The 288,358-nt window shown below is 45.1% G+C and overlaps 1 protein-coding gene across 1 annotated transcript; it reads right to left on the reverse strand.

Moving 5' to 3' along the window:
- Positions 1-214,460: 214,460 nt before the first annotated feature.
- Positions 214,461-217,596, reverse strand: LOC125536380 (uncharacterized). The gene is made up of 3 exons (XM_048699592.2): positions 216,084-217,596; positions 215,684-215,913; positions 214,461-215,581 (listed from the first exon to the last, which is right to left on the reverse strand). The coding sequence occupies exons 1-3, from the start codon at positions 217,372-217,374 to the stop codon at positions 215,138-215,140; spliced, it is 1,965 nt and encodes a 654-aa protein (XP_048555549.2). The 5' UTR covers positions 217,375-217,596; the 3' UTR covers positions 214,461-215,137.
- Between the last annotated feature and the right edge of the window lie 70,762 nt (positions 217,597-288,358).

The following is a 288,358-nucleotide window of genomic DNA, read 5'->3' on the forward strand; positions in this document are numbered from 1 at the left end:
ATAAAGTGGCATTTCTCCCAATTCAGAACAAGATTAGTTTCTTCACATCTCTACAAAACTCGATCAAGGTTGCTTAAGCAATCATCAAAAGAGGATCCATAAACGGAGAAATCGTCCATGAAAACCTCACATACCTTTTCACAAAAGTCAGAGAATATAGCCATCATGCATCTTTGAAAGGTAGCAGGTGCATTACATAGACCAAAAGGCATACGTCTATAAGAAAAAGTACCGAAAGGGCAAGTAAGAGTGGTCTTTGATTGATCATCAGCTGACACAGGTATTTGAGAGAAGCCAGAGTAACCATCTAGAAAGCAAAAATGTGTATGTTTGGATAATCTTTCTAGCATTTGATCAATAAAAGGTAAAGGGTAATGATCTTTTTAGTAGCCTTATTTAATTTGCGGAAATCAATTACCATCCTATAACCTGTAATAATTCTTTGCGAGATCAATTCATCTTTATCATTAGGAACACCAGTAATACCTCCCTTCTTAGGGACACAATGGACATGACTTACCCACTTACTATCAGCAACAGGATAAATTATACCTGCCTCAAGGAGCTTTAATATTTCCTTTTTACCACTTCTTTCATCTTAGTATTCAGCCGTCGTTGGTGATCAATAACTGGTTTGGCATCTTCCTCCAAATTAATTTTGTGTTGACATAGAGTGGGACTAATGCCCTTAAGATCACCAAGAGTATATCCAATAGCAGCACAGTGCTTCTTCAGAGTTTTCAATAATTTCTCTTCCTCCTTCTCTAAAAGGTTAGCACTAATAATAAGAGGATATTTTTTTCATCAAGATAAGCATATTTAAGAGTATCGGGTAATGGTTTAAGCTCAAACACGGGATCACCCTTGGGTGGAGGAGGATCCCCTAGGATTTCAATAGGCAAATTGTGATTCAGAATGGGTCCTTGTTTAAAGAATACTTCATCTATTTCCCTTCTTTCATTCATGAACATATCATTTTCATGGTCTAGCAAATATTGTTCTAATGGATCAGTAGGATGCATGGCAATAGAAGCAAGACCAATAATTTCATCTTTACTAGGAAATTATTTATATGGGGTTGTCTACGAAATTTAGCAAAATTAAACTCATGATACATATCCCCAAAACCAACAGAAACAATATCCTTATTGTAGTCTATCTTAGCATTGACAGTATTTAAGAAGGGTCTATCAAATATAATGGGACAAAAGCTATCTTGTGGGGAACCAAGAACAAGAAAATCAGCAGGATATTTAACCTTCCCACACAAGACTTCAACATCTCTAACAATCCCAACGGGTGAAATAGTATCTCTATTGGCAAGCTTAATGGTAACATCGATATCTTCTATCTCAGCTGGTGCAATATCATGCATAATTTATTTGTATAAGGAAATAGGTATTGCACTTGCACTAGCACCCATATCACATAAGACATGATAGCAATGATCTCCTATTTTAACAGAAAAACAGGCATGCCTACAACAGGTCTATGTTTATTTTTAGTATGAGGCCTAGCAATTCTAGCAGCTTCATCACAGAAGTAAATAACATGCCCATCAATATTATCGGCCAAGAGATCTTTAACCATAGCAATTTTAGGTTCAACTTTAATTTGCTCAGGGGGTTTAGGTGTCTTAATATTACTTTTGTTGACCACAGTTGAAGCTTTAGCATGATTCTTTATTCTAATAGGGAAAGGTGGTTTCTCAACATAAGCAGTAGGAACAACATGATCATTATAAGTGATAGTCTTTTCTTCAACTTTAATAGGTGCAACTACTTTTACTTCAATGGGAGGATTATATTTAAACCACTTATCCTTAGGGAGATCAACATGAGTAGCAAAGGATTCACAGAAAGAAGCTACTATCTCAGAGTCAAGTCCATATTTAGTGCTAAATTTATGGAAAACATCAGTATCCATAAAAGATTTAACACAATCAAACTTAGGTGTTATACCTGACTCCTTACCTTCGTCGAGATCCCAATCTTCAGAGTTGCATTTAATTCTTTCCAATAAATTCCATTTGTATTCAATAGTCTTCATCATAAAGGAACCAGTACAAGAAGTATCGAGCATGGGGCGATTGTTGTCAGAAAGCCGAGCATAATTTTTTTGAATGATCATTTCTCTTGAGAGCTCATGATTGGGGCATGAATATAACATTGACTTAAGCCTCCCCCAAGCTTGAGCAATGATTTCTCCTTCGCGAGGCCAAAAATTATATATATAATTACGATCGCGATGAACAAGATGCATAGGATAAAACTTCTGATGGAATTCCAATTTCAACCGTTTGTAGTCCCATGACCCCTTATCATCACATAGCCTATACCATGTCAATGCTTCTCCCTTCAAAGATAAAGGGAATACCTTCTTATTGATAACATCATCGGGCATACCTGCAAGCTTAAATAATCCACAAACTTCATCCACATAGATTAAGTGTAAGTTGGGATGCAATGTTCCATCTCCTGCAAAAGGATTAGCTAGCAGTTTCTCTATCATACCCAAAGGAATTTCGAAGTAAACATTTTCATTTTCAGTAGGTTCAGTAGGTCGAGGAGCAACTATTTTCTCTACCAGTCGGGGTGAAGATACCCCGAACAAGCCACTCAAAGGATTACATTCCATAGTAACAAGTGACAGTAAATTTCAGCACACTACATAAATTTTTCCTTACCAAATTCCACCTACCAAAGGCGCTTCACTCCCCGACAACGGCGCCAGAAAAGAGTCTTGATGACCCACAAGTATAGGGGATCTATCGTAGTCCTTTCGATAAGTAAGAGTGTCGAACCCAACGAGGAGCAGAAGGAAATGATAAGCGGTTTTCAGCAAGGTATTCTCTGCAAGCACTGGAATTATCGGTAATAGATAGTTTTGTGATAAGGTAATCGGTAACGAGTAGCAAGTAATAAAAGTAAATAAGGTGCAGCAAGATGGCCCAATCCTTTTTGTAGCAAAGGACAAGCCTGGACAAACTCTTATATGAAGGAAAGCGCTCCCGAGGACACATGGGAATTATCGTCAAGCTAGTTTTCATCACGATCATATGATTCACGTTCGGTACTTTGATAATTTGATATGTGGGTGGACCGGTGCTTGGGTTCTGTCCTTACTTGGACAGACATCCCACTTATGATTAACCCCTATTGCAAGCATCCGCAACTACAACAGAAGTATTAAGGTAAACCTAACCATAGCATGAAACATATGTATCCAAATCAGCCCCTTATGAAGCAACGCATAAACTAGACATCCCACTTATGATTAACCCCTATTGCAAGCATCCGCAACTACAACAGAAGTATTAAGGTAAACCTAACCATAGCATGAAACATATGTATCCAAATCAGCCCCTTATGAAGCAACGCATAAACTAGGGTTTAAGCTTCTGTCACTCTAGCAACCCATCATCTACTTATTACTTCCCAATGCCTCCCTCTAGGCCCAAACAATGGTGAAGTGTCATGTAGTCGACGTTCACATGACACCACTAGAGGGATGACAACATACATCTCATCAAAATATCGAACGAATACCAAATTCACATGACTACTAATAGCAAGACTTCGCCCATGTGCTCAGGAACAAACGTAACTACTCACAAAGCATATTCATGTTCATAATCAGAGGGGTATTAATATGCATAATGGATCTGAACATATGATCTTCCACCAAGTAAACCAACTAGCATCAACTACAAGGAGTAATCAACACTACTAGCAACCCTCAGGTACCAATCTGAGGTTTGGATACAAAGATTGGATACAAGAGATGAACTAGGGTTTGAGATGAGATGGTGCTAGTGAAGATGTTGATGGAGATTGACCCCCTCCCGATGAGAGGATCGTTGGTGATGACGATGGTGATGATTTCCCCCTCCCGGAGGGAAGTTTCCCCGGCAGAACAGCTCCGCCGGAGCCCTAGATTGGTTCCGCCAAGGTTCCGCCTCGTGGCGGCGGAGTCTCATCCTAAAAGCTTGCTTGCGGTTTTTTCCTTGACGAAAGACTCCATATAGCAGAAGATGGGCATCGGAGGGCCACTAGGGGGCCCACAAGGCAGGGGGCGCGCCCAGGGGGTAGGGCGCGCCCCCACCCTCGTGGCTAGGGTGTGGCCCCCTCTGGAACTTCTTGCGCTTAGTATTTTTTATATATTCTATAAATAGCTTCCGTAAAGTTTCAGGGCTTTTGGAGCTGTGCAGAATAGGTCTCTAATATTTGCTCCTTTTCCAGCCCAGAATCCCACCTGCCGGTATTCTCCCTCTTCATGTAAACCTTGTAAAATAAGAGAGAATAGGCATACGTATTGTGACATAATGTGTAATAACAGCCCATAATGCAATAAATATCGATATAAAAGCATGATGCAAAATGGACGTATCACCTACTAGATTGATCTTTCTTGCCATGGGAGAAGTGCTTAGCTTTTGGTTCAATCTTGTGGTGTCCTTTCCTAGTGACAGTAGGGGCAGCAAGGCACATATTGTATTGTTGTTATCGAGGATAAAAATATGGGGTTTATATCATATTGCTTGAGTTTATCCTTCTACATCATGTCATCTTGCTTAATGTGTTACGATACATCTCCAACGTATCTATAATTTTTTATCGTTCCATGCTATTATATTATCTGTTTTGGATGTTTAATGGGCTTTAATATGCTCTTTTATATTATTTTTGGGACTAACCTATTAACCGGAGCCTGATACTGAAAGTGCGTTATATCGACTAGAGGGGGGGTGAATAGGCGATTTTTATGAAAGTCTTCAAAACGTGGGAGTTATGAAGACAAACAGCGAAGATTTTGCCTATTACTATGCAGCGGAAGTTAGATTACACTAGGCAAGCCATGGTCAAGTATTCAATAGAGTGAAAGCACAATGACAAACAGCTGCAGTGTAATAAGGATCAGCTAGGAAGAAGTTATGAAGTTATGAAGCCAAACAGATCATACATTCACGTTGTGAAGACAAAAGATAGAGCAAGCATGCAATGGCTTCACAATGAGTAACAGTAAGAAAAAGGAAGTGAAGATGAAATCGGTGACTCGTTGAAGACAATGATGTGTTGGACCAGTTCTAGTTGCTGTGACAACTGTACGTCTGGTTGGAGCGGCTAGGTATTTAAACCTTAGGACACACAGTCCCGGACACCCAGTCCTGAACACGCAGCTCAGGACACCAAGTCCTCACCGTATTCTCCTTGAGCTAAGGTCACATAGTCCTCGCCCAATCACTCTGGTAAGTCTTCAAGGTAGACTCCCAAACCTTCACAGACTTCGTTCACTGGCAATCCACAATGTCTCTTGGATGCTCTGAACGCGACGCCTAACCGTCTGGAGGATTCACAGTCCTCAAGTGTAATAAGTCTTCAGATCACACAGACAAGAAGACTTAAGTGATTCCCAATGTTCTCTGGCTCTGGGTGGTTAGGGCTTTTCTCCTCGCTAGGAATTTTCTCTCAAAGGCTTCGAGGTGGGTTGCTCTCAAACGACAAAAGCCGTGCACTGAAATCTGAGCAGCCAACCATTTATGGTTGTAGGGGGTGGGCTATTTATAGCCACTTGGCAACCCGACCTGATTTGTCCGAAATGACCCTGGGTCACTAAGGAACTGACACGTGTCTCAACGGTCAGATTTCAAACTCTCATGGCAACTTTACTTGGGCTACAAGCAAAGCTGACTTGTCCGGCTCTGGACAAGATTCGCTCTCATTGTCTTCACTCGAAGACATAGGTTTTTGGTTTAGGCATCACTTCAGTCATTCTGACTTGTTCTCCTGGACCCCACTTAACAGTACGGTGGTTCCTATGACTCAACACAAAAGAAAAAGACCCACGAAAGATCTAAGTCTTCGAGCTCCATAGGCTTCATAACGTGTCTTCTTTTGTCATAGTCTTCAATGTGAATATCTTCATATACCACCATGGCTTCAATGTCTTCATACATTTTTAGGGGTCATCTCTGGTAGTAAAAACGAATCAATGAGGGACTTCTACCTGTGTTATCCTGCAATTCTCACAAACACATTAGTCCCTCAACTAGGTTTGTCGTCAATTCTCCAAAACCAACTAGGGGTGGCATAGATGCACTTACAATCTCCCCCTTTTTGGTGATTGATGACAAACTAGTTGAAGTTTTCAACGAGGAATATAGTCTGTGAAATTGTAAAGGACAAGGAATTGTCTTCATAAGTTGCAAGGGCTCCCCCTGAAGATGTGCATACAAGTTAATTTGCTTTTGAAATGCAAATGCACATGGCAGGTTGTACTTGAGGAGATCCACTTCAGCTTATGATGACAATCCACTATGCATGTGAAAGTATATGAAGATAATGACATGCATAATGGAAAATGGACGTCTGCAGAATGAGTTAAGTGCGGAATTTATCGTCGCACATGCGGAATTTATCTTCGCAAAATAGGGTGGCAAACAAGTAGCAGACGACCATCTGGTTTAAGTGTTACAACTCATAAGAACCAAATGAAGCAAAAACGAGAGTTGTAAGCACGAAGCAAAATATAGCAAAACATAAAGCACACGCCCATATGGACCCGCTTGAAGACTATCAACTCATATGCTTCTCCCCCTTTTGTCAGCGAGGACCAAAAAGGTTTGAAGACATAGAGTGTCTACTCGTTCTCAGGAGCAGCAGGGTCGTTGGAGGTGTTTGGCGGTGCAGAAGAGCTTGGAGGTGCTGAAGCAGGTGGCGGTGATGTAGCATCGTCTTCTTCATCGATGATTCTGGCAGTGACTGTGGCAGCAGATGAAGAAAATTCAGAGTCTTCAAGTGATGGTGTGTTGCGCATCACAGCCCTTCTAGGAGGTGTGGTGTCAAACTTGAAGCGCTCAGTGAAGCCATCCTCTTCAAGTTCAGCTTCAGTACATATCATTGATAGCCCTTTCCATGTATGCCGACAGGTTTCATGAGTGACGAAAGCATTCTTGGTGGCAAGATTTCAAAGACGATTAACATCTACCAAGAGGCTTTTCATCTGACGCTTTAGCCAGTCGTGATGCCTATCTTGTTTTTGATGAAGGGCCACAAGAAGCTCTCGGTCATTGAGAACACGAGCGCGCTTCTTGGGTCTTGAAGCAGTTGCACTATCAGTGGCTTCAGTTGAAGCAGGGTGTGGCGCACGTGTAGTGCCAGCCAAAGGATACACCCTGGAGATGGCTTCAACACCTTCATCATTTTGAGTGAAGCTCTGGTGTTCTGCATTCTAAAGACTTATAGGTTGCTTGGCAGGCTCAGGATATATAGCTTCGGCAGAGGTATCCACATATGGCAAGAAGATCCTATGGTTGCGGGCTGAAGGCTGATATGAGATCGCAGAGTGAAGCTTGATCAGTCTCATTACCCAAGGAGCATAGAATTTTAAGCCAAACAGATCTGAGCCTGATGCAGCGAGTTGGCGTATGAAGAAATCCTGTGCGTTGAAGCATTTGCCATGAAGGATACAGAATATCAGAGTCTTCATTGCACCCTCAATCTTGGCATTTGGAGAGTGCCCTTTAATAGGCCAGAGAGTCCGCCGGATAATGTGATAGATTGTTTTGGGCAGGTACTCAAAGTCTTCAACGAAGAACTCTGTTGGATAAGGAGCATCGAGAGGCAGTGGCTTCATCATGGAGAGCATCTGACTCATATTTGGTTCAGGCCTCTGGAATATGCTTTCAAGAGCTTCAGTGTGTAGTGGACAACCTTCCTCGAAGAGTTCTCCAGGAGTGGGCAGGCTGGTGAGCTCAATGATATCGAATGCATTGGCTTCGTGATGGACATTGCTGGTCATCCACTCCAGGGCCCAAGTCTTCGGATCTCTGTTGTATCCCTTGATGTGTAGGGTGGCATAGAATTGCAACAGAAGCTCTTCATTCCAGTGCTCTTCATCAGTTATAAACGGCAGAAAACCCACTTGCTTGAAGCAATCCAGCGCTTCCTCTAAGCAGGGCAGACCAGCAATGGCTTCAACATCAAGGCGCTTGTGAGGGAAGATGCGACCTTGGTTGTATAGGATGCATGAATAGTAGCTGCGCTGAGGATAGCTCCAGAACCTATCTGATGAAATCCGTTCCCTTGAATAGGGGTTCTTGGAGCTGTTGAAAAACGTATTGTCTGCCCTGAAGCTATTGATGTCAAAGGAGCTAGGTGCTGATGCAGGACCTGGGAACCTTGGCAGCCTTGGGACTGGCTTCTGTACATGAGGCCTGTGCTCAACATGGTAATCAAATTGAGGACCTACAGCAGACTCAGGAACAGAAGTGTCTGGTTCAGTAGCTTCGCTGTCTGCTGAAGCTTTTGGTGGGGAGGGCTCCACATTAGCTTCAGTGTTGGTTGTGGCAGCCTCAACATTTTCAGCCTCCGCTTGACTAGCTGGAGGGTCAGTCACAAGCACGTTCTCCTGGAGAACTTCTTCTTGGTGTAGCGGGGGAGTGGGATCTTGTGGTACTTCTTCATTTTCTTCGGCTGATGCAGCTGGAATGTCTTCAGCATAGACTTGAGGCCTTGGACCTTTGCGAAGCCTGTGGAACACAGACGACGCTTGTGGGGTTGGAGTGGGCTGGGCCTCAAAGTCATCTTCCTCTTGAGGGCGATCCGCCCATGACGCATCTTGTGCAATTGGCGTCAAAGGACGACCAATGCTGATGAGCTCGCTTTGTTCGTACTGAGGAAGGGCTGCATCATCTTGTACATTGTCCTGATGACCAATGTCTTCAGTAGCAATGGGGTCGGCTGCTGGTATGTTTTCAGCTTCAGGAGCCTCTGTGGAAGCAGGCTCAAGAACCGTCAGTTGACGTTCTGTGTTCGGGTGCACCATAGCAATAGGTTCAACTATCAAGGGCTCTGTGGGAGCAGCCAGAGATTTCTTGATCTTTCTCTTCTTCTTGCTGGGGGCAGTAGGAGAGGCTTCAGAGCTCTTCCTCTTCCTGGCTTCAGCCTCAGCAGTTCTTGTCTTCTTGAGCTCTGAAGCTGTTGACCGGCTCTTTGGCTTCGAGCCAGTCGTTGCAGTTGGGAAGACAATTGGAACTGCTTCTTGCCTTGGTGCCTCTGGTTCAGCTGGAACAGTCTTCTTCTTTTTCTTTGCGGCCATCTTGGGGTCAATGCCAGGACGCCCAAGTGCCCTGCGCTTCTCGGCCTCATTGTAGGCCTGCACACATCTTTCTGCCAGAGACTTCATCCGCTCACGTGAACCTTGAGCTTCTGCACGCTTCTTCAGAAAGTTTTCCTTAAGTTCATGCAACATGGTCTTGAAGCTCTTCACTTCTTGCACGCTGAGCTTGGCCATATGCTTCTTGAACTGAGCCTTTTCATGATCAATTTTCTGCTTCAGTTCAACTATGCGCTGGGCAATAGCAAGTTCTGAAGCAATAGCGCCTTGGAATGCGACGCTGAGGCCAACGGGCAGCTGCAGATCTTCGAAGCTGATGTCTGGTGAGGCAAACCATTCGTCGATGAAATTATGGATGATGGCGACATCAAAGAGAGGCAAATTGTTGAAGATTTCAGCTTCTTCGTTGCTTTTGATGAGCTGCTCTAGAGCGTCATCTCCAAGATCTTCATCACTTGACAGATCTATGGCTTCGCTGCGCAGGATGGCAGCAGCTGTGAGCTCTTTGCTGGTGTGTGGCTGAGGCACTTTGGCCTTCTGGGGCTTGGAGACGCGGGATACGTCTTCAGACTGCACACTGTCTTCAGGAGGTGCAGTTGCCAATGGCTTCGCCCTTGAGATTTTTGAGGAAGGGGCCGGCTTTGAAGCTTTTGGCTTCTTTGATTGCTTTGGCTTCGGTACAACAGGAGCTTCATCAGACTCAGAGTCAGCTGGAGGGTCATTCATGGCAGTCCCTTGGACTAGGATGTGGGTGATGAGGCCTTCAAGGTTGGCAAACGGACCGATGATATTGGGTTCGGCGTCGCGTGTGCCATCTGCCCTTGGTGCGGAGGGACCAGGGTTGAAGTCTAACCCAAATTTCTTGTTGTTCTGCTTCGCTGATTGTTGGGCAAACTGGAAGTTGCGCTTGAACAGATTGTCGTCACGACACCAGAGTAGTGACGACGGATGTGCATCATCAGGCTGTGGTCCTCGGACCATGCATGGGTAGAAGCCTTGAGCAATGGCTTCATCTCTGGTCCTGGGTATGAGATTCTTGTAAATGATGTCCCCCCACGGTTTTTGATGGCACTTTTCTCAGCATACTCTTGGGTGACGAAGCGGTATTTGAACCATTGTTCAGCCCAATAGCGGCGAATCCATTGGATTCGAGTCTTGCGCTGCCCATAATTCTCTTCAGGATCTGTTTTATACATTTCTGCCAGGTCTTCAGGCAGATCTTTGGAAGTTCCTTCACGTCTCTGTCTGCCCCCCTTCCTTGCTGCTGCTTCTGAAGCCATAAACTTTAACTTGAAAGGCTTCAAAACTTTCAAAGGCTTCATAGGCTTTCTTTTGCTGGACCAACAGGAACTGGCTTCAGGAGAGTTTATGTGATGCTGTAGGAATTCTGCAAATGAATGCAGACTATGAGAACCGAAGGATTCTCCCACGGACATGTACCTGTGACAGCATTAAGGTGCGAGGGAAGGGGAAGAGGTCATATGCATTCTCAGAAGGTTTTGAAGATTAATCAGTTTAGAAGACATTGACCTCATCGTGCGAAGACATTCACTCATAGATAAGAAGTTGGTTCCAGATTTGTACGAACCCACAGATCAGTACAAGTGAGGAATCTAACTACTTCATGAAGCACAAGTGAATATACTAGGCATGTTATGAGATGCAGATTGAGAGATCTAACTTGTGTGAAGATAAACTTTTTATGGTAGAAAGTGACAGAACCATGAGATCAAAAGAGGCTGTAAAAAGAAGTTTTATTTACCACACTTGGAACTGCTAGACAAAAGTGGGAGATGATGCCGAGCAGTTCAGTCCTCCGTGCCCTAACTTGGCGACGGAAGACACCTACGGCGACGGCGGAGAGAACGATGTCCGCGGTCGGCGTGAGGACGGCGTCGGAGAGGTTGCGGCAGCGAAGCGCTTCGTCGCCGGCGTCGTCGAGAGCTAGCGGTGGCGCTAGGGTTCGTGCGAGGGTGGAAGAAGGAGATAATGACCGCGGTAAGTGTGAATTTATAGGCATAGGGGTGGCACTGTGCTATTACACAGGTGCCCCTGGCGATTCGCATCTGAGGAACGCGTGGCCTGTTTGCGGAAGTTTGGGGTTTGTTCCACGTCCCACGCATGCCTTGATTGTCGGGCGGTCGTTCCTGCTTCTCCGGATTTTATGTGGAGGAATGAGCATTGAAAACGGACTTTATGGTTGTCTCTATATCTTTTGCTGACAAGGACGCAGTGAAGACATTCGACAGTTTCAATAGAATGCATATGACTTGGAGAGATAGAATTTGAGATAGAAAGCATAGAGAGATTAGGGTCCGATCACATTCACTTAGTTCAAAAGATTCAACCAAGAAGACATAGCTATAAGTGAATGCTGTAGAGGACAGAACACTAGTATGTATATATCTATATAATCAACGTAGTGAAGATAATCATGAAGACATGTTAAGTTCGAAGCCAAACCAAATTTGAAGATATTGCAAGGTAACGCCATGAGTGAAACACTTCAAAATAGAACGTTTGGTGGTGGCATTACCCACCGTATAGGAAGTATTAGACCCAGACTCGGCGCACAATTATCGTGGCGCTCCGAAGTCAAATTCCACATTAATGTATTCACACTTAGAATGTATGTCTTCATTGATTGAAGATATACTTTACTTTGTGCATTGCACATCTAAGTCATCATATGCATAAGTGTTAGGATGTGTGCCTAATCACAGGACATTTGAGGATTCCAGGATATTTAGCTCACACCGTAACTTGCAAAATCTCTTCTCATCCAAGGGCTTGGTGAAGATATCTGCCAATTGTTCTTCAGTGTTGACGTGTATGATATCAATGTCTTCCTTCACAACATGATCTCTGAGAAAGTGATGACGAATTTCAATGTGCTTTGTCTTCGAGTGCTGAACTGGGTTGTTGGCAATCTTGATGGCGCTTTCGTTGTCGCAGTAAAGTGGCACTTGCTTCAGATGAATGCCATAGTCCTTGAGTGTTTGCTTCATCCATAGAAGCTGAGCGCAGCAAGATCCAGCAGCAATGTATTCAGATTCAGCAGTGGAGAGAGATACACACTTCTGCTTCTTTGAAGACCAACATACAAGTGATCGTCCCAGAAAGTGACATGTGCCTGATGTAGACTTGCGATCAACTTTGTCACCAGCATAATCAGCATCCGAAAATCCAACCAAATCAAACTCTGAGCCCTTTGGATACCATAATCCTAGAGTTGGGGTGTGAGCCAAATATCGAAGAATTCGCTTCACAGCTAAGTGATGCGACTCCTTTGGTGCCGCTTGAAATCGAGCACACATGCAAACACTAAGCATAATATCTGGCCTAGATGCACATAAATAAAGCAAAGAACCAATCATGGAGCGGTATACCTTTTGATCGAACTCTTTACCATTGTCTTCAGGACCTAGATGATGTTTGGCTGGCATTGGTGTTGTGAAGCCTTTGCAGTCTTGCATACCGAACTTCTTCAGGCAATCTTTGAGATACTTCTCTTGAGATATGAAGATGCCATTGCGTTGTTGTCGTATTTGAAGACCAAGGAAGAACTTCAGCTCCCCCATCATGGACATCTGATATTGCTCTTGCATCATATATCCAAACTCTTCACTGTACTTCTGATTGGTGCAGCCGAAGATAATGTCATCCACATATATTTGGCACACAAATAGTTCACCATCATATGTCTTCGTGAAAAGAGTGGGATCCAGGGAGCCAGGTATGAAGCCTTTGCTCTTCAGGAAGTATTTGAGTGTGTCATACCAGGCCCTGGGGGCTTGTTTGAGGCCATACAGTGCCTTGTTGAGCTTGTATACCATGTCAGGATGTTTTGGATTTTCAAAGCCAGGCGGTTGTGCAACATACACTTCTTCTTCAATCTTGCCATTGAGAAAGGCACTTTTCACATCCATTTGATATAGAAGTATGTTATGATGATTTGCATAAGCCACCAGAATGCGTATGGCTTCAAGCCTAGCCACGGGAGCAAATGTTTCATCGAAGTCAATGCCTTCCACTTGAGTATATCCTTGAGCAACGAGACGAGCTTTGTTTCTGACAACTTGACCATGCTCATCTTGTTTGTTGCGGTATATCCATTTGGTGCCTATTATGTTGTGCTTCCGTGGATCAGGACACTTAACCAGTTCCCATACATTATTTAGCTCAAACTGTTGAAGCTCTTCTTGCATAGCTTGAATCCATTCAGGTTCCATGAAGGCTTCTTCAACTTTCTTGGGTTCTGATATTGAGACGAATGCGAAGTGCCCACAAAAATTTGCTAGCTGAGTTGCCCTTGAACGAGTGAGTGGACCAGGTGCATTGATGCTGTCAATTATTCTGTCAATCTGCACTTCATTGGCAACACGAGGATGTACAGGGCGAAGACTTTGCTCTTGCTGATCTGTGTTGTTGTTGGGAGGAATGTCTTCAGGCTGAGCATTGTCTTCATGTTGATCAGGTGCTGAGATGATAAGTTCTTCTTCAGGATGAGCTTCAGAAGGTATAATCTCTCCAGTTCCCTTAAGCTTGATTGATTCACTAGCTGGAACTTCATCTAGCATATTTGGCAGTTGCTCTCTTTGTGAACCATTTGTCTCATCGAACCGCACATCCACTGTTTCAACAACTTTATAATGAAAGAGGTTGAAGACTCTGTAGGAGTGCGAATCCTTTCCATATCCAAGCATAAAGCCCTCATGTGCTTTTGGTGCAAACTTTGAGGTGTGGTGTGGGTCCTTGATCCAGCACCTTGAGCCAAATACTCTGAAGTAACTGACATTTGGCTTCTTGCCAGTTAGGAGTTCATAAGATGTCTTGTTCAGAAGCTTGTGAAGATAAACACGATTGATTGTATGACATGCAGTATCAATGGCTTCAGTCCAGAATTTTCTTGGAGTCTTGTATTCATCTAGCATCGTTCTGGCCATCTCAATGAGTGTTCTGTTCTTGCGTTCGACGACGCCATTCTGCTGTGGCGTGTACGGAGCTGAGAATTCATGTGTGATGCCCAAGGTATCAAGATATGTATCAAGGCCAGTGTTCTTGAATTCAGTGCCATTGTCACTTCTGATGTGCTTTATCTTGGCGCCAAAATTGTTCATAGCTCGATTGGCGAAGCGTCTGAAGACATCCTGCACTTCAGTCTTGTAAAGGATTATGTGCACCCAAGTATATCTAGAGTAATCATCAACAATGACGAAGCCATAGAGGCAAGCAGTAGTAGTAAAAGTTGAGTAGTGAGTGGGACCGAAAAGATCCATGTGGAGCAGTTCGAAGGGTTGAGTAGTAGTCATGATTGTCTTCGAAGGATGTTTTGCCCTTGTCATCTTCCCTACTTCACAGGCACCGCATAAGTGATATTTCTTGAACTTGACGCCCTCGATGCCTATGACATGCTTCTTCTTCGCAAGGGTGTGGAGGTTCCTCATGCCAGCATGCCCAAGCTTCCGATGCCAAAGCCAGCATTCTGAAGCTTTTGCAAGAAGACATACTGCAAGTTGTGGCCCTGCTGAGAAATCTACCACGTATAGATCATCTTTTCGATACGCTTCAAACACTAGAGACTTGTCAGATTCCATTAGTACTAGGCAACGATATTTTCCAAACATTACGATCATGTTCAAATCGCAAAGCATTGAGACAGACATTAAGTTGAAGCCAAGGGATTCAACAAGCATGACTTTATCCATGTGTTGATCCTTTGAGATTGCAACTCTACCTAGACCCAATACCTTACTTTTACCAGTGTCAGCAAATGTGATGTGGCTCTTGTCGGATGGACGTAAGGTTGAGTCCATAAGAAGGCTTCTTTTGCCAGTCATGTGATTTGTACACCCACTGTCAATAATCAATTCTGAAGACTTTGAAGACGCTGGTGTCGTACCCTACAGTGTAGTTAGGGGGATAGGCTTCACGAAGAGAATTGTGAAGCAAAAACATTTGACAAACCAGTGGGTTATGAAAACTTAGATCCAGATTAGGACTAATAGGGAGAGTAGCATGCGATTCAGGAACGAAGTACATAATGATGCCATTCGGGCATTTTATCTTGCGCCCTACAAGATTTTTAAGGTCCCCAGCAATAGCGTCAGAAGATTTCGGTTTTCTGCTGGAGACCTTTCCCTGCAAAAGAGAGTTAAGCCTTCTTAACCACCCACATCTTCAAGGGTGGCTTAGAAGCAATAAGTCTAAGTGCAGCATCTGAGAATTTTGGCTTTGAAGCCTTAGCAAACAGTCTTGCAGGTGGACAATAGTACTCATAAGAATAAGCAGAATAATTTTTGGTCATATGAACATGACGGTTTGATGAACCGCTCTCATATTCATATGCCTGAGTATGGTTCCCCTGCAAAACATTCGCGTTAGTGCGACTCAGGTGAGTCCTTTGTCTGTATGAAGCCTTTGGACCGTATGATGCCTTTGGTCTGAGGTTTGTCTTCTTCATGTGAGGTGTCATGAAGACATTCACAGGAAGAATTTCCAGACACGTTTTCGGAACCCAAATCTTCTTCATAGGCGGTCCATTCCTGCAGTTAGTACCAATGTACCTGGCAAACACTTCACCATTCTGATTCTTGAACAGTTTATAGTTTGCATCAAAGGATTCATCAATAATAATGGGGTTAGCACATGTGAAGCCAGATAAATTGGATGGATCTGCTGAAGGTTCCTTTGCAGCAACCCATGTGGTTTTGGGGTACTGCTCAGGTTTCCAATAAGAGCCATCTGCATTTATTTTCCTTACGAACCCAACACCCTCTTTCCTAGGGTTTCGGTTCAGAATCTGCTTCTTGAGGACATCACATAATGTCTGATGTCCTTTAAGACTTTTGTACATCCCTGTTTCAAGCAATGTCTTGAACCTAGCATTCTCATCAGCAATAGTAGTGGTATCCTCAGCAGAGGGGTTAGTTACCACATTAACAGTTGAAGATATTGCAACAGCAGTAGCAGTGGAACATTCAGCAACAGAAGTAGCATTATCACGCTCAATGCATATAAGACATGGTGGTTCAAATCCTTCCTGAGCGGAACTGATCTGTTCGGAGCGAAGTGACTCGTTTTCCTTTTGAAGATCTTCATGAGCCGCTCTCAATTTCTCAAGTTCTTGCTTCCTTTGAAGATAATCATAGGAAAGCTTTTCATGAGTTGTTGAGAGAGTATCAAGACGATCTTCAAGTTCCTGATACTTAACGTGAAGATTTTTTATGTCTTCAATTAAGGATTCAGATCGAGTCATTTCAGCACCCAACAGATCATCGCTTCTGTCTAACAGTTTTTGAATATGTTCCATAGCTTTCTGTTGTTCAGTTGCAATTTTAGCAAGTGTTTTGTAGCTGGGTTTTGAACCACAATCAGAGTCATCGTCACTAGATGTTTGATAGCGAGTAGTGCGTGTGTTTACCTTGGCACCGCGTGCCATGAAGCAGTAGGTAGGAGTGGAGTCGTTCTTGTCATTTGCATCGGTGTCGGTGATGAAGTCATTGTCTTCAGTGTTGAAGATGGACTTGGCGACGTATGCTGTAGCCAGACTCGCAATGCCAGAATCAGACTCCTCCTCAGACTCCACCTCTGCCTCCTCAGAAGCGGACTCCTCCTCTGAATCCATTTCCTTGCCAACAAACGCACGTGCCTTGCCAGATGAGCTCTTCTTGTGTGATGAAGACTTTGAGGAAGACTTGGAAGAAGACTTTGAGTATTTCTTCTTCTTTTTGTCGTCAGAATCATATTCCTTACTCTTCTTCTTCCTTCTGTTCTCATTGTCCCACTGTGGACACTCAGAGATGAAGTGTCCAGTTTTCTTGCACTTGTGACATGTTTTCTTCTTGTAGTCATGAGCAGAAGCTTCATCATTCCTTGAGCTTGATCGTGAAGATTTTCTGAAGCCTTTCTTCTTGGTGAATTTTTGGAACTTCTTCATTAGCATTGCAAGTTCCCTTCCAATGTCTTCAGGATCATCAGAACTGCTGTCAGATTCTTCTTCAGATGAGGAAACAGCTTTTGCCTTCAAGGCACGAGTTCGCCCATAGTTTGGACCGTAGATATCTCTTTTCTCAGAAAGCTGAAACTCATGTGTGTTGAGCCTCTCAAGTATGTCAGACGGATCGAGTGTCTTGGAATCAGGACGTTCTTGAATCATCAGGGCTAGGATGTCAAACAAACTATCAAGTGATCTCAGCAGCGTCTTGACGATTTCATGTTTAGTGATCTCAGTGGCGCCGAGGGCTTGAAGCTCATTTGTGATGTCAGTGAGCCGGTCAAATGTGTGCTGGACATTCTCATTGTCATTTCGCTTGAAGCGGTTGAAGAGGTTGCGAAGAACACTGATTCTCTGATCTCTCTGGGTTGAGATGCCTTCATTGACCTTGGAGAGCCAGTCCCAGACCAGCTTGGATGTCTTCAAGGCACTCACACGGCCATACTGTCCTTTTGTCAGATGACCACAGATGATATTTTTGGCAGTAGAGTCCAGTTGAGTGAACTTCTTGACATCAGCAGCAGTGACACCTTCTCCAGCCTTGGGAACGCCGTTCTCGACGACATACCATAGGTCGACGTCAATGGCTTCAAGATGCATGCGCATCTTATTCTTCCAGTAGGGATATTCAGTTCCATCGAAGACGGGGCACGCAGCGGAGACTTTGATTATCCCTGTAGTCGACATAGCTAAACTCCAGGTGGTTAAGCCGAATCACACAGAACAAGGGAGCACCTTGCTCTGATACCAATTGAAAGTGCGTTATATCGACTAGAGGGGGGGTGAATAGGCGATTTTTATGAAAGTCTTCAAAACGTGGGAGTTATGAAGACAAACATCGAAGATTTTTCCTATTACTATGCAGCGGAAGTTAGATTACACTAGGCAAGCCATGGTCAAGTATTCAATAGAGTGAAAGCACAATGACAAACAGCTGCAGTGTAATAAGGATCAGGTAGGAAGAAGTTATGAAGTTATGAAGCCAAACAGATCATACATTCACGTTGTGAAGACAAAAGATAGAGCAAGCATGCAATGGCTTCACAATGAGTAACAGTAAGAAAAAGGAAGTGAAGATGAAACCGGTGACTCGTTGAAGATAATGATGTGTTGGACCAGTTCCAGTTGCTGTGACAACTGTACGTCTGGTTGGAGCGGCTAGGTATTTAAACCTTAGGACACACAGTCCCGGACACCCAGTCCTGAACACGCAGCTCAGGACACCAAGTCCTCACCGTATTCTCCTTGAGCTAAGGTCACATAGTCCTCACCCAATCACTCTGGTAAGTCTTCAAGGTAGACTCCCAAACCTTCACAGACTTCGTTCACTGGCAATCCACAATGTCTCTTGGATGCTCTGAACGCGACGCCTAACCATCTGGAGGATTCACAGTCCTCAAGTGTAATAAGTCTTCATATCACACAGACAAGAAGACTTAAGTGATTCCCAATGTTCTCTGGCTCTGGGTGGTTAGGGCTTTTCTCCTCGCTAGGAATTTTCTCTCAAAGGCTTCGAGGTGGGTTGCTCTCAAATGACAAAAGCCGTGCACTGAAATCTGAGCAGCCAACCGTTTATGGTTGTAGGGGGTGGGCTATTTATAGCCACTTGGCAACCCGACCTGATTTGTCCGAAATGACCCTGGGTCACTAAGGAACTGACACGTGTCTCAACGGTCAGATTTCAAACTCTCATGGCAACTTTACTTGGGCTACAAGCAAAGCTGACTTGTCCGGCTCTGGACAAGATTCGCTCTCATTGTCTTCACTCGAAGACATAGGTTTTTGGTTTAGGCATCACTTCAGTCATTCTGACTTGTTCTCCTGGACCCCACTTAACAGTACGGTGGTTCCTATGACTCAACACAAAAGAAAAAGACCTGCGAAATATCTAAGTCTTCGAGCTCCATAGGCTTCATAACGTGTCTTCTTTTGTCATAGTCTTCAATGTGAATATCTTCATATACCACCATGGCTTCAATGTCTTCATACATTTTTAGGGGTCATCTCTGGTAGTAAAACCGAATCAATGAGGGACTTCTACCTGTGTTATCCTGCAATTCTCACAAACACATTAGTCCCTCAACTAGGTTTGTCGTCAATTCTCCAAAACCAACTAGGGGTGGCATAGATGCACTTACAGATACGTCTCCAACGTATCTATAATTTTTGATTGTTCCATGCTATTATATATTCTGTTTTGGATGTTTAATGGGCTTATTTATACGCTTTTATATTATTTTTGGGACTAACCTATTAACCGGAGGCCCAGCCCAAATTGCTGTTTTTTGCCTATTTCAGTGTTTCGCAGAAAAAGAATATCAAATGGAGTCCAAACGGAATGAAACCTTTGGGAGCGTGATTTTTGGAACAAACGTGATCCAGAGGACTTGGAGTGGACGTCAAGCAACCAACAAGGAAGCCACGAGGCAGGGGGGGCGTCTACCCCCTGGGCGCGCCCTCCACCCTCGTGGGCCCCTCGTGGCTCCACCGACCTACTTCTTCCTCCTATATATACCTACGTACCCTGAAAACATCAGAGGGCACCACCAAAACCTAATTCCACCGCCGCAACCTTCTGTACCCGTGAGATCCCATCTTGGGGCCTTTTCCGGCGCTCCACCGGAGGGGGCATTGATCACGGAGGGCTTCTACATCAACACCATAGCCTCTCCGATGATGTGTGACTAGTTTACCTCAGACCTTCGGGTCCATAGTTATTAGCTAGATGGCTTCTTCTCTCTCTTTGGATCTCAATACAAAGTTCTCCTCGATTCTCTTGGAGATCTATTTGATGTAATCTTCTTTTGCGGTGTGTTTGTCGAGATCCGATGAATTGTGGGTTTATGGTCAAGATTATCTATGAACAATATTTGAATCTTATCTGAATTCTTTTATGTATGATTGGTTATCTTTGCAGGTCTCTTCGAATTATCAGTTTGGTTTGGCCTACTAGATTGATCTTTCTTGCAATGGGAGAAGTACTTAGCTTTGGGTTCAATCTTGTGGTGCTCGATCCCAGTGACAGTAGGGGAAACGACACGTATTGTATTGTTGCCATCGAGGATAAAAAGATGGGGTTTATATCATATTGCATGAGTTTATCCCTCCACATCATGTCATCTTTCTTAAAGCGTTACTCCGTTCTTATGAACTTAATACTCTAGATGCATGCTGGATAGCGGTCGATGTGTGGAGTAATAGTAGTAGATGCAGGCAGGAGACGGTCTACTTGTCACGGACGTGATGCCTATATACATGATCATACCTAGATATTCTCATAACTATGCTCAATTCTATCAATTGCTCGACAGTAATTTGTTCACTGATACGTCCATTTTGCATCATGCTTCTATATCGATATTTATTGCATTATGGGCTGTTATTACACATTATGTCACAATACTTATGCCTATTCTCTCTTATTTTACAAGGTTTACATAAAGAGGGAGAATGGCGGCAGCTAGGATTCTGGGCTGGAAAAGGAGCAGATATTAGATACCTATTCTGCAAAGCTCCAAAAGTCCTGAAACTTCACGGAAGCTATTTTCAGAATATATAAAAATACTGAGCGCAAGAAGTTCCAGAGGGGGACCACACCCTGGCCACGAGGGTGGGGGGCGCGCCCTACCCCCGGGCGTGCCCCCTGCCTCGTGGCCCCCTGGTGGCCCTCCGATGCCCATCTTCTGCTATATGGAGTCTTTCGTTGAGGAAAAAATCATAAGCAAGCTTTCGGGATGAGACTCCGCCGCCACGAGGCGGAACCTTGGTGGAACCAATCTAGGGCTCTAGCGGAGCTATTCTGCCGGGGACACTTCCCTCCGGGAGGGGGAAATCATCGCCATCGTCATCACCAACGCTCCTCTCATCGGGAGGGGGCCAATCTCCATCAACATCTTCACCATCACCATCTCCTCTCAAACCCTAGTTCAGCTCTTGTATCCAATTCTTGTCTCTAAGTCTGGGATTGGTACCTGTAGGTTCCTAGTAGAGTTGATTACTCCTCGTAGTTGATGCTAGTTGGTTTATTTGGTGGAAGATCATATGTTCAGATCCTATATGCATATTAATACCCCTCTAATTATGAACATGAATATGCTTTGTGAGTAGTTGCATTTGTTCCTAAGGACATGGGAGAAGTCTTGCTATTAGTAGTCATGTGAATTTGGTATTCGTTCGATATTTTGATGAGATGTATGTTGTCTCTCCTCTAGTGGTGTTATGTGAACGTCGACTACATGACACTTCACCATTATTTGGGCCTAGAGTAAGGCATTGGGAAGTAATAAGTAGATGATGGGTTGCTAGAGTGATAGAAGCTTAAACCCTAGTTTATGCATTGCTTCGTAAGGGGCCGATTTGGATCCATATGTTTCATGCTATGGTTAGGTTTACCTTAATACTTCTGTTGTAGTTGCGGATGCTTGCAATGGGGGTTAATCATAAGTGGGATGCTTGTCCAAGTAAGGATAGTACCCAAGCACCGGTCCACCCACATATCAAATTATCAAAGTACCGACCGCGAATCATATGAACGTGATGAAAACTAGCTTGACGATAATTCCCATGTGTCCTCGGGAGCGCTTTCTTCTATATAAGAGTTTGTCCATGCTTGTCCTTTGCTACAAAAAGGATTGGGCCACCTTGCTGCACTTTATTTACTTTATTTACTTGTTGCTCGTTACAAATTATCTTATCACAAAACCATATGTTATCTATAATTTCAGTGCTGGCAGAGAATACCTTGCTGAAAACCACTTATCATTTCCTTCTGCTCCTCGCTGGGTTCGACACTCTTACTTATCGAAAGGACTACGATAGATCCCCTATACTTGTGGGTCATCAAGACTCTTTTCTGGCGCCGTTGCCGGGGAGTGAAGCGCCTTTGGTAGGTGGAATTTGGTAAGGAAAAATTTATATAGTTTGCTGAAATTTATTGTCACTTGTTACTATGGAAAGTAATCCTTTGAGGGGCTTGTTCGGGGTATCTTCACCTTGACTAGTAGAGTAAAGAGTTGCTCCTCAACCTACTGAACCTAATGAAAATGAAAATGTCTACTTTGAAATTCCATCGGGTATGATAGAAAAACTGCTAGCTAATCCTTTTGCAGGAGATGGAACATTACATCCTGATGAGCACCTAATATATGTGGATGAAGTTTGTGGATTATTTAAGCTTGCAGGCATGCCCGATGATGTTATCAAGAAGAAGATATTCCCTTTATCTTTGAAGGGAGATGCATTGACATGGTATAGGCTATATGATGATATGGGATCATGGAACTACAAATGATTGAAATTGGAATTTCATCAGAAGTTTTATCCTATGCATCTTGTTCATTGTGATCTCAATTATATATATAATTTTTGGCCTCGTGAAGGAGAAAGCATCGCTCAAGCGTGGGGGAGGCTTAAATCAATGTTATAGTCATGCCCCAATCATGAGCTCTCAAGATAAATGATTATCCAAAAAATTTATGCTCGGCTTTCTGATAACAATCGCACCATGCTCGATACTTCTTGTGCTGGCTCTTTTATGATGAAGACTATTGAATTCAAATGGGATTTATTGGAAAGAATTAAATGCAACTCTAAAGATTGGGATCTTGACGAAGGTAAGGAGTCAGGTATGACACATAAGTTTGATTGTGTTAAATATTTTATGGATACCGACGTTTTCCGTAAATTTAGCACTAAATATGGACTTGACTCTGAGATAGTAGCTTCTTTCTATGAATCTTTTGCTACTCATGTTGATCTCCCTAAGGAGAAGTGGTTTAAATATCATCCTCCCATAGAAGTAAAAGTAGCTGCAACTATTAAAGTTGAAGAAAAGACTATCACTTATAATGATCCTATTATTCATACTGCTTATGTTGAGAAACCACCTTTTCCTGTTAGGATAAAAGATCATGCTAAAGCTTCAACCGTGGTTCGTAAAAGCAATATTAGAACCTATACACCTCCTGAGCAAGTTAAAGTTGAACCTAATATTGCTATTGTTAAGGATCTCTTGGCTGATAATATTGATGGGCATGTTATTTATTTCTGTGATGAAACTGCTAGAATTGCTAAACCTTGTGCTAAAGATAAACATAGACCTGTGGTAGGCATGCCTGTTATTTCTGTTAAAATAGGAGATCATTGTTATCATGGCTTGTGTGATATGAGTGCTAGTGCTAGTGCAATACCTATTGACTTATACAAAGAAATTATGCATGATATTGCACCTGCTGATTTAGAAGATATTGATATCACAATTAAACTTGCCAATAGAGATACTATTTCACCAATTGGGATTGTTAGGGATGATGAAGTCTTGTGTGGGAAAACTAAATATCCTGCTGATTTTCTCGTTCTTGGTTCCCCACAAGATAGCTTTTGTCCCATTATATTTGGTAGACCCTTCTTAAACACTGTTAATGCTAGGATAAACTTCGAAAAGGATGTTGTTACTATTGGTTTAGGTGATATGTCTCATGAGTTCAACTTTTCTAAATTTCCTAGACAACACCGTGAAGAGGAATTGCCTAGTAAAGATGAAATTATTGCTCTTTCTTCTCTTGCCGTACCTCCTAGTGATCCTTTAGAACAATATTTGCTAGACCATGAAAATGATATGTTTGTGAATGAAAGAAGGGAAATAGATGAAGTGTTCTTTAAACAGGAACCTATTCTGAAACACAATTTGCCTATTGAAATCTTAGGGGATCCTCCTCCACCCAAGGGTGATCCCGTGTTTGAGCTTAAACCATTGCTTGATACTCTTAAATATGCTTATCTTGATGAAAAGAAGATATATCCTGTTATTATTAGTGCTAACCTTTCAGAGAAGGAGGAAGAAAAATTATTGAAAACTCTGAAGAAGCACAGTGCTACTATTGGATATACTCTTGATGATCTTAAGGGCATTAGTCCCACTCTATGTCAACACAAAATAAATTTGGAGAAAAATGCCAAACCAGTTATTGATCACTAACGACGGCTGGATCCTAAGATGAAAGAAGTGGTAAGAAAAGAAATACTAAAGCTCCTTGAGGCAGGTATAATTTATCCCGTTGCTGACAGCCAGTGGGTAAGTCCTATCCATTGTGTTCCTAAGAAGGGAGGTATTACTGTCGTTCCTAATGATAAAGATGAATTGATTCCGCAAAGAATTATTACATGTTATAGGATGGTAATTGATTTCCACAAATTAAATAAGGCTACAAAAAAAGATCATTACCCCTTACCTTTCATCGATCAAATGCTAGAAAGATTATCCAAACATACACATTTTTGCTTTCTAGATGGTTATTCTGGCTTCTCTCAAATACCTGTGTCAGCTGATGATCAATCAAAGACCACTTTTACTTTCCCTTTCGGTACTTTTGCTTATAGATGTATGCCTTTTGGTTTATGTAATGCACATGCTACCTTTCAAAAATGCATGATGGCTATATTCTCTGACTTTTGTGAACAGATTTGTGAGGTTTTCATGGATGATTTCTCCGTTTATGGATCCTCTTTTGATGATTGCTTAAGCAACCTTGATCGAGTTTCACAGAGATGTGAAGAAACTAACCTTGTCTTGAATTGGGAGAAGTGCCACTATATGGTTAATGAAGGTATTGTCTTGGGCATAAAATTTCTAAAAGGGGCATTGAAGTTGATAAAGTGTAACATCCCTAATTTTCAATTTGGAATGTTATACATTAGATCATCAATGCATATCATATTTTTATTTGCTTCTGGCTCGATCCTAGAAATTCTATGCAACTCAAAGACCCTCGGAGAGAGTTGGGGATTTCATGATTTTCATATTTGAGTTTTCTCAAATTTTGAAAATAGGATCATTTGATTTCCCAAATAAATGTTCATCCTGTTTGACTTGATTTTAGAAGCCGGGGTAAATTTCGTTCGGGATTTTTGGATTCCGTTTAGTATTTCTTTTATTTGTTTTTCTGCGCGTAATACTTAAAAAAAACCAAACCGACTTTGGGCCGTGTTTGGCCAGGACTCCTCTGGTCGGGCCTTTATATAGCGCCGACCCCGAGCCCGTAAGCCCAAGCCGCCGCCCCTCACCGGAACCCTAACCGTAGGCCGCCGCCGCCGCGCGCCGCCACACCACGGCCCCGCACCGCCGCCGCCGAGGTTGACCCCGCCGCCGCCGCCGGTTTTTCCTAGAAAACCGTTTGGTTTTCGCCGGTTTTCGATCGGTTTTTTTAGATCCGTTTTTTTAGATAGATCGATTCTTTTTCAGTTTAGTTTATTTAGCGAGCATTTGCTCGTTCGTTTGTTTTAACGAACGCGTTCATCGTTTAGTTCCAGATAACGAACGTTCATTCGTTAATCCGTTTGTTGTTTTCCTTTTTCTCGTATTTTCCATGATTATTTCTAATCGCGATTTCTGATCCGATTTTCGTTCTAGTATAACTTTTCGCTCGTTTATCGGAATCAGGCGATTCAAGCGCCTGGAGTTTCGTCTTAAAACCCTATTTCCGTTTAGCCAACTCAAACAAGTTTTTGCCTTTGTAAAATTTGACTTAGATCCAGATTAGTAAACGAAGCTTGTTTCTTTCGCCGTTTGACTTTCGTTGCTTCGTTCGATTTGATTCTTTTTGCAAACCGGAGTTCTTAAGTTGAACTTTCTGGTTATATCTCTTATTTGAGTTTTACCCGTGCATTAGATGAGTACTTATTGTATGCTTGTTTGTTTACAATAGAGTACCCGGAGTGCGCCGCTTGCTACTTCCAATCGCTAGGTTTCGCGGATCATCAGCAAGGCAAGTAACACTTTGATCATACCTCCTACTACCCAGTTTTTATTGCATTAGATCAATCCTCAAACATTGCATGTTTAGGACCTAATTAAATTGTGGGTTGGGTAGTAGATGAGGTAGTACCTATTACCTATTTTATTATCAAACCCTTGGGAGTTACTTCTACGTTGTTTATATTGCCATGCTATGCTAGTAGACGTGGATTGGGTGAGTGTATCCATGACAGATGTGAGATTGTTAAATTAATGGTTTATTTAAGGTGGCAACTCAAACACACATCTGGGTGGATTGAGGCACCTGGGTATTCTAGCGATTGCCTGTTTTTCTTTATGGACCGCCACCCAGGCTCAAAGGGATCATGAGATCATTCATACTAGAAACTTTCGTGTGCAGCCCCAAGCTACTATGGGCTCTAGCATAGTTGATTAAGTCATGCGAACTCTTACAGTGGTAGACTAGCAGATGTAGGGGAAAGTAGGTGTAACGGTCTACCCATTCGTAAGGTGCTAGCATTTATGAAAGACTATGTCATGGTCATCCGTTTCTCAAACACCATGTAGTGCGAGAATCCCAACGGAGGAGATCGAGTCTTGTGGGGAAAAGTGCGCAAACCTCTGCAGAGTGTATAAACTAATCATGGTTAGCCGTGTCCCCGGTTATGGACAACTTGAGTATCTAGTACTTGGATTATCACGTGAATCTCATCATGTTACTCTAATTAATTTTGTTGGGTTTTAATGATGATGCTTAATTGGGATTGAGAGGGTGTCTACACTCTCAATGTTTAACAACTACCATGATAGTTAAATAAAAATTTATTCCTTTGTAGTAGGAAAAATTGGCTTTACGCAAAACTGTAACCATAGAGCTTTCCACCAGCCAAATATGCATGTAGTATAGCCTTATTCATTCATTACTCTCTATGTGTTACATTGCCAGCATATTCCATGTGCTGACCCGTTTCGGGCTGCAACGTTCATGTTGTAGACTTTTCAGACGATGAGTAAGGTGCCTTTTAGGTCGTTGTTCTATACTCAGTGATGCCGTTGGAGTTGATGAACTCACTTATCTTCCAAGCCTTCTGCTGTTATCGTTATTAGATGGCCTTAAGCCATATTTATTGTAATAAGTTCTCTTATGAGACATTCGATGTACTAAGTGTGTGATTGCTACTCTGTTATAAATCCATTCAAGTACTGTGCGTGTCAGCATTACTGATCCAGGGATGACACTGAAGCGCAGAGATCAGACTGTTTGAGGTCTGGTCGCTACAAGATGGTATCAGAGCACACGCTGACTGTAGGACACGACCACTAAGCTAAAGCCCTAGATCACTACTCACTCTTCTCATTTCTGACTTCTCATCTTTTCTACTCTTTTAGGATGGCGGATGCAAGGAACAAGTTCACGCAACCGGATGAAGATACACCCTTTGGACGTCACTTGAAGGAAGTCACTAGATACCTGAACATCGGAGTACCAAGCTTCACCGGAACCTACAACGCCACTTTACCTGAAGAGGAGCGCTGGATGATTCAAGTTCAAGTTCCAGGAAGGACGTTCATGCCAGTCACTGAGCCCATAGAGTTTTCCTTTGATGCACCAACCTGGAGTCTAGGAAAGAGCATGGCAGCTCACATCGCCATGGGACGTATTGGAGAAGTTTACCGCAATGATCTCAAGGATACTATCTACCAGATTTGTGGGAGCCGAGATGAGCACTGGGAGATGATCAGCACCAAGAAGGATAGATCAATCACAACTTTCATCCAGGAGTTAAACCAGCACATTCGACGTCGACAGCCTTGGGCTGCCCCGTAGGCAACACCAGACAGGGGTGGAGGCGCCCGACGTCCACCATGACCCACTTGCTCCGGAAGCCTTAGATTCTCTTCCCATGCTTCGAGATGGCATTGGAATTGGAGTATGCGATGAAGCTCGCACATGCGGAGATATGGCCACCAGAAACTCGGAGGGAAAAATAGTGATGCAACAGGGCCACCGAGGGCTTTACCCCGACGTGAGCCTCACAGTAGTAAGCAAAAATCGCCAGGAGAAGAACAGAGTTGGGGTGGAGATGTAGAGCCTACAAGTTGTACTGGCGGAGAACAGCAAAGAAGAACTCAGAGAAAGGAGGCACCAGACCAGCGACGATGGCACTCACAAAGAGCGGATAGAAGGTGCTCCCCTTGCATTTAGGCTGGTCAGAGCCGGCCTTGAGCACAGTCGCCCCCTTGTTGCCCTGCGCCACCGTCATCAGGCGCGTGAGGGCGAGGTTCTTCTTCGACAGGTTCGGGGAATCCAGAGCCGGCGAGTACCAGACCCTAGTCAGGGACTTGCGAGGCGCCATGGTGTGCCGGACGAGGAGGATTGAGACAGATCTGGAGGATTTCGGGAGCAGGAAGGAGGAGAGCAAGAAAGGGGGTCTGGGGCGAGGCGAACGAGAACAAAGCAAGTAAGTCTAGCCCGGGCACCTCTTTTGTCAGATGGACAGTTGCCGAAGCGTCATGGGAAGTGCCGACGCCCACGTCCAATCAATCACCACGCGGCGCCCAAGGCCGCAGGCTATTGGGGCCCGCGGTGCTTCGTGCTTGCCTCTTCGCTTCCCTGCTAGGCCAAGCCCGGGCACGCCTTCGGCCCGGGGGCTACTGTCGGTGTTCTGGGAACGGGGGTCCCCAGACTTTTGCCTGTGGCGTGGCTCAAGTGGGGGCCCAACACGGCCCATCTTCATCAGCTCAAGCTCAAGACCCTCGCGAGGGGCCAAGCCTCGCGGGGCGGCGATATAAAGCTTCCTCAGAGGTAGCCTCATCAGGCAGGATCGCGAGGAGGCGGAGAGATCAAGGCAGGGGTACCTCGCGAGGAGCCCGTGACTCAAGCCATGACGATCGAGACCAGGCGGGCGCCGGCCTGCGTAGTGTCCTTGTTTCCCCTTTGGTGCAAAGGGGGCAAGCACAGGCCAAGGCATCGGGCAAAGGTTACCATTCCGGTGCAACAAGACCAAGACCAAGACCAACAGAGCGGCAGGATGGAGGTCACCGTGGAGCCCAAGATGGCGTCATCACCAGTGCTTTTGGCAGCCGAATACCACCTTTGGTCAGGATAACTTGTACTAGATGTTCCCCTCCAAAATGGCCAATTGTTGACGCCCTTCCCGCTCATTATTTGGGGAGAGGCCCAGGGCCTCTATAAATAGAGCTAGCCACCACAGAGTGGGGGGATCGACACCTAGACAACTAGAGATCTGGTAGAACCCCAGCAGAGAGAGAGAGATAGAGAGGCGACTGAGCTCATCAAAGCAGTTCATCGCACCAGCTCAAGAACACCTCTCGTGAGGCTGTTCTTCCCTTGTACTATTCGTCATCAGCCCCTGAGGCAATCCACCACACCACACACTGGACTAGGGTATTACACCATAACAGTGGCCCGAACCAGTATAAACCTCATGTCCCTTGTGTTGTTCATTGTTTCCAGCTTAGATCACGCGAGGAGATTGGACGTAGATCGGCAGGGGAGAGATCTCCGTGCGCACCCCAGTGTTCGAACCTCAAGGGTCTGTCGAAACCCGAAATCTGACAGTATAACCTTATTCTTTCATTACTCTCTATGTGTTACATTGTCAACATATTCCATGTGCTGACCCGTTTCGGGCTGCAACGTTCATGTTGCAGACTTTTCAAACAACGAGTAAGGTGCCTTTTAGGTCGTGATTCTATACTCAGTGATGCCGTTGGAGTTGATAGACTCACTTATCTTCCAAGCCTTCCGCTGTTATCGTTATTAGATGGCCTTAAGCCATATTTATTGTAATAAGTTCTCTTCTGAGACATTCGATGTACTAAGTGTGTGATTGCTACTTTGTTATAAATCCATTCAAGTACTGTGCGTGTCAGCATTACTGATCCAGGGATGACATTGAAGCGCAGAGATCAGATTGTTTGAGGTCTGGTCGCTACAAGATGGTATCAGAGCACACGCTGACTGTAGGACACGACCACTAAGCTAAAGCCCTAGATCACTACTCAATCTTCTCATTTCTGACTTCTCATATTTTCTACTATTTTAGGATGTCAGATGCGAGGAACAAGTTCACGCAACCGGATGAAGATACACCCTTTGGACGTCACTTGAAGGAAGTCACTAGATACCTGAACATCGGAGTACCAAGCTTCACCGGAACCTACAACGCCACTTTACCTGAAGAGGAGCGCTGGATGATTCAAGTTCAAGTTCCAGGAAGGACGTTCATGCCAGTCACTGAGCCCATAGAGTTTTCCTTTGATGCACCAACCTGGAGTCTAGGATAGAGCATGGCAGCTCACATCGCCATGGGACGTATTGGAGAAGTTTACCACAATGATCTCAAGGATACTATCTACCAGATTTGTGGGCGCCGAGATGAGCACTGGGAGATGATCAGCACCAAGAAGGATAGATCAATCACATCTTTCATCCAGGAGTTAAACCAGCACATTCGACGTCAGGAGAACCAGATGTGCGCAGACATGATAGATCTGAAGAAGGCGAGGATAAGAATCATGGAACTGGAGGAAGAACTCAAGGCCACACGTGAAGATTACATGGAGGAAATCGAAGTATTAGTGGAGAAGAGTGACGACCTAATCAAGAAGAACGGAATATTCATGGGAGACCCTACACCAGTAGAAGAAGACGAAGAACCCAAGGAGATTCGCCCGGAAGACTACATCATCATCGACGACAACGACTCGGACCCAGATGATAGCGATGATGACTATGTTGATGAAGCTGGAGCAGATATCATGGAGTCTGCAACCGAAGAATATTTCTAGTAGGCCACCCCATCAGTAGTAGTATTCCACCATGTAAATAGAGTAGTCCGAGCACTTTTGCGATAGTTAGACCGATTGTATGCCCTTGTTTGATTGAATGAAGTGAATTGTTTGCAATTGCCTCATCTACATATGGGTAGTGTTTTCTCTCTAGACCTCTCTCTATTCTTAAATCTCATTTTTTCTAAACCCATCAGATGCCTCCGAGACGTGACCCCGGATTTACCTTCCCACCGGAGCTCACTCAGTTGATCCAGCAGCAGAATACGTTGATGCAGTTGCTAGTCCAGAATCAGAATCAGGGGAACAACAACAACCCACCACCACCACCACCACCTGTTGATCACTTAACCCGTTTTCTTAGGCTGAATCCGCCGGTGTTCTCCAGTAGCACCGAGCCTATAGTAGCAGATGATTGGCTCCGCAAGATAGCAAGAGAGTTGACCACGGCAGGATGCACATATGCGGAAAAGGTGAAATTTGCCGCGCATCAGTTGGATGGACGCGCAACATCATGGTGGGAGAATTTCACAGCCACTTACCCTATCGACACTGTCACGTGGGACCAGTTTCAGCAGGCTTTCCGTACTGCTCATGTTTCAGCAGGAGCTATGGCCATGAAGAAGCGTGAGTTTCGCAACTTGCGCCAAGGAGGACGGACAGTTGGCCAGTATGTGGATGACTTTAGTAAGCTAGCATGTTATGCCCAGATGACGTTGCTACGGATGCAGCTAAGCAGGAGAAGTTTCTGGAAGGACTGAATGATGAGTTGAGCATGCAGTTGATGGTAGCAAGCTTCAACAACTACCAGGAGTTGGTAGATCATGCTCTTATGATTGAAGGGAAGCAGCAGCAGATTGAGAACCGTAAGAGGAAGTATGGACAAGGGAAGTACAATTCTGGAGCGCAGCAGAAGCCGCGTTTTACCCCTAAACCGGGAGGACCTTTTCAGCATACTGATGGAGGAGGAAGTTCGCATAATCATAATGGCCCCAAGAATGGTAATCGGAATGGAGGAAGCAATGGCCAGAACCATACCAACCGATCAACCCCAGCCAAGAGAGACCTGAGCCAAGTCACTTGCTTTAAGTGTCAGAAGACTGGACATTATGCCAATGAATGTCCTGAATCCCAGAATGGAAATGGCAATGGAAGCTCTGGGAAGAAGCCGAACCCTTTCAACAGGGGACAGGTGAACCACGTAAACGTGGAGGAGGTTGAAGAACAGTCGGATGCAGTAATCGTTAAGTTTTTGGTTAAGTATTTTACTACAATCGTTCTTTTTGATACTGGTGCATCGCATTCATACATCTCATGGGGATTTGTGGATAAGTATAACCTGCGACCAAGGTTCTTAGAACACCTATGCTAGTAAGCTCACCAGGAGCGGAGTATATGGCTAGCCGAGGGTGTTTTCAAGTGCCATTGAGTATAGGTAGGCATGTGTTTCCCTCGGATTTGATCATTTTGGAATCACAAGGTTTGGATGTAATTCTGGGAATGGATTGGCTGTCGATGTATGGAGGAAACATCGATTGCGCCAGTAAGTCGATTCTGCTTACCACCCCAGAAGGAAGAAGGATCAAGTATGTATCCCGACATGTGCCTAAGAGGACTCAAGTAATTCCCTAACATGAGTTGTACAGGAGGAAGTACCGGTGGTAAAGGATTTTCCTGATGTATTTCCAGAGGAGTTGCCAGGCATGCCACCGGATAGAGACATTGAGTTTTTGATTGAGCTTTTGCCAGGCACAGGGCCAATATCTAAGAGACCATATAGGATGCCCACAAAGGATTTGGAGGAGATTAAGAAGCAGATTAAGGAGTTACTGGATAAAGGCTATATTCGCCCAAGTTCTTCGCCTTGGGGATCGCCAATACTTCTAGTGGAGAAAAAGGATGGATCATTAAGGATGGTTGTCGATTATCGAGGATTGAATGAAGTAACAATCAAGAACAAGTACCCACTACCAATGATCAATGATCTGTTTGATCGATTGCAAGGAGCCAAGGTATTTTCCAAGATCGATCTGTGATCAGGATACCATCAGTTGAAGATTCGAGAACAGGATATACCTAAGACGGCTTTTACCACCAGGTATGGGCTGTACGAGTATACCGTTGTGTCATTTGGTCTAACTAACGCACCTGCCTATTTTATGAACATGATGCGTGTTTATGGAGTTTTGGATAAGTTCGTCGTAGTGTTCATTGATGATATTCTGGTTTACTCGAAGAATGAAGAGGAGCATAAGGAGCATTTGCGTTTGGTACTTGGGAAGCTCAGAGAACATCAGTTATATGCCAAGTTTAGCAAATGTGAGTTTTGGTTGAAGGAAGTTGGATTCCTCGGACATGTTATATCCGGAGAAGGTATAGCAGTAGATCCCACCAAGGTTGACACTGTGACAAATTGGGAAGCCCCAACAACAGTTGGATAAATTCGGAGTTTTCTGGTACTTGCAGGATACTACCGGAGATTCATTAAAAATTTCTCGAAGATTGCGAAGCCTATGACGGAGTTGTTGAAAAAGGATACCAAGTTCATATGGACTGAGGAATGTGAGGCCAGTTTCCAGGAGTTGAAGAAACGTTTGGTTACATCACCAGTGTTGATTTTGCCGGATTAGAACAAGGATTATGAGGTGTATTGCGACGCGTCACGTCGAGGACTTGGAGCAGTGCTTATGCAGGAGGGAAGAGTTGTTTCATATGCCTCCCAACAGCTTAAGCCTCATGAGTTAAATTATGCCACACATGATTTGGAGTTAGCAACCGTAGTGCATGCATTAAAGACTTGGAGACATTTTCTCATTGGAAACCATTGTGAAGTGTACACGGATCACAAGAGTTTTAAGTACATTTTCACGCAGAAGGAGCTAAATCTCAGGCAAAGGAGATGGTTGGAGCTCATCAAGGATTATGATATGAGATTGCATTATCACCCCGGAAAGGCTAACGTAGTAGCCGATGCGTTGAGCCGTAAGAGCCATGTCAACACACTAATGACGGGAGAATTACCGAAGGAGTTAGCCGAGGACCTTCGCGAGTTATGTTTAGAGATAGTTCCGAGAGGCTATGTAGCAGCATTGGAGATTCAGTCTACTTTGATGGATAATATCAGAGAAGCTCAGAAGACTGACAAGGAGGTTGCCTCTATAAAGGAGAAGATGGGCAAAGGAAAAGTTAAAGGATTTCGTGAGGATGAGCACGATACCCTGTGGTTTGAAGACCGTGTTTATGTGCCCAATGACCCGGAGATCAGGAAGTTAATTCTGCAGGAGGCCCATGATTCACCATATTCGATTCATCCAGGAAATACCAAGATGTATTTGGATTTGAAGGATACTTTCTGGTGGACCGGAATGAAGAAGGATATTGCGGAGTATGTAGCAATTTGTGATGTATGTTAGAGAGTAAAGGCAGAGCATCATAAGCCAGCAAGATTGTTACAGCCATTGCCGATACCCGAATGGAAGTGGGATAAGCTAGGCATGGATTTTATTACAGAATTGCCCAGAACTCGTTCAGGCTATGACTCGATTTGGGTTGTAGTCGATCGTTTGACAAAGGTAGCTCATTTCATCCCAGTGAAGACTACCTACACCAGTGCTAAGTTAGCAAAGATATACATGACCAGGATAGTATGTTTGCATGGAGTTTCAAGGAGTATTGTATCATATAGAGGAACCCAGTTTACGTCAAAGTTCTGGAATCAGTTGCACGAAACTTTGGGTACCAGGCTAGAGTTCAGTACAGCTTTTCATCCGCAGACAGATGGACAGACCGAGAGAGTCAATCAGATTTTGGAGGATATGTTGAGAGCTTGCACGCTAGATTACGGATCCAGTTGGGACGACAATTTGCCATATGCAGAGTTTTCTTACAACAACAGTTATCAATCCAGTTTGAAGATGGACCCTTTCGAAGCCTTGTACGGAAGGAGGTGCAGGACCCCATTGTCATGGGATGAAGTTGGAGACCGCAAGTTGTTTGGACCGGATTTGATTAAGGAGTCTGAACAGAAGGTGAAGTTGATTCGCGATAGGCTCAAGGTAGCCCAGTCCAGGCAGAAGAGCTGCACAGATTCTAAACGCAAGGAGATGGTTTACGAAGTCGGAGACCGGGTTTATCTTCGAGTATCTCCACTTCGAGGAGTTAAGCGCTTTGGAGTTAAGGGAAAGTTAGCGCCATGTTTTGTAGGACCATACAAGGTTTTGTAGCGTATGGGAGAAGTAGCCTACAAGTTGGAATTGCCCGAAGGATTGTCAGGAGTTCACGATGTATTCCACGTTTCGCAGTTGAAGAAGTGCCACACAGAGATGGCTGATATACCGCTGAGAGATACAGTGCCGCTGGAAGCGATTCAGTTGGACAGTGATTTGACCTATGAGGAGAAACCAGTCAAGATTCTTGAGTATGCCAACCGAGTCACCTGCAGCAAGGTTATCAAGTTTTGCAAAGTTCATGGAGCCACCACACCGAGGATGAAGCCACCTGGGAACGAGAGGAAGATTTGCTAAAGGACCACCCTCACCTATTTTCTAGCCAACCCGAATCTCGAGGGCGAGATTCATCTTAAGGGGGGTAGGTTTGTAACATCCCAAATTTTCAATTTGGAATGTTATACATTAGATCATCAATGCATATCATATTTTTATTTGCTTCTGGCTTGATCCTAGAAATTCTACGCAACACAAGGACCCTCGGAGAGAGTTGGGGATTTCATGATTTTCATATTTTAGTTTTCTCAAAATTTGAAAAATAGGATCATTTGATTTTATTTATTTTATCTTCAATTATTTCTATTTCAAAAATATGAGAGAGGGAATAAAATGACTTTCCCAAAATAAAGAAATATTGAGGATTTAATAATAAAATCAAATAAGATTTTATTTTGGAGTTATTTGCTATTTTATTTTGAATTTAGGAAAAATGCGCATTTTTCAAAATTGCATTTAGGCCCCAAATAAATGTTCATCCTGTTCGACTTGATTTTAGAAGCCGGGGAAATTTTATTTCGGGATTTTTGGAGTCCGTTTAGTATTTCTTTTATTTGTTTTTCTGCGCGTAATTATATAAAAAAACGAAACCGACTTTGGGCCGTGTTCGGCCAGGACTCCTCCGGCCGGGCCTTTATATAGCGCCGACCCCGAGCCCATAAGCCCAAGCCGCCGCCCCGCACCGGCCGGGGAAAATTTATTTTGGGATTTTTGGAGTCCGTTTAGTATTTCTTTTATTTGTTTTTCTGCGCGTAATTATAAAAAAACGAAACCGACTTTGGGCCGTGTTCGGCCAGGACTCCTCCGGCCGGGCCTTTATATAGCGCCGACCCCGAGCCCATAAGCCCAAGCCGCCGCCCCGCACCGGAACCCTAACCCTAGGCCGCCAGTGCCGCCGCGCCGCGCCGCCGCCTTGCCGCACCGCCGCCCTGCGCCGCCGCCGCCGGAGCCGCCGTTGCCGACGCCGCCGCCCGCCGCCGAGGTTGACCCCGCCGCCGCCGCCGGTTTTTCCTAGAAAACCATTCGGTTTTCACCGGTTTTTGATTGTTTTTTTAGATCCGTTTTTTTAGATAGATCGGTTTTTTTCGGTTTAGTTTATTTAGCGAGCGTTCGCTCGTTCGTTTGTTTTAAGGAACGCGTTCATCATTTAGTTCCAGATAACGTACGTTCGTTCGTTAATCTGTTCATCGTTTTTCTTTTTCTCTTATTTTCCGTGATTATTTCTGATCGTGATTTCTGATCCGATTTTCGTTCTAGTATAACTTTTCGCTCGTTTATCGGAATCAGGCGATTCAAGCGCCTGGAGTTTCGTCTCGAAACCCTCTTTCCGATTAGCCAACTCAAACAAGTTTTTGCCTTTGTAAAATTTGACTTAGATCCAGATTAGTAAACGAAGCTTGTTTCTTTCGCCGTTTGACTTTCGTTGCTTCGTTCGATTTGATTCTTTTTGCAAACCGGAGTTCTTAAGTTGAACTTTCTGGTTATATCTCTTATTTGAGTTTTACCCGTGCATTAGATGAGTACTTATTGTATGCTTGTTTGTTTACAATAGAGTACCCGAAGTGCGCCGCTTGCTACTTCCAATCGCTAGGTTTCGTGGATCATCAGCAAGGCAAGTAACACTTTGATCATACCTCCTACTACCCAATTTTTATTGCATTAGATCAATCCTCAAACATTGCATGTTTAGGACCTAATTAAATTGTGGGTTGGGTAGTAGATGAGGTAGTACCTATTACCTGTTTTATTATCAAACCCTTGGGAGTTACTTCTATGTTGTTTATATTGCCATGCTATGCTAGTAGACGTGGATTGGGTGAGTGTATCCATGACAAATGTGAGATTGTTAAATTAATGGTTTATTTAAGGTGGCAACTCAAACACACATCTGGGTGGATTGAGGCACCTGGGTATTCCAGCGATTGCCTGTTTTTCTTTATGGACCGCCACCCAGGCTCAAAGGGATCATGAGATCATTCATACTAGAAACTTTCGTGTGCAGCCCCAAGCTACTATGGGCTCTAGCATAGTTGATTAAGTCATGCGAACTCTTACAGTGGTAGACTAGCAGATGTAGGGGAAAGTAGGTGTAACGGTCTACCCATTCGTAAGGTGCTAACATTTATGAAAGACTATGTCACGGTCATCCGTTTCTCAAACACCATGTAGTGCGAGAATCCCAACGGAGGAGATCGAGTCTTGTGGGGAAAAGTGCGCAAACCTCTGCAGAGTGTATAAACTAATCATGGTTAGCCGTGTCCCCGGTTATGGACAACTTGAGTATCTAGTACTTGGATTATCACGTGAATCTCATCATGTTACTCTAATTAATTTTGTTGGGTTTTAATGATGATGCTTAATTGGGATTGAGAGGGTGTCTACACTCTCAATGTTTAACAACTACCACGATAGCTAAATAAAAATTTATTCCTTTGTAGTAGGAAAAATTGGCTTTACGCAAAACTGTAACCATAGAGCTTTCCACCAGCCAAATATGCATGTAGTATAGCCTTATTCATTCATTACTCTCTATGTGTTACATTGCCAGCATATTCCATGTGCTGACCCGTTTCGGGCTGCAACGTTCATGTTGTAGACTTTTCAGACGATGAGTAAGGTGCCTTTTAGGTCGTTGTTCTATACTCAGTGATGCCGTTGGAGTTGATGAACTCACTTATCTTCCAAGCCTTCTGCTGTTATCGTTATTAGATGGCCTTAAGCCATATTTATTGTAATAAGTTCTCTTATGAGACATTCGATGTACTAAGTGTGTGATTGCTACTCTGTTATAAATCCATTCAAGTACTGTGCGTGTCAGCATTACTGATCCAGGGATGACACTGAAGCGCAGAGATCAGACTGTTTGAGGTCTGGTCGCTACAAGATGGTATCAGAGCACACACTGACTGTAGGACACGACCACTAAGCTAAAGCCCTAGATCACTACTCACTCTTCTCATTTCTGACTTCTCATCTTTTCTACTCTTTTAGGATGGCGGATGCAAGGAACAAGTTCACGCAACCGGATGAAGATACACCCTTTGGACGCCACTTGAAGGAAGTCACTAGATACCTGAACATCGGAGTACCAAGCTTCACCGGAACCTACAACGCCACTTTACCTGAAGAGGAGCGCTGGATGATTCAAGTTCAAGTTCCAGGAAGGACGTTCATGCCAGTCACTGAGCCCATAGAGTTTTCCTTTGATGCACCAACCTGGAGTCTAGGAAAGAGCATGGCAGCTCACATCGCCATGGGACGTATTGGAGAAGTTTACCGCAATGATCTCAAGGATACTATCTACCAGATTTGTGGGAGCCGAGATGAGCACTGGGAGATGATCAGCACCAAGAAGGATAGATCAATCACAACTTTCATCCAGGAGTTAAACCAGCACATTCGACGTCGACAGCCTTGGGCTGCCCCGTAGGCAACACCAGACAGGGGTGGAGGCGCCCGACGTCCACCATGACCCACTTGCTCCGGAAGCCTTAGATTCTCTTCCCATGCTTCGAGATGGCATTGGAATTGGAGTATGCGATGAAGCTCGCACATGCGGAGATATGGCCACCAGAAACCCGGAGGGAAAAATAGTGATGCAACAGGGCCACCGAGGGCTTTACCCCGACGTGAGACTCACAGTAGTAAGCAAAAATCGCCAGGAGAAGAACAGAGTTGGGGTGGAGATGTAGAGCCTACAAGTTGTACTGGCGGAGAACAGCAAAGAAGAACTCAGAGAAAGGAGGCACCAGACCAGCGACGATGGCACTCACAAAGAGCGGATAGAAGGTGCTCCCCTTGCATTCAGGCTGGTCAGAGCCGGCCTTGAGCACAGTCGCCCCCTTGCTGCCCTGCGCCACCGTCATCAGGCGCGTGAGGGCGAGGTTCTTCTCCGGCAGGTTCGGGGAATCCAGAGCCGGCGAGTACCAGACCTCAGTCAGGGACTTGCGAGGCGCCATGGTGTGCCGGACGAGGAGGATTGAGACAGATCTGGAGGATTTCGGGAGCAGGAAGGAGGAGAGCGAGAAAGGGGGTCTGGGGCGAGGCGAACGAGAACAAAGCAAGTAAGTCTAGCCCGGGCACCTCTTTTGTCAGATGGACAGTTGCCGAAGCGTCATGGGAAGGGCCGACGCCCACGTCCAATCAATCGCCACGCAGCGCCCAAGGCTGCAGGCTATTGGGGCCCGCGGCGCTTCGCTCTTGCCTCTTCGCTTCCCTGCTAGGCCAAGCCCGGGCGCGCCTTCGGCCCGGGGGCTACTGTCGGTGTTCTGGGAACGGGGGTCCCCAGACTTTTGCCTGTGGCGTGGCTCAAGTGGGGGCCCAACGCGGCCCATCTTCATCAGCTCAAGCTCAAGACCCTCGCGAGGGGCCAAGCCTCGCGGGGCGGACGATAGAAAGTACCTATTACCTGTTTTATTATCAAACCCTTGGGAGTTACTTCTATGTTGTTTATATTGCCATGCTATGCTAGTAGACGTGGATTGGGTGAGTGTATCCATGACAGATGTGAGATTGTTAAATTAATGGTTTATTTAAGGTGGCAACTCAAACACACATCTGGGTGGATTGAGGCACCTGGGTATTCCAGCGATTGCCTGTTTTTCTTTATGGACCGCCACCCAGGCTCAAAGGGATCATGAGATCATTCATACTAGAAACTTTCGTGTGCAGCCCCAAGCTACTATGGGCTCTAGCATAGTTGATTAAGTCATGCGAACTCTTACAGTGGTAGACTAGCAGATGTAGGGGAAAGTAGGTGTAACGGTCTACCCGTTCGTAAGGTGCTAGCATTTCTGAAAGACTATGTCTTAGTCATCCGTTTCTCAAACACCATGTAGTGCGAGAATCCCAACGGAGGAGATCGAGTCTTGTGGGGAAAAGTGCGCAAACCTCTGCAGAGTGTATAAACTAATCATGGTTAGCCGTGTCCCCGGTTATGGACAACTTGAGTATCTAGTACTTGGATTATCATGTGAATCTCATCATGTTACTCTAATTTATTTTGTTGGGTTTTAATGATGATGCTTAATTGGGATTGAGAGGGTGTCTACACTCTCAATGTTTAACAACTACCATGATAGTTAAATAAAATTTATTCCTTTGCAGTAGGGAAAAATTGGCTTTACGCAAAACTGTAACCATAGAGCTTTCCACCAGCCAAATATGCATGTAGTATATGTCGGTGTTCTGGGAACGGGGGTCCCCAGACTTGCCTGCCTGCGGCCGGCGGCGTGGCTCAAGTGGGGGCCCAGCGCGGCCCATCTTCATCAGCTCAAGCTCAAGACCCTGACGAGGGGCCAAGCCTCGTGGGGCGGACGACAGAAAGCTTCCTCAGATGCAGCCTCATCAGGCAAGCTTGCGAGGAGGCAGAGAGATCAAGACAGGGGTACCTCGCGAGGAGCCCGTGACGCAAGCCATGACGATCGAGACCAGGCAGGCGCCGGCCTGCGCAGTGTCCTTGTTTCCCCTTTGGTGCAAAGGGGGCAAGCACAGGCCAAGGCATCGGGCAAAGGTTACCATTCCGGTGCAACAAGACCAAGACCAACAGAGCGGCAGGACAGAGGTCACCGTGGAGCCCAAGACGGCATCATCACCAGTGCTTTTGGCAGCCGAAGACCACCTTTGGTCAGGATAACTTGTACTAGATGTTCCCCTCCAAAATGGCCAATTGTTGGCGCCCTTCTCGCTCATTATTTGGGGAGAGGCCCAGGGCCTCTATAAATAGAGCTAGCCACCACAGAGTGGGGGGATCGACACCTAGACAGCTAGAGATCTGGTAGAACCCCAGCAGAGAGAGAGAGAGAGAGGCGACTGAGCTCACCAAAGCAGTTCATCGCACCAGCTCAATAACACCTCTCGCGAGGCTGTTCTTCCCTTGCACTGTTCGCCATCAGCCCCTGAGGCAATCCACCACAACACACACTAGACTAGGGTATTACACCACAATGCTGGCCCGAACCAGTATAAACCTCGTGTCCCTTGTGTTGTTCGTTGTTTCCAGCTTAGATCACGCGAGGAGATTGGACGTATATCGGTAGGGGAGAGATCTCCACGCGCACCCCAGTGTTCAAACCTCAAGGGTCTGCCGGAACCCGAAATCTGACATTTGGCGCGCCAGGTAGGGGTGCGCCGGAATCTTTCTTCCGCTGTTCGCGTGTGATCTTCCATCGTGTCCATGGCTGACGCTCATCGGGCTCGCACCGAGAGCCGGGCTGCTCTCGCCACCCGCGTCGCCCATACGGCGCCCGTTGGCGGACGTCCTCGCCGTTCCCCGTCGCCTGCCGCCGACGCCGCCACCGGCCCGGTGGGGAACAAGCAGCAGGCCTCGTCCCAGCATCCTTCGGTGCGGCGGGAGGGCCGCACCGCCACACCGTCGCTAACTCCAGCTGCTTCGTCGTTCCACACCCGTCGCGCCCCCACGGACGTGCACGCCGCGCTGCTCCTGGCAAGAGAGCTCCTGCACTACCGCCTCGTCGACGACCTCTACGAGGACTGGCTTGCCCGCATCACCGAGCTCGTCAGCGCCGCAGGGGCTCCCCCTTGCCATCCCTCTCGCTGCCTCGCCCACCATTCCGCGCAGGAGGCGAGGATCAGGAGGTGCCTCCGCCACCTCCTGCCCAAGAAGGCGCCCTGGCTCCAAGGCGCACAGCCCCAGGGCGAGGCCCTCCGCGTCCGGCGCCTGCGCAGCAAGAAGGGAGCTGCCAAGAGATCCCTCGTCCCCAAGAAGGTGCTCGCGCGCTCCTAGCGCCGGCGCGCCAAGATCGCGTCCCTGCACTGCCACGCCAAGACTCCGCGCTGCTCCAAGTGGCGGCGCGCGGTAATCCCCAGGAACAAGCCCAGCACCAGCAAAAGGCACCGGTGGCCACAGCAGGCTGTCGCGCCCTCACCCCCGAGCTACGCGGTGTCGCATGGCCAGGCAAGTTCAAGCCTGACCTGCCCCCTCGCTACGATGGCACGACGGACCCCGCGGAGTTCCTACAGCTCTACGAGCTATGCATCAAAGCTGCCAACGGAGACGAAAGGGTCATGGCAAACTGGTTTCCCATGGTGCTCAAGGACGGGGCCCGCACCTGGCTCCTGAACCTGGCACCTAGCACGATCTCCTCCTGGGACGAGATGCACACCCGCTTCATCGCAAACTTCCAGGGCACTCACGACCGGCCCTCTGCCGTGAGCGATATGCGCCGCATCAAGCAGCAGCAAGGGGAAACCCTGCAGAAATACATCCAGCGATTCAACAACGCTCGCCTCAAGATCCCCAAGGTGACTGAAGAAGCCATCATCTCGGCCTTCTCCGATGGCGTACACGACATCAAGATGAAGGAGGAGCTAGCAATCCATGAAGACCTGTGCACATCCCTGGAGCTGTTCAACTTGGCGACAAAGTGTGCCAGGGCTAAGGAAGGGCGCCTTTCCCTCCTCGAACTCCCGGCTGCCGACCCAAAAGAGAAGAAGCCCAAGGCCAAGGACGTGAAGCGCAAGGGGGCTGCCGTGCTTGCAGCGGAACCGGACACCAAGTGAGGCAGGGATCAACCTGAGTCATCCAAGGGCAGCCGGTACTGCGTGTACCACGACCTCCACACCCACAACACCAACGAATGTCAAGAGCTCCGGGCCGTGAGAGATGGACGTGTCGGATGACGCCTCGAGCGCAACGACAGGGGCTATGGCCGAGGAGGAGGAAGAGGTGGCAGACGATGGGAAGACCGTGGCCCTCGCCAAGGGTGGTGTGACCGACCTCGCGAGGATCGCTGGCAGGACCAGCCTCGCGAGGGAGGCTGGAGAGATCAGCCTCGTGAGGATCGCCCGCACGGCAACGCATGCCTTCCTCCTCTGCCGCCACCGCCAAGGAGGAACGAAGGCTAGCATCAAGACGAGGGGGCTGGGGGCTTCCAGGAACCGCGTGCAATCGCTTGCATCTTGGGCGGAGCGCAGGCCCCAGCCTCACAGCGCATCTTCAAGCAGTTTGCTTGCGAGGTGAATGCAGTCCTCCCCAAGCTTGAGGCCACACGCCCTCTCAGGTGGTCTGCGTGTGCTATCATGTTCAGCTCAGCGGGTCAGCTCAAGTGCGCGGCAAAGGCTGGAGTCCTCCCGATGCTTTGCTCCCCAGTCATCAACAACGTGCAGGTCACCAGGACCCTCATTGATGGCAGAGCAGGACTCAACGTCCTGTCCGTCGAGACGTTCGACAATCTCCAAGTGCCGTACGATCAGCTTCAGCCAACCAAGCCCTTCTCAGGAGTCACTGATGGTTCCACTATTCCAATAGGGCAGGTTCGCCTTCCAGTCACCTTCGGGCAGCGCAACAACTGCCGCACCAAGCTCATCGACTACGACATCGCCCACATCTGTCTGCCATACAACGCCATCCTCGGGTACCCAGCCCTGGCCAAGTTCATGGCAGTGACTCACCATGGGTACAATGTCCTCAAGATGCCAGGAAGCGGTGGAGTCATCACCGTACCCTGTGAAGAAAGGGATGCAGTGTGTTCACTTGAGCGCGCGTTCCAAGCCGTAGCAATCAAAGACCCGGACCATAGGAACGGAAGGCTTCCCGAGGCGACCCTTAAGAAGAAGAAGGTTTCGCCTGGCCCAAGCCATAAGGAGGCAGGTGCCTCCGGAGGTGTTGCACCAGGATCTGCGCCCAATCAGGGAGCGCCACCCTCTCTCGCATAGGAAGGCGCGCCCGGCGCCCTCCTCAGGCAGGGCTCGGGGGCTCTTTCTTGGAGAGCCACCGACTTTGCCAAGGTCGTGAGGGAGGCGCTCGGGCACCACTTGGAGGGGTGCTTCCAGGAAAGTTTCCCTCAGGAAGGTACGAGGCAAGGAAGACCAAACCCTCAGGAGTTCATCGCAAGAAACACCCAGGAGCTACAAGAGTCGAGAGTCATGCGCGGCAGCCGCCGCTTGCCCACTGTGGCCCCACATCCAGGCGAGGATGGTGGGCTGCGCGTCTGCATAGACGTGCCAGGGCTCAACCGAGCCGCGTCTCAGGAGCGCCTCTGTCCTTCGCGCGTGGGGCATTGCGAGGGTCCACCTCACAGCTACATTCCCATGCCTTTCGGCCTGCCGTACGCTGTCGCCGCTCATTGGCGCCTGCTGAGGAGCATTTTGGAGGCTCAGGAGGTCAGGCATGGTGCGGTCCTAGTGGAGATGGAGATGGCCCTCGGAAACCCACCTGTGCCCCCGGAGCCTCCCGAGGCTCCTAGGCCTGGGGGCTCATGAGGGTCGACATCCTCATTGCGCATCGCCCGCTTCTTCAGCATCACTTCATCTTCAACGGCACCAGGTGACATCTTTCTAAGTTCCGTTTTTAGCTGGGAGCGCCCATAGGGCCGCATCATTCCCAGGTCGCGTGGGTCCGTCCTTGCGGCATGTATCCGCTTTGCTTATGCTCTTTACTTACCTTGTTGGGGGCGCCCCTCGGGCTGCATCATCCCCGAGCTGCTCGGGCCTGGCCCAGCGGCGTTTGCTTTTCCCGCGTCTACTTAAAATGAATTTGCTCTTTCGCGCTTATTTGTCACCTGCTGCTTATTGCGGACTTCTCCGCTTTCATGCAAAGCGCTTGCACGTTAAAAGGGGGGGGGAGGGTACCTGAGCATCGCGACTCATGGCCTCCTACTGGCTCTCTAGCCCTCACCCCCTGGCCTTGACCCACGACATCGCGACCTGTCATACCAGCGGCGGCTGAGCTAGCTTGAGGGCCGGGACCTGAGGACGTAGAGCATTTGCATTCTAACCACCCTGTAGGAACACACCATTGATAAAGGTCCAGAGCCAGGCGCAACCCGCCTCGAGGTAGGGCCTCATGAGTCCCGCGTTGGCTCACGAGTGCCCAGATACACCTCTCCTAGCCCTACCATGCCGGCCACGTGTCAGGGCGGGGCTGTACACGCTCCGGGGGCTCCTCCCAGAGGGGAGCCCCCTCCCATGTACCAGTGGAAGCACCATGCTCTGTGCTGGCTGACGACACTGCCGAGGAGCGGCTATGCCCGTACACATACGGAAGCGCTATGCTCCGCGCTGATGATAAACAACTGAGGGCGGCCTACAGCCGTACCAACCTCAGGGAGCCCAGAGCTCAGTGTCCGGCACCATGCAACGCCTCCCCTCGGGAGCGCCACGTGAGGGGCTGGACACGGGGGCTACGCCCGGGCCATGCCCGAGCGCACGCCACCCAGCCAGGTCCCTCGGACCTGGTCGTCACACGCCCCTCCCCGAGAGAAGTCAAGGTATGGAAACTCGTTTGAACATCAAGGGGGACTCCTGAGCATCGCGACTCAGGAGCCTAACTTGCCCCTCACTCCTTAGACCCGTCCCGGTTTCCAGTCAGGGCTAACGCTGGGTGAGGTATGCGCGGGGCCAAGCCCTATCGACGCAGAACGACTAATCTACTCCTTGTTCCCCCCTTTCCTACTTGTTGCTTGCACGTCAAGGGGGACTCCTGAGCATCGCGACTCAGGAGCCTAAGTTGCCACGTAGCCCCTCGCTCCTTAGTCCCATCCTGGTTTTCGGTCGGGGCTAACGCTGGGTGAGGTATGCGCGGGGTCGGGCCCTGCCTACGTAGAGCGCGAGCAAGTAGGGGAGAAGAATGCAAATTCCAGGAAATTCAAAGCAAATATTACAAGCCATAGAACGTTTCACAACGCCAAACACAAGTTTAAACGCCTCCACGAGGCATGGTGCATGTTGCAGGAATAAAAACAGGACATAAGCCACGAAGGGATCACTCTCCAGTGGCGCCGCCGCCAGTGGTGGAGTCATGCTGGACGACTCCGCCTCCCGGGGCCACGGAGCTGGCGGCACCATGCCTGGGCAATACGCAGAAGGCGCGGAGCCTCCCCAGCAAAGCTTTGGCTCGGCCTTTCACGGCCTCAGCGGCAGCGGCGACAAGGTCGCCGCTCACGGGTTCCAGCAGGCTGTCGAAGTCGACGTCGGGGTCGCGCAGGTAGACGTGGCTGAGGACATGCGTCAGCACCGCAGAAGACAGGGCACGCGCCTTGGCCTCGGCCGTGGGGCCAAGGCCGTCTACGACATCTTCAAGCGCATGGACCGGGAAGGGAAGCAGCTTGGCGGGGCCGTACTCCGCACCGGCCAATGGCTCCTCCAAGCCGCTCTTGTAAAGCGTCTTTAGCGCGGCACGAGCCCTCTTCTCCATCTTCGCGAAGGCCATCCGATCCTCCGCCAAGACCTTCGCCTTGGCATCTAGCTCGGTCCTCTCCACCTTCAGCGACCGCTCCAACGTCTCCAATTCGCCATGGCGGTCATCAAGCTTGGCATCCCGGTCCTTGATGGCAGCCTCCTAAGCCTTCATCTCCTTCTCTTTCTCCTGGCGGCCGTGGACCTCCTTGGCGAGATCGTCGCGCAGGCCTTGCAGCTCGGTCTCCAGCACCTCGCAGCGAGCCTTGGCAGCCACAGCGTCGCCCAGGGCAGCGTCGCGAGCGGCCTTGGCTTGGTTGGCGGCCTGCTTCTCCCCATCGGAGGCCGCCACGGCCTGGCTCAGCGCTGTTCGGATGGAGGCAGCGGAACAGGCCCATCCAGAAGCTAGCTCCAGGCGCCCGGCCGCTAGGCGAGGGTCCGCGCTCAGAAGATCCTCCCACAGCTGGCTCAGTTCGCTGGCGACCTAGTCCAGGACGGTGGCAGAGGGAACAGAAGAAGCGGGAACTGGCGGAGGGGGCGAAGAGGATGGCAGCGTGATCACGGCTTGGCAGGAAGGAACCCCCTGGGCCTTGGCTGCCCTTGCCGCAGCATCGAGCGCAGTCGACTCCAGGGTCAGCGGGGCCACGGGGGCTGACTCCTCGCCAAGGCGTCCCGGTCGGCCTCGTGAAGACGATCGGACCGGGGAGGCGCAAGCCTCGCCGTCTTTCCCCTCAGCAGACGAAGGCGCCGCCCCGGCAGATGGACTCGCCCCAAGCAGGGCCGCAGAAGCCCCTCTCAACCTCTTCGCCGCAGGCGCCGGCCTGACAAAAGAATATGGACGTCAAGCCTCGGCGGCAGAAACCAAGCAAAGCACGAATCGAGCACTTACTAGTCATCGCTCGAGAACTCAAGCAACCTCCGGCCAAACTTGAAGCCCGAGAGCCTGCAGCTGGGGTCAGGCTCGGGAGGCTCGGAAGCAGAGGGCATGTTAGGAGGGCTGGAGCTGGCCTCAGACCGCCCAGGGACCAGAATAGACCCTGGGGGAACCAGCCCCGACCTGCCCTTCCTTGTGACCAAGGGAGAGTCCTCCCCTTCTCGCCCGGCGCCGACCTCATCATCGTCCGGCATGGAGCAGAGGGCCTGGGACCTGCGCCGAGGGAAAGACTCCCTCGGCTCCTCGCCAGTCGCCTCAGAGTCAGACTCTCCCTCCTCCGCCTCTTCTTCCCCCTCGCTCTCGCTGGAGCTGTCGGAGGACACGTTCACCATCGCCAGCGCCGCAAGACCCTCGGGAGCTTCCGCAGGCACCAGCCCATCACCATTGAAGGTGGGCATGGTGTTCACCACCTGCTCCCAGTCGTCACAAAGGAACAGGGGGACATGGGCGCCCACCGGCTTCGCCACGTCTCCCCCAACCAAGGAATGGAGGGCTGCGACCAGATTCTCGTCGGTCAGGGCCTCAGAGCTTAGGCGCAAGGCAGCGTCCGCTTCCCCAAGCCTCCATAACGGGAGCAAGTGCTCCTAGAGTGGAGCCACCCGGTGCTCCAAGAACTCCCTCAGGAGCGTGGCTCCAGTCAGCTTCGCCGCCCCCAAGTTGCTTGGCCTCAGGTCCGCGTTCATCCTCTTTAGCACCGCCTTCGCACGGGGGTCGACGAGCTCCGCGCGGGACCACGTGTCGACAGCCTTGGGCTGCCCCGTAGGCAACACCAGACGGGGGTGGAGGCACCCAACGTCCACCATGACCCACTTGCTATGGAAGCTCTCGATTCTCTTCCCAGGCTTCGAGATGGCATTGGAATTGGAGTATGTGATGAAGCTCGCACATGCGGAGATATGGCCACCAGAAACCCGGAGGGAAAAATAGTGACGCAACAGGGCCACCGAGGGCTTTACCCCGACGTGAGCCTCACAGTAGTAAGCAAAAATCTCTAGGAGAAGAACAGAGTTGGGGTGAAGATGCAGAGCCTGCAAGTTGTACTGGCGGAGAACAGCAAAGAAGAACTCAGAGAAAGGAGGCACCAGACCAGCGACGATGGCGCTCACAAAGAGCAGATAGAAGGTGCTCCCCTTGCATTCAGGCTGGTCAGAGCCGGCCTTGAGCACAATCGCCCCCTTGCTGCCCTGCGCCACCGTCATCAGGCGCGTGAGGGCGAGGTTCTTTTCTGGCAGGTTCAGGGAATCCAGAGCCGGCGAGTACCAGGCCTCAGTCGGGGACTTGCGAGGCGCCATGGTGTGCCCGACGAGGAGGATTGAGACAGATTTGGAGGATTTCGGGAGCAGGAAGGAGGAGAGCGAGAAAGGGGATCTGGGGCGAAGCAAACGAGAACAAAGCAAGTAAGTCTGGCCCGGGCACCTCTTTTGTCAGATGGACAGTTGCCAAAGCATCATGGGAAGCGCAGACGGCCACGTCCAATCAACCGCCACGCGGCGCCCAAGGCCGCAGGCTATTGGGGCCCGCGGCGCTTCGCGCTTGCCTCTTCGCTTCCCTGCTAGGCCAGGCCCCGGTGCGCCTTGGGCCCGGGGGCTACTGTCGGTGTTCTGGGAACGGGGGTCCCCAGACTTGCCTGCCTGCAACCTGCGGCGTGGCTCAAGTGGGGGCCCAGCGCGGCCCATCTTCATCAGCTCAAGCTCAAGACCCTCGCGAGGGGCCAAGCCTCGCGGGGCGGACGATAGAAAGCTTCCTCAGAGGTAGCCTCATCAGGCAGGCTCGCGAGCAGGCGGAGAGATCAAGGCAGGGGTACCTCGCGAGGAGCCCGTGACGCAAGCCATGACGATCGAGACCAGGCGGGCGCCGGCTTGCACAGTGTCCTTGTTTCCCCTTTGGTGCAAAGGGGGCAAGCACAGGCCAAGGCATCGGGCAAAGGTTACCATTCCGGTGCAACGAGACCAAGACCAACAGAGCGGCAGGACGGAGGTCACCGTGGAGCCCAAGACGGCGTCATCACCAGTGCTTTTGGCAGCCGCAGACCACCTTTGGTCAGGATAACTTATACTAGATGTCCCCCTCCAAAATGGCCAATTGTTGGCGCCCTTCCCGCTCATTATTTGGGGAGAGGCCCAGGGCCTCTTTAAATAGAGCTAGCCACCACAGAGTGGGGGGATCGACACCTAGACAGCTAGAGATCTGGTAGAACCCCAGCAGAGAGAGAGAGAGAGAGGCGACTGAGCTCACCAAAGCAGTTCATCGCACCAGCTCAAGAACACCTCTCGCGAGGCTGTTCTTCCCTTGTACTGTTCGTCATCAGCCCCTGAGGCAATCCACCACACCACACACTGGACTAGGGTATTACACCACAACGGTGGCCCGAACCAGTATAAACCCCGTGTCCCTTGTGTTGTTCGTTGTTTCCAGCTTAGATCACGTGAGGAGATTGGACGTAGATCGGTAGGGGAGAGATCTCCGCGCGCACCCCAATGTTCGAACCTCAAGGGTCTGCCGGAACCCGAAATCCGACAGTATAGCCTTATTCTTTCATTACTCTCTATGTGTTACATTGCCAGCATATTCCATGTGCTGACCCGTTTCGGGCTGCAACGTTCATGTTGTAGACTTTTCACACGACAAGTAAGGTGCCTTTCAGGTCGTGGTTCTTACTCAGTGATGCCGTTGGAGTTGATGGACTCACTTATCTTCCAAGCCTTCCGCTATTATCGTTATTATATGGCCTTAAGCCATATTTATTGTAATAAGTTCTCTTTTGAGACATTCGATGTACTAAGTGTGTGATTGCTACTCTGTTATAAATCCATTCAAGTACTATGCGTGTCAGCATTACTGATCCACGGATGACACTGAAGCGCAGAGATCAGACTGTTTGAGGTCTGGTTGCTACAAGATGGTATCAGAGCACACGCTGACTATAGGACACGACCACTAAGCTAAAGCCCTAGATCACTACTCACTCTTCTCATTTCTGACTTCTCATCTTTTCTACTCTTTTAGGATGGCGGATGCAAGGAACAAGTTCACGCAACCGGATGAAGATACACCCTTTGGACGTTTCTTGAAGGAAGTCACTAGATACCTGGACATTGGAGTACCAAGCTTCACCGGAACCTACAACACCACTTTACCTGAAGAGGAGCGCTGGATGATTCAAGTTCAAGTTCCAGGAAGGACGTTCATGCCAGTCACTGAGCCCATAGAGTTTTCCTTTGATGCACCAACCTGGAGTCTAGGAAAGAGCATGGCAGCTCACAACGCCATGGGACGTATTGGAGAAGTTTACCACAATGATCTCAAGGATACTATCTACCAGATTTGTGGGCGCCGAGATGAGCACTGGGAGATGATCAGCACCAAGAAGGATAGATCAATCACAACTTTCATCCAGGAGTTAAACCAGCACATTCGACGTCAGTAGAACCAGATGTGCGCAGACATGATAGATCTGAAGAAGGCGAGGACAAGAATCACAGAACTGGAGGAAGAACTCAAGGCCACACGTGAAGATTACATGGAGGAAATCGAAGTATTAGTGGAGAAGAATGACGACCTGATCAAGAAGATCGGAATATTCATGGGAGACCCTACACTAGTAGAAGAAGATGAAGAACCCAAGGAGATTCGCCAGGAAGACTACATCATCATCGACGACACCGACTCGGACCCAGACGATAGCGATGATGACTATGTTGATGAAGCTGGAGCAGATATCATGGAGTCTGCAACCGAAGAATATTTCTAGTAGACCACCCCATCAGTAGTAGTATTCCACCATGTAAATAGAGTAGTTTGAGCACTTTTGTGATAGTTAGACCGATTGTATGCCCTTGTTTGATTGAATGAAGTGAATTGTTTGCAATTGCCTCATGTTCATATGGGTAGTGTTTTCTCTCTAGACCTCTCTCTATTCTTAAATCTCATCTTTTCTAAACCCATCAGATGCCTCCGAGACGTGACCCCGGATTTACCTTCCCATCGGAGCTCACTCAGTTGATCCAGCAGCAGAATACGTTGATGCAGTTGCTAGTCCAGAATCAGAATCAGGGGAACAACAGCAACAACCAACCACCACCACCACCTCCTATTGATCACTTAACCCGTTTTCTTAGGCTGAATCCGCCGGTGTTCTCCAGTAGCACCGAGCCTATAGTAGCAGATGATTGGCTCCGCAAGACACCAAGGGAGTTAACTACGGCAGGATGCACAGATGCGGAAAAGGTGAAATTTGCCGCGCATCAGTTGGATGGACCCGCAGCATCATGGTGGGAGAATTTCACAGCCACTTTCCCTATCGACACTGTCACGTGGGACTAGTTTCAGCATGCTTTCCGTACTGCTCATGTTTCAGCAGGAGCTATGGCCATGAAGAAGCATGAGTTTCGCAACTTGCGCCAAGGAGGACGGACAGTTGGCCAGTATGTGGATGACTTTAGTAAGCTAGCATGTTATGCCCCAGACGATGTTTCTACGGATGCAACTAAGCAAGAGAAGTTTTTGGAAGGACTGAATGATGAGTTGAGAATGCAGTTGATGGTAGCAAGCTTCAACAACTACCAGGAGTTGGTAGATCGTGCTCTTGTGATTGAAGGGAAGCAACATCAGATTGAGAACCATAAGAGGAAGTATGGACAAGGGAAGTAAAATTCTGGAGCGCAGCAGAAGCCGCATTTTACCCCTAAACCGGGAGGACCTTTTCAGCATACTCATGGAGGAGGAAGTTCGCATAATCATAATGGCCCCAAGAATGGTAATGGAATGGAGGAAGCAACGACCAGAATCGTACCAACCCATCAACCCCAGCCAAGAGAGACCTGGGCCAAGTCACTTGCTTTAAGTGTCAGAAGACTGGACATTATGCCAATGAATGTCCTGAATCCCAGAATGGAAATGGCAATGGAAGCTCTGGGAAGAAGCCGAACCCTTTCAACAGGGGACAGGTGAACCACGTAAACGTGGAGGAGGTTGAAGAACAGTCGGATGCAGTAATCGGTAAGTTTTTGGTTAAGTCTTTTACTACAATCGTTCTTTTTGATACTGGTGCATCGCATTCATACATCTCATGGGGATTTGTGGATAAGTATAACCTGCCCACCAAGGTTCTTAGAACACCTATGCTAGTAAGCTCACCAGGAGCGGAGTATATGGCTAGCCGAGGGTGTTTTCAAGTGCCATTGAGTATAGGTAGGCATGTGTTTCCCTCGGATTTGATCATTTTGGAATCACAAGGTTTGGATGTAATTCTGGGAATGGATTGGCTGTCGATGTATGGAGGAAACATCGATTGCGCCAGTAAGTCGATTCTGCTTACCACCCCAGAAGGAAGAAGGATCAAGTATGTATCCCGACATGTGCCTAAGAGGACTCAAGTAAATTCCCTAACATGAGTTGTACAGGAGGAAGTACCGGTGGTAAAGGATTTTCCTGATGTATTTCCAGAGGAGTTGCCAGGCATGCCACCGGATAGAGACATTGAGTTTTTGATTGAGCTTCTGCCAGGCACAGGGCCAATATCTAAGAGACCATACAGGATGCCCACAAAGGATTTGGAGGAGATTAAGAAGCAGATTAAGGAGTTACTCGATAAAGGCTATATTCGCCCAAGTTCTTCACCTTGGGGATCGCCAATACTTCTAGTGGAGAAAAAGGATGGATCGTTAAGGATGGTTGTCGATTATCGAGGATTGAATGAAGTAACAATCAAGAACAAGTACCCACTACCGATGATCAATGATCTGTTTGATCGATTGCAAGGAGCCAAGGTATTTTCCAAGATCGATCTGCGATCAGAATACCATCAGTTGAATATTCGAGAACAGGATATACCTAAGACGGCTTTTACCACCAGGTATGGGCTGTACGAGTATACCGTTGTGTCATTTGGTCTAACTAACGCACCTGCCTATTTTATGAACATGATGAACAAAGTGTTTTTGAGGTTTGGATAAGTTCGTCGTAGTGTTCATTGATGATATTCTGGTTTACTCGAAGAATGAAGAGGAGCATAAGGAGCATTTGCGTTTGGTACTTGGGAAGCTCAGAGAACTTCAGTTATATGCCAAGTTTAGCAAATGTGAGTTTTGGTTGAAGGAAGTTGGATTCCTCGGACACGTTATATCCGGAGAAGGTATAGCAGTAGATCCCATCAAGGTTGACACTGTGACAAATTGGGAAGCCCCAACAACAGTTGGAGAAATCCGGAGTTTTCTGGGACTTGCAGGATACTACCGGAGATTCATTAAAAATTTCTCGAAGATTGCGAAGCCTATGACGGAGTTGTTGAAAAAGTATACCAAGTTCATATGGACTGAGGAATGTGAGGCCAGTTTCCAGGAGTTGAAGAAACGTTTGGTAACATCACCAGTGTTGATTTTGCCGGATCAGAACAAGGATTATGAGGTGTATTACAACGCGTCATGTCGAGGACTTGGAGCGGTGCTTATGCAGGAGGGAAGAGTTGTTTCATATGCCTCATGACAGCTTAAGCCTCATGAGTTAAATTATGCCACGCATGATTTGGAGTTAGCAGACGTAGTGCATGCATTAAAGACTTGGAGACATTTTCTCATTGGAAACCATTGTGAAGTGTACACGGATCACAAGAGTTTTAAGTACATTTTCACGCAAAAGGAGCTGAATCTCAGGCAAAGGAGATGGTTGGAGCTCATCAAGGATTATGATATGAGATTGCATTATCACCCCGGAAAGGCTAACGTAGTAGCCGATGCGTTGAGCCGTAAGAGCCATGTCAACACACTAATGACGGGAGAATTACCGAAGGAGTTAGCCGAGGACCTTCGCGAGTTATGTTTAGAGATAGTTCCGAGAGGCTATGTAGCAGCATTGGAGATTCAGTCTACTTTGATGGATAATATCAGAGAAGCTCAGAAGACTGACAAGGAGGTTGCCTCTATAAAGGAGAAGATGGGCAAAGGAAAAGTTAAAGGATTTCGTGAGGATGAGCACGATACCCTGTGGTTTGAAGACCGTGTTTATGTGCCCAATGACCCGGAGATCAGGAAGTTAATTCTGCAGGAGGCCCATGATTCACCATATTCGATTCATCCAGGAAATACCAAGATGTATTTGGATTTGAAGGATACTTTCTGGTGGACCAGAATGAAGAAGGATATTGCGGAGTATGTAGCAATTTGTGATGTATGTCAGAGAGTAAAGGCAGAGCATTAGAAGCCAGCAGGATTGTTATAGCCATTCCCGATACCCGAATGGAAGTGGGATAAGCTAGGCATGGATTTTATTACAGGATTGCCCAGAAATCGTTTAGGCTATGACTCGATTTGGGTTGTAGTCGATCGTTTGACAAAGGTAGATCATTTCATCCCAGTGAAGACTACCTACACCAGTGCTAATTTGGCAAAGATATACATGACCAGGATAGCATGTCTGCATGGAGTTCCAAGGAGTATTGTATCAGATAGAGGAACCCAGTTTACCTCAAAGTTCTGGAATAAGTTGCACAAAACTTTGGGTACCAGGCTAGAGTTCAGTACAACTTTTCATCCACAGACAGATGGACAGACCGAGAGAGTCAATCAGATTTTGGAGGATATGTTGAGAGCTTGCGCGCTATATTACGGATCTAGTTGGGACGACAATTTGCCATATGCAGAGTTTTCTTACAACAACAGTTATCAATCCAGTTTGAAGATGGCCCCTTTCGAAGCCTTGTACGGAAGGAGGTGTAGGACCCCATTGTCGTGGGATGAAGTTGGAGTCCGCAAGTTGTTTGGACCGGATTTGATTAAGGAGTCTGAACAGAAGGTGAAGTTGATTCGCGATAGGCTCAAGGTAGCCCCGTCCACGCAGAAGAGCTACGCAGATTCTAAACGCAAGGAGACGGTTTATGAAGTCGGAGACCGGGTTTATCTTCGAGTATCTCCACTTCGAGGAGTTAAGCGCTTTGGAGTTATGGGAAAGTTAGCGCCACATTTTGTAGGATCATACAAGGTTTTGGAGCGTATGGGAGAAGTAGCCTGCAACATGGAATTGCCCGAAGGATTGTCAGGAGTTCACGATGTATTCCACGTTTCCTAGTTGAAGAAGTGCCACACAGAGATGGCTGATATACCGCTGAGAGATACAGTGCCGCTGAAAGCGATTCAGTTGGACAGTTGTCGGTGTCAAAACCGGCGGATCTCGGGTAGGGGGTCCCGAACTGTGTGTCTAGGCCGGATGGTAACAGGAGGCAGGGGACATAATGTTTTACCCAGGTTCGGGCCCTCTTGATGGAGGTAAAACCCTACGTCCTGCTTGATTAATATTGATGATATGGGTAGTACAAGAGTAGATCTACCCTTGAGACCAGAGAGGCTAAACCCTAGAAGCTAGCCTATGGTATGATTGTTCTTCGTCCTATGGACTAAAACCCTCCGGTTTATATAGACACCGGAGAGGGCTAGGGTTACACAGAGTCGGTTACAATGGGAGGAGATCTACATATCCGTATTGCCAAGCTTGCCTTCCACGCCAAGGAAAGTCCCATCCGGACACGGGACGAAGTCTTCCATCTTGTATCTTCATAGTCCAAGAGTCCGGCCAGAGGTTATAGTCCGGCTATCCGGACACCCCCTAATCCAGGACTCCCTCAGTAGCCCCCGAACCAGGCTTCAATGACGATGAGTCCGGCGCGCAGATTGTCTTCGGCATTGTAAGGTGGGTTCCTCTCCAAATTCCGTGTACCTGTTTAAATAGTGTCCGGCTTCTTGTGAATGTTGCGCTCCTTGGCTTCCATGGCCACTTTCCACGTGTCGAGCAAATGTGAAGAGCCAGGGTGTTTTTACATTTACCCCCCCTAGCTGTGCGAATGAGCTGCCTATTAAAGAGACGAGGATTCAGATCCCAATCACACCATCCTCCCTTGTCAAGCCTTCATCGGAGCGCATTCGACAGAGATCCATTCCATCATGGCCGGTTGACGCAGCTCCTCCTCTCGCTCCTCTAGCCCCAAGCCTGGAGATTGGGAGAGATGTTCCGTCCTGCACAGCAGATTAGTGATGCTTCAGACCAAGGGATTTCTTCCCCTAGCATACATGGTCCCGGTTCGAGCCGGGCTCGCCACCTATAATGGCGGAGAGCAAGCGAAGAGCCTTCCCAATCCCTCCAAAGGAGAGCGGGTATGCCTTGTCCCACATTTGGTAAGAGGGCTCGGATTTCTAATTCATCCGTTTCTCCGGGGGCTCCTGGAGTTCCACGGCCTCCAGTTGCACAACTTTACGCCTGCCTCCATATTGCATATCGCGGGCTTCGTAGCCCTTTGCGAGTTGTTTTTGGGCTGTGAGGCTCATTTCACGCTGTGGAAGAAGCTGTTCTGCCTTGTGCCCCGTTCTCAGAAGGGGTCAATATATCAAGTGGGCGGGGCCAAAGTGTGGCGTATTGCCGGGACCGGATATCTATCCGGAACCCCAAAGAAGACGTCCGAAGACTGGCCTTCAGAATGGTTTTATATAGAAGACGTCCCCCTCCCGGACCCTATTCGAATCGGCCTCCCTGAGTTCGACAACACTCCTTTGAAGAAGCGCCGGAGCTGGCGTCCACGGAGCCCCCAGGAGGAAGATGACAGGGATGTTCTTTACCTGATGAGCCGGATAAGTTTGTTAGCTCGATCCGGATTGACCATGATCGAGGTCATGTCCACATGTATTATGCGGGGGGGGGGGGTGCAACTGCTTCAGTATAGAGGCCACCCCATGTGGGATTTCAATGAGGAGGATGACGCCACCCGCTTCGACCGTAAAGGGCCGGAATCGGTTGTTGCTCTAATAAAGATCTTATCCACTTTGTACAAGGGAGAAGAGGAGGAATTCCTCCGCGTCAACCCGCAGGGCGGATTTTCTATGTACAATCCTCTGAGCTGGGTAAGCGGACACTTTTTCTCGCCCATCCGTTTCATATTCCCATAGTTAAGTATTCAGCCTAGCGATTTCAATGCAGGAGTTGCGCCAGGCTGTAAGGGAGATAAACAGCCCTCCTCCACAACCCGAGGACCCGGAACGGTCCCTTGACCCGGCCTCCCAAGAGGATCCGGACATATCTGTGGAGCTGATCGATGGGGTATTTTACCAATTGAGCAATGACAACGCCTTGGTGGCCATTACGGCCGATTACCCTGGGCTACTTCCAGCCTTACAGGTAACTGAGACCAAAGTCCCAGTACTTTGAAAAGGGATTCGTCCTTGCATGCTTTTGATTACCGTATAACAACCGTGTTTTGCAGGGGAGGTCCTCGAGGCGGAAGGCCGAGCCTGCGGCGACTAGCCAACAAGGGGCCGCGAGGCCAGGCAGGCTGAAAAGACACACAGTCCGGATTGAGACACCAGCGCAGTGATACGGCGTGTCGTCTTTATTCCAAGATATTATTCTCAGAGGCATACTAACGCCCATGCCTTCTTTTTAGGAAAAAGAGCGCTCGCCGGACTATATCCGGAGAGGCTACTAATCGTGCCTCCACCAGCCAGGCTCCAAGGCCGGATTCAGAGGCGGGAATGAATACGCGGCGTGCGTCGGGTGCTCCTCCGACAGAGGATGCAGACAGACTGTCCGCCACCAACTCCGAGGTGGAAAGTGCCATGAACCACAGGCGTCGGCGGACTGTTCTTCGTGACGCTTGTTTCTCCCAAGAGGCATTGGATGCCTTCAACTCAGGAGATGCGTACCTCCGTGCTGCTCAAAATGGTCTAGCCAGAGCCACGGAGCAGTATGTAAAAGACATACGGGTGAGAAAATTTGGTGATTATATATATATATCAGTAGCCCCTGAGACTTGAAACAGTTAGAATAACTGATTTAAGGATCATTTGTTATGCAGGTTCTTATAGAAAGGAATACCCAACTATCCCAGGAGCTGGAAGAGTGCAAAGCCCAACTTCAGGCCGCACTAGCCACAGCGGGGGAGCCCAAAGAGACCCCTTCTGGTAACATATCCTTTAAATGATAAGTATCATATAAAGTGCGTCGTATATGCAAATCTAACAGTAAAATTGTAGATGACGCTGGAGTAAATCTGGATAAGCAACAGCTCCTACGCCAGCTAAATGCTGGTGAGAGCATGCTTACGAGGGTGAGGCAGGAGAAGAATGATCTCCTAGATGCCAACACCAAGCTGGGCGTGGAACTAAAGGATGTTCGTGCCCAACTGTCGGACTCCGTTAAGGAGAATCGGCGGCTTCGACGCGGCATAATTAGTAAGTGCTTGAACGAACTTTGAAAAAGAGTTCGGCGAGGAAGTTGGCTGACAGAGTTATGTCTGTAGGTATGCTAACAGGTCGTCCTACGGAGGAAATGCCCGGTTCTACGGGTGACCTTCTTCCCGAGCTCTCACAACTGCACGAACGAGTTCGGCAGGTGATGCAAGGCGTCGCCCAGGCCTTGTGGCCATCCGTCTCCATGCCCGAAGGCCTTGGAGAGCTTGCAGAGAAGCTGAAGGGAGCGCGGCGGCGCTTCCTATTATGGAAGATATCGGCCTGCCATCAGGGCGCCAGGGAAGCCTGGGCCATGGTGAAGACGCGGTACATGAAGGCTGACCCAAACCACATGGCCGAGGTCGGACCTGTGGGGCCTGATGGGAAGGAGATCCCAGTGAGCTTAGTGTATGGCCAAGTAGAATTGGCCGCAAAGTATTCCCAACAGGAATGTAGACTAGACAGCCTATTGGATGGTATTGAAGAGGAATTCAACCAGTCAAATTGACTATGTAATTTAAAGTGACATGTATAATGCCTTCTAGCCTGATTGTAGATCGTTTGTCGTGGTGGACCTTTTCGCTTCAACCTCGGGACCCGACGGTCCGGAGTGTATCCGAATACCCTCTCGGTTATGTAAGAACCGGGGCATGCATGGAGACCAGGCGTAGGGGTCATTAGTGCTTGAACAGACAAGTGCCCAACTAGTTATGTTATATTACATGGTTAGTAAGAAACATCTTCCAGGGAGAATAGTTCCGTTAGGGGTTCCTTTCCCTGGGAGTCATGCCCTAAAGTGCATGTCTGGACTGCGAGAAGAGACGCAGAAAAAACATCTGGGGGCGCATAAGTAAATAAGTGAAAAATCATCTTTAGTTCACCAACCGAATATTCCCTTAAGAACGCTAGCTTTCGGCTTCACCCAGTCTGAGGTACACATCCGGCTGACCCGGCAGTAACAATCGCAGAGGTGCTTCCCTTATGCCCTAGCCGAATTAACGGGAATGTAGGGCATAAATACAAGAGCTAGGCAACCCAGCTTGGCCAAAACTTCATGTCGATGCATATAATGGTGAATAAAGGGTACATGCGGAAGGATAACACATGTGTTGGGCATAAAGCCCGTGTGAATAAGCTTCTGTTAAAGAAGCCCCCAGGTATAATGAGTGCGGATAGCGCATCAGTTGCGTGCAAACAAGGCACGAATGGGCCTCTAAAGGCTATGAGAGAAAAGAAAGGGAGAAGGAGAAAAATATAAGACAGATAGTGTATAAAAAACAGACAGAGGAAGGAGACGAACACAGAGTCCGGCGTTAGGCGTAGAATCTTTGGAGTCAGGTTGCGTTCCATGGGTTCGGCTTGAGTCGATTATCCGATGCATCCCGCAGGCGGTACGCTCCACCAGTCAGGACTTGGTCAATGATGAAGGGACCTTCCCATTTGGGCTTGAGTTTGTTCCTTTTCTTATCCGGCAGGCGTAGAACTAACTCGCCAACATTGTAAGTTTTGGCCCGTACTTCTCTGCTTTGGTATCTTCGAGCCTGCTGTTGATAGAATGCGGAACGGCTTTTGCCACATCACGCTCCTCCTCCAAGGTGTCCAAACTGTCCTGCCGATCGAGCTCGGCTTCTCTTTCTTCGTACATGCGCACTCGAGGTGAGTCATGAATTATGTCGCAGGGCAGAACCACCTCTGCGCCGTATACCATAAAGAATGGTGTGTATCCGGTAGTGTGATTCGGCGTGGTCCGCAGCCCCCAGAGTACGGAGTCGAGCTCCTCTACCCAATGCGTGTTAGATTCCTTGAGGGACCGCACTAATCTGGGTTTGATGCCGCTCATGATAAGACCATTTGCTTGCTCGACCTGGCCGTTAGTTTGTGGGTGATAGACTGAAGCATAATCGAGCTTGATGTCCATGTTTTTGCACCAGAGTTTTACCTCGTCGGCCATAAAGTTCGTGCCGTTATCAGTGATGATGCTGTGGGGGACGCCGTAACGGTGTACGACCCCGGATATGAAGTCTATCACCGGTCCGGATTCGGCCGTTTTAACAGGCTTGGCCTCTATCCATTTGGTGAACTTATCCACCATGACCAGTAAGTATTTTTGCTTGTGGGTTCTTCCTTTAAGGGGTCCAACCATGTCAAGCCCCCAGACCGCGAAGGGCCAGGTGATGGGGATAGTTTGGAGGGTGGTGGGTGGCATATGGCTTTGGTTAGCAAAAAGCTGGCAACCAACGCATCGTTGGACTAAGTCCTGAGCGTCTGCCCGGGCCGTCGGCCAATAGAAGCCTGTACGGAAGGCCTTGTTTACAAGGGCCCAGGCTGCAGCATGGTGACCGCCGAGTCCGGCATGAATTTCAGCCAGAAGATTCTTCCCTTCCTCTTCGGAGATGCACCTTTGAAGGACTCCGGTGGTGCTTTTCTTATAAAGCTCTCCCTCGTGGACTTTATAGGCTTTAGGTCGCCGCACTATGCAGCATGCCTCGTTTTGGTCCTCGGGAAGTTCTTGCTTAGTTAGGTAGGCTAGGAATGGTTCTGTCCACGGGGCGATGACTACCATTATTACGTGGGCTGAAGATGTTATTTCGTTGGTAGAGCCTCCAATTATGTCAGAATGTTCGGTGTCGGGCAGTGCGGTTGGGTCCGGGCTGTTATTTCCGGGTTCCCCTTCCCATACTACGGATGGCTTGAACAGCCTCTCCAAGAAGATGTTGGGAGGGACGACATCGCGTTTTGCGCCGATGCGTGCCAGGACGTCTGCTGCCTGATTGTTTTCTCAGGCTATATGGTGAAATTCGAGCCCCTCGAACCGAGCTGACATTTTTAGGACGGCGTTGGGATAAGCTGCCATTTTCGGATCCTTGGCATCAAAGTCTCCATTTATTTGGGATATCGTGAGGTTCGAATCCCCGCGCACCTCTAGGCGTTGAATGCCCATGGATACTGCCATCCGGAGACCATGTAGAAGGGCCTCATATTCGACTGCGTTGTTGGAGTCCGTATACATTATCTGGAGTACGTATTGAACTATATCTCCTGTTGGGGACGTCAAAACGACGCCAGCCCCCAGACCAGCCAACATTTTGGAGCCGTCGAAGTGCATGATCCAGTTGGAATATGTGTCGTACTCTTTAGGGAGTTTGGCTTCCGTCCATTCGGCGATGAAGTCGGCCAAAACTTGCGACTTAATAGCTCGCCGTGGCTTGTAAGTTATGTCGAACGAGAGGAGCTCAATGGCCCATTTGGCAATCCGGCCCGTCGCGTCGCGGTTGTTTATAATATCGTTAAGTGGTACTTCCGAGGCTACCGTTATCAAACACTCTTGAAAGTAGTGTCGCAGCTTCTGGGATGCCATAAATACCGCGTACGCTATCTTTTGATAATGCGGGTACCGTGACTTGCATGGAGTAAGGACATTGGACACATAGTAAACCGGCTTTTGAAGGGGGAATTTGTGTTCGTCTGTTTCTCGTTTGATGACGAGCACTGCGCTTACAACTTGATGAGTTGCCGCAATGTATAATAGCATTGGTTCGCCAATGTTTAGCGCGGCCAGGACTGGGTTTGTTGCCAATATGGCTTTTATTTCGTCGAGTCCGGCCATGGCGGCATCCGTCCACTCGAAGTGTTCGGTGCGCCGGAGGAGGCGATAAAGGGGTAATGCCTTTTCTCCCAAGAGGGAGATAAAGCGGCTTAGAGCCGCCACGCATCCGGTCAATTTTTGTATTTGTTTGAGGTCCTTTGGGATGTCCAATTGTGACAGAGCTCGGATCTTGGCTGGATTTGCTTCAATTCCTCTACCGGATACAATGAAGCCCAAGAGCTTTCCGGCTGGTATGCCGAAAACGCATTTTTCCGGGTTGAGCTTGATGTCGTATGTTCGGAGGTTATCGAATGTGAGCCTCAAGTCGTCTACTAGAGATTTGACATGCTTGGTTTTGACGACCACGTCATCTACGTATGCCTCCACTGTTTTGCCGATCTGGTTTGCCAGACATGTCTGAATCATGCGCTGATATGTTACGCCGGCGTTTTTGAGCCCGAAGGGCATTGTGTTGAAGCAGAATGGGCCGTATGGTCTGATGAATGCCATTGCGGCTTGGTCTGGCTCTGCCATCTTAATTTGATGGTAGCCGGAGTATGCGTCGAGGAAACACAATGAATCGTGTCCTGCGGTAGCGTCGATAATTTGAGCGATGCGGGGGAGGGGGAAGGGATCCTTTGGGCAAGCCTTGTTGAGGTCCTTAAAATCGACGCACAAGCGCCAGGATTTGTCCTTCTTTGGTACCATCACCAGGTTTGCTAGCTAGTCTAGATGTTTTATGTCTCTGATGAATCCGGCCTTCAATAGCTTGGCTAGTTCCTCTCCCATGGCTTGTCTCTTAGGTTCGAAGAAACGCCGAAGAGCCTGCTTGACTGGCTTGAGTCCTTTGAGGATATTTAGGCTATGCTCGGCCAGCCTGTGTGGGATTCCTGGCATGTCTGAAGGGTGCCAGGCAAAAATGTCCCAGTTCTCGCGTAGGAACTCTCGTAGTGCGGTGTCTACATCAGGGTTTAATTGTGTCCCGATGGAAGCTGTTTTTGTAGGGTCCATTGGATGGACTTGGAATTTGACTATTTTGTCCGCCGGTTTAAAGGAGGTGGACCTGGATCTTTTATCAAGTATCACGTCGTCCCTGTTCATCATGGAGTGCAGCGCAGTCAGTTCCTCGGCCGCTAGGGCTTCGGATAGTGCCTCGAGGGCCAGTGCGGCTGTCTTATTTTCGGCGCGGAGTGCTATGTCCGGATCACTAGCAAGAGTGATGATTCCGTTGGGCCCGGACATTTTGAGCTTCATGTACCCGTAATGGGGTATGTCGTGGAAGATTGTAAACGCCTCCCGCCCTAATAGAGCATGGTATCCGCTACTGAACGGGGCCACTTGGAACATGACCTCTTCGGACCTGTAATTATCCGGCGTGCCAAACACCACATCTAGTGTGATTTTTCCTGTACAGCGCGCTTCCTGACTGGGGATTATTCCTCTAAAGGTTGTGCTGCTTCGCTCAATGCGGTTCCAGTCTATTTCCATTTTTCAAAGGGTTTCCTCATAAATGAGGTTCAATCCGCTGCCACCGTCCATGAGTACCTTGGTGAGTCGAAAGCCGTCCACTATTGGACTGAGGACCAATGCAGCTGGTGCTCGGGCTTTTCGGAATTTAGGTTCATCACTGGCATTAAAAGTAATAGCCGTGTCACTCCATGGGTTTATTGTTGCCATGTGGTAGACTTCGGCAAGGCTGCGGAGTGTTCGTTTTCGCATATTATTTGATGTGAAAGTCTCGAAGACTGTTAATACCGTATTGGTATCCCTGGGCTGGTGCTCTGTGGCTTCTGGGGTTAGAAGATCTTCGCCACTTTTGGCCACCTGTCAGAGTATCCAACATGCTCTAAGGCTATGAGTTGGTGTGGCGCCCTCTGTACTATGAATTTTATAGGTTCCATTGAGCCATCCCTCCAGTACGGTTCCATGCCCTGTAGAGGGTTTTTGCTTTTTAACCTGGGTGTCTGGCGATAATGCACCCTTTTATTTCGGACTAGGTTTGTATTCACGGCCGGATTGTCCCAAAATTTTATTTCGGTTTTCCAGGCGCTTTCCATCGCACAGTACTTTCGTACTATGGACGCCAAGTCGGCAAAGCGTGTAATTTCACAACGACTTATGGCGTTGAGGATTCCATTGTCCGTGTAATTATTGCAGAAGAATGAAATTGCGTATTCCTCGCGACAGTCCTTTATCCTGTTCATGACCAGGAGGAATCTGGCCCAGTAATGGTGTACTGTTTCTTCGGGATCTTGCCTAATTTGGGATAGATCACTTATGTTTGGGTGGGTGGGTGGAATTGAATCTGAAACCTCACCCAATCTGAGACTCAGGGGCCAAGGAGTTTCCGAACTCGGAAGTTTGGATTCTTGGATGTTTTCCATTGAATCTAGCTCGCTGCCTGACTCTAGGTTCAGGTCTTGAGTGACGTCCTCCCCTCCGCGGGTATCCGGCTTGGAGGGATCGGGAATCCGAACATAGCTAGTCCTTAAGATGGACGAAGGGTCGCCGCATTGTTCCTCCACCACCGCAACATGATGGGTGACCTGGGGAGAGGTGATCTCTCTCAGATCGGGTTTAGGCCCAATCTGATCGTAGTCTGTAGCGACTCCCAGGGCGGCGATGCGATCCAAGAGCTCGTTTAGGGAAGAGAGCTCCATTGGATCTAACTGCTCGGCGAGTTCCGAGTTGATGTGAAGATTGCTTTTGATGACCCGAGAAGTCATCGTCGGCGCAACGGCCGAACAGGCGGTCATAAGAAAACCACCTAGCCGGAGAGTTTGGCCGACAGCCAAAGCCCCCTTAGCAACAGTGCCGTCTTTAAAGACGGGATGAGGCATCCTTCCTGATGACGACAACACAGCAGGACTCTCAATGAAAGCACCAATGTCGGTGTCAAAACCGGCGGATCTCGGGTAGGGGGTCCCGTACTGTGCGTCTAGGCCGGATGGTAACAGGAGGCAGTGGACACAATGTTTTACCCAGGTTCGAGCCCTCTTGATGGAGGTAAAACCCTACGTCCTGCTTGATTAATATTGATGATATGGGTAGTACAAGAGTAGATCTACCACGAGATCAGAGAGGCTAAACCCTAGAAGCTAGCCTATGGTATGATTGTTCTTCGTCCTATGGACTAAAACCCTCCGGTTTATATAGACACCGGAGAGGGCTAGGGTTACACAGAGTCGGTTACAATGGGAGGAGATTTACATATCCGTATTGCCAAGCTTGCCTTCCACGCCAAGGAAAGTCCCGTTCGGACACGGGACGAAGTCTTCAATCTTGTATATTCATAGTCCAAGAGTCCGGCCAGAGCTTATAGTCCGGCTATCCGGACACCCCCTAATCCAGGACTCCCTCAACAGTGATTTGACCTATGAGGAGAAACCAGTCAAGATTCTTGAGTATGCCAACCGAGTCACCCGCAACAAGGTTATCAAGTTTTGCAAAGTTCAGTGGAGCCACCACACCGAGGATGAAGCCACCTGGAAACGAGAGGAAGATTTGCTGAAGGACCACGCTCACCTATTTTCTAGCCAACCCGAATCTCGAGGGCGAGATTTATGTTAAGGGGGGGGGGTAGGTTTGTAACATACCAAATTTTCAATTTGGAATGTTATACATTAGATCATCAATGCATGTCATATTTTTATTTGCTTCTGGCTTGATCCTAGAAATTCTACGCAACTCAAGGACCCTCGGAGAGAGTTGGGGATTTCATGATTTTCATATTTGAGTTTTCTCAAAATTTGAAAATAGGATCATTTGATTTTATTTATTTTATCTTCAATTATTTCTATTTCAAAAATATGAGAGAGGGAATAAAATGACTTTCCCAAAATAAAGAAATATTGAGGATTTAATAATAAAATCAAATAAGATTTTATTTTGGAGTTATTTGCTGTTTTATTTTGAATTTAGGAAAAATGCGCATTTTTCAAAATTGCATTTAGGCCCCAAATAAATGTTCATCCTGTTCGGCTTGATTTTAGAAGCCGGGGAAGATTTATTTCGGGATTTTTGGAGTCTGTTTAGTATTACTTTTATTTGTTTTTCTGCACGTAATTATTAAAAAAACGAAACCGACTTTGGGCCGTGTTCGGCCAGGACTCCTCCGGCCGGGCCTTTATATAGCGCCGACCCCGAGCCCGTAAGTCCAAGCCGCCGCCCCGCACCGGAACCCTAACCCTAGGCCGCCGCCGCCTTGCCGCACCGCCGCCCCGTGCCACCGCACCACCACCCCACGCTGCCGCCGACGCCGCAGCCCCACCGCCGCCGCCGCCGAGGTTGACCCCGCCACTTCCGCCGATTTTCCTAGAAAACCGTTCAGTTTTCGTCGGTTTTCGATTGGTTTTTTAGATCCGTTTTTTAGATAGATCGGTTTTTTGGTTTAGTTTATTTAGCGAGCGTTCGCTCGTTCGTTCGTTTTAACGAACATGTTCATCGTTTAGTTCCAGATAACGAACGTTCGTTCGTTAGTCTGTTCATCATTTTTCTTTTTCTCGGATTTTCCGCGATTATTTCTGATCGCGATTTCTGATCCGATTTTCGTTCTAGTATAACTTTTCGCTCGTTCATCGGAATCAGATGATTCAAGCGCCTGGAGTTTCGTCTCGAAACCCTCTTTCCGTTTAACCAACTCAAACAAGTTTTTGCCTCTGTAAAATTTGACTTAGATCCAGATTAGTAAACGAAGCTTGTTTCTTTCGCCGTTTGACTTTAGTTGCTTCGTTCGATTTGATTCTTATTGTAAACCGGAGTTCTTAAGTTGAACTTTCTGGTTAGATCTCTTATTGAGTTTTACCCGTGCATTAGATGAGTACTTATTGTATGCTTGTTTGTTTGCGATAGAGTACCCGGAGTGCGCCGCTTGCTACTTCGAATCGCTAGGTTTCGCGGATCATCAGCAAGCCAAGTAACACTTTGATCATACCTCCTACTACCCAGTTTTTATTGCATTAGATCAATCCTCAAACATTGCATGTTTAGGACCTAATTAAATTGTGGGTTGGGAAGTAGATGAGGTAGTACCTATTACCTGTTTATTATCAAACCCTTGGGAGTTACTTCTACGTTGTTTATATTGCCATGCTATGCTAGAAGACGTGGATTGGGTGAGTGTATCTATGACAGATGTGAGATTTTTAAATTAATGGTTTATTTAAGGTGGCAACTTAAACACACATCTAGGTGGATTGAGGCACCCGGGTATTCCAGTGATTGCCTGTTTTTCTTGATGGACCGCCACCCAGGCTCAAAGGGATCATGAGATCATTCATACTAGAAACTTCTATGTGCAGCCACAAGCTACTATGGGCTCTAGCATAGTTGATTAAGTCATGCGAACTCTTACAGTGGTAGACTAGTAGATATAGGGGAAAGTAGGTGTAACGGTCTACCCGTTCGTAAGGTGCTAGCATTTCTGAAAGACTATGTCTCGGTCATCCGTTTCTCAAACAACATGTAGTGCGAGAATCCCAACGGAGGAGATCAAGTCTTGTGGGGAAAAGTGCGCAAACCTCTGCAGAGTGTATAAACTAATCATGGTTAGCCGTGTCCCCGGTTATGGACAACTTGAGTATCTAGTACTTGGTTTATCAAGTGAATCTCATCATGTTACTCTAATTAATTTTGTTGGGTTTTAATGCTGATGCTTAATTGGGATTGAGAGGGTGTCTACACTCTCAATGTTTAACAACTACCATGATAGTTAAATAAAATTTATTTCTTTGCAGTAGGGAAAATTGGCTTTACGCAAAACTGTAACCATAGAGCTTTCCACCAGCCAAATATGCATGTAGTATAGCCTTATTCTTTCATTACTCTCTATGTGTTACATTGCCAGCATATTCCATGTGCTGACCCGTTTCGGGCTGCAATGTTCATGTTGCAGACTTTTCAGACGACGAGTAAGGTGCCTTTTAGGTCGTGGTTCTATACTTAGTGATGCCGTTGGAGTTGATGGACTCACTTATCTTCCAAGCCTTTCGCTGTTATCGTTATTAGATGGCCTTAAGCCATATTTATTGTAATAAGTTCTCTTTTGAGACATTCAATGTACTAAGTGTGTGATTGCTACTCTATTATAAATCCATTCAAGTACTGTGCGTGTCAGCATTACTGATCCAGGGATGATACTGAAGCGCAGAGATCAGACTGTTTGAGGTCTGGTCGCTACATAAAGCTAAAGTTGATGCTATTGAAAAGATGTTGTGTCCCAAGGACATCAAAGGTATAAGAAGTTTCCTTGGTCATGCCGGCTTTTATAGGAGGTTCATTAAGGACTTCTCAAAAATTTCTCGGCCTCTGACTAATTTACTACAAAAATATATACCATTCGTCTTCGATGATGATTGTGTAGAAGCATTTGAAATACTTAAGAAAGCATTAATCTCTGCACCTATTGTTCAGCCACCTGATTGGAATTTACCTTTTGAAATTATGCATGATGATAGTGATTATGCTGTAGGTGCTGTTCTAGGGCAAAGAGTTGATAAGAAATTAAATGTTGTTCAATATGCTAGTAAAACTCTAGACAATGCCCAGAGAAATTATGCTGCTACTAAAAAAGAATTCTTACCAGTTGTATTTGCTTGTGATAAGTTCAAACCTTATATTTTGTATTCTAAAGTAACTATTCACACTGATCATGCTTCTATTAAATATCTTATGGAAAAGAAAGATGCTAAACCTAGACTTATTAGATGGGTTCTCTTGCTACAAGAATTTGATTTGCATATTATTAATAGAAAGGGAGCTGAGAACCCCATTGCAGATAACTTGTCTAGGTTAGAAAAGGTTCTTGATGACCCACTACCTATTGATGGTAGCTTTCCCGATGAACAATTAAATGTCATAAATGCTTCTCATACTACTCCATGGTATGCTGATTATGCTAATTACATTGTTGCTAAATTTATACCACCTAGTTTCACATACCAACAAAAAAAAGTTTTTCTATGATTTAAGACATTACTTTTGGGATGACCCACATCTTTATAAAGAAGGAGTAGATGGTGTTATTAGGCATTGTGTACCTGAGCATGAACTGGAACAAATCCTACGCAAGTGTCACTCTGAAGCTTATGGAGGACACCACACTGGAGATATAACTGCACATAAGGTATTGCAATCCGGTTTTATTGGCCTACTCTCTTCAAGGATGCTCGTAAGTTTATCTTATCTTGTGATGAATGTCAAAGAATTGGTAATATTAGTAGACATCAAGAAATGCCTATGAATTATTCACTTGTTATTGAACCATTTGATGTTTGGGGCTTTGATTATATGGGACCGTTTCCTGGCACTAATAGATATACACATATTTTAGTTGATGTTGATTACGTTACTAAGTGGGTAGAAGCTATTCCAACTAGTAGTGCTGATCATAACACCTCTATTAATATGCTTAAAGAAGTTATTTTTCCGAGGTTTGGAGTCCCTAGATATTTAATGACCGATGGTGGTTCACATTTTATTCATGGCGCTTTCCGTAAAATGCTTTCTAAGTATGATGTTAATCATAGAATTGCATCTCCTTATCACCCACAGTCTAGTGGTCAAGTAGAATTGAGTAATAGAGAGCTCAAATTAATTTTGCAAAAGACTGTTAATAGATCTAGAAAGAATTGGTCCAAGAAACTTAATGATGCATTATGGGCCTATAGAACTGCATATAAAAATCCTATGGGTATGTCTCTGTATAAACTGGTTTATGGAAAAGCACGTCACTTACCTCTCGAACTAGAACATAAGGCTTATTGGGCTATTAAAGAGCTCAATTATGATTTCAAACTTGCCGGTGAGAAAAGGTTATTTGACATTAGCTCACTTGATGAATGCAGAACCCAAGCCTATGAGAATGCCAAGTTGTTTAAAGAAAAAGTTAAAAGATGGCACGACAAAAGGATACAAAAGCGTGAGTTTAATGTAGGTGATTATGTATTGTTATACAACTCTCGCTTAAGATTTTTTCCAAGAAAACTTCTCTCTAAATGGGAAGGTTCTTACGTTATCGAGGAGGTCTATCGTTCCGGTGCCATAAAAATCAACAACTTCGAAGGCACAAATCCGAAGGTGGTGAACGGTCAAAGAATCAAACATTATATCTCAGGTAGTCCTATAAATGTTGAAACCAATGTTATTGAAACCGTAACCCCGGAGGAATACATAAGGGACACTTTCCGGAGCATTTCAAACTCCGAAAAGGAATAGGTATGTGGTACGGTAAGTAAACCGACTCCAAAACAGTTCTAATGGCATTTTTTCTCCGTTTTGGAATATTTGGAGAAATAGAAAAATAAGAAGCAGTCCGGGAAGGACACGAGGGCTCCACGAGGATGGAGGGCGCACCCCTGCCTCGTGGGCACCTCGTGCGCTCTCCGGACTCCATTTTCTTGCACGTTGCGTATTTTGGTCGGTAAAAATTCATTATATAATCTCCCGAAGGTTTTGACTCCCGTATCACGCAATTATCCTATGTTTGTATTTCGAGCTGTTGCTGCTGCAGATTAGAGCAAGATGTCTTCTGAAGAGTCAGTCGGGGAGAGCCGGGTGTCTCATCCGGCATCGAGATCAATGACAAACAGCAATGCTGACCACTTTGGGCCAACAACGGAGGAAGAGATGGAGGCTGATTTAAAGAGGATAGATGCCATGGAGGAGGATCAAGAAGTCACTTCTCGCTTCCGAGCTGGATTCACAATGGTGGAACTTCAGAGCTCAGCTATCCCAAACTCGGTTATCCCTTCCAATGTTAGATTTCTTTCTTATGAAAATATGAAGAAGAGTGTCACTTGTTCTCCCGCAGCTATGCAACACCCTTGGGTGCAAGGAGCTTTGGCCGTTACAGGAAAGCTTCGAAAGGAAATAATGGACCTCAAGCAGCAAGTCAATAAGCTCGAAAAGGAGAATCATATCCTGAGGGGCATCATCGCCAAGAATATCACATCACCATCCCCGAAAAAGGAGACATAATCACATGGGTATGGGCACTCCCCTTGGCAACTGCCAAGCTTGGGGGAGGTGCCCCGGTATCGTATCACCATCACACTCCTATCTTTATCGTTTTTCTTAGTTCGATCCTTTTAGTAATATCTTGATCTAGTGGAATAAAGTTTTTGGTATGATCTAGTTTTGAGTTTTGCTTTATGATCCCTCTATGTAATCGAGTCCGGGAGCTATATAATAAAGATTAGTGTTGAGTCAAGGGCTTGATTATCTTGCTATGATCTTGAGTGAGTAAAAGAAAAAGAAAGAATAAAAAGAGATCATATGGATCTTATGGAGAGTAATGAGCTCAAATATAAAGAGTATGATGAATAAAAGTTGTTGAGAGTTGACAAACATAGTTTTGGTCATCGTTGCAATTAATAGGAAGTAATAAAGAAAGAGAGATCTTCACATATAAATACACTATCTTGGACATCTTTTATGATTGTGAGCACTCATTAAAATATGACATGCTAAAGAGTTGACGTTGGACCAGGAAGACAACGTAATGGGTTATGTTTTCTTACATCTGAGATAAATTATATTGTCATGGATCATCCAACATGATTGAGCTTGCCTTTCCCCTCATGCTAGCCAAATTCTTTGCACCAAGTAGAGATACTACTTGTGCTTCCAAATATCCCTAAACCCAGTTTTGCCATGAGAGTCCACCATATCTAACTATGGATTGAGTAAGATCCTTCAAGTAAGTTGTCATCGGTGCAAGCAATAAAAATTGCTCTCTAAATATGTACGAATTATTAGTGTGGGATAAAATAAGCTTTATACGATCTTGTGATATGGAAGAAATAAAAGCGACAGACTGCATAATAAAGGTCCATATCACAAGTGGCAATATAAAGTGACGTTCCTTAGCATTCATATTTTGTGCATCCAACCATAAAAGCGCATGACAACCTCTGCTTTCCTCCGCGAAGGGCCTATCTTTTACTTTTATCTCCTACCTTACATAAGAGTCATGGTGATCTTCACCTTTCCTTTTTACATTTTATCTTTTGGCAAGCACAATATGTTGGAAAGATCCTGGTATATATGGCTAATTGGATGTGAGTTTTCATGAACTATTATTGTTGACATTACCCTTGAGGTAAAACGTTGGGAGGCAAAACTATAAGCCCCTATCTTTCTCTATGTCCGATTAAAACTCCATACCCATAAGTATTGCGTGAGTGTTGGCAATTGCGAAAGACTATATGATAGTTGAGTATGTGGACTTGCTGAAAAGCTCTTATATTGACTCTTTTCTATGTTATGATAAATTGCAATTGCTTCAATGACTGAGATTATAGTTTGTTAGTTTTCAATGAAGTTTATGATTCATACTTGAAATTGTGATTGAATTGTTACTCTAGCATAAGAGATCATATGACAATAAATATATATGTTGTTGTTCTAAGAATGATCATGATGCCCTCATGTCCGTATTTTATTTTTATCGACACCTCTATCTCTAAACATGTGGACACATTTTTCGATCTCGGCTTTCTCTTGAGGACAAGCGAGGTCTAAGCTTGGGGGAGTTGATACGTCCATTTTGCATCATGCTTTTATATCAATATTATTGCATTATGGGTTGTTGTTACACATTATGTCACAATACTTATGCCTATTCTCTCTTATTTTACAAGGTTTACATAAAGAGGGAGAATGCCGGCAGCTAGGATTCTAGGCTGGAAAAGGAGCAAATATTAGAGACCTATTCTGCACAGCTCCAAAAGTCCTGAAACTTCACGGAAGCTATTTTTAGAATATATAAAAAATATTGAGCGCAACAAGTTCCATAGGGGGCCCACACCCTGGCCATGATGGTGGGGGGCGCGCCCTACCCCCCTGGGCGTGCCCCCCTACCTCGTGGTCCCCCTGGTGGCCCTCCGATGCCCATCTTCTACTATATGGAGTCTTTCGTTGAGGAAAAAAAATCATAAGCAAGCTTTCGGGACGAGACTCCGCCGCCACGGGGCGGAACCTTGGCAGAACCAATCTAGGGCTCTGGCGGAGCTGTTCTGCCGGGGACACTTCCCTCCAGGAGGGGGAAATCATCGCCATCACCATCACCAACGCTCCCCTCATAGGGAGGGGGCCAATCTCCATCAACATCTTCACCAGCACCATCTCCTCTCAAACCCTAGTTCATCTCTTGTATCCAATTCTTGTCCCTAAGTCTGGGATTGGTACCTGTAGGTTGCTAGTAGTGTTGATTACTCCTTGTAGTTGATGCTAGTTGGTTTATTTGGTGGAAGATCATATGTTCAGATCCTATATGCATATTAATACCCCTCTAATTATGAACACGAATATGCTTTGTGAGTAGTTACGTTTGTTCCTGAGGACATGGGAGAAGTCTTGCTATTAGTAGTCATGTGAATTTGGTATTCGTTCGATATTTTGATGAGATGTATGTTGTCTCTCCTCTAGTGGTGTTATGTGAACGTCGACTACATGACACTTCACCATTATTTGGGCCTAGAGTAAGGCATTGGGAAGTAATAAGTAGATGATGGGTTGCTAGAGTGACAGAAGCTTAAACCCTAGTTTATGCTTTGCTTCGTAAGGGGCTGATTTGGATCCATATGTTTTATGCTATGGTTAGGTTTACCTTAATACTTATGTTGTAGTTGCGGATGCTTGCAATGGGGGTTAATCATAAGTGGGATTCTTGTCCAAGTAAGGACATCACCCAAGCACCGGTCCACCCACATATCAAATTATCAAAGTACCGAACGCGAATCATATGAACGTGATGAAAACTAGCTTGACGATAATTCCCATGTGTCCTCGGGAGCGCTTTCTTCTATATAAGAGTTTGTCCAGGCTTGTCCTTTGGTACAAAAAGGATTGGGACACCTTGCTGCACTTTATTTAATTTTGTTACTTGTTTCTCGTTACGAATTATCTTATCACAAAACTATCTGTTATCTATAATTTCAGTGCTTGCAGAGAATACCTTGCTGAAAACCACTTATCATTTCCTTCTGCTCCTCGTTGGGTTTGACACTCTTACTTATCGAAAGGACTACGATAGATCCCCTATACTTGTGGGTCATCATTCACCCACCGTAATACTTATGCTATCTTGAGAGAAGCCACTAGTGAAATCTATGGCCCCCGGGTCTATTTTCCATCATACAAGTTTCCAATCTATTTTATTTTGCAATCATAAAAATACCAAAAATATTTATCTTATTATTATTATCTCTATCAGATCTCACTCTTGCAAGTGGTCATGAAGGGATTGACAACCCCTTTATCGCGTTGGTTGCGAGGTTCTTATTTATTTGTGTAGGTACGAGGTGACTCGCGCATGGTCTCCTACTGGATTGATACCTTGGTTCTCAAAAACTGAGGGAAATACTTACGCTGCTTTGCTGCATCACCCTTTCCTCTTCAAGGAAAACCAACGCATGCTCAAGAGGTAGCAAGAAGGATTTCTGGCGCTGTTGCCGGGGAGTCTATGCACAAGTCAAGACGTACCAAGTACCCATCACAAACTCTTATCCCTCGCATTACATTATTTGCCATTTGCCTCTGGTTTTCCTCTCCCCCACTTCACCCTTGCCGTTTTATTCGCCCTCCTTTTCCGTTCGCCTTCTTCCCGTGTGTATCTTTATTTGTGTTTCCATGTGCCTTCTATTTGCTTGCATCTTTGCTTGCTAAAAATCTATTGTTATGGATCCACTTAAAGTGTTCTACTTGGATCATCTTCGATCCTTATGCGCTCGCACTGAAACCCCAACTAGCCTAGTTGATGGGAAATCTTTAGATGAGCATGCTCATTTCGTGCGTCACCGTTTGTCTAAAAAGGGATACTCTTATGTGATCAAATAAATAGATTGCTATGTTATGCTTGGAATCTCTGTGAAATTTGTGATCTAACTTGTTGCTCTAAGAACCCTTAAAACACCTCCCCTACCTATGTGAGTTTAATGATAATGAAATCTTATCTTTTATGCAAAGGGTGTTTATAGTTACTACGTATCGAAAAAAATTGAAGAATTTGTTGCTTTTAAGGGTGCTTATGAAGTTGCTTCTTTGATTGAAAAGTATGATATTACTCTCTACGAATCTGAAAATCTTGACATACTTAAATATTGCCATGAAAACTATGCTCATAATGTCTATGTCAAAGAATTTGTTGAAAGAATGACTGTTGCTTCGGAAGAAAATAATGATATGCATGGATCTATAGATAATTATGATTCCGATGATTTGATTGAAATATCCCTTGATGAACATGATGCTTGCTATTCTTGTGGCCATGATGCCAATATTTATGAAGATGAATTTGCTATAGTTCCTCATGTTAAACATGAGATCATTGCTATTGCACCCATACTTGATAGTTTCTTCGATGAAAAGCATGATTGCAATGATGTTATCATAAATTCTCTTAATGACAATTGTGTTAATGATACGCAAAACCTCAAGCTTGGGGATGCTAGTTTTGCTATGACTACTATTTGTTGCAATGATCATGATTGGGCTGATTCTTCTTATGAACTTGAAAATTTATTTAAGCCCCATGATAAATATGAGATTGATAATAGTGTTTGCAATATTATTGAAAGTGGGTTTGGAAGAGTGTCAACTTTAGATCCCACATATTTTGTAGAATGTTCAATCTAATGAATTTTTTGATAAAAGTAGGTTTGGAGAGGTCATGACTTTAGTTAATGTTAATCCCACTATTTTGGAAGAGTGTAAACTTTGCATACATGTGGATCGTGTGAAGAATATGTTTTGTGATAGCTATATTGTTTAATTTGATTATGATACTACATGTAATTGTTATGAGAGAGGAAAATATGGTGGTAGAAATTTTTATGTTACTAAACTACCTCTCGTTATGTTGAGATTGCTATTGTTTCTTTCCGCTTCCTTGCATATGCTAGTTTTTGTTTGCCTTGATAATTTGCTTGCCTATAAGATGCCTATGCATAGGAAGTATGTTAGACTTAGATGTGTTTGTCACATGTTTCATGATGCTCTCTTTGTGTTTCATTATTATCTTTCATGTGAGCATCATTGAAATTTTATGCCTAGCTAGGGGCATTAAACGATAGCACTTGTTGGGAGGCAACGCAATTTTATTTTTGTTTCTTGCTTTTTGATTATGTTTAGTAATAAATAATTAATCTAGCCTATGTTTATATGTGGTTTTTATGATTTTAATTAGTGTTTGTGCCAAGTAGAACCTTTGGGAAGACTTGGGGAAAGTCTTTGTGATCTTGCTATAAAAAACAGAAACTTTAGCGCTCACGAGAATTTCTGCCATTTTTTATTGAAGAGTGCTATTTAGTTAATTCTTTTTGAAGATGATTAATAGATAAATTACTAACGTCTAGAAATTTAGTTTAGGATTTTTGGGGTTCCATAAATAGTCGAAACCTACAGATTACTACAGACTGTTCTGTTTTTGACAGATTCTGTTTTTCGTGTGTTGTTTGCTTATTTTGATGAATCTATGGCTAGTAATGGAGTTTATAAACCATAAAAAAGTTGGAATACAGTAGGTTTAACACCAATATAAATAAAGAATGAGTTCATCACAGTACCTTGAAGTGGTGTTTTGTTTTCTTTCGCTAACGGAGCTCACGAGATTTTCTGTTAAGTTTTGTGTTGTGAAGTTTTCAAGTTTTGGGTAAAGATTTGATGGATTATGGAACAAGGAGTGGAAAGAGCCTAAGCTTGGGGATTCCCAAGGCACCCCAAGGTAAAATCCAAGGACACCAAAAAGCCTAAGCTTGGGGACGCCCCGGAAGGCATCCCCTCTTTTCTCTTCGTTCATCGGTAACTTTACTTGGAGCTATATTTTTATTCACCACATGACATGTGTTTTGCTTGGAGCGTCTTGTATGATTTGAGTCTTTGATTTTTAGTTTACCACAATCATCCTTGCTGTACACTGCTACCTCTTGAGCACTTGCGTTGGTTTTCCCTTGAAGAGGAAAGGGTGATGGAGCAAAGTAGCGTAAGTATTTCCCTCAGTTTTTGAGAACCAAGGTATCAATCCAGTAGGAGGCTACGCGCGAGTCCCTCGCACCTGCACAAAACAAATAAATCCTCGCAACCAACGCGATAAGGGGTTGTCAATCCCTACACGGTCACTTACGAGAGTGAGATCTGATAGATATGATAAGATAATATTTTTGGTATTTTTATGATAAAGATGCAAAGTAAAATAAAAGGCAATGAAAATAACTAAGTGTTGGAAGATTAATATGATGGAAGATAGACCCGGGGGCCATAGGTTTCACTAGTGGCTTCTCTCAAGAGCATAGGTATTTTACGGTGGGTGAACAAATTACTGTTGCGTAATTGACAGAATTGAGCATAGTTATGAGAATATCTAGGTATGATCATGTATATAGGCATCACGTCCGAGACAAGTAGACCGACCCCTGCCTGCATCTACTACTATCACTACAAAAAAATACACTTCCGTGATGATACGTGTTTGTCATAGTAGGTCGCTTTTTTTGTCATGCATGTACATCCATGACAAATTTATGACAGAATCAAGATAGTCATACCTGTGCTGTCGTAGAAGTGTTCCATGACATTACCAAAATTATCATCACGGAAGTGTCCACTTCCATGACGATAAATCGCGCGTCACAGAAGTGCTTTCGTCAAGGGTGACCAACACATGGCATCCACCGTAACGGAACGCCGTTAAGCTATCGGGTTGGGTTTTGGATCCGATAACTCGTTAACAGCCCCGACCAATGGGGATTTTCCACGTGTAAAATCATCATTGGCTGGAGGAAACATGTGTCGGCTCATCTTGGGACAGATGTCAACCACTCATTGGACGGAAGGTGCCTATGATACATCGACACATGGCACGGCCCAACAGAGCCCATTCCTGTGAAAAGGCCGGCCCGTTTGACTTGGTCAAAAGGTGGCGGGCCAGCCCATGGAAAGCTTGTTAACGGTCTGTTCGCATATAGCCCATTTACAGCCCGCTAACCCAAGGCCCGTTACACCCTATCCGAATTAGGCCCAATAGCGTCATCTGGGCCATCCAATATGATTCCAGCCCGTTTTCACTTCTGGCCCATGTATGGCCCATGACGTCTTTCGGCCCATATGAGGCCCTATGTAACTCTTGGCCTATTAACGGCCCGTGGTGAAACTGGCCCGTAATGAACAGTGTATCACTTTACACCCATTAACGGCCCATGGTGAAACTGGCCCGTAATGAACAGTGTATCACTTTATACCCATTAATGGCCCGTTATTCCGTTGGGCCATTTCCATCCCATGTTATCTTTCGGCCTTCTCAGAGCCCATTTATTCTTGGGCTCATTTACTGTCATTTTCTGCTTGTGGGCTAAATTCAGCCCGTGGTTACAGTCGGCCCGTTTGTGGTCCCTTAATACGTTGGGCCATTTTCATAGCGTCATCAAATACGGCCTATTAACGATGGCCCGTTACGGTCGGCCCATGAACGGACGATTCCAACTCTAGCCCGTTTACATCCATAATGCGGCCTGTTATTGGCCCATGTTTGGCTAATCGATCATACGGCCCGTATAAGGCCCATTGATGATACGGCCCGTAGAAGGCCCATTGTTTCTACGGCCCGTAGAAGGCCTACTGTTTCTACGGCCCGTAGAAGGCCTACTGTTTCTACGGCCCGTAGAAGGCCCACTGTTTCTACGGCCCGTAGAAGGCCCATTGTTTCTACGGCCCGTAGGAGGCCCAGTGTCACTACAGTAAATATTAGCCCATGGTTATTGTGGCCTAGTTTTAAAAATTAGGTTATTGCAGCCACTAGTTAACCGCGGAAAAAGAACTGCAATGACTACAAGCAAACAAATAAACAAGACAACAAGGAAATAAATAAGCAAGCAACTAACGCTAGGCTATCACGGCTATTACACATATTACATCCACTGGGCATCAAAGTTCGCCACCAGTGCAAATATAGGGAACAAAGCAGCATATCATATACACTGGCCGTCAAAATTGGCCACCAGTGCAAATAAACGCGGCAGCAAAACAAGAGCATAACTGAAACAACTTCAGAAGAGCTCAAGAAACGTTATCCTGGGTATCCACCATGCTGGCAATAAGCTTAGCAAGCTGATTAGCTTTGTCCTGTTTGGCGCTAAAATCCTCCAACGCTTGCTATTGCACCAGAAAGTATGCATCTGAATGCTCCAGGTACTTTCACAGTCCTTCCACTTCTTGTCGTAGCACAGCTGATCGATGTCTTTCAAATTGTAGTTGAGACTCAAGAAACCGAACTGATTCAGACAATGAGTTTGAATAGCTTGTGCAAGCGGTAGTGGCTAGTAACTCCAACACTAAACCAAGACAGGATGTTTCACTATCCTGAACCTTATCTGCATTACTTCCTTTACCGTTGCTTAATAAGGCACTGTTCCCCAATATTCTGTTAGCATTCTAAAAGAAGAAACAAGCAGACACATAACAAGTTTAGCATGTACTAGTATATGAAACTCATTTCGGTGAACCAGTTCATTAGTAAGGTGGACAGGATTAAACTACCAAGTCTTCTATTGCCAAGTACTAGTACATAATAAAAGCATCAAACAAACATATATCTATGTCCTATGGTAGCAATGGAATCTTAAATTAGAACAGTTGTTCTTCAGGTTTAGGCACTTATTCTACATGAACAGAGTACAATAAGACGCAAGAATATAATACTTAAAAATAGAAAATGAGCTCATAGACCTTACCACATTCTTGGTTCGGGACCAGTACAGAACAAGGCGTTCCTAGTCATCGTCCAGTAAATGTGTCTCAGGAGAACGTAAGGGAATTTGATGAGTTTCTTTGCCGGTGAAGTACGTTTTCTTCAGGTAATTCCGATACTGCCACCAAACATTCTTGAAGATAGCAGAGGTATTAGCACAGGTTACCTCATCCTGAGTTTCCAAATCGGTCCTCTATAGAGAAAAATGGGAAAACTTGTTGTATTATAACCATCATGGAGGTAGGATGTATGGGACGAAGCAAAGTAATTGCCATGAATAACATTACTTACACATAACTCCTGGACAAACACCTGCAACTGGCATTTTCCTTCATCTTCAGTATAATATTTCCAAGATGGGAAGATACGCACATACGATTTAACAACATCAAATGCGATAGATGCTAAACTACGACTAGCTGGTTGTGCTTCCTCCACAGGAATAGGCGTACTAACTGGTGGAGTTGGGGTTCGCTGTGATAGTACTGGCCCTATGGGCACTGGAGCTGCCTTACTAAATGCTCTTGTTTGGGAGCTCTGTGGTGGATATGGTGCTATGTCAACAGGAACTGGGTTACTATCGGCTAGGGTTGGGGTTAGATTGGGTGAAGCTGGTTCTTTGTCCATCGTAGTAGGGGTACAATCTGCGAGAGTTTGGGTTATGTGTGGTAGGGCTGGTTCTTGTGCATGTACAACCGGGGTGCTATCTCCACCAAGAGGTAGCACTATTTTATTTGAAGACCATGTTTTTAGTCCGCTAGATACTGGCATCACCCGCTCCAATTCAAATGGCTGATAAACAGGAAACATAGTTGAATGTACAGACATTGTATGAGAGACAGATGCAATAGATAGTGCGGAAAAAAGAGGGCATGAAATAGTTGACATGTATATTGTTTAACTAAAACGGATAGCTTGACATAATTTTACATATATGATGTCTATCTAAACTGGATAGCATAGCATAACATAATTCAAAGATATGATGAATAACTAAACAGGATCGCATGACATAATTCACCTACATGTTATCTAAGTAATCAGGATCGCATCATTTAATTCACATATGTGATTTATATGCTAAACAGAGGGCATTCGATATGATGTCTGAACTAAGAACATGGTGTTGAATATTGTGTATATGATGTCTAAACTATGCAATGCAAGACACCGTATGCATGATATGAGCAGTATAACCGTGCCAAGTTAGAGCATACACCTCAGTGGGGGAATAGGAGTGGTCATCTGTCTCTGAATCCATCTCTGAGGAGCTATCGGGACCCAACAAGAGATCTGCTTCGACAGGTAGCACTGTCTGCTCAGAAGGCCTTGTTTTCACTCCAGATTTTTCCATCTCCCACCCAAATGGCTGATTCACAGGAAGAGTAGTTTAATGTACAAACATTGTCGACAAATGGAAATGTAATGAAGAAAAGGATGGGAAAGATATCATTCAAATATATGATGCCTGGTTAAACAGGATGGCATTGCACATTTCACATATATTATGGCTGGCTAAAAGACATGAGACTGCATAATTCCCATATATGATATAGAAACTAAACAGGTGGCATTACAGAACATGTATAAACTAAGCAGATGACATATATGATGTTAAAAGTAGGCACTGCAAGGCAACATATGCATGATATGACTAACATCATCATGCCAAGGTAGAGAAAACACCTCGGGGGGTAAATAGGAGTGGTCAGCGGCGTCCGAATCCGCCTCAGAACAGATATCTTCCTCTGGATTACAATCTGGAGAGGGGTGGGGAGGGTTTGCCATTGAACCCACCATGGAGCGATGTCTGCATGACATTGTATCACCGCGCAAAACTCTTCTCTTTTTCTCTACATGTTCAGCATGACTGTGTACAATATCTGACATGCATACGAAAAAATATAGTGAGATTATGTAAGGAGAGCATGCAGAAATTTAGAGTGATGGTAACAACCAGTGGATCGATGTTTTTCCGTTGAACCAAAATAGCCCTAATGGATCGACGTGAATGTATAGTAATAAGTGATGCAACAAGTGTACAACCTCTTTGCCGTAGCCGTGTCGACCTCAGCATCATTGGGTTGGTCGCTAAAGCAGTTGAGCCAGAGGTGGCTGTCGGAGGTGTGGAGGAAGATCTAAGGAATCTGTAGACGGCGTCCAGGGCACTGCTCTGTTGTGACGGATCGTTCTGTCGTTGGAGCAGCTCCGGTGAGCCATAAGACGTCAAGGCTGAAGTAGCACAAGACAGACATCGTCAATCTCAAGTGGGATTCTAATAGCATCTCCAATAGATGATGTAAAATGGATGTAAAATTAACATCACCAAAAACCACCTGACTACAACAGATGAGGTAAAAACTGTTGACTCTGAACTTAACTGTCGAAACTGAAATTTACTGTGGAATCTGAATGCTACTGTCGAAACTGAACGCAATGGTAGCAGAGAGGCACTTGACATGTAGTTTAGGGAGGGCCTGCAGTTCATCTTCAACCTACACCCCCTGAGCCGCCAGCCACCACCGGCCTCGCCGCCGGCCCCAGCGCCGCCTCGCCGCCCCGAAACAACTCGCCACCGCCGCCCCGGCCAGCCCTCTAGGCCCCCCGCCCCCACCCTGAACCCTAAGATAGATAGTGGGGTACCTCTCCGGCGAGCCCCCGTCCCCGCTGCGGGTGGTTCTTCCTTAACTCCGGCGAGCCCCCCTAACCCCTGAAAATCGACTGACCCAAAAGTCGATTCAGTCGACTAAAGTGTGGCTTAATCGGAGCAGAGCAGCAGCACAAGCGAGGGGGAGAGTAGCAGCAGCAGCTGGGCGAGCGAGCGATCGAGCGAGAGCCGGAGCAGCAGCAGTAGATCTGGCTGGTATGGCCGCCGCCGCCGAAGGGGCCTCGCACTGGGGGAGAGCCGCCGTGGAGATGTCGCCCGCGGCGCCGGCTTCAAGGTAGCCGCTCCATGGGGGTGCGGGATGGAGCACCGTCTGCGCCGGGAGGTCGAGTTAAGGAGAAGGTGCGATGCGATGAGTGTACAACCTCTTTGGTGGCACCGAGTAGGCCTCGGCTTCGTCCGAGGAGTCGGTGAGGATGCTGCGGTTCTGGTGGAGCAGGTTAAGGCGGCGCTGTGGGGATGGAGCAGACGCGATAGGCGAGGCGATCGTCAGAGCAGCTCCTTGGAGGTGGAGGACGGGGCGGCTGAACCGGCGGGACGATGAGATGGACGACGGATCCTCATCCAGGGAGGTGGACGAGGGACGTCGAGCTGTTGCGCTGGACGACATCGTCGGAGGAGGGTGGGGTTTCGCGACTGGAGCGGAGAGGTTATGGCGGCCTGGGATTTCGAATGGCGAAAAGGGGGCGATGGGAGGGGGTGAAGCATGACTTAGGAACGCGCTTGTCCAAAATGTAGGGTGTGTTACAAAAGTACCCCCCACCGGTTTGAACTAGCGGCCCTTTTGGCTCAGGGTTAGAAGGGGGGTTTCGCGTGTCGGGATTTGGCAGCTGGAGGGAGTTTTCGCGCGCGTTGTAATTTCGGGATAGCAAGGCGTGGGTTGTGAAGGTGCCAGTTTTGGGAGCACGATATCTGAATTTTCGGGATATAACAAGACGCGGGTTGAATTTTAGGGACAAGCCTAACGTGTATTAATATTGTACTTGTACGTACCAAATCAATTCGCACTTCCCTCAACCAAAAAGAAAACGAAAAAATAAAACTATTCACCCCACACAAAGAGAGAGTCTTGCCCCGTTTTACTATACAAATGCTATTCAAAGCTACTCCCTCCTTCCATATATAGGGCCTAATGCGTTTTTCGATGCTAACTTTGACCAAATATTAGAGCAATGATATATGACATGCAACTTACACAAAGCACACCATTAAATTCGTCTGTGAAAGGTTCTTTCAATGATATAATTTTCACATTGTGCATGTCATGTACTATTAATCTTGTCAATAGTCAAAGGCGGTCTTAAAAATCTCATTACGCCCTATATAGATGGAAGGAGGGAGTATGAATCCATGTTATGTCCAATTAAATTTTTTCGCTTGCTATATAATGCATGTAACCTACTCATACCAACATTTTAGTGCATTCCAAATGTCTATACTACCGCTGCAATTCGAACTAAATTTGAATTCGTTTCTCTATTTCAATAAGAATCTACAATCATGATTGTTGCCAACTTCAACCATCATAGTTTCCTTGCTATCCGCCAGATATAAATCAGATGACCTATAATGCAGGATGGCAGGCACAACATCGTCAACAACTCCGTTTTTTATAAGAGTAGAGATAAAACATATTAAATGTAGTATACCATGTTCATAATCACACCATGTGTATCACCGTTATATATATTCACACATCCGTCGGTTTGAAACACTATGATAAATTCTTCAAATATCCGAATTCGCTTTTTATAATGAAGTATATATGATCTCTATTCGTCTTTTACACCCACACAACCCTCTTATCTTTGTAGCTAGTGCTAACTTTCTCTTGTGCATGCACACGCCCGCATCCTTCTCACCCTCCCTCAGCATTCTCTAGCTCCATCGCGCAAATTCGTCTTTTCACTTTTGTTCGTTCACCCACGGTGTGTGTAGGCCCCCCAACTCCTTCTTTACGGCACACATCGATCGATATGCCTCTCTAGCCAGGTGTGCCTAGCACAAACACAAGCTTCCCCTCTTCTCTTGTCACCATCCATGCCTCACTCCCACCACTCTTTTCATCGTTCTCGTAATTGCACACTCCTCCCCCTCGATATAGTATGCCTCTCGTACCACCTCCTACATGCATCCCTCTCTCTCCATCCTTCTCCTCGTGCGTCATTTGCTTCTAACACACACATGCATGTATACCGATCGATCTCCCAACATATACCTAGATCGACTTTAACTACCCCCACATCGATCGACGTACCTCACAAGTTATGTCTCTCCTTTCTCTTACAAAGGGCAATTGATCTTCCTACGTAGTTACGTCTGCTTACCACAGCCACATCGTCCCCCCTCATCATTCGTGCATGCCTCCTGACCCGTCTCTCACACACACGTGCACAGACAACAAGCAGCCATCTCCTCTCTTATTGATATTGCGGGCATGCCCTCCGTTTTTCTAGCAAGCCTATCCCACCATTTGTTAGAAGCAACTCCACTACCACCCCCTCCAACACTCTAGCTCTGCCTCTCTCCCAACCTTATTCATCTCTTGCACATATGCATGGATGCCGATCGATCTCCCTTAATACATGAGGCAGATCGATCTCCTTAATACATGAGGTAGGCCTCTCTCCTCCTCCACACATATACCAGCCATTGTACCTCTATAGTTAATTGGGCCCCCTCTTCCCCCACCACACACTGATAGTCGAGCGCTGCAGGTAGGTATCCATGCCACAGAGACAAACTGCACATGTCCCATCTAACGTTCCAGTAGGCTAGCCACTCTATATCTTTGACGTGGGCACACACAAATTCGATGGCACTCTTTATCGATCACGCGCGCGCACACACACACACACATCATCCCTCTCTTCGATTCTATGGACACCTCAAGCCGATGATACCTCCACTCTCTTCTCGTGGATTGCCCCCTCTATATATATGTTATATCCAGGACTCTATTTCACACACATTGCATATGTTAAATTTTTTGATTGACCCCCCCACAAAAAAAACTCTCAAGAACCCACACACTATATCTCTCTAGGTTTGTATCTCTCTCACACAACCCCACGTAGGTGGTGTACGTATACAAGAAGAGAATAGGTGCACCGTGCACGTACTCACGCTTCGTGCCCAGCCACACCCGCGCGGGTACACGGTGGAGCTCATTTCTCCGTAGAAGCTGAATTTGTTTTTGAAACATCAAGTGGCCAGAGACTCGAAAACTTATTTGCCCATTAGTGACCTATCAGGGCGGTGGATTTTAGTTTGTACGATAATGCTGCATCCACCTAAAGTAACGAAAGTTCTTACGTAAACTTCCTAGTAATTCCCTCTTCATAGGTGCAGCATTAGTCCTAACATTTGTAATATCAGTTTGAAACTTGTAATATTGTCGTGTCCTATTCCTCACTCTGTGCATTTAAAAACTGAACCGAAAAACCATACCAAAAATAAACCAAACTGAACCAATTTTATGGTTTTTATGGTTTCTGGTTTCGGTATGGTATGAACTTTTCATACCGATTTGAACTTGGTTTTTATGGTATATACCGAAAAACCGAACGGTTAACCGAAGTAAAAAATAAATTTATATTTCTTGAGATGAACAACCATACAAGTTGTCATTTTTCTTGTACATGAGTCAAATGCACTACTAAGCACGTAATTTTTTCTTGTAACATAGTCATTTTTCTATTTTTAAAATGCTAAGCACGTCCATAACCATCAACAAATGAATCAATGCATGCATATATACTTATATATATAGTCATATACTATTTGTGTAGAATAGTATGTGTTTTGAGTCATAAATTTGCTAATTATTATTATGTCATTTCCAAATTCGCGTCAACTTTGGTTTTTATGGTATATACCAAAACCATACCGAAATAATTTGGTATATACCGAAACCGAACCGTATTTTAATTTCATACCATATTTACCGAAGTATTAATACCGTACAAATTGAAAAACCGTATAAATCAGACCATGTAAACTGAATAAACCGAACGCATAGGGTGACCTATTCCTGTGTTTTCAAAATCTTGCGAATCAAACAGGTCCTGAGTTGGTGATGATGTTGTGCCTCCCATCTTTCACCAATAGCCGTCGGATCTAGATCTGACGCATACAAACCAAGCTTCTCCATTTTTGCAAGAAGATGCCCGCACTTGTTCCCTATTTACAAACAACTCCTTGTCTCTCACAATCAGCCTCATCTCCTCCCCACCACATCTAGGAGTAGAAGGCCGTGGAAAAATCTGGCGCGATGGCCGCTGCCGGAGCCGTCCACCCCCAATCTTGGTGTTCCGTGCAATGCACGGGCATCTACACACGGGAAATTATGTCGAACAGGGCTAGTTGTAAGTAGGCTAGCTCTACAGCCATGATGATAGTGACTGCAGACGGTGAGGCTGACTATGGTATGCCGAACAGGGCGCCTATACTCAGGTGTCATCTCCGGCGCAGGGTCTTGTCACTTCACTGTGAGGAGCAGCACGTAATAATTTGACCAACGGATAGTACAGTGCTAGTACTCCTACTACTACATTGGTAGTACTACTACTAGTACTAGTAGCACCACCGTCTGGATTTAGGAGTACTACCACGTCCATCCAGATTTTAGTATTTGACTAGCAATATCTAGTAATGCATGTCACCAAAAATGTACTACTCCCTCTGTAAATAAATACATGGTGTTTTATTCCTATCGACGAGAGAACTTAATGTTTTTTTGCTACTCCTAACTAGAGTACTAATAGGATTACATGCAATGAACTAAACACTGCATGTCATGTTTGGTAGTCTCAAGTCATTGAAAGCATGCACGGCCCACATCTCTCATTGGTTGATATGTCACGAAATAAGAAACAAGGAGGTAGTTAATGCACCGTGCCTAAGTATTTTGGGATTATTTGGTTTTCGTAAGGTGACTTACACAACATTTTTGTTTACATGCATTAACATTTAATAGTTAAATCAAAGGTCAAAACTTGGCGCAAAATGCAAAGGGGACCAATAAACCAGTAAACATCAAACTTCGCTCGTTTGGCCCCAACTAGAGGTCTGGTGAGATGACTATACTGCACCGGCACGGAGGGGACGCAACTTCATTGACTTACGGCAACTGCCTTTGGGTGAATGACACGTGGCCCCAGGGGGTGGCTGGCCCACCTATCATACAGCCAAAGGCAGGTGCAGTAGAGGGCCAAGGAGTAGTATGAAATCCTACGCACCCACGCACGCTAACCAAGGGCTGAGTGATCACTCGAATCGCAAGATCAGTTGACTAGAAGCTACGCTAGACCCACGGAGGCGATGAGCGCGAGCATCAGCCGGCTATGCCAGATGTTCCACGACGCCGGCCTGTGGCCCGGCACCGAGGAACGTCTCCAGGTAGTATTGCTTGAGGCCGCCAGGGCGAGGGGCCGCTTGGACGACAGCTTTGTCTCCTTGTTTCACGAGGTCCTCGTCAGTTTCCTCGACAAGTTCACCATCGTCAAGAAGCTTGCGGATGACTTTGACGTAAGCCTCCAGCCGACGCGCCCAGGCTCTGCGATGCCCGCCACCCTCAACGGCCACTATGGTAACAACCTCTTCGACACACTGGTGGCCCTGTGACTGCCCGCCGTCGCGCCGGAGAATGTCCACCTCGAGGTCGCGCTCGCCGCGCAGCGCCTAGCGCAGCAAGACACCATCGACATAATCACCCACGTCTACGCGCAAATCATCCACAAGGACTACTACATGCAAGAGGAGGACGATAGGACGCTGGCCTTCTTGGAGCGCAGGGCAACCTTGGACGACACTGTTCAGAAGCACGTTGAGCTCGCCGCCAACGCCGCTGCTCCTCACACGTCGGTTGGTGACCCAGCGCACTAGGGCGTGAGGATGTCGTTGAACATTGATGGATCTGTATGTATTTTTATCTTTCTGTCAAATCCATGTAGTAGTATATGATACTACAGTAATTATCTGACCTTTCACATCAACTTCATAATTTTCGTACGTACTCCATGCATGAACGGCGCCAGAACCAAACTTCTCATTACTCTAGGCAAAATCGTTATTTTCTATCTATCGGTCGCGCCATGGAGCAGAACCAAATTTTACAAGTTACGAGTTCAAAAGGAAAAGCCTGCCGTGTTCGCGTCGCACCCCCACACGGTTGGTCCGGCATGCCGCTCAAACGGGATTGCGTGCGGTGTTGCATTTTCACTTACAAGTGGGACCGCAGTTGAGCAAACCGACTATCGGCAAACCCCCACCCTGCCCACCGTGTGATGGCTGAGAAAATAGGAGGGAGAAGAGATGGTTGTATCATGGACTCCAAGAAAATTGGTGTCGGATGGGACTCGTGTGGGTGGCGCGTGCCGTACTACTAGACGTGAATGCTACTGAGTTATGGCCCATGCCACCCCACTATATCGAGCCTATATCGAGGTACGTAGAACAAATTTCCTGCAGTTTGTGCTCATCCCTCCTCTATCTCTCTTCTCAGCCAGCCAGCGGACGCGCGGAGCCCATCGTCTGTTTGCTCACATGTGGCCCCACATGTCAGTGAAAACGCAAGAGGACCCACTGAACCTGCACATCTTTCACCTTGATGTGATGGTGATGAAAAACAAATCCAATAAAGATCTTCGGTGGCCGCTTTTGGAGTTACTCAAGAGTAGTAAGATGCTATTTATAGTTTAACCCAAGATGCACATCTCGTGGCTTCAACTACCACTCTATTTTCTTTCATGACACAACCTGGATGCTGGATGTCCCACGTGTCGGCAAAAGGAGGAAGAACCCAACCATATCTTCGGTTCTGCTCTCGGATGAGATTAGTGCACTTGTTGATACTCCTACTAGAATAGAGGCTAGACATGAGACTAGATGCGAGGAAGCAATGTCTACTTCTTTACACTTGAAGAAGAAAGAAGCACGCAAGATCGAGCCTCTGCAGATCAACAATGAATGCATCGAGAAGGCACTAATCCAACTTACAAGAGTAGTAAAATGTATTCTTGTGGTTCTTGTTTTCTTTGGTCTTGCTTTTCTAGTCAAAATTATCGTTGGAGTTCGTGCAAAACGAAGGTCCATTTGGGGTCGTGCTTTGGAATTGGCCTTACAAGTGGGACCACAGTTAAGGAAACCGACTATCGGCAAACCCCCACCTTGCCCGCCGTGCGATGGCTGAAGTTAGGCTGATCATAGTGGGAGTAACTTAGCAAGTAACATGGCGCATTTCAAGACAAGTTTGCTTATGTGGCATATAGTTAATGAGGAGAGAAATATTTGGAGTAACATAATATGTTACTATAACATAACGCAAACCAAAGCAAAATGAGTCTATAATGTAATAAATGCAATCATCTATGATACTACTTGTATGTTACTTTGCACTATGAAGGTAGTAACAAAGACTAGTGTCATATGCATGACACTAGTCTAAGTTACTCCCCACTATAACCAGCCTTAGAGAAACGACGAGGTTGAAGAGATTGCTCTAGCACGGACTCCAAGAAATAATATGGTGTCAGATGGAAGTCGTGGTGGTGGCGTGTGCCGTACTCCTGGACGTGAATGCTTGTTCTGGCCCATGCCACCCTACTACTCCTACTACTTACTCCTACTAGTATATAGTATACTAGTATCGAGGATTCAAGGTGCTGGTTACGTACAATGAACACATTAACATATGGCTACAGTAAAAACACCCGCCCGACGCGCGAAGCATGTGAAGCTAGTACAAATTTAGAGAAGCGACTCGAAAGCCATTCATAAATTTAGTAAGTTTATCACAGACATATCATTTTATTACATACAACAGGTCATCAACCCACATCGACAACAAGGATACATTATAAATACTAAAGTTTTCACCACACAACAAATAACAAGCCATGAAATGAACTTCAACTCAACCATTCCACGGCATTGGAAACGCTTGCTTTGAACCACAACTGATTCTCTAGGACCGGCCATCTGTTGTCGATCTGGAGACCAACGCAGGACCGATCATCCAGGCCAAAGCGGCCTACTATATCAGTATGAGGGTAGGGAACCACCCAAATGCCTGAGGTATAGACACAGTTGCTTCTCATAAATGTGTCAGCAGCAGTTGGATCGCCTTTCACCATCATCAGATAGTTTTGTCCAAGGAAGAGCGAGTTTTCTCCAGGACTATCAATTCTGTGCCAGGGAGAAGGAGTTGGCGCTAGCACACTAGTATCCATCCCGAATACCATGCAACGGGTGTTGGAATAGGTCCGGAGAGTGCGACCATGGGAGACACCCGCTTCCTTACCAGTAACATCATCAGTGGGTTGTATACACACAACAAGAGGTGATCCATCGGAATTAGTTGCCAGGCGCCACAGAGTATATCGGCGCTGCTCGTCCTCATGCTCGTGATCATCACCATCGTCATCTCCCCCTTGGTTATAATTTTTTTCAAGTATAGGTGGTGGGATGTTCACATGACCTTGGAAACACAAGAAGATGGTTAATTAGTAAAGGGAAACTTGCTAACCCGCATGCATGTGGATGAAACAATTATAATTACGGTGGAAGAAAAACGTACCGAAACTACTAGGATGCCATGCAAAAACAGTGCCACAAGTGGTGGCAGCAAACACAAGGCCCTCGTATTGAATTGCATCACAGTACTCATCCGTGTACAGAAACTGATTTTTGAGCAATATCCATCGAGTCGAACCACGAAGGACGGCAACAAGCTTGTCGAAGATAGCAACAACTTGATAGTTGTTGTAATTCCAAGAGCGGTTGGGAACTCGACAAATTGCTATCTTCTGTAGAAGACAGTCACCATGATCGTATTTGAACGTGCGTACATTACCGGTGTGCTCAACCTCTGGGCAGTGTGCTGAGATTTTTGGAAGTGGAACCCGGTGATGAGTGTACACATTCACAAGTTCCCACTCGCAGTTGGACCCAATGTAAACAACCCAATCTCCATTTGCGCCCGCCCAAGCCTTGCCCTCGAGCGATGGCATCTTAACATCATACGTATCATTATCAAGCGGCATCAACTGGCACAGGGCGAGGCCTCCGTCGTGTCGGCGCCAGTCATCAGGGTCACGACAAAGAAGATAGGGGACATCAAACCGCTCCTTGACTCTTGGGTTCTTTGTAATGATGTTATTAGTTGAGTCGAGAATGGGCTTGAACGAACCTGCCATGCTAGCTGAGGTGATGACATCGCACCGATCAATGAGTTCCTCCACCATGTCATCTTTCAGATCGGGGCAAGAATAATGGGGTCGTTTCCGGCCTGTTCCCTCCATGGAGAAGACGATCGAACAATGGCAGAAGAAAGGGTGAAGGGCTGAAGGAAAATGGGGGAGGGAGAGGAAGAGCATGCGACAGCAGTTCCAAATCGAGAGGGAAAGGCGAAGATGTTGGGGAACGTAGTAATTTCAAAAAATTTCCTACGCACACGCAAGATCATGGTGATGCATAGCAACGAGAGGGGAGAGTGTTGTCTACGTACCCTCGTAGACCGGCAACGGAAGCGTTGACACAACATAGAGGAAGTAGTTGTATGTCTTCCCGATCTGACCGATCCAAGTACCGAATGTACGGCACCTCCGAGTTCTGCACATGTTCAACTCGGTGACGTCCCTCGAGCTGCGATCCAGCAAAGTGTTGAGGGAGAGTTTCGTCAGCACGACGGCGTGATGACGGTGATGATGCTCTACCGACGCAGGGCTTCACCTAAGCACCGCTACGATATGACCGAGGTGGAATATGGTGGAAGGGGGCACCACACACGGCTAGGGAACGATCATGAAGATCAACTTGTGTGTCATGGGGTGCCCCGGTGCCCCCGTATATAAAGGAGGGAGAGGGGGAGGTGCGGCCGGCCCAAGGGGTGCGCCTGGAGGAGTCCTACTCCCACCGGGAGTAGGACTCCCCCCTCTTGCCTTGTTTGGAAAAGGAAGGGGGAAGGGAGAAAGAGGAAAGGGAGGGGGCGTGCGGCCTGCCCTGGCCGGCCCTCTTCTTCTCCCTTAGGGCTCATGTAGGCCCAATAACCCCGGGAGGGGGGGGTTCCGGTAACCCCCCGGTACTCCGGTAAAATCCTGATTTCACCCGGAACGTTTCCGATAACCAAATATAGGCTTCCAATATATCAATATTTATGTCTCGGCCATTTCGAGACTCCTCGTCATGTCCGTGATCACATACAGGACACCGAACAACCTTCGGTACATCAAAACACAAAAACCCTAATTACGATCATCACCGAACTTTAAGCGTGCGGACCCTACGGGTTCGAGAACTATGTAGACATGACCGAGACACGTCTCCGGTCAATAACCAATAGCAGAACCTAGATGCTCATATTGGCTCCTACATATTCTACGAAGATCTTTATCGGTCAGACCGCATAACAATATACGTTGTTCCCTTTGTCATCGGTATATTACTTGCCCGAGATTCGATCGTCGGTATCTCAATACCTAGTTCAATCTCGTTACCGGCAAGTCTCTTTACTCGTTCCATAATACATCATCCCGCAACTAACTTATTAGTTGCAATTCTTGCAAGGCTTGAGTGATGTGCATTACCGAGAGGGCCCAAAGATACCTCTCCGACAATCAGAGTGACAAATCCTAATCTCAAAATACGCCAACCAACAAATACTTTCAGAGACACATGTAGAGCACCTTTATAATCACCCAGTTATGTTGTGACGTTTGGTAGCACACAAAGTGTTCCTCCGGTAAACGGGAGTTGCATAATCTCAAAGTCATAGGAACATATATAAGTTATGAAGAAAGCAATAGCAACAAACTGAACGATCAAGTGCTAAGCTAATGGAATGGGTCAAGTCAATCACATCATTCTCCTAATGATGTGATCCCATTAACCAAATAACAACTCATGTCTATGGTTAGAAAACATAACCATCTTTGATCAACGAGCTAGTCAAGTAGAGGCATACTGGTGACAGTCTGTTTGTCTATGTATCCATACATGTATTATGTTTCCGGTTAATACAATTCTAGCATGAATAATAAACATTTATCATGATACAAGGAAATAAATAATAACTTTATTATAGCCTCTAGGGCATATTTCCTTCAGTCTCCCACTTGTGCTAGAGTCAATAATCTAGATTACACAGTAATGATTCTAACACCCATGGAGCCTTGGTGCTGATCATGTTTTGCTCGTGGAAGAGGCTTAGTCAGCGGTCTGCAACATTCAGATCCATATGTATCTTGCAAATTTGTATGTCTCCCACTTGGACTAAATCCCGAATGGAATTGAAGCGTCTCTTGATGTGCTTGGTTCTCTTGTGAAATCTGGATTCCTTTGCCAAGGCAATTGCACCAGTATTGTCACAAAAGATTTTCATTGGACCCGATGCACTAGGTATGACACCTAGATCGTATATGAACTCCTTCATCCAGACTCCTTCATTTGCTGCTTCCGAAGCAGCTATGTACTCTGCTTCACATGTAGATCCCGCCACGACGCTTTGTTTAGAACTGGACCAACTGACAACTCCACTGTTTAATGTAGACACATATCCGGTTTGCGATTTAGAATCGTCCAGATCAGTGTCAAAGCTTGCATCAACGTAACCATTTACAATGAGCTCTGTGTCACCTCCATATACGAGAAACATATCCTTAGTTCTTTTCAGGTACTTCAGGATGTTCTTGACCGCTGTCCAGTGATCCACTCCTGGATTACTTTGGTACCTCCCTGCTAGACTTATAGCAAGGCACACATCAGGTCTGGTACACAGCATTGCATACATGATAGAGCCTATGGCTGAAGCATAGGGAACATCTTTCATTTTCTCTCTATCTTCTGTAGTGGTCGAACATTGAGTCTTACTCAACTTCACACCTTGTAACACAGGCAAGAACCCTTTCTTTGCTTGATCCATTTTGAACTTCTTAAAAACTTTGTCAAGGTATGTGCTTTGTGAAAGTCCAATTAAGCGTCTTGATCTATCTCTATAGATCTTAATACCCAATATGTAAGCAGCTTCACCGAGGTCTTTCATTGAAAAACTCTTATTCAAGTATCCCTTTATGCTATCCAGAAATTCTATATTATTTCCAATCAATAATATGTCATCCACATATAATATCAGAAATGCTACAGAGCTCCCACTCACTTTCTTGTAAATACAGGCTTCTCCAAAAGTCTGTATAAAACCAAATGCTTTGATCACACTATCAAAGCATTTATTCCAACTCCGAGAGGCTTGCACCAGTCCATAAATGGATCGCTAGAGCTTGCACACTTTGTTAGCTCCCTTTGGATCGACAAAACCTTCTGGTTGCATCATATACAACTCTTCTTCCAGAAATCCATTCAGGAATGCAGTTTTGACATCCATTTGCCAAATTTCATAATCATAAAATGCGGCAATTGCTAACATGATTCGGACAGACTTAAGCATCTCTACGGGTGAGAAGGTCTCATCGTAGTCAATCCCTTGAACTTGTCGAAAACCTTTCGCAACAAGTCGAGCTTTGTAGACAGTAACATTACCGTCAGCGTCAGTCTTCTTCTTGAAGATCCATTTATTCTCAATTACTTGCCGATCAACGGGCAAGTCAACAAAAGTCCACACTTTGTTCTCATACATGGATCCCATCTCAGATTTCATGGCTTCTAGCCATTTTGCGGAATCTGGGCTCACCATCGCTTCTTCATAGTTCGTAGGTTCATCATGATCTAGTAGCATGACTTCCAAAGTAGGATTAATGTACCACTCTGGTGCGGATCTTACTCTGGTTGATCTACAAGGTTCGGTGGACACCCCAAAAGAAGGAGATGGCGATGGAACAGCGGAGGATGACCCCTCCAAGAAACAGCCTAAGCGCCAGCGTCAGCGGCGCCGCTCAAAATCCTGCCAAAACAAATGCGGCGACTCCAGCATGGGAGATAATAATACTCTGGAAAGTGCCGAAGAAAACCCCCTCCAGCAAGATTTAGCACAGGAGGATGGGGAAACCAGCCCTCATGAGAGAGCGGCCGACATAGAGGTCGAGGACGATAATTATATGCCTCCCTCCGAAGACGAGGCAAGCCTCGACGACGACGAATTCGTCGTGCCAGAGGATCCCGTTGAGCAAGAGCATTTTCAACGCAGGCTTATGGCCACGGCAAGAAGCCTCAAGAAAAAATAGCAACAGCTTAAAGCTGATCAAGATTTGCTAGTCGATAGATGGACTGAAGTCCTTGCGGCCGAAGAGCATAAACTCGAATGCCCCTCCAAGAGCTACCCAAAGCGCAGGTTGCTACCCCAATTAGGGGAGGAAGCACTTGATGCGGTCGACCGGCCACCTCGTGGCCGCGACAGAGAGGCCTATCGGCCCTCCACTCAAGCCGCACCCCGTACCAAGGCACGGGAATACGCGCCGGACTTACGAGATATGTTGGAGGACAAGGCAAGGCAAACAAGATCGATCTATGGATCGCGTGGGCGCCCCACGGCTCGAGACGGTAACCGTCATGCCGGCCACAAATTCGGCAGGGCCGAACACAGTAGACAAAGCTCATTGGAGCTACGTCATGATATAGCCCAGTACAGAGGCGCCGCACACCCACTATGCTTCACAGACGAAATAATGGATCATCAAATCCCCGAGGGTTTCAAACCCGTAAACATCGAATCATATGATGGCACAATAGATCCCGCGGTATGGATCGAGGATTATCTCCTTCATATCCACATGGCCCGCGGCGATGATTTCCACGCCATCAAATACCTCCCACTCAAGCTTAAAGGACCAGCTCGGCATTGGCTTAACAGCCTGCCAACAGGGTCAATCAGTTGTTGGGAGGACCTGGAAGCCGCATTCCTCGACAATTTCCAGGGCACTTATGTGCGACCCCCAGACGCCGATGACCTAAGCCACGTAATTCAGCAGCCAGATGAATCGGCCAGGCAATTCTGCACACGGTTCCTAACAAAGAAAAATCAAATAGTCGACTGTCCGGATGCAGAGGCCTTAGCAGCCTTCAAGCACAATATCCGTGACGAGTGGCTTGCCCGGCACCTAGGACAGGAAAAGCCGAAATCTATGGCAGCACTCACGACACTCATGACCCGCTTTTGCGCGGGAGAAGATAGCTGGCTTGCTCGTAGCAACAATATGACCAAGAACCCTGGTAATTCGGATGCCAGAGACAGTAGCGGCAGGTCGCGTCACAACAAGCAGAAGCGCCGCATTAACGGCGACAATGCTGAGGATACGACAGTTAATGCCGGATTCAGAGGCTCTAAATCTGGTCAGCGGAAAAAGCCATTCAAAAGGAATCCTAGGGGCCCGTCCAGTTTTAACCAAATACTCGACCGCTTGTGCCAAATACATGGCACCCCCGAAAAGCCGGCCAATCACACCAACAGGGATTATTGCGTGTTCAAGCAGGCAGGCAAGTTAAACACCGAAAATGAAGATAAGGGGCTGCATAGCGACGACGACGAGGAGCCCCAGCCGCCGAAAGTGGACAGAAGGGTTTTCCCCTACAAGTGCGAACGGTGAACATGATATATGCAACCCACGTCCCCAAAAGGGAGCAGAAGCGCGCGTTAAGGGACGTATACGCGGTAGAGCCAGTCGCCCCAAAGTTCAACCCATGGTCCTCCTTCCCGATCACCTTTGACCGAAGGGACCATCCCACTAGCATCCATCATGGCGGATTCGCCGCATTGGTTCTAGACCCAATTATTGACGGATTTCATCTCACTAGAGTCCTTATGGATGGCGGCAGCAGCCTGAACCTGCTTTAGCAGGATACAGTGCGGAAAATGGGCATAGATCCCTCGAGGATTAAGCCCACCAAAACGACCTTTAAAGGCGTAATACTAGGTGTAGAAGCCAATTGTACAGGCTCAGTCATCCTTGAAGTGGTCTTCGGATCTCTGGATAATTTCCGAAGCGAGGAGTTAATCTTCGACATAGTCCCATTCCGCAGTGGCTATCATGCACTACTCGGGCGAACCGCATTCGCCAAGTTCAATGCTGTCCCGCACTACGCATACCTTAAGCTCAAGATGCCAGGCCCTCGAGGAGTAATTACGGTCAATGGAAACACCGAACGCTCCCTCCGAACAGAGGAGCACACGGCGGCCCTTGCAGAGGAAGTACAAAGCAGCCTCTCCAGGCAGTTCTCCAGTCCGGCCATTAAACGTCCAGACACCATCAAGCGCGCCCGGAGTAACCTACAACAAGACCGCCTGGCACGTTCCGAGCAGGCGTAGCAATGCGGCCCCAACCCCAACCCTCGCAAAAAGGCGACATCAGTGCTTCGCGTACATAACTACGCTCTAAAAATACCATGGGTACAGGGGGAGGGGCACCATCATGGCACGCCCGAAACGCGGCCTAAACCGCACCAGGGGCTACCGATTTTTAAATTTTCTCTTACTTTCAGGACTCCATTCTTCGGAAGGCCGGTTCGGCAGTTCAATTGCCACACAAACGATGCAAGAACCAGGGAGGCAGACAAGCCACGCCGCATTACGGAACTCACAGGTGGTCTCTATCACGAGCAATATACCTGTTTTGCATACTATTCCGCAGCTTGCCCCTGGAGCAGACATGTTAAATAGTCCAACTTTTTATCGCATTATTTGTATCATTCTGCTTTGATCGCATCTATTTTTAATAAACAATGCATAGCTTTTGTCTATTTTTGCATTACCTTTTTATAAATATATGTTCCTTAACAACATGTTGCACCCGTACAACCTAGTACGGCCGAAATACGCCAGGGGCTTTGGTACCCCTTAATATGGTGTGAGAAGTCCAGACACGTTCACAAGTGCGGCACCCCGAACTTATAGCATTATATGCATCGGCTCCAAATCATGTCTTGGGTCAATAGTTGGGTTTGCCCGGCTCCTATGTTTTGGTGCCTTACGTCCCGCTATATCGGCTAAGGTAGCACTAGGAGAACCACTGCGATTGTGCCCCAGTTGAGCTGGGCCGAGCACCTCAGTGGAGAAAGCTAAAACTGACTGTCATGATGAAGCGAGAGCTGGTCGCTGTTCGAGAGGTTTTTTTGAGTCCCTAAAGACTTATGCCACTTAGGGAGAGGAGTCGGCTCTATCCGGCCAAGGCGTGGATAGCGCCCCGAACTCGGTCTTCCGAATACTAGGGGCTTCGCCAAAATTTAAATTATAGAATTCTATGGCTAAGTGAGAGTGTTCACGCGTTATAGTCCGATTGCCTTGTTCGTTGGGCTGAGCGCCTCCCTTGAAGGACCCAAACATGGGAAAAAGAGTGCTCAGGTTTATCCCCGAACACCCCAGCACTAGCGGCACGGGGGCAGAAGCCGACGACTCGCCATCTCTCAGAAATTATAAACAGCCGCACAGAAGGTAATATTTTAAATTCAAACAGCATTGCTCAGCGCATATGAACAAGTTTTCAGCGCAGAGGAAAAAAACGAGCGAGTTTTACTCAAAAATTATATCCGTAGAACATTCATCTGCCACAAGGCAGGCACCCTTCAGAACATCCTTATAGTAATTTTCGGGCTTGCAATGCTCTTTCCCCGGCGGTGGCCCGTCCTTCACAAGCTTCTCAGCATCCAGCTTGCCCCAGTGCACCTTAGCACGGGCACCTTCAATGCAGACGGAGCGCTTGATGACTTCGAGCCTTGGACAGGCCTCCACCAGCCGCCGCACCAGCCCGAAATAGCTCCCAGGTAGAGTCTCTCCAGGCCACAGCCGAACTAGGAGGCCATTCATGGCCTGTTCGGCCGCCTTGTGGAGCTCGACCAGCTGCTTCAGCTGGTCGCTCAGGGGCACGGGGTGTCCGGCCTCAGCATACTGAGACCAGAACACCTTCTCTGTCGAGCTGCCCTCCTCGGCTCGATAGAATGCGGCGGCATCGGACACACTCCGGGGAAGATCTGCGAATGCTCCTGGAGAGCTCCGGATTCGGGTAAGTAACAAGTAGCTCACGGATATATGTTTGCTTTGCATAACGAATGCCTTACCCGCCGCTTTCTTCTTCACCTCATCCAACTCCTGGAGGGTCTTCTGGGATTTGGTCTTGGCAGACTTGGCATTTTCAATAGCTGCCGCGAGCTTGGACGCTCGCGTCTTTGAGGCAAGCTCCAAACTCTCATGTTTCTTCATGAGAACCTGGAGCTCTTGCCGCACCTTGCCAACCTCGGCCTCATACTTCTCCCACTCGATGCGCTCCGCGGCCGCACTCTTCTCGGCCTCGAGCAACGCTTGCTTAAGGGTCGCCACCTCAGACGTGGCCCCTACAATAGCCATGTTAATCCTGTCATTTTTTCCAATTGCACCTTTTTTATACATATCCAAACATGGTATTTCTTACCTTCCTTCTCCTCGAGCTGCTTCTTGGCACGCCCGAGCTCTTGCTCAGACTTCTTGAGGCTCTGCTTCAGCACGCCCACTTCCGCATTCAGTGCGGCGGACGCCAGCAGAGAAGCCTGCATACGCATATTGACTCCTTTTATTAGACTCCTGCGAATTCTTTGATCCTCTATTCGGCTTTTCTTCCCGAACACCCAACAGAGCATCAGGGGCTACTGTCTATGCGGTAATATTATTTACACATTCTTTACTTACCTCAAAGCCTGTTAAAAGGCTAGTACAAGCTTTAGTCAGTCCGCTCTTGGCAGACTGAACCTTCTGGACCATCGCACTCATAATAGTGCGGTGCCCCTCGTCGATGGAGGCGCCTTCAAGCACCTCCAACAGATTGTCCGGCGCCCCCCGTTGGACGGGGGTCACCAGCACGGTGGGCTTGCTCCTCTTAGAAGGAGGTCACCCACCGGACTCTGGAACCTTTGAAGGTTCCGGAGCAGTGTTCGGCCTTGAGCCGGACTTGGAGCCCCGGGGGGTTTCATCCCCTTTACTCCTGGAGTCCGGGAGGTCGCCTTGCGGCGCCTACGGGACCACCTCCTCCTGGCCTGTAACCTGTTGGGACAACACTTCGGTGTCGTCCGTAGGGCGGGGGGAAGAAGCCGTCGGAAGCGAGTTCACGTCCGACGAGTCCAGTGAGCCGCTCGACGACGCGTCGAGCCGGTCTTTGGGTGGGCTGCATAAACATATTCGACATAAGGGAAAGCTGTGCAATAAACGAATACTATGAGTTACTCCGGTATCTAGGTACTTACGATTTCACCAAGGGCTTGGCCCTGGGCTGCCACTCCTCTCCGCCGTCGTCAACGTCGGTGGAGTAGTCCGAAGGAAGGGTTTTCCCCTTCTTGGACCCTCCGGCCTCCCCAGAGAGGGCGGCCTTCCTTTTCTTCTCTCTTCCTGCTGGAGGAGAGGTTTCCTCTTCCTCCTCCTCGTCTTCACGGGAGGAATGCGCCTCGGAGCCGTCGGATGATGGATCCGACACCTCCTGGCGCCGGGCACTCTTTCGAGTCCCTGTGGCCTTCTTCTCCGGCACCACATAGGGTGCCGGAACCAGCAGCTTCGCCAAGCGAGCGTCCACTGGGCCTTCGGGCAAGGGAGCCGGAGAGTTGATCTGTCCGGACATCACCTGCCAATCCTGTCAAAGGTAAGGGAGCTTAGATCCCGCATGGAGTCAAACTATGATAACCTAATATCCTGTAAAAGGAAAAATAACAGCTTACCGCATGAGCATGATGCTGCATACTGAATCCGCGATCCTCGGTAGTGGATGCGGGGGCCTCGGCACCCTTGAAAAGCACCCTCCAGGCATCTTCGTACGTCGTGTCAAAGAGCCTGCTCAGAGTTCGGTGCTGCGCCGGGTCGAACTCCCACAGGTTGAAAGCCCGTTGTTGACATGGGAGGATCAGGCGGATGAGCATAACCTGGACTACGTTGACAAGTTTGAGCTTCTTGTCCACCAGGGTTTGGATGCATGTTTGGAGTCCGGTCAGCTCTCCTTTTTTACCCCACGACAGGCCCGTCTCTTTCCAGGACGTGAGCCACGTTGGGGGTCCGGACCTGAACTCAGGGGCTGCGACCACTCAGGGTCGCGCGGCTCGGTGATGTAAAACCACCCCGATTGCCACCCCTTCAGGGTCTCCACAAAGGAGCCCTCGAGCCATAGGACGTTGGCCATCTTGCCCACCATGGCACCTCCGCACTCCGCCTGGTTGCCGCGCACCACCTTCGGCTTGACGTTGAAAATCTTGAGCCATAGGCCGAAATGGGGGCGGATGCGGAGGAAAGCCTCGCACACGACGATAAACGCCGAGATGTTGAGGACGAAGTTCGGGGCCAGATCGTGGAAATCCAGGCCGTAGTAGAACATGAGCCCCCGGACAAATGGGTGGAGAGGGAAGCCCAGTCTGCGGAGGAAATGGGGGAGGAACACCACCCTCTCATGGGGCCTAGGGGTGGGGATGAGCTGCCCCTTTTCGGGAAGCCGGTATGCGATGTCGTTGGACAAGTATCCGGCCTTCCTCAGTTTTTTGATATGTCCCTCCGTGACGCAGGAGACCATCCACTTTCCTCCCGCTCCGGACATGGCTGGAGAAGGTTGAGGTGGGGAGTGCGGACTTGGGCGCTGGAGCTCGAGTGCGTGAGAATGGATAGGCAAAGGAAGAAGAAGGCGTAGGTGAAAAGGTGGATTCGTATCCCCTTATATGGGTGGACGCAACTGCATGTCCCCACCAGCCTGATAAAACTTGCTTATCTCCAAGCGCCGTAATCAATGGCGCGGTTGGGTTACCCACGCCCGTATTGATGAGAATCCCGGAATAAGGGGACACGATCTCTGCTTTAACAAGATGTGCCAAGGAAACCGCCTCGCATGACGCGCTGAGGTGGGATAATGAAACGACTTGGATAAAGGCTTGGCCGTGGTGTGTCGCACTACGGAATACGTCAGCAGATTAGATTTGTGTAAATATTATTCTCTCTATGGCAATATGTGGAAACTTATTTTGCAGAGCCGGACACTATCTTGGTGTTCAAAATCTTCTATGAAGTACTTGGAGGAGGAACCCGCCTTGCAATGCCAAAGACAATCTGCGCGCCGGACTCGTCGTCATTGAAGCCTGGTTCAGGGGCTACTAAGGGAGTCCTGGATTAGGGGGTGTTCGGATAGCCGGACTATACCTTCAGCCGGACTCTTGGACTATGAAGATACAAGATTGAAGACTTCGTCCCGTGTCCGGAAGGGACTTTCCTTGGCGTGGAAGGCAAGCTTGGCGATACGGATATTCAGATCTCCTACCATTGTAACCAAGTTTGTGTAACCCTAACCTTCTCCGGTGTCTATATAAACCAGAGGGTTCTAGTCCGTAGGACAACATAGACAACAACAATCATACCATAGGCTAGCTTCTAGGGTTTAGCCTCTCCGATCTCGTGGTAGATCTACTCTTGTACTACCCGTATCATCAATATTAATCGAGCAGGACGTAGGGTTTTACCTCCATCGAGAGGGCCCGAACCTGGGTAAAACTTCGTGTCCCTTGCCTCCTGTTACCATCCGGCCTAGACGCACAGTTCGGTACCCCCTACCCGAGATCCGCTGGTTTTGACACCTACAATCATCTTATAATGCTACCATCAATCAAAGCAAGATAAGATGCATAAAAGATAAACATCACATGCAATCAATATAAGTGATGTGATATGGCCATCATCATCTTGTACTTGTGATCTCCATCTCCGAAGTACCGTCATGATCACCATCGTCACCGGCGCGACACCTTGATCTCGATCATAGCATCGTTGTCGTCTCGCCAATTTTATGCTTCCACGACTATCGCTACCGCTTAGTGATAAAGTAAAGCATTACAGCGCGATTATATTGCATACAATAAAGCGACAACCATATGGCTCCTGCCAGTTGCCGATAACTCGGTTACAAAACATGATCATCTCATACAATAAAATTTAGCATCATGTCTTGACCATATCACATCACAACATGCCCTGCAAAAACAAGTTAGACGTCCTCTACTTTGTTGTTGCAAGTTTTATCTGGCTACTACGGGCGTAGCAAGAACCGTTCTTACCTACTCATCAAAACCACAATGATAGTTTGTCAAGTTGGTGTTGTTTTAACCTTTGCAAGGACCGGACGTAGCCACACTTGGTTCAACTAAAGTTGGAGAAACTGACACTCGCCAGCCACCTGTGTGCAAAGCACGTCGGTAGAACCAGTCTCGCGTAAGCGTACGCGTAATGTCGGTCCAGGCCGCTTCATCCAACAATACTGCCGAACCAAAGTATGACATGCTGGTAAGCAATATGACTTATATCGCCCACAACTCACTTGTGTTCTACTCGTGCATAACATCAACGCATAAAACCTAGGCTTGGATGCCACTGTTGGGGAACGTAGTAATTTCAAAAAAATTCCTACGCACACGCAAGATCATGGTGATGCATAGCAATGAGAGGGGAGAGTGTTGTCTATGTACCCTCATAGACCGGCAACGGAAGCATTGACACAACATAGAGGAAGTAGTCGTATGTCTTCCCGATCCGACCGATCCAAGTACCGAACGTACGGCACCTCCGAGTTCTGCACACGTTCAACTCGGTGACATCTCTCGAGCTTCGATCCAGCAAAGTGTTGAGGGAGAGTTTCGTCAGCACGACGGCGTGATGATGGTGATGATGTTCTACCGACGCAGGGCTTCGCCTAAGCACCGCTACGATATGACCGAGGTGGAATATGGTGGAAGGGGGCACCGCACACGGCTAAGGAACGATCACGAAGATCAACTTGTGTGTCATGGGGTGCCCCCTTGCCCCCGTATATAAAGGAGGGAGAGGGGGAGGTGCGGCCGGCCCAAGGGGTGCGCCTGGAGGAGTCCTACTCCCACCTGGAGTAGGACTCCCCCCTCTTGCCTTGTTTGGAAAAGGAAGGGGGAAGGGAGAAATAGGAAAGGGGGGCGCCGCCGCCCTTCCTTGTCCTATTCGGACTAGGGGGGAGGGGCGTGCGGCCTGCCCTGGCTGGCCCTCCTCTTCTCCCTTAGGGCCCATGTAGGCCCAATAACCCCCGGGGGGGTTCCGGTAACCCCCCGGTACTCCGGTAAAATCCCGATTTCACCCGGAACGTTTCCGATATCCAAATATAGGCTTCCAATATATCAATCTTTATGTCTCAACCATTTAGAGACTCCTCGTCATGTCCATGGTCACATCTGGGACACTGAACAACCTTCGGTACATCAAAACACAAAAACCCTAATTATGATCGTCACCGAACTTTAAGCGTGCGGACCCTACGGGTTCGAGAACTATGTAGACATGACCGAGACACGTCTCCGGTCAATAACCAATAGCGGAACCTGGATTCTCATATTGGCTCCTACATATTCTACGAAGATCTTTATCGGTCAGACCGCATAACAATATACGTTGTTCCCTTTGTCATCGGTATGTTACTTGCCCGAGATTCGATCGTGGGTATCTCAATACCTAGTTCAATCTCGTTACCGGCAAGTCTCTTTACTCGTTCCGTAATACATCATCCTGCAACTAACTTATTAGTTGCAATGCTTGCAAGGCTTGAGTGATGTGCATTACTGAGAGGGCCCAGAGATACCTCTCCGACAATTGGAGTGACAAATCCGAATCTCGAAATACGCCAACCCAACAAATACCTTCGGAGACACCTATAGAGCACCTTTATAATCGCCCAGTTATGTTGTGACGTTTGGTAGCTCACAAAGTGTTCCTCCGGTAAATGGGAACATATATAAGTGCTAAGCTAAACGAACAAGTGCTAAGCTAATGGAATGGGTCATGTCAATCACATCATTCTCCTAATGATGTGATCCCGTTAACCAAATAACAACTCATGTCTATGGCTAGGAAACATAACCATCTTTGATCAACGAGCTAGTCAAGTAGAGGCATACTAGTGACACTCTGTTTGTCTATGTATTCACACATGTATTATGTTTCCGGTTAATACAATTCTAGCATGAATAATAAACATTTATCATGATACAAGGAAATAAATAATAACTTTATTATTGCCTCTAGGGCATATTTCCTTCAGTAGAGTCGGTGGACGGTTGCGATTTTGCCACGGTTCATGAAGAGGCGCCCCGGCCTACACGTCCGTTCGGAAATACTGGGCTGTGCGGGACACTCTGGCCTGTCTAGACAACCTTTTCTTTTATGCTTACCACAGACCAGCCCAGTAGTTTTTTTCTTTTTGAAAATGGCTAGCCCAGTTCTTTTGTGATTTGTCAAGTAAGTCGCTTTATCAGGCCTGCTGGGCTGCAAATCTTTTAAGACGAGGAGAGCTTCATTCGGCTGGCTGAGAAAATGGCCTATCAGTAATGAGAAATGGGTTGTACATTTTTAAAACACATCAAACCGGCAATTATTTTCAAGTATCTTTTTTTCATTTCGAGATTTTAAATTGCATTGATTTTTATGCGTGGACAATTTATTGGATTTTATATTGATATACATTTATTTTTAAAATCAGTCTGAATGTGACTCGAAATTTCAGGATTAAAAACAGTTCAGACCGCACCGACATATGCAAAATTTCGTATAATTTTTTAACCGTGGCCACAATATGGGCTGTAATGCTAACATAAAGAATATGGGCTCCAAAAAAACCCGTAAGAATTAGAAAATGGGTTGTAAATTATTTGAAATAATGGCAAATGGGTTGTATGCTGTTTTCCACAGATTTGAGGCTTTCCACAGATGGCCTGTATACTGTTGGATGTCCATCCAATGGCCGTCGTGCTTCTTCAATCTCTGATCTTCCTGCTCCAGCCGCTCAAACTAGCGCCGACGGGACTGCCTGCTCCCTCCTCCCCGCGGCCGGCTGTGCTGCCGCGCAGGCCTCACCGCCCCACCGTACTCCCATCGCTGGCTTAGCCATCCCTCTACTCATCCACACCTGCTGATATTCTCCGGCGATGGCAGACGAACCAGTAAACCCTCGTACAGTCGTACTCCCCTCCACGTGGGAAACAAAAACAATGGCCGAGTCTTCCCTGCCTCCATGTCGTTCCCTTCCTAGGCCTCGCCGTTGTCCACTGCCCTGGTGCTCTCGGCGTGGCGTGGTCAGCATGGTCAACGACCGACCTGCATCTGAAGTGGACTGTACGTGGAGAGGCTGACAGCTAGGTCCATGGCCGCACGCAAGGAAATGCCTCCTTATTACGCGCAAAATAATGATTTCCTCCACCTGACATCTGGGACCCACCGAAACGGCCTTTGTATTTCGCGAAAAAACGTTACCGCCGCTGACAGCTCAGACCCACCAGCTATATCCTCGCACGCAAGGAAGTGCCTCCTTATTATGCACAAAAAAATGAATACTCCCCCTGCTAGCTGGGACCCAGTATAGTGGGCCTACTAAGTTGACGGGGACGAAGGGCTTTGTCAACTTAGTCAATATGCACGATTCTAGCTCGACTAACCGTACGATGTGCATCCAATGGCCGTAGTGCTTCTTCAACCTCTGGTCTTCTTGCTCTAGCCGCCCAAAGCAGCGTCGGTTGTGCCGCCTGCTCCTGCCTCCCGTGGACAGCTGTGCTGCCGCGGAGGCCTCACCGCCCCCATACTACTCCCACCGCTGGCCAGGCCATCCCTCCACTCCACTCACCCACACCCCCTGTTATTCTGCGGCGACGACAGTGCAGCCAAACCAGTGAACCCTTGTACTCCTCTCCGCGTGGGCATCCACTGCCGCATCTTCCCCGGCTCCGCGTTGTCCCCTTCCTTGGCCTCGCCATCATCCACCGCCGTGGTGCTGTCGGCGCAGCGTGGTCAATGACCGAATTCCATCGGAAGAATACTGTACATGGAGAGGCTGACAGCTGGCTCCACGGCAGCCGCAAGGAAGTGCCTCCTTATTACGCGGAAAATAATTATTCCTCCACCTCACAGCAGGGACCCACCGGACGCCCACCAGTATATCGCGAAAAAAACGTTTGCCCCTGACTGCTGGGACCCACCCGACGGGCCACCGTATTTCGCGAAAAAAACGTTCCCCTGCTGTCAGCTCGGACCCACCAGAAGTGCCTCCTTATTACGCATAAAAAAATGAATACCCCCTGCTAGCTGGGACCCACCTTAGTGGCAGGCTGACTTGTGGGCCTACTAAGTTGACGGGGATGGAGGGCTTTGTCAACTTAGTCAATATGCACGATTCTAGCTCCAGTGACCGTACGATGTCCATCCAACGGCCGTAGTACTTCTTCAACCTCTGGTCTTCTTGCTCCAGCCACCCAAACAAGCGCCGGTCGTGCCTCGTGCTCCTGCCTCTCATGGCCGGCTGCGATGCGGTGGAGGCCTCACCGCCCCTACTACTCCCACCGCTGGCCAGGCCATCCCTCTACTCACCCACACCCCCTGTTATTCTGCGACGACGGCAGCCTCACACCGCAGCGAACCAGTGAACCCTCGTACTCCTCTACGCGTGGGCATCCACTGCTGCGTCTTCCCCGGCTCTGTGTCGTCCCCTTCCTGGCCTCGCCGTCGTCCACCGCCCTGGTGCTCTCAGCGCGGCATGGTCAACATGGTCAAGGAACGGCTTCCATTGGATGTGGACTATACGTGGAGAGGCTGACAGCTGGGACCACGGCCGCAGCAAGGAAGTGCCTCCTTATTACGTGCAAAATAATTATTCCTCCACCTGACAGCGGGGACCCACCGGACGGGCCACCAGTATTTTGTGAAAAAAATCTTTTCCCCCTGACTGCTGGGACCCACTGGACGGGCCACCGTATTTCGCGAAAAAACATCCCCCCGCTGTCAGCTCGGACCCACCAGAAGTGCCTCCTTATTACGCACAAAAAAATGAATACTCCCCCGGCTAGCTGGGACCCACCTTGCTGGGAGGCTGACTTGTGGGTCTACTAAGTTGACGGAGACGAAGGGCTTTGTCAACTTAGTCAATATGAACGATTCTAGCTCCAGTGACCGTACGATGTCCATCCAATGGCCGTAGTGCTTCTTCAACCTCTGGTCTTCTTGCTCCAGCCGCCCAAAGCAGCGCCGGTCGTGCCGCATGCTCCTGCCTCCCGTGGCCGGCTATGCTGCCGCAGAGGCCTCACCGCCCCCTACTATTCCCACCGCTAGCCAGGCCCTGCGGCGACGGCAGCCTCACACCACAACCGAACTAGTGAACCCTCGTAGTCCTCTCCACGCTGGCTTCCACTGCCGCGTCGTCCCCTTCCTAGGCCTCGCCGTCGTCCACCGCTGTGGTGCTCTCCGGGCGGCATGGTCAACGTGGTCAAGGAACGACTTCCATCAGAAGAGTACTGTACATGGAGAGGCTGACAGCTGGGTCCACGGCCACAGCCTAGTTTTTTTGTGATTTGCCAAGTAAGTCGCTTTGTCAGGCCTGTTGGGCTGCAAATCTTTCAAGATGAGGAGAGCTTTCATTCAGCTGGCCGAGAAAATGGCCCATCAGTAATGAGAAATGGGTTGTACATTTTTAAAACACATCAAACCGGCAATTAGTTTCAAATATCTTTTTTTTATTTCAAGATTTTAAATTACATTAATTTTTATGCGTGGAGAATTTGTTGGATTTTATATTGATATACATTTATTTTTAAAATCAGTTTGAATGTGAGTCGAAATTTCGGGATTAAAAACAGTTCAGACCGCACCGAAATATGCAAAATTTCGTATAATTTTTCAAACCATTGCCACAATATGGGCTGTAATGCTAACAAAAAGAATATGGGCTCCAAAAAAACCTTAAGAATTAGAAAATGGGCTATAAATTATTAGAAATAATGGCAGATGGGCTGTATGATGTTTTCCACAGATTTGAGGCTTTCCTAAAAAAAAGGTTGACGCACAAGCACTAACTGTTGGATGTCCATCCAACGGCCGTCGTGCTTCTTCAATCTCTGCTCTTCCTGCTCCAGCCGCTCAAACAAGCGCCGACGGGACTGCCTGCTCCCTCCTCCTCGCGGCCAGCTGTGCTGCCGCGCAGGCCTCACCGCCCGACCGTACTCCCATCGCTAGCCTAGCCATCCCTCTACTCACCCACACCTGCTGTTATTCTCCGGCGACGGCAGACGAACCAGTAAACCCTCGTATAGTCGTACTCCCCTCCGCGTGGGAAACAACTGTTGAGTCTTCCCTGCCTCCATGTCGTCCCCTTCCTAGGCCTCGCCGTCGTCCACCGCCCTGGTGCTCTCGGCGCGGCGTGGTCAACATGGTCAAGGAATGACTTCCATCGGACGTGGACTGTACGTGGAGAGGCTGATAGCTGGGTCCACGACTGAATCAAGGAAGTGCCTCCTTATTACGCGGAAATAATGATTCCTCCACCTGACAGCTGGGACCCACCGGATGGGCCATTGTATTTCGTGAAAAAACGTTTCCCCCTGACTGCTGGGACCCACCAGCTACATCTTCGCACGCAAGGAAGTGCGTTCGAAAAAAAAACGATTCACCCCCTGACTGCTGGGACCCACCAGCTACATCTTTGCAGGCAAGGAAGTGACTGACAGTCGGGACCCACCTGGTCGAAGCGTACGTAGCGTTGTCATTCTGGTCGCGAATTTGTACGTACATACTGGTCGATGTAGAGGCGCGCACGTGTCGTAGTAGAGGCGCGCTCGTAGCATTTACACTTACGTACATCGGCCAGGGTGCAAGAAAGAAAATACGGCCACGTATGTGTACATACGGGCGGGGTCTCGAACGCCTACTCGCGCATACGTACGGCCAGGGCTCGTGTACATGGCTGGGTTGGAACGGAGAAACAGCGTCGTCGTCATGTTCATTGGGAGGCAACAGAATGCGTCGTGTTCATGGGGAGGCAACGGAATGCATCGTGTTCATCGGGAGGGATTGGACGGAACAGGCGATGGAAACGAGGCCTGGCGTACTGCAGAACGGAGGAAATGGCCTTGTGTTCGACCGGCCACGTTCGAAACAGGATCCTGTTCATCGGAAGGGGTCTGGCGTACCGCAAAACGGAGGAAACGGACCTCCTACGGTCGAAACGGGGGTCCTGTTGCTCGGGAGGGGTGTGGCGTACCGCAAAACGGATGAAACGGACTTGTGTTGGAGCGCTACGGTCGAAACGGGGGTCCTGTTCATCAGGAGGGGTGTGGTGTACCGCAAAACGGGACTCCACGGGATACTGTTCATCTCCACCGTTGACCCCCTCCAGCCTCCACGAGCTACTGTTCATCCACCGTCGACCTCCTCCATCCTCCACCTGCGACTGTTCATCCACGGGCTCCTGTTCATCCAGCCTCCACCACGCGCTACTCCACCGGCTACTGTTCAACCACCCCTCCACCGTCTACTATTCATCCAGCCCTCCACACCACGAGGTCCTGTTCAACCACCCCTTGTCGGCGTTCTGGGAACGGGGGTCCCCAGACTTGCCTGCCTGCGGCCTGCGGCATGGCTCAAAGGGGGGCCCAGCACAGCCCATCTTCATCAACACAGACCCAAGACCCTCGCGAGGGGCCAAGCCTCGCGGGGCGGACGACACGGAGCTTCCTCGGGCACGGCCTCATCAGGCTGGCTCGCGAGGAGGCGGAGAGATCAAGGCGGGGTACCTCACGAGGTGCCCGTGACGCAAGCCATGAAGACCAAGGGTGCCAGGCGGGCGCCAGCCGCGCAGTGTCCCCCTTTCCTCTTTGGTGCAAAGGGAGCAAGCGCAGGCAAGAGCATCAAGCAAAGGCACCCGTTTCGGTGCAACGATACCAAGACCAGTCCAACGGCAGGGAGGAAGTCATTGTGGAGCCCAAGCCAGCGTCACCACCAGAGCCTTTGGCAGGCGAGGACCAACTTTAGTCAGGATAAGTGTACCAGATGTTCCCCTTCAAAATGGCCAATTGTTGGCGCCCTTCCCGCTCAATATTTGGGAAGAGGCCCAGGGCCTTTGCCTATAAATAGGACTAGACACCCCCGGGGATCGGGGATCGAGGATCGGCCAACCCAGAAACAAGCTGGGATCGGAATCAAGAAGAGAGAATCGAGAAGAGAGAGAGATAGAAGGGTGACTGAACTCCTCCTAGCAGTTCATCCCCTCAGCCAAGAACAGACCCTCGTGAGGCTGTTCTTCCTTGTATTTCTCATCATCATCAGCCCAAGAGGCAATCCACCACACCACACACTGGAGTAGGGTATTACACCACAACGGTGGCCCGAACCAGTATAAACCCTGTGTCTCTCGTTCTGTTCTTTCCATAGCTTAGATCTTAGCGAGGCGGAGGGGTGCAGGTAGGTAGAAGGAGAAATCTTCGCGTGCACCCCAGTGTTCGAACCACAAGGGTCTGCCGGAACCCGAAATCCGACATTTGGCGCGCCAGGTAGGGGTGCGCCAGAATCCACCTTCTACCGCTTCGTGTCCCGTCGTGTCGTCATCACCATGTCCGGCGACCAGGCGGGCAACCCAGATCCATGGGCGGCGTGGCCCGCCCGCGCAGAGCCGCTCGCCTCGGGCGACCCCATGCCCCAGGCAGCTCGCGGTCCGCAGGGTGCTGCGGGCCGCGGGCGACGCGGACAGGCTTCGACAGCTGTCACACCGCGGCAGGCGCGGTCGGCAGCAAGGGCCTCCAATCATGCCGCGACCATGACACCGTACACCCGCCGGGAGCCGGAGAACTCGAGGGCCGCGCTCACGGTGGCCCGAGAGCTGCTACAGTGCAGGCCGCTGGAGGGCGACCGCGACGTGCTACTGGAGCGGGTGGCAGAGCTCCTGGGCTTCGCCGCCTCGGGGGCTCACCCCTTCTGCACCCAGCTCCCATCTCAAGCCCAGGGCGTCCCGCGCGGGGGCTCCGCGCGCGCCCGTGAGCTCCAAGGCTACTCCAACGCCAGCAAAGCTGTCGGCACCGGACCGGCGGCGGCGCTGCCCCCGCACCCGGTCCGCGAAGAAGAAGGACTCGACGCGACCCACGGCCCCAGTGGACAGCCGCGCTACCACCCCACGGTGGGCGCGTCAAGCAGAGCTGCGTGGCATGTGGAGCACTACGGCATGGCCTTCAGGATGACGGCGCCAGAAGAATACGTGCCCCTCATGATGGACCAAGGACACCCTCACGAGGGCGAACAAGGCTCGCTCCTCAGCCCAAGCCAGGGGGACGAGGCGCCAAAAGCTGAGCCCTTCCAGGAGCCCCGGGACGGTCCCACTGGCCACGCTGGAGGCAACGATTATCGGGTACCGCTAATTCCTCAGGAGCAGGCATACGCTAATCATGGATCGCAGGAGGTGCAGGTCGCCACAGCGAGCAGCTGCCCCGCTCCCACAGTCTCCTACCCTTCGGGAGGAGGGCGCAAGGGGCTGCAGGAGAGGGGCCAAGATCCGACATCACCACCGCGGCATTCGGAGCAAGGTGTTCTCAGGAGGTAGGCCCTTTGCTGGGGAGGTGCCTCAGGGCCTGCCCCTGGCGGAGGACCCGTGGTCGTCGGGGGAACCGCTGGTGACCGCTCTACCCCATCAGCGGCGTCCTCGTTTTCGGTCGTCGTTGATGGCACTAGAGTGTGGCGCAAGGCGGGGCCCTCGTCTGGCGATATGAAGCAAGGCCGGTACCTGTGAAGAAGGCCCAGTGCCTGTGAAGCTCGCCGCCCCGTGGCACTCTCACGTAATAATGAGTGGGGCTGTACACGCCCCGGAGTCTCAGGGGTGCCGGCCTCAGGCCCTGGGGCTCCCTCCCACGCCCAGTGGAAGCACTTAGCTCCGCGCTGGTGAGAAGACGTCCAAGACTAGATTAGGTGCCGGATGCGGCCTTTTGTCTGCTTTCGTTGCTTTTCCGTTTCGTTGTCGCTTTCCCCCGCTGGATTTAAGTTGGATTGGAATTTGAGATTTGCGTGTGTTCGGGGAAGGGGTGCTTAGTCTCGTTCGAGCAATTTCTCGTGTTTTGGTTACCACTTCGCCTCAGCTGCCTCCCCTTGTGAGCCCCTCGCGAGCCGGGTCAGGCCAAGCTTGCGCGCAGCCCAGACTGCCGCCGCCGCGTCCTCTCAGGAGGGTTTTTTACTGCAGATCCTACGGATTCGATCAGGGAACACTCGGGACACCACAGCCTCCCACAGGCTACCTCAGGGCCCGCACGGGACAAAGGTAAACTAGCCGACCAGCGCGTCGCTTAAGCCAACCACTTGGCGCGGGCGCATGGGCAATGTAACGTCTACTAGTACGAAGAACACAAGTTTTACATGAGGGGCTCCCCCTCCAAAATGCTCTCACAACCATCAGGCCAAAACCTGAGTTCTATTCATGCAGGGTAAGGAAACAGGAACGATGCATGATTAGTCGGATAAATCCCCCAATGCGTCCTCAGGAGCACCACCCGAACCATTGCTGGCGTAGCTAAACTTCCCATCGCTGTCTGCGTCGCCGCCAGCGGCGTCAGGACCATTCACCACACCGCCCTCGTCGGCAGCCACGATCACGCCTTCGTTGTCTGAAGCGAAGGCCCTGACAAGAGCATCCACATTGTCTTCCACCCAGTGCGCCAGGTCGTCTCGGACGGCCTGGGGAATGGGGCGATGGCGGCATCGAAATCGAAGTGGGGATCCATGTTCCGGAGATGGCTGAAGACGCGAGAAAATGCGCGCCCGAGCAGGGCACGGCTCCTCTCCTCCACCAACCTGTCGGCCTTGACCGACCGCGCCTCCAGCTGCGTCACCACGTCGGTGAAGAACTGAAGGTTGCCGGCGTAGTTGACTGGGTGCGGCTCGCCAACAGCCGCCTCGCAGATGTTGCCCAAGGCTGTGTTGGCTCTCTCCCGGAGTGTGCTGAGCATGGGGCCGTGCTCATGCTCCAGGATCCGCCGCTGACGTATCTCGTCCACATTCTGGCGCGTGACGACCTCAGCCTCCTCCACCCGCTGGCGAAGAAGGAGCACCTCGGCCTGGGAGGTGGTTGACTCCCCTTGCGCTACCTCAAGGGCGGCCCGAAAAGCATCGGCCCGCCACGTTGCTTCCTCCAGCTTGGCCCTCAAGGCAGCAGTCCTACCTTCAGCCTCGACCTGGATCAACTCCAGCCTCTCCTCGAACTCGTGCTCAAGGTTCAAGCGCGCCATCGCCACCCGACGTCCGACCTCCTCCAGGACACAGGCTTCCCGTGCAGCGACATCATCCTCCGTCTGCGTCACCAAGCGCTCCCTCGTCTCCAGACGCTCGTACTCGCGGGTATGTTCGGCGGCTTCTAGCGTCAGCGCCTCCTCATGCTTCTGGAGCTCTGCTGGGTCGCCAAAGGCCACCTTCATCGATGCGAGGGCTGCCTCACGCAGCTCCACTTGCTCCTCCAGTGAGTGGCACCAGGCCAGGAGCTCCCGAGCCCGCTCCTCCGCCGCCTCTCGCCGCCGGTCAGCTTCCCGGGCCTCCTCAGCGGCCCAAGATCGGGCCTCCCGAGAGGCCACCAGCGACGCCTTGGCCTCTGCGTCGTCAAGATCGCGCTGACGGCGCGCAAGGGCGATGGCGCCCTCCAGCTCACGCCTCTCTACAGCCAGGCGCAGGCCCTCGGCCTCAAGGCGCGCGTCTTCATCAGCAAGCTCCTCACCAAGTAGGCTCACCGCGTCAGCCTTCCTTTAAAGGAATCCTTGGCGAAGAGCGCGACGCTCCCGGGCGCGCTCGAGCACGTCTTCCACACCATCATCTGCCCCGAGCAAGCGCCGGGGGCCACGAATCAGCACTCCCCCTCCGGGCAGGGGGCTGGGGGCTGGCACCCTCACGATGGCCGGGCACGCCACGCCAGAAGCCCGGCCTGGAGCCAGCCCGTCCCCAGATGAAGAGCGCGGGGAGCGCCTCAGCCAATCGCAGTCCACGACCAGGCGAGAAGCCCACGACAGGCTGGCTATGCCACGAGAAGGCCCGCGAAGGAGGACCGCGAGGTGTGCAGGGCCACGATGCGCCTCGGGGCGGTTCGCCTCTCCGATTGCCCTCACCGCAAGGGCTCTGCTGCTCGGAGCGCTTGAGGAAGGTGGAGGGGGCGAAGCCAAGGGAGACGGCACCTCATCCATCTCCGCGAGCTCGGCTAGAAGGGGCCTGCGGAGCAAGGATCAGTAAAAGCAACAGAAGGATCGGGAGCTGGGAAAGGAGAAGGCTTACTCATCAGTGGCGAAGTACTTCCTACGCTTCAGCAGGCGACAAGGGTAATGGTCGCCTAGGGCCTCCCTTCTCTTCCGGAGGGCCTCAAAGTCCACGCGGAAGCGGCCCAAGAGTTGAGCGCAGGGATCAACCTGCGACGAAGACAGAGCGTCAAGGCGATCCATGTCAGGGGCGCCTGCCTGATGCGCGCTGCCAATCGCCTCGCCAAGAGAAGCGGCTGGAGCCTCAGGGGCCTCAGTCGCAGGCGCAGAGGGCAGCTGCTTTCCACTCTCAGCCTCAGCGGCACGGGCCCCAAGAGCTACTCCCTCATGAGCACCGCCCGGTGCTCTCACCCCGCCGGGAGCCCCCTCGGCCTCTGGCGCCTCATGCCTCCCTACTCCGCCACTCGAGGAAGAGCCGCCTTGGCTGACTGGAAGGGCGGTCACCATCATTGGGTTCTCGCGAGGTCCCTAGAGGCCGACGGGGCGCGGCCCCCACTCATCAAAGATAGACATCTGATTCACAAAATTGCCCCTGTTCTGGCAGAGGTACAACAAGGCCCCTCCCTGCTGGATGGTGCCAGGGTTGGGGTCCCCAGTCAGGATCAAGAGCGCTGTCCTCAGCACTTCAGGCGTCAGGTCCTCTTCCTGGAGCCTCATACGATCATCATGCCCGCTGAAGGCCCACATCCGGCGGGAGTGGCGTTGGAGAGGAGCAACGCGGTGTAGCAGGAACTCCTTCACCACCTTGGGCGCTGTCATGCCAAGAGACCTCAAGAACGCGAAGCGGTGCCAGACGAAGACGAGCCGGGGGCTCTCAAGCGTCTCCTAGCCCCAGCCCGAATTGGGGACAGCAGGCGAAGTTGGCTCTGATAGCAGGGGGCTGGGCACCCCTGCATCCACATACAGCCACCGCTCGCGGAACCCAGCCGCGGGCAGAGGGATCCTGAAGTCAATCCCTGAGGCCGCTGTCTCAAACGCGGCAACGAAGCTCACGCATGCCCAGCATTGGGTAGGGTCGACAAGGCGCAGAGAGAAGAAGTGGCGCAGCAAGGCAACCGAAGGAAGGATGCCCATCATTGCCTCGCAAACAAAGGCGAAGACTGAAAGGAGGGTGATGGATTCAGGACCCAGATGCATCATGTGGATCTGATAGTGGGAAAGCACGACATTGAAGAAATCAGAAAAGGGGGGAACCAGACCCGCCCACAGGGCGTCGGCAAAATACGGGACCTCGGTGACTATCCTGTCGATGGAGAAGTAGGACACGGGCCAGGCTGTCGTCCTCCCGCATTCGTTGAAGATAGTGGCCAGAGCCGAGCTGACCTTGCCCAAGCCCTCGGCGGGGGCCGCCAACGGCGGCGAGCAAGGCGGAGGCATGGGTTTCTTCCCTCTTCCCTTCTTCATCGGAGCCATGGCGATGGGAAGGGGGGGAAGGTTCGAGATTGGGTTGAAAACAGAAGCTGGAGTTCGAGAGGAGGAAGGACAGAGGGCGCTCGAGCAACAGAAAGGGGAGCAGCTGTGTACGACTACGAGTCCGCCTAGCATGGCGCAAAATAAGGGGGCATGGGGGAACAGTGCTGCCCATGTCCAATCAACCGCCACGCGACACCCAAGGCCGCAGGCTGTTAGGGCCCGTGGCGCTTCACTCTTGCCCTTTCGCCTCCCTGCACGGCCAAGTCCGGGCGTGCCTTGGGCCCGGGGGCTACTGTCGGCGTTCTGGGAACGGGGGTCCCCAGACTTGCCTGCCTGCGGCCTGCGGCGTGGCTCAAAGGGGGGCCCAGCACGGTCCATCTTCATCAACACAGACCCAAGACCCTCGTGAGGGGCCAAGCCTCGTGGGGCGGACGACACGGAGCTTCCTCAGGCACGGCCTCATCAGGCTGGCTCGCAAGGAGGCGGAGAGATCAAGGCGGGGTACCTCACGAGGTGCCCGTGACGCAAGCCATGACGACCAAGGGTGCCAGGGGGGCGCCAGCCGCGCAGTGTCCTCCTTTCCTCTTTGGTGCAAAGGGAGCAAGCGCAGGCAAGAGCATCAAGCAAAGGCACCCGTTTCGGTGCAACGAGACCAAGACCAGTCCAACGGCAGGGAGGAAGTCATTGTGGAGCGCAAGCCAGCGTCACCACCAGAGCCTTTGGCAGGCGAGGACCAACTTTAGTCAGGATAAGTGTACCAGATGTTCCCCTTCAAAATGGCCAATTGTTGGCGCCCTTCCCGCTCAATATTTGGGAAGAGGCCCAGGGCCTTTGCCTATAAATAGGAATAGCCACCCCCAGGGGATCGGGGATCGAGGATCGGCCAACCCAGAAACAAGCTGGGATCGGAATCAAGAAGAGAGAATCGAGAAGCGAGAGAGAGGGAGAGAAGGGTGACTGAACTCCTCCTAGCAGTTCATCCCCTCAGCCAAGAACAGACTCGCGAGGCTGTTCTTCCTTGTATTGCTCATCATCATCAGCCCAAGAGGCAATCCACCACACCACACACTGGAGTAGGGTATTACACCACAACGGTGGCCCGACCAGTATAAACCCTGTGTCTCTCGTTCTTTCTTTCCATAGCTTAGATCTTAGCGAGGCGGAGGGGTGCAGGTAGGTAGAAGGCGAAATCTCCGCGCACACCCCAGTGTTCGAACCTCGAGGGTCTGCCGGAACCCGAAATCCGACACCCCTCCACCGTTTACTGTTCATCCAGCCCTCCACACCATGGGGTCCTGTTCATCCACCCCTCCACGGGCACCCCTCCATCATCTACTGTTCATCCAGCCCTCCACCACACCACGGGGTCCTGTTCATCCAGAGGCAACGCCACCGCTCACTATTCATCCAACCCCCCCCCCCCCCCCGCAACGCTCACTGTTCATCCCATCGATCGGCTTTAGTTAGCAGCAATAGCGAAGGAATCGCTCTATCGGGTTCAGTTAACATCCATCGATCGATCGCTCGAGTTCAGTTAGAGCCCAACGCCTCGCTCGGGTTCAGTTAAAGCCAACGCCTCGCACACACGCGCGTACGTGTACGAGAGAAACGCGCATCGCTCGGCCCCCGGCCTCCCACCGTAACCGGGAACTCCCTGAAATTTTCCTCCCCCTCGCTTCTACCACGGTTTTTCCGTCATGGACGGCCCAAAGAATGTCATGCAGCTGCGTCTCCGCCCCGCCCAGGACGAAAAGCCCTTTTTTGTCATGATTTTTTGTCATAGAAGTAGGAGCCCACCACATCTATGATGATACCGGGTTTTGTCACAATTATCGTCATAGAAGTGTCATATGTATGACAGAAAAAAAATTCGTTCGGCCCAAAATGTCATGGATGTGTCTTTTTTTGTAGTGTATTACTCCACACATCGACCGATATCCAGCATGCATCTAGAGTATTAAGTTCATAAGAACAGAGTAACGCCTTAAGCAAGATGACATGATGTAGAGGGATAAATTCATGCAATATGATAAAAAACCATCTTGTTATCCTCGATGGCAACAATACAATACGTGCCTTGCTGCCCCTACTGTCACTGGGAAAGGACACTGCAAGATTGAACCCAAAGCTAAGAACTTCTCCCATTGCAAGAAAGATCAATCTAGTAGGCCAAACCAAACTGATAATTCAAAGAGACTTGCAAAGATAACCAATCATACATAAAAGAATTCAGAGAAGATTCAAATATTATTCATAGATAAACTTGATCATAAACCCACAATTCATCGGTCTCAACAAACACACCGCAAAAGAAGATTACATCGATAGATCTCCACAAGAGAGGGGGAGAACTTTGTATTGAGATCCAAAAAGAGAGAAGAAGCCATCTAGATAATAACTATGGACCTGTAGGTCTGAGGTAAACTACTCACACTTCATCGGAAGGGCTATGGTGTGGATGTAGAAGCCCTCCGTGATCGATGCCCCCTCCGGCGGAGCTCCGGAACAGGCCCCAAGATGGGATCTCGTGGATACAGAAAGTTACGGCGGTGGAATTAGGGTTTTGGCTCCGTATCTGATCGTTTGGGGGTACGTAGGTATATATAGGAGGAAGAAGTACATCGGTGGAGCAACAGGGGCCCCACGAGGGTGGAGGGCGCGCTTGGGGGGGGGGGGGTAGGCGTGCCCCCTACCTCGTGGCCTCCCTGTTGGTTGCTTGACATAGGGTCCAAGTCTCCTGGATCTTGTTCGTTCCAAAAATCACATTCCCGAAGGTTTCATTCCGTTTGGACTCCGTTTGATATTCCTTTTCTTCAAAACCCTAAAATAGGCAAAAAACAGCAATTCTGGGTCGGCCTCCGGTTAATAGGTTAGTCCCAAAAATAATATAAAAGTGCATAATAAAGCCTAATAATGTCCAAAACAGTAGATAATATAGCATGGAGCAATCAAAAATTATAGATACGTTGGAGACGTATCAAGCATCCCCAAGCTTAATTCTTGCTCGTCCTCGAGTAGGTAAATGATAAAAACAGAATTTTTGATGTGGAATGCTACTAGGCATAATTTCAATGTAATTCTTCTTAATTGTGGCATGAATATTCAGATCCGAAAGATTCAAGATAAAAGTTTAATATTGACATAGAAATAATAATACTTCAAGCATACTAACTAAGCAATTATGTCTTCTCAAAATAACATGGCTAAAGAAAGTTCATCCCTACAAAATCATATAGTTTAGTCATGCTCCATTTTCGTCACACAGAATGCTCTCATCATGCACAACCCCGATGACAAGCCAAGCAATTGTTTCATACTTTAGTAATCTCAAACTTTATAAACCTTCACGCAATACATGAGCGTGACCATGGATATAGCACTATGGGTGGAATAGAGTATAATGATGGGGGTTATGTGGAGAAGACAAAAAGGAGAAAGTCTCACATCAACGAGGCTAATCAATGAGCTATGGAGATGCCCATCGATTGATGTTAATGCAAGGAGTAGGGATTGCCATGCAACGGATGCACTAGAGCTACAAATGTATGAAAGCTCAACAAAAGAAACTAGTGGGTGTGCATCCAACTTGCTTGCTCATGAAGACCTAGGGCACTTGAGTAGGCCCATTGTTGGAATATACAAGCCAAGTTCTATAATGAAAAATTCCCACTAGTATATGAAAGTGAATAAATAAGAGACTCTCTATCATGAAGATCATGGTGCTACTTTGAAGCACATGTGTGGAAAAAAGATAGTAGCATTGTCCCTTTTCATTTATTTTTTTTGGCCTTCCTTTTTTGGCCTTTCTCCTTTTTTTATTGGGACAATGCTCTATTAAATGATGATCATCACACTTCTATTTATTTACAACTCAATGATTACAACTCGATACTTGAACAAGGTATGACTCTATATGAATGCCTCCGGCGGTGTACCGGGATATGCAATGAATCAAGTGTGACATGTATGAAAAATTATGCACGGTGGATTTGCCACAAATACGATGTCAACTACATGATCATGCAAAGCAATATGACAATGATGAACGTGTCATGATAAACGAGATGGTGGGAAGTTGCATGGCAATATATCTCGGAATGGCTATGGAAATGCCATAATAGGTAGGTATGGTGGCTGTTTTCAGGAAGATATAAGGAGGTTTATGTGTGAAAGAGCTTATCATATCATGGGGTTTGGATGCACCGGCGAAGTTTGCACCAACTCTCAATGTGAGAAAGGGCAATGCACGGTACCGAAGAGGCCAGCAATGATGGAAGGGTGAGAGTGCGTATAATCCATGGACTCAACATTAGTCATAAAGAACTCACATACTTATTGCAAAAATCTACAATTCATCAAAAACCAAGCACTACGCGCATGCTCCTAGGGGGATAGATTGGTAGGAAAAGACCATCGCTCGTCCCCGACCGCCACTCATAAGGAGGACAATCAAAGAACACCTCATGTTTCAAATTTGTTACATAATGTTTACCATACGTGCATGCTACGGGACTTGCAAACTTCAACACAAGCATTTATCAATTTCACAACTACTCAACTAGCACAACTTTAATATCACTACCTCCATATCTCAAAACAATCATCAAGCATCAAACTTCTCTTAGTATTCAGAACACTCATAAGAAAGTTTTTACTAAGCTTGAATACCTAGCATATTAGGATTATTTAAGCAAATTACCGTGCTATTTAATACTCTCAAAATAATCTAAGTGAAGCATGAGAGATCAATAGTTTCTATATAACAAATCCACCACCGTGCTCTAAAAGATATAAGTGAAGTACTAGAGCAAAACTATATAACTCAAAAGGTATAAGTGAAGCACATAGAGTATTCTAATAATTTCTGAATCATGTGTGTTTCTATCAAAAGGTGTGTATAGAAGAGATGATTGTGGTAAACTAAAAAGCAAAGACTCAAATCATACAAGACGCTCCAAGCAAAACACATATCATGTGGTGAATAAAAATATAGCTCCAAGTAAAGTTACCGATGGAAGTAGACGAAAGAGGGGATGCCTTCCGGGGCATCCCCAAGCTTTGGATTTTTGGTGTACTTAGATTATATTGGGGGTTCCATGGGCATCCCCAATCCTAGGCTCTTGCCACTACTTGTTCCATAATCCATCAAATCTTTACCCAAAACTTGAAAACTTCACAACACAAAACTTAAAATAGAAAATCTCGTGAGCTCCGTTAGCGAAAGAAAACAAAAGACCACTTCAAGGTAATGTAATGAACTCATTATTTATTTATATTGGTGTTAAACCTACTGTATTCCAACTTATCTATGGTTTATAAACTATTTTACTAGCCATAGATTCATCAAAATAAGCAAACAACACACGAAAAACAGAATCTGTCAAAAACAGAACAGTCTTTAGTAATCTGTAGCTAGCGCAAGATCTGGAACCCCAAAAATTCGAAAATAAATTGCTGGACGTGAGTAATTTACCTATTATCATCTGAAAAAAGAATTAACTAAACAGCATTTTCCAAATAAAAATGGCAGCAGTTCTCGTGAGCGCTAAAGTTTCTGTTTTTTACAAGACTTTTCCCAAGTCTTCCCAACGGTTCTACTTGGCACAAACACTAATTAAACACAAAAAACACAACCAAAACAGATATTAGATAAATTATTTATTACTAAACAGGAGCAAAAAGCAAGGAATAAAAATAAAATTGGGTTGCCTCCCAACAAGCGCTATCGTTTAACGCCCCTAGCTAGGCATAAAAAGCAAGGATAGATCTAGGTATTGCCATCTTTGGTAGGCAATTCTTCAATGAGGCATCTACCATCCTTAGAAATTTCTTTCTTTTTATTAATTATTAAACTTTTAGGCACAAGGTCGGAAAATTCATTTGTAACAAATGGTTCCTTAATGATAGCAAAAAGATTGGGATGAATACTTATAGATTTGAGATCCGTAGTTTCCTTACTAGAAGATTCACCCTTATTTTTAGGAACATGCATAAGCTTGGCAATTTTAGTGGGAGGACTTGGAGTTTTCTTTACGGAAGAAAAAGTGGTTCCCAAGTTGGTAATAATACCCTCAAGTGTATCGATTCTAGTGGAATCCTGATTTATTTTCTCATTAACTATAGGTTCCTTTTCTTTAATATTTTTCAAGGTGACTCCTACTCTAGATCCATATTGACTGATTTGGTTGTGCATCTTTTTATCCAAATTTTCAATTAACTCTACAGTAGCAACCTTATTCTCAATAATTTCAAGTCTTTGCATAACATGCTCCAAAGTTAACGTAGTTCCATTAACCAAAAGAGGTGGTGAGCCAAACAAATCTATCATAGCATTATAAGAATCAAAAGTATGGCTACCCAAGAAGTTCCCTCTGGTAATGGTATCAAGGATATATTTGTACCAAGGAGTAGCGCCTACATAAAAATTGCGAAAAAGAACGGAAGTAGATTGCTTCCTGGTAGATCTATTTTGAGCATTGCAAATTCTATACCAAGCGTCTTTTACATTTTCTCCCTCCCTTTGCTTAAAATTTAGAACTTCATTCTCGGGAGACAACGGAGAAGATAAGGGACTAGCCATAACGACAAGCAAGCAATCCAACACACAAGCAAACAAGAAACGGGCAAAAAGAGGCAAATAGAGAAAGAGAGGGAGGATAGAGAGAGAAGGCGAATAAAACGTCAAGGGTGAAGTGGGGGAGAGGAAAACGAGAGGCAAATGACAAATAATGTAATGCGGGAGATAAGGGTTTGTGATGGGTACTTGGTATGTTTGACTTTTGCGTAGACCTCCCCGGCAACGGTGCGAGAAATCCTTCTTGCTGCCTCTTGAGCACTTGCGTTGGTTTTCCCTTGAAGAGGAAAGGGTGATGCATCAAAGTAGAGTAAGTATTTCCCTCAGTTTTTGAGAACCAAGGTATCAATCCAGTAGGAGGCCACGCGCAAGTCCCTCGCACCTGCACAAAACAAATAAATCCTCGCAACCAACGCGATAAGGGGTTGTCAATCCCTACACGGTCACTTACGAGAGTGAGATCTGATAGATATGATAAGATAATATTTTTGGTATTTTTATGATAAAGATGCAAAGTAAAATAAAAGGCAATGAAAATAAATAAGTGTTGGAAGATTAATATGATGGAAGATAGACCCAGGGGCCAGAGGTTTCACTAGTGGCTTCTCTCAAGAGCATAGGTATTATACGGTGGGTGAACAAATTACTGTTGAGCAATTGACAGAATTGAGCATAGTTATGAGAATACCTAGGTATGATCATGTATATAGGCATCACATCCGAGACAAGTAGACTGACTCCTGCCTGCATCTACTACTATTACTCCACACACCGACCGCTATCCAGCATGCATCTAGAGTATTAAGTTCATAAGAACAGAGTAACGGCTTAAGCAAGATGACATGATGTAGAGGGATAAATTCATGCAATATGATAAAAAAACCCATCTTGTTATCCTCGATGGCAACAATACAGTACGTGCCTTGCTGCCCCTACTGCCACTGGGAAAGGACACCGCAAGATTGAACCCAAAGCTAAGCACTTCTCCCATTGCAAGAAAGATCAATCTAGTAGGCCAAACCAAACTGATAATTCGAAGAGACTTGCAAAGATAACCAATCATACATAAAAGAATTCAGAGAAGATTCAAATATTGTTCATAGATAAACTTGATCATAAACCCACAATTCATCAGTCTCAACAAACACACCGCAAAAGAAGATTACATCGAATAGATCTCCACAAAGGGGGGAGAACTTTGTATTGAGATCCAAAAAGAGAGAAGAAGCCATCTAGCTAATAACTATGGACCGGTAGGTCTGAGGTAAACTACTCACACTTCATCGGAAGGGCTATGGTGTTGATGTAGAAGCCCTCCGTGATCGATGCCCCCTCCGGCGGAGCTCCAGAACAGGCCCCAAGATGGGATCTCGTGGATACAGAAAGTTACGGCGGTGGAATTAGGGTTTTGGCTCCGTATCTAATCGTTTGGGGGTACGTAGGTATATATAGGAGGAAGAAGTACATCGATGGAGCAACAGGGGGCCCACGAGGGTGGAGGGCACGCCTGGGGGGGGGGGGTAGGCGCGCCCCCTACCTCGTGGCCTCCCTATTGGTTGCTTGATGTAGGGTCCAAGTCTCCTGGATCTTGTTCGTTCCAAAAATCACATTCCCGAAGGTTTCATTCCGTCTGGACTCCGTTTGATATTCCTTTTCTTCGAAACCCTAAAATAGGCAAAAAAACAACAATTCTGGGCTGGGCCTCCGGTTAATAGGTTAGTCTCAAAAATAATATAAAAGTGTATAATAAAGCCCAATAATGTCCAAAACAGTAGATAATATAGCATGGAGCAATCAAAATTTATAGATACATTGGAGACGTATCATACACACCTTTTGAGAGAGACACACATGAATCGGAATTTATTAGAATACTCTATGTGCTTCACTTATATCTTTTGAGCTATATAGTTTTTGCTCTAGTGCTTCACTTATATCTTTTAGAGCACAGTGGTGGTTTTATTTTATAGAAATAATTGATCTCTCATGCTTCACTTATATTATTTTGAGAGTCCTTTAGAACAGAATGGTAATTTGCTTTTAGGCATAATAAAAACTTTCATATAAGTGCATTGAATGCTATGAGAAGTTATGGATGATTATACAATTTTTTATGCTAGATTGAAATTTGCTTCTAGAAATCTTTTAGATTCGGCCGTAGGAGGCACTTTTATGGAAATCACTTTAGGAGAAGCTACTAAACTCCTAGATAATATTATGGTTAATTATTCTCAATGGCACACCGAAAGATCCACTAGTAAAAAGGTTCATGCGATTGAAGAGATTAATGTTTTGAGTGGAAAGATGGATGAACTTATGAAATTGTGTGCTAATAAGAGTGTTTCTTCTGATCCCAATGATATGCCTTTGTCCACTTTGATTGAGAATAATAATTAATCTATGGATGTGAATTTTGTTGGTAGGAACAATTTTGGTAACAACGTGTATAGAGGGAACTTTAATTCTAGGCCGTTCCCTAGTAATTCCTCTAATAATTATGGTAATTCCTACAAAAAGTCTTATGGAAATTTTAATAAGATGCCCTTTGAGTTTTAGACTAGTGTTAAAGAATTTATGAATTTGCAAAAGAATTTCAATGCTTTGCTTGAAGAAAAATTGCCTAAGATTGATGAGTTGGCTAGGAACATGGATCAAATTTCTCTTGATGTTGATTCTTTGAAACTTAGATCTATTCCACCTAAGCATGATATCAATGAGTCTCTCAAATCCATGAGAATTTCCATTGATGAGTGCAAATAAAGAACCGCTAGGATGCGTGCTAAAAAAGATTGCTTTGTGAAAGCGTGTTCTTCCAGTTTTCATGATAATAATGATGAAGATCTAAAAGTGATTGATGTGTATCCTATTAAATCTTTGTTTTCCAATATGAATCTTGATAAACATGGGACTGGAGATGAGTCAACTTTAGTTAAAAGGCGTCCCAACGATTCGGAGTTTTTAGATCTTAATGCAAAAATTGGTAAAAGTGGGATTGAAGAGGTCAAAACTTTATATAGCAATGAACCCACTATTTTGGATTTCGAGGAATTTAATTATGATAATTTCTCTTTGATAGATTGTATTTCCTTGTTGCAATCCGTGTTAAATTCTCCTCATGCTTATGATCAAAATAAGGCTTTTACTAAACATATCGTTGATGCTTTAATGCAATCTTATGAAGAAAAACTTGAATTAGAAGTTTCTATTCCTAGAAAACTTTATGATGAATGGGAACCTACTATTAAAATTAATATTAAAGATCATGAATGCTATGCTTTATGTGATTTGGGTGCTAGTGTTTCCACGATTCCAAAAACTTGGTGTGATGTGTTAGGTTTCCGTGAATTTGATGATTGTTCTTTAAATTTGCACCTTGCGGATTCCACCATTAAGAAACCTATGGGAAGGATTAATGATGTTATTATTGTTGCAAATAGTAATTATTGCCCGTAGATTTCATTGTTCTTGATATAGATTGCAATCCTACATGTCCTATTATTCTTGGTAAACCTTTACTTAGAACGATTGGTGCAATTATTGATATGAAAGAAGGAAATATTAGATTCCAATTTCCGTTAAGGAAAGGCATGGAACACTTTCCTAGAAAGAAAAATAAATTACCTTATGAATCTATTATGAGAGCCACTTATGGATTTCATACCAAAGATTACCTAGATCTATTCTTGCTTTTATGCCTAGCTAGGGGCGTTAAACAATAGCGCTTGTTGGAAGGCACCCCAATTTTATTTTTGTTCCTTGCTTTTTGTTCCTGTTTAGCAATAAATAAATCATATCCTCTGTTATTATTGTGTTTTTATGTTTTAATTTGTGATTGTGCCAAGTAAAGCCTTTAGGATCTTCTTGGGTGATTGTTGTTCGATCTTGCTGGAAAAAAAACAAAAAGTATGTGCTCATGAGAATAATTTTCATTTTTTACCAGAGAGCGATAGAATACCAATTCCAACTGCAGTAGACCAATATACAAATTATTTAGGACGTCCTAATTTTTCAGAATTTTTGGAGTTACAGAAGTATTCGAAACCTCTAGATTACTATAGACTGTTCTGTTTTTGACAGATTCTGTTTTTCATGTGTTGTTTGCTTATTTTGATGAATCTATGGCTAGTAATGGAGTTTATAAACCATAAAAAGTTGGAATAAAGTAGGTTTAACACCAATATAAATAAATAATGAGTTCATTACAGTACCTTAAGTGGTGGTTTGTTTTCTTACACTAACGGAGCTCATGAGATTTTCTATTTAAGTTTTGTGTTGTGAAGTTTTCAAGTTTTTGGGTAAAGATTTGATGGATTTTGGAATAAGGAGTGGCAAGAGACCAAGATTGTGGATGACCAAGGCACCCCAAGGTAAAATTCAAGGACAACCCAAAGCCTAAGCTTGGGGATGCCCTGGAAGGCATCCCCTCTTTCGTCTTCGTCCATCGGTAACTTTACTTGAGGCTATATTTTTATTCACCACATGATATGTGTTTTGCTTGGAGCATCTTGTATGATTTGAGTCTTTGCTTTTTAGTTTACCACAATCATTCTTGTTGTACACACCTTTTGGAGACACACGCATGAATCGGAATTTATTAGAATACTCTATGTGCTTCACTTATATCTTTTGAGCTAGATAATTTTGCTCTAGTGCTTCACTTATATGTTTTTAGAGCACGGAGGTGGTTTTATTTTATAGAAATTATTGATCTCTCATGCTTCACTTATATTATTTTGATAGACTTTTAGAACAGCATGGTAATTTGCTTTCGCTATAAAATTAGTCCTAATATGATGAGCATCCAAGATAGGTATAATAAAAACTATCATATAAAGTGCATTGAATATTATGAGAAGTTTGATTCCTTATGATTGTTTTGAGATATGAAGATGGTGATATTAGATTCATGCTAGTCGAGTAGTTGTGAATTTGAGAGATACTTGTGTTAAAGTTTGTGATTCCCGTAGCATGCACGTCTAGTGAACCGTTATGTGATGAAGTCGGAGCATGATTTATTTATTGATTGTCTTCCTTATGAGTGGCGGTCGGGGACGAGCAATGGTCTTTTCCTACCAATCTATCCCCCTAGGATCATGCGCGTAGTACTTCGTTTTGATAAATAATAGATTTTTGCAATAAGTATGTGAGTTCTTTATGACTAATGTTGAGTCCATGGATTATACGCATTCTCACCCTTCCACCATTGCTAGCCTCGCTAATACCGCGCACCTTTCGCCGGTATCATCCACCCACCATATACCTTCCTCAAAACAGCCACCATACCTACCTATTATGGCATTTCCATAGCCATTCCAAGATATATTGCCATGCAACTTTCCACCATTCATAATTCTTTCATACATGTCACTCTTGATTCATTGCATATCCCGGTACACCGTCGGAGGCATTCACATAGAGTCATATTTGTTCTAAGTATCGAGTTGTAATTCTTGAGTTGTAAGTAAATAAAAGTGTGATGATCTTCATTATTATAGCATTGTCCCATGTGAGGAAAGGATGATGGAGACTATGATTCCCCCATAAGTCGGGATGAGACTCCGGACGAAAAAAAATAAAAGAGCCCAAAGAAGCGCACCAAAAAAATGAGAGAAAAAGAGAAGGGACAATGTTACTATCCTTTTTTCTACAATTGTGCTTCAAAGTATCACCGTGATCTTCATGATAGAGAGTCTCTTATTTTGTCACTTTCATATACTAGTGGGAATTTTCATTATAGAACTTGGCTTGTATATTCCAATAATGGGCTTCCTCAAAATGCCCTAGGTCTTCGTGAGCTAGAAAGTTGGATGCACACCCACTTAGTTTCTTTTGTTGAGCTTTCATACACTTATAGCTCTAGTGCATCCGTTGCATGGCAATCCCTACTCACTCACATTGATATCTATTGATGGGCATCTCCATAGCATGTTGATATACCTAGTTGATGTGAGACTATCTTCTCCTTTTTGTCTTCTCCAAAAACACCATTCTATTCCATCATATAGTGCTATGTCCATGGCTCACGCTCATGTATTGCGTGAAAGTTGAAAAAGTTTGAGAACATCAAAGTATGAAGCAATTGCTTGGCTTGTCATCGGGGTTGTGCATGATTAAATACTTTGTGTGATGAAGATAGAGCATAGCCAGACTATATGATTTTGTAGGGATAACTTTCTTTGGCCATGTTATTTTGAGAAGACATGATTCTTTGTTAGTATGCTTGAAGTATTATTGTTTTTATGTCAATATTAAACTTTTGTTTTGAATCTTATGGATCTGAACATTCATGCCACAGTAAAGAGAATTACATTGAAAATTATGTTAGGTAGCATTCCACATCCAAAATTCTGTTTTTATCATTTACCTACTCGAGGACGAGTAGGAATTAAGCTTGGGGATGCTGATACATCTCCAATGTATCTATAATTTTTTATTGTTCCATGCTATTATATTATCTGTTTTGGATGTTTAATGGGCTTTAATATGCTCTTTTATATTATTTTTGGGACTAACCTATTAACCAGAGGCCCAGTGCCAGTTGCTGTTTTTTTTGCCTATTTCAGTGTTTCGCAGGAAAGGAATATCAAACGGAATGAACGAAACCTTCGCGAGGATCTTCCTTGGAATGAACGCAATCCAGGAGACTTGGAGTGGAAGTTAGAGACGCAACGAGGCGGCCATGAGGCAGGAGGGCGTGCCCATGGGGGTAGGTGCGCCCCCACCCTCATGGGCCCCTCGTAGCTCCACCAACCTACTTCTTTCGCCTATATATACTCTTATACCCTAAAAACATCCAGGGGAGCCAGGAAACCACTTTTCCACCGCCGCAACCTTCTGTACCCGTGAGATCCCATCTTGGGGCCTTTTCCGGCGATCTGCCGGAGAGGGATTCAATCACGGAGGGCTTCTACATCAACACCATAGCCTCTCCGATGAAGCGTGAGTAGTTTACCACAGACCTTCGGGTCCATAGTTATTAGCTAGATGGCTTCTTCTCTCTCTTTGGTTCTCAATACAAAGTTCTCCTCGATGTTCTTGGAGATCTATTCGATGTAACACTTTTTGTGGTGTGTTTGCCGAGATCCGATGAATTGTGGGATTATGATCAAGATTATCTATGAACAATATTTGATTCTTCTCTAAATTCTTATATGCATGATTTGATATCTTTGCAAGTCTCTTCGAATTATCAGTTTGGTTTGGCCTACTAGATTGATCTTTCTTGAAATGGAAGAAGTGCTTAGCTTTGGGTTCAATCTTGCGGTGCTCGATCCCAGTGACAGAAAGGGAACCGACACGTATTGTATTGTTGCCATCGAGGATAAAAAGATGGGGTTTATATCATATTTCTTGAGTTTATCCCTCTACATCATGTTATCTTGCTTAATGCGTTACTCTGTTCTTATGAACTTAATACTATAGATGCATGCTAGATAGTGGTCGATGTGTGGAGTAATAGTAGTAGATGCAGAATCGTTTTGGTCTACTTGACACGGACGTGATGCCTATGTTCATGATCATGCCTAGATGTTCTCATAACTATGCGCTATTCTATCAATTGCTCGGCAGTAATTTGTTCACCCACCGTAATATATGCTATCATGAGAGAAGCCACTAGTGAAACCTATGGCCCCCGGGTCTACTTTACATCATACAAGTTTCCGATCTATAATTCTAGTTTACTATTTATTTATTTTGCAATCTCTATTCTCCAATCTATACAACAAAAAGACCAAAAATATTTATATTATTATCTTTATCAGATCTCACTTTTGCAAGTGGCCTGAAGGGATTGACAACCCCTTTATCACGTTGGTTGCAAGGTTCTTGATTGTTTGTGCAAGTACTAGGCGATTTGCATGTAGTCTCCTACTGGATTGATACCTTGGTTCTCAAAAACTGAGGGAAATACTTATGCTACTTTGCTGCATCACCCTTTCCTCTTAAAGGGAAAACCAACGCATGCTTAAGAGGTAGCACGTTACTCCATTCTTATGAACTTAATACTCTAGATGCATGCTAGATAGCGGTCGATGTGTGGAGTAATAGTAGTAGATGCAGAATCGTTCGATCTACTTGACACGAACGTGATGCCCATATTCATGATCATTGCCTTAGATATCTTCATAACTATGCGCTTTTCTATCAATTGCTCGGCAGTAATTTGTTCACCCACCGTAATACATGCTATCTTGACAGAAGCCACTAGTGAAACCTATGGCCCTCGGGTCTCTTTCCTATTATATTACATCTCTTTTATTTACATCGCATCTCATTTACTATTTTGCAATCTTTACTTTCCAATCTATACAACAAAAATACCAAAAATGTTTACTTTACTATCTCTATTAGATCTCACTTTTGCGAGTGACCGTGAAGGGATTGACAACCCCTTTATCGCGTTGGTTGCAAGGTTCTTGATTGTTTGTGCAGGTACTAGATGACTTGTGCGTTGTCTTCTACTGGATTGATACCTTGGTTCTCAAAACTGAGGGAAATACTTATGCTACTTTGCTGCATCACCCTTTCCTCTTTAAGGGAAAACCAACGCATGCTCAAGAGGTAGCAAGAAGGATTTCTGGCGCCGTTGCTGGGGAGATCTATGCCAAGTCAAGACATACCGAGTACCCATCATAAACTCTCATATCTTGCATTACATTATTCTCCATTCGCCTCTCGTTTTCTTCTCCCCCACTTCTAAAACAATTTTCGAAAAGGTTTGCCTTTGCTTTGCCCCTCTTCCGTTCGATCTTGTGTTACCATGTGCCTTATTTTTGCTTGCATCTTCATTTGCTAAAAGTTTATGGATCCCCATCCACTTGCTAATATTTTTAAAGGATCCAATTATGATGAACCAATTGCTAGTGAGTTGAGTGCACTAGATTATCTTTATGGAGTTTTGACTGAAATCTGTGAATCTAAAAATTGTGATGAAGTGCTTTATAAAGTGATACACGATAGATCTTTGAATAAAAAGCATGATTGCAATGATGTTACTATAAATTCTATTAATGTCAATTGTGCTAATAATATGCAAAACCCTACGCTTGGGGATGCTAATTTTTCTATGTCTACTACTTGTTGCAATGACCATGATTGGGGTCATTCTTCTTATGATCTTGAAAATTTATTTAAGCCCCATGATGAATATGAGATTGATAATAATGTTTGCAATAATACTAAAAGTGGGTTTGGAAGAGTGTAAACTTTAGATCCCACATATTTGGAATGTTCAATCTTATGAAGTTTTTGATAAAAGTGGGTTTGGAGAGGTCATGACTTTATTTTATCCCACTATTTCAGAAGAGTGTCAACTTTGCATGCATGTGGATCATGAAGAGAAAATTTTATGTGATAGTTATATTGTTGAAATTGATTATGATCCTACATGTAATTATTATGAGAGAGGGAAATATGGTTGTAGAAATTTTCGTGTTGCTAAATTACCTCTCGTTATGTTGAGATTGCTATTGTTTCTTTCCTCTTCCTTGCATATGCTAGTTTTTGCTTGCTATGATAATTTGTTTGCCTATAAGATGCCTATGCATAGGAAGTATGTTAGACTTAGATGTGTTTTTCACATGCTATATGATGCTCTCTTTGTGTTTCAATTGCTATGTTTCATGTGAGCATCATTAAAATTATCAATGCCTAGCTAAGGGCGTTAAACAATAGTGCTTGTTGGGAGGCTACCCGATTTTATTTTTGTTCTTTGCTTTTTGCTCCTGTATAGTAACAATAGCGCTTATTTTGATGAACCTATGGCTATATCGGGGGGTATGAACCATAGAGAAGTTGGAATACAGTAGGTTTAAAACCAATATAAATAAAGAATGAGTTCATTACAGTACCTTAAGTGGTGGTTTGTTTTCTTACACTAACGGAGCTCATGAGATTTTCTGTTTAAGTTTTGTGTTGTGAAGTTTTCAAGTTTTTGGGTAAAGATTTGATGGATTTTGGAATAAGCAGTGGCAAGAGCCTAAGCTTGGGGATGCCCAAGGCACCCCAAGTTAAAATCCAAGGACAACCAAAAGCCTAAGCTTGGGGATGCCCCAGAAGGCATCCCCTCTTTCGTCTTTGTCTATTGGTAACTTTACTTGAGACTACATTTTTATTCACCACATGATATGTGTTTTGCTTGGAGCGTCTTGTATGATTTGAGTCTTTGCTTTTTATTTTACCACAATCATCCTTGCTGTACACACCTTTTGGGAGAGACACGCATGAATCAGAATTTATTAGAATACTCTATGTGCTTCACATATATCTTTTGAGCTAGATAATTTTGCTCTAGTGCTTCACTTATACTCCCTCTGTAAAGAAATATAAGAGCGTTTAGAACACTACTTTAGTGATCTAAACACTCTTATATTTCTTTATGGAGGGAGTATCTTTTTAGAGCACGGTGGTGGTTTTATTTTATAGAAATTATTAAACTCTCATGCTTCACTTATATTATTTTGAGAGTCTTTTAGAACAACATGGTAATTTGCTTTGGCTATAAAACTGGTCCTAATATAATGGGCATCCAAGATGGGTATAATAAAAACTTTCATATAAAGTGCGTTGAGTACTATGAGAAGTTTGATTCTTTATGATTGTTTTGAGATATGAAGATGGTGATATTAGAGTCATGCTAGTAGAGTAGTTGTGAATTTGAGAGATACTTGTGTTAAAGTTTGTGATTCCCGTAGAATGCATGTGTGGTGAACCGTTATGTGATGAAATTGGAGCATGATCTATTTATTGATTGTTTTCCTTATGAGTGGCAGTCGGGGACGAGCGATGGTCTTTTCCTACCAATATATCCCCCTAGGAGCATGTGTGTAGTACTTCATTTCGATAACTAATAGATTTTTGCAATAAGTATGTGAGTTCTTTATGACTAATGTTGAGTCCATAGATTATACGCATTCTCACCCTTCCACCATTACTAGCCTCTATAATACCGCGCACCTTTCACCGATATCATACACCCACCATATACCTTCCTCAAAACAGCTACCATACCTACATATTATGGCATTTCCATAGCCATTCCGAGATATATTGCCATGCAACTTTCCACTGTTCCATTTATTATGACACACTCCATCGTTGTCATATTGCCTTGCATGATCATGTTATTGGGGAATGCAGTATTTCAAAAAATTTCCTATGACCAGGCAAGACCTATCTAGGAGATGCATAGCAACGAGAGGCGAAGAGTGTGTCTACGTACCCTCGTATACCGAAAGCGGAAGCGTTATGAAACGCGGTTGATGTAGTCGAACATCTTCGCGGTCCAACTGATCAAGTGCCAAATGCACTGCACCTCCGTGATCTGCACACGTTCAGCTCGGTGACGTCCCTCGTACTCTTGATCCAGCTGAGGCCGAGGGAGAGTTTCGTCAGCACGATGACGTGATGACGGTGATGATGAAGTTACCGACATAGGGCTTCGCCTAAGCACTACAATGATATGACCGAGGTGGAATTCTGTGGAGGGGCACCCCACACGGCTAAACAATCAACTTGTGTGTTCTAGGGTGCCCCCTGCCCCCGTATATAAAGGAGCAAGGGGGAGGCCGGCCGGCCCTCATAGGCGCGCCAAGGGGGAAGGAATCCTCCTCCTAGTAGGAGTAGGACTCCCCCGTTTCCTAGTCCTACTAGGAGAAGAAGGAAGGAGGGGGCGCCGCCCCTCCCCCTAGTCTAATTCGGACTAGGCCCATGGGGGGAGGGGGGCGTGCGGCCAGCCCTTGGCAGCCCCTCTCTCTCCCTAGGCCCAATAAGGCCCATTACTTCTCCGGTGGTTCCGATAACCCTTCCAGCACTCCGATATATATCCGGTGACCCTCGGAATTCATATGGTGTCCGAATATAGTCATCCAATATATCAATATTTATGTCTCGACCATTTTTAGACTCCTCGTCATGTCCGTGATCACATTCGGGACTCCAAACAACCTTCGATACATCAAAACACATAAACTCATAATACCGATCATCATCGAACGTTAAGCGTGCGGCCCCTCCGGGTTCGAGAACTATGTAGACATGACCGAGACTCACTTCCGGTCAATAACCAATAGCGGAACCTGGATTCTCATATTGTCTCCTACATATTCTACGAAGATCTTTATCAGTCAAACGGCATAACCACATACGTTGTTCCCTTTGTCATCGGTATGTTACTTGCCCGAGATTCGATCGTCGTTATCTCAATACCTAGTTCAATCTCGTCAGCGGCAAGTCTCTTTACTCGTTCCGTAATGCATCATCTCGTAACTAACTCATTAGTCACATTGCTTGCAAGACTTATAGTGATGTGCACTACCGAGAGGGCCCAGAGATACCTCTCAGACAATCGGAGTGACAAACCCTAATCTCGATCTATGCCGACTCCACAAACACCATCGGAGACACCTGTAAAGCATCTTTATAATCACCCAGTTACATTGTGACATTTGATAGCACACTAAGTGTTCCTCTGGTATTCGGGAGTTGCATAATCTCATAGTCATAGGAACATGTATAAGTTATGAAGAAATCAATAGAAACAAACTAAACGATCATAGTGCTAAGCTAACAGATGGGTCAAGTCAATCACATCATTCTCTAATGATGTGATCCCAGTCATCAAATGACAACTCTTGTCCATGTCTAGGAAACTTAACCATCTTTGATTAATGAGCTAGTCAAGTAGAGGCATACTACTGACACTCTGTTTGTTTATGTATTCACACATGTACTAAGTTTCCGGTTAATACAATTCTATCATGAATAATAAACATTTATCATGATATAAGGAAATATAAATAACAACTTTATTATTGCCTCTAGGGCATATTTCCTTCAGTCTCCCACTTGCACTAGAGTCAATAATCTAGTTCACATCATCATGTGATTTCACACCAATAGTTCACATCTTTATGTGATTAGTTCACATCTTCATGTGACCAATACCCAAAGGGTTTACTAGAGTCAATAATCTAGTTCACATTGCTATGTGATTAACACCCAAAGAGTGATCATGTTTTGCTTGTGAGAGAAGTTTAGTCTACGGGTCTGCAACATTCAGGTCCATATGCATTTTGCAAATTTCTATGTCTAGAATACTCTGCATGGAGCTACTCTTAGCTAATTGCTCCCACTTTCAATGTATCTAGATCGGTACTTACAGTCATCTAGATCAGTGTCAAAAGCTTGCATCGACGTAACTCTTTACGACGAACTCTTTTATCACCTCCATAACCGAGAAATATTTCCTTAGTCCTCTAAGGATAATTTTGGCCACTGTCAAGTGATCTACTCCTAGATCACTATTATACTCCCTTGCCAAAATCATGTTAAGGTATATAATAGGTCTGTACACCGCATAGCATACTTTATAGAACCTATGACTGAGGCATAGGGAATGACTTTTCATTCTCTTTCAATTTTCTGCCATGGTCGGGTTTTGAGTCCTTACTCAACTTCACACCTTGCAACACAGGCAAGAACTCCTTCTTTGACTGATCCATTTTGAACTCCTTCAAAATCTTGTCAAGGTATGTACTCATTGAAAAAACTTATCAAGCGTCTTGCTTAATATGTAAGTAGCATTACCGAGGTCTTTCTTTGAAAAATCATTTCAAACACTCCTTTATGCTTTCCTGAAAATTCTACATCATTTCTGATCAACAATATGTCATTCACATATACTTATCAGAAAGGCTGTAGTGCTCCCACTCACTTTATTGTAAATACAGGCTTCTCCAAAAGTCTGTATAAAACCATATGCTTTGATCACACTATCAAAGCATATATTCCAACTCCGAGAGGCTTGCACCAGTCCATAAATGGATCGCTGGAGCTTGCACACTTTGTTAGCATCTTTTGGATCGACAAAACCTTCTGGTTGCATCATATACAACTCTTCTTTAAGATATCCATTAAGGAAAGCAGTTTTGACATCCATTTGCCAAATTTCATAATCATAAAATGCGGAAATTGCTAACATGATTTGGACGGACTTAAGCATCGCTACGGGTGAGAAGGTATCATCATAGTCAACTCCTTGAACTTGTCGAAAACCTTTTGCAACAAGTCGAGCTTTGTAGACAGTAATATTACCGTCAGCGTCAGTCTTCTTCTTCAAGATCCATTTATTATCAATGGCTTGCCGATCATTGAGCAAGTCAACCAAAGTCCACACTTTGTTATCATACATGGATCCCATCTCAGTTTTCATGGCCTCAAGCCATTTTGCGGAAACTGGGCTCATCATTGCTTCCTCATAGTTCGTAGGTTCGTCATGGTCTAGTAACATGACCTCCAGAAAGGATTACTGTACCACTCTGGTCCGGACCATACTCTGGTTGACCTACGAGGTTCGGTAGTAACTTGATCTGAAGTTTCATGATCATCATCATTAGCTTCCTCACTAATTGGCGTAGGAATCACTAGAACTGATTTCTGTGATGAACTAGTTTTCAATTCGGGAGAAGTTACATGATACGTCTCCAACGTATCTATAATTTTTGATTGTTCCATGCTATTATATTGTCTGTTTTGGATGTTTATGGGCTTTATTATGCACTTATATATTATTTTTGGGACTAACCTATTAACCCAGAACCCAGCCAGTTTCTGTTTTTTCCTTGTTTTAGAGTATCGCAGAAAAGGAAAATCAAATGGAGTCCAATTGACCTGAAACTTCACGGAACTTATTTTTGGAAGGAAAGCAACCCGGGAGACTTGGAGTGCACGTCAGGAAAGCAACGAGGGAGGCACGAGGCAGGGGGCGCGCCCTCCACCCGCGTGGCTCCCCTAACGTATTTCTTCCGCCTATATATATCCATATACCCTAAAACGATCGGGGAACAGAATAGATCGGGAGTTACGCCGCCAGAAGCCTCCGTAGCCACCGAAAGCCAATCTAGACCCGTTCCAGCACCCTGCCGGAGGGGGAATCCCTCTCCGGTGGCCATCTTCATCATCCTGGTGCTCTCCATGACGAGGAGGGAGTAGTCCACCCTCGGGGCTGAGGGTATGTACCAGTAGCTATGTGTTTGATCTCTCTCTCCCGTGTTCTTGATTTGGCACAATCTTGATGTATCACGAGCTTTGCTATTATAGTTGGATCTTATGTTGTTTTCTCCCCCCTCTACTCTCTTATAATGGATTGAGTTTTCCCTTTGAAGTTACCTTATCGGATTGAGTCTTTAAAGATTTGAGAACACTTGATGTATGTCTTGCCATGCGTATCTGTGGTGACAATGGGATATCACATGATTCGCTTGATGTATGTTTTGGTGATCAACTTGCGGGTTTCGCGCATGAACCTATGCATAGGGGTTGGCACACGTTTTTGTCGTGATTCTCCGGTAGAAACTTTGGGGCACTCTTTGGGGTTCTATGTGTTGGTTGAATAGATGGTCTTCAGGTGTTATTCTAGTACGAACTCTAGGGTTGTTTGTGACACTTATAGGAATAGCCCAACGGATTGATTGGAAAGAATAACTTTGAGGTGGTTTCATACCCTACCATAATCTCTTCGTTTGTTCTCTGTTATTAGTGACTTTGGAGTGACTCTTTGTTGCATGTTGAGGGATAGTTATAAGATCCAATTATGTTATTATTGTTGAGGGAACTTGCACTAGTGAAAGTATGAACCCTAGGCCTTGTTTCAACACATTGCAATACCGTTTACGCTCACTTTTATCATTAGTTACCTTGCTGTTTTTATATTTTCAAATTACAAAAACCTTTATCTACCATCCATATACCACTTGTATCACCATCTCTTAGCCGAACTAGTGCACCTATACAATTTACCATTGTATTGGGTGTGTTGGGGACACAAGAGACTCTTTGTTATTTGGTTGCAGGGTTGCTTGAGAGAGACCATCTTCATCCTACGCCTCCTATGGATTGATAAACCTTAGGTCATCCACTTGAGGGAAATTTGCTACTGTCCTACAAACGTCTGCACTTGGAGGCCCAACAACGTCTACAAGAAGAAGGTTGTGTAGTAGACATCAAGCTCTTTTCTAGTGCCGATGCCAAGGAGGTTAGCGCTTGAAGGTATATCTTTAGATCTTGCAATCAAATCTTTTTGTTCCTTGTTTTATCACTAGTTTAGTTTATAAAAGAAAATTAAGAAATGGAATTAAGTTTGCCTCATATGCTTTATCTTTTTAATATCCATCGTGATAATAAGGATTCTGATAATTGTGCTCAAGTGCTCGAAGAAGAATGCATTAGAATGTTTGGCACTAAATATTTGAATGATGAGCATGATTGCAATGTTGTTAGTATAAATTCCTTGAATATCCGTGATGCTAATGATATGCAAAGCCACAAGCTTGGGGAAGCTATGTTTGATGAAGATGATATTTTTTGTCCCCCAAGTTTTGATGACCAAATTTATTGTGATGAAACCATGCCTCCTATTTATGATGATTATATTGATGAAAGTGGATTTGGATAGGTCATGACTTTATTTAGTAATGATTCCACTATTTCGGAAGAGGTTCCAATTGATTATGAGAACAAAGTTGCTATCTATGATGATTATTGTGATGACTTGTATGCTATAAATAATAATGATATCCATGAAACTTGTCATCATGATTTTAGTTTTCAATTGGATTATGCCTCACATGATAATTATTTTGTTGAGTTTGCTCCCACTATTATTCATGAGAAGAATTTTAGTTGTGTGGAGAGTAATAAAATTTCTATGCTTGTAGATCATGAAAAGAATGCTTTAGGTGCTGGTTATATTGTTGAATTCATTCATGATGCTACTGAAAACTATTATGAGGGAGGAACTTATGCTTGTAGGAATTGCAATAATATCAAGTTTCCTCTCTATGTGCTTAAAGTTTTGAAGTTATGCTTGTTTTGCCCTCCTATGCTAGTTGATTATTGTTCCCATAAGTTGTTTGCTCAGAAAATCACTATGCATAGGAAGTGGGTTAGACTTAAATGTGCTAGTCATGCTCTTCATGATGCTCTCTTTATGTTTCAATTCTTATCCTTTATGTGAGCATCATTGAAATCATCATGCCTAGCTAGGGGCGTTAAACGATAGCGCTTGTTGGGAGGCAACCCAATTTTATTTTTGTTCCTTGCTTTTTGCTCCTGTTTAGTAATAAATAATTTATCTATACTCTGTTATGATTGAGTTTTTATGTTTTAATTAGTGTTTGTGCCATGTAGAACCGTTGGGAAGACTTGGGGAAAGTCTTGTTGATCTTGCTGTAAAAAACAGAAACTTTAGCGCTCACGAGAATTGCTGCCATTTTTTATTGGAGAGTGCTATTTAGTTAATTATTTTTGCAGATGATTAATAGATAAATTCCTCACGTCCAGAAATTTATTTGAGAATTTTATGAGTTCCAGAATTATACGTTTGATCCAGATCGCTACAGACTGTTCTGTTTTTGACAGATTCTGTTTTCGATGTGTTGTTTGCTTATTTTGATGAATCTATGAGTAGTATCGGAGGGTATGAACCATAGATAAGTTGGAATACCGTGGGTTTAACACCAATATAAATAAATAATGATTTCATTACAGTACCTTGAAGTGGTGTTTTGTTTTCTTTCGCTAACGGAGCTTACGAGTTTTCTGTTAAGTTTTGTGTTGTGAAGTTTTCAAGTTTTGGGTAAAGATTCGATGGACTATGGAATAAGGAGTGGCAAGAGCCTAAGCTTGGGTATGCCCCAGAAGGCATCCCCTCTTTCGTCTTCGTTCATCGGTAACTTTACTTGGAGCTATATTTTTATTCGCCACATGATATGTGTTTTGCTTGGAGCGTCATTTTATTTTATTTTGTTTTGCTTGCTGTTTGAATAAAATACCAAGATCTGAAATTCTTAAATGTTAGAGAATCTTCACATAGTTGCATAATTATTCAACTACTCATTGATCTTCATTTATATCTTTCGGAGTAGTTTGTTGTTGCTCTAGTGCTTCACTTATATCTTTTTAGAGCACGGTGGTGGTTTTATTTTATAGAAATAGATGAACTCTCATCCTTAACTTATATTATTTTGAGAGTCTTTAGAACAGCATGGTATTTTGCTTTGGTTATGAAACTAATCCTAATATGATGGGCATCCAAGAGGGATATAATAAAAACTTTCATATAGAATGCATTGAATACTATGAGAAGTTTGATACTTGATAATTGTTTTGAGATATGAAGATGGTGATATTAGAGTCATGCTAGTTGAGTAGTTGTGAATTTGAGAAATGCTTGTGTTGAAGTTTGTGATTCCTGTAGCATGCACGTATGGTGAACCGTTATGTGATGAAGTCGGAGCATGATTTATTTATTGATTGTCTTCCTTATGAGTGGCGGTCGGGGACGAGCGATGGTCTTTTCCTACCAATCTATCCCCCTAGGAGCATGCGCGTAGTACTTTGTTTTGATAACTAATAGATTTTTGCAATAAGTATGTGAGTTCTTTATGACTAATGTTGAGTCCATGGATTATACGCACTCTCACCCTTCCACCATTGCTAGCCTCTCTAGTACCGCGCAACTTTCGCCGGTATCATAAACCCACCATTTACCTTCCTCAAAACAGCCACCATACCTACCTATCGTGGCATTTCCATAGCCATTCCGAGATATATTGCCATGCAACTCTCCACTGTTCCGTTTATTATGACACGCTTCATCATTGTCATATTGCTTTGCATAATCATGTAGTTGACATTGTATTTTTGGCAAAGCCACCGTTCATAATTCTTTCATACATGTCACTCATGAGTCATTGCACATCCCGGTACACCGCCGGAGGCATTCATATAGAGTCATATTTTGTCCTAAGTATCGAGTTGTAATTCTTGAGTTGTAAGAAAATAAAAGTGTGATGATCATCATTATTAGAGCATTGTCCCAGTGAGGAAAGGATGATGGAGACTATTATTCCCCCACAAGTCGGGATGAGACTCTGGACGAAAATAAATAAATAAATAAATAAATAAATAAAAGAGGCCAAAGAAGCCCAAATAAAAAAAGAGAAAAGAGGCCATAAAAAAGAGAAGGCCCAAATAAAAAAATGAAAAAATGAGAGAAAAAGAGAGAAGGGGCAATGCTACTATCCTTTTACCACACTTGTGCTTCAAAGTCGCACCATGCTCTTCATGATAGAGAGTCTCCTATGTTGTCACTTTCATATACTAGTGGTAATCTTTCATTATAGAACTTGGCTTGTATATTCCAATGATGGGCTTCCTCAAAATGCCCTAGGTCTTCGTGAGCAAGCGAGTTGGATGCACACCCACTAGTTTCCTTTGTTGAGCTTTCATACATTTATAGCTCTAGTGCATCTATTGCATGGCAATCCCTACTCACTCACATTGATATCTATTAATGGGCATCTCCATAGCCCGTTGATACGCCTAGTTGATGTGAGACTATCTTCTCCTTTTTGTCTTCTCCACAACCACCATTCTATTCCACCTATAGTGCTATGTCCATGGCTCACGCTCATGTATTGCGTGAAGATTGAAAAAGTTTGAGAACATCAAAAGTATGAAACAATTGCTTGGCTTGTAATCGGGGTTGTGCATGATTTAAATACTTTGTGTGGTGAAGATGGAGCATAGCCAGACTATATGATTTTGTAGGGATAGCTTTCTTTAGCCTTGTTATTTTGAGAAGACATGATTGCTTAGTTAGTATGCTTGAAGTATTATTATATTTATGTCAATATTAAACTTTTGTCTTGAATCTTATGGATCTGAATATTCTTGCTACAATAAAGAGAAATACATGATGAATATGTTAGGTAGCATTCCACATCAAAAATTCTATTTTTACCATTTACCTACTCGAGGACGAGCAGGAATTAAGCTTGGGGATGCTGATACGTCTCCAACGCATCTATAATTTTTGATTGTTCCATGCTATTATATTATCTGCTTTTGGATGTTTATGGGCTTTATTATGCACTTTTATATTATTTTTGGGACTAACCTATTAACCTAGAGCCCAGTGCTAGTGCCAGTTTCTGTTTTTTCCTTGTTTTAGAGTACCGCAGAAAAGGAAAATCAAACGGAGTCCAATTGACCTGAAACTTCACGGAACTTATTTTTGGAAGGAAAGCAACCTGGGAGACTTGGAGTGCACGTCAGGAAAGCAACGAGGGAGGCACGAGGCACGGGGGCGCGCCCACCCCCCTGGGCGTGCCCTCCACCCTCGTGGGCCCCTCGTGGCTCCCCTGACATATTTCTTCCGCCTATATATATATATCCATATACCCTAAAATGATCGGGGAACATAATAGATTGGGAGTTCCGCCGCCAAAAGCCTCAGTAGCCACCGAAAGCCAATCTAGACCCATTCCGGCACCCTGCCGGAGGGGGAATCCCTCTCCGGTGGCCATGTTCATCATCCCGGTGCTCTCCATGATGAGGAGGGAGTAGTCCACCTTTGGGGCTGAGGGTATGTACCAGTAGCTATGTGTTTGATCTCTCTCTCTCTCTCTCGTGTTCTTGATTTGGCACGATCTTGATGTATCGCGAGCTTTGCTATTATAGTTGGATCTTATGATGTTTTCTCCCCCCCTCTACTCTCTTGTAATGGATTGAGTTTTCCCTTTGAAGTTACTTTATCAGATTGAGTCTTTAAAGATTTGAGAACACTTGATGTATGTCTTGCCGTGCGTATCTGTGGTGACAATGGGATATCACGTGATTCACTTGATATATGTTTTGGTGATCAACTTGCGGGTTCCGCCCATGAACCTATGCATAGGGGTTGGCACACGTTTTCGCTGTGATTCTCCGGTAGAAACTTTGGGGCACTCTTTGAGGTTCTATGTGTTGGTTGAATTGATGAATCTGAGATTGTGTGATGCATATCGTATTATCATACCCACGGATACTTGAGGTGACATTGGAGTATCTAGGTGACATTAGGGTTTTGGTTGATTTGTGTCTTAAGGTGTTATTCTAGTACGAACTCTAGGGCTGTTTGTGACACTTATAGGAATAGCCCAACGGATTGATTGGAAAGAATAACTTTGAGGTGGTTTCGTACCCTACCATAATCTCTTTGTTTGTTCTCTGCTATTAGTGACTTTGGAGTGACTCTTTGTTGCATGTTGAGGGATAGTTATATGATCCAATTATGTTATTATTGTTGAGGGAACTTGCACTAGTGAAAGTATGAACCCTAGGCCTTGTTTCAACACATTGCAATACTGTTTACGCTCACTTTTATCATTAGTTACCTTGCTGTTTTTATATTTTCAGATTACAAAAACCTTTATCTACCATCCATATACCACTTGTATCACCATCTCTTCGCCGAACTAGTGCACCTATACAATTTACCATTGTATTGGGTGTGTTGGGGACACAAGAGACTCTTTGTTATTTGGTTGCAGGGTTGCTTGAGAGAGACCATCTTCATCCTACACCTCCTACGGATTGATAAACCTTAGGTCATCCACTTGAGGGAAATTTGCTACTGTCCTACAAACCTCTGCACTTGGAGGCCCAACAACGTCTACAAGAAGAAGGTTGTGTAGTAGACATCAGTACAATTACCGCATCAAGTTCTACATTCCTCCCACTCACTTCTTTCGAGAGAAACTCCTTCTCTAGAAAGGATCCATTCTAAGCAACTAATATCTTGCTTTTAGATCTGTGATAGAAGGTGTACCCAACAGTCTCTTTTGGGTATCCTATGAAGACACATTTCTCCGATTTGGATTCGAGCTTATTAGGTTGAAGTTTTTTCACATAAGCATCGCAGCCCCAAGCTTTAAGAAACGACAGCTTAGGTTTCTTGCTAAACTATAGTTCATATGGTGTCGTCTCAACGGATTTAGATGGTCCCCTATTTAACGTGAATGTAGTTGTCTCTAATGCATAATCCAAAAATGATAGTGATAAATCGGTAATAGACATCATAGATCGCACCATATCTAATAAAGTACGGTTATGACGTTTGGACACACCATTACATTGTGGTGTTCCAGGTGGCGTGAGTTGCGAAACTATTCCACATTGTTTCAAATGAAGACCAAACTCGTAACTCAGATATTTGTTTCCGCGATCAGATCATAGAAACTTTATTTTCTTGTTACGATGATTTTCCACTTCACTCTGGAATTCTTTGAACTTTTCAAATGTTTCAGACTTTTGTTTCATCAAGTAGATATACCCATATCTGCTCAAATCATCTGTGAAGGTCAGAAAATAATGATACCCGCCTCGAGCCTCAACACTCATTGGACCGCACACATCAGTATGTATTATTTCCAACAAGTCTATTGCTCGCTCGATTGTTCCAAAGAACGGAGTCTTAGTCATCTTGCCCATGAGGCATGGTTCGCAAGCATCAAGTGATTCATAATCAAGTGATTCCAAAAGTCCATCAGCATGGAGTTTCTTCATGCGCTTTACACCAATATGACCTAAACAGCAGTGCCACATATAAGTTGCATTATCATTATTAACTTTGCATCTTTTGGCTTCAATATTATGAATACTAGAGGATGCCCCGCGTGTTGCTGCGGAACCATTGTGATGACTATGTTGTCCTATAAAAAATCAGAAGAAGAAAATAAGATAGTGCATAAACTCAGTGTATCATATACTGTAGCAAGTCTTCACAAAAAGATTAGATGATGCCGAGCATATCATCAAATATTTAGGCACTATCTATCAGACCTGTGTATGAACCACTGAATGTTGCTCTCTGTAAATCTAAAGGTTAGACTTTTGAATGGAAAAAAGTGAACTATCAAAAGCTAGTAAAGGACTAAATATGTGAAGGAGAACAAAATCGACAGTCATAGAGTATGTCCAGCAACGCCAAGCCACGAATTTCAATTGCCTGTAACAACTAACAACACATAAAACCAATATACACAACTCTCGCAAATGATATGTGTATCCATCGCTGGAGTGAATTTCCATTGATCTCACATAATAGCTAAGCTCCACCATAATTTAGAGTCGGAGAAATAGGGTGCATTTACTCAGTAAATAGTTCAAAGACTTGCATGGATGCAGGCATGCTTACATGTGCTAGAGGCAGTAAATTGCTGCTCTGAATCAGGTGAGCGAGCGTGGCGACAGGGTGTGTCTCGTGTGGAATGATTGATATACCACAAAATAATTGTGCAATAAGTAGATGGGGTTGTAACCACCTCACTGGTAATTTGTGTGTGCATAATTCTGGTACCTCTACCCTGTGCGGAATAGAAGAAAAAGGAAAAAAAGTAGTTGAATCACATATACGCCAAACTAAGTTCATCCAAGCATTTCTTTAAACTTAAGCGGTGGTCATGATTTGCATATGCAAAAAGGATAGTAAGTTGTAATCCTGAGTATTAGATGAACGATATGCCATTTTTGTCCTATACGTACTGAAACAAATATAAGGCCCAAGTCATGTGTTAATCCAATTCAAAGAATCTGATGAAAAAATAGATAAAACATTTGATTAGATGAAGTAGGGAAGGCCTAAGAAGGATCTGAACTCACCACGCATTACCTCTGCAAATAGTAATACTTGATTTACATGACCATAAATTGATACAGTATATAAAATACGATAAAGCGGCCTTCACCTGCTTGTAGCTTCTGCCATTGCAGGGGGATGAGAAACACGGGCATGCCGTCCAGCTTCCTGACCTGCTCATCGAAGTCGATGTTCTTCCAGCGCTCATCATGGTATAGGAACAACTCGTACCTGTCAGAGGAGACCTTGTTGGGATCAGGGATGGGGGACATAGGTCGGGTACATGTAGGTCATGTGGAACCCATTGGGAGCCGGCCGCACCAACTTGTTGAGGGCCGCGAGCATGGTCCAAGCGGAGCAGAAGAGCACGGCCCCTGGCCCGCAGTTGCCACCGAATCTATCCATGGGGCACAGCCGGGGATCAATCAAATCTGAAAGCAAGAACGGAATGCCGATATTTGAGCAGATACGGGGAAGGAGGAGGCAAAGGTGGGGAGATGAGGATGAGACAGTGTGTATATTACCCACTATATGATCAGTTTAAGAAGACGAAGAGGAACCGATGTGCACTGCAGAGATTTAATCACTCGAATTTTTTACTCTGGCCATCGGTTAATGAAATATGGAGGGGAAACGAACATAGGATTTATTACGTGGGTGGAACCGGGCATACCATTGATTTTTATCTATATATATATATGTAGTGCCATTGAGGCAAAGTTGATTGCCACATCAGCTTGTGCTTCTAATCGGTCCCTCATTTAAGTCAGTAGTGGAACAATGACATGGCCGACCTGCTGATGTGGATAGGCTGCATGTCAAGAGAAATAACATAGTGGGGATGAACTATTTAGGTATTATAGATGTGTATCACTACGATCGAGATTCAATAAACCATTTATATTGAGTGTATGACCATAGAAGGTTTTATTCATGTAAATAGAACAACAATTATTCTTTGACTTGAATGAATAACCGTATTGCAATAAACATGATCCAATCATATTTATGCTCAACACAAACACCAAATAACATTTATTTTAGGTTCAATACTAATCCCGAAGGTAAAGGGAGTGTGCGATGGTGATCTTATCAACCTTGGAATCACTTCCAACTCACATCATCACCTCGCCCTTAACTAGTCTCTGTTTATTTTGCAACTCCCGTTTTGAGTTACTACTCTTAGCAACTGAACCAGTATCAAATACTGAGGGGTTGCTATAAACACTAGTAAAGTACACATCAATAACATGTATATCAAATATACCTTTGTTCACTTTGCCATCCTTCTTATCCGCTAAGTATCTAGGGCAGTTCCACTTCCAGTGACCATTTCCTTTGCAGTAGAAGCACTCAGTTTCAGGCTTGGGTCTAGCTTTGGGCTTCTTCATGGGAGTGGCAACTTGCATGCCATCCTTCTTGAAGTTCCCTTTCTTTCCCTTGCCCTTTTACTTGAAACTAGTGGTCTTGTCAACCATCAACACTTGATGCTTTTCTTGATTTCTACCGTCGCTGATTTCAGAATCGCGAAGAGCTCGAGAATCGTTTTTGTCATCCCTTACATATTATAGTTCATCAAAAAGTTCTAGTAACTTGGCGATAGTGACTAGAGAACTCTGTCAATCACTATCTTATCTGGAATATTAACTCCCACTTGATTCAAGAGATTGTAGTGCTCAGACATTCTGAGCACATGCTCACTGGTTGAGCTATTCTCCTCCATCTTGTAGGCAAAGTATTTGTCAGAGGTCTCATACCTCTCGACTCGGGCATGAGTCTGAAATACCAATTTCAGCTCTTGGAACATCTCATATGCTCCGTGATATTTCAAAACATTTTTGAAGTCCTGATTCTAAGCCGTAAAGCATGGTGCACTAAACTATCAAGTAGTCATCATACCGAGCTTGTCAAACGTTCATAACATCTGCTTCTGCTCCTGCAATAGGTCCATCACCTAGTGGTGCATCAAGGACATAATTCTTCTATGCAGTAGTGAGGATAACCCTTAGATCACGGAGCTAGTTCGCATCATTGCTACTAACATATTTCAACATAGTTTTCTCTAGGAACATATCAAAAATAAAACAGGGAGCTATACGCGGGCTATTGATCTACAACATAGATATGTAAAATACTATCAGGTACTAAGTTCATGATAAATTAAAGTTCAATTAATCATATTACTTAAGAACTCCCACTTAGATAGACATCCCTCTAATCATCTAAGTGATCATGTGATCCATATCAACTAAACCATATCCGATCATCACGTGAGATGGAGTAGCTTTCAATGGTGAACATCACTATGTTCATCATATCTACTATATGATTCATGCTCGACCTTTTGGTATCAGTGTTCCGAGGCCATATCTGCATATGCTAGGCTCATCAAGTTTAACCCGACTATTCTGCGTGTGCAAAACTGGCTTGCACCCGTTGTATGTGAATGTAGAGCTTATCACACCCGATCATCACGTGGTGTCTCGGCACGACAAACTGTAGCAACGGTGCATACTCAGGGAGAACACTTATACCTTGAAATTTAGTGAGAGATCATCTTATAATGCTACCGTCGTACTAAGAAAAATAGGATGCATAAAAGATAAACATCACATGCAATCAAAATATGTGACATGATATGGCCATCATCATCTGTGCCTTTGATCTCCATCTCTAAAGTACCGTCATGATCTCCATCGTCACCGGCATGACACCATGATCTCCATCATCTTGATCTTTATCAACGTGTCGTCACATGGTCATCTCACCAACAATTGCTTTTGCAACTATTGCTATCGCATAGCGACAAAGTAAAGCAATTATATGGAGCTTGCATCTTATGCAATAAAGAGACAACCATAAGGCTCCTGCCAGTTGCCGATAACTTTAACAAAACATGATCATCTCATACAAAAATTTATATAATCACGTCTTGACCATATCACATCACAACATGCCCTGCAAAAACAAGGCCGATGTCCTCTACTTTGTTGTTGCAAGTTTTACGTGGCTGCTACGGGTTTAGCAAGAACCGTTCTTACCTACGCATCAAAAACCACAACGCGGTATAGTGATTACTTTTTGATCTTCAGAGAGAACCCTATTCAGTGAATCTGATTCAACTAAACTTGGAGAAACAGACACCCACTAGCCACCTGTCTGCGAAGCACGTTGGTAGAACCAGTCTCGCGTAAGCGTACACGTAATGTCGGTCTGAGCCGCTTCATCCAACAATACTGTTGAATGAGGAATCAACTAGTGATGGCAAGCAACATGTATATACCCACGCCCACAACTCCTTTGTGTTCTACTTGTGCATATAACATCTACGCATAGACCTGGCTCTGATACCACTGTTGGGGAACGCAGTATTTCAAAAAAATTCCTACGATCATGCAAGATCTATCTAGGAGATGCGTAGCAAGGAGAGGGGAAGAGTGTGTCTATGTACCCTCGTAGACCAAAAGCATAAGCATTATGAAACGCGGTTGATGTAGTCGAACGTCTTCGTGATCCAACCCATCAAGTACCGAATGCACGACACCTCCGCGATCTGCACACGTTCAGCTCGATGACGTCCCTCATACTCTTGATCCAGCTGAGGCCGAGGGAGAGTTTCTTCAGCACGATGGCGTGATGACGGTGATGATGAAGTTACCAACACAGGGCTTTGCCAAAGCACTACAACAATATGACCGAGGTGGAATTCTATGGAGGGGGCACCGCACACGGCTAAACAATCAACTTGTGTGTCCTAGGGTGCCCCCTGCCCCCGTATATAAAGGAGCAAGGGGAAGGCCGGCCGGCACTCATAGGCGCGCCAAGGGGGGGAGAAATCCTCCTCCTAGTAGGAGTAGGACTCCCCCCTTTCCTAGTCCTACTAGGAGAAGAAGGAAGGTGGGGGAAGAGAAGGAAGGAGGGGGCACCGCCCCTCCCCTTAGTCCAATTCGGACTAGGCCTATGGGGGGCGTGCGGCCAGCCCTTGACAGCCCCTCTCTCTCTCCCCCTAGGCCCAATAAGGCCCATTACTTCTCCGGTGGTTCCGATAACCCTTCCGGCTCTCCGATATATATCTGGTGACCCTCGGAACTCATCCGGTGTCCGAATATAGTCATCCAATATATCAATCTTTATGTCTCGAACATTTCGAGACTCCTCGTCATGTCCATGATCACATCCAAGACTCCGAACAACCTTCGGTACATAAAAACACATAAACTCATAACACCGATCGTCATCAAACGTTAAGCGTGAGGACCCTACGGGTTCGAGAACTATGTGGACATGACCGAGACTCCTACATATTCTACATATTCAGGTCAATAACCAATAGCGGAACTTGGATGCTCATATTGGCTCCTATATATTCTACGAAGATCTTTATCGGTCAAACCGCATAACAACATACATTGTTCCCTTTGTCATCGTATGTTACTTGCCCGAGATTTGATCGTCGGTATCTCAATACCTAGTTCAATCTCATTACCAGCAAGTCTCTTTACTCGTCCCGTAATGCATCATCTCGTAACTAACTCATTAGTCACATTGCTTGCAAGGCTTATAGTGATGTGCATTACCGAGAGGGCCCAGAGATACCTCTCTGACAATCGGAGTGACAAATCCTAATCTTGATCTATGCCAACTCAACAAACACCATTGGAGACACCTGTAGAGCATCTTTATAATCACCCAGTTACGTTGTGATGTTTGATAGCATACTAAGTGTTCCTCCGGTATTCGAGAGTTGCATAATCTCATAGTCATAGGAACATGTATAAGTTATGAAGAAAGCAATAGAAACAAACTAAACGATCATAGTGCTAAGCTAACGGATAGGTCAAGTCAATCACATCATTCTCTAATGATGTGATCCCGGTCATCGAATGACAACTCTTGTCCATGGCTAGGAAACTTAACCATCTTTGATTAACGAGCTAGTCAAGTAGAGGCATACTAGTGACACTCTGTTTGTCTATGTATTCACACATGTACTAAGTTTCCGATTAATACAATTCTAGCATGAATAATAAAGATTTATCATGATATAAGGAAATATAAATAACAACTTTATTATTGCTTCTAGGGCATATTTCCTTCACATGTAATTGACATCGTATTTGTGGCAGAGCCACCATTCATAATTCTTTCATACATGTTAGTCTTGATTCATTGCACATCTCGGTACACCGCTAGAGGCATTCACATAGAGTCATATTTTGTTCTAAGTATAGAGTTTAATTCTTGAGTCGAAAGTAAATAAAAGTGTGATGATCATCATTATTAGAGCATTGTCCCAGTGAGGAAAGGATGATGGAGACTATGATTCCCCCACAAGTCGGGATGAGACTTCGGACGAAAGAGATAAAAAATAGAAAAAGAGGCCAAAAAAGAGAGGGCCCAAAAAAACAAAAACAAAAAAATGAGAGAAAAAGAGATAAAGACAATGCTACTATCCTTTTTCAACACTTGTGCTTCAAAGTAGCACCATGATCTTCAAGTCTCTTGTTTTGTCACTTTCATATACTAGTGGGAATTTTCGTTATAGAACTTGGCTTGTATATTCCAATGACGGGCTTCCTCAAAATGCCCTAGGTCTTCGTGAGCAAGCAAGTTGGATGCACACCCACTTAGTTTCTTTTGTTGAGCTTTCATACATTTGTAGTTCTAGTGCATCCGTTGCATGGAAATCCCTACTCACTCACATTGGTATCTATTGATGGGCATCTCCATAGCCCGTTGATACGCCTAGTTGATGTGAGACTATCTTCTCCATTTTGTCTTCTCCATAGCCACCCCTCTATTCCACCTATAGTGCTATATCCATGGCTCACGCTCATGTATTGCGTGAAGATTGAAAAAGTTTGAGAACATCAAAAGTATGAAACAATTGCTTGGCTTGTCATCGGGGTTGTGCATGATTAAATATTTTGTGTGATGAAGATAGAGCATAGCCAGACTATATGATTTTGTAGGGATAGCTTTCTTTGTCCATGTTATTTTAAGAAGACATGATTGCTTTGTTAGTATGCTTGAAGTATTATTGTTTTTATGTCAATATTAAAATTTTGTCTTGAATCTTTCGGATCTGAACATTCATGCCACAATAAAGAAATTTACATTGATAATTATGTTAGGTAGCATTCCAGATCAAAAATTCTACTTTTATCATTTACCTACTCGGGGACGAGTAGGAATTAAGCTTGGGGATGCTTGATAGGTCTCCAACATATCTATAATTTTTGATTGTTCCATGCTATTATATTTTCTGTTTTGGATGTTTAATGGGCTTTAATATGCTCTTTTATATTATTTTGGGACTAACCTATTAACTGGAGGCCCAGTGCCAGTTTCTGTTCATTTTTGCCTATTTTAGAGTTTTGCAGAAAAGGCATACCAAATGGAGTCCAAACGGAATGAAACCTTCGCGATGATCTTTTTTGGACCAAAAACAATCCAGAAGACTTGGAGTCGAAGTCTGGAACTCCACGAGGAAGCCACGAGGCAGGAGGGCGTGGCCCCACCCTCGTGGGCCCCTCGTAGCTCCACTGACGTACTTCTTTCACCTATATATACTCTTATACCCTAGAAACATCAAGGAGAGCCACGAAACCACTTTTCCACTGCCGCAACCTTCTATACCCGTGAGATCCCATCTTGGGGCCTTTTCCGGCGATTTACCGGAGGGGGAATCGATCACGGAGGGCCTCTACATCAGCACCATTGCCTCTCCGATGAAGCATGAGTAATTTACCACAGACCTTCGGGTCCATAGTTATTAGCTAGATGGCTTCTTCTCTCTCTTTGATTCTCAATACAAAGTTCTCCTTGATGTTCTTGGAGATCTATTTGATGTAATACTCTTTTGTGGTGTGTTTGTCGAGATCCGATGAATTGTGGATTTATGAACAAGATTATCTATGAATATTATTTGGTTCTTCTCTTAATTCTTATATGCATGATTTAATATCTTTGCAAGTCTCTTCGAATTATCGGTTTAGTTTGGCCTACTAGATTGATCTTTCTTGCAATGGGAAAGTGCTTAGCTTTGGGTTCAATCTTGCGGTGTCCTTTCCTAGTGACAGTAGGGGCAGCAAGGCACGTATTGTATTGTTGCCATTGAGGATAAAAAGATGGGGTTTATATCATATTGCTTGTGTTTATCCCTCTACATCATGTCATCTTGCTTAATGCGTTACTCCGTTCTTATGAACTTAATACTCTAGATGCATGCTGGATAGCGGTCGATGTGTGGAGTAATAGTAGTAGATGCAGAATCGTTTCGATCTACTTGACACGAACGTGGTGCCTATATTAATGATCATTGCCTTAGATATCTTCATAACTATGCGCTTTTATATTAATTGCTCGGCAGTAATTTGTTCACCCACCTTAATACATGCTATCTTGAGAGAAGCCACTAGCGAAACTTATGGCCCCCAGGTCTCTTTCCTATTATATTACATCTCTTTTATTTACATCGCATCTCGTTTACTATTTTGCAATCTTTACTTTCCAATCTATACAACAAAAATACCAAAAATATTTACTTTACTATCCCTATTAGATCTCACTTTTGCGAGTGACCATGAAGGGATTGACAACCCCTTTATCACGTTGGTTGCAATGTTCTTGATTGTTTGTGCAGGTACTAGGTGACTTGTGCGTTGTCTCCTACTGGATTGACACCTTGGTTCTCAAAACTGAGGGAAATACTTACGCTACTTTGCTGCATCACCCTTTCCTCTTCAAGTCAAAAACAACGCATGCTCAAGAGGTAGCAGTCATCAAGCTGAACGTGTGCAGAACTCGAAGGTGCCATACGTTAGGTGCTTGATTGGTCGGAACAAGAAGATGTTCAACTACATCAACCGCATTGTCAAAAGCTTCCGCTTTCGGTCTACGAGGGTACATGGACACACTCTCCCCCTCTCGTTGCTATGCATCTCCTAGATATATCTTTCGTGAGCGTAGGAAATTTTTGAAATTGCATGCTACGTTTCCCAACATTGGCATCCGAGCCAGGTCTATGCGTAGATGATATGCACGAGTAGAACACAAAGAGTTGTGGGCGGTGATTGCCATACTGCTTACCACCAATGCCTTATTTTGATTCGGCGGTATTGTTGGATGAAGCGGCCCGGACCAACCTTACATGACCACGTTCATGAGACCGGTTCCACCAACAGACATGCAACTAGTTTTGCATAAAGGTGGCTGGCGGGTGTCTGTTTCTCCAACTTTAGTTGAATCGAATTTGACTACGACCGGTACTTTTTGAAGGTTAAAACAGCAAACTCGATAAATCGTCGTTGTGGTTTTGATGCATAGGTAAGAACGGTTCTTACTAGAAGCCCGTAGTAGCCACGTAAAACTTGTAACAACAAAGTAGAGGACGTCTAACTTGTTTTTGCAGGGCATGTTGTGATGTGATATGGTCAAGACATGATGTGATACACGTTATTGTATGAGATGATCATGTTATTGTCGCTTTATTGTATGAAATGCAAACGCCATGTAATTGCTTTTACTTTATCACTATGCATTAGCAATAGTTGTAGATGCAATAGTTTGCAAGACGACCACGACGCTATGATGGAGATCAAGGTGTCAAGCCAGTGACGATGGAAATCATGGCGGTGCTTTAGAGATGGAGATCAAAGGCACAAGATGATGATGACCATATCATGTCACATATTTTGATTGCATGTGATGTTTATCTTTTATGCATCTTATTTTGCTTAGTACGGCAGTAGCATTATAAGATGATCCCTTACTAAAATTTCAAGGTATAAGTGTTCTCCCTGAGTATGCACCATTGCGACAGTTCGTCGTGCTGAGACACCACGTGATGATCGGGTGTGATAAGCTCTACGTTCACATACAATGGGTGCAAGACAGTTTTGCACATGCGGAATACTCGGGTTAAACTTGACGAGCCTATCATGTACAGACATGCACTACAAAAAAAAGACACATCCGTGACATTTTGGGCCGAACGAAATTTTCTTCTGTCATACTTATGACACTTCTATGACGATAGTTGTGACAAAACCCGGTATCATCATAGATGTGGTGGGGTCCTACTTCTATAACAAAAAATCATGACAGAAAATAGGCTTTTCGTCCTAGAAGGGCCAGAGACGCAGCTGCATGACATTCTTTGGGCCGTCCATGACGGAAAAAACCATGGTAGAAGCGAGGGCGGGGAGTTCCTGGTTACGGTGGCTGATCGGGGGCCGAGCGATGCACGTTTCTCTCGTACGTACGCGTGTGTGTGCGAGACGTTGGGCTCTAACTGAACCCGAGCGATTGCACTGCAGGCTACACGTTACTGAATCCTTGCGATCGATCGATCCCTTGCTGTTAACTGAACCCGAGTGATTCCTTCGCTACTGCTGCTAACTGAAGCCGATCGAACACTTCTACCTCCTTCCCTGGATGAACAGTGAGCGTTGTTGAGGGGGTTTAGATGAATAGTTCCTAGTGGGGGTTGGATGAACAAGAACCCGTGGTGGTAGAGGCCGTTGCCACTGGATGAACTGTACCCCGATCGATCGAGCCGGTGGATGAACATGAACCCATCGAGGGATGGATGAACAGGACCTTGTGGAGGCCTGGTTGAACAGTAGCCGGTGGAGGGCTGGTTGAACAGTAGCCGGTGGAGGGCTGGTTGAATAGTAGCCAGTGGAGGGCTGGATGAACAGTAGCCCGTGGAGGAGTGGTTGAACAGGACCCCGTGGAGAGGGCTGGTTGAATAGTAGCCGGTGGAGGCTGGATGAACAGGAGCACGTGGATGGACAGTCGCAGGTGGAGGCTGGAGGAGGTCGGCGGTGGATGAATAGTAGCCCGTGGAGGCTGGAGGAGGTCGACGATGGAGATGAACAGTATCCCATAGAGTCCCGTTTTGCGGTATGCCACACCCCTCCCGGTGAACAGGACCACCGTTTCGACCATAGCGCTCGAACACAAGTCCGTTTCCTCCGCTTTGCGGTATGCCACACCCCTCCCGATCAGCAGGATCCCGTTTTGACCATAGGAGGTCCAACAGAAGTCTGTTTCCTCCATTTTGCGGTACGCCAGACCCCTCCCAATGAACAGGATCCCGTTTCCACCTTGGCCGGTCGAACACGAGGTCGTTTCCTCCGTTCTGCGGTACGCCAGGCCTCGTTTCCATCGCCAGTTCCGTCCAAGCCGGTCGGCTCCCGATGAACACGACGACGCATTCCGTTCTGACCCAGCTGGTTGCCTCCCCATGAACACGACGACGGCGCAGCTTCTCTGTTCGAACCCAGCCATGTACACGAGCCCTGGCCGTATGTATGCACGAGTAGGCATTCGAGACCCCGCCCGTATGTACGTATGTGGCCGCATTTTCTTTCTTGCACCCTAGCCGCTGTACGTATGTGTACATGCTACGTGCGCGCCTCTACTACGACACGTCACTACTAGGAAAAGGCTAATTAGTGGTGCACCTGTTTTGGCCATTAATGGCGCACTACAGGTGCGCCGCTAGTAACAAAATACTAATGGCGCATTATAGGTGCGCCATTACTATCATAGATAGTAATGACGCACCTATAGTGCGCCATTAGTATGCATAGAAGTGCGTCATTACTATCTGACTTAGTAATGGCACACCACATAGAAGTGCACCATTACTAAGAAAAAAAATTCAATTTTTTTCAGAATTTTTTTTCTTAATCTTGGGTCACTATGGCTTAATCTCGGGTCAATATGCTTAATCTCAAGTCAAATCACACTAAGTGGTCAAACTTCCCGGAAGGTCACCCATCCTCACACTACTCCAGCCTGAGCACTAGGTGCGCCATTACTATCATAGATAGTAATGACGCACCTATAGTGCGCCATTAGTACGCATAGAAGTGCGTCATTACTATCTGACTTAGTAATGGCACACCACATAGAAGTGCGCCATTACTAACAAAAAAATTTCAATTTTTTTCAGAATTTTTTTTCTTAATCTTGGGTCACTATGGCTTAATCTCGGGTCAATATGCTTAATCTCAAGTCAAATCACACTAAGTGGTCAAACTTCCCGGAAGGTCACCCATCCTCACACTACTCCAGCCTGAGCACTAGGTGCGCCATTACTATCATAGATAGTAATGACGCACCTATAGTGCGCCATTAGTATGCGTAGAAGTGCGTCATTACTATCTGACTTAGTAATGGCACACCACATAGAAGTGCGCCATTACTAACAAAAAAAATTCAATTTTTTTCAGAATTTTTTTTTCTTAATCTTGGGTCACTATGGCTTAATCTCGGGTCAATATGCTTAATCTCAAGTCAAATCACACTAAGTGGTCAAACTTCCCGGAAGGTCACCCATCCTCACACTACTCCAGCCTGAGCACTCTTAACTTCGCCATTAGTATGCGTAGAAGTGCGTCATTACTATCTGACTTAGTAATGGCACACCACATAGAAGTGCGCCATTACTAACAAAAAAATTTCAATTTTTTCAGATTTTTTTTCTTAATCTTGGGTCACTATGGCTTAATCTTGGGTCAATATGCTTAATCTCAAGTCAAATCACACTAAGTGGTCAAACTTCCCAGAAGGTCACCCATCTTCACACTACTCCAGCCTAAGCACGCTTAACTTCGCAATTCTATCCAACCCCAACACCACCTCACTTAACAGACACTTGTTGATATATCTATCATATCAATCCTATTAAACCTTGTTGATGTCTAGGACTTTGTTCATGTTCATGAGTGTGATGAAATTTTGAAAAATATTTCAAACTTCCCGGTCATATTACGTATCATATTTTGAAAAAAAATCCAAAAAAATTTTTGAAACCAATTTTTTTTCTGTTACTAGTGGCGCACCTAGCAAATGGTGCGCCACTAGTAAGTTTGATTTTTTCTCATTTTCCCCCTCTAGATCTTAAATACCACGTATCTTTCATTATGTTAGGTTTTTGGGGATTTTGAAAATCTTGAACAACGTTCCCCCGGTTCAATTCGGATGTAACTTCTCGAGTAGATGATTTTTCATATAATTTTTTTAATCCGAGTTCGTATGCAAAAGTTATGCCCATTTTTCTAAATTCTAGAGAGATTTTGCAAATAAAGTCGAAATTCATATTTGTAAATTTTCCCAACAACTAGACCACATATCACGTGGGAAACTTATTTTATTTTATTTTTTTGACATTTCCATCATTTTCTTTTATTTTTTTAAACTGAAAAGGCGATCCACAGGGGAGTTGCATTTGGTTAGCAGTGGCGCACCAGGGCATAGTGCGCCATTACTAGTTAACATAGTAATGGCGCGCCTTCACAAAGTGCGCCATTACTATGTGTATGACTTGGTCAAACCTTGGTCCAAGTTAGTAATGGCGCACTTTGTGTAGGTGCGCCATTACTAAGTTTGACATAGTAATGGCGCACCTACACAAAGTGCGCCATTACTAAGTTTGACCCAGTCATACACATAGTAATGGCGCACCTTGTACAGGTGCGCCATTACTATGTCAACTAGTAAAGGCGCACTATCCCCTGGTGCGCCATTACTAACAATTTCTTTTTCAAAACTAGTAATGGCGCACCACACACCAAGTGCGCCATTAGTAATATGTCATTAATGGCGCACCCGTATGATGGAAATAAAAGAAAATAAGTTTCACTGGTGCACCATTAATGCCCATGCATTAACTACCGGGGAAGACGCGGCAGTGGATGCCCACGCGGAGAGGAGTACGACGGTTCACTGGTTCGGCTGCGGTGTGAGGCTGCCGTCGCCGCAGGGCCTGGCCAGTGGTGGGAGTAGTAGGGGCGGTGAGGCCTCTGCGGCAGCACAGCCGGCCACGGGAGGCAAGAGCACGCGGTGGTTTGGACAGATGGAGCAAGAAAATCAGAGGTCGAAGAAGCAGGACGACCGTTGGATGTTAACAATCCAACGATCACTGGTGATAGAATCATTTGTTGACTAAGTTGACAAAGCCCTCCGTACGCGTCAACTTAGTAGGCCCACAAGTCAGCCTCCCACTATGGTGTGTCCCAGTTAGCAGGGGGAGTATTCATTTTTTTTTTGTGTAATAAGGAGGCACTTCCTTGCATGTGAAGATATAGCTGGTGGGTCTGAGCTGTCAGCGGGAGTATTCATTCTTTTTGGCGTAATAAGGAGGTACTTGCTTGCATGCGGCCATGGACCATGTGGGTCCTAGCAGTCAGCCTCTCCATGTACGTCCCTCTTCCGATGTTGTCTTTGTTCACAACGTTGACCACGCCGTGCTGAGAACACCAGCACGATGGACGATGGCGAGACCCAGGAAGGGAATGACCCGGAGGCGGCGAAGCCACAGCAGTGGAGGGATGTGGGTGACTAGAGGGATGGCCTGGCCAGCGGTGGGAGTAGTAGGGGGTGGTGATGCCTGCGCTGCAGCACAGCCGGCCACGAAAGGCGGGAGCAGGCGGTCCCGCCGGCGCTGGATTTGGCGGCTGGAGCAAGAAGATCAGAGATTGAAGAAACATGACGGCCGTTGGATTGACATCCAACGGTTACGTCTACTAGAATCGTTTGTTGTCGTGTATAATAAGTAAAAAATCTTGCATACGTGTCAATTTATTAGGCCCACAAGTCAGACCATTCCCTATATTTTAATAATTTATATATAGCTCATTGCAACTTCTTATGCAATTTATTGCAGTCCGTTTTTTTGTTGGCCAGGGTCAGGGTTAAAAATTTAAACGAAATTTCGCATATTTCTGTTGGTTCCAAACTATTTTTAATACCGAAATGTCGAGCCAGATTTAAAGTACTTTGAATATATATTTGATTTAGGTTAAAGCCCAGTGAAATTGGAATCTGAAAATGTGAAAAAAAAATTCCGAAATTATAAAGTAATTGCCAATTTTCATCTGTTTTTATATTTACAGCCCATTTCATATTACTTTCATGATTTGCAGGCGTCTTGAAAGAGTTGCAGCCCATTAGGGCGTAGAAAAATAAGTAGGCCTGGATTGGGTATTCTTTAGAAAAAATAAACTGGGCTCATTTTCACAAACAAAAAAATAGCTGTGTTGGTCATGTGGTGAACATAAAATATAAGCCTGGGCTAGACGGGCCACAGCCCAGTTGAAACGCTGCTCCGTCTCAACAATAACAAAAAATACCGCTCGAGTAGCTACGTCCCAGGTGTCAGCCGATCTTGTGTTGTTCTCTTGTCTATTGACTATATACGCTAACAATGTCGTGGGTCCCAGATGTCAGGAAACCACTAGCAGGAAGCATTTTCTTTTTCCATACGCTGACAATGGAGTGTATGTATATATAACAAAAAATGAGGAACTTCCTTGCGTCCGGCCATGGACATGGTGGGCCCCTACTGTCATCCTCTCCACGTACAGTCCTTTGCCGATTCCTCTTGTTTGTTGACCATGTTAACAACGTGAGAGGGCGACGCCATGGCGAGTGCAGCAAAGCGTGCGGAGGACGACGGCGAGGCCTCGGAGGTAGGCATTAATGATTTAGGAGACGGTGGGGCGGCGATGCGTGCGCTGAGGCGCAGCTAGTCGTGGGAGGCGGAAGCAGGCGGCCTCGCCGGTGCTGGTTTGGTTTTGGCGGCTGGAGGAAGACAGGACTGAAGAAACACGACAGGTTGTAAAAGCAGCAAGAGTACTTAACATGTAACATCTCAAATTTTCAATTTGGAATGTTATACATTAGGTCATCATTGCATATCATATTTTATTGCATTTTGGCTTGATCCTCAAAATACTAAGCAACTCAAGGACCCTCGGAGAGAGTTGGGGATTTCACTATTTTCATATTTGAATTCTATCAAATATTGAAATGAGGATTTTTGGTTTTAATTATTTTTCTCTCTGAAAATATTTCATGTTAAAATATATGAGAGGAGATAATATGACTTCTCCAAAAGAAATGAAATATTGGAGGAAAAATATTAAAATCAAATATTTTCTTTTATTCGGATTTTGGTGCAATTTTATTTGCATTAGAAAAATTACACGTTTTCAAAATTGCATTTTAGGGCCAAGAAAATGTTCATCTTGTTCTAAATATTTTATTTAGACGATGAAATTTTGTTTTGGCATTTTTAGATTTTTATTTATTTTTCTAGGATTTATTTTTGTCGGAATGTTTAAAAAAAAGAGTTAGCGCCCGACTGGGCCGAAGCCCAGCCGAGCCGGCCGGCCCAACCCCCGCCGCCATCGATATCGTCGGGCGAGTCCGAGCCGGACACGCCTCGCCGCCGCCGTGCCCCCTCACCCAAGCCGCCTCCGCCCCCCCCCCCCCCCCTTATAAGCCGAGCTCAGGGCCCCTTGGGACCCCAAGTCGCCGCAGCCACCGCCCTCCGCCGCCGCCTGCCGCAGCGCCCCGCTGCCTCGCCGTCGCCCCGGAGCCCCGCCGCCGCAACCGAACCCCGCCGGAGCCGCCCCGCCTCACCAGAGCCTCTCCGGAGGTATACGCCGTCGTTGCCGTCGTTCGGTTTTATTTTAAAACCGATTCATTTTTTTAGAAAACCCCAGGTTTCGTTTTTTAGAATAGGTCGGTTTTAGTATTTTTTTTCTCGGTTTAGTTACTTAGCGGACGTTCGTCCGTATGTTCGTTTTAATGAACGGTGTTCACTCGTTAGTCACAGACAGCGAACGTTCGTTCGTTAGCCTGTTCATCAGTTTTTTTCTTTTTCTCGGATTTTCCGCGATTATTTTTGATCGTGATTTTGATAACCCATAAGTATAGGGGATCGCAACAGTTTTTGAGGGTAGAGTATTCAACCCAAGCTTATTGATTCGACACAAGGGGAGCCAAAGAATATTTTCAAGTATTAGCAGTTGAGTTGTCAATTCAACCACAACTGGAAACTTAGTATCTGCAGCAAAGTATTTAGTAGCAAAGTAATATGATAGTAGTGAAAACGGTAGCAAAAGGTAATAGTAGTAAAAGTAATGTTTTCGGTATTTTGTAGTGATGATAGCAATAGCAACGGAAAAGTAAATAAGCGAAGAACAATATAGCGAAAGCTCGTAGGCAATGGATCGGTGATGGAGAATTATGCCGAATGCGGTTCATCATGTAACAGTCATAACCTAGGGTGACACCGAACTAGCTCCAGTTCATCAATGTAATATAGGAATGTAGTCCGAATATAGTCATACGTGCTTATGGAAAAGAACTTGCATGACATCTTTTGTCCTGCCCTCCCATGGCAGCGGGGTCCTTACGGAAACTAAGGGATATTAAGGCATCCTTTTAATAGAGTACTTGAACAAAGCATTAACACATAGTGAATACATGAACTCCTCAAACTACGGTCATCACCGGTAAGTATCCCGATTATTGTCACTTCGGGGTTAACAGATCATAACACATAATAGGTGACTATAGACTTGCAAGATAGGATCAAGAACTCTCATATATTGGTGAAAACATAATAGGTTCAGATCTGAAATCATGGCACTCGGTCCCTAGTGAAAAGCATTAAGCATAGCAAAGTCATAGCAACATCAATCTCAGAACATAGTGGATACTAGGGATCAAACCCTAACAAAACTAACTTGATTACATGATAAATCTCATCCAACCCATCACCGTCCAGCAAGCCTATGATGGAATTACTCGCGCACGGCGGTGAGCATCATGAAATTGGTGATGGAGGATGGTTGATGATGACGATGGCGACAGATTCCCCTCTCCAGAACCCTGAACGGACTCCAGATCAGCCCTCCCGAGAGGATTTAGGGCTTGGCGGTGGCTCTGTATCGTAAAACACGATGAATTCTTCTCTCTGATTTTTTTTCTCCCCGAAACACAATATATAGAGTTGGAGTTGGAGTCGGAGGAGCTCCAGGGGGCCCACGAGGTAGGGGGCGCGCCCTAGGGGGGCAGGCATGCCCCCACCCTCGTGGGCATGTGGTGGGCCCCCTGGCCTTCATCTTTTGCAGGTATTTTTTATTATTTCTGAAAAGTTGCTCCATGAAGTTTCTGGTCATTCCGAGAACGTTTGTTTCTGCACATAAATAACACCATGGTAATTCTGCTGAAAACAGCGTCAGTCCGGCTTAGTTCCATTCAAATCATGCAAGTTAGAGTCCAAAACAAGGGCAAAAGTGTTTGGAAAAGTAGATACGACAGAGACGTATCAACTCCCCCAAGCTTAAACATTTGCTTGTCCTCAAGCAATTCAGTTGATAAACTGAAAGTGATAAAGAAAAACTTTTACAAACTCTGTTTGCTCTTGTTGTTGTAAATATGTAAAGCGAGCATTCAAGTTTTTACAAAGATTATAACTAACCACATTCATAATAATGCTTAGGTCTCAAGTTTACTCATATCAATAGCATAATCAACTAGCGAGCAATAATAATAAATCTCGGATGACAACACTTTCTCAAAACAATCATAATATGATATAACAAGATGGTATCTCGCTAGCCCTTTCTGAGACCGCAAAACATAAATGCAGAGCACCTTTAAAGACCAAGTACTGACTAGACATTGTAATTCATGGTAAAAGAGATCCAGTCAAGTCATACTCAATGTAAACTAATAGTAATGAATGCAGATGACAACGGTGCTCTCCAACTGGTGCTTTTTAATAAGAGGATGATGACTCAGCATAAAAGTAAATAGATAGGTCCTTCGCAGAGGGAAGCAAGGATTTGTAGAGGTGCCAGAGCTCGGTTTTGAAATAGAGGTGCATAATATTTTGAGCAGTATACTTTCGTTGTCAACATAACAACCAAGAGATGGCAATATCTTCCATGCTACACACATTATAGGCGGTTCCCAAACAGAATGGTAAAGTTTATACCCCCCCCCCTTCCACCAACAAGCATCAATCCATGGCTTGCTCGAAACAACGAGTGCCTCCGACTAACAAGAATCCCAGGGGGAGTTTTGTTTGCAATTATTTTGATTTAGTTTGCATAAAGCATGGGACTGGGCATCCCGGTGACCAGCCACTTTCTCGTGAGTGAGGAGCGGAGTCCACTCCTCTTGAGAATAACCTGCCTAACATGGAAGATACGGACAGCCCTAGTTGATACATGAGCTATTTGAGCATACAAAACAGGATATTTATTTGAAGGTTTAGAGTTTGGAACATACAAATTTACTTGGAACGGCAGGTAGATACCGTATATAGGTAGGTATAGTGGACTCATGTGGAATAACTTTGGGGTTTATGGAGTTTGGATGCACAAGCAGTATCCCGCTTAGTACAAGTGAAGGCTAGCAAAAGACTGGGAAGCGACCAGCTAGAGAGCGACAACAATCATGATCATGCATTAAAATTAATCAACACCGAATGCAAGCATGAGTAGGATATAATCCACCATGAACATAAATATCGTGAAGGCTATGTTGATTTTGTTTCAACTACATGCATGAACATGCGCCAAGTCAAGTCACTTAAATCATTCAGAGGAGGATACCACCCTATCATACCACATCATAACCATTTCAATAGCATGTTGGCACGCAAGGTAAACCATTATAACTCATAGCTAATAAAGCATGGCACAAGAAACTATGATCTCTAGTTGTCATTGGAAACATGTTTATTCATAATAGGCTGAATCAGGAACGATGAACTAATCATATTTACAAAAACAAAAGAGGTCGAGTTCATACCAGCCTTTCTCATCTCAGTCAGTCCATCATATATCTTCATAATTGCCTTTCACTTGCACGACCGAATGATGTGAATAATAATAATTGTGCATGTGCATTGGACTAAGCTGGAATCTGCAAGCATTGAATAAACAGGAGAAGACAAGGCAATATGGGCTCTTTTGTCAGATCAACAATAATGCATACAAGAGCCACTTCAACAATTTAAATATGGTCTTCTCCTATCGACCCCCAAAGAAAAGAAAAGAAATAAAACTATTTACACGGGAGAGCTCCCAACAAGTAAAAGAAGAACAGGAAATCTTTTTGGGTTTTCTTTTTAATTACTACTATGAGCATGGAAAGTAAACTAATTAAAAGTTACAACTAATTTTTTTGGTTTTTCTTAAGGTTTATCAAACACACAAGAAGAAAGCATAAAAAGGAAATAAAGTAGCAAGGATGATACGATGAAAAAGTATGAGCACCAACATCTAGCAATGAGTGTGTGAACATAAATGTAATGTCGGTGAGAACTACGTACTCCCCCAAGCTTAGGCTTTTAGCCTAAATTGGTCTATGGCCACGGCTGGCCTGGCGGATATCCATAATAATAGTTGGGGTCATACTACGATGAAGAAGAAGACTCCGATTGCCACTGGTTGGCAATCATCTCCGGATCCCACTGGTAATTAGACTGTCGTGAAGGATCAACTTGTGGTTCTGGCTCTGGCTCCATGGCTGGTGCAGGGTTCCGGTAGGCGTGAATAGCCTCCAACGGAACAAGGTACTGGCCTGCAGATAAATCAAACAAAGAAGGAGCATGCATGGTAATAGTCTCTGGATGATGTTTATCAAAGAACAATTTGTATTTAAGCTCTCCTTCCCTATTCTTAACAATAAAATCATGTGCCACCATACTTTTATAGTCTAAATAAACATGAGGCAACACTTTTTCTTCCTTCTCATAGTGCCTAATAGGTATGTTAAAATGTGCAGCTAGGCGTGAAGCATAGATGTCTCCAAAGATGGGGCCCTTTGTGCGGCTCAGACTTAACCGTTTAGCAATAATACCGCCCATACTAACAGAGTTATCACCGTATAAACCGTGGAGCAAAATAATAATATCAGGGACACTAAGGTTTCCACAGTTTCCGCGACCAATTAAACAACGACTGGCAAATAATGCAAAATAGCGTAAAATAGGAAAATGTATGCTAGTGATTCGTGCATCGGAAACCTTCCTTGTTTCCCCTACAGTGATAGTATCAATAAACTCATCCACATCCTCGCGATGTGGTTCCTCTGTCTTGCCCTCGAAAGGGACTAAACAAACCAACAAAAATCATAAAGTGACATCTCCTTATGCTCATCATATAAATGAAACTCCACCGTAGGTGGTGAGCTCCTAGAATGGAAATAAAAGTTTTTCACAAAGATATTTGTGAGTAAGAGATACTGATCGCGTTGGTCGTGGAGGAAAGCGGTGAGGCATGCATTCTTAGCCAGTTCATAAAAATCTTCATAAATCCCGGCTGCTCTCAAGAAATCATCGGAAGGCCATTCACACGACCGAACCTCTATGGTGCGAGTCAGATTATACTTAGGCTTCTGTGCCTTTTCCTTCGAGCTTCGGCTCGATGAGCCCCTCAAAAGTCTCTTCATCATTTTCTAAAAAAAATCTGAAATTTTTAGTAACTTCAAAATAAAAGTAAACCAAACTCAATAATATTGATAGCAACTACCCCTACAAGTGCCTAGAGCCTATATCATGCATCAAAACTACTTGGAACCATATAAATTTGACATGCAAGCTCAAGAACATGGTCACCTAGGCAGCAAAAATTTGCAATGAAAAAAGCACTAGAACAAAAACTAATTGGACCAATGGAGGAGTCACATCCCAAGGAACAATCTCCCCAAGCAGTTTTGTGAGAGGTGCTTTGAGCAAGGAGATCGAAAATGGCAGCAAAATGAGCTTGGACTCGGGTTTGAGCTGGATATTCGTGTTTGGGGGAGGAAGAAGGAGTGTGTGAGTGAAAGGATAAGTGGAGGAGGGCCACCGTGGGCCCGCGAGGCAGGGGGCGCGCCCTCCACCCTTGTGGGCAGGTGGTTGACCCCCCTGTTGTGTTCTCAGTGCCAAATATTCTCAAATATTCCAGAAAAAATCATATTTAAATTTCAGGGCATTTGGAGAACTTTTATTTTCGGGGTATTTTTATATTGCACGGATAATCAAATAACAGATAGAAAAATACTATTTTTATTTTATTTAATATAAATAACAAAAAGTAAAAGGAAGGTACAGAAGGTTGTGCCTTCTAGTTTCATCCATCTCATGATCATCAAAAGGAATCCACTAACAAGGTTGATTAGGTCTCGTTAACAAACTCATTCCGAATAACATGGAACCTGAGAAATTTCGAATAACACTATGTTACCTCAACGGAGATATACACATCCCCAATAATAAGAATATCATATTTCTTCTTGACAGTAGGAAGAGGAAATTCAAAACCTCCAAATATAATCGATGGACTTTTTCCAATAGAGTTGATACTATGAACTTGAGGTTGTTTCCTCGGAAAGTGTACCGTATGCTCATTACCATTAACATGAAAAGTGATGTTTCCTTTAGTGCAATCAATAACAGCCCCTGCAGTATTCAAAAAGGGTCTTCCAAGAATAATAGACATACTATCGTCCTCGGGAATATCAAGAATAACAAAGTCCGTTAAAATAGTAACATTTGCAACTACAACAGGCACATCCTCACAAATACCGACAGGTATAGCAGTTGATTTATCAGCCATTTGCAAAGGTATTCCAGTAGGTGTCAACTTATTCAAATCAAGTCTATGATATAAAGAGAGAGGCATAACACTAACACCAGCTCCAAGATCACATAAAGCAGTTTTAACATAGTTTCTTTTAATGGAGCATGGTATAGTAGGTACTCCTGGATCTCCAAGTTTCTTTAAAAGTATAATTAGCAAGCATGGTGGAAATTTCAGCTTCCGGTATCTTTCTCTTATTTGTAACAATATCTTTCATATACTTAGCATAAGGATTCATTTTGAGCATATCAGTTAGTCACATACGGAAAAAGATAGGTCTAATCATTTCAGCAAAGCGCTCGGAATCCTCATCATCCTTTTTCTTGGATGGTTTGGGGGGAAAAGGCATGGGTTTCTGAACCCATGGTTCTCTTTCTTTACCGTGTTTCCTAGCAACAAAGTCTTTCTTATCATAACGTTGATTCTTTGATTGTGGGTTATCAAGATCAACAACAGGTTCAATTTCTATATCATTATCATTACTAGGTTGAGCATCATCATGAACATTGTCATTAACATTATTACTAGTTTCAGGTTCATTACCAGATTGTGTTTCAGCATCAGAAATAGAAATATCATTTGGATTCTCAGGTGGTTCAATAACAGGTTCACTAGAAACATGCAAAGTCCTATCATTTTTCTTTTTCTTCTTTTTAGAAGGACTAGGTGCATCTACATTATTTCTCTGAGAATCTTGCTCAATTCTCTTAGGGTGGCCTTCAGGATACAAAGGTTCCTGAGTCATTCTACCACCTCTAGTCATAACTCTAACAACATTATCATTATTCTTACTATTTAATTCATTGAGCAAATCATTTTGAGCTTTAAGTACTTGTTCTACTTGAGTGGTAACCATAGAAGCATGTTTACTAATAAGTTTAAGTTCACCTTTGACATTAGCCATATAATCACCCAAGTGTTCAAGCATATTTGAATTGTATTTCAATTGTCTACCAATATAAGCATTAAAGTCTTCTTGCTTAGCCATAAATTTATCAAACTCATCTAAGCATGGGCTAGCAAACTTAGTAAATGGGATTTCAGCTTTATCATATCTATAGAGAGAATTTACCTTTACTACCTGTGTCGGGTTATCAAGACCATGATTTTCTTCAATAGGTAAAGGATTAAGATCATATGTTTCTTCAACAGGTGGTAAATTAAGACCATGTATTTCTTCAATAGGAGGTAAATTCTTAACATCTTCAGCTTTAATACCTTTTTATTTCATAGATTTCTTTGCCTCTTGCATATCTTCAGGACTGATAAATAGAATACCCCTCTTCTTCGGAGTTGGTTTAGGAATAGGCTCAGGATTTGGCTCCGGAGGTGTCCAATTATTTTCATTTGTCAACATATTATTCAATAGAATTTCAGCTTCATCCTGTGTTCTTTCCCTGAAAACAGAACCAGCACAACTATCCAGGTAATCTCTGGAGGCATCAGTTAGTCCATTATAAAAGATATCAAGTATTTCATTTTTCTTAAGAGGATGATCAGGCAAAGCATTAAGTAATTGGAGAAGCCTCCCCCAAGCTTGTGGGAGACTCTCTTCTTCAATTTGCACAAAATTATATATATATCCCTTAAAGCAGCTTGTTTCTTATGAGCAGGGAAATATTTAGCAGAGAAGTAATAAATCATATCCTGGGGACTATGCACACAACCAGGATCGAGAGAATTAAACCATATCTTAGCATCACCCTTTAATGAGAACAAAAATATTTGAAGGATATAAAAGTAACAAGTTCTCTCATCAATAGTGAATAGGGTGGCTATATCATTTAGTTTAGTAAGATGTGCCACAACAGTTTCAGATTCATAGCCATGAAAAGGATCAGATTCAACCAAAGTAATTATATCAGGATCAACAGAGAATTCATAATCCTTATGGGTAATACAGATAGGTGAAGTAGCAGAAGCAGGGTCAGGTTTCATCCTAGCATTTAGAGATTGCGTATTCCATTTAGATAATAACCTCTTAAGTTCGTATCTATCTTTGCAAGCTAAAATAGCTAAAGAAGCTTCTTCATCAAAAACATAACCCTCGGGAATAACAGGAAAGTCTTCATCATCAATTTCATCAGTATTATCAGATTCAATATTTTCAATCTCTCTAGCCCTAGCAAGTTGTTCGTCAAGAAATTCACCAAGTGGCATAGTAGTATCAAGCATAGAAGTAGTTTCATCATAAGTATCATGTATAGCAGAAGTAGCATCATCAATAACATGCGACATATTAGAACAAATAGCAGAAGCAGGTTTAGGTGTCGCAAGCTTACTCAAAACAGAAGGTGAATCAAGTGCAGAGCTAGATGGCAGTTCCTTACCTCCCCTCGTAGTTGAGGGATAAATCTTGGTTCTTGGATCTTTCAAGTTCTTCATAATGATAAGCAGATATAAATCCCAAGTGACTCAAAGAATAGAGCTATGCTCACCGGCAACGGCGCCAGAAAAGAGTCTTGATAACCCACAAGTATTGGGGATCGCAACAGTTTTCGAGGGTAGAGTATTCAACCCAAATTTATTTATTCGACACAAGGGGAGCCAAAGAATATTCTCAAGTTTTAGCAACAGAGTTGTCAATTCAACCACACCTGGAAACTTAGTATCTGCAGCAAAGTATTTAGTAGCAAAGTAATATGATAGTAGTGGTAACGGTAGCAAAAGGTAACAGTAGTAAAAGTAATGTTTTTGGTATTTTGTAGTGATGATAGCAATAGCAACGGAAAAGTAAAGAAGCGAAGAACAATATATGGAAAGCTCGTAGGCAATGGATCGGTGATGGAGAATTATGCCGGATGTGGTTCATCATGTAACAGTCATAACCTAGGGTGACACAGAACTAGCTCCAGTTCATCAATGTAATGTAGGCATGTATTCCAAATATAGTCGTACGTGCTTATGGAAAAGAACTTGCATGACATCTTTTGTCCTACCCTCCCGTGGCAGCGGGGTCCTTACGGAAACTAAGGGATATTAAGACCTCCTTTTAATAGAGTACCGGAACAAAGCATTAACACATAGTGAATACATGAACTCCTCAAACTACGGTCATCACCGGTAAGTATCCCGATTATTGTCACTTCGGGGTTAACGGATCATAACACATAATAGGTGACTATAGACTTGCAAGATAGGATCAAGAACTCTCATATATTGATGAAAACATAATAGGTTCAGATCTGAAATCATGGCACTCGGGCCCTAGTGACAAGCATTAAGCATAGCGAAGTCATAGCAACATCAATCTCAGAACATAGTGGATGCTAGGGATCAAACCCTAACAAAACTAACTCGATTACATGATAGATCTCATCCAACCCATCACCGTCCAGCAAGCCTACGATGGAATTACTCACGCACGGCGGTGAGCATCATGAAATTGGTGATGGAGGATGGTTGATGATGACGATAGCGACGGATTCCCCTCTCCGGAGCCCCGAACGGACTCCAGATCAGCCCTCCTGAGAGGTTTTAGGGCTTGGTGGCGGCTCCATATCGTAAAACGCGATGAATTCTTCTCTCTGATTTTTTTCTCCCCGAAACACAATATATAGAGTTGGAGTTGGAGTCGGAGGAGCTCCAGGGGGCCCACAAGGTAGGGGGGCGCGCCCCCCACCCTCATGGATAGGTGGTGGGCCCCCTGGCCTTCATCTTTTGCAGGTATTTTTTATTATTTCTGAAAAGTTGCTCCGTGAAGTTTCAGGTCATTCCGAGAACGTTTGTTTCTGCACATAAATAACACCATGGTAATTCTGCTGAAAACAGCGTCAGTCCGGGTTAGTTCCATTCAAATCATGCAAGTTAGAGTCCAAAACAAGGGCAAAAGTGTTTGGAAAAGTAGGTACGACGGAGACGTCTCAGATTTCTGATCCGATTTTCGTTTTAGTTTATCTTTTCGCTCGTTTATCGGAATCAGGCGATTCAAGCACCTAAATCTTCGTCTCGAAGCCCTCTTTCCGTTTAACCAACTTGAACAATATTTTGATACAGTAAAATTTGACTTTAGTCCATATTAGTAATCGAATCTTGTTTCTTTCGCAGTTTGAGTTTCGTTGCTCCGTTCGATTTGATTCTTTTTGCAAACCGGAGTTCTTAAGTTGAACATTCTGGTTAGATCTTCTTATTCGTGTTTTACCCATGCGTCTTTGCTTGATTGCTTATGTGTTCTATTGTTTGTTTGTGATAGAACACCCAGAGTGCAAAGCGTGCTACTACGAGTCTCTAGGTTTTGCGGATCATCAGCAAGGCAAGTAACAGTTTGATCATATCCCTTTATCACCCATTTTTATGCATTAGTTTCAACCCTCAAACATTGTATGTTTAGGACTTGATTACATGTGGGATTGGGAAGTAGTTGATGAGGTAGAACCTATTGCCCTGTTATTATCAAACCCTTGGGAGTTACTTCTACGTATTGCTTATATTGCCATGCTATGCTTGTAGACGTGGTTTGGGTGAGTGAATCCATGACAGATGTGAGATTGTTAATTAATGGTTCAACTTAAGGTGGCAACTTTAATACACATCTGGGTGGATTGCTTGTCGGGCACCTGGAGAATCCAGTGTTGTCCTAGGATATCCCGGAGTACCCGTGTGATAATCCTAAGGTCCGCCACCTGGAGTGTCCTAGGATATCTCAAAGGGAACTGAGATATTTCATGCTAGAAACTTCCATGTGCAGCCACAAGCTATTATGGGCTCTAGCATAGTGGAGTAAGTTGCACGACCTCTTCCAGTGGTAGGCTAGCAGATGTAGGGGATGTAGTTTGGTATGGTCTACCTGGGGTTAGAGTTAATTCTTCTGAAAGACTATGTCTCGGTCATCCGTTTCTCAAACACCATGTAGTGCGAGAAATCCAACGGAAGAGATCGAGTCTTGTGGGGAAAAGTGCGCAAACCTCTGCAGAGTGTACAAACTAATCATGATTAGCCGTGTCCCCGGTTATGGACATCTTGAGTATCTAGTACTTGGATTATCATAAGTATCTCATCACTCTAAATTAATAGTGTTGGGTTGATAATTACTTATAATTGGGATTGAGTTGGAGGAACCTTCTCAATGATGTTTCAACTACCATGATAGTTAAATAAAATATATTCCTTTGTTGTAGGGAAAAATTGGCTTTTCGCAAAACTATAACCATAGAGCTTTCCACCAGCCAAATATGCATGTAGTGATAGCATTAGTCAGTTATTGCTCTACCGTGTTATTTTTCCAGCATATTCCATGTGCTGACCCGTTTTCGGGTTGCAATGTATTATGTTGCAGACTTTTCAGACGAGGAGTAAGGTTCATTAGGTCGTTGCCGTGCAGCTCAGCTATGCCGTTGGAGTTGATGGACTCACTTTATCTTCCAAGCCTTTCGCTGTTATCGCATTAGATGGCCTTATGCCATATTTATTGTAATAAGTTCTCTTTTGAGACATTCGATGTAATAAGTGTGTGATTGCTACTCTATTATAAATACTTCGAGTATTGTGTGTGTCAGCATTACCGATCCAGGGATAACACTGAAGCACAGAGACTTGACCGTTTGAGGTCGGGTCGCTACAAGATGGTATCAGAGCACACGCTGAGTGTAGGACACGACCACTAAGCTAAAGCCCTAGATCACCACTCTCTTCTTATTTCTGACTCCTCTCCATTTTCTACTCTTTAGGATGGCGGACGCAAGGAACAAGTTTTCACAACCGGATGAAGAAGCACCTTTTGGACGACAATTGAACGAAGTCACTAAGTACCTGAACATTGGAATACCAAGCTTCACCGGGACTTACAATGCCACTTTACCAGAAGAGGAGCGATGGATGATTCAAGTTCAAGTTCCAGGAAGGACATTCGCGCCAGTCACTAAACCCATAGAGTTTTCCTTTGATGCACCAACCTGGAGTCTAGGAAAGAGTATGGCGGCTCACATCATCGTGGGACACATTGGAGAAGTTTACCATAAGGAGCTTAAGGATACTATCTACCAGATTTGTGGGCGCCGAGATGAGCAATGGGAGATGATCAGCACCAGGAAGGATAGATCAATCACAACTTTCATCCAGGAGTTAAACCAGCACATTCGTCGCCAGGAGAACCAGATGTGCACAGGCATGATAGACCTGAAGAAGGCAATGACAAGGATCATGGAACTGGAGGAAGAACTCAAGGCTACTCGCGGAGATTATGAGGAGGAAATCGTCGTACTAGTGGATAAGAATGATGATCTAGAAAGGAAGCTAGGAGTTTTCATGGGATACCCCGCGCCAGGAGGAGAAGATGATGAACCCAAGGAGATTCGTTCTGAGGACTACATCATCATCGACGACACCGACTCGGACCCCGACAATAGCGATGATGACTATGTTGATGAAGCTGGAGCGGACATCATGGAGTCTTCGACAGATCAATATTTCTAGTAGACCACCACATCAGTAGTAGTATTCCACCATGTATATAGTATAGTCCGAGCACTTTTGTAACGATAGTTAGATCGATTGTATGCCCTTTCTTGATTGATTGAGTGATATGATTGTGTTTGCCTCATGTGCATATGGGTAGTGTTTCTCTCACTAGACCTCATTCTATTCTATTCTCTTCCCTCTAAACCCTCAGATGCCTCCGAGGTGTGACCCCGGATTTACCTTCCCACCGGAGCTCACTCAGTTGATCCAGCAGCAGAATACAGTGATGTAGTTGTTAGTTCAGAACCAAGGCAACAACAACAACAACAACAACCCACCACCACCACCAGTTGACAACTTAGCTCGTTTTCTGAGGTTGCAACCATCGGTGTTTTCCAGTAGCACCTAGCCAATAGTGGCAGATGATTGGCTCCGCGGGATTGGAAGGGAGTTAACCACTACAGGATGTACAGATGCTGAGAAGGTGCGTTTGCCGCACATCAGTTGGATGGACCAGCAGCCTCATGGTGGGAGAATTACACTGTCACATACCCTATAGCCACTGTTACATGGGATCAATTTCAGCAAGCATTCCGCACCGCCCATGTCTCAATGAGAGCTATGGGCATGAAGAATCATGAGTTTCACAACTTGCGCCAAGGGAACCGTACTGTGGGGTGGTACGTGGATGAATTTAGTAAGTTGTCTCGTTATGCCCCTGATGATGTGGCCACAGATGCCGCGAAGCAAGAGAAGTTTATGGAACGGCTGAACGATGAGATGAGCATGCAATTGATGGTGGCAACATTTAACAACTACCAGGAGTTGGTAGACAAGGCTCTTATGATTGAAGGGAAGTAGCAGCAAATTGAGAGCCGCAAAAGGAAGTATGGACAAGGAAGGTACAACTCAGGAGCCCAGCAGAAGCCTCGTCTAACCCCGAACTCGGGAGGACTTGTTCATAACCATGGAGGTCATAACCATAATGGAGGAAGTTCTCATAACCAAAATGGTTCCAAGAATGGGACTGGGAACGGAGTAAGCAACAATCAGAACCGCTCCAATCCAGCCACACCCGCCAAGAGAGACCTAAGTCACATTACTTGCTTCAAGTGCGGGAAGACTGGACACTATGCCACGGAGTGCCCTGAAGCGAAGAATGGAAGCGGTAATGGGAGCGCTGGGAAGAAGCCCAATCCATTCAACAAAGGACAAGTGAACCACGTTAACGTGGAGGAGGTTGAAGGGCAGCCAGACGCAGTTATCGGTAAGTTTTTGGTTAAGTCTTTTACCGCCCTTGTTCTTTTTGATACTGCTGCATCACATTCATACATATCAAGGGGATTCGTGGATAAGTTTAAACTACCAACCCAAGCCCTTAGGACCCCTCTGTTAGTAAGTTCACCTGGAACAGAGTATATGTCTAGCCGATGGTGCGACCGGATACCCTTAACCATTGGTAGCCATGTTTTCTCGTCAGACCTGATAATTTTGGAGTCACAAGGATTGGATGTGATATTAGGCATGGACTGGATGTCAAAGTATGGAGGAAGCATTGACTGTGCTAGTAAATCAATTTATCTCACCACCCCGGAGGGAAAAAGGATCAAGTATGTATCTAGGCATGCGCCTAGGAGGAGCCAAGTAAATACCCTCACGGGGGTTGTTCGGGAGGAAGTTCCTGTAGTGAAGGATTACCCAGATGTTTTTCCAAAAGAGTTACCAGGCATGCCACCGGATCGAGACATCGAGTTTTTGATAGAGCTATTGCCAGGTACAGGGCCAATATCAAAGAGACCCTACCGGATGCCCGCAAATGATCTGGAGGAGATTAAGAAGCAGATCAAGGAGTTATTGGAGAAAGGTTACATCCGACGGAGTTCATCACCATGGGGAGCCCCAGTGCTCTTGGTTGAGAAGAAGGATAAGTCTCTAAGGATGGTTGTTGATTATCATGCATTGAATGAGGTGACAATCAAGAACAAATACCCACTGTCGATGATCAATGATTTGTTTAACCATTTGCAAGGAGCTAAGGTGTTTTCGAAGATCGATCTGCGATCAGGATATCACCAGCTGAAGATTTGGGAGAAGGATATACCTAAAACCGCATTTACAACAAGGTACAGGTTATATGAGTATACGGTCATGTCATTTGGACTGACTAACACCCCTGCCTATTTCATGAGCATGATGAACAAAGTGTTCATGGAATATTTGGATAATTTTGTTGTGGTGTTCATTGATGATATAATGGTATACTCAAAGAATGAAGAGGAGCACAAGGAGCATTTGCGTTTAGTTCTTGATAAACTCAGGGAACATCAGTTGTATGCCAAGTTCAGCAAATGTGAGTTTTGGTTGAAGGAAGTTGGATTCCTTGGACATGTTATATCAGGAGAAGGTATAGCAGTAGACCCCACCAAGGTTCAGTCAGTCACTGAATGGTTGGCACCCACTTCAGTTAGCGAGATCCGCAGTTTCTTGGACTCGCAGGATACTATCAGAGATTCATTGAGAATTTTTCCAAGATTGCGAAGCCAATGATAGAGCTATTGAAGAAGGATACCAAATTTAAATGGACGGAAGAATGTGAAGCGAGTTTTAAGGAGTTAAAGAAATGTCTGACTACAGCCCCATTACTGATTCTATCGGATATATGCAAGGATTTCCAAGTGTATTGCGACGCCTCTCTCTTAGGACTTGGAGGAGTACTGATGCAGGACGGAAGAGTTGTTTCGTATGCCTCGCGACAAGTGAAACCGCATGAGTTAAATTATGCTACGCATGATTTGGAGTTGCCTGCCGTAGTGCATGCGTTGAAGACTTGGAGACATTACCTTATTGGAAACCATTGCGATGTGTACACTGACCATAAGAGTTTGAAGTACATTTTCACACAGAAGGAGCTGAACCTTAGGCAGAGGAGATGGTTGGAGCTTATAAAGGATTACGACATGAAGCTTCACTATCATCCAGGCAAGGCCAATGTTGTAGCAGACGCTTTGAGCCGGAAGAGTTATGCCAACACACTCATAAGCGCAGGATTGCCAAAGGAGTTGGCAGAGGATCTCAGGGAACTTCGATTGGAGATTGTCCCTAGAGGTTTTGTTGCAACAATGGAAGTTCAGTCTACATTGTTAGGAAAGATTCGAGAAGCTCAGAAGGATGACAAAGAGATCGCTGAGATAGAAGAGAGAATGAGCAAAGGAAAGTCCAAAGGTTTTCGTGAGGATGAACACGACACCTTGTGGTTTGAGGACCGTGTTTATGTGCCCAATAACACAGAGATTAGGAAGTTAATACTTCAGGAGGCTCATGACTCACCATATTTGATACACCCCGGAAACACCAAGATGTATGTGGATTTAAAGGAGCGTTTCTGGTGGACTGGTATGAAGAAGGATATTGCCGAGTATGTAGCCGTAAGTGATGTATGCCAGAGAGTGAAGGTAGAACATCAAAAGCCAGCCGGATTGTTACAGCCTATGCTGATACTCGAATGGAAGTGGGATAAGTTTGGCATGGATTTCATCACCAAATTGCCCAGGACCAAATCAGGATATGATTCTATATGGGTAGTAGTTGATCTCTTGACCAAAGTAGCTCACTTTATCCCAGTGAAAACCACCTATACAAGAGCCAAGTTGGCCAAGATATACATGACCAGGATCGTATGTTTGCATGGAGTTCCAAGGACCATTGTATCAGATAGAGGAACCCAGTTTACCTCAAAGTTTTGGAATTAGTTGCATGAAACTTTGGGAACTAGACTGGACTTCAGTACAGCTTTTCACCCGCAAACAGATGGACAGACTGAGAGAGTCAACCAGATTCTGGAGGATATGTTGAGAGCTTGTGCACTAGATTATGGATCTAGTTGGGATGACAACTTGCCCTATGCAGAGTTCTCATACAACAATAGTTACCAGGCCAGTTTGAAGATGGCACCTTTTGAAGCCTTGTATGGAAGGAGGTGCAGGACACCGTTGTTGTGGGATGAAGTTGGAGACTGTCAGTTGTTTGGACCCGATTTGATCAAGGAATCAAAAGAAAAGGTTAAATTGATTAGAGATAGATTGAAGGTAGCTCAGTCCCGATAGAAGAGTTATGTAGATTCAAAACGCAAGGAGGTAGCCTATGAAATCGGAGACAGAGTGTATCTTCGAGTATCACCACTCCGAGGAGTTAAGCGCTTTGGAGTTAAGGGAAAGTTAGCGTCATGTTTTGTGGGACCATACAGAGTTTTGGAACATATGGGAGAAGTTGCTTATAAGTTGGAATTACCCGAAGGATCGTCAGGAGTTCATGATGTGTTCCACGTTTCTTAGTTGAAGAAGTGCCACGCAGAGATGGCTGACATTCCTCTGAGAGATATAGTACCACTAGAAGCGATTCAGTTGGACAATGATTTGACTTATGAGGAGAAACCAGTCAAGATCGTCGAGTTTGCCAGTCGGGTTACCCGCAGCAAGGTTATTAAGTTTTGCAAGGTTCGGTGGAGCCACCATACTGAGGACGAAGCCACCTAGGAACGAGAGGATGATCTTCGCAAAGACCACCCACACCTATTTTCTAGCCAACCCGAATCTCGAGGGCGAGATTCATCTTTAAGGGGGGTAGGTTTGTAACATCCCAAATTTTCAATTTGGAATGTTATACATTAGGTCATCATTGCATATCATATTTTATTGCAGTTATCCTCGAAATCCTAACGAACTCAAGGACCCTCGGAGAGAGAGTTGGAGATTTCATTGTTTTCATATTTGAATTCTATCAAATATTGAAACGAGGATTTTTGGTTTTAATTATTTTTCTCTCCGAAAATATTTCATGTTAAAATATATGAGATGAGATAATATGACTTCTCCAAAAGAAATGAAATATTGGAGGAAAAATATTAAAATCAAATATTTGCTTTTATTGGGATTTTATTGCAATTTTATTTGCATTAGAAAAATTGCACGTTTTCAAAATTGCATTTTAGGGCCAAGAAAATGTTCATCTTATTCTAAATATTTTATTTAGATGGTGAAAATTTGTTTTGGCATTTTTAGACTTTTATTTATTTTTCTAGGGTTTATTTTCATCGCAACGTTTTTTTTAAAGAGTTAGCGCCCGACTGGGCCGAAGCCCAGCTGAGCCGGCCGGCCCAACCCCGCGCCGCCACCGACATCGCCGGGCGAGTTCGAGCCGGACACGCCTCGCCGCCGCCGTGCCCCCTCGCCCAAGCTGCCCCCCCCCCCCCCTTTATAAGCCAAGCTCGGGGCCCCTCGGGACCCCAAGTCGCCGCAGCCGCCGCCGCCTGCCGGAGCCCTGCCGTCCGCAAACCGCCGTCGCGCCGCAGCGCCCCGCCGCTGCGCCTCGCCGTCGCCCCACCGCCGCAACTGAACCCCGCCGGAGCCGCCCCGCCTCGCTGGAGGTATACGCCGCCGCCGCCGTCGTTCGGTTTTATTTTAAAACCGATTCGGTATTTTTAGAAACCCCTAGGTTTCGTTTTTTTAGAATAGATCAGTTTTAGTATTTTTTTTTCTCGGTTCAGTTACTTAGCAGCTGTTCGTCCGTACGTTCGTTTTAATGAACGGTGTTCACTCGTTAGTCACAGACAGCAAACGTTCGTTCATTAGCCTGTTCGTCAGTTTTTTCTTTTTCTCGGATTTTCCGCGATTATTTTCGATCATGATTTCTGATCCGATTTTCGTTTTAGTTTATCTTTTCACTCGTTTATCGGAATTAGGCGATTCAAGCGCCTAGATCTTCGTCTCGAAGCCCTCTTTCTGTTTAACCAACTTGAACTAGATTTTGATACAGTAAAATTTGACTTTAGTCCAGATTAGTAATCGGATCTTGTTTCTTTCGCAGTTTGAGTTTCGTTGCTCCGTTCGATTTGATTCTTTTTGCAAATCGGAGTTCTTAAGTTGAACATTCTGGTTAGATCTTCTTATTCATGTTTTACCCGTGCGTCTTTGCTTGATTTATTATGTACGCTATTGTTTGTTTGCGATAGAACACCCAGAGTGCGAAGCATGCTACTACGAGTCTCTAGGTTTTGCGGATCATCAGCAAGGCAAGTAACACTTTGATCATATCCCTTTATCACCTAGTTTTATGCATTAGTTTCAACCCTCAAACATTGTATGGTTAGGACTTGATAACATGTGGGATTGGGAAGTAGTTGATGAGGTGGAACCTATTGCCCTGTTACTATCAAACCCTTGGGAGTTACTTCTATGTATTGCTTATATTGCCATGCTATGCTCGTAGAAGTGGTTTGGGTGAGTGAATCCATGAAAGATGTGAGATTGTTAATTAATGGTTCAACTTAAGGTGGCAACTTTAATACACATATGGGTGGATTGCTTGTCGGGCACCTGGAGAATCCAGTGTTGTCCTAGGATATCCCGGAGTACTCATGTGATAATCCTAAGGTCCGCCACCCAGGCTCAAAGGGAACTGAGATATTTCATGCTAGAAACTTTCGTGTGCAGCCACAAGCTATTATGGGCTCTAGCATAGTGGAGTAAGTTGCATGACCTCTTCCAGTGGTAGGCTAGCAGATGTAGGGGATGTAGGTTGGTACGGTCTATCCGGGGTTAGAGTTAATGCTTCTAAAAGACTGTGTCTCGGTCATCCATTTATCAAACACCATGTAGTGCGAGAAATCCAACGGAAGAGATCAAGTCTTGTGTGGAGAAGTGTGCAAACCTCTGTAGAGTGTACAAACTAATCATGATTAGCCGTGTCCCCGGTTATGGACATCTTGAGTATTTGGTACTTGGATTATCATAAGTATCTCATCACTCTAAATTAATATTATCTATTCCTTTGTTGTAGGGAAAAATTGGCTTTTCGCAAAACTATAACCATAGAGCTTTCCACCATCCAAATATGCATGTAGTTATAGCATTAGTCAGTTCTTGCTCTACTGTGTTATTTTGTCAGCATATTCCATGTGCTGACCCATTTTCGGGCTGCAACGTATTATGTTGCAGACTTTTCAGACGAGGAGTAAGGTTCGTTAGGTTGTTGCCGTGCAGCTCAGCTATGCCGTTGGAGTTGATGGACTCACTTTATCTTCCAAGCCTTCCGTTGTTATTGCATTAGATGGCCTTATGCCATATTTATTGTAATAAGTTTTCTTTTCAGACATTCGATGTAATAAGTGTGTGATTGCTACTCTGTTATAAATCCTTCGAGTACTGTGTGTGTCAGCATTACTGATCCAGAGATGACACTGAAGCACAGAGACTTGACCGTTTGAGGTCGGGTCGCTACATAACAACCTTAACTGAAACCACCAGGGGCACTTAGCAACCATAGCTGAAAGCGGTATGAGTACCTATACAGGTTCAACCGTAAAAGGCACGCCTCGAATAGTGCTACTTTGCCTACAGTTAACCAAAGGGTGAGGCCGCCAAGCCCCGAGACAAGGCCCAGGCGCCACCCCTCGCATCCACAACCTTCTGAAAGCGGATTCATCTTGCAATGTGGTCAATAAACAGGATATTCGCTTTAGAGCCATGGGAAAGTAGGAACATAATCTTCTGTCCTATTCTCCAAGATGGACGATCCTTCATTATTTGAGACCACCCATGAATAAGTATCTTTTCACCTCCAAGGGGAATGGAGTAGGTCGACATAAACATCATATTGTGACCAAGCGCAAGTCTGACCCGACCATGGTCAGGCATCTGTATAGGAAAAATAGACCTGGGCGGTTCCTGTTTCAAGAAGATCACAACTGTAAAATTGTGCATAAGCAAGAGTTTATGAACAACATATATAACAGAAAACGGCTCGTACCATAAGTTTCTCAACACAGTTGGACCTGTTCAACGAGTGCAGCAGTGGCACACATATCCCACGTGGCCTTCCACCATTGAAACGCCCCACAAGTACCTCAAGACTATCAATAAAGTGTACAAATGTGTGGATGTCGTCCAAGTCAACTTCAGTGCCATGAGTAACAGCCTAGTTCTTATAGAATAACAAACGAGTAGCCTGCTTAACTCTAAAAAAAACTACACGTGCCACCAATTATAAGAAAATATTAGTTAGAAGTAGCATCTTCGTTAGAGATTCGTTGCTACTTCTAAAGTTAAATTGTGATTAGTTAGACAGAATAGGTGGATTAAGAAGTAACATGGATGAACAATTGGAACAACATCGGGGTGGAAGATCGCAGTAAGATGAGACCGGGTTCTGCTATTTCCATCAACATTCGTGCGCCAACTTTCAGTCCGTAACACTTGAGAAAGTTTATCCAAGTTCGGCCATAAAAAAGCAGTGATCTTCTTGGTTCATGAACCCAACTCAAAACTTATATCCATGGCTTGTCTTCACTGTGACCATTAAAATGGTGTATTTAGTTATGGCAAGGCCGAGCATCTTGAGTACATGTGTTCTGGCAAAGCAAGGAATGCACTGCAGGAAAAATAATATGAGAGCACAATGTATTCCCTATATCCAAATGTAGAAATAATTTCCTCCTTCACGTCAGTGTTGACCATGGTACTAGTACCTTTTATCCAAATATAGCAATCCAAGTTTCCAAATTAGTCGACAACATGTTCAAAAAACCCCACCCTCCCGGATAGAAAAGAGGATTCTAGGAACATACTGTGCGTGTTTTAAAATCCTGTGTTAGGATGAGAAGGAACAAGTGTGGCGTCTCACCGAGGCCGCAGAAACCTGTAGGGTCCTCGCACTTTGGGCACTGCAAATGAAACACACTAGATTCAGTAGGAAGAAAAATGCATCAACGGTGGCGGCTGCCATCCTAGGAGTACCCGCGACCAAGGGACTTGGATTTATCGAGGATGGATGAAGAATTCGTACCAGGTTCTCCATGAGAAAACCCTATGCAATCACCGAGCGGGGGTTTTCTCTGAACAAGCAGACGAGGGAGAAGGGGATTCAGGCCCAGTGAAATATTGATGCTTCATCCGTCCAGCTTACTGCTAAAGCTATAAAGGTGGGGTTTTTTGTGATTTGACGGCTCATTGGGCATTATTGCGGCGCTACGACCGGGGTGTGTGTACCGTGCAGTTGTGCACTCTAATTTGGTGCATATGGCACGTGGACTCCGTTGTCGGATGCCCCACATATCAGCGAAAGGAAGTAGAAAGACAGGAGTAACTAGTTACACATAAATATATTTTTGACAAAGAGATACTCCCTCTGTAAAGAAATATAAAGATCTTTTATATCACAACTTTATACATAAGAAAAATCAAGGGGAATATATATAACATATATAATTATAAAAACATAGTTTTTTAACACGGTATAGACGAGTTGGTGATGATGGTGTGCCTGCCATCCTGCAATATAGGTTGTCCGATTTATATCTGATGGATAGGAAGGAAACTATGGCAATTTTGTAAAAAGGTACCCACACACCCCTCCGCATTTGCAAATAAGGCCTTCCCTCGTTCATCCTTTTCTCCCACAAGATAAAATACTCATACAAATGCATCTTGATGTTACGTGCAACGCATAGGCATTATGGGGGTTCAGCTAAGAAATACTCAGACGGGCTCACGGTTTTGGACTTTGGGCCACAGGTCGGTGGGCCTGCATGTTTGGGGGGCCATGTGTTCTACCTCAGCACTTTTCATATTGCAAGTGGTTGGTACGGTGCTGGTTTTAGATTTTGTCGCAAGGCGAATAAACAAAATCGAATAAAGCACGGCAGCTGTTGGAACAAAATCAAACGACAGTTCCTAACAAGCAATCAGAGTTGCAATTCTATCAACGATACTGTCGTACTACTTATACACACATGACACTTGTTTCACCATGCTAGAGTATTACATCAAAATCTCTCAGAGGATAGATCAGTTCGGCGGTTGCGTGCTACTACTGAAGAATTTCTAAGTTGATTTGGACCAGCTCTCCTTGCCGAGAAAGTTCAATTTTGACATCATCCCTTGCCGCAATATATGATTTAGATTTTAACCTTGACCATCCTTTAGCATCAATCATCATGTGACCATCCTTTGTACTTACGGTATATTGAGCAGGTTCATTCACACCAAGGCTGCGCATGGTAAGAGAAACTTGGCCACGGTCGCCCGGATTGTTGAACGACTCCCTCGTTGCTCTAGGAATTCTCTGTTTGCAAACAAGAAGACATACACAAATAGTTAGATCAACACAGTGAATCATGTGAAACAACATGGAAAGAAAAAAGAATGAAGCACTTTGTTAGACTTGTAGTTTTGTACGTATTGTAACTTCTGTACATTGTATCTGTACCCGATGAGGTACCCCCTCTTTATATATGTTGCCGTGGCCGACCCAACAGGTGTCGAAGCCCACAACACCCAAAACCCTTCGTCTATCAGGGTATCAGACGCGATCTCGCGATCCTGACCTAGCTCCGCCAACCCATGTCGTCTTCCACTACTTCCTCGGAGGCCGCCGCCACTTCTCTCTCCGGTGCGGCTGCCCTCGCTGCTTTCACCGGTGCGGCGCCTATGTCTGCCGCTACCTCTTTGCTCGTTGATCCCTACTCGGCCCCTGCTTCGCTCACCGATCCGATCGGGTCAGGCGCGCCTGTCTTCGCTCCGCCGGCTCATGTGCTGCCGTTCCTGTCCAATCTTCTCCAAGGAGGACCTGCTTCTACTCCCCTGGTGACCAGATCGATGGGGGTCTTGTTTTCCGGGGCGACTTCCTCGGCTCCTCCCGGCTCACCGGCGCTGCGCCCCAACTACGGCGCGCTGGCGCCCTACGCGCCGCCACCGCCGTATGCGTACGACCCTGCCGCCTTTGGTGCCTTCTACGGCCCTCCTTACGGTGCCCCCTACGGCATCCCCTATGCTGGTCATGGCGCTCCTCCTGCTGCCAGCTATGGTGCTCTGTATGGCTTCGGCTATGCGGCGTTCCTGAGGCCCGCGACTTATGGTGTGTCACCGCCTCCTCCACCACCGGTCCCTCTAGCTGTGCCACAGTCCTCGCTCGCGGTGGATGTCACCTCCTCCGGTGCTGTCCCTATTCCGCCCTATGACTTCTCCCTCGACGTCATCATGACTCCGCCGTTCTACTTCAGCAATCTTCTACCGGTTAAACTGAAGATGGACAATTATTTGTTCTGGCGCGCACAGAATCTTCCCCTCCTCCGTAGTCACTACCTGGAGGGTTTTGTGGATGGTACTCTGCCATGTCCCTCGCCGGATCATCATATGTACCGGTCGTGGATTGCTCAAGATCAAGGGATTCTCTCGGCGATTCAGTCCTCTCTCACCGAGGGCGTCGTCGGCTTGGTTCTCTTTGCTACTACATCGCATGAGGTATGGAATGCGCTGGAGTCCAGTTTCTCCGCACAATCCTCCTCTCAGCATATGCTGCAACTAGAGCCGGATCCGATCGCATAGCGGGCGCGGGCGCCAGGGACCCTGCATGCCCCATGCAGGAAGCCGCAGCGGCAGGATCGACATGATCCGTCGAAGCAGCTGTCGGAGCAGTGGAGGAGTCCTCTAGGAGAACAAGCCGAGCACCTCTATCAGTTCCTCCACCATGGTTAGACAACAAAAGAGGCGAGTCTGCAGCATCTACAAATTGATCATGCAATAAAAGATATGGGTGCACTGGTTCAGTAGGTGTGATGACAGGAGTTGGAAGATTAGAAAAAGGAAAAACATGCTCATCAAAGATAGCATCACGCAAAATATACACACGATTTGTTGGAACGTGAAGGCATTTATAACCTTTGTTCAACGGACTGTACCCAAGGAAGACACATTTTTTTAGAAAGGAACTCAAGCTTGCGACTATTGTAAGGACGGAGATGCGACTAACACGCACAATCGAAAACTTTGAGAAAAGTGTAATCAGGAGTCTCATGAAGCAAGAGTTCAAGCGGAGTTTTCATGCCGAGAAGCCGCGACGGAAGTCTATTTATAAGAAAACAGGCGGTAGTAAAAGCATCACTCTAAAAACGAAAGGGAATAGAGGCATTTAGATTGCGGTACTCACCCCCCCCCCCAATCTAAATGCCTCTATTTATAAGAAAACAGGCGGTAGTAAAAGCTAGTAAGGTCAAACTGGTCTCAACAAGATGACGATGTTTACGTTCGGCTGAACCATTCTGCTGATGTGTATGAGGACAAGACACACGATGCGAAATCCCAAGTTTCTCGAAGAAAGTATTTAGATTGCGGTACTCAACCCCCCCCCCCAATCCGACTGTACATGAATAATTTTGTGTTGTAGGAGACGCTCAACATGTGTTTGGAATTTAAGAAAAACATCGAACACATTAGACTTGTGTTTAAGAATATAAATCCAAGTAAAGCGACTATAAGCATCAATAAAGCTGACATAATACTCGGCTTGTTGCTCGCGGGTTCAAACAACGTCAAGGTCTTGATTATGATGATACTTTCAGTCCCGTGATCAAGCCTACGACTATTCGTATGCTCTTGTCGCTTGCTGTTACTCGTGGATGGTCTCTTCGACAGCTCGATGTTCAGAATGCTTTTCTACATGGTGTTCTTGATGAAGAGGTCTATATGCATCAGCCGCCTGGTTTTGTTGATCCTGCTCGTCCGCAGCATTTGTGTCTCTTGGTAAAGGCTCTTTATGGTCTTAAACAGGCGCCTCGTGCCTGACATGCGTGTCTCAGTTCTGCTCTCCGTGCACATGGATTTGTTCCTTCGACAGCTGATACGTCCTTGTTCATGCTACAGCGCCATACGGTCACTATGTACCTGTTGGTGTATGTCGATGACATCATCTTGATCAGCTCGTCAGCCTTTGCTGTGAATCGTCTTGTTTCTGCATTGAGTGGTGATTTTGCTATTACAGATCTTGGTCGGCTTCATTATTTCCTTGGCTTGGAGGTCTCTCATTCTGATGCCGGTCTGACTCTCACTCAGCAGAAGTACTCTCTGGATTTGCTTCGTTGTGCTGGTATGCTTCAGTGTAAGCCTGCTACCACTCCCATGACAGCTTCTGATCGACTCTCTGCCCTTGATGGTACTCTTCTTCCTTCGGATGAGGCTACAACGTATCGCAGTATTGTTGGTGGCTTACAGTATTTGACGATTACTCATCCTGATATATCTTATGCGGTGAACAGCATGTGCCAGTTTCTTCATGCTCCTCGGGATACTCACTGGACTGTCATGAATCGCATTCTGCGCTATGTTTGTTTGACTGCTGCTCTGGGCCTGCATCTTCGGTCTGCTCCTTCCGGTGGCCTCTCGACATTTTCTGATGCAGATTGGGCTGGTAGCCCAGATGACAGGCGGTCCACGGGGGGATATGCAGTGTTCTGTGGTCCTAATTTGATTGCCTGGAGTGCTCATAAACAAGCCACAGTGTCTCGTAGTAGTACTGAAGCTGAATACAAAGCAGTTGCCAATGCCACCGCAGAACTTATCTGGGTTCAGTCCTTGCTTCGAGAATTGAGAGTCTCTCAGCATCATCCACCTGTTCTTTGGTGTGACAACATCGGTGCTACGTACCTTTCTTCAAATCTGGTATTTCATGCCCGAACGAAACACATGGAAGTTGACTATCACTTTGTCAGAGAACGAGTTTCACAGAAGTTACTTCAGATCAAGTTCATCCCGTCAAAGGATCAACTTGCTGACATCTTCACGAAGCCGTTGCCACTACCACAGTTAAGATTGAGGGAGGGTGTTAGACTTGTAGTTTTGTACGTATTGTAACTTTTGTACATTGTATCTCTACCCGATGAGGAACCCCTCTTTATATATGTTGCCGTGGCCAACCCAATGGGTGTCGAAGCCCACAACACCCAAAACCCTATGTCTATCACACTTGGGCGGCCTATGCTTACCAAGAAGGTGGACATGTTGGTTTTTGTAAGGACTTTGGTATATGAAGTGCGAACTGCAGCCCAGTCTGTTGCCAGTGCAACTGCTGGTTCCGTTTCCGCTGCATGGTCCGAAGCATATGCAAGTGCAAGTGTTGGTGCAGGTGCCGAAGTCGTTGCTGGTGCCCGTGCCAGTGCAACTGGTAGTGATGTTGCTTCTGCCGAAGACGGTGCTCCTTATAGAGCTGGTGCCGGTGTCGGAGCAGGTGCCGGTGTCGATGCCCGATCCTCCGGTAGATCAGCATGATCCACTGACGCGGTCGGTGCCCAATCCTCAGCTGGATCAGACTGAGCTGCTGCCGCTGTCGGTGCAAGAACAACTGCCGATGCTCGATCCGTTGCTGAAGGTGGTAACGATGTGCGAGACAGTGGCGATCGTGTCTGATCTGCTATGATCAGCTTTCTAACTTCACTAGGCTCCGTTACCGTGATCCAGTCTTTTTCTTCATTTCTTTTAAATGCGAGAAGGACTAATTGTGGCGTGTTTGTTAAACCAAACTGCAGCTCATCATAGGGATTCAGCTTGTACTCAGACAACAGACTGATCCAATTTTTTCCAGTAATATAAGTGATGGACAGTGCCTTCGTTACTGACACGACATAATAAGTGAAACCTGCAAAAATATCCATCGTAGAGCAAACCAAATGGTTTATTCCGTGATGAATGTCACATGGCAAAACCTGCATCGTAAAATTGCAGCAAAAGAAAGAAAACAATACATTAAATCAATAAGATTTAGACAGTAAATCAATAAGATTTACTTGATGTGAAACGAGTGAATCCTTACTAGGAAATCACTATGTTGAAGTACTAAACAGAAGATTGGTCGTCCAACTATGCGTGGCATGCAGGGCCCCGCCTACTCCCACAAGCAGGACAGTCCAAAGGTCGTGACAAATTATACGGACCAAACATCCATGGGACTGGAAATCCTGGTGGGTGCGATAAACCCTGCAATGCATACAAATATTGGAGTGTAACCATAATTGATAAACCGTCCTCACAAAAAAGATGATCTGAATACTTCAAAATATATAGACTAAATTGAGTGGACAGACATTAATATAGACTGTTCTCAGGACTCACCACACACCAAAAGCGGCAGTACTAAACAATACAGGGTTCACAAACACAAATCAAGTACTGAACAATAGTACTTACTACAGACAAGAAAAGTTGCACTAATTAAACTCTGCAGACTATTTCTTGCCACCGACCTACGGGATGAACCCCGCATAACTGACTAGGCCATGGAATTCGTGAGAGATGTCTACCGGCACCATCACCATCTCCTCAACCTTGGAGAACCTAATAGAGTGGTCTTTCCACTCATAAACATGACGATGAAGACAGGCCGCATCAGATTTGTCGGGAAGCTTTACAAGAACCACACCCTTCATAATCGAAGGCACAGCCAGGAAATTGTTGTGGTCAAGTACAGCCTCGAGAACACACCTGACAACAATGCTATAGGAAAACACTTGTTCAGGACACGTGGCAACAAGGACACATCAGCTGGATAGTTTAGCAGTAGAACTCATCCTCAGGTCTTCCAGTTCACACGACATGACTTTGAGAACTTCATCTCCACCGCGGACCTGGTTCTAATTCAAACAGAAACCAAATATCTTATTACTACCTCCGTTTAGAAATATAAAATGGTTTTCGATTTTTTACTCCATATATGACTACATACACACACAGAAATGAGTGAGCAAAGACACTAGAACATGTCTTCAAAGGCATGAGATCAGAGGGATTACTTGCAATATCCATAACACAAGTTACTGATGCAAATATACCCTCTTCAAAGGTAGAATTGATGGACATAAAGTAGTTGAAAGTAATCTATAAGAAATCTGTGTCAACCTCTCTTATGTTTTGGTCAAAAGAGGAATTTAGAACCGCCATTTGGCACACAAAAATCACATGCAAGATCACCCAGAAAGTGGTACTACTAGTACTAGTACTGCGTGTTAGATGAAAAAACACGATCAAGATCGAGAAAAAGATCGTCAAGAAGAAATATTACCTGGACTTGCTTAATGAGGGATCCCAGAGAGGGGGGGCTTGGACAAGGCGATGGCTTTGAGTTTGTCTGCGATAGTCTCGGCGGGGTGCTTGCTCTTCTTCGTACCATGAGCCTCGATGGTTTTTGACAGAGCCATAGACATCACTTTGGCCAGTGCTCCAGCATCCATCAAGAAACTATCAAATAGAAATAAAAGAAAAGAAGCCATAATCACAAACCCAAACGAAGAACGGAGAGGGAGTTATAGGATCAGTCCCCGGGTTGCAAGATCGGGCCTTGGCCAGAATCAACACCATTGATGCGCTCACCTTTCCTTCTTTGGGAGAGAAGAACAATGGCAAAAGCAGGTCAGAGTTTTCTTGAAGAAATGAGGAACAAGATGAGGGAGAAGCAAGGGTTGGATAGAGAGGAAGCTGAGAGAGAAGAGTGAAATGATGGTTGCTTCGTCCATCCAACTTACTGCTGGAAAGGAGGGGGTTTTGTGATTTGATGGATCATTGGGCATTACTGCGACGCTTCGATCGGGGAAGTCTACTGTGCAGTTGGGCACTCTACTATGGAGTAATTTAGTGCATGGATGGTGGACCTTGATGATGGATGTCCCACACTTCGGCGAAAGTGAGTAGCAAAGTTCCCGACGACCGTCGAGGAGTATCCGCATGGTAGAGCGAGTCCACTATTTTTTCTGGAAAAAAATGATTACAGCAAGCGTTTCCACTCTTACGACGGAGGAGTGCGAAACACGGTAGCCACTTGAACATACACAGTGCTCCTACTACTAGGCATGTGCAGTGGTTCATACGTCAGTACTACATAATCTTGTTGCTAGTGTAGTAAGATATGACGATAACAAATGATGGTGTGCGCATGTCAACTATATGAACAGTAATGTAACATAGTACCGCTTTTTGACTGTCCGGTCGAGAATGAACGGTGAGATCAATGTTAACAGAACTAGGTCTACAGCGCACGAGAGTACGGTGCTACAGTACTCCATGAAACATGAGCCATATGAAGCACGGCGACTCAGTGTTTGGCAGGGTGTATGAAGGGTGCACGGGATGGGAGCAAAAGTTCCCTTCTCGACCCACTTTTGGGTGTTTGGCAGAGTGCATGAAGGGTGCATGAGTCCACACTAGTAGGTTAACACAAATACACGAAGAGGGAACAATTATATTGAGATGAGAATGCAAGCAAACACACCCACATGCTTTGTGCTACAGTGACTGATTTGCATCGTCTGATTTTGATCCAACGGTCATGTTGCGCCTAGACATGGACATGCCCATGCAGAGGACGCCTAAACACCACCGAAGTCCCTCTGCTTCTCAAGGCACACGACGTTGGTGATGCAGGGTGCAACGGCCCGCAGAGCCCGCTCCTGGTCGACGGGAGCCAACTTGTCAAAGACGGCGTCTAATGGCACGAATGGATTCCTGTGACGGAGCCTTGAGAGGATTCGCCCGGCAACGGCAATGGCAATGGCAGCCCGCAACCCATCCTTGTCCAGCTCCGCCCCCACCATCGCGCGAAGATGGCTCAGCTCCTCGAAGATATAGGTGAAGAAGGAGACCAGGTCAGGAAGCTGCAGCTCGTTGAAGTCGATGGGGGTGGTCGAACGGGTTTAGCCCGACGGCCGGCATGGTCGTGCTGGCACGACGGTAGGCACCGCACAGTCGCAACACGTGTGTGGCAACTTGGTCCACCAAGTGGCTGAGGCGATCCTGGACCTCGTCACGATCAGCCCGCTCGCGCTCCAGCCGCCTCCCCTGACGGCCTATTGTATCTCCCGCTTTCTGCAGCAACATTGCCGACGCCTCGAGCATCTTTGTGGTGGACACCTGCCGCTTTTGAAGCTCCGTGAACTACCGCACATAATAGAGGAGCATGGCACTCCTCTCCTCCTTGAGCTCACGGAGCTCCACGTCCTTGGCCCTGAGCTCCGCATCCTTGGCCTCAAGCTCCTGTGTCAGGCGCCTCACCTCAGACTCTATGATCTGCTGAGCCGCCATGGCACCAGGTAGAAGCAATGGGGAGAGGAAGCAAAGGGGCGAAACGGCTGAAAGGCAATGCAATCTACGGGAAGGCGGAGGGTGCTAGCCGAGGAGCGGGGAATCTTTAGGTTTTCACCATGGGAAAACACCAGTCGACGACTTCTCACATCAGGGAGCAGTGGGTTTTATAGGCGGAGTCATCATGACTAATTACTGCTGCGCCTGCTCCCGTCAATAGAAAAATTAAAAATCCTGTCGCGCCTGCTCCCGTCAATCAAAAAATTAAAAATCCCGTCATGCCTGCCGCACCCAAAGACTAGAGCAACACCGTGGTGGATATTTAAATTTACCTGCCGGCAAGGAGATAAAAAAGGGTGAAAAAACAAATGTGGCGACGGCCTAGCTAATCGGTCGCACTAGCCCAACTAGCTAGCCACCGTGCTTCACTGATGTACTCGGCGGGAAAGGTGGTCTTTCGTGATTTGACGACTCATTTACTTGCTTCGGCGCTACAACCGAGGAGGACCCAGAAAACGCGTGGTAGGGCATCCCACGTCTTGGCAAGGAAGAATATATGCGTGCACCACCCGAGAGGACCCCGAAACCGCGCGGTAGGGCGTGCCACGTCTCGGCACGGAGGAAAAATGTGCGTGTAAAAATATACTGTATCGGACGTAGTAGTACCTATGGTTCGACCTCAGGACCCAGCCAGTCGGTCGAAAACACCCCACTAGCCACACAACTTCATCATGCTAACGTGGCATGGAGGATAGGTGTGGTTAGCTCCGTCTCGACCAGCCACAACATCTCTTGTTCTAGGCGATTCTTCTATTTTCCAAGCCTTTTTAGTTATAATAACACCACGGCAAGTGATAACCCACAAGTATAGGGGATCGCAACAGTTTTCGATAAGTAAGAGTGTCGAACCCAGCGAGGAGCTAAAGATAGAACAAATATTCCGTCAAGTTCTATCGACCACCGATACAACTCTACGCACACTTAACGTTCGTTTTACCTAAAACAAGTATGAAGCTAGAAGTACTTTGTAGGTGTTGTTGGATAGGTTTGCAAGATAATAAATATTACGTAAATAAAAAGTAGGGGCTGTTTAGATTAAGAAACAATAAAGTAAATATAGCGAGTGTGGAGAAGTGGTGGTAGGAGTTGCGAAATTGCCCCTAAGCAATTGACTACTTTACTAGACCGATAGCAAGTATTATGTGGGAGAGGCCACTGCTAGCATGTCATCCCTGACTTGGAATTCTATGCACTTATGATTGGAACTATTAGCAAGCATCCGCAACTACTAATGTTCATTAAGGTAAAACCCAACCATAGCATTAAAATATATTGGTCCCCCTTCAATCCCGTATGCATCAATTTCTATGCTAGGTTGAAGCTTCTATCACTCTTGCCCTCCAATACATAGTCCTATCAACATACAACTAGCCCTAGGGTGTGATCCACGCGCGCAATCATATGATGGGCACCAAAGGACAGCAACATAACCATAAGCAAATTAAATCAATCATAGCAATTCATCAACCACCGATAGGACAATGAAAATCTACTCAGACATCATAGGATGGCAACACATCATTGGATAATAATATGAAGCATAAAGCACCATGTTCAAGTAGAGGGTACAGCGGGTTGCGGGAGAGTGGACCGCTGTAGATAGAGGGGGGAAGGTGATGGAGATGTTGGTGAAGATGGCGGAGGTGTTGGTGTACATCGCGGTGATGATGATGGCCCCCGGTGGCACTCCGGTGCCACCGGAAGCGAGGGGGAGAGAGCCCCCCTCCTTCTTCTTCTTCCTTGACCTCCTCCCTAGATGGGAGAAGGGTTTCCCCTCTGTTCCATGGCCTCCATGGCACGGGAGGGGCGAGAGCCCCTCCGAGATTGGATTTGTCTCTCTGTCTCTCTCTGTTTCTGCGTTCTCAGACTCTTCCCTTTCACCGTTTCTTATATTCCTGGAGATCCGTAATTCCGATTGGGCTGAAATTTTGACACGATCTCTATCCGGAAATTAGCTTTCTTGCGGCGAAAGAAGGGCATCAACCACCTTACGGGTGTCCCACGAGGGTCAGGGGCGCGCCCAGGGGGGCAGGCGCGCCCCCTGCCTCGTGGCCACCTCGGGCACCGTCTCGCGTGGATTTTTCTTCCCAAGAATCATATATATTCCAAAAAAATCTCCGTCAGTTTTTATCCCGTTTGGACTCCGTTTGATATGGATATTCTGCGGAACAAAAAACATGCAACAAACAGGAACTGGCACTGGGCACTGGATCAATATGTTAGTCCCAAAAATAGTATAAAAAGTTGCCAAAAGTATATGAAAGTTCAAAAATATTGGCATGGAACAATCAAAAAATATAGATACGACGGAGACGTATCAGCATCCCCAAGCTTAATTCCTGCTCGTCTCGAGTAGGTAAATGATAAAAAAATAATTTTTGATGTGGAATGCTACCTAGCATAATCTTGATCATGTAATCTAATCATGGCATGAATATTAAGATACGAGTGATTCAAAGCAACAGTCTATCATTTGACATAAAAACAATGATACTTCAAGCCTACTAATAAAGCAACCGTGTCTTTTCAAAATAACATGGCCAAAGAAAGTTATCCCTACAAAATCATATAGTCTGGCTATGCTCCATCTTCTTCACACAAAATACTCACATCATGCACAACCCCGATGACAAGCCAAGCAATTGGTTCATACTTTTTAACGCGCTTCAGCATTTTCAACCTTCACGCAATACATGAGCGTGAGCCATGGACATAGCACTATAGGTGGAATAGAATGGTGGTTGTGGAGAAGACAAAAAGGAGAAGATAGTCTCACATCAACTAGGCGTATCAACGGGCTATGGAGATTCCCATCAATAGATATCAATGTGAGTGAGTAGGGATTTCCATGCAACGGATGCACTAGAGCTATAAGTATATGAAAGCTCAAACTGAAACTAAGTGGGTGTGCATCCAACTTGCTTGCTCATGAAGACCTAGGGCATTTGAGGAAGCCCATCGTTGGAATATACAAGCCAAGTTTTATAATGAAAATTCCCACTAGTATATGAAAGTGATAACTCAAGAGACTCTCTATATGAAGAACATGGTGCTACTTTGAAGCACAAGTGTGGTAAAAGGATAGTAACATTGCCCCTTCTCTCCTTTTCTCTCATTTTTTTTTCTTTCTTTCTTTTTTTTTCTTTTTTTTGTAGGCTTCTTTGGCCTCTCTCTTTTTTTTGGGGGGGGGGGGCTTCTTTGGCCACTTTTATTTTGATAACCTCACATGGGACAATGTTCTAATAATGATGATCATCACACTTTTATTTACTTACAACTCAATATTACAACTCGATATCTAGAACAAAGATATGACTCTATATGAATGCCTCCGGCGGTGTACCGGGATGTGCAACGATCTAGCGTAGCAATGACATCAAAAAATGGACAAGCCATGAAAACATCATGCTAGCTATCTTACGATCATGCAAAGCAATATGACAATGAATGCTCAAGTCATGTATATGATGATGATGAAAGTTGCATGGCAATATACTCGGAATGGCTATGGAAATGCCATGATAGGTAGGTATGGTGGCTGTTTTGAGGAAGGTATAAGGAGGTTTATGGTACCGGCGAAAGTTGCGCAATACTAGAGAGGCTAGCAATGATGTAAGGGTGAGAGTGCGTATAATCCATGGACTCAACATTAGTCATAAAGAACTCACATACTTATTGCAAAAGTTTATTAGCCCTCGAAGCAAAGTACTACTACGCATTCCCCTAGGGGGATAGATTGGTAGGAAAAGACCATCGCTCGTCCCCGACCGCCACTCATAAGGAAGACAATCAATAAATACCTCATGCTCCAACTTCGTTACATAACAGTTCACCATACGTGCATGCTACGGGAATCACAAACCTCAACACAAGTATTTCTACAATTCACAACCACCCACTAGCATGACTCTAATATCACCATCTTTATATCGCAAAACTATTGCAAGGAATCAAACATATCATATTCAGTGATCTACAAGTTTTATGTAGGATTTTATGACTAACCATGTGAATGACCAATTCCTGTCATATCTCTAAATAGATATAAGTGAAGCAAGAGAGTTTAATTCTTTCTACAAAAGATATGCCCACGCTCTAACAAATATAAGTGAAGCAAAAGAGCATTCTACAAATGGCGGTTGTCTATGTAAAGAGAAATAGGAAATCCAAACTTCAAATGATATAAGTGAAGCACATGAAGCGTTCTATAAAGCCATACTCAAAAGATATAAGTGAAGTTGAAAGAGCATTCTATAAATCAACCAAGGACTATCTCATACCAGCATGGTGCATAAAACAAAAATGAAAACTAAATGCAAAAGATGCTCCAAGATTGCACATATCACATGAACGAAACGAATCTGAAAACATACCGATACTTGTTGAAGAAAGAGGGGATGCCTTTCGGGGGCATCCCCAAGCTTAGACGCTTGAGTCTCCTTGAATATTTACTTGGGGTGCCTCGGGCATCCCCAAGCTTGAGCTCTTGCCTCTCTTCCTTCTTCTCACATCGAGACCTTCTCGATCATCGAACACTTCATCCACACAAAACTTCAACAGAAAACTCGGTAAGATCCGTTAGTATAATAAAGCAAATCACTACTCTAAGTACTGTTGCAAACCAATTCATATTTTATTTTTGCATTGTGTCGACTGTAATATAACTTTTTCATGGCTTAATCCACTGATATAAATTGATAGTTTCATCAAAACAAGCAAACTATGCATCAAAAACAGAATCTGTCTAAAACAGAACAGTCTGTAATAATCTAAACATTCACCATACTTCTGATACTTGAAAAATTCTACCAAAATTAGGAAAAATAAACAATTTGTACAGGAAGACAGTGCAAAAATAATCAGAACCATTTGACGTTCCAGCTAAAAAGTAAAATCGCGCACTACAGCCAAAGTTTCTGTCCTGCACCGTACAAACCATCAAGCAAATATAAACATCCTAAAGGCAAACCTTGGCACATTATTTTTATATTTAAACTTTATAAAATCACACAACATAAATAAATGACTCTCTAAAACTTCCGGGTTGTCTCCCTGGCAGCGCTTTCTTTAAGGCCATTAAGCTAGGCATATAGTGCTCAATTAATGGATCCACTCAGATCCCAAGGTATATCAAAGCCAATTTTAATTAACAATGATTTGTAATTTAGTAGTGAGCACAAAGTAACATATATCATGCAACAACGAAGTCTAACTCTCTTCCTATGCATCGGCATGTCATAAAAGAACAATTCATGCACACACAGTAGAGGCCAATGCATAGTATAAAAAGTTTCTTGCAATTTTGTTGTATTGGAAACATAGAGAGGTGGAGATATAGTTCCTCTCTCATAATAATTGCAAGTAGGAGCAGCAAGCACATGCATATTATATTCATCAAAATCATCATGTGCAACGGTAAAAGGCAACCCATCAATATAATCCTTAATAAGTGCAAACTTCTCTGATATAGTGTAGTCGGGAGAATTCAAAAAGATAATAGGACTATCATGCGTGGGTGCAATAGCAACAATTTCATGTTTAACATAAGGAACTATAGCAAGTTCATCTCCATAAGCATAATTCATATTGGCATCTTGTCCACAAGCATAGCAAGCATCATCAAAAAGGGATATTTCAAAAGAATCAACGGGATCATAACAATCATCATAGCAATCATCCTTCGGTAAGCACGAAGGGAAATTGAAAAATGTATGAGTTGAAGAGTTACTCTCATTAGAAGGTGGGCACGGGTAGCTAATCCGCTCTTCCTCCTTTTGTTCTTCGCTCTCCTCCTCATCTTTTTCATCCAATGAGCTCACAGTTTCATCAATTTCTTCTTCCATAGACTCCTGCAAAATATTAGTCTCTTCTTGGACAGCGGAATAGTAGTCAATATATGGTTCAACATAGGCATTAGAAGCATAATTATCATAGCAATATTTAAGTATGGCAAAATTTTCAGATTTGTAAAGAGTAGCATCATACTTTTCAATCAAAGAAGCAATTTCGTAAGCACCCTTAAAAGCAACAAATTCTTCAATTTGTTGAACATCATAGTAACTATAAACACCCTTAGCATAAGAGGATACGATTCCATTATCACTAAACAAACATTGGTAGGGAAGGTGTTTCTTAGGGTCTTCAGAACAACAAGTATAATCATATATTTCACATAAATTCCAAGCATAGCATTGCAAACGATGAATTTGATCCAGTAAAGTTTTCCCTTTTTCAGATATTCAGTGTCGCACATAACAAGCATGCTCATCTAAAGATTTACCCTCAACTAAGCTAGTTGGGGTTTCGGCACGAGCACATAGGGATCGAAGATGATCCAAGTAATAAGCTTCAGCAATGTGATAGATTTTGAGTGGTTCTTCAACCGTTGGTTTAGTAGGTACAACTAATTTTTTTGGTATTTTGTGTTTCCTACCCATAACTAAAGATAGAAAACAACTAAGAACATCAAATAAAAATTACTTAGTGATAAAGCAAACAAGCACACACGAGAATAGTCACCCCACGCTATTGCTCCCCGGCAATGGCGCCTAAAAAAGGTCTTGATAATCCACAAGTATAGGGGATCGCAATAGTTTTCGATAAGTAAGAGTGTCGAACCCAACGAGGAGCTAAAGGTAGAACAAATATTCCCTCAAGTTTTGTCGACCACCGATACAACTCTACGCACACTTAACGTTCGCTTTACCTAAAACAAGTATGAAGCTAGAAGTACTTTGTAGGTGTTGTTGGATAGGTTTGCAAGATAATAAAGATTACGTAAATAAAAAGTAGGGGCTGTTTAGATTAAGAAACAATAAAGTAAATATAGCGAGTGTGGAAAAGTGGTGGTAGGAGTTGCGAAATTGCCCCTAAGCAATTGACTACTTTACTAGACCGATAGCAAGTATTATGTGGGAGAGGCCACTGCTAGCATGTCATCCCTGACTTGGAATTCTATGCACTTATGATTGGAACTATTAGCAAGCATCCGCAACTACTGATGTTCATTAAGGTAAAACCCAACCATAGCATTAAGATATATTGGTCCCCCTTCAATCCCGTATGCATCAATTTCTATGCTAGGTTGAAGCTTCTGTCACTCTTGCCCTCCAATACATAGTCCTATCAACATACAACTAACCCCAGGGTGTGATCCACATGCGCAATCATATGATGGGCACCAAAGGACAGCAACATAACCACAAGCAAATTAAATCAATCATAGCAATTCATCAACCACCGATAGGACAACGAAAATCTACTCAGACATCATAGGATGGCAACACATCATTGGATAATAATATGAAGCATAAAGCACCATGTTCAAGTAGAGGGTACAACGGGTTGCGGGAGAGTGGACAGTTGTAGATAGAGGGGGAAGGTGATGGAGATGTTGGTGAAGATGGCGGAGGTGTTGGTGTAGATCGCGGTGATGATGATGGCCCCCGGTGGCACTCCGGTGCCATCGGAAGCGAGGGGGAGAGAGCCCCCCTCCTTCTTATTCTTCCTTGACCTCCTCCCTAGATGGGAGAAGGGTTTCCCCTCTGGTCCATGGCCTCCATGGAATGGGAGGGGTGAGAGCCCCTCCGAGATTGGATCTGTCTCTCTGTCTCTCTCTGTTTCTGCGTTCTCAGATTCTTCCCTTTCATGTTTCTTATATTCCCAGAGATCCGCAACTCCGATTGGGCTGAAATTTTGACACGATCTCTATCCAGAAATTAGCTTTCTTGCGGCGAAAGAACGGCATCGGCCGCCTTACAGGTGGCCCACGAGGGTCAGGGGTGCGCCCCCTGCCTCGTGGCCACCTCGGGCACCGTCTCGCGTGGATTTTTCTTCCCAAAAATCATATATATTCCAAAAAAAATCTCCGTCGGTTTTTATCCCGTTTGGACTCCGGTTGATACGGATATTCTGCCAAACAAAAAATATGCAACAAACAGGAACTGGCACTGGGCACTGGATCAATATGTTAGTCCCAAAAATAGTATAAAAAGTTGCCAAAAGTATATGAAAGTTCAATACTATTGGCATGGAACAATCAAAAATTCTAGATACGACGGAGACGTATCAGCAAGCTAGCGCCGCTCTTCGTGCGTGTGCCCATGCGTCTAAAGGTTAGACGATGGAGAGGGGAGAGAGATCGCAGACCTGGGACCCACTAGTAAGTGAGTCAACGGTCATGCGCGTGTTGATGAGGCACTCCCTCTACTCTACTCAATGTAATACTGTATAAAATCAAGTTATGGGACAAAACCAACAATCGTTGTTGTTCCAGGCTATTGACTTACACTTTGTAGTCCAGGTTGCCAGTTCGAATCTCGTCTTTCAGATTTGTTAGTTTTAGGTCCAAATTTGATCAATGACAAGTGGGACCCTCGTGTGTTGTTCCGATATCAGTGTAGGGTGGTTTTTTGAACAAACACTTTGCGCGGTTAGACAAGTAATGACACGAGTTACACGTATTTTGCAAGTTTACGAACAAAAATGACAACGGCATAGAATATCACATCCACCCCGCAGCTTAGATGCTATGGTGATACGAGTTTTTACATCGTTGGGAGTGAGATCCAATGGCTTGGGAGTAGTCTTTATAATTATGCGCAATTTCCAAAGTCTCCAAAGGTTTTTTTGCAAATAAAACATTCAGGCCTCGTGTGTGCCGCTGCATCTGGGATCCAACGGATCCCCGTTGCTCATATTAGGTGCTCCCCGTAGCTTAATTAGCCGCTACGGTGATACGAGCATCTAGGTCGTATGATCTGTGATCAGATGGCACATGCGTAGTACTTGTACTTTCTGCGCAATTCGCAAACTCGCTCAATTGTATATTGCAAAAACATTCAAACCTCCTACTGTGGACCGTTAGATCTCCGTGAACTCGTATCACCATAGAATCTACGGTGCGGGAGCACCTCATATTCTCTCGTGCGAGAAAATATCAGGTGCTCTTGCAGCTTGGATGCTACGGTGATACGAGCTTCGAGGTCGTTTGATCTGAGATCCAATGGCATCTGAGTAGTCTTTGTGCTTGTAAGAAGTGGCCGAACTCTTTGGGGGCTTTGCTGCAAAAAACCATTTGAACCACCGAGGAGTTGTTGGGTCACAAATCCAACGGCTCCGAAGAGCTTGTATCACCAAAGCATCTAAGGTGTGGTAGCACATGATATTCTTACATACAGGAGAATATGATGTCCTCCTTCATCTTAGATGCTACGGTGATACGAGCTTCGAGGTCGTTGGATATGGGATCCAAGGGCATATGAGTAGTTTTTGTACAAATTGTGTGTAATTCTCAAACTCATTAAGGTTTCTTGTAAAAATATTAAGACATCACGTGAGCTGTTATATCTCAGATCTACAAGCTCCAAGCAACACGTATCAGCATATAGCATCTAAGGTATGGGGGCACATGATATTATCTCGGGGAGGAGGGGTGCACAACCAATCGGTGTTTGGGAGCTAGGGTGGGGACAAATATAATCTAAACAATCCTAAACAGAGCTTCACAAATCTATCTAAGGTCGAGGGGTTAACCCCCGACAATCTACATAGCTCCGCCTAAACACAACATTTGCATGTACTGTAGTACTAGACTTAATATTCATGTTTCAGTTTCCTGTTCATTTTAAATATTGAATTGTGGACCATGCATGTCTTACATTTTACTCCCTTCGTTCCTAAATATTAGTCTTTTTAGAGATTTCAAATGGACTGCCACATACGGATGTATATAGACATATTTTAGAGTGTAGATTCACTCATTTTGCTCCATATGTTGTCACTTGTTGAACTCTCTAAAAGACTAATATTTAGGAACAGAATGAGTATTTTTGAATTCGTGTCATACATGCATGGTTTGGAAAAATAGATGCACTACACTTACTGGATTGTTGATGTGTTCGTGTGTGTGTGCGTGTGGTCATATGCTTGATACATACAAAGTTTTCTCACCACCATATTGTTCATCTTTTAAATTTGAATTTCCAATGAAAAACTTACTAGGGATACCATGAAATGTGAAATCCACGTTGAGATCACTATATCACAAACTCACTCTAATTCAAGAAGTCGTCATAAATCAATTACCACGTCGAGATTACTATTTGCAAGGAAAATACGGGCATTGTAATACACATAGATTCGTTCGGCAATTTAAAACATTCCTTTTGTATTCTTGAATGGTACCCAATGGTGTACCAGCCAGACCTTGGCTCGTGTTGATCCTAAAAAAAACGGGCTCGTGTCCTTCTGGTGGCGTGCGTGGTACGCACATTAGCCAACCGCAACCAGTCGAGCCTCTACATTTCGAGTCAAAATATCTGGCAGCCAGAATTCCAGCCCTAGGAAATCCCCCTTATGTTCCCGGTCCATAATGACTACCGATGAACAATGGAGGGATGATTTAGTAACTAGACAATGTTACCTACTGTGCCGAGCACGGTTCAATTCCCTCGGTCACCGCTCCCCAAGGTCACCCGTCAACTGCATTGCCTAGTACTACTACTACTACACCAGGATGAGCACATAATTGAGCCCGTTTGTTCGTGCCTAGTACTTGAGTTAATATATCAGGGACCCCTCAAAAAAAGAGTTAATATATTAGGCAATGCACTGGTACGGACGGATTATCCTTTACTCTGCATATATAACTTGTCTGAAGTCTAACTAAGCAAAATGTTTGACCAAATCCTTTCTTAAGAAATACAACAGGACAGATGTATCACTTGAAAATTTATTGCATGATGCAGGTTATGATATTGTTTCGAATCATGGATTTAAAATTTTAGAAAATCCAAAAGTGACCAGAAATTCATGAAACTGAGCATGGTCACGTGATATGACACAAATATCCCTTCATGATTTTTTTTCTTCAATTTGAGACAAGCTGCTTATGACAAGTTGCACAAATGAAGAGCCAAGGTATTTTGGAATAAAGACCTGTCACGTTAAGGCGAATGCTTTCACTATTGAAACCGTGGGCGTTTACGTGCCGCCACAAGTCCCGCTTCTCATCGGCAGGTGCCGTCCGAGCAAGCGTGTGAGTCGACGGGAGGCGTGCGAGCAGACCGCTGCGCCGGATGACAGGGATGCATGCGAGCAGACCGCTGCGCAGGCTCACCGGGAGGTGAGCCCTTTGACCAGGCCCCGCTGCCCACCTTTGTCTCAACTGCTCCCACTTTTAATGTCGCTAGCGCCGCAGTTTAAAATCAACCCCGCACTACCCGGTATCGCTACAATCTTCTCTTTTCCTCCCCGATTCTCCTGTCGTCTACCTCCAACCAGCCTGACCTAAACGTATGCCATGCCACATCACGATGGTCTACCCATAGTCTTCCAGTTTCCTGAGGAAGACACCCAGCCGGAGTCTCAAGAACATAAGGCGCTTTGGGACGAGCTTGAACCGGCCTTGCGGGAAGACGTCGTGCCTGTCCCCGCTCCCGTTCCGACTCCCGTCGCCCCGACTGCGCCAGCGCCCATCCCTGTGGCATTGATGGGCTGGGAGCCGCACACTGTCGCCAAGCTTGATGCCACGGGATTCCATGAGGTCCCCGCCGACTTTCACGCGCCCATGCACCTGCCAGCGCATGCGTCTGCGCGTGCACTGACGCGCACGCCCGTGCCGGTGCCCGTGCACCTGCCAGCGAATGTGCCTGCGCGTGCACTGACGTGCGCGCCTGTGCTGGTGCCCATGCACACGAATGTCTCCGTCGCGCCATTGCCAGCGCCTATCCCCGCGCGGGTGCCAGTGCCCCCCCCCCAACGGCATGGATGGCCGCCGTCGACCGCTTCCTTGCACCAACGCCAGTCGCCTCCTCCCGCCAGTTGACTCGCTCCTGGAGACCGAAGTCCAAAACATTGTGGCCTTCCTTGAAGCTAGGGACAACGTCCAGGAGTACGCTAACAACGGCGCAAGACGCCGCCATCGCCGTCGGTCAGTGGCCCGACGACACACAGAGCACGGCAGAGAAGCCGCTTCCCACCGCAAGACGCCACCGCCACGTAATCTAAATTTTCCATGAAAAACGTTCGGATTGCCATGCTTAAAATCCGAGCGTTTATCATTTCCGTTTATTTTAGATCGATCGTCGTATGAATGTAAAGTCGGAGTCAGACTGAATGAAATCTATGGTTTGATCGACTGAATGTTCTGCTAGAGCCGTATCAAATTAAATATAAAACGTCATCAAGCCACATGTATTCCTTCTCATCCAGTGAACTAGATTGCTTCAATGTTGAGCACTCAACACATTTAGTGTGCAGTTAATTTCATGACAAAAATAGTGCTAATTACATAATAACACGCAAATAATATCCTACTTAATATCCGGATGCACTTAATATACTTCTAGATTAACGTGCATTGCACGTACACATTGACTAGTACTACTAGTACGTGAAACTGGTGCGTAACTTGTGAACGCGTCCAGATATGGTCAAGGGCAACATCGCCCGCGAGTTCTTCGTGTTTGCCCGTGCGTCTAAACGCAGAAGGGGAGGAGAGAGAGAGAGAGATCACACATGGAACCCACCAGTAAGTGAAGGCGAATAGTACGTGCTAATGAGTCGGTCCCACTAATATACTAAAAATAATATTACATGTTATCCATTAAATAGGTTGTGGTAATATAAAAACATTATATGAACAAAGGGGGTACAACAAACATTGTTGTTCTACGTATGTTGCCTATTGACGTGCGGCTTGAAGGCCCTGGTCGCATGTTCGATCCTCGTCCTTTATTTTCTAATTTGTATATGGGTCCAAATTTGTTTCATGACAGGTGGGCCCCTTGGTGTGTAGTTTGTGGCACTTTAATTTGTGGGTCGAAATTTGTTCCATTTCAAGTGGACTATCGGTGTGTAGTTTTGTAGCTTATTTGTAATAATCAGGTTTTTTGCAATAATACCATGGTGCGACGTTGAAGGCGAGAAAGGACGTGCGAGAGAGTGATGACCGAGCCAGAGGGAAATCAATTGGGGGAGGTGCGGGGGTTGCAACGGTGTTTGGAGTAGTTGTGGGCCGAATGCTACAAAAATATAATCTACCACCGGAATAAATGCCTACACAGATTAATCCATGGTTGGAGTCCCCCTCGCAATGTAAATAGCTCCGGCTTTGCGAGGGATGGAGAGGTAGCTTCGGAAATATAATTTATTTTGAAAATTTCAAATAATTTTGGAAAACGTAAACATTTTATAAATATTCAGACAATATTTTAGTTTTGAAAAAAATGGAACAAGAACTAAAAATTTAAAGTTTCAAACATATTTCAAAGTGAGAACAAAATTTTGAAATTCTACTGATTTTATGAAAATTTAAAGAAAAATGGAATTCTGGAAAAAATAAAAAATAGAATTTATGAAAAAAAACTTCAAAAGAAAAAAATATAAAAAGGATAAAAGAAAATAATGGAAAAGAAAAATAGAAACAGAATAGAAAAAAACGGACAGGCCCAATCTTTGGCGCCATGTGCGAAATTCGAACTATTTGCGGCCCCATGCGGTAAATAAAGATTCTCACATGCATGGGCAGGAAACCAATGGGCTTGCTTTGCTGTGCTGCAGCGTGCGTGGCCCACGTACAAAATTCGGGACAAAACTGTTTTTCTTTTCTAACAGATGGACGCATAAATTTAGTATCACCTTGGATAGAACAAAAATATTTTTGATGGTGAACGGATGAAAAAATTGGAGAAACATGCCTTGCTTTATTAGTAGGTATAGATAGTGCGATCTATGATGTCTCTTACCGATTTACCACTATCATTTTGGGGTTATGCATTAGAGACAGTTGCACTCACATTAAATAGGGCACCATCTAAATCTGTTGGGACGACACCGTATGAACTGTCGTTTGTCAAGAAACCTAAGTTGTCGTTTCTGAAAGTTTAGGGTTGCGATGCTTATGTGAAAAAGCTTCATCCTGATAAGCTCGAACCCAAATCGAAGAAATGCGTCTTCATAGGATACCCAGAAGAAACTATTGGGTACACCTTCTATCACAGATCTGAAGGCAATATCTTTGTTGCTAAGAATGGATCCTTTCTAGAGAAGGAGTTTCTCTCGAAAGAAGTGAGTGGGAGGAAAGTAGAACTTGATGAGACGATTGTACCTTCTCTCGAATTGGAAAGTAGCTCATCACAGAAAACTGTTCCCGTGATGCCTACACCAACTAGAGAGGAAGCTAATGATAATGAACATGAAACTTCAGATCAAGTTACTACCAAACCTCATAGGTCAACCAGAGTACGTTCCGCGTAGACTGGTACGGTAATCCTGTTCTGGAAGTCATGTTACTAGACCATGACAAACCTACGAACTACGAGGAAGCGATGATGAGCCCAGATTCCGCAAAATGGATTGAGGCCATGAAATCTGAGATAGGATCCATGTATGAGAACAAGGTATGGATTTTGGTTGACTTGTCCGATGATCGGCAATCCATAGAGAATAAATGGGTCTTCAAGAAGAAGATTGACGCTGATGGTAATGTTACTGTCTACAAAGCTCGACTTGTCACAAAAGGTTTTTGGCAAGTTCAAGGAGTTGACTACGATGAGACTTTCTCACCCATAGCGATGCTTAAGTCTGTCCGAATCATGTTAGCAATTGCCGCATTTTATGATTATGAAATCTGGCAAATGGACGTCAAAATTGCATTCCTTAATGGATTTCTCAAAGAAGATTTGTATATGATGCAACCATAAGGTTTTGTCGGTCCTAAAGGTGCTAACAAAGTGTGCAAACTCCAGTGATCCATTTATAGACTGGTACAAGCATCTCGGAGTTGGAATATACGCTTTGATAGTGTGATTAAAGCATATGGTTTTATACAGACTTTTGGAGAAGGCTGTATTTACAAGAAAGTGAGTGGGAGCTCTGTAGTATTCCTAATATTATATGTGGATGACATATTGTTGATTGGAAATGATATAGAATTTCTGGATAGCATAAAAGGATACTTGATAAGAGTTTTTCAATGAAAGACCTCGGTGAAGCTGCTTGTATATTGGGCATCAAGATTTATAGAGATAGATCAAGACGCTTAATTGGACTTTCATAAAGCACATACCTTGATAAAGTTTTCTAGAAGTTCAAAATGGATCAATCAAAGAAAGGGATCTTGCCTATGTTACAAGGTGTGAAGTTGAGTCAGACTCAATGCCCGACCACTGCAGAAGATAGAGAGAAAATGAAAGATGTTCCCTATGCTTCAGCCATAGGCTCTATCATGTATGCAATGCTGTGTACCAGACTTGATGTGTGCCTTGCTATTAGTTTAGCAGGGAAGTACCAAAGTAATCCAGGAGTGGTCACTGGACAACGGTCAAGAACATCCTGAAGTACCTGAAAAGGACTAAGGATATGTTTCTCGTTTATGGAGGTGACAAAGAGCTCATCGTAAATGGTTACGTTGATGCAAGCTTTGACACTGATCCGGTCAATTCTAAATCGCAAACCGGATACGTGTTTATATTATACGGTGGAGCTGTCAGTTGGAGCAGTTCTAAACAGAGCGTCGTGGCGGGATCTACATGTGAAGCGGAGTACATTGCTGCTTCGGAAGCAGCGAATGAAGGAGTCCGGATGAAGGAGTTCATATCCGATCTAGGTGTAATACCTAGTGCATCAGGTCCAATGAAAATCTTTTGTGATAATACTGGAGCAATTGCCTTAGCGAAGGAATCCAGATTTCGCAAAAGAACCAAACACATCAAGAGACGCTTCAACTCATCTGTGATCAAGTCAAGGAGGGAGACATAGAAATTTGCAAAATACATACGGATCTGAATGTGGCAGACCCGTTGACTAAGCCTCTTCCACGAGCAAAACATGATCAGCACCAAGACTCCATGGGTGTTAGAATCATTACAATGTAATCTAGATTATTGACTCTAGTGCAAGTGGGAGACTGGAGGAAATATGCCCTAGAGACAATAATAAAGTTGTTATTTATATTTCCTTATATCATGATAAATGTTTATTATTCATGCTATAATTGTATTAACCGGAAACTTGATACATGTGTGGATACATAGACAAAACACTGTGTCCCTAATAAGCCTCTACTAGACTAGCTCATTAATCAAAGATGGTTAAGTTTCCTAACCATGGACATGTGTTGTCATTTGATAGACGGGATCACATCATTAGGAGAATGATGTTATGGACAATACCCATCCGTTAGCTTAGCATAATGATCGTTAAGTTTTATTGCTATTGCTTTCTTCATGTCATATACATATTCCTTTGAGTACGAGATTATGCAACTCCCAGATACTGGAGGAATACCTTGTGTGCTATCAAAGATCACAACGTAACTGGGTGATTATAAAGATGCTCTACAGGTATCTCCGAATGTGTTTGTTGGGTTGACATAGATCAAGATTAGGATTTGTCACTCCGAGTATCGGAGAGGTATCTCTGGGTCCTCTCGGTAATGCACACCATAATAAGCCTTGCAAGCAATGTGACTAATGAGTTAGTTGCGGGATGATGCATTACAGAACAAGTAAAGAGAATTTCCGGTAACGAGATTGAACTAGGTATGAAGATACCGATGATCGAATATCGGGCAAGTAACGTACTGATGACAAAGGGAATAATGTATGTTGTCATTACGGTACGACCGATAAAGATCTTCGTACAATATGTAGGAACCAATATCAGCATCTAGGTTCCGCTATTGGTTATTGACCAGAGAGGTGTCTTGGTCATGTCTACATAGTTCTCGAACCTGTAGGGTCCTCACGCTTAACGTTTTGATGACGATTTTGTATTATATGAGTTATGTGGTTTGGTGACCGAAAGTTGTTCGGAGTCCCGGATGAGATCACAAACATGACGAGGAGTCTCGAAATTCTCGAGAGGTAAAGATTCATATATAGGACGATAGTATTCGGAAACCAGAAGTGTTTCGGGGCATACCGGGTACATATCAGAGTACCGAGGGGTTACCGGAACCCCTCGAGGGAATAATGGGTCTTATGGGCCATAGGAGGGAAGCACATCAGCCCACAAGGGGTGGTGCCCCCTAAGGAAGGAGGCCGAATAAGATAAGGAGGTGGGGGTTCGGCCCCCCCTTTCCTTCCTCCCCCTCTCTTCCCTTTCCCTCCTTCCGGTAAAAGGAAATGGGGAGGCCAAATTGGACTAGGGGCCCAAGTAGGATTGCTCCTACTTGGGTGCCCCCTTGGCTGCCTCTCCTCCCCTCCAACCTATATATACGTGGGGGGAGGGCACCGCTAGAACACACAACATTGATTCCTAGCTGTGTGTGGCGCCCCCTCCATAGTTTACGCCTCCGGTCATATTCACGTAGTGCTTAGGCGAAGCCCTGCGCGGATCACTTTACCATCACTGTCACCACGCCGTCGTGCTGACGGAACTCTCCCTCGACACTTTGCTGGATCAAGAGTTCGAGGGACGTCATCAAGTTGAACGTGTGCAGAACTCGGAGGTGTCGTACGTTCGGTGCTTGATCGGTCGGAACAAGAAGAAGTTCGACTACATCAACCGCATTGTCAAACGCTTCCGTTGTTAGTCTATGAGAGTACGTGGACACACTCTCCCCTCTCGTTGCTATGCATCTCACAGATAGATCTTGCGTGAGCATAGGAAATTTTTGAAATTGCATGCTATGTTTCCCAACAGATAATATAATAGCATGGAACAATAGAAAATTTTGGATACATTGGAGACGTATTAGCAGACGCCCTTGTTGCAGGAGTGCATCCGCCACGCTCATCTCCTCGTCCCGCTTCTCCAGATATGGACACCAAGAGAGCAGATCGTCGAGCTTGTGGGAGTTGGCTTGGATCACGTGGGTGTTGTTGCGCAGGCCGGCACGGAATTTGTCCATGGATTTTGTAATCTCCTCGGGGTACTCCTTGATTGTGTGATCCACGGTTTCAAGGTGGAGACGAGCTTGTCGTGGACGCCTAGTATCCATAAACTACACCAGAATGAAAGGGTGGTGTCTAATCTCTGATGCCAGATGTAAGTAGTAGCTTCGATCTATAGCTCACGAGTGCAGCTAGGAGGATTTGATGTCCCAATTACACATGAACTAGGGTTACAAGAATGGAGAGTCGAGGTAGGTGGGAGGGGTAGCTGCCAAGCTGTGTTGTTCTGATCCTCTGGATGTTGTCCTCCTTTGGAGTTGGTGGCTAAGTAGGTGAGATGGCGAGGTGGGCTTCACTGGGCTAGCCCGGTCCAACCACCATGGAATTGGGCTTGTGTTGACGAGTGGGCCTTGGCCTTGTGGTACTGTTGTGTGTGACACCGTCAGGTGGGGTAGCCATGTTAGGAGTGCTGACACATCGTCTCCACATATTTTGCTCACGCCCCGCTTGAGAGGCACCAGGTTTTGCCCATCAGATTAATGAGCGACATACATCGCCAGTTGGTGTCGTGCGTGTTAGAGCATATCCACTCGGCCCCCCAACAGCCCCATCAGGTCCCATTTTTATCGTTGGCTCTAAAAAAATTGGTCCAGTCGCGCCCCCAAGAGCCCAAATTTCACCGGTTAGGGCCGAAACTGGCGTCAGTGGACCCGGGCCGAACCCAGGCGCCGAGGGAAACAAATTTGGCGTGAAAACTGGTGGACCCGCCTAGTCAGCAGCTGCGCGTCGCCGAGAATCTTCGTCGTCCTCATTGCCTTGGTTTCTCGTGGGAATCAATGTGAAGGCTGTCGCCAGTCAGCCTTCATTGATTCATGGGCGACGAAGTGAAGGCATGCCACCGCGCGTCCCGCCCCCCTCCCGCCACGCGTCCACACTATTGTCGCCCGCTCGCCGCTATAAAAGCCACCCCTCCCCATCGCTGGCCGCACACTTACCTCGCCACACCTTTCTCTCTCTCGCCACCGACGCCCCTCTCTCCTTCGTCGCCCTCCCCCGTCTCAAGCCGCGACACCATGGCCGAGCGCTTCCCCGGCGACGAAGCGGCGGCCAATGGCTTCGATTGCCGCCACCTACATGAGGTGGAGGCTCACCTCCTCTATGAGGCAGACTACCGGCGCCACCTGACATGCAGGGTTCCGGGATCGTGGAGGCTCAGCGCCGGCAGAGTCCTAGTGCCACCGTCACCCACCGCTGCTGAACGCCGTGTCGAGATCGCGCGCATCCAGTTGTCTCTGTCGGAGCATGCGTGGCAACAGCCGAGGTACGCCCCCGACAGCCACAATCTATGGATGACGTACTTCGAGCGCCGCCACACCGAGCAACTCGCGTCCACGAACGGCGTTGAACCCCGCGAGGGCCGGCGTCAATGGTGGGGTGTCCCGGGGTGCACTCTAGAAGCCGTCCTCGAGCACATCGAGGCCAGCAACTCGCCGCGGATGGAGTACCTGGTGGCCCCCTCCTTTTCTCGTTGCCGCGACAGTTCCTGGACGCCGAGGAAAATGGAGACAACATCGTCGTACTTGTCGGGCTCCCGTTCCTCCGGGTCGCCACTCCTCCCTGTCAAGCTGGAGCCACGGGAGACGTTGCTCGGGCAGCGGCGCCCTCGTCCGAGCGGCGGCGCCCTTGTCGTCAACGAGGGCGGCCGTGTCCCTTCTCGTCCCTCCTCCTGCCTCGTCAAGCCGAAGACCGAGCCGACGCTCCTTCCCATGAAGAAGGAGCACGAAGCTATGGCCGCCGACCTAGAGGACGGCCTGGCGTGGTCGCGCTAGGACTACGTTCGGGAGGAAATGGAGCGCCAGCGGCACGCTCTCGTTGCGCGGTGCTGCGGCCGTGACAAGGGCGGCGTCGTCATCCTCAACGACGACAGCGATGAGGAGGCGCCAGTGCCGACCAACCCAGCTCGCATCGACGACGCAGGTCAAGGGTGCAGCAAAGACGACGGTGATGGCGTACAGGACGATGACGACGACGGCAACTACATCGCCTTCTACAGGCACCTCGGCATGTAGAAGGCTCGGGCGACGGCGGGCGGCGTAGTTTTTTTTAATGTTTTTGTTATGTCTTTTTATTATGTACAAATGTGAATGAAACCCGCCAAATTTAGCCAAATTCGTATCTTTTTGGTTTAATTTTAGCCGAACTCAATTCAAAAAACGACATCTGGGGCTGACTTAGGGCGGTGGTTGGAACCTGACCACCCCCACGACGAATATAGCGTCGAATGGCCTCAGGCGGCGCTATTTCAAGCCCCTGAGGCCGAACGGTTGGAGATGCTCTTATCCGGGACACATCTGCAACCCTTGAATTTGCACCCCCTGCAGCCTCCTCGTGGCTACAGGCTCCGTTATTAAATCCGTAGTTGGCTTCCTTGCTTGGTTGCGCCGCCCCTTCTTTGGAAGGCTCATGTCTTGTTTTGAGGGGTGGAAAGTTCATGTCTTGGCTGATGGGTCACGTTATAGAATTATGTCTCAGATGCTGAAACTTGATACTCCCTTTGTTTGGAAATACTTATTATTAAATCTTTACCTAATAATAAGGCAAAATAGATTTCTTTCGTCCGTCATGGCATTTTTCAGAAAAGTTTCTCTATTTCAAAGAATCCAACCCGCAGTTCTATTTTTAAGTTAAAATAAATCGTTATTTTCATATGTTACACAAAAGTCCTCGTCTTTTCTCGAAATCAACCGGACGTCCGGATTTAAGTCACACCCGAACCGTTATTTTACATTTTTCGAACCCCCTGATGTTTTAGGTAATTCATCCACGAATCATATTTAAATCAAACAAATACTTTTTAAAATCATCCATATCTTTTAAACCGTAACTCCGGTTTGAACATGTTATATATAAAATTTGATTAGAAAAATATGTAGAATATGAATATGAGATTATTTTTACCTGTTAAATATTTTTAAATATTATTTTGGAATATATTTGAGTCAAACCAAATGATTTTTTAAATTATCTGTATCTTTTAAACCGTAACTTTGATTTTAACATATTATATATGAAATTTTATTAGAAAAATGTGTGGAATCTATATATGATGTTAATCTCACCTATTAAATATTTTTAAAATATTGTTATGGAAGCAAACTTATAATTTATAGTGCAAGATCCGTTTTTTTCATACCGGCGGCGATCTAGATTGCAAATAAACACCCCACTATAACCATACATGGAAAAAAACATCAATAACTATACACGCATACCTCTGAAAAATGTCACAGGGGAATACAACAGATTTCTCATCGCGAGTGAGAGAGAGAGAGGGGGGAGACGTCTTAGGATTAACCATATTCAACACACGTTTTTTGTTATTTTGTGTGAACACCGAGGCCATCGCCAGCGAGGGTGAGAAGGAGGATAAGCGGCAACACAAATATGATGCCTCGCAAAAATAAAGGAGATGGACCTATTGTGGTCTTGAGTGATGGTTGTTGAGTTAAGAGCGTGTGTTATATTTTCTTCTCCCGTTGCAACGCCCGGGCTCTTTTGCTAGTGAATAAAAAATGATATATCTAGATATATATTAGTTCTAGATACATCCTTTTTATCCGATAGACGAAGGGACTACTCTCTACTGTATTGTAATGTATTGAGTCATATACGAGTATACCATCACCTGTGGCAGTTAGTTGATTTTCCTTGTATGTTTCTACGACAAATTGTCACTTTTTCTGTTGTGCCTATAGATTTTAAGGTATGCTGATAAGGTTGTCAAGTTGTTTCTTTAAACTAACAGTTTTGCTAAAGCACATTTGAATGTGCCATAAGTATTGCACATCTAAATCGTATGTCATTGATCTTACATTAAGATTTGTGTGAATATTTTCTTTCTCTTTTTTCCTCTTTTTCTTTATGCTTGATTCATTCACTTAGATATGCAATAATTAGAGCACATTTAAATATGCCCTAGACACACCCTTAAACTAAACATGGAGAAAAATTAAGTATTGCCTGTCCTCTAAAATCATGTACGTACGACACACCATTTTTTCGGTTTGTAGCTTCGAGCAACAAAGTGCCCATATGTTGGTGGCATCAATCACTTTTACCATCTGTAAAGAGTATCTACAGCCAGACTTGACAAATCCGACCCTTCAAACGTCCGCGGACGCGTCTGACAAATTTCCAATCTCACAACCAGGAACCTCAATTAGCATATCTCAAATTCATGCAAACCCATGCAACTACGTAAACGATGTTACATCGTCCAGTTACTATAACATGCCATCGGACTACCAAAATTTGGCATGTTTGGCTATGATGGAGAAGATCATCCACGGCTGCCCTTGCACTTCCCAACGCCCTTGTCGTCCTTCTCGCGGAAGTACCGGTCGAAGATGGAGTAGGGATCAAGCCGGATCTACTCCATAGCCACAAGAACAATCAAACATGTCCTTAGAGGATTTCCATCTTGTTCTTGATAAGCTGGGACCAAGCAACAGTAATCTCCACCTTAGAGTCACCAATCTCACATATACCTCGACTTATGTTGCAATATTTGGTCCTAAACGTGAGACGGCTTTGCCTAGCAATGGCACCAGATTGTGAGTAAGCTTGTATGACAAATCGCAGGTTATGTCCCAGTTCTACAGAAACAACTTGCCTTCAGATCAACGTAACCAGCTGAGCCCATTGGCATTTCTCCATCAAATTCATGAGAATCAACCAACACAACATGCCTGGATAGGGGGTCCTTAACTTCCTGTGGTGGTGAGGAGCACATAATCCGGCCGCCGTATTCAAAAGGTGATGGCCACCCTTCAACAACACGGACACTCAAGATAGTAGCCTGGACGGTTTCTGTAAGTCCCTCAAAGCTTAACTCTACCGTGCAAAAGGAGTTGCTAAAGAGCGCTCTATCTGAACCTTCACGATCACCAGGGTAAGTCTGGAAGTGACTGATCAATGCTTTGTCACCAGACCATGTTGTGCCCTTTACTTTGAGTTGGATTTCGAAGTCAACATTGTCCACAGCCACAGTTGCACGAGATGGGCCAGTCAGGTGCAAAAAAGGATCCTGCAAGGATCATAATCGTCAGTATAGTTGAATGCAACAAACAACGACAGAAGAAGAAAAAGAAGGAGAAAATGAAGAACAAAATGGAAGACCGTATATTACATCTAGAGTGAGTTCTTGGTAGTCATCCCTTTGTCGAGCGAAGAGAATGTTACGGTTGTGATCTACGGCATCTCGGGCAGCGACGACCCCGTAGACATAGAGTGGCCACTTAAACTTTCCCTTTGTTTCAACAATCTTGACAGAGTAGATCTGCAAGGCGCTCACAGTGGTAGCAGTGTAGGGGATCAGTCCCAGCGTGCAATGTGTAAAGTGCATAGGACTCAATAAGGCTGCAGCACCAAATTAATCCAAGTGTTAGCCATGTTCCAACATGAATTACTTACTTATATGCAATGAATGAAGGAAGGAAGGACGGAAGGGAGGGGGGATCTGCTTGCATTGCCATTGTTGGAAGATGAATACGATGAGAAGGAATCAATGGGTGTTTAAGTTTACTTACTCATGTCTTCGAAGTCACTGCGGTCTCCCCATGCAGATTCCCAGCCTTTACGGCGTCTAGCAAACAACCTGTCCTCCATCTCCATCTCCTCTGCCTCGTCCTGATGTGAGACAGAGATCCAGTTTGGCGTGTCCTTATCATCCTGCTCCTGGACTTTGAGAAAGTTGGCTTGCATCTCTAATAGCAACTTCTCAAATTGGTCAGCCATCGCTAAATCCTCCGGGGTCATCTTCCCCTCGTCCTCCTCCTCCTCACATTCGAGCATCTTCAAATATTTGCGCATCTCCATGGTCATACCCCGCACTTCATGCTCCTCATCGGAATCCAGCACCATCACCACTGCCTTTGTGCTTGATTTGCTTTCATTGCTTGATTTGCCTTCATTGCTTGAATTGCCCTCATCCATCATCCTCGACGCATGTGTCTCCGTGCTTGATTGGCCTTCATTGCTTGATTTGCCTTCGCTGCTTGAATTGCCCCCGTCCATCATCCTCGACGCATGCGTCTCCGTGCTTGATTGGCCTTTATCTGTCATGGGATCAATCATCTCCATGTACTCCTTGTTACTCTGGTTCTCGTAGGAGTGGACAGTCGCCTGGTCGCAAAGGCCACTTATAGAATCCGCTGCCACGAAATGTACATCCTCCTCATCAGTCATCTGGCCATCAGGACAGTAGGCAGCCATCTGCGGCGTTTCCATGTTTGATTTACTAAGGCCCGTTGTCAGATCTGTTACCGATGCATCCACATGTTGCTTGGTTCCCTGGTTCTCAAAACAGTGGGTGCTGGATTTGCTTTTGTCCTCCTCGGTCCTCTGGTCCTCAACATTTTGGTCAGCCATCTTTTTATCTGCATTCGCGGTTGAATGTAATATATCCAGGGAGATCTTAGATAACCTCTGCGCGGCGTTTAACTGATCGAAGACCTTGTAATAGGAGATAACGGGGACACTAATTTTGGCCAGAATAGATGCCATGGATGCCATCTCGTCGCACAAGGCATCCGTCCGTTGCAATATATGACTGAATAAGCAGTTTAGGCGCTCGCCCTCGTCCTCACCGCCGTGGGGCAAATATACATGCTCGGAGTTGGATATGAATCCGGACGTGATCTCGCTCCTCAGGGACATGATCTTCCTCGCGATCTCAGGGTCGAATTGAAGAATGTCAGACTGCTTCTCCCTGAGCAAGTTCGCCAGGGATGCAATCTCCATGCTCAGGATCTCTGCTTGCAGCTTCCGATCCATCTCCCGAGGCGTCCTCACCTCTCCTCCCCCGCCGCCACCCGCCATCGATCTCTCTTCTCTTACTTTTTTGGTTGATTGAGATTGCTAACCAGGCTTGCCGTCTGGTATTCTCGCCGCCGCCGCCGCAGTCTCCGCCTCCGCCAAACTTAGGGTTTCTATGAGGAACGAACGGGGGCCGATTCTTTACGCTTATACAGTATTCATCTCACGCTCGACTCCGGCTCGGCCCGGCCCAGACAATCGAGACGGGCACGGGACACCGGCTCACTCGGATTTGCAAAGTGAGACAGTAACCAAACTCGGATTTGCCTAAGAAAACAAAGCCAGACTCAAAAAAAAAAAGGCAACTTTTTTTTTTCTGTAGCCAGTGCGGGTGGGGTGGGGAAGCTCCTTGCCAAATATCATTTCACGCTTAAACCAACTCTACTGACTCCCGTCCCTTTTCGGAAAAAAACCTCTAATAGCTCTCGTATCCGTGAACCAACCTGTGCCATCAGAGTTTAAATCATACACTTAATATTGGTGCTCGCATTACTTATGTATTTATTTCAGCCTTCCCGCGATATTCGTTCAATAGAAGGAGACGTTCCCGTCAACTGCAAGGCGTCCGTAATGACTTCGTAAAATCTCAAGATGCTATGCCGTCTCAATTTCTCAGATGTCCTCACAAGGGTAGGATGTGTGTGTGTGCGTGTACGCGCTTTCATAAGGGTGAGTGTATGCTCATGTATGTAAGCGACTTTAGTTGTACCGTGTTCAAAAAAATAGCTCATGTGTCCCTAAAAAATTACCGTATCGAAAGTTGGGCGGGAAAAAAAGCCTCCAGCAGCTTTCATAGATTCAAATTTTTATATGGATCTCTTATGATCACCTTCCTTGTCACTTACATTTGGCAGAAGATGGTCTTCTCGTATAATTTTGACGAGTGAATAACCGCCTAAAACTTTGCTGGAGATGAGCCTTGTGTCGCGTCGGGCTGCCACGTTGCTGATGTCGCCACCCTGTCGTGCGAGCCCGCCGCCTCCCTTGCCCCATGCCGTTGTGAGGCCGCCACTGCTCCGTCTCCTACCTTTGCCCCGTGAGGTCATGTTGCCATGAGGCCGCCGCCAGGTCACGCCGCGACAAGGGCTCTCACCGCCAAGTCGCGCCACCGCCCCCGGAACCCCGCCTCCTCTCCCCTACGCCGTAAGGCTGCATCGTCGCTAGGTCACGCCACCTCACTGCTCCGCAAGCCGTTGCCACGTCGTCTCACTAACTTGTGGGCCCAGCGTCATGTCACTAACTTGCGGCCCAACACAGTTTAGTAAGAAATAGAAAAAAAAGGATATTAGGGGAATAAGTTCTATGAAAACTTCATCTAATTTATACCGCCATCCCGTAAAACGACTTTTACCGGATGATTTTTACATGAGCTATTGGAGTTGCTCTGAGGCGCCAAATAGAGGCCAATTTTTTTTTTGAGAATCTCTTTTTTTTAGAAAATTTTGATAATCTGATAAGGCCAAACTTTACAGTGCGCACACCTCCCTTTTTGCTAGATCTAGGTGGGCTTGCAGGCCATTATATTTCCTCCCACCGATTTTTGGGGTTGGGTTTTATGTGGTTTTGTTTTTCCCTGGTTTTTGCTTGGTATTTTCGTATTATTATTTTTTCTATTTTTATGTTTTTCGTTTTATCATTTAAAAATGCATGATATGTTTTCAATTCTGTGTTTTTTTGGAAACTGCAAACTTTTCTTAATTTTCAGGAACATTTTCAAATCCATGAAATTTTCCCTTTCACAAAATTTTTAAAACCCATTAAAAATTTACAGGTGGTAATTTATTTCAAATTCATGAATATTTTTTAAATTCAAGATTTTTTAAAACTTATGAACATTTATAGATTCATAAACTTATTTTAAAGTCCATTATTCTTTAAGAAAATATGAATATTTTATGAATTTGTGAACTTTTAAAATTTATGAAGAATTTTCGAAATTGTGAAAAACGTGAAATAATTTCAATACATGATTTTCTAAAATATAGTCTTTTCTCGAATTCATACACTTTTTTCAATTTGTAAACTTTTAAAACTCTATAAAAAAAAGCTCCACGCAAAAAAACTCTACAAAAAAGCATAGCTAGTTTTTTACAAGCCAGAGTTTTTGTTTTCTCAAGTCTGAGCCAACATAACGAGCATGACGAGAGCGGGTTGATATTGAGCTGCGGCTCATTTTTTATGCGCGTGAGCGGCAACATGCAACTCAGCGGGTGCCCCTGTATCTCGCCTTCAGCGAGAGGGCAGGAACCCTCGCTGAGGCTTTGTTTGGTAGAAGAGTATTTGAGAGGTTTTGGGAGGAGGGGATTTGGGAGGATTTGGTGAATCCCTCCCTTCCACCCAATCCCCTTCATTCCCCAATCCCCCTCCAGCCAAAATCCCCTTTGTAGAAAAAATGCATTTGGTTGACAGGGTTTGCCATTTTTGTGATGACAATTCACAGTGATCTCTCTTTATATGTTTCTCAGATTCAGTATAGTAAGCCCCAAATTTTCTACATTTGCAGAACAAGTCTCACACTTTCATGACCTTATGTAACTTCATTAAAAAGAGAAAAAAAAACTTCATTTGCAGCTAAAATTTAGCCCAATTTGCAGTATGCCACTGAAAGTTACTGGTTCTGAACTTCAAATACCTACACTAAACATTTGACTAGAAAATTGTACGAAAGAAAACTATATGCAAAGTTCAGGAAGCTAGTTCAGTACAGTACTAAACTAGCATGTATTCAGTATACTACATGTTCCAGTGACCCCTGTGCCCAACAGTACATCCATGCAGTTCATAACATTTTTAAATTTAAACCGTTCATGCACCTCACAGCGTTTGGACAAGAAAACAAGTCCTGATCTAACAAGGACAGAAACAAGGAAACAAGTCCTGATCCAATACGGGTAGAATAAAGGACATCATATCTTCATCATCCTCGCTTCTCCTCTTCCTAATTCGATCGATAATCTCAGAGTTCATCTTGACACTAAAACTAGAATCAGGAAGCAACAAATAAGAACTATATTCATAAGACATACATAATGATCTAGAATATTATATCATCAGTGTGCCAAGATGTGCAATGATCAAGAGCTATCAAGTATGATATACTACTTCGGCAAAGAAACAAGCTCAAGAGGCCAAGAAGCTTATGTAGCTTACCGAAGTTTGGCGTGGCAACAGGTTCCCAAGAAGGAGGTAACTCGTCCACCCCAACAAGGATCCAAGCTGTAGGATGTGAAAATAAGAGTCAAACACATTTCATCATAAGTATTATAAGTAGCAGAATTTCATCATTATTTCTAATCTGACGACACACACATTTGAATAGAAACATCGTAGGATGGTTTGTTCCAATGCATGCAGAAGATGGACAATTAGAATCAAGACCAAAATCAAAGAGACTTTTCCCTTGAATAAACAACAACAATCAGGTATAAACTACATTCATTTCATCAGGTCAATTCACTGGCAAGGGAAGTAACAAGTTTACGCTTGTTGAATCCTAATTATTCTACATAGATTTATAAACTCTGCAAAAATATATAGCCTAAACTCTAGCTTGCAGATATGGTTCCCTAGATTACAAGGATGTAGTAAATGAAAGAAATATTAAGATACAACAATGCTAGGAACAAAAGAGACACGTCCTATATGCAACTGAATGTTTGCTGCAAACATTTATAGCCTAAACTTAATGCTAGTTCTTTTCTGGGCCGCACCGCTCATTCCATTCATAGGCTTCGATTACATGGGCTGAGCAGTTTGTTGCTACAACACACTAAGATTACATGGGCTTCAATGGTATAGACACCTCCAAAGTCTCCAAGTAGATTAAAATCAAATATGAGCAGAAATTGCAATCTTGTAAAAGCAGTGCACTAGCCAGTGAGTTCTAATTGCGGATGACTTCACACTACTAAGTGGTGACTGCGATCATGTACTTTTCTATAGCAACTCTTTCTTTCTTCATAAGAACAAATACCGTAAACCATCTTTTGTCTATCTGCATCCTATTTTGCACTAGTGTAGTTGTTATCATGGTACATCTGAGAGTAAGAATCGTTTACTAACAATTGCAAGAGTTGAAAGTAAAGATTGGAAACAGGAAAAACAGATACGCATCTCCCTTTTGAACGTGTTGCAATCAAGAGTACTGCTGCATTGGTCTGATATTCGGGTTGAAACTTTGCAGGTATCCTACTGATGGCGACAAGCAAATGCTGGCCAAGCAGACGGGCCTAACAAAGAATCAGGTAAGCAGCAAAGCTGGTCACTGTTGCCGCTACCATGTCATTTTGTTTTTGGAGCTTGGTTGACATGTTGGGTTAATAATGGCGGTGCAGGTGTCGAACTGGTTCATCAACGCGAGGGTGAGGCTGTGGAAGCCAATGATGGAGGAGATCCACAACTTGGAGATGAGGCAGGTCCACAAGCACCCGCCGCACGACAAGGGCCAGCAGCACGGCATCCACGGCCAGTCTCACCAGCACTCGTCGCAGCAGCAGCAGCAGCAGTGCAGCGGCAATCGCTCCGAGCCCGGCGACTCGCACCCCGGCAGATTGAGACAAATCTCGACCTCTAGGGTTAGGGTAGAAGAGGAGCTAGAAGAGGACGACATTCTTGGCAAGCTAGCTGGGTAGGAGACGCCGTTCTTGGCGTGCTTGCCGGTGAGGACGAGGCGGACGGAGGGTGTGCGGGAGGTGGCAGCCATGGAGAGGATGGAGAGGGGAGGGGCTGCGGTTACTAACCACCGGGGAGAAGTCCAGTATGCCGGAGGAGATCGCCGGCGTCGAGGCGGCGAGGCGGCGTGGCATCTTGGGGAGGAGTCGGCGGCAGCGTCTTGGGAGGAGCCGTCGGCGGTGCCTCGGATCGAGCGGCGGTGCGAGTCGGGCGAGCAAATCCTCGAGGGGGGACCTCGAGGGTTCTGAAGCGCGCGGAAACTGATGGATCGACGGGGAATCGAGAGGGTTGGGCCGTCGAAACCCCGGGTACCAAATGGGCCAACGGGTATTTGCGAGGATTCTGGGCCACGCGAGGAATACCGGCTCGAAACCCTCCCAATCCATGCGAAACAAACGAGGCTTGAAGGGGAGACCGACATGGGCGTGCCCACGAGCGCTGGAGGCCACATGTTTTTTTTTCTTCTGTTTTTAAGTTTCTCTTTCGTTTTTTGCTTCATTTTTGTAATTTAGTTTATATTTTAGAATAATATAAAATACATATATCATAAAAAAATTGTACATAAAACATTTGGGAAATGTTGACCAAATATTTCAAAAATGTTAAATGCGTATAGAGAAAATGTTTATCACGTTTACGAAAAATATATACAAAAAAGTATAAGTGTATAAAATAATCTGATCATGTATTTTAAAAAAGTTAATCAAGCATTTGAAAAAATGTTGAACAAGTGTTTGAAAAATATTAAGCAAGCATTTGGAAAATGTTAAATGTGTATTGAAAAATGGTTACCATGTATTAAAAAATGATGAAACAAATTTGATCATGTATATAAAAATGTTAAACAAGCATTTGAAAAATGTTGAACAAGTATTTAAAAATGTTAAATGTATATAGAAAAAATGTTGGCTATGTAGTAAAACAGATGAAAAATCCTCATGTATACAAAAACGTTAATGAAGCAATTGAAAAAAAATGTTAAACACCTATTTCAAAAATATAAATCTAGCCTTTGAAAAATGTTAAATGTGTTTAGAAAAAATGTTAAATGTGTTTTGAGAAAGTGTTAATATTGCATTTAGAAATTGTTAATCAAGCATTTGAAGAATGTTAAATATGCATAAAAAATGTTGACCATGTATTAAAAAATGTCGATCTTGTATTTGAAAAATGTTAATCAAGCATTTGATAGTTTGAAAGTGTGTATAGGAAAAATGTTGATCATGTATTAAGAAAAATGTTAATCAAGCATTTGATTTTTAAATGTATATAAAAAATGTCGACCATGTATTATTAAAATGTTAAATTTGTATTTGAAAAATGTTAAACATGTATTAGAATAATGTTGTTGACATATACAAAAAATGTTGAATGAAAACGAAAACAAACAAAGGATACCATAAAAAATGAAAACCGAAGAAGAAACAAAAAACAAAGAGAAGAAGTAATAAAAAACAAATAAACAAGTGCAACAAGAATGAAAAACGGAGAAGAGAAAAGAAAAGAAAGAACAAAAAACAGAAAAAGGAAACAAAACTAGAGAAAACCGGCTCCACTCACTTCAAGTAGATCGTGCCCTTATACATAATCACAAATTATCCCCTCACGTGTTGGCTTGTAGCACTGGTTATCTTCACGACGACCACAGATCGATCCCTCCTACTGAGTGTGTTTGCTAGCATGCATGAGCCTGCATGTTCCTTGTTTGATCAACTTTTTGTTGTCTGATAGCGTGCACATGGCCTCCTCAGCCTACATGAGCTCAGCCCAAATAGTCCTTTAGCCTACACGAGGAAAGAACACCCCCACATGTGTGCGCTTCTGAGCATGGCTCGCTTGAATGCTCCCCTCAACCCACGTGTTCCCTCACGACCCAAGAGGCCCGCTAGGGTTACCTCTCCTCCTGATTTCATCTCGCTCCCGAGCTTCTTCCTCCTCCTCAGGAGACACCTAGCTGCACGCTGCCACCTCCCCTTCTCCTTGATGGCAGCCTCCTTGATACGTTTATTTTGCATCATATTTTTCTACTGTTATCTATAATGTTTTTATACATAATAATGCTTTATAGAGTAATTCTAATACCTTTTCTCTCATAATATGCAAGGTTCACACAAAGAGGAAGAATGCCGGCAGCTAGAATTCTGAACCTGAAAAAGCTACGTCAGAGTTACCTATGCTGCACATCTCCAAATGAGCTGAAACTTCACGAAGATTTTTTATGGAATATTTAAGAATTATTGGAGCAAATAGCCGTTGGGGAACGAGAGGGGAGAGTGTGTCCACGTACCCTCGTAGACCGAAAGCGGAAGCATTTAGTAACGTGGTTGATGTAGTTGAACGTCTTCATGATCCAACCGATCCAAGTACCCAAACGTACGACACCTCCGTGTTCAGCACACGTTCAGCACGATGACGTCCCTCGAACTCTTGATCCAGTTGAGAACGAGGGAGAGTTCCGTCAGCACGACGGCGTGGCGACGATGATGATGAAGTTACCGGCGCATGGCTTCACCTAAGCGCTACGACGATATGACCAAGGTGTTGAACTATGGAGGGGGGCACCACACACGACTAAGAGATTATCTGTTGTACTTTGGGGTGCCCCCCTGCCCACGTATATAAAGGAGGGGAGGAGGAGGTCGGCCATAGGGGGGCGCGTGCCATAGGGGAGTCCAAGTGGGATTCCCAATCCTAGTTGGAGTCCCCTTCCTTTCCAAGAGATGGAGAGAGGGAAGGAGGATGAAGGGAGAAGGAAAGAGGGGGACACCGCCCCCTCCCGAGTCCAATTCGGACTGGCCAGGGGGGACTCCCTTGCGTCCCCCCTCTCCTTTCCACTAAGGCCCATGAAGGCCCACCAATTCCCCCCCCCCCCGGGAGGGGGGGGTCCGGTAACCCCCGGTACTCCAAAACTTATCCGACGAAACCATTCCGGTGTCCGAATGTAACCTTCCAATATATGAATCTTTACCTCTCGACCATTTCGAGACTCCTCATCATGTCTGTGATCTCATTCGGGACTCCGAACAAACTTCGGTCACCAAATCACATAACTCATGATACAAATCGTCATCGAACGTTAACCGTGCGGACCCTACGGGTTCGAGAACTATGTAGACATGACCGAAACACATTTCCGGTCAATAACCAATAGTGGGATCTGGATGCTCATATTGGCTCCTACATATTCTACGAAGATCTTTATCGGTCAAACTGCATAACCACATACGTTGTTCCCTTTGTCATCGTTATGTTACTTGCCCGAGATTTGATCGTCGGTATCATCATACCTAGTTCAATCTCGTTACCGGCAAGTCTCTTTACTCGTTCCGTAATATATCATCCCGTAACTAACTCATTAATCACTTTGCTTGCAAGGCTCATAGTGATGTGTATTACCGAGAGGGCCCAGAGATACCTCTCCGATACACGGAGTGACAAATTCTAATCTCGATCTATGCCAACTCAACAAACACCATCGGAGACACCTGTAGAGCATCTTTATAATCACCCAGTTATGTTGTGACGTTTGATAGCACACAAGGTGTTCCTCCGGTATACGGGAGTTGCATAATTTCATAGTTAGAGAAACATGTATAAGTCATGATGAAAGGAATAGCAATAAAACTAAACGATCATTTATGCTAAGCTAACGGATGGGTCTTTTCCATCACATCATTCTCTAATGATGTGATCCCATTCATCAGATGACAATACATGTCTATGGTTAGGAAACTTAACCATCTTTGATTAACGAGCTAGTCAAGTAGAGGCATACTAGGGACACTCCGTTTGTTTATGTATTCATACATGTACTAAGTTTCCGGTTGACACAATTCTAGCATGAATAATAAACATTTATCATGATATAAGGAAATATAAATAACAACATTATTATTGCCTAAAGGGCATATTTCCTTCAGTCTCCCACATGCACTAGAGTCAATAATCTAGATTACATAGTAATGATTCTAACATCCATGGAGTCTTGGTGCTGATCATGTTTTGCTCGTGAGAGAGGCTTAGTCAATGGGTCTGCAACATTCAGATCCGTATGTATCCTTCTAATCTCTATGTCTCCCTCCTTGACTTGATCGCGGATGGAATTGAAGCGTCTCTTGATGTGTTTGGTTCTCTTATGAAATCTGGATTCGTTAACCAAGGCAATTGCTCCAGTATTGTCACAAAAGATTATCATTGGACCCGATGCACTAGGTATTACACCTAGATCGGATATGAACTCCTTCATCCAGACTCCTTCATTTGCTGCTTCCGAAGCAGCTATGTACTCCGCTTCACACGTAGATCCCGCCACGACACTCTGCTTGGAACTACACCAACTGATAGCTCCACCATTCAATATAAATACGTATCCGGTTTGTGACTTAGAGTCATCCGGATCAGTGTTAAAGCTTGCATCGACGTAACCATTTACGATGAGCTCTTTGTCACCTCCATAAATGAGAAACATATCCTTAGTCCTTTTCAGGTATTTCAGGATGTTCTTGACCGCTGTCCAGTGATCCACTCCTGGATTACTTTGATACCTCCCTGCTAAACTTATAGCAAGGCACACATCAGGTCTGGTACACAACATTGCATACATGATAGAACCTATGGTTGAGGCATAGGGAATGACTTTCATTTTCTCTCTATCTTCTGCAGTGGTCAGGCATTGAGTCTGACTCAACCTCACACCTTGTAACACAGGCAAGAACCATTTCTTTGACTGGTCCATTTTGAACTTCTTCAAAACTTTATCAAGGTATGTGCTTTGTGAAAGTCCAATTAAGCATCTTGATCTATCTCTATAGATCTTGATGCCTAATATGTAAGCAGTTTCACCGAGGTCTTTCATTGAAAAAAAATCTTATTCAAGTATCCTTTTGTGCTATCCAGAAATTCTGTATTATTTCCAAAAGTCTGTATAAAACCATATGCTTTGATCACACTATCAAAACGTATATTCCAACTCTGAGAGGCTTGCACCAGTCCATAAATGGATCGCTGGAGCTTGCACACTTTGTTAGTACCTTTAGGATCGACAAAACCTTCTGGTTGCATCATATACAACTCTTCTTTAAGATATCCATTAAGGAATGCACTTGTGACATCCATTTGCCAAATTTCATGTAACACCCCGGGAATCATGCAACAGTAATCTCCCTCTAATCGTGGCCATGTCATCATGATTACTATGCAAATGGCCACTTGTCCAAAATCAAAGTAAAATTCATTTTTAAATTGCAAGTCAAATATTTATTTATTCAAACTATAAAACTAAAATGTTCAAATTTTAGTATAAATTCCCCTGATCATTTAACATGTTGAACCAACATCATTTGACTCACCAATTAATCCCTAGAAAATTAATAAATGCTCCAACAACAAATAAAATGCCCTTTTCAAAATAAACAATTATATAAACTTTTCCATATAAAAATGAAACCTCGTGTGTAGCATCCAAAATATTCCATTTGAATTATATGTAAGATATCATGTAGAACTAAATTGGTTTGGACACTGAGATTAATAGAAAATAGTAGCTATGTTTTTACAGAAAAGTAAGAAACTGAAATTGCACTGTGCACATTTGGCCCACTATGAACAGGAGCTAGCCATCCCAACCCACTTGGCCTATCCCTAACTTCCAGCTACAAAGGCACAGCCTGTGCGTGGCAGCCATCCGGCGGCGCCATGGCCGGATGGCCGACACCCGGCTCTACAGGGGCGCCTGGGAGGGGATAAGGGTGTCTCCCTCGACCCCAAACGAACCCCCAGCCACTTCTCCCCCTCCTTTCGCCCCCCTCTTTTGAACTCGAGCTCGGCCGAACCGCAACCACCATGACCGACCTCGCCCGTGCGCTCTTCGTCGTCCCCGCGCCCTAGGAGGTGGTCCACGAGCTCCGTCGTCAAACACTACGCCCCCTACGCCAACGGACACGAGCTGGTCTCCACCACAGCGCCAGAACGCCGTCTTCTTCAACCTTCGTCCGCCTCGGATCACCAGAGCTTCACCGCTCCGTTCGTCACCTCCCCTGCGCTACAAAGCCGTCAAGGGCTTTTCTTAGCCGCGCGGTGAGCCGCCGTCCGTCCTCCTCTTCCCCCTCCTCGTTTCACTGTCGTAGGCCATCGTTCGCGCTGCCCGGTCTTCGTCCAGTGGCCGCAGTCACCGCGACCGTGACCGCGTCCAGCCCCACGTCGCCGCTCGCCTACATGTGCTCCTCGCGGTCCCGTGCCCCGGCTCGTGCTTGCCTGCGTCATGTGCGCCCCTCCATGCTCGGAGCCCGTGTGCTCGCTGCTGCGCCCGTGCCCCCACACCCGCCGCATCAGCTCGTCGCCGTCGCCGGTGTAGTCCACTACTGCACGGACCAGGACCACCGGTGGACTCGCCGCACTCCAGGCTTTCGCAGTCCCCCATCCGCGAGTCCTCTCGTCGCTGGAAACGACCTGTCGGAGCACCTTCGTCGCGTCGGAAGGTCGCCGGCGTGCACCGCGCCTGCGTGCCCTGCCGCCCCCCAGCCGCGCCAGCCATGCCCTGCCACGCCCCGCGCACTCGAGTTCCCCCGCGCGCGCCTTCAGGCTCCAGTCGCGCACTGCTGCTTCCTGCTCCTGCCCGCTGCTGCTTCCTGCCGCGGCTCTCTACAGCTGCTGCCGCTATCTGCTACTGCCGTTGCTGTGCTGCTCTGCTTCGCTGCCCCGCGCCGCGCTCCCCTTCCCTAACCCCGCCGCCCTACTCCGGCCGTCGACCGCGCGGGCCCTGGCCGCCGGCGCCAGCGCCCGGCTTTTCCCTGTCGCCCTGCCGGGCTATGCCCGCACCCCTGGGGCTCCGCCCCGTTTCGCCCACGCCGCGCTAAGGCCTATGGGCCACTGCCCAGTAGGCCCCATCGGCCTTTTAAAAAAGGAGATTAAAAAAATAATATAAATAAATAAATAATTAATTACTTAATCTTGTTTAATTAACTTTTTAAGTTTAATTAACCTGCTAACTAAACTAGGTTAAAGTGCTATTAGCTATTATGTGTATGACAGGAGGCCCCACCCCCTGTTGACCAGTCAAATGTTCATTGGTCAACTGGGACCCCCTGGACCCTTTGGTCAGCCCCTGGGTGCACTACACTGGGTGCACTTAGCGTTTTTGTTTTTTTAATTTTGAATTAATATAAATTCCAGAAAATAGTTAAAACTTTAGAAATTCATATAAAATAAATCATAAGTCGGATGAAAATTTTTTATATATGAAAGTTGCTCAGAAAAATCCAACGAATTCGAATACGCGGACCGTTCATCTGTCAGATGCCCCTAGCATGCTGAACATGGAACTTTCCCTCTCTTTTCCTTTGCCCGAAAAACGCCAAACACCGGAAAACCTCTTCAGATGTTTTTCCTCTCCGTCTACAACGCGTAGTACTGCGTTAGAGCACCCCTAGTTCTGCTTTTCGTCATGTCATGCTTAGTGGTACCTCTGTTTGCTCTGTATTTACTGTTTCTTCCCCCTCCTCTCTCCGGTAGACCTCGAGACCGACGATGCCTCCGTGATCGACTACGTCACTGACGACCGTTCCTTTGCAGCAGAGCTTCCAGGCAAGCCCCCCCTTTTGATCATCCCGATATCGCCCATTCCATTCTCTCATGCTTGCATTAGATTTTGCTACTGTTATTGTTTGCTCCTATTCTGATGCATAGCCTGTTTATTGTAACCTGTTGTTGTTACCTACCTGCTTATCCTAAACTGTTTAGTATAGGTTGGGTAGAGACCCATCAGAGACCCCCACTTTGTCCCGACTGCCCCACTGGATTATCAGAAGACCCGATCAACGGGATCGAAGACCAGGCACCGCACATCACTTTCCCCTTAGTTGCTCGACACTACTAGGTTACTATCGAGTGCCGAGGGTGAGACCTCTACAACACTTCTGATGTTAACCCTGTAGTGTAGCTATTCGGTCATGGTCAACGAGGGTGATTCCGCCTTAACCACTTTCGATACGACTTTGTCGTGCAACCCCTCAAGTGTGAACCTTGGGTTTTCCCCTTGGTGTTAGACACACAGTTACTATGGTTACTATGACTGTACACTGAACCATGTTACTAAAGACGGGTCGGCCCTGAGGGGTACCCGCGCGAGCTTAATAGCGAGTGATGTGGAGTCGGGTTGACCTGGAAGGTGCCCGCGAGATACTTACGAGGCGTGGCCGGGCATTCTTAGCCCTTGCCGCAAGAACTCAAGACGGGGCGATGGGGTCACATCTTTCGTGAGTCCTACTCGTGACCGCACTACCAACACACTAACGGTTTGGATATTTGATCCGAGGGGCCTCTGGCCTGATAGCACTAACCATCACGTGGGCATTGTATGGGCGTTCTGCGTCATATGCATCAGCCAAAGCTTAATAGACGTCATGCGATTGAGCGGCGCACGGCGGGTTGGACTGGTAAGCTCCTGCCTTTTTAAGGAGGTAGCTAGGTCTGCTCACCAGCCGCCCACGCAACGTGCAGGAGTTCCCGGGGCGATGGCCCAAGACCCCTGGGGGCATAGGTTTAGTCCGGCGTGCTAACCTCTCTATTAAGCCTAGGTCGGGTTGCGGCGTATTATTTGGCCGAGGCCGGGCATGACCCAGGAAAGTGTGTCCGACCAGAGTTAATCGAGCGTGGTGGGTAAGTTGGTGCACCCCTGCAGGGAAGAAAACATCTATCGATAGCCTGTCCTACGGTAATGGACACTTGGAGTTGTATCCCGACCGATACAACTAGAACTGGATACTTGAGATGAGACATGGATATGAGAAATGGATAGTATGGCTCTGGGATTGCTTTCTCGCAGGGAGTCAAGAAAGGATCTCTGGCCGAGGTTGATAACACTACTACTACTTTACTTTATACTACTCTACTCCCTCCTGTTGCTGCAAGATGGTGGTTTCCAGAAGATGCTAGTCTTCGATAGGACTAGCTTCTCCCCCTCTTATTCTGGCATTTCTGCAACCCACTCCACATATACAACCTTCCTTTGATAATGTTGCATATGTAGTGTAGATCCTTGCTTGCGAGTACTTTGGATGAGTACTCACAATCGCTTTGCTCCCCCTTTCCCCCCTTTCTTCTTCTTTCCAGTTGATGCAACCAGATGTCGGAGCCCAGGAGCCAGACGACACCACTGATGATCACTACTACCCCGAGGGTGCCTACTACTACATGATGACCGCTGACGACCTGGAGTAGTTAGGAGGCTCCCAGGCAGGAGGCCTTGCCTTTTCGATCAATGTTGCTTTTGTGCTAGCCTTCTTAAGGCAAAACTTGTGTAACTTATGTCTGTACTTAGATATTGTTGCTTCCACTGGCTCTTGTGTTTTTGAGCTTATGTATTCGAGCCCTCGAGGCCCCTGGCTTGTAATATAAAGCTTGTATTATTTTAATTTGTGTCTAGAGTTGTGTTGTGATATCTTCCCGTGAGTCCTTGATCTTGATCGTACACATTTGCGTGTATGATTAGTGTACGATTGAATCGAGGGCATCACATTTCATAATCATAAAATGCGGCAATTGCTAACATGATTCGGATAGACTTAAGCATCGCTACGGGTGAGAAGGTCTCATCGTAGTCAACCCCTTGAACTTGTCAAAAACCTTTCGCAACAAGTCGAGCTTTGTAGATAGTAACATTACCGTCAGCGTCAGTCCTCTTCTTGAAGATCCATTTATTCTCTATCGCTTGCCGATCATCGGGCAAGTCAACCAAAGTCCACACTTTGTTCTCATACATGGATCCCATCTCAGATTTCATGGCGTCAAGCCATTTCGTGGAATCTGGGCTCATCATTGCTTCCTCATAGTTCGTAGGTTCGTCATGGTCAAGTAACATGACCTCCAGAACAGGATTACCGTACCACTCTGGTGCGAATCGTACTCTGGTTGACCTACGGGGTTCGGTAGTAAGTTGATCAGAAGTTTCATGATCATCATCATTAGCTTCCTCACTGATTGGTGTAAGAATCACTAGAACTGATTTTTGTGATGAACTACTTTCCAATTCGGGAGAAGGTACAATTACCTCATCAAGTTCTACTTTCCTCCCACTCACTTCTTTCGAGAGAAACTCCTTCTCTAGAAAGGACCCATTCTTAGCAACAAGTATCTTGCCTTCGGATCTGTGATAGAAGGTGTACCTGTCGGTGTCAAAACCGGCGGATCTCGAGTAGGGGGTCCCAAACTGTGTGTCTAAGGTTGATGGTAACAGGAGACAATGGACATGAAGTTTTACCCAGGTTCGGGCCCTCTTGATGGAGGTAATACCCTATGTCCTGCTTGATTGATATTGATGAGTATGGGGGTTACAAGAGTTGATCTACCACGAGATCGTAATGGCTAAAACCCTAGAAATCTAGCCTGTCAGATTTTGATTGCCTCTACGGACTAAACCCTCCTGTTTATATAGACACCGGAGGGGACTAGGGTTGTACAAAGTCGGTTATAGAGAAAGGAATCTTCATATTCGCATGCTAGGCTTGCCATCCACGCTAAGGAGAATCCCATCCGGACACGGGAGAGAGTCTTCTGTCGTGTATCTTCATAGCCCATTAGTCCGGCCCATGTCACACTGGTCATACGCCTGAGGACCCCTTAATCCAGGACTCCCTCAGTAGCCCCTGAACCAGGCTTCAATGACGAGGTGCCCGACGCGCAGATTGTCTTCGACATTACACGACGGGTTCCTCCTCTGAATAATCCAAAACATCTCTCGAACACAGAGAATGTGTCCGGCTCTGTAAAAAAACACCACATATATCCGCAGAGAGTATAATATTTTATGAGTCCGATCCACTGACAACTTTTGTAGCGAGGCATCATGTCATCGCCCGGTCATTATTTCGAACCTTTTTAGCCTCCCGCTCCATGTTTCAAGATGCGGTTTTATTGGCACGTCTTGTCAAAACAAATATCATGTCCCCTTATTGCGGAATTCTCATCAATACGAGCGTGGGTAACCCAACCGCGCCGCCTGCACGACCCTTGGGGAATAGGCGAGTTTTAAGGCGAGTGTGGAGGTGCTTGATATTCACTGCCTTTATAAAGGTATAAGGATTCACCTCTTTCACCCACGCCCTCTTCCTCTCTGCCCATCCATTTTTGAGCTCCAGTGCCCAAGCTTCCATCCTTTCCACCTCCAAGAAGCACTCCAACCATGTCCGGATCTGGAGCGCAAGGCAAGTGGATGGTTTCCTCCGTCAAGGAGAAGGACATCACCAGGCTCCGGGAGGCCGGGTACCTAGCCAAGGAAATCTCCCACCGGCTTCCGGCCAAGGGACATATTGTCCCCACCCCAGAGCCCCATGAGAGGGTCATGTTCATCCCCCACTTTGTCCGCGGTTTGGGATTTCCTCTCCACCCATTCGTCCACGAGCTCATGTTCTACTACAGGCTAGATTTCCACGATCTGGCCCCCAACTCCTTCCTCAACATCTCGGCATTTATTGTCATGTGCGAGGCCTTCCTCTGTATCCCTCCCCACTTTGGACTGTGGTTGAAGGTTTTCAACGTGAAGCCGAAGGTGGTGGATGGCCAACATGCAGAGTGCGGAGGCGCCATGGTGAGCAAGCTGCCCAATGTCACATGGACCAAGGGTACCTTCATGGAGACCATCAAGGGGTGGCAATAGCAGTGGTTTTATGTCATAGAGCCTCGCGACGCCACCTGGGCCGCTGTCGGTGTCGAAACTGGCGGATCTCGGGTAGGGGGTCCTGAACTATGCGTCTAAGGTTGATGGTAACAGCAGACAGGGCACACGATGTTTACCCAGGTTCGGGCCCTATCTATGGAGGTAATACCCTATTTCCTGCTTGATTGATCTTGATGAATATGAGTATTACAAGAGTTGATCTACCTCGAGATCGTAATGGCTAAAACCCTAGAAGTCTAGCCTATATGATTATGGTCGTCTCTGTCTCTATGGACTAAACCCTCCGGTTTATATAGACACTGGAGGGGACCAGAGTTATACAAAGTCAGTTACAGAGAAAGGAATCTTCATATCCGAACACCAAACTTGCCATCCATGCCAAGGAGAATCCCATCCGGACACGGGTGAGTCTTCGTTCTTGTATCTTCATAGCCCATCAGTCCGGCCCATGTCCAACAGGCCGGATGCCCGAGGATCCCTTAGTCCAGGACTCCCTCAGTAGCCCCTGAACCAGGCTTCAATGATGAGGTGTCCGGCGTGCAGATTGTCTTCGGCATTGCAAGGCGGGTTCCTCCTCCGAATACTCCAACACAGTCTTCAAACACAACGAACGTGTCCGGATCTGCAAAAAAAGTACCACACACCACCACAGAGAGTATAATATTTCACGAGTCCAATCTGCTAACAAATTTTTGTAACGTGACATCACGTCCTTGTCCGGTTATTATTTCGAACCATTTTTTCGTCCCGCCGCTCCATATTTCGAGATGCGGCTTTATTGGCACGTCTTGTCAAAGCAGAGATCGTGTCCCCTTATTACAGGATTCTCATCAATACGAGTATGGGTAATCCAACCGTGCCGCCTGCACGACCCCTGGGAAATAGGCGAGTTTTATGGCGAGTGGGGAGGTGCTTGATATTCACTGCCTTTATAAGGAGATAAGGATTCACCTCTTTCACCCATGCCTTCTCTCTTTCCGCCTACCCACTCTCGAGCTCTAGCGCCCAAGCTCTCATCTTTTCTGCCTCAAGAAAGCACTCCGACCATGTCCGGAGCGCAGGGCAAGTGGATGGCCTCCACCGTCAAGGAGGACATCGCCCAGCTTCGGGAGGCCGGATATTTGGCCAAGGAGGTCACCCATCAGCTTCCGACCGAGGGACAGATCATCCCTACCCCGAAGCCCCATGAGAGGGTAGTTTTTATCCCCCACTTAGTCCGTGGGCTGGGATTTCCACTCCACCCCTTCGTCCGCGGGCTCATGTTCTACTATGGGCTGGATTTCCATGATCTGGCCCCGAATTCCTTCCTCACCATCTCGGCATTCATCATCGTGTGTGAGGCTTTCCTCCGCACCCAACCCCACTTCGGATTGTGGCTGAAGACCTTCAATGTGAAGTCGAAGGTGGTGGGCGGCGAACACGCAGAGTGCGGGGGCGCCATGGTGAGCAAAATGTCCAACGTCCCGTGGCCCAAAGGCACCTTCGTGGAGACCGTCAAGGGGTGGCAGAAATTGTGGTTCTACATCACAGAGCCCCGCGACACTACATGGGCCGCGGCTCCCGAATTTAAATCTGGGGCCCCAATGCGGCTTACCTCCTGGCAAGAGGAAGGCCTGGATTGGTCTTCGCTGGACGAGCTGACCGCGCTCTAGACGCGCATCAGGAGCATGATGGACAAGAACGTCAAGCTTGTCGATGTGATTCAGATGATGCTAGTTCGCTGGATCCTTCCATGCCAGAACTGGGCTTGCCACCTATGGGAGTTCGATCCGGCCGAGCACAAGACCTTGCAATGGTTCTTCGGAACTACGCACGAAGATATCTGGAAGGTGCTCTTCAAGGCCAACAAGACGTGGCCGAAGATGACCGAGGACCGTGGGCATGACCTGGACCATCCCGCTAGTTCGGTAAGTTTTCCGTGTTTCAAGGTGTATCCCTTCACTACAAAAAATACACTTCCGTGATGATACGTGTTTGTCAGAGTAGGTCACATTTTCTATCATGCATGTACATCCATGACAAATTTATGACAGAATCAAGATAGTCATACCTGTGCTGTCGTAGAAGTGTTCCATGACATTACCAAAATTATCATCACAGAAGTGTCCACTTCCATGACGATAAATCGCGCGTCACAGAAGTGCTTTCGTCAAGGGTGACCGACACGTGGCATCCACCGTAACGGAATGCCATTAAGCTATCGGGTCCGGTTTTGGATCCGATAACCCGTTAATAGCCCCGACCAATGGGGATTTTCCACGTGTAAAATCATCATTGGCTGGAGGGAACACGTGTCGGCTCGCCGTTGGGACAGATGTCATCCACTCATTGGACCCAAAGCGCCTATGATACGTCGACACGTGGCATGGCCCAACAGAGGCCCATTCCTGTAAAAAGGCCGGCCCGTTTGACTTGGTCAAAAGGTGGCGGGCCGGCCCACGGCAAGCCTGTTAACGGCTTGTTCGCATATAGCCCATTTACAGCCCGCTAACCCAGGGCCCGTTTATGGCCTATCCGAATTAGACCCAGTAGCGTCATCTGGGCCGTCCAATATAATTCCAGCCCGTTTTAACTTTCGGTCCATGTATGGCCCATGACGTCTTTCGGCCCATATGAGGCCCTTAGTAACCCTCGGCCCATTAACGGCCCGTGGTAAAACTGGCCCGTAATGAACAGTGTATCTCTTTATACCCATTAACGGCCCATTATTCCGTTGGGCCGTTTCCAGCCCATGTTATCTTTCGGCCTTCTCAGGGCCCATTTATTCTTGGGCTCATTTCTAGCATTCGTTTACTTTCGGCCCGTTATTGTCATTTTCTGCTTGTGGGCCAAATTCAGCCCGTGGTTACAGTCGGCCCGTTTGTGGCCCGTTAATACATTAGGCCGTTTTCATAGCGTCATCAAATACGACCGATTAACGACGACCCGTTATGGTCGGCCCATGAACGAACGATTTCAACTTAGCCCATTTACGACCATAATGTGGTCTGTTATTGGCCCATGTTTGGCCAACCGATCATACGGCCCGTAGAAGGCCCATTGATGATACGGCCCATAGAAGGCCCATTGTGTCTACGGCCTGTATAAGGCCCATTGTTTCTATGCACCGTAGAAGGCCCATTGTTTCTACGGCCCTTAGAAGGCCCATTGTTTCTATGACCCGTAGGAGGCCCATGTTAACTACAATAAATATGTAGCCCATGGTTAATGTGGCCTAGTTTAAAAAAATAGGCTATTGCGGCCACTAGCAAACCACGGAAAAAGAATTGCACTGACTACAAGAAAACAAATAAACAAGACAATAAGGAAATAAATAGGCAAGTAACTTACGCTAGGCTATCACGACTATTACACATATTACATCCACTGGGCATCAAAGTTCACCACCAGTGCAAATATAGGGAGCAAAGTAGCATATAAATGCCGCAGTAAAACAAGTCCAGAACTGAAACCACTTCAGAAGAGCTCAAGAAACAATATCCTGGGTACCCATAATGCTGGCAAGATGCTTAGCAAGCTTATTAACTTTCTCCTGTTTGGCGCTTAAATCCTCCAGCACTTGCTGTTGCACCAGAAAGTATGCATCTGAATTCTGCAGGGACCTCCTCTGTCCTTCGGCTTCCTGTCACATAACATCTGATCAATGGCTTTCAACTTGAAGTTGAGACTCAAGAAGCCGAACTGATTCAGGCAGCGAGTTCGAAGAGCTGGTGCCAGCAGTAGTAGCCACTAACTCCAACACTACATCAAGACATGACTTTGGGGTTGTCTCAGTGTCTTCAATATAGTTTTTATCAGCTTTCTTGGAGACCAACAGGGATGTCTCACTATCTTGAACCTTATCTGCATTACTTCCTGTACCATTGCATAACGGGGTACTCTTCTCCAATATTTTATCCGCATTCTAAAAGAGAAACAAGCAAACACATCACAGGTTTACACTGTAGTATATGAAACTCATTTTGGTAAACCAGTTCAGTAGTAAGGTGGACATGATAACAACATGAAACAAACATATATCTATGTAGTATGGTCACTGTATGGTCTATATCATTCTAGTTTATGTTGCTAAATCAAGATAGATACAGTTCGAATCATATCTATTTAAGACAAAGCAGCTTAGATAGAATATAAGTGTGGGAAACTACACAACAATAACAACACTTGTAAGGTGCATGGCATGACAATATAACTGTTTATTCAATTGAAACTGAAATCAACATAGAGCAAGTTACAACAGCAAACACGTTAAAGAAACATGTTTAAAACATACCTGTTGCGCCATTGGAGTTTCAATTGCATCCTTCAAATTTGACATTAGTTGGTATGAGTAAAAATAGTGATGCAAGAGCAAAGTACTATGAACCATAGCTACGGAACCTGACCTGAGAACAATTCTTCTTCTACTTTAAGCGTTGACTTGGGGTTCAGAGTGGTAGTCCTCATGCTTTGGGCACTGCAGTTGCCTTACTAACTGCTCGTGTTTGGGTGCTATGTGGTGGAGACGGTGCTGTGTCAACGGGAACTGGGTTACTATCTGCTGGGGTTGGGGTTAGAAGGGGTGTAGCTGGTTCTCTGTCCAACTGGGTAGGGGTACAATCTGCGTGAGTCTGGGTTATGTGTGGTGGGGCTGGTTCTTGGGCAAGCACAACCATGGTTCTATCTCCATCGACAGGTAGCACGATCTTTTCTGAAGACCGTGTTTTTACTCCCACAGATACTGCCATCACCCCCTCCAACTGAAATGGCTGATAAACAAGAAAAGTAATTGAATGTACAAACATTGTAAGATAGACAGGTGCAATGGATAGTAGGGAAGAAAACAGGGCATGAAATAATTCACATTTATGTTGTCTAACCAAACAGAATAGTAGGACATAATTTCACATATATGATGGCTAATTAAACAGGATAGCATGACACAATTTCACATGTATGATGGGTAACTAAACAGGATAGAATGACATACTTCAAAATATGATGACTATGTAAACAGGATGACATGATATAACTATACGATGTGTCTATTAAAGTGGTTGGCATGCCATAAATCACAAACATGCTGTCGATGGAAACATGATGGCATGATATAATTCACGGATAGAATGACATAATTAAAAATATGATGACTATGTGAACAGGATGAGATGATATAACTATATTATGTCTTTAGAAAATGGGTTGGCATGCCATAATTCAGATACATGCTATCTATGTAAACATCATGGCATGATATAATTCAAATATATGATTTATATACTAAGGAAGTGAGCAGAGGGCAATGGCATATATGATGTGTCAACTAAAGAGATGGCATTCAATATCGTGTATATGATGTAAAAACTAAGCATTGCAATACAACATATGCATGATATGAGTAATATAACCCTGCCAAGTTTGAGCATACACCTCAGGGGGATAATAGGACTGGTCATCTGCCTCCGAATCCTCCTCTGAAGAGCTATCCGTAACCAGCAAGATATCTGCTTCACCAGGTAGCATTGTCTGCTCTGAAGACCTTGTTTTCACTCCAGATTTCTCCATCACCAATTCAAATGGCTGATGCATAGGAAGAGCAGTTGAATATACAAACATTGTCGACAAAAGCAATGAGAAATACAAAAAAGGATGGCATGATATAATTCACATATATGACGCTTGGCTAAACAACATGGCATTGCATAATTCACATATATAATGCCTTGCAACAAGATAGCATTGCATAATTCACATATATAATGTCTTGAAACAAGATGGCATTGCATAATTCATATATATGGTAATTGGACACTAAACAGGTGGCATTCACACAAAGCATGTCTAAACTAAGCAAATGACATAGCAATGCAAGATACCATACGCACGATATGAGCATCATAACCCTGCCAAGTTAGAGCATGCACCTCGGGGGGGGGGGATAGGACTGATCATCTGTCTCTGAATCCTCCTCTGAGGAGCTATCTGTAACCAGCAAGACATGCGCTTCGTCAGATAGCATTGTCTGCTCTGAAGACCTTGTTTCCACTCCAGATTTTTCCATGACCGTGCCGAATGGCTGATGCACAGGAAGAGTAATTGAATGTACTAAAATTGTTGACAAATTTAACACGTAATAAAAAATGATGTCATGATATAATTCACATATAAGATGACTGGCTAACCAGGGTGGCATTGCAAAATTCACATATATGATGCCTGGCTAAACAAGATGGCATTGCATGATTCACATATACGATAAAGAAACTAAACAGATGACATTGACACAAAGCATGTCTAAACTAAGCAGATGACATCTTTAATGTATACAGTAAACAATGCAAGGCACCATATGCATGATATTACCAACATCAGCATGCCAAGTTAGAGCGAAGACCTCATGGGGTAAATAGGAGTGGTCCTCTGCTTCTGAATCCCCCTCAGAACAGTTATCTTCCTCTTGATTACGATCCAAAATGGGTGGAGGGGGATGCCTTTGCACCCACCATGGAGCGACGTCTGCATGAAATTTTATTGCCACTCAAGGCTCGTCTCTTTTGCTCTACATGTTCAGTTCCATTATGTACAATAATTGACATGCATAGGAATAAAACATAGTGAGATTATGTAAGGAGTGCATGCATAAATCCAGTGATGGTAGCAAACTGTGGATAGACCCAAAACAAATGATAGCAGGCAGATAATAGCTTAGTTAAAAATACAGATAATGGCTCCTTTAATGTTTGTTTGCACCCAACATGAAACTCATAGTAGACACCCGAGATTAACCAAATAGTAGACAGATAGTACTGATTGTTGCCCCAATATGTACCCCACAACCATTTAAAAACTCAAGTTTCAGCATAAGTTTGGACCTGAGTCGGAGTCTAATAGGTGAACACGACGATAAAGTATCATGTCATCATATTAAGCGACGCATAACATAAGCAGACACGGAAGAGTGCAACCTCTCTTGCGGACCCGTGTAGTCCTCAAGGTCATTTGCTCAGTTGATGATGGTAATGCAGTTGTCGTGGCTGCCGGCGGCGGGGAAGAAGATCTGAGGCGGCGAAAGACAGTCTGGAGAGCGGATCCCTGTTGTGGTGAACCCTTCCGTTGTTGGAGCAGCTGAGCTGGGGTGGAACACAACACTGCAGGAGAAGGACAAACCACACAAGGTTTTCTTTGACACATATCTGTAACAGAAGTAATTGTGTAAGGGCTTGTTTGAATTTGAGGATTCTAACAATGCAGGGATAGGAAATAGACAGGAATATGATAGGAATGCATGTGCAAAATACAGAATTTAAAAACATAGGATTTCTGCCAATCTGGGTGTTTGGTTCACAAGAATTGGAAGATCAGAGGATGCAAAGAAGCATGGTGAGATTAAGTCAAACCACAAGAAGTGTACAACCTCTTTGGCGAAGCCATGTCGATCTCAGCGTGATTTGGTTGGCCGGTGAGGATGCTCTGGCTGACTTGGCTGTCGGAGGAGGGGAAGAAGATCTTAGGCATTTGGAGATGGAGCCCGAGGTACTGCTCCGCTGTGATGGAGGGTTTCGTCGTTGGAGCAACTTCGGTGAGTTATACGATGCCGAGGCTGAAGCAGGACAAGAGGGACAACGTTAACCTGAGTGGAATTCTAATAGCATCTCTAATAGATGACGTAAAATACATAACCACAAAGTGCTAGATGTATACATCAGCCGCTCATCTCTGAACTTAACTGTCAAAACTGAATTTAACTATCGAAACTAAACTTAACTGTCGAAACTGAATTTTGCTATCGAAACTGAATTTTACTGTCGAAACTGAATGCACTAGAGGTGAGGCTACAAGTTAGTCAACTGACTTTTTCATCTCTGGTCAGTCGATTTTGTAGCCGTTGGATACGAAATCAAGGGCCTGCAGTTCATCTTCAACCTCCACCCCTCTAAGCCGCTAGCCACCACCGGCCAAACAGCCGCCCCCGCCGCCCGCGGCCGGTGGTGCGCCGCCCCACCCACCCCGAAAACACTCCCCACCGCTGGTCTGCCGCCGCCCCGGCCATCCCTGTAGGCCCCCCATGCCGAGCTTTTTCTCTGGCGATCCCCACGCCACCGCCCCACCACCACCGGCGACCACCGCCCCCACCCTGAACCCTAAGATAGATAGTGGGGTACCTCTCCAGCGAGCCCCCCTCCCCGCTGCGGCTGGTTCTTCCTTAACTCTGACGAGCCTCCCACCCCTGAAAATCGACTGACCCAAAAGTCGAATCAGTCGACTGAAGTGTAGCTAAATCAGAGCAGCATTGCAAGCAAGAGCAAGAGCGAGAGCAGCACGAGAGCAAGAGCAGAACAGGTAGGGGACCGAGATCAAGAGCAGAGCAGCAGCGCGAGCGAGAGCTAAAGCAGCAGCAGCTCCTAGTGATGTGGACATCGCCGACGAGGGAGCGACGCCGTGGAGGAAGTGGCCGGCGACGCCGCCGTGGATGGAGCCGCGTCGTGTCAGCTCGGGACCGAGCGCCGGCAGCGCCGTGAGATCGAATCAAGAAGAAAATGCGGCAATTAGTGTACAACCTCTTTGGTGGCATCGATTGGGCCGCAACTTCATCCGAGGAAACGGTGATGATGATGCTCTTCCGGTGGTGCAGGTGAAGATGGTGGTGTGGGAATGGAGGTGGCGCGAAAGACGAGGGGTACGTCGGGGCAGCTCCTTGGAGGTGGAGGACGGGGTGGCTGAACCGACGGGACGACCATATCGACGACGGATCCTCATCTGGTACGGTGGATGAGGAGTGTCGAGGTGTTGCTGTGGACGACGTCGTCGGGGAAGAGGCTCCGGCTGGGTGGCGGACGGAGGAGCGTGTGGGGCTTCGCGGGTTTTGCTGGCCTCAGTGTACAAATGGGTGGGCGGAGGGAACCATGGCTTAGGGACGCGCTTGTCTGAAATGTGGGGTAAGTTACGAAAGTACCCCCACCAAATTGAGGCGGTTCTTTCGGTTCAGGGGTATCACGAGCATTTCACGTGTCGGGATTTCACAGGAGGTGGGAGTTTTTGCGCGCATTGTAATTCTGGAATAGCAAGGCGCGGATGGAGATGGAGGGAGTTGTCGGAGCACAACAAGACAAAGATATATCTTTAATATTTCGGGCTAACAAGGCACGGGTTGAAGAGGCGGGAGTTTCGCAGCACGATAGACAGAGACGCTAGCTTGAAATTTCGGCATAACAAGGCGTGGCTTGAAATTTCGGGAGAACAAGCTTAACGCGTACCCCCAAAAAAGACAATTTAGACTAGTATGATATACTACGTACAATGTGTTTAACACGCACAACACACACAGAGACACCATTTAGACTAGTAAGGTACACGTGCATTGCACGCATGAGATTTGGCAACCAAATTATGAATAAACACCACATTATAGCATGTAAGCTTTGATTCATAGATCCATGATGTAGATGTTCGTTTAATTCTTATAGTTCAAATCATTTAGTTTTTATAAGAAAGCTAATCTATTTTGAGATTCATGGAATCGTGCGTTGTAAGGCATAAAGTAAAAACAAATCATGTCGAAAAAACATTTGGGAAATTATGATACGGAAGATTCTAGAACAAAGAAGAAGTGCTTGTGTTTTGAGGTTTGTGCATTATGCTTAAGTTCAAGCATAGAGTCTTCTAGATTGTACATGTGGCAAAATCTGGTGGAATCTAGATGATATCCAACGGCCAGTAGTGCTCAAATTTGCCAGCTCTGCACCATCAGAATGGCCTCATCCAATGATCATCTTTCAAAGATAAAGTTATCCGCACACTATATAAAAAATATAAAATATAATATATATAGGGGTATAGATATAGATATGTGATGCGAAAGCCACCCATCATCTCCAATTAGAATAGTGTGTCCATGCACGAATGCAATGTGGCCAAACGATGTCTGCCATCGGTATCTCAAATTCAAACCAATCTGACCTTGTTCAATGTGTATACATTGCAACATGCTCGTTTCCAAACCACACCGTGCAAATATCCATTATATTCATGCATGCATGGGTTTCAAACATCATGATCTCTTATTCAAATATTTGAATTCAACTTTACATTGATTATGACCTCACCTAGTCTTTTACACCCACACATTGGTCTTCTCTTTATAATTGTACCACTAACTTTCTCTTGTGCATGCATGCACACAAACTACCAGTCGGCATTATCCATCGCACACATGCAATCTTTTTCTTCAGGTCGGTCTCCCATGAAGGCACACACACACATCCCCCTCTCCATCATATCGGGCATTCTTTATCTGTCACATGCATGCGCAATGATCGATGTTCCTCTATGTGTGTGTGTGTGTATAGGTAGGTCTTTCATAGTTTTCCACATAAACCGATCAATCTATATATCTAGTGAGGTCTCACCCTCTTTCCCACGTCCACATCGATCAATCTATACCTCTCTATATAGGATTACATATATAGCTAATACACCCACATTAATTATATATCCAACGCCTCCCTCTAATCATCCATGCCTTCCGCTTCATCTCTCATATGCGCGCACAATGGCGAAGACAGGGGCAGCAAGGGCCCTGCCCCCCTAACATCACTATATATCGAGGCTAATATGAATGCGATCATTAGACAATTGCTGGTAAAAATGATTTAACTTGATGAATTGGCCCTCCTCGTAAAGTATTAGCAATGCTTGGCCCCCTAGCTCATGGGATATTTTTCATGGCTCCGCCACTGCGCGCAACAGCGCATGTTCTCGCCCCGTCTCTCTAAATATCGATCTCACAGTTGTGCACTCCTTCATAGTTGTTCGCACACGAACACGTCACCGTGTACCCTTGACGCCGAGGGTGATGCACCGCAGCTCACGTCGAAGGAGACCCAGCCGGAAGCGCGGTACGCAGGCAATCCGGCGGGCGCTTTTGAAGATCCGAAACCCCGCACGCCCGGGAGGGACCCCGTCTAGATGCGTGGCGACTATGGGCTGCCCTAGGTCGACCTGATCGCCCCTAGGGCCTCGAGGTTCGCCGCCCTGCGAAGAAGAAGAACAGACGAAGAACGAGGAAGAAGAAGAACTAAGGTTAAGGAGAAAAGATAAAAGATAAAAAGCGGTAGATGAATTGATCGATTGTGTGTTGTTCAATCGGCCGTCACCCCTTAGATATATAAGAGGCGGCTGGACTTCCCGTGCAAGGAAAAGGCTTGGATTCACGTCCAGAACCTAGTCAAATTCGGATTGGTTTTATCCGAACTTTCCAAAACTGTTCGGTTTAAACTGGCTGCACCTTGCGGGTCATTTTTGTGATGGTAAACGATCTCGGATGAAAACGAGCCCAAAAGCAATCTTAACCATTTCGACGAGACGAACAACTTTCATGTTGAAAGTTTTTTGATCAGAGGTCATCTTGAGAGTCAAATCAGTCTCGCAAAACAGGCTATTCTCTCGCGCTACCCATCAGACATGTGTCTCGTGGGGCGCGCCACATCTCGCCTCGTGACAGTGCTGCACTCCGATTGCTCTAAATTTTGCATACGAACTCGGATTTGGACGATTTTTATATCAAAATCGACCGTTTCGACGAGACGAAGACAACTCGTGTAGGTCATTCTTCCATTTGAGGTCGTATTAGGGGCTTAATCGGCCAAACTGTACTCTGAATATAAGATCTTAGTACTTTGAGCATAGTTTCGGCCTTCGAGATGAAATCGGACGATGATGACCCGAACTTCAAAGATTTTCACATCAATAATATGGAACTCTTTCATGTAGATCACCTCTCCATTTGAGGCCATGTTAAATAAGTTCTTGGCCGTGCCAAAATTTGGTGTCAACACATGCCCCCCTTGTTTTTCGGCAAAGCTTGTGTGCCGAAAAATAACTTGCACATAGCTTGCTCTACGGATGATGTCAACACTACATCGGCCATTTTGCATATTCTTAGGACGATAAGTTTATATCGGCCATTGCTTGTGTGAATATTTTGATGCAAGCTTGGGTGACTTTCCCAACTTCATTAATCCGACTATAAAGTTCCATAGGTATGCATGTCAAGACCATCCATCAACCATATTGTCCACCCTTCTGCTAGGATCTTGCATATTATCAACAATGAACTTTCTTGAATCCTTATTTTGTCTGCATAAAAGTTTCATTAGTGGCCGAGGTAGTGAGCTCCAATTCGGCCTTACCTATGTTGGCAAGAATAAGCATCGGCTATTGATAGATATGCAATACACCATGACGGACATGGTAGCCGGATGCTTGCTATGCCAACTCTCTTCAATTGACATGTCTAAATATATGAACAATTTTAATGCAACACAAGGTAAATTTTGCATCTAGACATACCAAAAGATAAACTATAAGTGATTCGTCAAAACGTTGATAACCCTTGGATATTTGTTGCACTACTAATAACGAATCACCGGAAGCCTCAATATGTATAGCACCTATAGCAAGGAAAAGCTCCAATCCGAATAACAATGCATATTCGGCTTTGATCATTGTGCAAAAATATTTTAAGCGGCATGAGGCTTCACAAAATAGCTTCATATGGAGATAAATAAACAACACCAACACCTTGGCCATTGTTACAAATTTAACCATCAATATATAATCTCCATGGTACTAGAGAGATCAAGCTAAAAACAATATTATGCATGATGTCAATATGATGCTCAATAAAAAAAATCAACCATGATTTGGCCTTACGTAAATTCTGAAAACTAATAAGCCAAAGCACACCCAATCAAAACATAATTTCACTTTGCAATTTTGATGAATTGGTCTATGCATAATATCTTCAATGGCATCAATTTGACAAATTCCTTTGCAAGGACTTATCTCAATCTCTACTCAAACTAAGGACGATGTTAGAATACCACACCGGCCATGCTTAGATATTCTTAGGGCGATATATAAGTATCGTCCATTCCCATGAGGTCCATGTAGAATTCACCCACCAAAGTATGTATAGCCAAAATAAACAAATGAAATAGCAATAAAATATTTCATCCCTTTTGTATTAGCAACAAAAACGTAACTAACCAAATGTATGATGACTTGGTAATACCCTGTCATGATATAGAAAATTATGTTGCATCCATGGAACAAAATAAATCCATGGAGGGTAATTGATCATACCTATGGATGAATTCCATGGCAAAGGCATCAATGGCATGGTTGAAGAAAATGAATGATGTGCTAACCGAAGATTTTGATGTTGTGATGCACACCTTCGGCTTAATTGTTTGTTGCTTCCATTCTTCTCTTTCTTTACTTTTATTGTACTTATTGCAATAGAAGCATGCACATCCTTTTTTATGATTGATCCTCTTGGGAACCCATGCCATGTTCTTCTGTCTCAGCTCTTGTGCACTAAGATTTCGTAATTCCCTCTTTTGCCAATATGATAAAATGAGTGGGCATCTTGGCTGTGATTCTATTTTGACCTTGTGCACTCTTAACTTCTTTTCTTCAGATTTGGCACTTTGACTCTCAATAATTGGTTGCTTCGTCTCATTGCCTTTAGTAGCCAATGTTAACACTTTAATTGGCTCTTTTTCATTTGAGATCAAATCTGAAGTTGCACTCTTATGACCATCTCTTTTAACATGGTAAACTTGCTTGACCACCTCTTTCTTCTTCTTTGAGCTCTGGACCGATTCCTTAGGATTGAAACGGTCTTTAACATGTGATTGTTCAAATGTTGATCTTCTCGGAGCTGCATAATATTGATGAGATGGTCTAAAATAAGATGGAGAATGTGCCCTTGTATCATACCTGTCCCATGATGGATATGAATCTACACGAGCATAGGGAGAAATCCAGGACATTGGCATTGGCGGCCCAAAATAAGGATATGAATATGTTGCATGAAAATTTTCACTTTTCCAATACCGATCTTCACATTTGTGCCTTGGGGGTGATCTTGATGCTTTTGCATTAGTTGGCCGATAAGCACTTTTCTCTTCACTCTTATTTTGATATTTATCTAATAATTGTGCAAAAGTGACCTTGAATTTCTTGCACTTGTGCTTATTGCGGCTTTTGTTTCCTTTGGTTGTGCTTGCACCGATCTTTGAATTTGCTTGCCGCCCCCAGTCCTTGGCGTCTCCATTGTAGCTTCGATGGAATTTTCGCCCTCAAGATTATGTTCATTATGCTCTTCAACAACTTCTTTACTTGAAAGCTTAATCCCATCACCTGCAGTTTTTACCTTCTCTTTAAATGGATCGGCTTGAAGTAGCCGATGCAAAAACTTTCTGCCATCGGGACCAATCGGAATAGACTGGTGATCTCTTGGTGTCTCAACAAATTTCAACCGTCCTTTATCAATGGCCGATTTAACTATTTGACGAAACATGTTGCAATCCTCAAAATTATGCTTGGACGAATCATGCAACTTACAATACATTCGTCCCTGGACAGATGGCTCAACATGGTGATCAAGAATTCTAATATAATTATTTCTCAACAACAAATTAAATATTTGATCACACATACTTGATTTGAAGGTAAACTTTGTATTCTCTATCCGATCTTGTTGTGATAACGGCTTTGGAGTTAAGCAAACGAATGGTTCATATTTTGCATCACCCCATTCGGCTATGCATTGTGTTTTGCACTCTATCTCCGATGTCTTTGGATAAGAAACTATACTAGCATCAGTTTGCTCAGAGGATTTTAACCTTGGCTTTAAATTTCTGAAACAAAAATAGTTAGAACATACATGTCTCAATTGAGACCAAGTGTAAGCCAAGTAAGAAATAAGCAAAGCTACCCAATTAGATATGAACTTTAAATAAAGCAATGGGAAAAGCTTTGGCTGCAGTAATAAGTCACTACCGGTCTCTTTGAATGGTACAATATATTGACTGATATGCTTAGTAACAATTTTATTGCTAACAAGTAAATTGCCCTTCTTCATTGGTCTTTGAAAATTACTTATTAGAATTTTTCTAATAGATGCATCAACAATAAAGTTGTGACCAAATCTGAAAATAGGTAAATTACTTGCTAGACATACCTCTTCAAATATGTTGGGAGAGCATGATGATTGCATATGATGAATAATATTGTGCTTTGCTTCTGGATGACTTCCCAACACCATGTCACAATTTTCTTCTTGATTTCGTGCATCATAAATTTGAAGATCTTCGTCAACCGAACTTTGTTCGGCTACTTGCTCTTGTCCTTGAAGCTTGTCAATTTCTATGGCACGAAACTCATAGGGCAGGAAGTAGGTTCCATTAACTTCAGAAAAATCAAACATGGTTGTTTTGCTATGCTTGCCATGCCCTTTCCCAATAATGCTTGCCTCTTTGGATTTGATGGATTCAGAATATATACTACTTGATTCAGCTTTTTCAACCGAAGCACTTTTAGTTTCTGAATCATCATTCTTTTTGCCGGTTATATCAATTGGCAAGGCTTCTTTTCTTTGAGCCAATTCCCTATCAATTCTCTCTTGGCGAAGTACCTGCACCCTATCGCGCAAAGCTTTAACTCCCCTCTCAATTCTAGCTTGCTCTAGATTAGTTTGCCTCCTAATGCTTTTAGAATCTTTCGGCAATGAAGTGTTAGTGTTACCGGAATTTTGCAATTGTGTAGGGGGTGTATAATATGCTGCGGTACTAGGTGGAGGTGTATGCACTGCTGTATAACCATATGCTCTCTCACCAATTCTATCAATTGATGAAGTTTCATCTTCTTGCAAAACTCTAGCCTTTATTGCAGCATAATCAGGATACAACCCCTTTTTATATTGTTCAAGGCAAAGAGCACTAATCCTCTTATTTTGTGTCAAGCTCTTTTTAACGTAGCCACAACCACTTCTGGAAGAGATTGCTCCGCAATACTTTCAGATTCTTTTGGCAATGATTCGTGAGTGTTGCCGAAATTCTTGAATTGCTAGAGTATGCATTATATGCTACAGTATTTGATGATGGCACATGTGTTCCTGTAAAATTTTCACTTATTCGGCTATGACCATGAAGATGCGGGGCCGAATTATGAACATCTACAGTTGCATACGGTGCTGAAAAATTACTAACATGAGGTGTAGCATATGATGGTTGAGAGTAACTGGCCGAATAGCTAGTAGTAGCATGGCCAATTCTCCCATCCATCGACAATGTTGAATTCACATATTGAAAATTAGTTGCCGATGAATAAAAATGTGAAACACTTTCTTGTATGCTATTGGAAATTTTGACATGAGGTGTTTCAAATTGATTAACCAAACCCATCATGTTGTTCATCGGCATATGGATTTTTGGGGTTGCCGATGCATGAGAGTTTGGATACATATGTTGTACAGTGCTAAAATCATAAGAATTTGAAGCATGAAGATTGCTTTGCATCGGCCCTTGCGCATAATTAGATGCATGATTTATAAAACTAGGGCTAGCCGATACATTATGCTCATTAGGTGATCCAACAACAACATATAAATTATTTGCATCTACAAAGGGGAATTGGGTATTCATATTACCTTTGTAGATTGCAGCAACTTGATGACGATCTCTTCGTAGCAAGAACGGGCTGGAGACCGTTCAAAGGTTCGTCCCCAGCGGAGTCGCCAAAAAGTGTGTTCGCATACGAACACGTCACCGTGTACCCTCGACGCCGAGGGTGATGCACCGCAGCTCATGTCGAAGGAGACACGACCGGAAGCGCGGTACGCATGCAATCTGACGGGCGCTTTTGAAGACCCGAAACCCCGCACGCCCGGGAGGGACCCCGTCTGGACGCGCGGCGGCTATGGGCTGCCCTAGGTCGACCTGATCGCCCCTTGGGCCTCGAGGTTCACCGCCTTGCAAAGAAGAAGAAAAGACGAAGAATGAGGAAGAAGAAGAATTAGGGTTAAGGAGAAAAGATAAAAGATAAAAAGTGGTAGATGAATTGATCGATTGTGTGTTGTTCAATCGGCCGTCACCCCTTAGATATATAAGAGGCGGCTGGACTTCCCGTGCAAGGAAAAGGCTTGGATTCACGTCCAGAACCCTAGTCAAATTCGGATTGGTTTTATCCGAACTTTCCAAAACTGTTCGGTTTAAACTGGCTGCACCTTGCGGGTCATTTTTGTGATGGTAAACGATCTCGGATGAAAACGAGCCCAATAGCAATCTTAACCGTTTCGACGAGATGAACAACTTTCATGTTGAAAGTTTTTTGATCAGAGGTCATCTTGAGGGTCAAATCAGTCTCGCAAAATAGGCTATTCTCTCGCGCTATCCATCAGACATGTGTCTGGTGGGGTGCGCCACATCTCGCCTCGTGACAGTGCTGCACTCTGATTGCTCTAACTTTTGCATACGAACTCAGATTTGGATGATTTTTATATCAAAATCGACCATTTAGATGAGACGAAGACAACTCGTGTAGGTCATTTTTCCATTTGAGGTCGTCTTAGGGGCTTAATCGGCCAAACTGTACTCTAAATAGAAGATCTTAGTACTTTGAGCATAGTTTCGGCCTTCGAGATGAAATCGGACGACGATGACCCAAACTTCAAAGATGTTTATATCAATAATATGGAACTCTTTCATGTAGATCACTTCTCCATTTGAGGCCATGTTAAATAAGTTCTTGACCGTGCCAAAATCTGGTGTCAACAATAGTCTCCCTCCATTCGGCCCCTCGCACCATCTTCTAGCCCCCCGCCGGATTTTGCCACATGTACAATCTAGCAGACTCAATGGTTGAACTTAAGCATAATGCACAAATCTCAAAACAACAGTGGTTCTCCTTTGTTCTAGAATCTTTCGTATCATAACTGCCCAAACTTTTTTTCTAGTTGAATTGCCATTATTTGTTTTTACTTCATGCTTTACAACGCACAATTCCATGAATCATAAAATAGATTAAGGGCTTCTTTGATTTAAAGGATTCTCGAAGGAATTTTGGAGGATTCTAATCCTTAGGAATTTTTCCTATCTTGTTTGTTTGATTCGTAGGATTGTAAACGATAGGGATTTTTCCATATGATTCATTTGCACTAGATTTCATAGGAAACATCCCATCCACTCAAACCTCTTTGAAAGAATTCTGTGTTTTTTCTATGCACAATCAAACACTCGTACCATCCTGTAGGATTCAAGATGACATTCCACTCTAATCCCATGTTCTTCCTATTCCCGTGTTTTGGAAATCCTACGAATCAAAGAGGCCCTAGGTTTTTTTATAAAAACTAATTGATTTTGAATGAGATGAACTATAAGAATTAAACGAAGGTCTACATCAGGCATATATGACTCAGAGCTTACATGCTACAGTGTGGTATTTATTCGTAATTTGGTTGCAAAATCTGACGCGTGCAATGCACGTGTACCTTACTAGTACTTCGAGTATGTGCAAAACACAATGGCACACTACACAGTGTCTCTCTTATAGTTCATGAAGCCACGTGGCACATGTGGAGGCGTTGTCGCGACATCCTTGTGTGGATTGATCACAGTGACGTGATGCTGGTTCCAGAAGAATGTACTCGTCCTCCCTGAGCCGCACTGGCGGTACATGCACGAAGCGAAGATGTGCACGCACGCCACGCGCGCACTCATTCCCTCGCACGCACACGCGAGTACACGGGCGGACGCAATTTTGTACCAAGATCCACCCCATGTGATAATTTGACGCGTGTAAAGTCCTTCACTTCATTGATGGTCAATTAATACAGCGCATGCAAATTGAGTGGGCGTGAGGGCGGAAGAAAGACATTAATACTCCACTGCACGCATGCGAGTAGTTAAATCATGGGTTTCTAGTAGTACTTCCATTGGTCTCCTTCATATTTTGTGCCAATTTTTGACAGTAACATAATATTTACGCATCTGAGCAGTGTAGTCTACTTGAAATTTATGTTCCACTAAACTCATCGGGAGCCGTTTTGGGCCTCGAAACTAAAAACCATCAATTAATATTTACCTTGTTCCCATCACATTCGAAAGTACTAGTGCTACAATTAAGTGCAAGCCTGCTCACACCTACCAGTACGTACCAAACCTGAACATGTTCCCACTATGCAGGTTTTAGTACTAGTGCTAGTACTTAGGTTATAAAAAGGGGAACTACCTAACCGAAAATTACTCTACCTTCCTCCTCATAAGTCCTCCTTCTTCACACGTCCTTGCCATGGCTGGTGTGCAGAGCTCTAGGTCAAGAACTACTCGTAACAAGGGAGCGGCAACCAAGGCTGTGGAAAAAAGAGAGGGTTCGCCGCCACGCAGAGACCTCGAAAGATCTCTCACGGGCAGGCGATTGCTCCCAGGAGCGCCCTAGACGCGGAGGTGAACATGCCGAGCTGGCGGCGCTGGAGTCATTATCCCTCGACGGCATGCCCGATCAGCTCAATAAGCACCTCAATAAGCAGAAGGAGTTCATCCACGGCTTGGTGGAGCTACTGAAGGAGAACCTCGACGACATGCCCGCTGAGCTCAATGAGCAGGGGGAGTTGACCGCTGGCTTGGTGATGCTGCTGAAGAAGAGCATTGCCTCGGAGAAAAAGGCGACCGGCAAAATCCTACAACTTCAGGAGGACAAGGCGAAGCTCTGCCGCGAGCTTGACCTGCTGAAGGAGGAGAACGCCGGCTGGAAGTCCTCGATGAAGATGTTGCAGGCCCTCGTCATGGAACAGAAGGAGGAGTTGGCGAAGCTCCGCATCGAGCACCCGGCTGCTGTCAAGGTATGTAATGCAGCCATGGAACAGATGATGAAGGCTCGCATCGAGAAATCCCGCGTCATGGACACAATGATGAAGATGGCGGAGGAGACACACAAGGAGATGGAGGTCGTGGAGGCGATGAAGAAGCAGTTACGACTCCGCGGCCAGCAACCCTTCATGCAGTGAGAGCAGTGCCCCAGACTTGTGTGTGCGTCTTCCTTCTTTTTTGGGGGTGATAATCCTCCTTTTTTTGCTCCTATGTTTCTTATTTTGCTTCGGGTGTTTCGCCGCACATGTCACCTTCTCTGCGAGGCATGAATAGAACAATGCTAAAAATGAGATGACTAGCAAATTAGATAATTCTTTATCACCAATAGAACAATGCCTCTTGCTAGTAATATATAATAAGAGTAGAGAGTAGAGGATATGGCACTGGGCTGCCGTGTTTCGTGCTCCTCCGTCGTACTCCAGTGGAAAACTCGAGTATACTGCACGGTTATTTGCTCCTCCTCAGGTCGTCGGCACATTTATACGAGCAGTCAAATCACAAGGCCCCACCTTCCAGCAGTAATGAGCCATCAAATTACAAAGGCCCTCGCCTCTCGTGAAAAGGACCAAGCTAGACTACCCCGCCCTCTAGCCTTTAAAAAATGTATACATTTGTACAGTAGTAGTATCGATGGATTGCGCCATGGAGCAAAACTAACAAGATGTAATTAAATAAAAAAGGTGGTACATATAGAGAGCGCTCGTCGCCAAATTATGCATATACTATATGACACTACCCACTATGAAGGTACTAGTAACATAGACTAGTAACTGGTCTATGTTACTCTCCACTATGACCAGCCAAAGTCGAGGTGCGGATACCAACGAGGGCCTGGTTGTGTCTATACTTGGACAACTCACCCGACTGCATGCGCACCAGGCAGACGAAGCTCGTGTCATGTTGGTGCCGTGTGCGGCCCACACATTAACCAAAACCTCGCACCTCCATCTTAGCCTCTGTGTTTAAAACATCTCAATCTCAAGGCCAAGGAGCAACATGAAACCTATGATAGAGCCAATCGGATGGTTGAGAACACTACAATTCGTAGCTACAGATGCGTGTGTGAGAGAGGACGAGTGCGTGCATGCACCTCTTCTCAGAGTACAACTGTATGTGGGTGGCATCGACCCAGGGAGCAGTGATGGTGCGTGCGAGAAGTCCCGAGAGATAGGTGTAATGCGTCTGAAAAAAGACTAGTCTATAGCTCGCCACGAGGCTATTCCTATCGAACGCTAAGCGTAAGATATGTATCCGATAGTGCCAGTTTTGGCATGTACATAGCAGTAGAAAAAGAACTAGTACCATGGCATATGCTACACCACGGCCGAGAAAACGTGCCGACGTTACACCATCCGGGAATAATGATGCACTTCTAAACTAGAACCGTCAATAAATTTTGAGTGCGTCTCGTCACATTCCAAATTACTACTACTACCACGCTATATTTAATTGCAAACCTGTTCACACCGATCACAACATAAACGGTTTCCCACTTAGGAGCGTATTAGTAGTACTCGTTATAAATACTACTATGCTAAGATGACTGCACATTCCTCCTCAACTCTTTATCCACAAAAAACAATCAAGTCAATCAACCATAGCCAGCGTGAGTTCTGGGTCGAGAGATTTCCACCAGGGAGAGGTTAGCATGGAAGAGGAAGCACGAGAGATGTCCCGCCTCGCCGCGAAAGTAGCCAACATGTACAGCCGCGCAGCAGTAGCAGCACAGAGGTCCCGCCGCGCCGCCGAAGCAGCACAGAGGTCCCGCCATGCCGTCGATGTAGCAGACTGGTCCGGCCATGCCACGGAAGCAAAAGAGATGTCCTGCCGCGCCGCCTAGGAAGCAGGGAGGTCCCGCCGCGCTGCGGAGGCCTGGGAAAATTTCTCGCGGGCAGGCGAGGACTCTTACAAGCGCATGCATGCGATACTCCATAGCCAGATGGATCAGATCTCTGGCTGGGCGAGGATGCAGGACGAGGCTACCGGCGTCATCCAGCAACTGGGGGAGGGAAATGCGAAGCTCCGGGGCAAGCGCGACCTGCTGAGGGCGAAGATCGCCAGAAGGGCGTAGCAGGAGGAGGAGACCGCTGCCGTGTTGCATAGGACGGGTGTCATCATCAAGAAATTATGGACGAGAATGCCATGCTCCGCATCGAGCACAACAAGCTGGTGGAGGAATCCATGGATGCTGCAAAGCAGCGTATTAAGGACATGAAACTGATGAAAGAGATCATCGCCCGCCGCGAGAACTAGTCTCCGTGACTTGCAGCACATAAAGAAAGTAGAGATCAGCGAGCGAGATCGTTGTATGCGTCTTCCTTCTTCTTTTGCCCTTGTGTATTTTGGGCGTAGCCGCATGTGGCTTTTTAAATTATCTTCCTAATTATGTAAGACAATTATTATCCACTCTCGTCGTCCTTATATATATTCATCAGTCTTGCTATAAGTCGCACTAGATGCTATATAGGTCCGTCGGATCTTACATCAAGATCTGTGCAAAATTTTCTTTTCAGATTTTCTTTTTTCTCTCTTAAATCTCAGTCGAGTGAGACATTGCCATGCCATTAAATAGAGGCTCGGGCGCCATTAATGGAGACCTTGGGAGAGAGGTGGATGGCAGATGGAGGTCAAAGGGCTCTCCTCCCGATAAGCACGCGCAGGGGTCTGATCAGATGCCTCCCGTACTCAAATAGCTACCCTGCACGGCGCCTCCTAGCTAATAAAAAAAGGGGACGCGTGGCGGCACGTAAATGGTAAATAGAACGCCCATAGTTTCAATAATACTTGTGTTTCCGGTTGTAACGTGACATCACTTGTTCCAAAATGACTTTGTTGATTGTTAATGTGTGCGCTTTCGCAAATCAGACAACAAAATTACCACAACATGTTGGTGCCATGTCATGGCACCAAGCCAAGTTTCATTATTTTCATGCATGTTTCGGATTTACAGGAATTAAAAAACCAAGTTTCTCAATGTTTCCAGCCGAGCCATGATGCCCAGATGTTTGAATTTCATTCCCATTTTTGGCATGGGACCTAGAAATTTACCCAAGGACACACATGCGATTTTTCAACCAGCTTTGGTGCACTGGAGCATGTGCTTGTATTTAAAATTTGAATTATGCACACAAAGGTGACACGTTCCCTCTCAGAACCACGAGCCTTCTTGGGAGAAGCTCAGGTTTGCAAGAAACTTATACCAAAACTTGTTCCTATTCTGCAAATTTTTTACCACAGCATGGTAGTACCATGACATGACACCATGCCAAGTTTCATGATTTTCAGGCGTGTTTTGGATTTACAAGAATTTTAAAACCAAGCTTCTCAATGTTCTCGGCCAAACCACGATGCCCAGATGTTTGAATTTCATTCCCATTTCTTGCATGGGACCTAGAAATTCACTCGAGGACACACATGTGATTTTTAGTCAACTTTGGTGCACGGGAGCATGTGCTTGTAGTTCAAATATGAATTATGCACATTAAATGACCAGAAACTCAATTAATGTATAAAAAAGGCCAAACGAACCCAAATAATTCCAAAATTTAACATGGCACTCATATAGTTCTATGTTGCCTCTGTAAAGAAAATCTGGCGGGAGGCAGCTTATATTGTTTCGCACACAAAGGTATAAAGAAATAAATAAATTAGCCCTATTTAATTCTTGGGTTCTTATTATTTATGCCACTAGTTGTGTATCACTACTCAGTTTTGCCATTAGAAGTTACAACTACTCAAAAAATGCCATCGATCCGTGAGATGCCTGCTCAAAAATGCAGCTAGATATCTAAAAAATGCCATCGTTAAGTTAGATGTTTGCTCAGAAATGCCATTAGACATCGTTATTTTCACATCAAACCCGTTGACCATGTTACATGACAAAAATAAGCCGATTCTCACAATGACAAGTTAATGGTGTCCAACACAACACACCCCTCAAATAAAACTAAGCACCCTGGAATTCTTTGACAAAACTAAGCACCCTGAAATTCTTTGACAACTAAACTGCTGGCTATATGATGTTGGCCATATATATTGTACGTATATAATGTCAAGAAACGAGTAGTAGTACTATACCAACTAAAAGATGAAATGTACGAAATATAACGAGAAGAAACATAACATAGTTCTGCTGGGGGCTCAGCACAACACACCCCTCAAATAAAACTAAGCACACCCGAAATTAAACTAAGCAACTAATCCGATAGACACTGCATTAGAACCACCATGAGCAACGACACTGCCACCTTACTTGGAGTCCTCGTCCACTTCCTCGACTTCGTCCTTGTCCCTCTTCCTCTTGGGCGATACTTCTTTGCTTGAACTGCACACTCGGCTCTTGCTCTTCATCCAACCCTTGTAGATATTGAAACAAAGGTAGCCATCCATTTTAGCGTAGTGGATGTGGTCTATATCTAATACAGTCCACTGCCATGCATGATGAAACGTGTGCGGAGCTTTCTTCAGTTCACTGTACATAGGATGAACCATGGCTCCTGCCAGGGTCAGCATTGAAGGCTGATCAAGGGAGGGCACCAACTCTTCCTTCTGGAGGTCGAAGGGGTCGCCTACAACGAGGCCTATCCGACCCAGGATTTCCTTGTCGTTCCTAAAGTCTACAGTAACGGATTTGACTCGACCGCCCTTGAGGAAGTTCTTAAATTCCTCGCACTCAACGTCGGCATGGCATATGTGGTAGACCAAGCATAAGTCATGCACGCAAACCTGGATCACGACGGGCTTCTTCTTCTCTGCCTCCTTTAGTTTCTTCTCGCTTCCCAGGAGTGTGGTGTACTCAACATCTAGCCCAGCAACCCACTCATCATTTGAGTTTTTGGACATGCGTTTGAAGCGAGCAAGGCATTCTTTCACCGTTGTGGAAGAACGGGTGTAGATGACGTCGAACTCATCGCCGGTGATGGTTCTAACCTTGTACTCACCGCCGTTCATGGAGATTTGGGATGCCATGGATTTGGGAGGAGGGTTAGGATTAGTGGAACTGCCGTAATGTGAAAGGACGGGACAACTAGGAGTGGTTTATCGATTGTAAAAATGTCGAGTGGGGGGGGGCGTGCTAATGGCAGGCTAGTGGCTTGCCTGGTGGATAAATGGATTCATGCACAGTACTATGGGGGCCCAATTAGATGTCATGTCTACTCGACGCCCAATTAAATGGCTTCCGATGTCATGTCAAGCGTCGGGAAAATTATAGGTGATACGAAGCTTTCCATTCTCCCATGATATGGGCTTCCGAGAGCCCTTGGATCTGAGATCGAACGGTTGCATGGCGTGATTCTAGACCTATGGGTGAATTTTCAACAACTTAGCATGCGACCGTTCGATCTCAGATCCAAGGGCTGCCAGCAGCCCGTATCATGGTCGCGCCTACCACGACCGTCGCCTCGCTCGCGCCCTTGGAGATATAACATGGTGCGTTAGGCTATCTGATGTTGGCATGTCATACATAGTCATCACTTAGTCACTCATACAACAAGGTTAGCTATAAGGTTGGCTATGAGAGTATTTTTTTTCTTTACTTCTCTCTATCTCTTTCTTTGTAGTATTTATTGCATTTGCCAAGGAGTGACCTCTTCCAATGAAATGGTGCTTAGATGAGGTGCTATGGGCATTAAATGGCTTAGCAACTCAAGTCACCAATGCATAGGTGCTTAGTTTTTGTTGCTAAGTTTGCTTCATCTAGGCACACGCGCTTATCACCGTTTCTTCCTGGGGTCACCAAGCTAGTCTCTCTCTTCTTAATTAACTTGTCACATCAGACTTTATGCCTATGTGGCAGGCTTAGCACCTGTAGGATCAAGTACAATAGTGGGCTATAAGCCCGCTTTACATGGCATTTTTGCATATGTGGGGGAAAGAGGCAAGGAAAAAGTGGAGGAGTGGGCTCTCAAGCAAGAGCCAACCTCTACATGGTAGAGCATCGGGAGAGGCACCTGTATGGAGGTGGTTAGGAATCGGGAGACTCAAGCCGGTCGTAGCGCCGCAGTTAAAATGATAATGGCAAGTCAAATCACTGGGCCCCACCTGTCCAGCAGTAACTCACTGTCAAATCACACAACCCTACGTTTGCAGTAGCCTACTCCCTCATCTTCTCGCGTCTCTGTCGAACCGACTAGGCGGAACTGCCCCGCCTACCGCGCGGGAAAAGCCCCGCCCTCGACTTTTAAATTAGTACGGTATGCTAATTTTGTATCCATGGATTGCGCCATGGAGCAAAGCCTCAAGAAAACGGCGGTACACACGTACGGAGTATACAGCACGCCCGTCGCGTTCGCGTCGCACCCCAGACGGTCGGTCTGGCATGCTGCTCTCCGAATGGAACGGGCGTCATATTGCGTTTGCACACACATGTGGGACCGCATTGAGAACCGACCATAGGCACACTCCCCGGCCCCGCAAGTCAGGTGAGTTAATAGAAATACATATGTTGGTACCTGGACGATCCTTGCAAGACACGGAAGATCAATTCGTCCATGCATGTGACCAGACTCCAGCAGACACGCCTGGATTGGCTATCGTCTACATATCGTGCAGGCTGTGTTGTATAGGGCTGTAGTTCTGGTGAGAAATCTAAAAAAAGGTTTCTTGTCATCTTGCAAAATTAGGTGTCATGTGCTTCGGATCACTGCGAGGGTTAAACAGCGACAACTGAGTTGGGCTAGTCATTGGGGGCACATGCACGAAAACTACTCAGCTGCCATCTAGGTCAAGCCGGCTATGTTAATTAGGACATCTATCGACGGACCCCTTTTCTACGAGTTTATCTTTAATTTGAGCTTTGATCCTCGTCTAGTTTGTCCGTCAGGATTCATCTTGTCTCCTTTGGGCAGTGAGGTTATGATTTCTTGTCATGTGGCATTTTTTCGTGTTATATGTTATAATCCGGTGCTTCAGATTAAAATGACGACAACTGCGCCTCCGGGGCACGTGCATGAAGACTTCTCGACAGTCATTGCCGAGGTCAAGCCGGCTCCGGCCGGTAGACAAAAGAAAACTAGTACTCCACTATATAGGCGGGAGCCTCCGCGCTTGCTTGCTAGTGTTGCTCTCTTCACACTGTCTCGTCCTCTCCAGATCTAAACACGACAGCGGTGGTCACACTCTCTCTATACTCACCGCTGGTCAAAGATCCAGCCGGATCCTCTCCACCGAGGAAGGTGAGAAGGTGCAACGTTCATGCGGTCGTCCTCGGTGACGGCTCTTACCCACTGCCAGCGCGTCCCGATCAGCGTGCCTTGCCGTTCTCTCCCAAGCATCGTTGGCGAGGGAGGGCCTCCCACCCCTTCTTCCTCGATGCCATAGTGTGGCCAAATCCGGCCTCCCGCCACCCACCTAGCGACATCCCGACGACCCTCAGGTATAACTTCCTTTGAAACCGGCCTTGCTCTACTTCCCGAGCTCCTGATGTCGCTGCATTTGTATCCTTTACTATTTCTCAGCCCCCCTCGTGTAGATAGGATCGATCGGCTGTTCATAAACCACCTAATTTTTTACTGTTAAGAGGTAAAACTAGTTCATGCACTCGAATCTAGTAGTACTTGGTTCAAACAAGTAATAAAGGGTGTGGGGGTGGGGGAACATTTGTTACCTGAATCTAGGACTTGGTCAAAAGAGGAAATAATGGGGGTGAAAAGTAGCAGAGACTGGCTATCCAACTGGTCTCTAGGTCTAATAGGGAAATAAAGGGAACACAATACAAACTCAATATAAACCCAATCTATTGGTTGAAAAAGGAAAGAAAGTGGGGACTGGGGGACAAGTCAACAGAGTAAGTCCAGCACTAGATTTGCTAGCCTCACATAGTATAAGGTGGCTATATACTGAACAAAAATGGGACCAACCCAGATATCCTCTTCTGATGTTTGTTGCCCCGAGCCGCTATTATGTAATGCCACTGGTAAAATGTAGCAGTCTCACTGTTAAAAGTAAGGACACGTTAAACCAATGTTGTTTTCAATGTAATGCCTCCAGTAATATGAATTAATGGCACTTTTTTTCATGTCCTGCTAAATTTCCCATTAAGATAAGTTGCTTCTTTTCGTTAGAGATGCAACTGTCCTGGTCCGCCTACTCTCCAGGAGCTTCACGACCAACCTTGATTTTGCTCAATTTTATTGCAACTAATGAAGAAGAAGCTTTGTGGGTTTCGTTTTCTGATGGAAATGGAACCGTGGCTGGAGCCCTTTTTGTTAAAAAAGAAGAAGAAGAAGCTGCTAGCTCATGGGACATTGCTTCATTTTAGGTGAACTGCACCAAAAAGTCCCATGAATTGAATCATCCATGTTGGTGACTGGTGTCATCCCTTCTACGATGGCGTTGACTGCAGATATGGTTCCCATCACGAGGTATGTTCCTTTTTGGTCTGACTGTTTGCCAAAGATCCTGCATGTTGATCCTGCTCTTGTGCTACTGTTTTGGCACTGCCATGATAAAGCAGTAATGTTATTATTTTGCACCTTAATCTAGTGGCACTATTAATTTGAGGCAATGTTTTGGCACCGCTAGTGCCATTGTTTTTTTAATATATCAAAACAGGGGGTTCCCTCCAATTTCATTAAAGAAACCCAACCATAGAGAACCATTATCCAACAACATCTCAGTGTAAACGGGCAGTTATGCAACTACTACTAGAACGGTCTGAGTACTAGCAGGAGACAAGTTCGCCACATAAGCTAGGCAGGTAGGGGGACGTAGCACCAGCTCGACCAAGTTTGGATTACAACCCAAATGCTACCATAGAAACATCAGGGGGAAGATAGGGACTGAAAGAGCCAGCTTCAACATCCCAGTCTAAGCACCCCCGGCCTTCATCCTTGAGACGCACGGTACACCTCGTTTGCCACCTGCTCAACCCTAGTGTCACTGATAAAACAAAGTAATAATGCAGTTAAAATAGAGTGAGTGTCCTCTCTATCATTTCATTTCCAATGTAGATAAAGAAAGTGCTTCTCTTTGTTAATGTATGTTTCATCAACTAGTCCCATTGTTAATGTTTAAGCGTTTCTGCAAACTGGGGTGCTTAATTTTAGTTGATCTGCACAAAAATAGAGATTTGAATGTCTCAAGGCCCCTCCTTGTACTACCGATGTACACTGATGTCCATCACTGGCAGAAGGTGTATCGGGGAGACTTGGGTCGTTTTCCAGTATGATGTAATATTTTCTTATGTTTATTAGTGTATGTTTCATCAACTAGTGCCACTATAATCTAATCACGCCTTTTCATTATCTGTGCAAACAGGGTTATTCAGTTGCATATTGGTGGAACTGCACAAATGTACGGATGGAACCGGCATATATGCAGAGTGCGAGGTGCCAAGTAAAAATTACCGATACCAACCCTGCTCCATCTAAGCATTGGCATCCACCACCATCAGTGGGATGTGTGGCGCTCACTATGGACGGACCTTTTTGGTAGCAAATCCTCTAACCAAATACTAGTAGCTTAGACTTAAAAAATACTAATAGCTTATATTGGCAGTTTTCTAGGGGTGTACTCTTTTCTGAAAGAAGCACCAATCTATTTTTCTTTATTTGTACACAGTGTCACAACTTTGACCCAAAGGTCCAGAGCTATTTTAGGGTGATAGGCGTAGTACTCGGAGACTGATTGTAAGCATGATTTTTATTAGTTGTCACACTGATTGTAAGCATGAGCAGATGGAAGATCAGGTTAGTGCGAAGCTTACCTTAAACCCTACCGACGCCGTTGAAACGAGGCGAGCATCGAGGGAACCATGGAGAACGGTGGGGAAGCGACGTCGCGCCATCTGGCCTCCTCTTGCGGTGAGAGAACGAATACTCCTGTGGCTCCGGCTGGCTCTGCACCCTCACGAACGGCACACCGTACTTGATCGATTCGTTATCCTCTGGTTGCTCGACCTTCGATCTGTATGCCCACCACCTCCGCCTGACTTTCTCCTCGGGTGAATCTGTCTGCTCCATCACCCAGAGGAGATACTCGATGAACTCGAAGGATTGCGGCGTGACTGTCGTCGAGGAGTACATCGCCGCCCTCATCGCCGTCGTCTCGCTCTTTCGCATACATTGCCACATGGCCCTCACAGTTCTAGAAATATCCCACTCATTGTCAAACCAAGTAAGGATCTCCTTCAACCTGGCTAACTTTGCCTGGTCGCTGCCGGTGATCTGCCTGATTCGCTGCTGCATCCCCTCCATAGATGTCCTTCTGAGTGGTCCAATGCTAGCTTTGGAAGATGGGAGGAGAGATGATGGTCTTGCAATAGAGAAGAGGGAGAGGCGAGACGGTGGTTTTGGAATGGAGATGATGGAGAGGAGAGGGGTGGTTTTGAAATGGAGAAGAGGGAGAGGCGAGACAGTGGTTTTGGAATGGAGATGATGGAGAGGAGATGTTCCCCTGCCTTTCGGTCGCTGACAGGTGGGCCCCGCACTTGATGGGACCCATGTGTCAGTGTCTCAATGGCAGGATGGGCTACGTTAGGGGATCCTCGTCCGAGGAGAGAGGAGGTGCTTTTGCAATGGAGAAGAGGGAGAGGCGAGACGGTGCTTTTGGAATGGAGATGATGGAGAGGAGAGGAGGTGGTTTTGCAATGGAGAAGAGGGAGAGCAGCGTGCAGCAGCGATTTAGGATTGGACGAGAGGGCCGGCGCGCTGTGACTGGATCAAAATCAAAATCAATTTACCCTTCAATTAAGAAAGCGACCCCACATTAACTAGTCTCCCTTTTATTCCGGGTCATAATTGACCATGATTTTCGCAAATAAAATATATGTTATACGTTGCAAAAATAATATAATTTGAAAGTACATTCAGATACGAACCAAACGATACAATTTTTGGTGACATGCATTCACATTTTGCTTGTCAAATACAGTACGTGGTCAAACTTTGACCCAAAATAAGCAAAACAAAAAAATACTTCCAAGACCAGCGCCGCTCTTCCGCTCTTCTCCTCTTAAACCACCGCCGCTCCTCTCCTATTCCAATCTAAATCTAGCACCACTCCTCTCCTCTTCCATTTCAAAACCACCGCCCCTCCTCTCCTGTTCCAATCCAAAACCAGCGTCGCTCCTCTTCCGTTCTAAACCAAAACCAGCGCTACTCCTCTCCTCTTCCATTCAAAAACCACCGTCGGCGAGTGAAGGTGTTGTAGAGAAGTAGATCGATGGAGGAGTACAACCGATACGTGAGGATCGCAGACGGCGACCCTGTGAAGCTAGCTAGGATGTTGGAGATACAGTCTTGGTTTGACAACAAGGACCAACTAGCGGCAACAGCGACATCCATGGCCAAATATCTGCAACAGAGCGAAAAGGCGGCGATACTCCCGGAGGGAGTCGCGCGGGAGTACATAGAGCTGCTCCTCTGGGCCATGGAGCAAACAGATTCACCGAATCCGATCGTGAGGGAGCGGTGGTGGGAGTATCGATCCCAGATGGCGCATCCACCAGAGATTGAAGGATCGAGCATCTACAGGGTGCCGTTTGTGAGGGTGTCGTGCCAGAGCGAGCCGGTGGAGTCTTCGTCGATCGAACCCAACTGCAAGAGGAGAAAAACAGTTGGCCCGACGACGCTTCCCTGCCATCCTCTCCCTCGCCATTCACATCATCTCACGGGGCGGCTGTCTGCCGCCGAGGAATAGGAGGGATTGCCCCCCAGACCAATAGTCGGTCAGGTTGTAAATTGTCAGGAGGAGCTTAGGGTTGTTAGTATTTGTAGGTTGTGAATTATGTTTTGTGTTGTGTATTTTGAGAGTACTTTCAGATATGAATGTCTTTTGAATTTCAGATTTGCAGTATTGAGCATATGAAGTATTTTATGAATTCTAGAGATCTATTTTTAGCACTTAAAAAATGTAGTTTCATAGGAGTATAAAAGTGCAGACAATGTGATTCTCAGAGAAGAAACTGCAAGTTACAGTTTCAGATAAGAAACTCCAAGTTCAGTTTCAGATAAGAAACTGCAACTTTCAGAGGCAGAGCATTTATATTAACATGACCTTTTCAAACAATGTTAAAATCATACTGGAAGTTTTATTCATGGTCGAAACTGGAACTACCAGCCAGTTAACATCATGCTGTCAACATTCATGCATAGCACATCTTCATATGATGCACAGTAAAAAAGATATGCTATTTTCAAAATGCCCACACAATGTCGAGTGTGCGAAAAACAGAGAAAACGGGGGACGATGTTTTGGCAAGTGTAGGACGTGGTGTGCGTAGATGAAAATTGGGACCCGCATGTCAATAAAGGCAGAGGCAAACATTTTGGAGATATTTTCTCTACACAGGTGGAATCGAACCTGGGCGGAACACCTGTCGGGTAGTGTCACTTGGCCACTGGGCTAGTTCAGTTGTTTCGTTACTAATAAGGCACTTCCTCAAGTGGTCGGATCTCCTCCTGCGCCTTTGTGCGCTCGCCGCGACGCCGCTGTCTGCCATTGTGAACATGCTGAACAAACGAGAGGAATCTGGAGAGGATTGTATGTGGAGAGGCGGACAGTCGGGACCCACCAGGTCTATGGCCGTACGCAAGCAAGTGCCTCATCGAAAAAATACTTCCTCCTAATCTACACTGACATTGGGGCCCATGGGTTTGTCAACATAGTTACATTTTTAGGTGCTTCAACGTAGTTACTATAGGAGATAAATCCACAACGAAGCTGGGGAGCTGGCAGCTATCATTTATTATCACTGGGGCAGCAAGTATCAGCTGGGTTTTAGGCTGCCCCGTCTAGGCTTTCTTTTTTAACATGCGCAGCCCACGACCTCAGATGGGAGATCCATAGGCCTGTTTGTATTTTCTTGAGGGCCGTCATGTATCGACCGGCCTATGGACCTCCCATCCGAGGTTTTATTTTTCCTGAAACATCAGTAGCCCAATTTATGTATTTTTTTGAAGAAAACGCAGATGTCTGTTCTATTTTTCTATATAAGAATAGGAACGCCTGGTCCAAATTATGTTTCCCTTCTAACTATATTATATATATTTAAATTATTTTATATGTTATTATATATTATTGTTATTGTCATCATATATTTAACAGATACTTACATATGTAAGAAAACTATATCCCACATCTTGTTAACTTATAAAAATAATTTCTTAACAATAAAATCCTGGATTTTTTGGCAACGAAAATCCTGGTGATTGTGTACAAAAGCTTGGTAAGATTTAAGGACCAATATAATAATAAATCACTTATTATATATATATATATATATTAACAAAATGCTCAACCCTTGTTTATTTTTTGATAACATTGCTGCGCCCACCCCAACATTATAATTAGAATCAGCCCAGCAAAATCGTGTATTTCGAGAAAGTGCAAATGGCCTGCAATTTTTTTAGGAAAAACATAAATGGGCCGCATGGACGCTACATTATTTGTCCACCCAGTCCAGCTAATGGACTGTAATTCAAAAAAAGATCAAATGGACTATAAATTCTACCCCGCAAAAAATCTGAAAATTGGGTTGAATACGTGCCACATTTTTGGAGGCTAAAATGTGGGCCAATAGGCCGAAGCCAATGCAAGTCGTTGTCAACTTAGTCAACAAATGAATCTGACATCGTTAGCCGTTCGATTTACATCCAACGACCGGCATCCATCTTCAATCTCTCGTCTTCTTCCTCCAGCGCCGCCGGGACCACCTGCTCCCGCTTCCTGCTGCTAGCAGCTCTGTTTAGCACGCTTCGCTGTGAAGCGCTACTCCACTGTTGGTCAGGCCATCCCTCCACCCCTCCACACCTCCTGTTCTTCTCCACCTACTGCCAAACCACACCACACCGGAACCAGTTAACCCTCGTACACCTATCTGTCTGCGACTCTACTCCCGCGTCTTCCCATCTCCAACTCGTTGCTGTCCGGGGCCTCGCCGTCGTCCACCACTTTGGATGCACTCGACACGGAGTGGTCAACGAACGACAGCATCGGAAGTAGACTGTGCGTGCAGAGGCTGACAGTTGGGTCCACGGCCGCACGCAAGGAAATGCCTCCTTATTACGCGCAAAATAATGATTCCTCCACCTGAGTAGACTGTGCATGCAGAGGCTGACAGTTGGGTCCACGGCCGCACGCAAGGAAATGCCTCCTTATTACGCGCAAAATAATGATTCCTCCACCTGACAGCTGGGACCCACCGGAAGGGCCTCTGTATTTTGCGAAAAAAAATGTTCCCACCGCTGACAGGTCGGACCCACCAGCTATATCTTCGCATGCAAGGAAGTGCCTCCTTATTACACAAAAAAAATGAATACTCCCCCTACTAGTTGGGACCCACCTTGGTGGGAGGCTGACTTGTGGGCCAACTAATTAAGTTGATGGACACGAAGTGCTTTGTCAACTTAGTCAATACGAACGATTCTAGCTCCAATGACCGTACGATGTCCATCCAACGGCCGTAGTGCTTCTTCAACCTCTGGTCTTCTTGCTCTAGCCGCCCAAAGCAGCGCCGATCGTGCCGCATGCTCCTGCCTCCCGTGGCCGGCTGTGCTGCTGCGGAGGCCTCACCGCCCCCTACTATTCCCACCGCTGGCCAGGCCCTGCGGTGGCGGCAGCCTCACACCGCAGCCAAACCAGTGAACCTTCGTACTCCTCTCCGTGCGGGCTTCCACTGCCGCGTCTTCCCTAGCTCCGCATCATCCCCTTCCTAGGCCTCGCCATCGTCCACCGCCCTGGTGCTCTCGGCGCGGCGTGGTCAATGTGGTCAAGGAACGGCTTCCATCGGACGAGGACTATACGTGGAGAGGCTGACAGCTGGGTCCACGACCGCAGCAAGGAAGTGCCTCCTTATTATGCGTAAAATAATTATTCCTCCACCTGACAACGGGGACCCACCGTACAGGCCACTGTATTTCGCAAAAAAAACGTTTCCCTCTGACTGCTTGGACCCACTAGCTACATCTTCGCATGCAAGGAAGTGCGTCCGGGCAAAAAAAATCGATTCGCCCCCCTGACTGCTGGGACCCACCAGCTACATCTTCGCATGCAAGGAAGTGCCTGACAGTTGGGACCCACCTGGTCGAAGCGTACGTAGCGTCGTAATTCTGGTCGCGAACGTGTACGTACATACTGGTCGATGTAGAGGCGCGCATGTGTCATAGTAGAGGCGCACATGTAGCATGTACACGTTTGTACAACGTCCAGTGTGCAAGAAAGAAAATACGACCACGTACGTACATATGGACAGGGTCTCGAACGCCTACTCGCGCATACGTACGTCCAGGGCTCGTGTACATAGCTGGGTCAAAACGGAGAAACTGCGTCATCATCGTGTTCATGGGGAGCCCATAGGCTGGGTTAGAACGGAATGTGTCGTCGTGTTCATCGGGAGCGCTTGGATGGAACAACCGATGGAAACGAGGCCTAGCGTACCACAGAACGGAGGAAACGGCCTTGTGTTCGACCGGCCACGGTCGAAACGGGATCCTGTTCATCGAGAGGGGTCTGGCGTACCGCAAAATGGAGGAAACAGACCTCCTATGGTCGAAACGGGGGTCCTGTTGATCGGGAGGGGTGTGGCGTACCACAAAACGGAGGAAACGGACTTGTGTTGGAGCGCTACGGTCGAAACGGGGTCTTGTTCATCGGGAGGGCTGTGGCGTACCGCAAAACGGGACTCCACGAGATACTGTTCATCTCCACCGTCGACCCCCTCCAGCCTCCACGGGCAACTGTTCATCCACCGTCGACCTCCTCCAGCCTCCACCCGCGACTGTTCATTCATGGGCTCCTGTTCATCCAGCCTCCACCGCGCGCTACTCCACCGGCTACTGTTCAACCAGCCCTCTCCACGGGCTCCTGTTCAACCACCCCTCCATGGTCTACTATTCATCCAGCCCTCCACTGTCTATTGTTCATCCTGCCCTTCACGGGGTGGTCCTATTCATCCAGCCCTCCACGGGGTCCTGTTCATCCAGCCCCAACCGGCTCGATCGATCGGGGTCCTGTTCATCCAGAGGCAACACCACGGGGCCCTGTTCATCCAAACCCCCCAGCAACGCTCACTGTTCATCCAGAAGTGGCATTGATCGGCTTCAGTTAGTAGCAGTAGCAAAGGAATCGCTCAATCGGGTTCAGTTAACAGCCATCGATCGATCAAAATAAGCAAACAACACACGAAAAACAGAATCTGTCAAAAACAGAACAATATGTAGTAATCTGTAGGTTTCGAATACTTCTGGAACCCCAAAAATTCTAAAATATATTGCTGGACGTGAGGAATTTATCTACTAATCATCTGCAAAAAGAATTAACTAAATATCACTCTCCAATAAAAAATGGCAGCAATTCTCGTGAGCGCTAAAGTTTCTGTTTTTTACAGCAAGATCAAAAAGACTTTCCCCAAGTCTTCCCAACGGTTCTACTTGGCACAAACACTAATTAAACACAAAAAACACAACCAAAACAGAGGCTAGATAAATTATTTATTACTAAACAAGAACAAAAAGTAAGGAATAAAAATAAAATTGGGTTGCCTCCCAACAAGCGCTATCGTTTAACGCCCCTAGCTAGGCGTTGATAATTTCAATGATGCTCACATGAAAGATAAGAATTGAAGCACAAAAGGAGCATCATAAAACACTTGACAAACACATATAAGTCTAACATACTTCCTATGCATAGGCATCTTATAGGCAAATGAATTATCAAGGCAAGCAAAAACTAGCATATGCAAGGAAGCGGAAAGAAACAATAACAATCTCAACATAATGAGAGGTAATTTAGTAACATGAAAATTTCTACAACCATATTTTCCTCTCTCATAATAATTACATGTAGGATCATAAGCAAATTCAACAATATAGATATCACAAAATATACTCTTAACACGATCCACATGTATGCAAAGTTGACACTCTTCCAAAATAGTGGGATTAAAATTAACTAAAGTCATGACCTCTCCAAACCCACTTTTATCAAAAAATTCATAAGATTGAACATGCTCCAAATATATGGGATCTAAAGTTGACACTCTTCCAAACCCACTTTCAATGATATTGCAAACACCATTATCAATCTCATATTCATCATGGGGCTTAAATAAATTTTCAAGATCAAAAGAAAAATCACCCCAATCATGATCATTGCAACAAATAGTAGTCATGGCAAAACTAGCATCCCCAAGTTTGAGGTTTTGCATATCATTAACACAATTGACATTAAGAGAATTTATGATAACATCATTGCAATCTTGCTTTTAATCGAAGGAACTATCAAGTATGGGTGCAATATCAATGATCTCGTGTTTAACATAAGGAACTATAGCAAATTCATCTTCATAAATATTGGCATCATGGCCACAAGAATAGCAAGCATCATGTTCATCAAGGGATATTTCAATCAAATCATCGGAATCATAATTATCTATAGATTCATGCATATCATTATTTTCTTCTAAAGCAGCGGTCATTCTTTCAATAAATTCTTTGACATAGACATTATGAGCATAGTTTTCATAGCAATATTTAAGTATGTCAAGATTTTCAGATTCGTAGAGAGTAATACCATAATTTTCAATCAAATAAGCAACTTCATAAGCACCCTTAAAAGCAACAAATTCTTCAATTTATTCGATATCATAGTAACTATAAACACCCTTTGCATAAGAAGATAAGATTTCATTATCATCAAACTCACATAGGTAGGGGAGGTGTTTTTTAGGGTTCTTAGAGCAACAAGTAAAATCATAAATTTCATAAAAATTCCAAGCATAACACAGCAGTCTGTTTATTTGATCCCATAAGAGTCTCCCTTTTTCAGACAAATGGTGACGCACAAAATGAGCATGCTCATCTAAAGATTTCCCATCAACTAGGCTAGTTGGGGTTTCAGCACAAGCGCATAAGGATCTAAGATGATCCAAGTAGAACACTTTAAGTGGATCCATATCAATAGATTTTTAGCAAGCAAATAGAAGGCACATGGAAACACAAAGAAAGATACATACGGGAAGAAGGCGAACGGAAAAAGGGCAACTAAAACAGCAAGGGTGAAGTGGGGGAGAGGAAAATGAGAGGCAAATGGCAAATAATGTAATGCGAAGGATAAGAGTTGTGATGGGTACTTGGTATGTCTTGACTTGGCGTAGATCTCCCCAGCAACGGTGCCAGAAATCCTTCTTGCTACCTCTTGAGAAATGCGTTGGTTTTCCCTTGAAGAGGAAAGGGTGGTGCAGTAAAGCAGCGTAAGTATTTCCCTCAGTTTTTGAGAACCAAGGTATCAATCTAGTAGGAGACCACGCGCGAGTCACCTCATACCTACACACACAAATAAGAACCTCGCAACCAACACGATAAAGGGGTTGTCAATCCCTTCACGGCCACTTGCAAGAGTGAGATCTGATAGAGATGATAATAATAAGATAAGTATTTTTGGTATTTTTATGATATAGATTGAAAGTAAAGATTGCAAAATAAAATAAATTGGAAACTTGTATGATGGAAGATAGACCCCGGGGCCATAGGTTTCACTAGTGGCTTCTCTCAAGATAGCATAAGTATTATGGTGGGTGAACAAATTACTATCGAGCAATTGATAGAAAAGAGAATAATTATGGGAATATCTAGGTATGATCATGTATATAGGCATCACGTCCGCGACAAGTAGACCGACTCCTGCCTGCATCTACTACTACTAGTCCACACATCGACCGCTATCCGGCATGCATCTAGAGTATTAAGTTCATAAGAACAGAGTAACGCCTTAAGCAAGGTGACATGATGTAGAGGGATAAACTCATGCAATATGATATAAACCCCATCTTTTTATCCTCGATGGCAACAATACAATACATTTTCATTTCCCTTTCTGTCAGTGGGATCGAGCACCGCAAGATTGAACCCAAAGCTAAGCACTTCTCCCATTGCAAGAAAGATCAATCTAGTAGGCCAAACCAAACTGATAATTCGAAGATACTTGCAAAGATAAACCAATCATACATAAAAGAATTCACAGAAGATTCAAATATTGTTCATAGATAATCTGGATCATAAACCCACAATTCATCGGATCTCGTCAAACACACCGCAAAAAGAAGAGTTACATTGAATAGATCTCCAAGAGAATCGAGGAGAACTTTGTATTGAGATCCAAAGAGAGAGAAGAAGCCATCTAGCTACTAGCTATGGACCCGAAGGTCTGAAGTAAACTACTCACACATCATCGGAGAGGCCATGGAGTTGATGTAGAGGCCCTCCGTGATCAATGCCCCTTCTGGCAGAGCTTCGGAAAAGGCCCCAAGATGGGATCTCTTGGGTACAGAAGGTTGCGACGGTGGAAATAGGGTTTCGTGGTGCTCCTGGATGTTTGCGGGGTATATGGATATATATAGGAGGAAGAAGTAGGTCGGTGGAGCAACGAGGGGCCCACGAGGGTGGAGGGCGCGCCCAGGGGGTAGGCGCGCCCCCCTGCCTCGTGGCCTCCTCGATTGTTTCTTGACGTCCACTCCAAGTCCCCTGGATCACGTTTGTTCCAAAAATCATGCTCCCGAAGGTTTCATTCAGTTTGGACTCTGTTTGATATTCCTTTTCTACGAAACACTGAAATAGGCAAAAAACAGCAATTTGGGCAGGGCGTCCGGTTAATAGCTTAGTCCCAAAAATAATATAAAAGTGTAAAATAAAGCCCATTAACATCCAAAACAGATAATATAATAGCATGGAACAATTAAAAATTATAGATACGTTGGAGAGGTATCAAGCATCCCCAAGCTTAATTCCTGCTCGTCCTCGAGTAGGTAAATGATAAAAATAGAATTTTCGATGTGGAATGCTTCCTAACATATTTCTCAATGTAATTTTCTTTATTGTGGCATGAATGTTCAGATCTGAAAGATTCAAGATAAAAGTTTAATATTGACATAAAAATAATAATACTTCAAGCATACCAACTATGCAATCATGTCTTCTCAAAATAACATGGCCAAAGAAAGTTCATCCCTACAAAATCATATAGTTTGGTCATGCTCCATTTTCGTCACACAAGAATGCTCTCATCATGCACAACCCCGATGACAAGCCAAGCAACTGTTTCATACTTTAGTAATCTCAAACTTTTTTCAACCTTCACACAATACATGAGCATGAGCCATGGATATAGCACTATGGGTGGAATAGAATATAATGAAAGGGGGTTATGTGGAGAAGAAAAAAAAGGAGAAAGTCTCATATTGACGCGGCTAATCAATGGGCTAGGGAGATGCCCATCAATTGCTGTCAATGCAAGGAATAGGGATTGACATGCAACGGATGCACAAGAGCTATAAATGTATGAAATCTCAACAAAAGAAACTAAGTGGGTGTGCATCCAACTTGCTTGCTCACGAAGACCTAGGGCACTTGAGGAGGCCCATTGTTGGAATACACAAGCCAAGTTCTATAATGAAAAATTCCCACTAGTATATGAAAATGACAAAACAAGAGACTCTCTATCATAAAGATCATGGTGCTCCTTTGAAGCACAAGTGTGGAAAAAGGATAGTAGCATTGCCCCTTTTTATTTTCTTTTCCTTTTTTATGGGACAATGCTCTATTAATGATGATCATCACACTTCTATTTATTTACAACTCAATGATTACAACTCGATACTAGAACAAGACATGACTCTATATGAATGCCTTCGGCGGTGTACCGGGATGTGCAATGACTCATGAGTGACATGTATGAAAGAATTATGAACGGTGGCTTTGCCACAAATATGATGTCAACTACATGATCATGCAAGGCAATATGACAATGATGATGCGTGCCATAATAAACAGAACGGTGGAAAGTTGCATGGAAATATATCTCGGAATGGCTATGGAAATGCCATAATAGGTAGGTATGGTGGCTGTTTTGAGGAAGATATAAGGAGGTTTATGTGTGATAGAGCGTATCGTATCACGGGGTTTGGATGCACCGGCGAAGTTTGCACCAACTCTCAAGGTGAGAAAGGGCAATACACGGTACCGAAGAGGCTAGCAATGATGGAAGGGTGAGAGTGCGTATAATCCATGGATAAAGAACTCACATACTTATTGCAAAAATCTACAAGTCATCAAAAACCAAGTATTACGCGCATGCTCCTAGGGGGATAGATTGGTAGGAAAAGACCATCGCTCATCCCCGACCGCCACTCATAAGGAAGACAATCAAATAACACCTCATGTTCTAAATTTGTTACATAATGTTTACCATACATGCATGCTACGGGACTTGCAAACTTCAACAAAAGTATTTCTCAAATTCACAACTACTCAACTAGCACAACTTTAATATCACTATCTCCATATCTCAAAACAATCATCAAGTATCAAACTTCTCTTAGTATTCAATGCACTTATATGAAAGTTTCTCATTATCTCAAAAGCAAATTACCATGCTGTTCTAAAGGACTCTCAAAATAATATAAGTGAAGCATGAGAGATCAATTATTTCTACAAAATAAAATCACCGCCGTGCTCTAAAAGATATAAGTGAAGCACTAGAGCAAAAACTATATAGCTCGAAAGATATAAGTGAAGCACATAGAGTATTCTAATAAATTCCAATTCATGTGTGTCTCTCTCAAAAGGTGCGTACAGCAAGGATGATTGTGGTAAATTAAAAATCAAATACTCAAATCATACAAGATGCTCCAAGCAAAACACATATCATGTGGCGAATAAAAATATAGCTCCAAGTAAAGTTACCGATAGACGAAGACGAAAGAGGGGATGCCTTCTGGGCATACCCAAGCTTAGGCTTTTTGGTGTCCTTGTATTTTACCTTGGGGTTCCTTGGGAATCCCCAAGATTAGGCTCTTGCACTCCTTGTTCCATAATCCATCAAATCTTTACCCAAAACTTGAAAACTTCACAACACAAAACTTAACAGAAAATCTCGTGAGCTCCGTTAGCGAAAGAAAACAAAACACCACTTCAAGGTACTGTAATGAACTCATTCTTTATTTATGTTGGTGTTAAACCTACTGTATTCCAACTTCTCTATGGTTTATAAACTCCATTACTAGCCATAGATTCATCAAAATAAGCAAACAACACATGAAAAACAGAATCTGTCAAAAACAAAACAGTCTGTAGTAATCTGTAACTAACGCAAACTTCTGGAACCCCAAAAATTCTAAAATAAATTGCCGTACGTGATAAATTTACCTATTAATAATCTGAAAAAATAATTAACTAAATAGCACTCTCCAATAAAAAATGGAAGCAATTCTCGTGAGCGCTAAAGTTTCTATTTTTTACAGCAAGATCAAAAAGACTTTCCCCAAGTCTTCCCAACGGTTCTACTTGGCACAAACACTAATTAAAAACAAAAACACAAACAAAACAGAGGCTAGATAAATTATTTATTACTAAACAGGAACAAGAAGCAAGGAACAAAAATAAAATTGGGTTTTGATAACCCACAAGTATAGGGGATCGCAACAGTTTTCGCGGGTAGAGTATTCAACCCAAATTTATTGATTCGACACAAGGGGAGCCAAAGAATATTCTCAAGTATTAGCAGCTGAGTTGTCAATTCAACCACACCTGGAAACTTAATATCTACAGCAAAGTGTTTAGTAGCAAAGTAATATGATAGTAGTGGTAACGGTAGCAAAAGGTATCAGTAGTAAAAGTAATGTTTTTGGTATTTTGTGATGATGATAGCAATAGCAACAGAAAAGTAAATAAGCGGAGAACAATATATGGAAAGCTCGTAGGCAATGGATCGGTGATGGAGAATTATGCCGGATGTGGTTCATCATGTAACAGTCATAACCTAGGGTGACACAGAATTAGCTCCAGATTGTTGATATAATGTAGGCATGTATTCCGAATATAGTCATACGTGCTTATGGAAAAGAACTTGCATGACATATTTTGTCCTACCCTCCTGTGGCAGCGCGGTCCTTACGGAAACTAAGGGATATTAAGGCCTCCTTTTAACAGAGAACCGGAACAAAGCATTAACACATAGTGAATACATGAACTCGTCAAACTACGGTCATAACCGGTAAGTATCCCGATTATTGTCACTTCAGGGTTAACGGATCATAACACATAATATGTGACTATAGACTTGCAAGATAGGATCAAGAAAACTCATATATTGATGAAAACATAATAGGTTCAGATCTGTAATCATGGCACTCGGGCCCTAGTGACAAGCATTAAGCATAGCAAAGTCATAGCAACATCAATCTCAGAACATAGTGGATACTAGGGATCAAACCCTAACAAAACTAACTCGATTACATGATAGATCCCATCCAACCCATCACCGTCCACCAAGCCTACGATGGAATTACTCACGCACGGCGGCGAGCATCATAAATTGGTGATGGAGGATGGTTGATGATGACGATGGCGACAGATTCCCCTCTCCGGAGCCCCGAACGGACTCCAGATCAGCCCTCCCGAGAGGTTTTAGGGCTTGGCGACGGCTTCGTATCATAAAACGCGATGATTTCTTCTCTCTGATTTTTTCTCCCCGAAACACAATATATAGAGTTGGAGTTGGAGTCGGAGAGGCAACAGGGGGCCCACGAGGTAGGGGGCGCGCACTAGGGGGGCAGGTGCGCCCCCACCCTCGTGGAGAGGTGGTGGGCCCCCTGGCCTTCATCTTTTGCAGGTATTTTTCATATTTTCTGAAAAGTTGCTCCATGAAGTTTCAGGTCATTTCGAGAACGTTTGTTTCTGCACGTAAATAACACCATGGTAATTCTGCTGAAAACAACGTCAGTCCGGGTTAGTTCCATTCAAATCATGCAAGTTAGAGTCCAAAACAAGGGCAAAAGTGTTTGGAAAAGTAGATACGACGAAGACGTATCAACTCCCCCAAGCTTAAACCTTTGCTTGTCCTCAAGCAATTCAGTTGACGAACTGAAAGTGATAAAGAAAAACTTTTACAAACTCTGTTTGCTCTTGTTGTTGTAAATATGTAAAGCCAGCATTCAAGTTTTGAGCAGAGATTATAACTAACCACATTTGCAATAACACTTAGGTCTAAATTTACTCATATCAATGGCATAATCAACTAGCGAGCAATAATAATAAATCTCGGATGACAACACTTTCTCAAAACAATCATAATATGATATAACAAGATGGTATCTCGCTAGCCCTTTCTGAGACCACAAAACATAAATGCAGAGCACCTTTAAAGACCAAGGACTGACTAGACATTGTAATTCATGGTAAAAGAGATCCAGTCAAGTGATACTCAATGTAAACTAATAGTAATGAATGCAAATGACAGCGGTGCTCTCCAACTGGTGCTTTTTAATAAGAGGATAATGACTCAGCATAAAAGTAAATAGATAGGCCCTTCGTAGAGGGAAGCAGGGATTTATAGAGGTGCCAGAGCTCGGTTTTGAAACAGAGGTGAATAATATTTTGAGCGGTATACTTTCATTGTCAACATAACAACCAAGAGATGGCGATATCTTCCATGCTACACACATTATAGGCGGTTCCCAAACAGAATGGTAAAGTTTATACTCCCCCTTCCACCAACAAGCATCTATCCATGGCTTGCTCGAAACAATGAGTGCCTCCAACTAACAAGAGTCCCAGGTGGAGTTTTGTTTGCAATTATTTTGATTTAGTTTGCATAAAGCATGGGACTGGGCATTCCGGTGACCAGCCATTTATCTCATGAGTGAGGAGCGGAGTCCACTCCTCTTGAGAATAACCTGCCTAACATGGAAGATACAGACAACCCTAGTTGATATATGAGCTATTAGAGCATACAAAACAAGATATTTATTTGAAGGTTTAGAGTTTGGCACATACAAATTTACTTGGAACGGCAGGTAGATACCGTATATAGGTAGGTATAGTGGACTCATGTGGAATAACTTTGGGGTTTAAGGAGTTTGGATGCACAAGCAGTATTCCCGCTTAGTACAACTGAAGGCTAGCAAAAGACTGGGAAGCGACCAGCTAGAGAGCGACAACAGTCGTGAACATGCATTAAAATTAATCAACACCGAATGCAAGCATGAGTAGGATATAATCCACCATGAACATAAATATCGTGAAGGCTATGTTGATTTTGTTTCAACTAGATGCGTGAACATGCGCCAAGTCAAGTCACTTAAATCATTCAGAGGAGGATACCACCCTATCATACCACATCATAACTATCTCAATAGCATGTTGGCACGCAAGGTAAACCATTATAACTCATAGCTAATCAAGCATGGCACAAGAAACTATGATCTCTAATTGTCATTGCAAACATGTTTGTCCATAATAGGCTGAATCAGGAACGATGAACTAATCATATTTACAAAAACAAAAGAGGTCGAGTTCATACCAGCTTTTCTCATCTCAGTGAGTCCATCATATATCGTCATAATTGCCTTTCACTTGCACGACCGAACGATGTGAATAATAATAATAGTGCACGTGCATTGGACTAAGTTGGAATCTGCAGGCATTCAATAAACATGAGAAGAGAAGGCAATATGGGCTCTTTTGTCAGATAAACAATAATGCATATAAGAGCCACTTCAAGAATTTAATTATGCTCTTCTCCTATCGACCCCCAAAGAAAAGAAAAGAAATAAAACTATTTACACGGGAAAGCTCCCAACAAGCAAAAGAAGAACAGGAAATCTTTTTGGGTTTTCTTTTTAATTACTACTACAAGCATGAAAATTAAACTGATTAAAAGCTACAACTAATTTTTTTTGGGTTTTTCTTAAGGTTTATTAAACACACAAGAAGAAAGCATAAAAGGGAAATAAACTAGCATGGATGATACAATGAAAAAGTATGAGCACCGACATCTAGCAATGAGTGTGTGAACATAAATGTAATGTCGGTGGGAAATATGTACTCCCCCAAGCTTAGGCTTTTGGCCTAAGTTGGTCTATGGCCACGGCTGGACTGGCGGATATCCATAATAATAGTTGGGGTCGTACTGAGAAGAAGAAGAGGAAGACTCTGATTGCCACTGGCTGACAATCATCTCCGGATCCCACTGGTAATTAGACTGTCGTGAAGGATCAACCTATGGTTCTGGCTTTGGCTCCATGGCTGGTGCAGGGTTCCGGTAGGCGTGAATAGCCTTCAACGGAACAAGGTACTGGCCTACAGATAAATCAAACAAAGAAGGAGCAGGCATGGTGATAGTCTCAGGATGATGTTTATTAAAGAACAATTGATATTTAAGCTCTCCTTCCCTATTCTTAACAATAAAATCATGTGCCACCATACTTTTATAATCTAGATAAACACGAGGTAGCACTTTTGCTTCCTTCTCATAATGCCTAATAGGTATGTTAAAATGTGCAGCTAGGCGTGAAGCATAGATGCCTCCAAAGATGGGCCCCTTTGTATGGTTCAGACTTAACCGTTTGTCAATAATGCCGCCCATACTAACAGAGTTATCACCATATAAACCGTGGAGAAAAATAATAAAATCAGGGATACTAAGGTTTCCACAGTTTCCGTGACCAATTAAGCAACGACTAGCAAATAATGCAAAATAACGTAAAACAGGAAAATGTATGCTAGTGATTCATGCATCGGAAACCTTCCTTGTTTCCCCTACAGTGATAGTATCAATAAAGCCCTCCACATCATCGCAATGTGGTTCTTCTATCTTGCCCTCAAAAGGGACTAAACAAATCCAACAAAAATCATAAAGTGACATCTCCTTATGCTCATCATATAAATAAAACTCCACCGTAGGTGGTGAGCTCCTAGAATGGAAATGAAAGTTTTGCACAAAGATATTTGTGAGTAAGAGATACTGATCGCATTGGTTGTGGAGGAAGGCGGTAAGGCCCGCATTCTTAGCCAATTCATGAAAATCTTCATAAATCCCGGCTGCTCTCAAGAAATCCTCGGAAGGCCACTCACACGCCCAAACCTCCATGGTGCGCGGCAGATTATACTTAGGCTTCGGTGCCTTTTCCTTCGAGCTTTGGCTCGATGAGCCCCTCAAAAGTCTCCTCATCATTTTCTGAAAAATTCTGAAATTTTTAGTAACTTCAAAATAAAAGTAAACCAAACTCAATAATATTGATAACAACTACTCCTACAAGTGCCTAGAGCCTATATCATGCATCAAAACTACTTGGAACCATATAAATTTGACATGCAAGCTCAAGAACAGGGTCACCTACGCAGCAAAAATTTGCAATGAATAAAGCACTAGAACAAAAAACTAATTGGACCAATGGAGGAGTCACATACCAAGGAACAATCTCCCCAAGTAGTTTTGTGAAAGGTGCTTTGAGCAAGGAGATCGAAAATGGCAGCAAGATGAGCTAGAACTCGTGCTTGAGCTGGATATTCGTGTTTGTGGGAGGAAGAAGAAGTGTCTGGGTGCAGGAATAAGTGGATGATATGTCCATTTTGCATCATGCTTTTGTATCGATATTTATTGCATTATGGGATGTTATTTCACATTATGTCACAATACTTATGGCTATTCTCTCTTATTTTACAAGGTTTACATAAGGAGGGAGAATGCCGGCAGCTGGAATTCTGGGCTGGAAAAGGAGCAAATATTAGAGACCTATTCTGCACAACTCCAAAAGTCCTGAAACTCCACGGAATACCTTATAATAAATAATGAAAAATCCTCGCCAAAGATGAAGATCAGGGGGCCCACACCCTTCCCATGAGGGTGGGGGCGCCCCCCCTAGGGCACGCCCCCTACCTCGTGGGCCCCCTGGTGGCTCTCCGATGACCATCTTCTCCTATATGAAGTCTTTCGTCGAGAAAAAAATAAGAAGCAACATTTCAAGACGAAACTCTGCCGCCACGAGGCGGAACCTTGGCGGATCCAATCTAGAGCTCCGGCAGAGCTGTTCTGCCGGGGAAACTTCCCTCCCGGAGGGGGAAATCATCGCCCTCGTCATCACCAATGCTCCTCTCATCGGGAGAGGGCAATCTCCATCAACATCTTCATCAGCACCACCTCATCTCAAAACCCTAGTTCATCTCTTGTATCCAATTCTTGTCTCCAAGTCCGGGATTGGTGCTAGTAGGTTGCTAGTACTGTTAATTATTCCTTGTAGTTGATGCTAGTTGGTTTAATTGGTGGAAGATCATATGTTCAGATCCTTTATGCATATTATTACCCCTCTGATTATGAACATGAATATGCTTTGTGAGTAGTTACGTTTGTTCCTGAGGACAAGTGGGAAGTCTTGCTATTAGTAGTCATGTGAATTTGGTATTCGTTCGATATTTTGATGAGATGCATGTTGTCTAGCCTCTAGTGGTGTTATGTGAACGTCGACTACATAACACTTCACCATTATTTGGGCCTAGAGGAAGGCATTGGGAAGTAATAAGTAGATGATGGATTGCTAGAGTGACAGAATCTTAAACCCTAGTTTATGCGTTGCGTCATAAGGGGCTGATTTGGATCCATATGTTTCATGCTACGGTTAGGTTTACCTTAATACTTTTGTTGTAGTTGCGGATGCTTGCAATAGAGGTTAATCATAAGTGGGATGCTTGTTCAAGTAAGAACAGCACCCAAGCACCGGTCCACCCACATGTCAAATTATCAAAGTACCGAACGCGAATCATATGAACGTGGTGAAAACTAGCTTGACGATATTCCCATGTGTCCTCGGGAGCACTTTTCCTTATACAAGAGTTTGTCCAGGCTTGTCCTTTGCTACCAAAAGGATTGGGAAACCTTGCTGCACTTTATTTACTTTTTTTACTTGTTGCTCATTACAAATTATCTCATCACAAAACTATCTGTTACCACTTATTTCAGTACTTGCAGAGAATACCTTGCTGAAAACCGCTTATCATTTCCTTTTGTTCCTCATTGGGTTCGACACTCTTACTTATCGAAAGGACTACGATAGATCCCCTATACTTGTGGGTCATCAAGACTCTTTTCTAGCGCCGTTGCCGGGGAGTGAAGCGCCTTTGGTAGGTGGAATTTGGTAAGGAAAAATTTATATAGTGTGCTGAAATTTACTGTCACTTGTTACTATGGAAAGTAATCCTTTGAGGGGCTTGTTCGGGGTATCTTCACCCCAACTAGTAGAGCAAAGAGTTTCTCCTCAACCTACTTAACCTATAGAAAATGAATACGAAAATGAAATTCCTTATGAGTATCCTTTGGGTATGATAGAAAAACTGCTAGCTAATCCTTTTACAGGAGATGGAACAAAGCATCTTGATGAACACCTAATATATGTGGATGAAGTTTGTGAATTATTTAAGCTTGCAGGTATACCCGATGATGTTGCTAAGAAGAAGGTCTTCCCTTTATCTTTGAAGGGAGATGCATTGATATGGTATAGGCTATGTGATGATACCAGATCATGGAACTATAGAAGATTGAAATTGGAATTTCATCAAAAGTATTACCCTATGCATCTTGTTCATCGTGATCGCAATTATATATATAATTTTTGGCCTCGCGAAGGAGAAAGCATCGCTCAAGCTTGGGGGAGGCTTAAATCAATGTTATATTCATGCCCCAATCATGAGCTCTCAAGAGAAATGATTATTCAAAAATGTTATGCTCGGCTTTCTGAAAATAATCGCACCATGCTCGATACTTCTTGTGCTGGCTCTTTTATGATGAAGACTATTGGATTTAGATGGGATTTATTGGATAGAATTAAACGCAACTCTGAATATTGGGACCTCGACAAAGGTAAGGAGTCAGGTATGACACCTAAGTTTGATTGTGTTAAATCTTTTATGGATATCGATATTTTCCGTAAGTTTAGCACTAAATATGGACTTGATTCTGAGATAGTAGCTTCTTTCTGTGAATCTTTTGCTACTTATGTTGATCTCCCTAAGGAGAAGTGGTTTAAATATAATCCTCCCATAGAAATAAAAGTAGCTGCACCTATTAAAGTTGAAGAAAAGACTATTACTTATAATGATCCTATTGTTCCTACTTCTTATGTTGAGAAACCACCTTTCCCTGTTAGGATAAAGGATCATGCTAAAGCTTCAACTGTGGTTCATAAAAGCAATATTAAAACATATACACCTCCTGAGCAAGTTAAAGTAGAACCAAATGTTGCTATTGTTAAAGATCTCTTGTCTGATAATATTGATGGGCATGTTATTCAGTTCTGCGGTGAAACTGCTAGAATTGCTAAACCTTGTGCTAAAGATAAACATAGACCTGTGGTAGGTGTGCCTGTTATTTCTGTTAAAATAGGAGATAATTGTTATCATGGCTTATGTGATATGGGTGCTAGTGCTAGTGCAATACCTATTGACTTATACAACGAAATTATGCATGACATTGCACCTATTGAGTTAGAAGATATTGATGTTACTATTAAACTTGCTAATAGAGATACTATTTCACCAATGGGAATTGTTAGAGATGTTGAAGTCTTGTGTGGGAAAACTAAATATACTGCTGATTTTCTTGTTCTTGGTTCCCCACAAGATAGCTTTTGTCCCATTATATTTGGTAGACCCTTCTTAAATACTGTTAATACTACCATAGATTGCACAAGGGATGTTGTTACTCTCGGCTTAGATGATATGACTCATGAATTTAATTTCTCTAAATTTAGTAAACAACATCGTGAAGAATAATTTCCTAGTAAGGATGAAATTATTGGTCTTGCTTCTATTGCCGTACCTCCCAGTGATCCTTTAGAACAATATTTGCTAGACCATGAGAATGATATGTTTATGAATGAAAGAAGGGAAATAGATGAAGTATTCTTTAAACAGGAACCTATGCTGAAACACATTTTGCCTGTTGAAATCCTAGGGGACCCCCCTCCACCTAAGGGTGATCCCGTGTTTGAGCTTAAACCGTTGCCTGATAATTTTAAATATGCTTATCTTGATGAAAAGAAGATATATCCTGTTATTATTAGTGCTAACCTTTCAGAGCATGAAGAAGAAAGATTATTGAAAACTCTGAAGAAGCACTATGCTGCTATTGGATATACTCTTGATGATCTTAAGGGCATTAGTCCCACTCTATGTCAACATAAAATAAATTTGGAAGGAGATGCCAAACCAGTTTGTGATCCTCAACGACGTCTGAATCCTAAAATGAAAGAAGTGGGAAGAAAAGAAATACTAAAGCTTCTGGAGGCAGGTATAATTTATCCCGTTGCTGATAGTCAGTGGGTAAGTCCTGTTCATTGTGTCCCTAAGAAGGGAGGTATTACTGTTGTTCCTAATGATAAATATGAATTGATTCCACAAAGAATTATTACAAGTTATAGGATGGTAATTGATTTCCGCAAATTAAATAAAGCTACTAAGAAAGATCGTTACCCCTTACCTTTTATCAATCAAATGCTAGAAAGATTATGCAAACATACACATTACTGCTTTCTAGATGGTTATTCTGGTTTCTCTCAAATACCTGTGTCAGCTAAAGATCAATCAAAGACTACTTTTACATGCCCTTTTGGTACTTTTGCTTATAGACGTATGCCTTTTGGTTTATGTAATGCACCCGCTACCTTTCAAAGATGCATGATGGCTATATTCTCTGACTTCTGTGAAAAGATTTATGAGGTTTTCATGGACGACTTTTCCATCTATGGATCTTCTTTTGATGATTGCTTGAGCAATCTTGATCGAGTTTTGCAGAGATGTGAAGAAACTAATTATCTTGTCTTAAATTGGGAAAAGTGCCACTTTATGGTTAATGAAGGTATTGTCTTGGGGCATAAAGTTTCTGAAAGAGGTATTGAAGTTGATAAAGCCAAGGTTGATGCTATTGAAAAGATGCCATGTCCCAAGGACATCAAAGGTATAAGAAGTTTCCTTGGTCATGCCGGATTTTATAGGAGGTTCATTAAGGACTTTTCAAAAATTTCTCGGCCTCTGACTAATTTATTACAAAAAGATATACCATTTGTCTTTGATGATGATTGTGTAGAAGCATTTGAAATACTTAAGAAAGCATTAGTCTCTGCACCTATTGTTCAGCCACCTGATTGGAATTTACCATTTGAAATTATGTGTGATGCTAGCGATTATGATGTAGGTGCTGTTCTAGGGCAAAGAGTTGATAAGAAATTAAATGTTATCCATTATGCTAGTAAGACTCTAGACAATGCTCAAAGAAATTATGCTACTACTGAAAAAGAACTTTTAGCAGTTGTATTTGCTTGTGATAAGTTCAGACCTTATATTGTTGATTCTAAAGTAACTATCCACACTGATCATGCTGCTATTAAATATCTTATGGAGAAGAAAGATGCTAAACCTAGACTTATTAGATGGGTTCTTTTGCTACAAGAATTTGATTTGCATATTGTTGATAGAAAAGGTGCTGAGAACCCAGTTGCAGACAACTTCTCTAGGTTAGAGAATGTTCTTGATGACCCACTACCTATTGATGATAGCTTTCCTAATGAATAATTAAATGTCATAAGTACTTCTCGTAGTACCCCTTGGTATGCTGATTATGCTAATTACATAGTTGCTAAATTTATACCACCTAACTTCACATACCAACAAAAGAAAAAGTTCTTCTATGATTTGAGACATTACTTTTGGGATGACCCACATCTTTATAAAGAAGGAGTAGATGGTGTTATTAGACGTTGTGTACCTGAGAATGAACAGGAACAGATCCTACGCAAGTGCCACTCCGAAACTTATGGAGGACACCACGTGGGAGATAGAACTGCACATAAGGTATTGCAATCCGGTTTTTATTGGCCTACTCTCTTCAAGGATGCCCGTAAGTTTGTCCTATCTTGTGATGAATGTCAAAGAATTGGTAATATTAGTAGACGTCAAGAAATGCCTATGAATTATTCACTTGTTATTGAACCATTTGATGTTTGGGGCTTTGATTATATGTGAAGTTTTCCTGCCTCTAATGGATATACACATATTTTAGTTGCTATTGATTACGTTACTAAGTGGGTAGAAGCTATTCCAACTAGTAGTGCTGATCATAACACTTCTATTAAAATGCTTAAAGAAGTTATTTTTCCGAGGTTTGGAGTCCCTAGATATTTAATGACTGATGGTTGTTCACATTTTACTCATGGTGCTTTCCGTAAAATGCTTGCTAAATATGACGTCAATCATAGAATTGCATCTCCATATCACCCACAGTCTAGTGGTCAAGTAGAATTGAGTAATAGAGAACTCAAATTAATTTTGCAAAAGACTGTCAATAGATCTAGAAAGAATTGGTCCAAGAAACTTGATGATGCATTATGGGCCTATAGAACTGCATATAAAAATCCTATGGGTATGTCTCCGTATAAAATGGTATATGGAAAAGCATGTCACTTACCTCTCGAACTAGAACATAAGGCTTATTGGGCTATTAAAGAGCTCAATTATGATTTCAAACTTGCCGGCGAAAAGAGGTTATTTGGTATTAGCTCACTTGATGAATGGAGAACCCAAGCTTATGAAAATGCCAGGTTGTTTAAAGAAAAGGTTAAAAGATGGCATGACAAAAGGATACAAAAGCGTGAGTTTAATGTAGGTGATTATGTATTGCTATACAACTCTCGTTTAAGATTTTTTGTAGGGAAACTTCTCTCTAAATGGGAAGGCCCTTACATTATCGAGGAGGTCCATCGTTCCGATGCCATAAAAATCAACAACTTCGAAGGCACAAATCCGAAGGTGGTAAACGGTCAAAGAATTAAACACTATATCTCAGGTAATCCCATAAATGTTGAAACCAATATTATAAAAACCGTAACCCCGGAGGAATACATAAGGGACACTTTCCAGAACGTTTCAGACTCCGAAAAGGAATAGGTATGTGGTACGGTAAGTAAACCGACTCCAAAACAATTTTTAAGGCAATATTTCTCCGTTTTGGAATATTTAGAAAAATAGAAAATTAACTAGCAGTCCGGGAAGGACATGAGGGCCCCACAAGGGTGGAGGGCGCGCCCTACCCCCCTGGGCGCACCCCCTACCTCGTGAGCTCCTCATGTGCCTTCCGGACTCTGTTTTCTTGCACGATATGTATTTTGGTCGGTGAAAATTCACTATATATTCTCCTGAAGGTTTTGACTCCCGTATCACGCAATTATCCTCTGTTCTTGTTTCGAGCTATTTTTCTGACAGATCTAGATTATCATGACGTCCCCAAGTGCTTCCAAGGACAAGTTCTTCGAGAAGGTCATCAACCCTTACCTCGTGGAGGTGCTGCGACACCCTCAAACCATTGAGATGCGTGATGGGTTGCTGCACATCCGCGATGCTGAGGGACCAAAGAGAACCGGAAGCGTGGAGACGAGGCTCGAAGCAATGGAGCAACAAGTTTTCAAGTGCCAGGGGATGGTGGAGCCTGGAATCAATGCTAGGCACACGATGCTGGCGGAGTTCACTAACAACTACAAGCCAGATGCCAAGAACACCGAGGAGGCCATCTTCAAGCTATATGAGAAGATCGAGTACCTCCAAGCCCAAATCTATGACCTGCAAAACCAAAACTGTGAGTATGAATATAGATTCAAAAGAATGCGTTTGGCCGCAAGTTCGAGGATTTCGGAGACTCGATCATCCTTCTATGATGGTGAACCTATGCCTTGGAAGATGGATGACAAGCCTGCATCATCAACAACACCTCCACCTTCTTCACCAACCAAGGAGATATAATAACATGGGTATGGGCACTCCCCTTGGCAACCGGCAAGCTTGGGGGAGTGCTCCGGTATCGTATCACCATCACTTTTATCTTTACCGTTTTCCTTAGTTTGATCCTATTAGTAGTATTTTGATCTAGTAGAATAAAGTTTATGGCATGATCTAGTTTTAAGTTTTGCTTTATGATCTCTCTATGTAATCGAGTCCGTGAGCTATATAATAAAGATTAGTGTTGAGTCAAGGGCTTGATTTTCTTGCTATGATCTTGGGTGAATAAAAAAATAAGAAGAAACAAAAGTTCATATTGATCTTATTGACAATAATGACTTCACATAGAAAGAGTGTGATGATTAAAAGTTGTTGGGAGTTGGCAGACATAGATTTGGTCATCATTGCAATTAATAGGAAGTAAT

The sequence above is a fragment of the Triticum urartu genome, chromosome 2A (genome assembly GCF_056163025.1).
Source record: "Triticum urartu cultivar PI428250 chromosome 2A, HENAU_Tu73, whole genome shotgun sequence".
NCBI classification, from domain to species: Eukaryota; Viridiplantae; Streptophyta; class Magnoliopsida; order Poales; family Poaceae; genus Triticum; species Triticum urartu.

What these genes read in the sequence shown, in the direction of transcription:
- LOC125536380 (XM_048699592.2), bottom strand. Translation starts at nt 217,374, where the DNA reads ATGGCGGGTGGCGGCGGGGGAGGAGAGGTGAGGACGCCTCGGGAGATG. An exon ending in CAGTGACTTCGAAGACATGA is followed by an intron (nt 215,914 to 216,083) that starts GTAAGTAAACTT and finishes TTGGTGCTGCAG; the next exon opens with CCTTATTGAGTCCTATGCAC. An exon ending in ACCAAGAACTCACTCTAGAT is followed by an intron (nt 215,582 to 215,683) that starts GTAATATACGGT and finishes TGATCCTTGCAG; the next exon opens with GATCCTTTTTTGCACCTGAC.